The 252,500-nt window shown below is 38.7% G+C and overlaps 1 protein-coding gene across 1 annotated transcript; it reads left to right on the top strand.

Moving 5' to 3' along the window:
* Positions 1-73,162: 73,162 nt before the first annotated feature.
* Positions 73,163-219,916, top strand: LOC128639916 (anthrax toxin receptor 1). The gene is made up of 18 exons (XM_053692174.1): positions 73,163-73,304; positions 96,254-96,325; positions 100,191-100,262; positions 105,349-105,430; positions 110,654-110,687; positions 114,215-114,291; positions 116,431-116,499; positions 123,133-123,213; positions 126,297-126,357; positions 181,070-181,168; positions 181,783-181,852; positions 181,937-182,015; positions 182,405-182,500; positions 183,761-183,799; positions 200,126-200,224; positions 215,205-215,372; positions 216,147-216,227; positions 217,778-219,916. The coding sequence occupies exons 1-18, from the start codon at positions 73,186-73,188 to the stop codon at positions 217,961-217,963; spliced, it is 1,584 nt and encodes a 527-aa protein (XP_053548149.1). The 5' UTR covers positions 73,163-73,185; the 3' UTR covers positions 217,964-219,916.
* Positions 219,917-252,500: the final 32,584 nt, after the last annotated feature.

The following is a 252,500-nucleotide window of genomic DNA, read 5'->3' as shown; positions in this document are numbered from 1 at the left end:
TCCTACAATAGCACATGCATACAACTCCATAACCTCAAAATGATGTCACTGTAAAACAGGCAGATTAGGCATTTATCTAAATCACTAGGGTGCATCTCTCATACGAGCTTCCTGCCCGTGCACAGAAAAGTTTCTATATCACAAGAGGCTATAAACAAAGGATAGAATTCCACATATTCAGCAAATGACAGACTTTATTTATTTTCATAACTTAATTTGAGACAAAGGGGTGTGGTTAATAAAGTTACATCATACAAACATACTTGAAATCAGCCCTTCTGAGTAATGGCCAATAGATATTTAAAGGGATATTGTGTAATATTTGTTCCCCTTAATGGTTTTCCAGTGACTACTGCAGTATGTGTTAAATGTATGGGGGGTTGCTATTTAAGGTTAATCTTTGTATTTTATGTAGCTGGTTTTGCACATTTAAAGGGACAGTCTACCATGGTTAGTCTATTTATTAAGAAAGCTGATTTTGGTTTTAAGGAACCATGTCTATAAGTGTCCGTCTAAAGTGTTTTTGCATTAAATTCACATTTACGACTTAGAACTTTACCCTTATAATGCATACATATCTATTGTGCATATTGTGTATGTATATCAATCAGCATTATTTTTTTTCAAACATTTTTTGCATGGAATGGGTTATTACAGCTGTTTAAACTGGTATTAAAACTACTATGAAATTCAGAACAGATCTCTACTCATAATTGCTCATTGGCAGAGAGGGACATCTTTCATATCTCTATTATTGAATAAAGACACCTCTATAAATAAGCATGACAACAAAACCCAGTTTTATTCAGTACTGGGACTTCCATTGAACAACAACAAAAAGTGTCCTATTTCAGTAGTAATGTAGTACATAAAATAACTTAAATTTCCATCTAAGTATTGCTATCTATTGGAACATTTAAAGGGTTATGAAACCCAAAATTATTTTAATGATTCAGATAGATCATAACATTTACACCTAATATCAAATTTTCTTTGTGTCATTAGTATCTTTTGTTGAAAAGCAGGAATATATGCTTAGGAGCCGGCCCATTTTTGGAGCACTATATGGCAGCAGTTTTGCAAGAATGATTTATTTGTTTTTTAAATCTGGGGTGCAATGACAGAGAAAGAATGTTATACATTTGCAGAGCACTAGAGGGCAGCACTATTTCCTGTCATGCAGTGCTCCAGATGCTACCTAGGTATCTCTTCAACACAGAATATCATGGGAACGAAACAAATTTGATAATATAAGTAAATTGTAAACTATTTTAAAATGATATAATCTGTCTGAACCACAAAAGAATATTTTTGGCTTTTATATCCTTTTAATACATATGGAATAGCAGTACAAATTATAGGAATAGTCATATAAAGTAATATGATGGGTGGTATGGAGAAATATATTCCTTTATAATCATTTGCTATAATTTCCCTCTGCTATAACATCTTCAAATATACTGTTATTTATCTTTATAACTGTGTTATTAATCTTATAACACAACATATGGATTAGTAGAGTAGACTGACTTGTATATAAGTGTAGATATAGGAATACCTTTTGTAGAGTAGCTCCAGAGGGTAAATATGAGTCAACAGACAGATTTATAGGGAACAGTTATATGAAGAACAGGACAAATTATTGGACAGGGTTCTATGGGACATTAGAAGAAGATAGTTACATGAATATATTATTTAGTGGAAAAAGAGGAAATATGAGCAGTTATTGGTAAATACTAAATATGCTATCTTTAGAAGAAAACTGTTATCCTTATACAGTTTGCATTGGGTTAAACAGGTTGATAATGTAAAGCAATATCATGACTAAAAAATAACATTGAACTTTAAACTCTAACTTCCCCCAGTAATGCAGAATTTAAAAAGCTCGTCTGTGGGAACATCCAGGACAGTATAAATGTTCCATGCAAGCCATTGGCAGTGTCACAGCTGATAGAATAATGATGCTAATGATTTCCCATAATATACATTTAATTGTTTTACTTGCTTCCTGCAGCTACTGTTATTTTTCAAGAGCGGTTTTATTTTTCCATGGTAAAAGCTGCAATTAAGATTTGACTGAAGATACCAACAGGCACATACAGTATACAGTCACACAAATACATCTGTTTAGCTGCATATCTCAAATGTCTGAGTATCAGTTTGTATTCTCCATTCATTATAATAAAAAATAAATACAAAGCAGAAGGCATCATATTTAACTTTTTTTTGCAGCAACCCAGAGAGATCTCTGCACTTTTATGGTCCTTTTTAAATAAGCCATTCATTAACCAACCGTTGCAACAAAATTGTATCCATTAATCAGAGTCACTGCATTTTCTATATCCACCTGCAACAACACATCATATGATAAATCCAAATCCATGAGGGGTAGAGTCCTTACCTGCTGGGCACCTAGATCTGGGAATCACCATCCGCTACAGGCAGCCACCAGACATGTAGTGACATTGGCACAGAGAGAAACGAATGGAGAGGAGTGTGCCAGGGATAGCCAGTCATGAGGAAAGGAAATAAAAGCATCAGTAGGTTTGGATGAAGAGCAAGCTGACAACCCTGAGGGTCTGGCTTCTTCAAATAAATTATTAACCCTTGTTGACCCACTATACTCCTGCAATAGTTACTGCCTCTCAGCAGAGTGACTGATACAATTATAGTGCCTTAAGGTATAACTAATCAAAGCTAGAATTAGCACTATTCTCCTATGTTCAAATATTTATTTCATACTTATATGACAGTAAAGTCAAAATGAAATGTTGATGATTCAGATAGAGCATGCAATTATAGGCCTAGATTTAGAGTTCGGCGGTAAAAGGGCTGTTAACGCTCCGCGGGTTTTTTTCTGGCCGCACCATAAATTTAACTCTGGTATCGAGAGTTCAAACAAATGCTGCGTTAGGCTCCAAAAAAGGAGCGTAGAGCATATTTACCGCAAATGCAACTCTCGATACCAGAGTTGCTTACGGACGCGGCCGGCATAAAAAACGTGCTCGTGCACGATTCTCCCATAGGAAACAATGGGGCAGTTTGAGCTGAAAAAAAACCTAACACCTGCAAAAAAGCAGCGTTCAGCTCCTAACGCAGCCCCATTGTTTCCTATGGGGAAACACTTCCTACGTCTGCACCTAACACTCTAACATGTACCCCGAGTCTAAACACCCCTAACCTTACACTTATTAACCCCTATTCTGCCGCCCCCGCTATCGCTGACCCCTGCATTACACTTTTAACCCCTAATCTGCCGCTCCGTAAACCGCCGCCACCTACGTTATCCCTATGTACCCCTAATCTGCTGCCCTAACATCGCCGACCCCTATGTTATATTTATTAACCCCTAATCTGCCCCCCACAACGTCGCCGACACCTGCCTACACTTATTAACCCCTAATCTGCCGAGCGGACCTGAGCGCTACTATAATAAAGTTATTAACCCCTAATCCGCCTCACTAACCCTATCATAAATAGTATTAACCCCTAATCTGCCCTCCCTAACATCGCCGACACCTACCTTCAATTATTAACCCCTAATCTGCCGACCGGAGCTCACCGCTATTCTAATAAATGTATTAACCCCTAAAGCTAAGTCTAACCCTAACACTAACACCCCCCTAAGTTAAATATAATTTTTATCTAACGAAATAAATTAACTCTTATTAAATAAATGATTCCTATTTAAAGCTAAATACTTACCTGTAAAATAAATCCTAATATAGCTACAATATAAATTATAATTATATTATAGCTATTTTAGGATTAATATTTATTTTACAGGCAACTTTGTAATTATTTTAACCAGGTACAATAGCTATTAAATAGTTAAGAACTATTTAATAGTTACCTAGTTAAAATAATAACAAATTTACCTGTAAAATAAATCCTAACCTAAGATATAATTAAACCTAACACTACCCTATCAATAAAATAATTAAATAAACTACCTACAATTACCTACAATTAACCTAACACTACACTATCAATAAATTAATTAAACACAATTGCTACAAATAAATACAATTAAATAAACTATCTAAAGTACAAAAAATAAAAAAGAACTAAGTTACAGAAAATAATAAAATATTTACAAACATAAGAAAAATATTACAACAATTTTAAACTAATTACACCTACTCTAAGCCCCCTAATAAAATAACAAAGCCCCCCAAAATAAAAAATGCCCTACCCTATTCTAAATTACAAATATTACAAGCTCTTTTACCTTACCAGCCCTGAACAGGGCCCTTTGCGGGGCATGCCCCAAGAATTTCAGCTCTTTTGCCTGTAAAAAAAAACATACAATACCCCCCCCCCAACATTACAACCCACCACCCACATACCCCTAATCTAACCCAAACCCCCCTTAAATAAACCTAACACTACCCCCCTGAAGATCTTCCTACCTTGTCTTCACCATGCCAGGTTCACCGATCCGTCCTGGCTCCAAGATCTTCATCCAACCCAAGCGGGGGCTAGACATCCACTGAAGAAGTCCAGAAGAGGGTCCAAAATCTTCCTCCTATCCGGCAAGAAGAGGACATCCGGACCGGCAAACATCTTCTCCAAGCGGCATCTTCTATCTTCTTCCATCCGATGACGACCGGCTCCATCTTGAAGACCTCCAGCGCGGATCCATCCTCTTCTTCCGACGACTAGACGACGAATGACGGTTCCTTTAAGGGACATCATCCAAGATGGCGTCCCTCGAATTCCGATTGGCTGATAGGATTCTATCAGCCAATCGGAATTAAGGTAGGAATTTTCTGATTGGCTGATGGAATCAGCCAATCAGAATCAAGTTCAATCCGATTGGCTGATCCAATCAGCCAATCAGATTGAGCTCGCATTCTATTGGCTGTTCCGATCAGCCAATAGAATGCGAGCTCAATCTGATTGGCTGATTGGATCAGCCAATCGGATTGAACTATATTCTGATTGGCTGATTCCATCAGCCAATCAGAAAATTCCTACCTTAATTCCGATTGGCTGATAGAATCCTATCAGCCAATCGGAATTCGAGGGACGCCATCTTGGATGACGTCCCTTAAAGGAACCGTCATTCGTCGTCTAGTCGTCGGAAGAAGAGGATGGATCCGCGCTGGAGGTCTTCAAGATGGAGCCGGTCGTCATCGGATGGAAGAAGATAGAAGATGCCGCTTGGAGAAGATGTTTGCCGGTCCGGATGTCCTCTTCTTGCCGGATAGGAGGAAGACTTTGGACCCTCTTCTGGACTTCTTCAGTGGATGTCTAGCCCCCGCTTGGGTTGGATGAAGATCTTGGAGCCAGGACGGATCGGTGAACCTGGCATGGTGAAGACAAGGTAGGAAGATCATCAGGGGGGTAGTGTTAGGTTTATTTAAGGGGGGTTTGGGTTAGATTAGGGGTATGTGGGTGGTGGGTTGTAATGTTGGGGGGGGGTATTGTATGTTTTTTTTTACAGGCAAAAGAGCTGAAATTCTTGGGGCATGCCCCGCAAAGGGCCCTGTTCAGGGCTGGTAAGGTAAAAGAGCTTGTAATATTTGTAATTTAGAATAGGGTAGGGAATTTTTTATTTTGGGGGGCTTTGTTATTTTATTAGGGGGCTTAGAGTAGGTGTAATTAGTTTAAAATTGTTGTAATATTTTTCTTATGTTTGTAAATATTTTATTATTTTCTGTAACTTATTTTTATTTTTTGTACTTTAGATAGTTTATTTAATTGTATTTATTTGTAGCAATTGTGTTTAATTAATTTATTGATAGTGTAGTGTTAGGTTAATTGTAGGTAATTGTAGGTAGTTTATTTAATTATTTTATTGATAGGGTAGTGTTAGGTTTAATTATATCTTAGGTTAGGATTTATTTTACAGGTAAATTTGTTATTATTTTAACTAGGTAACTATTAAATAGTTCTTAACTATTTAATAGCTATTGTACCTGGTTAAAATAATTACAAAGTTGCCTGTAAAATAAATATTAATCCTAAAATAGCTATAATATAATTATAATTTATATTGTAGCTATATTAGGATTTATTTTACAGGTAAGTATTTAGCTTTAAATAGGAATCATTTATTTAATAAGAGTTAATTTATTTCGTTAGATAAAAATTATATTTAACTTAGGGGGGTGTTAGTGTTAGGGTTAGACTTAGCTTTAGGGGTTAATACATTTATTAGAATAGCGGTGAGCTCCGGTCGGCAGATTAGGGGTTAAAAATTTTAATCGAGTGGCGGCGATGTGGGGGGACCTCGGTTTAGGGGTACATAGGTAGTTTATGGGTGTTAGTGTACTTTAGGGTACAGTAGTTAAGAGCTTTATAAACCGGCGTTAGCCAGAAAGCTCTTAACTCCTGCTATTTTCAGGCGGCTGGAATCTTGTCGTTAGAGCTCTAACGCTCACTGCAGAAACGACTCTAAATACCGGCGTTAGGAAGATCCCATTGAAAAGATAGGGTACGCAAATGGCGTAGGGGGATCTGCGGTATGGAAAAGTCGCGGCTGTAAAGTGAGCGTTAGACCCTTTAATCACTGACTCCAAATACCAGCGGGCGGCCAAAACCAGCGTTAGGAGCCTCTAACGCTGGTTTTGACGGCTACCGCCGAACTCTAAATCTAGGCCTTAGACTTTCTAATTTACTTCTATTTTCAAAGTAGCTTTATTTTCTTGGTATACTTTGTTCAAGGAACAGCAATGCACTACTGTGAACCAGGGGGTCGATCCGATAAAAATCGTCGCCCGCAAAAGCCGGCGACGCCAATATTTGCGCTGGTTTGGTATCCTATATACGGCGTAACCTAGAAGTTATGCCCGTATATTTCTGCCGTCGCCCGTAGTTTTTTGGGCCATAGGCAGGTATACCAAACCAGCGCAGTTTGGTATCCAATATGCAGCGTAAGGACTTACGTGGCAAAAATGGAGAAATCTTACTCCATTTTCACCTCGCCACAAAAAGCAGCCGTAAGAAGCCTTACGCTGACTATTGGAGCCCCGTAACTCCCTAAACTAGCTAGAAAATAAACCTAACACCTAACGCATGCGCAATGTCTATCTCCCTGTCAACCGCGATCTGCTAAAATAAACCTAACACCTAACGCATGCGCAATGTCTATCTCCCTGTCATCCGCGATCCCCCGCCGCAATCCATAATAAAGTATTTAACCCCTAAACCGTCGTCATCTACATAAACTAACCCCCTACTGTGAGCCCCTAAAACCGCCACCATCTAACTGATCTATCCCCTAATGTGAACCCCTTACACCGCCGCCATCTATATTAAAATTATTAACCCCTAATTTAATCTACCTACCCCGCCGCCAGCTATATTATCTATATTAACCCTAAGTATATTATAGTTAATATAGTTATTACATTATATATATTAACTATATTAACCATAATTATATTAGGGTTAATATAGTTAATATAGTTACTATAGTATTTATATTAACTATATTAACTCTATCTAACCCTAACACCCCTAACTAAATTCTTATTAAATAAATCTAATTCATATTATAAACTAAAATATTCCTATTTAAATCTAAATACTTACCTATAAAATAAACCCTAAGATAGCTACAATTTAATTAATAATTACATTATAGCTATGTTAGGGTTTATATTTATTTTACAGGTAAATTGTTAATTATTTTAACTAGGTATAATAGCTATTAAATAGTTATTAACTATTTAATAGCTACCTAGTTAAAATAATTACCCAATTACCTGTAAAATAAATCCTAACCTAAGTTACAAATACACCTACACTATCAATAAATTAAAGAAACTACAAATATCTATCTAAAAATACAATTAAATAAACTAAACTAAATTACAAAACAAAACAAAACACTAAATTACAAAAAATAAAAAAAGATTACAAGATTTTTAAGCTAATTACACCTATTCTAAGCCCCCTAATAAAATAATAAAGCCCCCCAAAATAAAAAAATTCCCTACCCTATTCTAAATTAAAAAAAGTTCAAAGCTCTTTTACCTTACCAGCCCTTAAAAGGGCCTTTTGTGGGGGCATGCCCCAAAGAAAACTGCTCTTTTCCCTGCAAAAAAACCCACAATACCACCCCCCAACATTACAACCCACCACCCACATACCCCTAATCTAACCCAAACCCCCCTTAAATAAACCTAACACTACCCCCCTGAAGATCTCCCTACCTTGTCTTCACCACACCGGGCCGAACTCCTCATCCGATCCGTGCGATGTGTTCCAGCAAGCGGCAGTGAAGTCTTCTTCCATCCGGGCGATGTGTTCCAGCAAGCGGCAGAGAGTCTTCTTCCATCGGCGATGTCTTCAAGCAAATCACTGCCGCTTGCTGGAACACATCGCCTGGATCAGATGAGGAGTTCGGCCCGGCTGGGTGAATACAAGGTAGGGAGATCTTCAGGGGGGTAGTGTTAGGCTTATTTAAGGGGGGTTTGGGTTAGATTAGGGGTATGTGGGTGGTGGGTTGTAATGTTGGGGGTGGTATTGTGTTTTTTTTTGCAGGCAAAAGAGCAGTTTTCTTTGGGGCATGCCCCCACAAAAGGCCCTTTTAAGGGCTGGTAAGGTAAAAGAGCTTTGAACTTTTTTTTATTTAGAATAGGGTAGGGAATTTTTTTATTTTGGGGGGCTTTATTATTTTATTAGGGGGCTTAGAATAGGTGTAATTAGCTTAAAAATCTTGTAATTTTTTTTTATTTTTTGTAATTTAGTGTTTGTTTTTTTTGTAATTTAGTTTAGTTTATTTAATTGTATTTTTAGATAGATATTTGTAGTTTCTTTAATTTATTGATAGTGTAGGTGTATTTGTAACTTAGGTTAGGATTTATTTTACAGGTAATTGGGTAATTATTTTAACTAGGTAGCTATTAAATAGTTAATAACTATTTAATAGCTATTATACCTAGTTAAAATAATTAACAATTTACCTGTAAAATAAATATAAACCCTAACATAGCTATAATGTAATTATTAATTAAATTGTAGCTATCTTAGGGTTTATTTTATAGGTAAGTATTTAGATTTAAATAGGAATATTTTAATTAATAATATTAATATTAGATTTATTTTAATAAGAGTTTAGTTAGGATGTTAGAGTTAGATAGGGTTATTATACTTAATATATATATAATATAATAACGATATTAACTATATTAACCCTAATATAATTAGGGTTAATATAGTTAATATATATAATATAATAACTATATTAACTATATTAACCCTAATATAATTAGGGTTAATATAGCTGGCGGCGGTGTAGGGGGATTAGATTAGGGGTTAATACATTTATTATAGGTGGCCGCGGTGTAGGGGGATGTAGATTGTAGGCAAAAGAGCAGTTTACTTTGTGACAAAGCCCCGCCAAAAGCCCTTTTAAGGGCTGGCAAAAGAGCTGAATTCTTTGGGGCATGCCCCGCAAAAAGCCCTTTTAAGGGCTAGCAAAAGAGCTGTTACTTTGGGGCAATGCCACGCAAAAAGCCCTTTTCAGGGCTATTTGTAGGGTTAGACTTAGGTTTAGTGGTAGGGATAGTTTAGTATTTTAGGGGTTAAATAATTTAATATAGATGGCGGCGGGGTAGGGGGATTAGATTAGGGGTTAATCATTTTAAAATAGATAGCAGCGGGGTAGGGGCTCACTTTAGGGGGTAGGTAAGGTAGATAGCGGCGGTGTTAGGGGCTCACTTTAGGGGGTTATAGATTTAGTATAGCTGGCGGCGGTTTAGGGGTTAATAATTTTATTAGGTTGCGGCGGTTTAGGGGTTAATACATATTTTATTTTTAGGCTAGTGAGGGGGGATAGCGGATAGAGGGTTAGACGTGTCGGGCTATGTTAGGGAGGCGTGTTAGACGTGTCGGGCTATGTTAGGGAGGCGTGTTAGACAGTGTGGGTAATTTAGACTTTAGTCAGGTTTTGTAGGCGCCGGCAGTTTCTAACGTGCCGCAAGTCACTGGCGACGCCAGAAATTTGTACTTGCACAGATTTCTGGACATCGCTGGTTTATCAGACTTACGGCACGTTAGCATCTGACGGCGACATATATGGGATAGCTCGAGTTGCGAGCTGAAACTGCGGGCGACGCGGGTTCCCTCGCTTGCGCCGCAAACTACGATCTATATCGGATCGACCCCCAGATGAGCACATTGTGTGATCCAATAACAAGAGACATATGTGCAGCAACCAATCAGCAGATAGCTCTCATTGGTGCATTGCTGCTTCAGAGCCTACCTAGGTATGCATGTCAGCAAAGGATACCAAAAGAATCAAACACATTAGATCATAGAAATAAATGGAAAGTTGATTAAAATCACATGCTCTGATTCATGAAAGAAAAATGTTGGGTTTCATGTCCCTTTAAATATTGCTTTTGTGCTTATAAAACATTTAAATGGTATTAAAGGGATACAGCAATTATTTTATATACATGGGCATCTGGAGGGGGCAAAGGATTCCCATGGAACTTTGCTCTTTATTTTTTAATCTATTTTAGTCACTGATTTGATTCCATTGAACCATCATATTAAAATGATGTGTATCACATTTGTACATTTAGCAAATATTTCCTGTTGCACGTTGCCAATGACATCATTTTTTTTATTACCCCTCCTGGAACAATGTATGCATAGAATATATCAAAAATTAAACACTGCATTGTAAAAGATCTTCATAAAAATAAATTATTGAAAGGCATTAAACACTGTCCTTTTAAGCAAAATGTTTTTGCAGTCCAGTGACACAACCCTTGAGAAACCACTTGAATATGTTTATCTCACAGGACAGATATAAATGAGCTCCTTCACTGATCAAGTAACTACTGTGTAGAATTATGTGTCAGGGCTATGGAACTGTCAGGGTTCACTCCAGCCTTTTTGGGGCAACAGAAAAAAACACATTTTTGGAATTATTCTGCAGGAAAAGCAGTTGAAATAAAGAAAGTACACAACAAAGTATTTTTATTATGCATAATAAAACATTTTAGGGGAGATTACATTATGAGTGTGATGTTTTTTTAGATAGAACATTTATCAAGTTACAAATAGACAAGTTCTCGGGCAGAAAACCTGTCCACCCACAATCACCACTTCTGCATCACATGTTGATATTTAAGATTGCACAAGGGCTTTCTTGTGCAATTCTGCCCCCTGCTCTCACACAACCGATTGCACAAGAGCGTGGCTTATCAATCACAATCACAATCAACAAGTGAGTTTAGGGTGATTTATCTCTGCCAACAAATTTAACTGATTCTTAAAATTGTGGTTGCATACTGGCCCATACAAACCTGCACTGTAAGTGCAAATGCAGCTTGATACATTGTAATTTAAGGGACAGTAAAGTCAAAATTAAACTTAAAGGGCTATAAAACCCAAATGTTTAAACACTTGAAAGTTATGCAGCATAGCTGTAAAAAGCTGACTAGAAAATATCACCTGAACATCTCTATGTAAAAAAGAAAGATATTTTACCTCAAAAGTTCCTCAGTAGCCACATTCCATTGTAAAGGACTTCTAAGCATCAAATCAGTATGTCTGTCCCGGGACAGCTAAGGGAGTGAGCTTTCATGCACACTCATCTTATTTCCCTATTTAGTGTAAGAAAGTTTACAATGAAATCTCATGAGAGTTAAGTCAAATCTCATGAGATCACAGTAAAAGAGTTCACGACCTCAGCACTGTTTATGCTGATTGGCTGCTGTTCATTTCTTCATATTTTTTTTTTACCTGCAGCTGGACAGCAGCTGAGTATAACTTTTTACACAGAACTTACTCTGCTCAGCTGAGGAAATTGTGAGGTAAAATATCTTCCTTTTTTACATAGAGATGCTCAGGTGATATTTTCCTGTCAGCTTTTTACAGTTATGCTGCATCAGTTTCAATTGATTTAGCATATAAGTACAGGAGGCCCTCGTTTACACCGGTTCAATTTGCGCCGTTTCAGAATAACAACCTTTTATTTCAGTCATGTGACTGCTATTGAAAAGCATTGAAAAGCAGTGCACTAATTAAAATAGTCAGTAGGTGGAGCTGTCCGCTTGTTTTGCAGCAAAGATATGCAAGCACACAAGCAGGCTGAAATTAATCCATGTACACAGAACAGACCTGAACTATCAAGCAACAAGATCTAGAAGCCACTTCCCTTTTATCTTCCTGTCCAGCTGCTTGAGGTGAGGGTGCCTAACTGCCTATTAATGATTCCAGATTGAAATGCATAGAATAGGTGCAGACCCAATATTATCTAACATGCTAACAATGCAGAGAACTGTTTGCAGAAAAATGCAAGTAAACAAATGTTTTTGTTCATTAAACTTAGTTTGATGATACAGTCTGTTGTGTGGTTATTTAATTAGGTTTATAATGCTGTTTAGCATTTAAAGTCTTCATTTCAAAGCTTTAAAAATAATGTATTAGGTGTTACTTATGTCAATTTTGAGAGCGGCCTGGAACCTAACTCCCTCACTTCCCATTAACTTACATTAATAAACTGGGTTTCAATTTACAACGGTTTCAATTTACAACCATTCCTTCTGGAACCTAACCCCGGCGTAAACTGAGGGCTACCTGTATTATGTCTCTTCAAATGAATTTGATAGACCATGAAATCCTGGGTGAACTCAGGAGGATGTGCATGTCTAAAGACACTTGCATGCTCCTAAGCTCCTATCAGCCTACATAGGTTTACTCTTCAAATATGGAAACAAAGAGAACAAAGCAAAATTGATAATAGAAGTAAACTAGAAAGTTGTTTAAAATTGCATGATCTGCATCCTGAAAGTTATATTTTACTTTACTGTCATATAACATTTTTATATATTTATTTTTGTATGTTACTGATTGGACAAAATGCAAATGAAACTATGACTTCAGCACATACAAAACAACACATGTTCACCACATTTATACATTATAAACAAATAACAGATATTATCCAAATATTTAAGCATTTGCTGTTTCAAATTAAAGGGACACTGAACCCAATTTTTTTTCTTTTGTGATTCAGATAGAGCATGCAATTTTAAGCAACTTTCTAATTTACTCCTATTAGCAAATGTTCTTCATTCTCTTGTTATCTTTATTTGAAAAGCAAGAATGTACGTTTAGATGCCGGCCCATTTTGGTGAACAACCTGGGTTGTTCTTGCTGATTGGTGGATAAATTCATCCACCAATAAACAAGTGTTGTCCAAGGTTCTGGACTTTCTTTTTCAAATAAAGATAGCAAGAGAACATAGATATATTGATAATAGGAGTAAATTAGAAAGTTGCTTAAAATGTCATGCTCTATCTAAATCATGAAAGAAAAAAATGGGTTCAGTGTCCCTTTAATGTTAATTTCAGCATTTCAAAACGTAAAGGTCATTTTGTAGGCACCTACTTATGCCTGTAGAAAATAAATCAGATATATATAAAATACTCTAATTGAAGGTAAAGTTAACCAATATTACTCCAGTTACTCCTAGAGTTATCCAATTTGATGCTATTTACTGTCTGCTAGTTTTGGAAGGACCTTCTGGTAGGGTATGGGTTAATTATAGCTGGAGGAGGATGTTCGTGTAATTGAGAGCTACAGCAAGCAAACACTGCACAGTGTGCGCTGTCCAGTACATTACAGATGGTTGATTTACATCATAGTTAGCCTGACAAAGAGACTTAAAGGGACAGGAAACAAAAAAATGTTCTTTCATAATTTAGAAAGAGCATGCAATTTTCACACAACTTTCTATTTTCCTTCTATTATTTAATTTGCTTTATTCTCTTGATATCCTTTGCTTTAAAGCATATCCAGATATGCTCAGTAGCTGCTGATTGGTGGCTGCACACAGATGCCTCGTGTGATTGGCTCACCCATGTGCATTGCTGTTTATTCAACAAAGGATATCTAAAGAATGAAGCAAATTAGATAATACAAGTAAATTAGAATGTTATTTAAAAATGTATTCTCTACCTGAATCATGAAAGATTTTTTTTTGCGTTTAGTGTTAGGGACCAACATTTTAGGGTATCCTCATGTGATTTTTCTCGCTGAACTCTCCCTTTCTCTGCTATGCTTTAGCTGTCTAGCATAGCACTGCATTAGCATGAGTGAATCTGTGCTTAAAGTCAATAGACGCAAAAAGGTGAGGTATTGTGAAGGTCATTTGTAGATTCTTACCCAGAATCCCCTGCTCGGGTGGTAACACTGTTAGTTGTGGTTTTCTGTGGAGGACTCTGCAGATGAGCTGTACAATCAGCTGCTGTGTATCAGGACTTTCACTTGCATTGAATCTCAAGGAATGCGTGGAGAAAAAAGTAGAAGAGAAAAATACAGGCTGAATAAACAGAGAGACACAGAGTGAGCCCAGTTCCTGCTTTTTATGTTTGCCAGAGGCATTACTAGCTTTTGAAAATCTGAGACTGGCATTTTACCCAATCAGTGCTGACTCATAAATAACTCCACAGGAGTGAGCACAGTGTTATCGATATGGCACACATGAACCTAACACTGTCTAACTGTGAAAAACTGTCAAAATGTACTGAGATAAGAGGCGGCCTTCAAGGGCTTAGAAATAAGCATATGAGTCTACGTAGGTTTAGCTTTCAACAAAGAATACCAAGAGAACAAAGCAAATTTGCTGATAAAAGTAAATTGGAAAGTTGTTTAAAATTGCATGCCCTATCTGAATCATGAAAGTTTAATTTCGCCTAGACTGTCCCTTTACGTACAGTAGTTGGGCTATGCCACTATATCTCTTGTACCCGTATCTGCCACAACCATGTCACTGTTATTACCATGGCACATTTGATGCATGTTTACTGCTCACTAGTTACCTCGGTGGTTTAGCTTCTGTTACTTTAGCCAGTTACAATCATTTTGTGTCATATTTCACACATTTGCTGAATACATTTATTTCTCATGGTTTGTGTTGCGCTATCATCTCTTACCACCTAGTTTTGATGTTGGGTTTATTTTTTTATTTTTTTGTCTGCGGTGTGACAATTTCTCCTGCGTGAATAATTTCTGGTTCCTACATTGCATTTAGCTACTCAAAAAAAGGGAAAAGATTTGAGAAAGGGGCTTTACGGATTACCATGCTGGTAGAACATTTATAAAACAATTACATTTTTTTTTACAGATAGTCAAACATCTATTTGTGTATTTATATACATACAATATCACTTTAAAGGGACATAAAACCCCAAATCTTTTCTTTCATGATTCAGATATAGCATGCAATTTTAAGCAACTTTCTTATTTACTCCTATTATACATTTTTATTCGTTCTCTTGCTATCTTTAATTGAAATAGCTGGAATGTAAGCATAGGAGCAGGCCTATTTTTGGTTCAGCACCTTGGTAGCGCCTGCTGATTGGTGGTTAAATGTATCTACCAATCAACAAGTGCTACCCAAGTGTTGAACCAAAAATAGTCTGGCTCCTATGCTTACATTCCTATTATTTCAAATAAAGATAGCAAGAGAATGAAGAAAAAAATTATAATAGGAGTAATAATTAGAATAATTAGATTGTTGCTTAAAATTGCATGCTCTATCCAAATTGGGGGTTTGTTTCCCTTTAATGGGCCTCTAATGAAACAGAACCATTCTAATTAGTTGTCACTTAAGCAGAGGTGGCTATTTACAAATAAGAGACATCCAACACAAATTGTTTAGCTTTAAAAAGCAGCTAAATTTTGATCTAGGGATTAAACATATGTACAAAATGTGAGCTGAGTCATGTAAGCTCTGTCTGCTTCATTTCCAATGCTATTACTGTTAGTCTAATATAAGCACAGACAGTTTGCTTTAAGGATTATAAATATGACTTCTTGGCTGCCTACTATACCCAAAAAGCAAAGGAATCCTAAATGTTTCTTTCAATTTTTTTCTTCTGTTTTTGTGCTTTGCTTAGGAGATATTATAATATCACATTCACTAAAATATACTTTTCAGACTTGTGAATGCAGAGCAGAGTTCTTGAATTAGTGGGTTTTTGCATATACACGTGGCAGATCGGTCTCTCCTCCCTTCCTGCTCTCACGTCTATTAGATTCTTTGTGTCAGTAACGCGAGAAATCCTAGGCTATCCCAGGAGTACGGAATCTGGGAAAATAGGGGCAGGGAGTATGTGAACGTGTGTGTATGTTAATAAAGTCACCAGCAGGTTCACACCCTCACTATGCATCCCTGTTTGTTTAGAAGCAGCTAAAAGCTCAAATTAACACTAAACAGTAAAACTGCTTTTAAAAGGGAATTTGGTCTGAAGTACACAGTTTAAAAAAAAGCCATTTTCACACATAAATTGTAGCCGAGGAGTTAGAGAATTCACTGAAACCTGCAAACATAAGGAGCTTTAAAGGGATAGTCTAGTATAAATTAAACTTTCATTATTCAGATAGGACTTTTAATTTTAATCAACTTTCCAATTTACTTTTATCATCAAATTTGCTTTTTTCTCTTGGTATTCTTAGTTTAAACTAAACCTAGGCAGACTCATATGCTAATTTCTAAGCCTTTGAGGGCTGCCTCTTATCACATGCTTTTTAAATCTCTTTTCAACACAAAGAGACAGAAAGTACACGTGGGCCATATAGATAACACTGTGTTCAGGCACAGGGGGATATTTAAGATCTAGCACAATACAATGCTAAATTTAAGACAATAGATAATAAACAGTCACATTCATGTGATCAGGGGGCTGGAAGAAGGTTCCTAGATACAAGGAAATCACAGAAGTAAAAAGTACATTAATATAACTGTGATGGTTATGCAAAACTGGGGGATGAGTAATAAAGGGATTACCTATCTTTTAAAACAATAACAATTCTATGGTAGACTGTCCCTTTAAAGGGACATGAAACCCAATTTTTTTCTTTCATGATTCAGATAGAGCATACAATTTTAAACGACTTTCTAATTTACTTCTATTATAAAATGTTCTTCTCTAGGAATCTTTTATTGCACAGCGGGGACATAAGCTCAGGAGTGTGCATGTGACAGAAGCACTATATGGCAGCAATTTTGCAATAATGTTATCCATATGCAAGAACACTAGATGGCAGTACTATTTCCTGCAATATAGTGCTCCAGACACTTAGGTATCTAATCAACACAGAATATTATGGGAACGAAGCAGATTTGATAATAAAAGTAAATTGGAAACTTTTTTTAAATGATTTGCGCTGTTTGAATTACTAAGTATTTTTGGGGGGGTTTCATATCCCTTTAAAGGGACAGTAACCACTTTGGGATTTTAATATAAAATACCTAATTTTCCATTACTGAAAGAGCACATGACAGATTCACAATCTTAACGTTATCACATGCCTCTTCCTTATTTGTCGTTTGTCATCTCCAAACTTTAAATCTAGATCGGCTCCCCAAATAATGAAAGTTGTGGGTGGAGTTTAAGCACTGAAAAACAATTGCAGCAAACAAGATGTTAATCTGCTCTAATAACTTTTAGATTCTGCTAATATGTCAATTTATTGGAATGTTCTAGCTCGTTGCTTACTGTTCCTTTACATTAAGAAACATGCAGAAATGAACTTTGGATATTTATATATATAAAAGATAGATTGATTCACTAACTACCTTAAATGGACGTTAATGGAATACTAAACCCAATTTTTTTTCTTTTATGATTTAGATAGAGCATGCAATTTTAATCAACTTTCTAATTAACTCCTATTATATTTTTTTCTTTGTTCTCTTGCTATCTGTATTTGAAAATGCAGGAATCTTAGCTAAGGAGCTGGCCCATTTTTTAATAAGCACCCTGGATAGTGCTTGCTGATTGGTGGCTACATTTAGCCACCAATCAGCAAGCGCAACCCAGGTGTTGAACCAAAAATGGGCCATCTTCTAAGCTTACATTCTTGCTTTTCAAATAAAGATAGCAAGAGAATGAAGAAAAATGATAATAGGAGTAAATTAGAAAGTTGCTTAAAATTGCATGCTCTGAATCATGAAAGAAAAAAAAAATTTGGGTTTAGTATCCCTTTAAACAATAAATAAAACAACAATAACAAGAAGTATACTGTTATACTTACCTTGCTATAGGTTTATATAAATGTCTAAAATAAAAATATATGTAAACAAGAAGGAGTCTGCCCGACATGAATGTCTGCAGGGGGGGCAAAGGGGGAGCCTTTCCCCCCCTCCAGATTTCCTCCCCACTTGGAGTGCAAACTGCTGAAAAAAAGATGGCTTAATGTCCATTTTTTCCTTTCTTTTATTCCTGCTGAATATAGCTCAATTTTAGAGAAAGAAGCACAGTATTCCGGGAGTTACACAGCATTCTGGAATTTGTATCTCTCTATTTCACTCTCAGTATTGTGCCAATGCAGTTCTGGACTCTAATTCCCAGCATGCATTGTAGAGTAGTAGGGAGTGAGCTTCCTGGAAGGCAGAAAGTTTTGCATGTAGTCACCCCCCCCCCCCCTTTATGCTGTGTGTGTGTATGTGTCCCAGGCAGGGAGTATGGTCATATCTGACTCTCTGTACAATGTAGGGTGATGCACTGTGTATGAGTCTATGAGCCCCTTGAACACACTGGGGAAGGCAGCTGGAACTATTGTCTGAACCTTTTACACAGGTAGGAGGAATGCACTGAACAAAAAAAAATCCTTGGGGATCATTTATTGTGTCTCATAAGAGATAAATTATGAATTGTCCTACATTTGTTTTGTTGGCCCAGCAGAAGCAGAAAACAGGTAATAGGTTGGCTATTGGGACAGACTTTCACAACCTCTATGAAATGTGGCATTTATGTAGAAATTGTAAACAAAATGTTTGTTGTCTTTAACCTACATTACAATCTTGCTGTGCGAAAATATCAGTCTCAAATTGTGTTTTCTTCTTTGTGCCTTTCTTAACATATGAACGTTCCAATACATATAATGTAATGTATAAAGCAATCATTTGCATACTAACAAATTACCAAAGAGAAAGTACTTGCACAAAAATAAAATGTTCTAATTAAACGGATATGAAGCACACTTTTTTTTTTCTTTCATGATTCAGACAGAGCATAGAATTTGAAACAACTTTCCAATTTACTTCTATTATCAAATTTTCTTCAGTTTCTTGTTATCCATTGTTGAAAAGCAGGAAGGTGAGCTCAGGAGTGTGCATGTGCCTGTAGCACTATATGACAGCTGTTTTGCTACATTAGCAAGAGCGCTAGATGGAAACATATGTCCTGTTATGTGGTGCTCTAGATGTGCAAGCTACTCAACAAAGAATAGCAAAAGAACAAAGCAAATTTGATAATAGAAGTAAATTGGAAAGTTTTTTTTTAAATTGTATTCTTTATCTGTATCATGAAAGAAAAAAAATTGGGTTTCAGGTCCCTTTAATTACAAATATAATGTTGTAAATATTATCCTTATTATTATTTTTATTATTATTTCAGTCGTGTACCCGCAAAGTGTATTATGTGTTTAGATACAATAAATATTATGGAATATTATGGAACATCTATATCATTTTGATAATGTAATTCAATATATATATATATAATAGCGGTTACCATCTTTGCAGGGGCAATGTGTGCAATTTAATAACACTCTGAATTATATCATTAGCAAAGGATAATAGATATAAAACCTGAATCCTGATTTGTTTATTAATTAAACTGAGACCAGATCAATAAACAAACTTAGTTTATTAAAAGAATTATTGGAAATAATAAGCAATATTTGAATAAAGCAAATCAATTAGCATACATCATTACAATGATTTAATGATTATCAGGTTAAAACTAATGAAAACGATCACTAAATGATTTTATTTGCAGTAGCTTGCGTGTATAATAGAGAAACAGAAACTTTTGTTATTTAAATTCTCAGCATAGCTGGCAAGAATCTGGTAAACTAATACACCTGGCAAACCATAAGAAAATGATATTATTATCAGATTCCTGATTGACCCAGTGTTATTGTCAACAGATAAGACCAGGTTAACAGGAATGACCTAACAAAAACATTTGTGACTATAAAGGGCAAACCAGAATTGATTAACTCACCTGATTCAATAATAAAACTAATAAAAATATAAACGTAAAGAGCATAAATCATATTAACAAAACTGTTTCATATAGGTTTGTTTCATACTTATCAACATTGTGGGATTCTTCACTGGGGTTCAGTGTAAAAAGACCCTCTTAGGTTACCCCTGGACTCTCTCTTGCCATTATCCTGACTTGTCTATCTGGTCAGCTTAGCCTCCCATCTCCTCTGGATAGGGTGTGGTCATCATGCATGCTCATTGTGGCCCCTTGTGCCGTCTTCTTGTGTCCCCTTCTTTGCACTAAAGTATCCTTTTAATTGTGATAGTGAAAAAAACTAATTTAGGTTAACATTTTATTCCACATACACTATATGGCCAAAAGCATATGGACACCTGACCATCATTCCTAGATGAGTTTATTGGAGATTCAATTCCAAAACCATGGCTGTTTGTCTATGGAGATTCACAACTAGATTTTCCCATAACCTTTTTTGGGGCATAGCTACTGTTTGTAATCTATGTATTTATTTTATTTATTAAAAATGTGTTCTTCCAAATGCAACAGAAAAGTGTTATCAATCATGGCAACAAAAATATTAAACCGTACAGTAGCTTTTTTTGAGCAGCTGTGAAGTTATCCAGCTGCTAAACTGTAACAAACTCAAACATTTGTAAAGAAGGCAATCCAATAGGTTGATGCAGCTGTTTGTATATACTTTGGCTACTTGCTTCTAACTTTTTCAGTATTTTAAAGCCATTTTACACCAACTTAATCATACCCAGCAACACCATTCCATTAAAAAAACATGCACTTTTTTTGTGGAGTTTCCAAATTACAACCCAATTCAATTTCAATCAATTTGAAAAGTCTAAAGTAAGTCACAAAGGTTTAAAAAGATTATATGGCACAAAAACACCCCATGCAGAAAATTTTAGACTGATATTATAATCCATAAGAAAATATTTTCAGTTTGGTTTTATATCTCCACACCCTTTTTTTGTAGTTTTTCTTTGTTGCATCTCATAAAGGACATGTAAAATGGGTTTGTTTGAAGAGGGCGTTAGTTCATGTGTTTCACATAGATAACATTTAGCTCAGGCACGTGAAGCTCCAAGGAGTAAGCACTGATTGGCTAAAAATGCAAGTCAGTCAAAAGAACAGAAATAAGGGGGCAGTTTGCAGAGGCTTAGATACAAGGTAATCACAGATGTAAAAAGTATATTATTATAACTGTGTTGGTTATGCAAAACTGGGGAATGGGTAATAAAGGGTTTATCTACATTTTTAAGCAACAAAAATTCTGGTGTTTACTGTACATTTAAATTTCAGGAAAGGAGAACAAAATAAATAATGAAAGTATATTGCAAAGTTGTTTAACTACATGTAATTGAATATTAATATCATGAGGTGTTTAATGTCACTTTAACACCCAGCTGGATATCCAGACTGTTGACTTCAAAATTCAAAATTAACTAAAAAAAATTCATGAAAAATGATTTGCTCATTTCTGCCCCTTTAAAAATTCCCATGCATGTTCAGTACACATGCTAATAAACACATAAAAAAGTAACAATCACCTAATGTTACTTCTAAATTGCAATAAGTGTTTTAAAATGTAATTATGCATTTTCTAGACTAATACAAAGTAATTAATCCCAAATCTAATAGCAGGAAGAAGCCTACAAAGAATTTGCCCTCAAAGAATCTGTAACTCACATTCAACAATTATTTTCCACTCATTCCCTTTTCTCACAACATTATGTCTTGGATAGAAATAGAATGACACCAACTTTTAATCAAACACTGAAGAAAAATCTCCCAATCACACTCCAGATTTCATAAGCAGCATCTTTTACATTTTCATAAAGAGCGCACACTTTTGCCCAATTATCATTGGCGTCTCCAGGAACCATATATAGGGGGACATCATCAAAATTAGAGGAGCCAATAATACTTGTCAGTGCAGACAATCAAGTATTATTTATGTATATGTTTAGGGATGACCATGATTTGGTGTCACAGTGAGGAGGACATCAAAGTGGCATAAATGTACAAATTAAATTCCATAATTCAAACATAAAATGCCATTTTAACAGAATTTTCTTTCATGTAATTAGCAAGAGTCCATGAGCTAGTGACGTATGGGATATAGATTTTTTCTTACCTTAAAATTTGACATTTTTTCCCAGTGGGCTGTTAGGCTCGCGGGGGCTGAAAATGCTTCATTTTATTGCATCATTTTTGGCGCAGACTTTTTTAGCGCAAATTTTTTTTTTCTGTTGCGTCATTTTTTGACGTTTTTTTGCGCCGAAAGTGTCGGCATTCCAGATACGGCTTCATTTTTGGCGCCAAAAGCATTTAGGCGCCAAATAATGTGGGCATCTTTTTTGGCGCTAAAAAATATGGGCGTCACTATTGTCTCCACATTATTTAAGTCTCATTATTTATTGCTTCTGGTTGCTAGAAGCTTGCTCACTGGCATTTTTTCCCATTCCTGAAACTGTCATTTAAGGAATTTGATCAATTTTGTTTTATATGTTGTTTTTTCTATTACATATTGCAAGATGTCCCAGATTGACACTGAGTCAGAAGATACTTCTGGAAAAACGCTGCCTGGTGCTGGATCTACCAAAGTTAAGTGTATCTGCTGTAAACTTGTGGTATCTATTCCTCCAGCTGTTGTTTGTAATGAATGTCATGACAAATTTGTTAATGCAGATAATATTTCCTTTAGTAATGTTACATTACCTGTTGCTGTTCCGTCAACATCTAATACTCAGAGTGTTCCTGTTAACATAAGAGATTTTGTGTCTAAATCCATTAAGAAGGCTATGTCTGTTATTCCTCCTTCTAGTAAACGTAAAAGGTCTTTTAAAACTTCTCATTTTTCAGATGAATTTTTAAATGAACATCATCATTCTGATTCTGATAATGGTTCCTCTGGTTCAGAGGATTCTGTCTCAGAGGTTGATGCTGATAAATCTTCATATTTATTCAAAATGGAATTTATTCGTTCTTTACTTAAAGAAGTCTTAATTGCATTAGAAATAGAGGATTCTGGTCCTCTTGATACTAAATCTAAACGTTTAAATAAGGTTTTTAAATCTCCTGTAGTTATTCCAGAAGTTTTTCCTGTCCCTGATGCTATTTCTGAAGTAATCTCCAGGGAATGGAATAATTTGGATAATTCATTTACTCCTTCTAAACGTTTTAAGCAATTATATCCTGTGCCATCTGACAGATTAGAATTTTGGGACAAAATCCCTAAAGTTGATGGGGCTGTCTCTACTCTTGCTAAACGTACTACTATTCCTACGGCAGATAGTACTTCCTTTAAGGATCCTTTAGATAGGAAGATTGAATCCTTTCTAAGAAAAGCTTACTTATGTTCAGGTAATCTTCTTAGACCTGCTATATCTTTAGCGGATGTTGCTGCAGCTTCAACTTTTTGGTTAGAAGCTTTAGCGCAACAAGTAACAGATCATAATTCTCATAGCATTGTTAATCTTCTTCAACATGCTAATAATTTTATTTGTGATGCTATCTTTGATATCATTAGGGTTGATGTCAGGTATATGTCTCTAGCTATTTTAGCTAGAAGAGCTTTATGGCTTAAAACTTGGAATGCTGATATGTCTTCTAAGTCAACTTTGCTTTCCCTTTCTTTCCAGGGTAATAAATTATTTGGTTCTCAGTTGGATTCTATTATCTCAACTGTTACTGGAGGGAAAGGAACTTTTTTACCACAGGATAAAAAATCTAAAGTTAAATTTAGATCTAATAATCGTTTTCGTTCCTTTCGTCACAATAAGGAACAAAAGCCTGATCCTTCACCCACAGGAGCGGTATCAGTTTGGAAACCATCTCCAGTCTGGAATAAATCCAAGCCTTTTAGAAAACCAAAGCCAGCTCCCAAGTCCACATGAAGGTGCGGCCCTCATTCCAGCCCAGCTGGTAGGGGGCAGATTACGTTTTTTCAAAGAAATTTGGATCAATTCAATTCACAATCTTTGGATTCAAAACATTGTTTCAGAAGGGTACAGAATTGGCTTCAAGATAAGGCCTCCTGCAAAGAGATTTTTTCTTTCCCGTGTCCCAGTAAATCCAGCGAAGGCTCAAGCATTTCTGAAATGTGTTTCAGATCTAGAGTTGGCTGGAGTAATTATGCCAGTTCCAGTTCTGGAACAGGGGCTGGGGTTTTATTCAAATCTCTTCATTGTACCAAAGAAGGAGAATTCCTTCAGACCAGTTCTGGATCTAAAAATATTGAATCGTTATGTAAGGATACCAACATTCAAAATGGTAACTATAAGGACTATCCTGCCTTTTGTTCAGCAATAGATTTACAGGATGCATATCTGCATATTCCGATTCATCCAGATCACTATCAGTTTCTGAGATTCTCTTTCCTAGACAAGCATTACCAGTTTGTGGCTCTGCCGTTTGGCCTAGCAACAGCTCCAAGAATTTTTACAAAGGTTCTCGGTGCCCTTCTGTCTGTAATCAGAGAACAGGGTATTGTGGTATTTCCTTATTTGGACGATATCTTGGTACTTGCTCAGTCTTCACATTTAGCAGAATCTCATACGAATCGACTTGTGTTGTTTCTTCAAGATCATGGTTGAAGGATCAATTTACCGAAAAGTTCATTGATTCCTCAGACAAGGGTAACCTTTTTAGGTTTCCAGATAGATTCAGCGTCCATGACTCTGTCTCTGACAGACAAGAGACGTCTAAAATTGATTACAGCTTGTCGAAACCTTCAATCACAATCATTCCCTTCGGTAGCCTTATGCATGGAAATTCTAGGTCTTATGACTGCTGCATCGGACGCGATCCCCTTTGCTAGTTTTCACATGCGACCTCTTCAGCTCTGTATGCTGAACCAGTGGTGCAGGGATTACACAAAGATATCTCAAGTAATATCTTTAAAACCGATTGTACGACACTCTCTGACGTGGTGGACAGATCACCATTGTTTAGTTCAGGGGGCTTCTTTTGTTCTTCCGACCTGGACTGTAATTTCAACAGATGCAAGTCTGACAGGTTGGGGAGCTGTTTGGGGGTCTCTGACAGCACAAGGGGTTTGGGAATCTCAGGAGGTGAGATTACCAATCAATATTTTGGAACTCCGTGCAATTTTCAGAGTTCTTCAGTCATGGCCTCTTCTAAAGAGAGAGTCGTTCATTTGTTTTCAGACAGACAATGTCACAACTGTGGCATACATCAATCATCAAGGAGGGACTCACAGTCCTCTGGCTATGAAAGAAGTATCTCGGATACTGGTATGGGCGGAATCCAGCTCCTGTCTAGTTTCTGCGGTTCATATCCCAGGTATAGACAATTGGGAAGCGGATTATCTCAGTCGCCAAACGTTACATCCGGGCGAATGGTCTCTTCACCCAGAGGTATTTCTTCAGATTGTTCAAATGTGGGGACTTCCAGAAATAGATCTGATGGCTTCTCATCTAAACAAGAAACTTCCCAGGTATCTGTCCAGATCCAGGGATCCTCAAGCTTCCTTGGAAGTATCATCCTGCCTATATCTTTCCGCCTCTAGTTCTTCTTCCAAGAGTAATCTCCAAGATTCTGAAGGAATGCTCGTTTGTTCTGCTGGTGGCTCCAGCATGGCCTCACAGGTTTTGGTATGCGGATCTTGTCCGGATGGCCTCTTGCCAACCGTGGACTCTTTCGTTAAGACCAGACCTTCTGTCACAAGGTCCTTTTTTCCATCAGGATCTCAAATCCTTAAATTTAAAGGTATGGAGATTGAACGCTTGATTCTTAGTCAAAGAGGTTTCTCTGACTCTGTGATTAATACTATGTTACAGGCTCGTAAATCTGTATCTAGGAAGATATATTATAGAGTCTGGAAGACTTACATTTCTTGGTGTCTTTCTCATAATTTTTCCTGGCATTCTTTTAGAATTCCGAGAATTTTACAGTTTCTTCAGGATGGTTTGGATAAAGGTTTGTCTGCAAGTTCCTTGAAAGGACAAATCTCTGCTCTTTCTGTTCTTTTTCACAGAAAGATTGCTAATCTTCCTGATATTCATTGTTTTGTACAAGCTTTGGTTCATATAAAACTTGTCATTAAGTCAATTTCTCCTCCTTGGAGTTTGAATTTGGTTCTGGGGGCTCTTCAAGCTCCTCCGTTTGAACCTATGCATTCATTGGACATTAAATTACTTTCTTGGAAAGTTTTGTTTCTTTTGGCCATCTCTTCTGCTAGAAGAGTTTCTGAATTATCTGCTCTTTCTTGTGAGTCTCCTTTTCTGATTTTTTATCAGGATAAGGCGGTGTTGCGAACTTCTTTTAAATTTTTACCTAAGGTTGTGAATTCTAACAACATTAGTAGAGAAATTGTGGTTCCTTCATTATGTCCTAATCCTAAGAATTCTAAGGAGAAATCATTGCATTCTTTGGATGTAGTTAGAGCTTTGAAATATTATGTTGAAGCTACTAAGAATTTCCGAAAGACTTCTAGTCTATTTGTTATCTTTTCCGGTTCTAGGAAAGGTCAGAAGGCCTCTGCCATTTCTTTGGCATCTTGGTTAAAATCTTTAATTCATCATGCCTATGTCGAGTCGGGTAAAACTCCGCCTCAAAGGATTACAGCTCATTCTACTAGGTCAGTTTCTACTTCCTGGGCGTTTAGAAATAAAGCTTCGGTCGATCAGATTTGCAAAGCAGCAACTTGGTCTTCTTTGCATACTTTTACTAAATTCTACCATCTTGATGTGTTTTCTTCTTCTCAAGCAGTTTTTGGTAGAAAAGTACTTCAGGCAGCTGTTTCAGTTTGATTTTTCTGCTTATAATTTCAGTTTTTTTCATTATAAGATTTAAAACTTTATTTTGGGTGTGGATTATTTTCAGCGGAATTGGCTGTCTTTATTTTATCCCTCCCTCTCTAGTGACTCTTGCGTGGAAGATCCACATCTTGGGTAGTCATTATCCCATACGTCACTAGCTCATGGACTCTTGCTAATTACATGAAAGAAAACATAATTTATGTAAGAACTTACCTGACAAATTCATTTCTTTCATATTAGCAAGAGTCCATGAGGCCCACCCTTTTTGTGGTGGTTATGATTTTTTTGCATAAAGCACAATTATTCCAATTCCTTATTTTTTATGCTTTCGCACTTTTTTCTTATCACCCCACTTCTTGGCTATGCGTTAAACTGATTTGTGGGTGTGGTGAGGGGTGTATTTATAGGCATTTTAAGGTTTGGGAAACTTTGCCCCTCCTGGTAGGAATGTATATCCCATACGTCACTAGCTCATGGACTCTTGCTAATATGAAAGAAATGAATTTATCAGGTAAGTTCTTACATAAATTATGTTTTCTATTCACTTCTATTCTCAAATTTGCTTTGTTATGGTGGAATACTTTGCTAAAAAGCATAACTAGGTAGGCTTGAAGGGACATTAAACACAATTTTTTCTTTCATGATTCAGGTAGAGAATACAATTTTAAACAACATTCCAATTTACTTCTATTATCTAATTTGCTTCATTCTCAAAATATCCTTTGTTTAAAAATAGCAATGCACATGGGTGAGCCAATCACACAAGGCATTTATGTGCATCCACCAATCAGCAGCTTCTGAGCCTATCTAGATATGCTTTTCAGCAAAGGATATCAAAAGAATGAAGCAAATTAGATAATATAAGTAAATTAGAAAGTTGTTTAAAATTGCATGCTCTTTCTACCTCATGAAAGAAAACAATTGGGTTTACTGTCCCTTTAAGAGCAGCTATGCAATACGAATCTAGCTGGTGATTGGCGGCTACATACATATTAGTCCTCTCATTGGCTCACCATATATCTTCAGCTCAGTCCCCATAGTGCACTATTGCCTTGGAGCAGACTTTAAATATGTATTTAGCCCATTTGCAAGAGTTAAATGGATAGAAAAGTCAAAATTAAAGGTTCACGATTCAGATAGAGCATGCAATTTTAAACTTTCTAATTAACTCCTATTATCAAATTTTCTTCGTTCCCTTGGCATCTTTTTTTGAAAAAGCGTGTAAGCTTACAAGCCTGCTACATTTAGCCACCAATCAGCAAGCGCTACCTAGGTGCTGAACCAAAAATGGGCCGGCTCCTATGCTTACATTCTTGCTTTTTCAAATAAAGATACCAAGAGAATGAAGAAAAAAATTTAATAGGAGTAAATTAGAAAGTTGCTCAAAATTGCATGCTCAATCTGAATCGTGAAAGTTTAATTTTGACTAGATTATTCCTTTAAACTTGCATGATTCAGATAGAGCATATCATTTTAAGACACTTAAATTCACTTCTATTACAAATGTGCTTCATTCTCTTGGTATCCCTTGTTTAAAAAGAATACACACATATCCTACACTAGTGGGAGCTAGCTGCTGATTGGTGCCTGCACACATTTGTCTCTTGTGATTGGCTAACTAGATGTGTTCAGCTAGCTGCCAGTAGTGCAATGATGTTCCTTCAGCAAAGGATAACAAGAGAATGAAGCAAATTTTGAAAATAGAATTAAATTGGAAAGTTGATTAAAATTGTAGATTCCGTCCAAATCATGAATTCAATTTTGGGTTTTCTTGTCCCTTTTAAACACAGTTACATGAAAGCAATATAATAATATGCTTTGACGATTTAGAGCATATTTGTTTTGCACTTTTATGTCTTTTAAACTTTTATGTTAAACCCTCCAAATAATTGCAATAATTATCAAACATTATGACAACCATAGTTAATATGTGTACATGTTTTGTATTACTTGGAAAACTGCTGAAGAATTGTTTACATGCAAGGTATAGGGAGGTGTTATTGTGCTGCAAATGCATTTGCAAAACCTGAGATAAGTAAATATTCTTATTTTTTTAGACAGAATGGAACAGGTTAACAATGTTAAAACTCTCTGAGATGCTATGCACTTTGTATGGGAATTCTGATGTTTTGGAATAGGGACGATATATTTGAAAGATATTCACATTTAACATTTCTATTCACCTTCACATTTCTATGGCAAAATGAGATTAGTCAATGTACTTGCCTTTGCTTTTAATTCTCTTAAAGGGACACTGGACACTAGATTTTTCTTTGCATAAATGTTTTGTAGATGATCCATTTATGTAGCCCATCTTTGAGAGTTTTTTGTAACAATGTATAGTTTAGCTTATTTTTATTTAATACATGGTACTGATTTTTAGACTCTTACCAAGCCCTAAAGTATCAGATGTAGACCCAAGTCTACAGACTCCTGCTTGTATAATGGGTCTTTTCATATGCAGGGGAGGGGAGAGGGTCTGCTCTTACTGCTTTCCCAGCCCCTTTCACTGGATGTCCCAGCCTAACCTCATCAACAGTGCTAAACTGGTAGCTTCTAAGTACATTTTTTAAATGTTTTATTCTGGATTTTTCGATCAGTACCTGTGCATATTCTTCTTTATAGTACTGTCTGTTACATGCAGTTAAATGAAAATTGGTGTATACTGTCACTTTAAGGTCCACAATGTTAACAGTGGTTAACTCTTATAAAACAATAAATGCCTTTTGCTTGATCATTTATGACAGATTCTTCATTTTGATTACATACCCAATGGCACAGATTTTTCAGAGTGCCATACGTTAAAAAGTATTAAAATGCTAAAACATTCAAAACCGAAATTACTTTAATTATTGGACGTTAACTGACATTTTTTTCTAATGATAATGACCAAACAATAATTTATTTTTTCCATAAAACAAAATTCTTTAAAAACTCTCTATCCTCCGATGTCTGGTATCATTAGTTTGTCTATCAGACATTTGTGCTGTTGACCTTGAAGCAAAGAAGTTTTCCCCGGAAGCTGTTGTTTTTTCATTATCCAGACATACCAGATCTAATACCACTTAAACATTCTACCCATATTTCCCTTCAGATCCTAAGATCTAAGAAGTATCAAGGCAAACATTTCTAAAACAGAACTTCTTTGCAGATACTGCTTCTGTCATCTTTTAATTTATTCAACCCTTCTGCACAGTAGATAAAGGTTAAAGGGAAACCCCAAATGTTTAGATAGAGCGTACAATTTTCAAACAACTTTCTAACTTATTCCTGTTATCAAATGTTCTTCATTCCTGCGGAGCAGGGAGGTAGGCTTAGGACCATGCATGCCTCTGAAGCACTATACGGCAGCTGTTTTGCAAGAATCTTATCCATTTAAAAGAGCACTAGATGGCAGAACTATTTCCTGCCACATAGTGTTCTAGACCTACCTAGGTGTCTCTTCAACAAAGAATACCATGAAAACGAAGCAAATTTGATAACAGAAGTTAATTGTATTTTTTTAATGGTATGCTCTGTTTGAATCACAAAATAAATTGTTTGGGTTTCATATCCTTTTAATGTTACTGGCCAAGGTACACAAAACTTTCATTATATTGGCAAAAGTCGGGTAACAGCAGATTGATCTATTATATTTTCACTTTTGAAATTTTATACCTAAAAATAATTTTCATGCTTTTCTTCCTTTAGTGTTAATTCCCTTCTGAATGCTTCATTAATGGGGGCAATATTACAAATATATCACAGAGTGTGTTATACTGAGCTCAGCCTTACTCACAGAATAATCTTGTATACTTTTAATGGATAAAAAAGATAGAGTGCTGAGTTGTGTGTTGTGCTCTAATACAATCCAAAACACTGCTGTGAACATTTTGCACTTTGTGAGAACAAAAGTAAACATTTATTGCTTGCCAGTTTGCACAACAAAACACAAAAAAACGCTATGGAAATAAAGTATTTAAGTTATATTTGGATCTAATCATTATATATTAATGAAAAAAGGTTTTGTGGCATAATTGAAGGTATTTTATAATTGACAAGAGACAACTGAGAAGAGGTCAAAGGTGTATATATATCTATGTTGCAGGTAAAGCCAGAAATTGGGTAATCCTAGCATTACCCGGGTGAAGCTGACATTACCCAAACGACTCTGGGTAAAGCCCGATGTAACATGATAAATATTCTCAGAATGCATCGAGTCACTGCATCAAACAAATATACGATGCACTGTAATTCACACATCTTCACTATCTTTTTTGCCTATATAAAGAACCGTCCCTTTAAAATAAGCTCCAACTATGTAGTTAAGTGTATGCAGAAAGGTCAGCAGTGTCTGAGAGACCTCAAAAAGCAATTGTGTTTCTTACAACATAGCATAGTTAAATAGTAACTGCCAGTTGCTATAAAATAAATTCATGATATTTAAAAATAAACCAGACTAAGATTTATCATAGTGCGAGCGGACATGATACAATGTAGCGTATCATGTTCGCTGCACATTGATAAATGCAGACAGCATACACTGTCGGCATTTAACATTGCACTAGCAGTTCTTGTGAACTGCTGGTGCAATGCCGCCCCCTGCAGATTCACAGCCAATCGGCCGCTAGCAGGGGGGTGTCAATCAACCCGATCGTATTCGATCAGGTTGATTTCTGTCCGCAGCCTCAGAGCAGGTGGACAAGTTATGGAGCAGCGGTCTTTAGACCGCTGCTTCATAACTTCTGTTTCGAAACAGGGGCATCAAGCTCTATACGGGCTTGATAAATCGTCCCCTAAATCTTAAGAATGGTTTATTTATATGAAATTGTTAATTTTTGGGCAGAAACACTGGTGAATTGGAACGCTGACCTATGTGGTTAATAGTAGATACAAAACGAGAAAGAATTTTGTGATGTAATTATCTCACTATATAAAGAGACATTTAGACACCAATCAGCAAGCGCTATCCTGGTGCTGAATCAAAAATGGGTCGGTGTTCTGGTAAGAGGCCGAACTTTTGAAAAGAGCGAACCCTGTCACTTCCTGTGACGTTACATCAACTGTTTTACACTTTTGGCCCTAATGCGCATGCGTGCCAGCGTCATCACATACCTGGCCGCATACGTCACTGGTAAACTATTTAGATCTGTGAAATTCAGAAGCCCTTTCTATAGCGCATGCGTGGGATTATCTATCACAAATGGGGGGTTTATGGAAAGCTGTTTCTTCGTCTCCTTTGCAATATTCGGAACTCTGCCCCCCCCACTGCAACTACTCCCATTAAGCTGAGTCTCTGTGGGTGTAATGACAAACAGCCACTCGGCTATCGCCACTGCTGCTTCTGCTGATCCAATGCAGCTTTTCACAGGCTCCCTTCAATGTCATTGTTAAAACATTTGCTGCAGCAGTAAGCATTGGATCAGCAGAAGCAGCAGTGGCGATAGCCGAGTGGCTGTTTGTCATTACACGCACGGAGACTCAGCTTAATGGGAGTAGTTGCAGTGGGGGGCGAAGTTCAGAATATTGCCAAAGAGACGAATAAACAGCTTTCCATAAACCCCCCATTTGTGATAGAAAATCCCACGCATGCGCTATAGAAAGGGTTTCTGAATTCCACAGGTCTAAATAGTTTACCAGGGACGTATGCGGCCAGGTATGTGATAATGCTGGCACGCATGCGCATTAGGGCCAAAAAGTGTAAAACAGCTGATGTAACATCATAGGAGGTGACATGGTTCGTTCTTTTCAAAAGTTCGGCCTCTTACAAGAACACCGGCTCATAAGCTTTACATTCCTGCTTTTTCAAATAAAGATACCAAGAGAATGAAGAAAAATTGATAATAGGAGTAAATTAGAAAGTTGCTTAAAATTGCATGAAAACCATGAAAGAAAAAAAATGTGGGTTCTGTATCCCTTTAATTCTCTTGGTACCCTTTGATGAAGGAGCAAAAATGCACTACTGTGAGCAAGCTGAATACACTGAGTGAGCCAATGACAAGAGGCATATATGTACAGCCACCAATCAGTAGCTTGCTCCCAGTTGTGCATTGCTGCTTCTGAGCCTACTTGGGTATGCTTTTCAACAAAGTATACCAAGATAATGAAGCAAATGAGATAGTAGATGTAAATTGGAAAGTTGTTTAAAATTGCATGCTTAATCTAAATCATACAAAAATTTGTTTGAGTTTCATGTCCCTTTAAAAAGAGATTCCCAGTTTATTTTGGGCATTGTTTAAAGGGACAGTAAACACTAAATAAATGCTATTGGAATAAATAAGTGCAAAGTTTTAGTTTCCAGAAAGTAATGGGCACAGCCAGATTGCAACATAGGTTTCCCTAAGTTTAATGGGATACTAAACCTAATTTGTATATAAAATGTATAGTTATATATTGTTAGGTGTGTCCCCCAGTTTCTGAACCCTCTTGTTTACATTATCTTATTCTATCTTCTTCTGGGCGTCGGGCCAGGGTACATTGGCAAGGCCGAATAGCTAAGGAAACTATCATAACCCAGTATAATAAAGTCTATTCATTACAAAATGGCTGCGAGGAACAAGATGGCTGCGAAGAACAAGATGGCTGCCATCAGGTTCATATTACCCCTAACATATATAATGAATCAACTTTATACTATATTTTCATTATTTATTTTGCCTTTTTTAAATGTAATCTAGATCTTAAGAATGAGGATTTTTTTTTTTTAATTCTCAAAACTTGAAAAGCACCCAGCTGACTTCCCAAAGCTAACCCTACTGCATATATTTGCCTAATTGGCTTTAATGTATAAGAACTACAAAACAATTAACTTTTTAACTTAATGACAGTGACTAGCATTTCGATCCAGAACTGTCCCACTATGTGGTCCATCCCTTCTTCTCTGTTCACTCCCCGGAAAGCACCAAAGTAGTGGGTCTGCCTTAAGAGTGATCATTGCTGAGATTGGGGTCAAGCCAGTGGCTATATCTCCCCCAGTTAGGCTGGTCTCAGTGTGCAGCATCACCTCTCATCATATCAATCCTCCTGCTAGCTCCCAATACCATTTTTACAAACATGCTTTTGATTCTCTCAGGCCACAACCAGGAGGGTCAGAAAGAAGGTCCTTAACTGAGGACTAGTTTCTAGCAACATACCATTTAACTTATGGTGACACACTCTACTTAAAGCATAAATATACAGAAAACTTATAGGCAACAACACAATAATAAAATATAACTTTAACAAGAGGAAGGAGGAATCAGGGGGTTATAAACAATACAAAAAATCACAGCCATCTGTTTGCATTGTCACCCTATAAAAAAAAATATAAGCAAATGAGTCTTTTTTTCCCTGTGCACATTTTGGTGATGGACTTGCAACCAATAGATGGCACTGTGTTACACAATGTCCTGGAACTTGCAATCTATAGATGGCGCTGTGTTACACAAGGTTTTGTGGATGGTTTAACCAATAAATGGAGCAGTGTTACACAATGTCCAGGAACTTTCAACTAATAGATGTCACTGTACCACAGCATGTCCCTGAGGGTGATTGTAGTTTTGTCACAGTGCTCTCCCTTTGTCCAACGGACTGGCAGACCGAGGTTGACCCTCTACGGAACGAGCTTTGGCTGTCCACTAGTCTCTGTCCTTCTGTCAATGTTTGGATTGCCGTGATAGCCCGCCTGGGTTGGCATTGTCTCTCCCCAGCCTGCATTGTATAGTAAAGTTAAAGGGTTCCAGGGCTAGACACCACCGGAGTAATTAGTTCATTATCTCCGGCCACCCTGTTAAGCCATACTAGGGGGTTATGATCTGTCATAATAGTGAAGGGGTACCCGTAGTGGTATGGGTGAAATTTCTTTAAGGCCAATACTAAAACCAGGCATTCCTTTTTAATTGCCACATAAGCAACCTACCGAGGTAATACCTTGTGACTGATATGAGCCACTGGATGTTCTTCCCCTCTGTTGTTGACTTGGCTTAAGACTGCATCCAGTGCATACATTGAAGCATCTGCGTGAACAAGGAATCTCTTTTTAAAATCTGGGGCAGTCAAAATTGGGGAATTTGCCAGTGCCCTTTTTAATGCTTGGAAGGTAACTTCACATTTACGGACCACAGAACTTGTTTGTGAAGATTAATTTTGGACAAGTCTGTCAGGGGTTTAGCTAGGGAGCTATATCCACAGACAAACTTGTGGTAATAACTGGCAGTAGTCCCCAAAAAGGCGAGAACCTGAGTCTTAGTTCTTTTAGTGGGCCAGTTAATTATAGTGTATATTTTAGCGGGCTAGGGTCACTGCTTCCCATAGCCCACCGCATACCCTGGGTATTGCACATCAGCTATGCCCAAGTGACATTTGTCAGGTCTGAGTGTCATGCCTGTGTGGATTCTGTCTAAGACTTCAACCACATGCTGTAAGTGTTCTTCCCAAGACTTACTGAATATGGCAATGTCATCTAAGTAGGCACAGGTAAAACCTTGTAACCAATTGGAATGCGGCAGGGGCGATTTTCATCCTGAATGTCATTGCCCTAAAGTGGTACAAGCCAAATGGTTTGATGAAAGCAGCCTTGGGATGGCCAGGGGAATTTGTCATTATCCTTTACATAGATCAAGTGTTGTGACGTAGCGTTCTGCAGCTAACTGGTCCAGGAACTCCTCTACCTGGGGAATGGGAAATTTATCTGTTACTGTCTTGTCATTGAGTGGTCGGTTGTCCAAACAAAATCTTGTGGTCGGTAGGGAGATTGTCTAAGTGGGGCCTGTCTAGGGGTCTCCACCTGATGGGAAGCAAGGTAAGTGATGTTCAGGTTTCGCCAAAAATAAGTGTTGGCGACTGACTAGTAATTGGTTGGCATGTTCCTGCTTGGGTGGGCCTAACCCATCGCTGATCTCCACTTGCTCTGTAGAGATAGGAGCAAGTCAGGAAGGGTAGATCCCTCAGTATCTTCCATTGGGGTGCACATATCACTGCTACGGTATCCTCTCGTTACCTATATTCCTTTAACATGTTCACGTGAAAAGTACGTCATACCCTGTCATCAGAACATCTGACAGTAACATAAGTGGTATTGCATAAATTCTCTACTATCTAGTAGGGACCCTCCTAGGCCTAGAGTTTGTTTTGTTTGGTCAGTCTGAGTATGAGGACTTTATGGCCTTTGTGAAAGGCATAGTGTGCTAAAAAAGATTGTAGTCTGGAAGTAACAAGGGACTAAACAAGGATGTTTTCGAACTTCTGTTCTAAGCCCAGTTGAGTGCATCTCTTTGTTTTTCTGTGTGTATGCAAATGCTCTTAGGTCTCCCCAGGAGTAAAAGGGACAACCAGATGTGGACTCTTTGCACACATGCCTTAGAGGCATGCAACTGCACTGGCCTATAAAGGCTGAAATGTACATCTGGGGTTTGTTGGTTTCTTTTGTTCAGGTGATATTTGCCAGGTGTTTTGGCACTGGACTATCATTTGCTGGGGTCAGACTGGTATGCTATAGGAAATGTTTCCTTTGTGAAAGGCAAAGTGTGCTTAAAGAGATTATAAATAACACAGACAGGAGCACCGGAACCATTCAACTGCTTTATCAAAATAGTTTCCTGCATGCAACAGCACAAACAATCTGGAAGGGCATGAGTGTAGATGGGTAGTGTCCATTACCCGCTGACCCATTTCAGCTTTGCGCCGCAGTCATAGCTAGGGTGTCTTTCTAGGTACATACCTTTTAAACCTTAAGAAGCCATATCATTGGCTAAAAACAAAAGCAAGTGACAGCTACCTCATCTACACCTATGCACCTGTATATTAATTAACATATTGTGCATATTAACCATGCGATTACTGATATTCACCATCAAGTATATAAAGGAGAAAAAAGAGATAGAGTATTATGTACAAGAGACTCAATCTAAAACCACGGGTTAGAGGTAGAGAAAGCAGATATGGCCCAGGTTTTTTCAAGACCCCTGATAGGACCTGAAGGGGGGGAAGAGATGGAGAACCTTTGAAAGAAAGGTATCCGGCATGGAGGGGCAGACAATAGAAAAAGTACAAGTAAAATCCATTATAAATCTATCTAGTTATTCACTCAATGATTTGGAAGAAAAAGTTTTATGCAAGGGTCTAAGTGTTGTCTTTGTCCCGACTGAAGATTTCAATTTATTTCAGACTCTCATTGATTTTAATAAACTAGTTAGAAATCTCATGCTCAAAAAGCATTTTGCAAGCAATATATTGAACACTCACACAGACACCATGGTACAAAGTGGACCCAGAAATGAAAGGGTGGATTTAGGTTTTGAGGAATGTTGTGATGTGGTGAGTTTGGAGGCACTTCATAAGAAAGGGAGGAGTATTGGAAAGTGAGATCACTGATACACATGAGACTATGTACCATCCCTAAAAAGTGCTTCCACATTCTACCCCATTCAATATAGAGGTCACCTATTGGAAAAATTTCAGAAACAGGTGGAAAATGATTTAAATAAACTAGACTATTCCATCAATAGGTCTGATAACAATAACATGAATAAGCAAGAAAAACACACCCTAAAAACTCTTATTCAATGACCTTGTCATAAGGGCGGCCAATAAGGGGGGGTCCATTGTGGTTATGGGTCGAGAATATTTTATACAAGAGCCACTAAGACAATTGGACAAGCCACAGCAATACGCAAAATTGGAGTTTAACCCCACAGCGAAATTCCAAAGAGAACTTAGGCACCTTATAGATGATGGTAGGGAGATGGGGTTTCTAGATCAAGACACTTGTCTTTTTTTGTATACAGAGAATCCTAGAACCCCCATCTTCAACCACCTTCCTAAGGTGCATAAATCCCTCGAAGAGGGAAGGCCTATCATTAGTGGAATTGGGTCTCTCCTTGAGCCACTGTCCCAATGGCTTGATATGATACTGCAACCGTTTGTAAGTAACCTAATGAGCTTTTTGAAGGACACCAAGCAGCTGCTTTTGGAGATGGGGTCCCAGAGGGGGACAATAGATGTTAAATAGTTATACTCAGACGTCCTTATGTAGAGCTCTGAGACCAAATGCTATACTAAGCTACCTAATACATACTTTTGCAGTCAGAAAGGCTGTTTTACATTCTGAGTACTGGACACATAAGACTGAGCAGAATCTAGCGATATCCGTTTTGTGAAAATTGCTACTAAAATAATGGGTATGTGAAACCTGGAAAGAAACGGCGGCGGCCTACTATCACCTGTATATCCCTCCCTCCGATCTGCTGGGTTAAGCAGAACTATCCCATCACTAACATTAAGAGGCAAGACTGTATTTTAATATGGAGAAGATATTGCACGATGAGATACAGGCCCTCTTGATCGCATTAGACCGTAAAATGGACAGCAGTTATGCGCATCTACTTTCGGCCCTGAAAGACCGCCCTCACAGGCAAATATGTATGGAGCCACAGATAGCAACCATAGAGGTTACTGCCCTACAGCCTAGCTGCCCTAGCTGCCCTAGGCATCCTCTAAATGTGATTGAGATAGATCTACCCGCTTCAACTTTGCGAGAGCTATTGAGCAGGCAGCCGCAGGAAGCGCAACTAAAACGCAGCAAAGATGGCGGTCTGGAAGTAGTACCCATCTTAACTACTCTGGGCATCGAGAGCACAGCTCAGCGGCAACAGATACTAGAGTGGACGGATACGACTGAGTTCCTATCAACTTACATCGAAATACCCTGCATTCTGATACCGGCTAGAGATTTATCGTCTCCTATGGTGCCCTTCCTCACAGGACCAGACACCGCCTTGGACTCCGCCACGCACCTGCAGTCTCCATTCCTGGTAACTCCAATCCGGACTGAGAATCGATATAGACGACACCTAAACACGATGCACTTCATTTTCAGTCTTGGCTGCAATAGAGGCAAGATTGGTAGCACTCGAAAGGGGGTTGGATAGCCTTACCCTGATATAGACGATCTCAGTCTTCTTCAGCAACATGTGGGAGAGTGTTTGACCCTTAGTCCTTAATGCCTATCTATGGAAATGAGTAGATGCACTTGCTTATTCTATTAAAGCCAAGACCCAATAATTTCAAGCATACCACACTTAGTTATACTGTTTTGAGCATTTTACTCCTCTTCAATGCAAGAATGAGGGTTGTACTGCTTTTCGTTATAGCCCTCCATTCACCAATGCTAACTATTTCATTTAATGCCTCATTGAGGGTCCCTCCACTATTGTAGCTCACCCTGTTTAAGCTAGAGATTTTTTTTTGTAAATACTGGATATAGTTCAAATATAAGAGAAAATATATTTCAGCAGCTATATTGCTCCACAACAGTCTTAGCCAGACTCTCTATCTATCTGTTTATATGCAAATATTGATTTTTAGTTCATAACTGTCTTGCACCTGTATCTTAGCAACTCACTTTATTATGCTGATTGAACTTGCAAGGTTTATCTTTTGCTAAACATATCATTTATAATATTATAATACTGAGGGATAGTGTTTTTGTTGTATTTCTCTCCCCTGTTCCTCTATATATCCACCAGATACTTAGTGCAAAGTTATATTTTTAAATATCGTATCTACAGTATTTTGTTTGATGTATGACATTATTTGTTTTATTTGCAGCAAGGCGCAGGTAAAATTTTGATAGCAGCATAGGCAATTTTGTTATCTATTGCAGTGATTTTTAACCTTTTTTTTGCCGTGGCACACTTTTTTACATTAAAAAATCCCGTGGCACACCACCATCCCAAAATGTAAAAAAATATCACACATTGTAGCCTAATACAGCATATATATATATATATATACACATACACACAAACACACACATACTGTATGTATTGTGCTGTTATGCCATGCCTCCTACAAACTACCCCTGCACTGGGAGTAAAAAACAAGCAAAGTTTAAAAAATATGTCACACTGTTGTCAGTCTGCCGTGGCACACCTGAGGATCTCTCACGGCACACTGGTTGAAAAACACTGATCTATTGAGGTTTTCTCATGTCTCTTCAGTTTCAAATGTGTTTAAAATGTTTAACATATTTGCTAAGCTAGTTAGGCTGCCTAGACATATGCTTTTTGTAATATTGCCAATCCACACACTTATGTTGCATTATTGTTTTTATGCCAAGTATTAATATTCTGTGGCATTATGTGGAAAAAAAACAAAAAAACAAAAAAAAAAAAACAAAGGGATTACTCAGTCCTAACTAAACTAACTCATTTTGACGCCTACCAAACTAAAATTTTATTTGTCAGCATATAGTGTTCCTGCTAGCGCAGATTGTTAAGCTTATGCATGCACTAAGTTACCCTTAGGTGCTATGTTTTCTGTACATTTCCATACTGTTCTTTGGCCTTTGTATCATGCTGGTGACTTATATTTCTCGCAAATGATCCGTAGAGGGCTATCCTCCAGATATAACTCCATTAAAAGCTATACCGACCTCATCACAACAACAGTCCCTAGCTTGAGTAATATAATTAATAGACTATTTACCCTAAGTGTAAAGGGGAAAATTATTTGTATATAAAAGTTAATTGCCTAGCATCTCTTTGAGGGAGTTTGTTATATTTCACCAACAATATCTGTTGTCTGTACCCACATATCATATAAACAGTCTACAGATTAGAAGTGAATGTTAAAATATGTTATGTAAGTATATACTATTATAGCTCTGGTGGCTTTGTGAGAGCTTTCACTTTCATATACTCTGACAAGCATGTTGATTTGTTTTAGCTTAGGCACTAGCTTGTCATTATGCTCTTATACCTATATGTGAATAAGCGTTGTAATACAGTTAACAATTATGCCTACTATATATTACATACCCTCTGCAGTATAGCCTTCTTAGTTAAGCTTTCTTAGATACTAGTATATTTCTCCCATTTCCTAATAGTCTTATAGTTTTATTTATTTTATTTTTGGGCAAAATATACTGTATATTTTATGTTTATATTAACTAGTATATGCAGATGGGTTCAGACTGTCTCTACATTGAGTGGAGAGCTCATAGGTTTCCAGGTATGGGACTTTATGAACATTGTCTAATACTTTCAGTTTTCTTGATGCACATACTCTGAAAATCAGGGTTCAATATATATTTCAGTTTAACTATTTTATATATTTAGCGTTGCTGATAGTATACTTTGGTTTAGCTATTTTATATCGTTAACGTTACTAGTGGTTGTTAACCTATACTACAATCAAATTGGTGTCTGACATCCTCATACTATGTTATATGTCATACATACTAGTATCTATTAAGCTAGTACAGTGCTCGTCTTATCCCATATTTGCTATTAGGTATAGACCCCCCTCAGTAGTATAACTTATGACATATTTGTAGATTATTTACTTATATGGTGCTACACCATCATTTTTGATTACCCAGTACCTTATACATACAAGCTAAGTGATACCTTCCTTTATAGGCGGTATATACTACAGAGTTTCCGCCATTACAGAGTTAAGTGAACTTACACTAATTTACTTTGGCTAATTTTCATTTATATTGTAACCCTTACTTATGGCTCCGCCCTCCCTCCCCCCCCCCATATTACCCTATATTTGACAAGCGGTGCTTATCCGCTGAATTTTCTACCCCCCCCCTTATATTTTTGAAAATAAAAATTTCAGCTGATAATTTATCTTTTCCATTATATGTATGAGACCATAAGTGTCCAATACACTCGCTATTTTTCCTCTAGATAACATTTGCTTTTGCAGGTCCAAAGGTGGCCGCTCGCGCTTTTGAGGAAATAATTGAAGAATATAAGCAATAAAAAAAAAAAAGAAAATAGAGGTTCTTAATATATACCTAACTTACTTCCACATTGTTATCTTATGTATAAGACTAACTAATGTAAATGTCACACTGATGTTGTATTTCTTCATATGTTGTATGGTATTTTGCATATATTGTACTCACTAGCATAACCTCAATAAAAAAAAAATTCAAAAAAAAAAAATAGTTATACTCGTCTATACCCCACGATAAGGGGTTGGAAGCTATAGACTTCTTTTAAAAATGGAACCAGGGTTACAGTAAAGAATTCAGGCTTTCACTCTAAGAGTAATGAAGTTTCTTTTGACGCACAACTTTTTCTCTTTTGAAGGGAGTTACTATCTCCAGAGATGTGGAAATGCGATGGGGGCGAAATTTGCCCCCTCCTACGCGAACCTGTATATGGGCTGGTGGGAGTTGTTCCACATCTTTGGAGATGGTAATAGATTCAGGTCATACATTGTCTACTTTCGTTGCTATATTGACGATTTGCTCATTTTGTGGAAAGGGGACTAGTAAGGGGCAGCTGACTTGGTAGAGTCTCTTAACATCAACACAGTGGGCTTGCAATTTATGTTTGAATATGGGGCTAGCAACATTAACTTTTTGGATGTAACCCTAAAAGGAAAGAGTGAAGGTTGGGTAGAGGTTGAGTTATAAAGGAAGCCCATAACGGGCAAATCACTTTTGCACGCAAAGAGCTGCCATCCAAAAAGGGTATTTAATTGATTCTTGAAAGGACAGTTTACCTGTTTGTGAAGGAATTGAAGTGATGTTAAAACCTATGAGTCTCATGCTAGTGATCTCTCTAATAGATTCCGCAATAGAGGCTACAAGATAGGAAGTATCGAGAGAATAAGCAAAGAAGTAGCTAGTTTGAATAGGGTACAGCTCCTGAAAGAAAAGGATAAGGGAGACTTGACAAAAGGAAAAGATACTAGAGAGGTAACTTTTGTCATGCAATACAGCTTTGTATTTAAATGAGGAAAGACACTGGGTAACACTATTGCACCCACACAACTTAAACCCAAGACATCACACCGGTGCTCTTGGCTCCTCTGTAAAGGAGTATATAAATAGTTTTCACAATTGCATAGCCTGTGGTCATGTAGGGATGGGTAATACTTTTAGTAGTACAATGACAGATGAGGTCTTTGAACACAAAGAATGTTTTAACTGCAGATCTATTTTTGCAGTGTACCTCTTAACTTGCAATATTTGTAGAATCCAGTATGTAGGCCTCACTACCAGGGAAGTGAGGTCTAGGATAAGGGAGCATTTGTGTAATATTAAACAGGGGGATCTGTCTATACCTCTGATGCAGAACTTTAGGACCAAACATAATAAAGAGAAAGAAACACTTGCTTGGTCCATAATTGAGGTGGTCAGGACTGATGCCAGAGGTGGGAACAGATTCACCCTGTTGGCCAATCATGAGGTCTTTTGGATTCACAAACTGAATACCAGAATCCCTTGGGGGATGAATTCAGAATTTGACCTGATCAATTTTTGGTGTTAATTTGTGGTAATGATTTTTGGTGTTAAAATTTGTTTATCTTTTTGTACCCTCATTTACTAACATTGCTTGAGAGAATAACGTACTCTAATTCGAAAGAGAGAGAACAGCACTCCATGAGATAGAACAGAAGCTGGAATAACACTTTGCCCTTTCACAGAGAAAAAATATCCTGAAGCATATCAGTCTGACCCTGTCCAATGCCGAAATACCAGGCAATTCTTCTCTGAACAAGGGAAGCAACAACCCCAGACAATAGTTTCGGCCTCCAATGGGCTTCGTCAATGAGGTGCAGTTGTATCTCTCTAAGGGCAAGTGTGCATGGAGTCCACGTCTGGTTTCCCCATTACTCTTAGGGTGACCCAAGAGCAATTTGCATAAAATTGAAAGAGAGAGAACAGCACACCATGAGATAGAGCAGAAGCTGGAATAACTTCCATGCATGTTCATTTTTATTGTAACTCCTCAGGGTGCACGTTCTTTTTGCACACTATGCCCCTTCACAGAGAAAAAATATCCTGAAGCATATCAGTCTGACCCAGTTATTCCAGCTTCTGTTCTATCTCATGGAGTGCTGTTCTCTCTCTTTTAAATTTTATGCAAATTGCTCTTGGGTCACCCTAAGAGTAATGGGGAAACCAGACGTGGACTCCATGCACACTTGCTCTTCGAGAGATACAATGGGGCAAAAAAGTATTTAGTCAGCCACCAATTGTGCAAGTTCTCCCACTTAAGAAGATGAGAGAGGCCTGTCATTTTCATCATAGGTATACCTCAACTATGACAGACAAAATGTGGAAACAAATCCAGACAATCACATTGTCTGATTTGGAAAGAATTTATTTGCAAATTATGGTGGAAAATAAGTATTTGGTCAATATCAAAAGTTCATCTCAATACTTTGTTATATATCCTTTGTTGGAAATGACAGAGGTCAAACGTTTTCTGTAAGTCTTCACAAGGTTGTCACACACTGTTGCTGGTATGTTGGCCCATTCCTGCATGCAGATCTCCTCTAGAGCAGTGATGTTTTGGGGCTGTCGTTGGGCAACACGGGCTTTCAACTCCCTCCAAAGGTTTTCTATGGGGTTGAGATCTGGAGACTGGCTAGGCCACTCCAGGACCTTGAAAAGCTTCTTACAAAGCCACTCCTTCATTGCCCGGGTGGTGTGTTTGGGATCATTGTCATGCTGAAAGACCCAGCCATGTTTCATCTTCAATGCCCTTGCTGATGGAAGGAGGTTTGCACTCAAAATCTCACGATACATGGCCCCATTCATTCTTTCATGTACACAGATCAGTCGTCCTGTTCCCTTTGCAGAGAAACAGCCCCAAAGCATGATGTTGCCACCCCCATGCTTCACAGTAGGTTTGGCGTTCTTTGGTTGCAACTCAGCATTCTCTCTCCTCCAAACACGACGAGTTGTGTTTCTACCAAACAGTTCAACTTTGGTTTCATCTGACCATATGACATTCTCCCAATCCGCTTCTGGATCATCCAAATGCTCTCTAGCATACTTCAGACGGGCCTGGACATGTACTGGCTTAAGTAGAGGGACACGTCTGGCACTGCAGGATCTGAGTCCCTGGCGGCGTAGTGTGTTACTGATGGTAGCCTTTGTTACGTTGGTCCCAGCTCTCTGCAGGTCATTCACTAGGTTCCCCCGTGTGGTTCTGGGATGTTTGCTCACCGTTCTTGTGATCATTTTGACCCCACGGGGTGAGATCTTGCGTGGAGCCCCAGATCGAGGGAGATTATCAGTGGTCTTGTATGTCTTCCATTTTCTAATTATTGCTCCCACAGTTGATTTCTTCACACCAAGCTGCTTGCCTATTGCAGATTCAGTCTTCCCAGCCTGGTGCAGGTCTACAATTTTGTTTCTGGTGTCCTTCGACAGCTCTTTGGTCTTCACCATAGTGGAGTTTGGAGTGTGACTGTTTGAGGTTGTGGACAGGTGTCTTTTATACTGATAACAAGTTCAAACAGGTGCCATTAATACAGGTAATGAGTGGAGGACAGAGGAGCCTCTTAAAGAAGAAGATACAGGTCTGTGAGAGCCAGAAATCTTGCTTGTTTGTAGGTGACCAAATACTTATTTTCCACCATAATATGCAAATAAATTCTTTCCAAATCAGACAATGATTGTCTGCTATATAAAAGACAAAACAAAGGGGCACCTCATGTGTAGTATCATCAAATAAGCACTAAGCCACAGAAAAAAGCCAAATTGGTACTCACAAGGCTCTGGAGCACACCTATGTGCTTGTAGGGACAGGCTGCAGATTTTATCAGGTGTGACAGCTCACCCACAGAGGATATCAGTCATTAACTGTAGTAGGAAAATAGAACACAGGAAAATCACCAAATTGTGCAGATCACAGAGGATATGGTGTTTGACTTAGCACAAAGGAAGATTGGGTACTCATATGTTAGATGAGCACACTTATGTGCTAGTAGGAGCAAGCTGGCATATTATGGTAAGGCGTGTCAGCTCACCACCAAGGGACTTTTCCTTAGGATGCAATATCCAAAAGTGGCAGACTTCTGTGTGTTAGATTCCACTCCAAGCAGGTGCAGGCAGGTAAAATCACTCACAATGTAGAATGTGATTGTCTGGATTTGTTTCCACATTTTGTCTCTCATAGTTGAGGTATACCTATGATGAAAATTACAGGCCTCTCTCATCTTCTTAAGTGGGAGAACTTGAACAATTGGTGGCTGACTAAATACTTTTTTGTCCCACTGTACAACTGCACCTCAATGACGAGGCCCATAGGAGGCCGAAACGATCGTCTGGGGTTGTTGTTTCTCTTGTTCAGAGAAGAATTGCCTGGTATTTTGGCGCTGGACTGTCATTGGGCAGGGTCAGACTGATATGCTTGAGGATATTTTTTCTCTGTGAAGGGGCATAGTGTGAAAAAAGAACGTGCACCCTGAGGAGTTACAATAAAAATGAACATGCATGGAAGGTATTCCAGCTTCTGTTTTATCTCATGAAGTGCTGTTCTCTCTCTTTTAAATAATGTACTCTAAGCTATGTTAACTCATCATGTTGGAAAATATTGATATGTCATAATAAATTAACTAATTGAGTAGATTTTCAAGTATGTATATTTTTACAATTGACGTTATATGACTGACTGTTCTAAATAATCTAGTCTGTGTCTGAACATATGTCGGGGATTGCCATCTATGTGTTTATGTTTGAGAATACTATAAGATTTCTTATAGAAATTATAGAGACCTATGTAATATCCATACCTTTTGTATGTATGGTAAAGTGGCAATATAACTGATATGTTTTTGTTAGGGCTCATACACACTATACAAAGTTTAAGTGGTTTAACTAAGGTTACACTGAGTCAACATTTATATTCCATATTATATATCATGGTTGTATAAATTCCTGTCTGGCATGATATTCATACCCATGGTTTTAGATTGAATCTCTTGTACATAATACTCTCTTTTTTCTCCTTTATATACTTGATGGTGAATATCAGTAATCACACGGTTAATATGCACAGTAAGTTAATGAATTTACAGGTGCATAGGTGTAGATGAGGTAGCTGTCACATGCTTTTGTTTTTAGCCAATGATATGGCTTCTTAAGGTTTAAAAAGGTATGTACCTAGAAAGACATCCTAGCTACGACTACGTCTGAAAGCTGAAATGCGCCAGCGGGTAACGGACACTACCCATCTACAATCATGCCCTTCCAGAGTGTTTGTGTTGTTGCATGCAGTAAACTATTTTAATACAGCAGTTGAATGGTTCCGGTACTCCTGTCTGTGTTATTTTCAAGTCTTGTATATAATATAACTCTCACACAAACCATAAGATAAGACAATATTTACTAGTTAAAAAATAATAGACAACAACTGACAATGTACAGAAAAAAGAATCTGTTTCAAATGTTTCCTAAAGATATAGTAACTTATTTTATATACAAGTAGAATCTATACTTCATTAGAGATTAGACTTCATTAGAGATGGATTATCCCAAGAAATTTAAGCTAAAATATAACATATATTTTGTTATCAACAAATTGTTTTGCCTCTCTAGCACAATATCTTCGAGATGTCTAAAAGCATATATAGCAGCAAATAGCACAATATCTACAGTAGTTTTAGCAGCAAGTATAAATTTAAAAATTAACTAGAAAATTGTGCAATAAAGACTATTTTATTCCTAAAAATGTATGGTTAATAAAATTATCATAGTTCCTAAAAATACTGGCCAGTAAAAGGAACAATGAATGACTAATACCAAAATGCCAGGGACTTCAAGAGATTAAAAGATTAAAAGTATATACAGTATATATATATACAGGGAGTGCAGAATTATTAGGCAAGTTGTATTTTTGAGGATTAATTTTATTATTGAACAACAACCATGTTCTCAATGAACCCAAAAAACTCATTAATATCAAAGCTGAATATTTTTGGAAGTAGTTTTTAGTTTGTTTTTAGTTATAGCTATTTTAGGGGGATATCTGTGTGTGCAGGTGACTATTACAGTGCATAATTATTAGGCAACTTAACAAAAAACAAATATATACCCATTTCAATTATTTATTTTTACCAGTGAAACCAATATAACATCTCAACATTCACAAATATACATTTCTGACATTCAAAAACAAAACAAAAACAAATCAGTGACCAATATAGCCACCTTTCTTTGCAAGGACACTCAAAAGCCTGCCATCCATGGATTCTGTCAGTGTTTTGATCTGTTCACCATCAACATTGTGTGCAGCAGCAACCACAGCCTCCCAGACACTGTTCAGAGAGGTGTACTGTTTTCCCTCCTTGTAAATCTCACATTTGATGATGGACCACAGGTTCTCAATGGGGTTCAGATCAGGTGAACAAGGAGGCCATGTCATTAGATTTTCTTCTTTTATACTCTTTCTTGCCAGCCACGCTGTGGAGTACTTGGACGCGTGTGATGGAGCATTGTCCTGCATGAAAATCATGTTTTTCTTGAAGGATGCAGACTTCTTCCTGTACCACTGCTTGAAGAAGGTGTCTTCCAGAAACTGGCAGTAGGACTGGGAGTTGAGCTTGACTCCATCCTCAACCCGAAAAGTCCCCACAAGCTCATCTTTGATGATACCAGCCCAAACCAGTACTCCACCTCCACCTTGCTGGCGTCTGAGTCGGACTGGAGCTCTCTGCCCTTTACCAATCCAGCCACGGGCCCATCCATCTGGCCCATCAAGATACCACTCTCATTTCATCAGTCCATAAAACCTTAGAAAAATCAGTCTTGAGATATTTCTTGGCCCAGTCTTGACGTTTCAGCTTGTGTGTCTTGTTCAGTGGTGGTCGTCTTTCAGCCTTTCTTACCTTGGCCATGTCTCTGAGTATTGCACACCTTGTGCTTTTGGGCACTCCAGTGATGTTGCAGCTCTGAAATATGGCCAAACTGGTGGCAAGTGGCATCTTGGCAGCTGCACGCTTGACTTTTCTCAGTTCATGGGCAGTTATTTTGCGCCTTGGTTTTTCCACACGCTTCTTGCGACCCTGTTGACTATTTTGAATGAAACGCTTGATTGTTCGATGATCACGCTTCAGAAGCTTTGCAATTTTAAGAGTGCTGCATCCCTCTGCAAGATATCTCACTATTTTTGACTTTTCTGAGCCTGTCAAGTCCTTCTTTTGACCCATTTTGCCAAAGGAAAGGAAGTTGCCTAATAATTATGCACACCTGATATAGGGTGTTGATGTCATTAGACCACACCCTTTCTCATTACAGAGATGCACATCACCTAATATGCTTAATTGGTAGTAGGCTTTCGAGCCTATACAGCTTGGAGTAAGACAACATGCATAAAGAGGATGATGTGGTCAAAATACTCATTTGCCTAATAATTCTGCACTCCCTGTATATTCCAAGTTCTCCCCTAAAGAAGTTTTAACGGATATTTCAATACAGAACATTTTGGTATTAGTCATTCATTGTTCCTTTTACTGGCCAGTATTTTTAAGAACTATGATAATTTTAGTAACCATACATTTTTAGGAATAAAATAGTCTTTATTGCACAATTTTCGAGTTTATTTTTAAATTTATACTTGCTGCTAAAACTACTGTACAATTTCATTATCAGTCTTATATTTTAAATATTGGTATTATTTGCTATAAGTTTTAGACATATCTTAGATATTGTGCTATTTGCTGCTATATATGCTTTTAGACATCTCTTAGATATCGTGCTAGAGAGGCTATACAATTTGTTGATAACTAAATATATGTTATATTTTAGCTTCATTTTCTTGGGATAATCCATCTCTAATGAAGTCTAATCTCTAATGAAGTATAGATTCTACTTGTATATAAAATTAGTTACTATGGCCTCCATTACATATAGAGCGTCGCCCGCAAAAGCCGGTGACGCCAGATTTTACGTGATTTTGGTATTACATATATGGCATAGCATACAAGTTACGCCCGTATATTTCACCCGTCGCTCACAATTTTTACTCCCATAGGCTAACATGGGACCGCGTCGTAAATCAGTATACAATATCCAGCGCAAGGCCTTACGTGGCGAAAATGGAGAAATCTTACTCTATTTTTACCTCGCCATAAAAGGCAGCCGTAGAAGGCCTTGCGCTGAGTATGGGAGCACCGTAACTCCCAAAAATGCCTGCAAAAATAAACTAACACCTAACGCATGCGCAATGTCTATCTACCTGTCAACCGCAATCCCCCACGGCAATAACTAATAAACTCTATTAACCCCTAAACTGTCATAGCCCACATAGCCTATTAAATGTAATGACCCCTAATCTGCCGCTGCCAACGCCGCCGCCACTATAATAAAGTTATTAACCCCTAAACCTAAGTCTAACCCTAACGCTAACAACCCCCTAACTTAAATATTATTTAAATAAATCTAAATAATATTACTATTATTAACTAAATTATTCCTATTTAAAACTAAATACTTACCTATAAAATAAACCCTAAGATAGCTACAATATAACTAATAATTACATTGTAGCTATTTTAGGATTTATTTTTATTTTACAGGCAAGTTTGTATTTATTTTAACTAGGTACAATAGCTATTAAATAGTTAATAACTATTTAATAGCTACCTAGTTAAAATAACTATACATTTACCTGTAAAATAAATCCTAACCTAAGTTACAATTACACCTAACACTACACTATCATTAAATTAATTAACTACAATTACCTAAAATTAAATACAATTAAATAAAATAAACTATAGTACAAAAAAAACAAAACACTAAATTACAGAAAATAAAAAAAAAATTACAAGAAGTTTAAACTAATTACACCTAATCTAAGCCCCTTAATAAAATAAAAAAGCCCCCCAAAATAATAAAATTCCCTGGCCATTACTTTCAGCAAAAAACAAAATGGCACGTTTTGAGTTTGCGAAAAGGCATGTGGGAGACTCCTAAAATGTATGGAGGAAGGTGCTCTGGTCTGATGAGACTAAAATTGAACTTTTCGGCCATCAAAGAAAACGCTATGTCTGGCGCAAACCTAACACATCAAATCAAGTCATCAGCAGCCGTGACTGGGAAACTGGTCAGAGTTGAGGGAAAGATGGATGGTGCTAAATACAGGGATATTCTTGAGCAAAACCTGTACCACGTGATTTGAGGCTAGGATGGAGGTTCACCTTCCTGCAGGACAATGACCCCAAACACACTGCTAAAGCAACACTTGAGTGGTTTAAGGGGAAACATGTTAATGTGTTGGAATGGCCTAGTCAAAGCCCAGACCTCAATCCAATAGAAAATCTGTGGTCAGACTTAAAGGGACACTCAGGTTAAATTAAATTTTCACGATTCAGTTACAGCATGTAATTTTAAACAACTTTCCAATTTACTTCCATTAAAAAAAATGTGCACAGTCTTTTATATTTACAATTTTTGAGTCACCAGATCCTACTGAGCATGTGCAAGAATTCACAGACTATACGTATATGCATTTGTGATTGGCTGATTGCTATCACATGGTACAAGGGGAGTGGAAATAGACATAACTTTGAAATTTGTTATAAAAAAATCTACTACTCATTTTAAGTTCAGACTAAGTGCTATCGCATTGTCTTGTTATCTTGCATTTGTTGATTATGCAAATCTAATGTGTTGACTGGTCCTTTAAAGATTGCTGTTCACAAGCGCAAACAATTCAACTTGAAGGAGCTGGAGCAGTTTTGCAAGGAGGAATGGGCAAAAATCCCAGTGGTAAATGTTGCAAGCTCATAGAGACTTATCCAAAGTGACTTGTAGGTGTGATTACCGCAAAAGGTGGCTCTACAAAGTATTGACTTTAGGCGGGTGAATAGTTATGCACATTTACTTTTTCTTTTTATTTTAAATCATTTTTTATTGAGGTTATAAAACATATAAAACAGGCAATATTATATCACATAATTCCAAACGTATAAAGTAACAAAAAATACTGACATAGACGTGGAGCCCAGATAATATGTCAAATCAGTTATACAAATAATGCCTAAGAAAACAAGTAAAAAATGTGAACCTCATATTTTCTATTAAGGCATTTCCCCTTATAATGTAATGAGACATTAGATGGAATAATATCCCCCTAAGATATATAGAGGCCTTGCTTGGACCCCCTGGAGTAAGTTTATGACATACTGGGGGACTTTGGGGAAGAAATAAGGTAACAAACTGGGCCACTTTTGGACCCAAAATATAGTGCAAAATGAAAATTAATCAACATTATGTAGCACGAGCTGAGCACGTAGAGCAACTAACTAACTATAGGGATCTAACAAACAAACTTTTGAACAGGTGCAAGTAATTTAGTGATAAAGTGATTACAATAGCATATGGAGGGCAACCCGTATATCATAGGAGCTAAATATAGTATGTAAAAGGACAGCTTGCTATAAGTCTGGGTAGTATAGATGTCTTTGGAGCACTATAGCTCATTGTAAATGTGGGTCTCTTTTATTCCAGGGTGCAGTAAATATAAATATATAAACTAGTGAGTCTGTTCCGGAGGGCGGGGATGGGAGAGTATAATAAGGCACGCTAACCCAACAGTAGGTAACAGTGTGTAATATTTTAGGGAGAGAAGTTAAGCTCCCCATAGTCAAGTTAATAAAAGCCTCCTGAGAGCATTTAGAGTCAAGTTATAAGTCAGGCTGTCATTATCCTAGGGTACCTGCCGGGTATACTGCAAAAATAGCGCAGGAGCTTGGTGGACTAACTTACTACTAATACAGGAACTTAGGGTGCTCTACTAATCATAACCTTAGCAGTATATGAACAAATGTGTTAGCATATTAAACTCATACATGGACTAAGTCATACCACTTAGACTGGGCACAATAATAAAAAAGAAGGGATAAGTATGGCTGGATGATGTAATGGTAGCATTGATGTAAGGACTTCTGCATATCTGAATAAGGACAATAATAGCCTGTGTTAAATACTTATGCCCAAATATAATTCCCTCAAAGCGTTGAGAGCCTAGCAAAGAAGTTAGGCACCTTGCTGCATATTATTTTGAGAGTTTCTGTCCCACTCTTTTTTAGGTTAGGAAATTCAGATGTATACATTCATGTACAGACAAACCTATTGACTCTGCAGGCACACCAAAAACAGTTTACATACAAAGAAACTTAACAAACTGCTATAGAACAGGGAAGTGTCAATAACATAGGTACATGCATGGTGGGTATAAGCATATGGTTAAACATTAGGAAATAGAAATAATATTGCACCAAGATTCATATCACCTATGAAATATTTTTAGCCTGGGTGCTTGAGCTGCTAAATCTTGTAAAAAGTTTAGGTGTCTACAAATAAGAGGCTAGACAGCCATCATGAATAAGCCTGATGGCCCCAGAAAAAGTGACAAACAGTATGTAGCAGAGGTAGGGGCGAGGATTAATAGAGGGTCTTGCCTCATACACTTTTAGAGATGGATGCCTCAACCTATCCCCATTCTGACCTGCGACCAGTCTAATCTCTCCTGGTGACTCATCCCAGGGAACGTCATATGTAGTGACCCAAGGAAAGGGGGGCTATTGTACTAGAGACCAGTGTCCATTTATGCAGCACGGGCTATACATAGAATATTTACCAGTTCCAGTGAGACTCTGAGTGCGGCAACCCCGGCCTGCATACCCAGATGGAGACTGTGTTACCAAGGAAGCGTCCTTTGATATTGGGCATGGTATCTTACCATTCCCGGCCATCCACTGTGCTCCGTAAGGTCCCTCCTGCATGTCTTACTGCTATCAAGTGTGAGCCGCGATCTGTGTCCCTGCACTGCCTTAGAGGGTGAGTAGAAGCAGGGCCCTGGTCATGCAGTTCTCGTCGCTGTGGAGCCTCGTCTCCCAAGGCATTTGTTATATACCCTTTAGTGGCGACTTGTGCTGCTTGTTTCAGAATTTTGCAGACTTCTGCGCTCTTGTCTTCTGTCATGCAGGACTCCCGTCAGGGACCAGGAGGATTTGGTTCCTGTGGCTGCTCCTCAGGTTCTTTGCAGCTGCTATAGTCGGACCGGAAAGCCCTCTCTATAACTTTACCAAAGTGAAGCCTGTGTGCTTCTAAGAGCAAGCTCAGCGTAGCAATTAGTTGCATGTTCTCCATTATTTTCTTTCAAAGTTCTTGTCTGTTGATAAGAGTCCTGAAATAGGACACCATAACCCCGGCAATGGGGGGGGGGTATTATGCGGCAGCCCCGGTCCTGCGTTCTATAATCTCCACGAGACCCAGAGTAAAATGGCTTCCAGGCCTGCCAGAGGACTACCACGCAGCCGTCTCAGAGAACATAGGCTACAACAAAGTCAGAATATCAGCTCTTACAGTATATGTAAACTTGAGTAGTATATAGGGTCAGATATATCCAAATAGTGTAGTATTTTGTAGGTTTAATGTAGATAATCTGCCAAAAGGTTCTCAACCTCACGGAGCTTCACAGAGACATGTCTTGCCGCTTTGAGAGCAGGCTCCGCCCACACACATTGACTTTTTCTGTTATTTTGTCCTATTTGGTGTTTGCTTCACAATAATAATAAAAAAAAAAAAAACATCTTCAAAGTTGTGGGCATGTTCTGTAAATTAAATGATGCAAATCCTCAAACAATCCATGTTAATTCCAGGTTGTGAGGCAACAAAACACGAAAAATGCAAGGCATTGTAGAAGTAAATTGGAATGTTGTTTAAAATTGCATTCTCTATGTGAATCATGAAAGAAAATTTTGGGGGTTATTGTTCCTTTAAAGGGACATTCCAGACAAAATTGGAATCCACATGGATGCATTTCAGTTTTGAATAGAAGCATTTTTGTAATATAAATGTATCAGCAAAAATCCTTCTAATAAAAGCTATAGCTGTTTTAAAAGTGTATTTAAGTATGCACCGCGCACCAGCATTTTGCTCAGAGAGCCTAAGGTGCTTGTAATATGTGCAAATGGCTCAATTTGCTAATTGCTAACATGATAAAAGCCCCACTGGTGCTCTGAACAGCTGCAGTGTTTAAAATGCTGGTGAACTGAGAATATCTAGCTATGCTTCACATGCACATGCAGAGAAAAATGTTAACACTATAAATAGCGGAAGGAGCAGCAAATGCGACAGGAGCGCACCTAAGGCTAGGGGCTCCTGCAACGGAAATGAGAGGGTTAATAGGGGGGGTTAGGAGGGGCAAGCAGGAGACAGGTTAGGTAGGAGAATAGGGGGAGGGAGGGACAGAGACAAAGGAAAAGTTAGATTAGGAAAAGAGGAGGCACTAGAGGGGGTAGGTGTTAAAAGGAGTAGAGACAGGAAGTAAGCCACACTAACCTTTTTCTTGTTTCAACAGGATGACGTTAATCACGGATCAGAGCAATGTCAGGAAGGGATCGCAGGATACCAAAGAAGTTCTTGAACGGTGACGACACGATATGGAAGACCAGGGCGATCCAGGCGCACAGAAGGCTGAAGAGGCTGGAAAAAGAAAAAACGGAGGTGATCAGAATAAGAGCAGGAGAGGAGAGCAGGACATTGCAAATGGAAAGGCTGTTGGAGCAGGTGATGCCAGCTAAGGAGGTCGGAAGGAGCAAGGTATGTGATGAGGCGGTTAGCAGGGAGGAGGACGTTGTGCGAGTGGAGGTAAGACAAGAGGACAGTCATGGCAGCGACCCTGCAATATTCATTGACTATGATAATAGCGTAGGTGCACCCGCATTGTTTAGGCAATCCGCTAGCAGGTCCCCATCACCCATTCCCCTGGCGCAGGTGGCGATGTTAAAGACTAAAAAGGCTAATCGCATTAATGTTGCAGGCGTAAGTAAGGGGCCAAATAAATGGGGGCAGAGAGCTATGGAGGTCAGTGCTGGGCGAGGCCGCGCGGGTAACCCCGCGAGAGTTGGGCGGCCATCTTGGATTCTCAGGGCTGATAGTGGGGCGGGGCCCAGCACATGCAGGCAACAGAAGTTGGACGTCCTGATAACAGGGGCGGAAGCGCGCGGGTACAAAACAATGGGATGGAAGGGGGGCATGAGGGGAGCGCTCATGGGTGTGGTGGCAAGAAGGAATGAGGGAAAAAAGCGGAGCTACACATAGGAGGGAGGGGGACAGGAGCAATGGGCTGGTGGGGTGTTTGGAGGTGAACGGGCAGCAAAGGCAGCATGAGTTGAGCAGCTGTGATAAAAGGGAGTATGACAGGGTAAAAGAACAGGATGCAGCAAGGGTTTGGAGGCGGGGGGGGGGGGAATGAGCAGACCCGGCATAATGGAAGTAGATTCTGGAGCCCCGGCGGGCCAGGCATATGGGGAAACAGGACAGGAGAAAGGGAGAGGCCTAGAGCAGATTGGAGGGAGACAGAGGAGAGGAAGCGGCTGGGAGGGTGATATAAGGCTCAGGGATAGGTCAGGGAGCGAAGGTGAAAGGGAGGAGAGGTGGGTGGATGTTTATAATAGGGAGCAGCACAACCAGAGGCCAAAGAAGCGATGCAGGGTGGAAGAGGCAGTTAGGAGTAGGCCCAGGATAATAAGGGATATGGAGGGTAATACGTATATTATGGTAGATGATGGGCAGAGGGCAGAGGTGAGGGGAGGGTGGGAGAAGGTGAATGAGAGGTTTAGCAACTGGGGCAGGGGGGTGGGAGAAGGATCAAAGGGAGATGGGGCAAATGCAAAGGCATATAATAATACTGATTTGAATGCTTTTCAGTGGGACTTGGAGCGGAGCACAGCAAGGTGTGCAATAAGTGAAAGAGGAAGGAGTGGAGAACGCATGAGACCAAGCAATGGAGGAGAAGGGAACGGAAAAGGAGGAGGGGAAAAAGAGTGCGAGCAGAAGGCTCATCAGAAGCAAGGTAAGAAAATCATGTACTGCATAGATAAGGGGTCAGACAGTTCATTCGAATGGGATTCAGATGATGATAAGGTGCAAGGGGAAGGAAATAGGAGAATTTTAAAATTCGTAAAGAAGATATACGTTAAACAGGGGAAGAAGGTAGGGATCAAAGCCCCAGCAGGTGGAGAGGGTAGTGAGGGTGAATTTGACGCAGATGACGAGGTTACGATGACAAAACTAATGCCATTAGCAACTCATTTAAAAGCAAAAGTCATAGTGAAGGCGCAGAAAGGAAGGTATGTAGACGTGTTCGAAATTACGAGGGAAGCAGTGGCTTTAAAGTCTAGAAGTGAGGAAGGGAAGGGTAAGAAACTGAAACAATCATTCCCAGAATGGGTGAAGGAGATGGTGACATATGCAGAGTGTTTTTCTTTTTATCTGAGAATCTGGGAAAGGTAAAAGGGATGCTGAGGTATATACATTTAATAGCAGAGTGCTACACCACGTATGGGGGTTTTTGGGTGGAAGGACCACGATGGAGAATTCAGAAGAGGGAATCTGCAGTTAGGGTTAAAAAGAAAGAAAGAATTTGGTATAAAAAATAATAGATATGTGGACGCGGCTAATAAAGCCAGCGGATAGCATGGGGCAGAGACCACTAGCGTTAACAGCAGCGAGGCCAGGGAAAACAGAAGGGAAAGCAGGTTGGGCTTACAATGAAAAACGGTGCGATTAGGGGTAATGGGTGTAAATTCAGGCGCATATGCAGATATTGTGGGGGTTCAATGCAGGGGGGGACTGTAGGAGAAGTGGCGGGGGGGAATAACAAACAGTTTTTTCGTGGCTCAAGGGGAAGCGGCAGTGGAGGAACAACGGGGAATAGCCAGAACACCACCGAGAGTAGGTAGGTTGATAAAGGAGCTAGCGAATTATGACAATAAAGATGATAGGGCATTGCTGGAGAAAGGCTTAACGGAGGGATTTGTGGTACCAGTTAGAAATGAAGTGTGTGGGGCGGAAAAATTTAAGAATCTAAAATCTGCAACAGAGTACCCGGCGGTACTGCAGGAAAAATTTGACAAAGAGATAAAATTGGGGAGGATGGAGGGACCATTTGATGAGATACCGATACAGGGTTTAGTCATATCACCTTTAGGAGTGGTACCTAAGAAAGAAAAGGTAAATTTCGTATGATACAACATCTGTCATATCCGAGAGGGAGGTCGGTAAATGAGGCGATTGACAGGGCAGACGCGTCAGTACAGTATCAGTCATTTAATTCGGCAGTAAGGGTGGTAAAAGAGGCAGGGAAGGGCGCGTTAATGGCAAAGATAGACATAGAATCCGCATTTAGGCTGTTACCATTAAATCTGAGCAGTTTTAAGCTAATGGGATGTAGATTTAATAAAAAGTTCTATGTGGATGTTTGCCGATGGGCTGCTCGGTATCTCGTTCTATATTTGAGAAATTCAGTTCATTCCTGCATTGGTTGTTGGTAGCAAGGACAGGTTCGGTTAGAATAGTACATTATTTGGACGACTTCATGGTAGTGGGTGAAGCAAGGGGCGGCGCATGCGCGATGTTGAGGAATTCGCTAGTCGATATGTTAGGAGAATTAGGAGTCCCGGTAGCAGCAGAAAAATCGGAAGGGTCCAGTCAGAGGTTGTTTTTTCTAGGCATATCAATAGATACAGTGAGGGAGCAATGTGAGTTATCGGAAGAGAAGATAGAGAAGGTGCGGCTGTTACTAAGGGAAATGCTGGGGAGGAAGAAAGTGGCGTTAAGAGAGATGCATAAGTTGCTGGGCGTACTTAATTTTGCGTGCAGGGTAATACCAGTAGGGAGAATATTCAAGAGAAGGTTGGAGTTGGGAACAGCAAGGGGTAAGAAATCCTGAGCATATGGTTAGGCTGACAGGAGAGATGAAGGAAGATATGAAAGTCTGGGATACATTTTTAACAGACTTCAATGGGATCAGGATATGGCCTAAGGCAGCAGCAGCAGCAGGCGAGTTAGAACTTTGCACAGACGCAGCTGGAAGTGCGGGTTTCGGTGCATACCTGCAGGGTAGAGGGTGTGCGGGCAAATGGCCGGCGGATTGGGAAAAGAACGGTTGTAGTGGTAGCAGTAGAACTGTGGGGCAATTTGCTAGCGAATACAAGTATTACATTCTGGTCAGACAATCGTGGAGTAGTAGATGCAGTTAACCTTTCGGCATCCTCAATGCCAGTAATAAAATATTTGCGATACCTGGTGCTAAAATGCCTGCAGAAAAATATTTGTCTTAAAGCGAAGCACATCCCAGGGTATAAAAGCATTATAGCCGACACCCTGTCTAGATTCAATTGGGAGGCATTTAGGAGAGCAGCGCCTGCAGCAAAAAAGGAAGGTGAAAGCTGCCCCATCTTTCTTTGGCAGATTGGGAGCGCATAGAAGGGATAAGAAAAATGGGGGAAAAACCTTTGGCACTAAGAACTTGGAGTGCATACGACACCTACTGGAAGCAGTGGTTATGGTTTAAGGGTGGCTCGACAGGGGGAGAGCGAAGTAGGTTCTTGGAATGGCTTTGGTCTTTAAAAATGAAGGGCATGAAAAAAGGGCAGGTTGGAATCGCGATAGCAGGGGATCATTCATAGTCAGAAAAGTTTTAAAAGGATGGCAAGGAGGTGAAGTTAGGAAGCTAGATGACAGGGAACCGATCACGGAAGATAGGTTGGAAAAAATGGTGATGGTACTGGGTGAGGTTCGCAAGAACATGGAGGAAACTATTTTGTTTAAAACAGCATTTGTCATGGCGTTCTGGGGGGCATTCAGTATAGGGGACTTGATAGCAAAAGTAGGTTGGACAAGGAGCATGGGTTAGGGGTAAATGACGTGAAAGCATATGAGGGTAATATAATGGTGGTGTTAAGAAAAGCGAAAACAGACAGACAGGGAAAAGGTGTATGGGTGTCAATGAAGGAGACAGGGAGCAGCACAAGTCCAGTGGCAAGGATAAAAGAGATGTTAAGGGTAAAGCGCGAGGAAGGAAGGTTGTTTTTTAAGACACGCAGACGGGCCTAATTTAACGGTGTATCAATTTAAAAGGGTATTGGAAATGGTCACAGAGAAGCTGGGGTGGGGGTCTCCTTCGGTCCGTGCCGCATTTTTTGCGAATCAGGGCCGCAACTAGCGCGGCCTTGAAAGGGTATTCAGAACAGAAGATAAAGAATTTGGTAGATGGAAGTCGCGAGCTTTTAGGTCATACATTAGGGTAAAAGGGGGAATAAAAGGAAGGAAAGGTGTGGGGGGGAGGAGGAGATAAGTATGGCATATACGTGCAGGTATGGTGACGTAAAAGGTTTGTGTTGAATTGTTGGAGGTTAATGAATATTTGTTTTTTCATTTCAGGCAGAGCATTTCGGGTATTGGGTGGTTGGCCACTCGTGCGTGCATTGGGCCCGGGCAAGGGCAATGGCGTCAGGTTTAGGAGAGCACTTAGGTTTTGCGCATAGTATAGCAAGCATAAGATGGTTAGGAAAAAGGGGGCACGCGCTGGGGCGAGTTAGTTGTGACTATACAGCAGGCAAGAAGGAGGTGGGGGCCCCTGGATGCGCTGATAATTCACTTAGGAGGCAACGATATAGGCGCATTTCCTTTAAAGGAGTTAGAGGATGGCATAAAAGAGGTAATCAGCTGGTTAAAGGTTGCTTGGCCACAGGTGCAAGTTATTTGGTCCAATATAATCTCCAGGATGCGCTGGTACAACACAGATACGCAAAGGGCAGGATATGGGTCACGCAGGCGAGTGAATCAGGTAGCGGCGAAGATAGTAAGGGAGATAGGAGGCAGGGTGCTAGAGCATCCACGGACTGAAGCAAAAAGAGAGGAGCTGTTTTAGGCCGATGGAGTACACCTGAACGAGGTGGGAAACGATCAGTTTCTGGAGGACATAAGGATGATGGTAGAGGAACTGGTACAGGTGAGGAAAGGTCACTAGGTTGGGTGGCGGAAAAGGGAGCCTTTTTGGTGGCGGTGAAAACGGGTCTGGCATGTGGGCGGGGCATCGAGGACGCGGGAGGATCCCGCTGCACATTCGGCTTGGGGCCGTGATCCGGTGGTCTAGCTGCTGGGCAGACTGTGCAGCGGGTTCTCTTGGGCAATTCCTCGTGCCTCGCCACGGGGGGGTGTTTTGTGGTCATCCCCCCCGGAAACGTGGACCCATGTTCAGTTGAAATGCTTGGGCATTTATGTTGATTTGTGGTTGTGAAATGGTATTAATTGATTTATGGCTCTCTTGACTGATTTTGGCTACAATGCAAAATCAGCTTAAATAAAAGTGACCTTTCCATTTTTTATTGGCAAATCATGGTGTTGCGTGTTTATTTCAGGTATTAAAGGGGAACAAGGTTTTAAGGAGTATGGTAATTAAGGTATTGGCTAAAGTGTTGGGTAAGGGAAGTTAAATGGACCATCTAAGCCTTATAAATAGCGGAAGGAGCAGCAAATGCGACAGGAGCGCACCTAAGGCTAGGGGCTCCTGCAACGGAAATGAGAGGGTTAATAGGGGGGGTTAGGAGGGGCAAGCAGGAGACAGGTTAGGTAGGAGAATAGGGGGAGGGAGGGACAGAGACAAAGGAAAAGTTAGATTAGGAAAAGAGGCGGCACTAGAGGGGGTAGGTGTTAAAAGGAGTAGAGACAGGAAGTAAGCCACACTAACCTTTTTCTTGTTTCCCTCCCATCCACCCTGCATTAGGTTCATTAAGAGAGATCGAATCACAATCGGAGAGGTCACGAAAGGAAGAAGAGAGCAAGCAGACGCAGATATGGGCAGGATGCTGACCAATTGGTTGGATCTTTATAAGACCGCCTGTGTTCCCATAAGGAAAGAGATAGCTGCAGCTGAGGTTAAGCGGGTGACGCAAATCGGTCTATGCTAACCAGAGGCGTTAAGAATTCAGCAGCTAATAGGAGAGGAGAAATAATAAAGTGGAGAGCGGTGAAAACGGGTCTGGCACGTGGGCGGGGCATCGAGGACGCGGGAGGATCCCGCTGCACATTCGGCTTGGGGCCGTGATCCGGTGGTCTAGCTGCTGGGCAGACTGTGCAGCGGGTTCTCTTGGGCAATTCCTCGTGCCTCGCCACGGGGGGGTGTTTTGTGGTCATCCCCCCCGGAAACGTGGACCCATGTTCAGTTGAAATGCTTGGGCATTTATGTTGATTTGTGGTTGTGAAATGGTAATAATTGATTTATGGCTCTCTTGACTGATTTTGGCTACAATGCAAAATCAGCTTAAATAAAAGTGACCTTTCCATTTTTTATTGGCAAATCATGGTGTTGCGTGTTTATTTCAGGTATTAAAGGGGAACAAGGTTTTAAGGAGTATGGTAATTAAGGTATTGGCTAAAGTGTTGGGTAAGGGAAGTTAAATGGACCATCTAAGCCTTATAACAGTGATAACTTTTACTAGAAGCATTCTTGCCAGTACATGTATATTGTAAATATGTTTCTATTCAAAGATGTAATTCATCTGTGTGCATTTAAATTTTGACCGTAATGTCCCTTTAATTATAAGAGGGCACTGATTGGCTAAAATGCAAGTCTGTCAAAAGAACTGAAATAAGGGGGCAGTCTGTAGATACAAGGTAATCACACAGGTAAAAAATGTATTATTAAAACAGTGTTGGTTATGCAAAACTGGGAAATTGGTAATAAATGGATTATCTATCTTTTTAAACAATAAAAATTCTGGAGTAGACTGTCCCTTTAACAAATCGTCACCATTAAAGAGCCTCAAGTATTGCAATCCCTCGCCGCCCCCCCCCCCCCTTGTCTATTTATTTATTTTTTGTGAAGTTTTGATGTGGCAACCAATAACAATCGTTGCCGTATGGCTTGCTATTTTCAAAGAGGCCTGTGACATGGCAATTAACACATGCACACCAGTATTCTGCCGCCCATAACCCATTAGCCAATCAGGTCATTTCATTGCCTAACCTACCTATGCATCCGTTAAAAGATATCAATTTCAGATGTCGATCATCTAGCTTCTCCCTGCCCACATTTTTTTCTCAGTGCAACTTAGTGGCGTGTAGAGCTGGAAATACTAAAGGGGCGGAGAGAAGCTATATGACGGACAGCTACTATAAATACATTCTAATAACATTATTAAATAATGCAATTGAACTTAAATGCATTTAGTTTACCATCACTTTAAGATGCTTTTGTTAAATTATTTAACCATCCACGTGTAATACCGTATTGTGCATTATGCTTTGCGTGATGTTGCACAAAAGATAGCGCACCCTGCTCTATCTATTGCTCTCTACTTGTTATCTAGCCTTATATTTCAAACATAATAACCGTGGTTATCCTTGTTGTCTGTAGACTCAAGTCCAGGATGACTCCTCCAAATGAGGCAAGTGTTGGGTGGAGTTTGGCTATTGAAAAATAATTTAAGCAAACAAGAGGATAATTTATTTTTAAAATGTTTAGACTTGTCCGATATGTTATTCTATAGCAAGTCAACAGAAATGGTAGTGTAAGGTAGCAAAGTCTCCTGCAACAAAATTAAGGGCCTGCGCCATCTAGTGGTAGTAAAAATCCCTGTTAGAGTATGCTATGGCAACTTTGTTGCAATAAGAGGGGTGGGTCCTTACTCACCGGTTATGAGGCCATGGTTCTGAGGTATCCGGCCTCTTTCTCCTGGGATTTTTACAGCAGTGGAAGTTTTTAGGACCAAGTCCAGTTTTTTAGATCACAATGAGGCGTATCAAGCGGATTTCTTCTGTCCCTAAACGTTACAAGGACCCAGTGGTGGTGGTCAAGCTGGCGACATCCATGGATGAAGTGGAGGACACACAGGAAGACTTCATTCCGCAAACGCCGGAAGCCTTCAGGCCTGCATCATGCCCCCTCCCCTCTACCTCCTCCCAGTCTAGCCAGTTGACCCAAGAGTCCCCCCCAATTAGGGCCCCTGAACAGAAAGCAGGGCCGGTGGTTGGGGGTGGGACTAGTGTTTTTCCAGGCCCAGGTCTGCAAAACCTAGAGCAGGCTTTAGAGGCTGGGGTAGGGGCCCTAACTTTGTCCAGCCTCTCCCAGGAGGCTGCTGCTGTGGTTGTGGGCCTCTTTAGAGCCCTGTCCGCCACTGTTGTCCCACAGGCTGTCCCACATTTGGTTGTGGCTGGGCCCCTGGAGCCTGGTCATACTGCGGGCATCATGGCATTGGGGAAAGGGCAGGCACACTCCGTCGCCATTACAGGCCCAAGTCTACCCACCTACTAACCCTTAGGCCACATCGTGTCATCAGACGCTTCCGGTCCGGCGCTTCCGGTCCGCCCCCAACATGACGCTATGTGCAGAAGTGGCGCGGGCGGGTCAGTGGTGCGCGAAGCGGCGGCAACAGCGATGGTTGCCTGGAAGAGGAGAAGTAGGGCGCTAGATGCAGGTGAGTGGGGAGTATCCGGGTGCGGTAGCTCCGCTGCGCAACGCTCTGCACAGGCTTTAAGAGGGGCAAGAGCATTCATGCTAAAACGGGGCCGTGGGGCAGGCACATTGCATAGGGGTACCAGAGGAGATAGGAGTATATCAGGCATGCGTATAAGAGAGGCTGGTGAGGCAGAGGGGTCAGCCAGGAAGGGAGCAGCAGTTGGACACAGGGCCAGGCCGTACCTATTAAAGCAGCTGGGCCTAAGGGAGCATTAAAGAACAATAGCACCCGTTTCTCTAAGGCCGGCACATCAGGACAGGCTGGTTGGAACGGGCTCAATACTAGCCTAGGCACGAACAAGGGGTTGAATGAAAGTCGCGACGAGACCGCTGGGTAGTATGAGAGAGATGACAGGGTCCAGGCACATCGACTCTGCTCCGCCACAGTGGGCAGGGCCATATTTCCACCAGCCTGGATACTCCCCTCTCCTTTATGTTGCCCACACAGGCTACCATGCAGACATTTGAGGCAGGAGCTTTACCTTCATCAGAGCCTCGTACTGACCTGCAAAGGATTGACGTCAGGAAAGATGCGTCAGCAGCACAGTTCACATTGGCAGGCGAAGGGACATCAACTGCTTTGGCTGGTGAGCATTTCCCCTCACACACACATTTACAGGGGAATCTAGTTCAGATTCAGATTCGGATGGGGTACGGAGGTTAGGGCTCACTAGCAAAGGGGATAGGCGCATGTTCCGCATGCTGAAGTTACTAGTGGCCGATCGTAATCAGAACAGGGAAGCTGGGGCTGGGGTTAGACCAGTACTTTGCACTACACAGAGCATTTTACCTTCCCCCATGGCACAAAGGCCAGCGGTAGCAACAGGTGGGGGTGGAAAATGCAGTCAGCGCTAGGAAGGTAGCAGTGCAAGGGGACTCATACCCCTGCAAGATTCATTCCTTGCATGCACATCTTAAACCAAAAATGGTTAATAAGATATTGGAACACATATATGTCAATATTTTTAAACTATCTGTGGAAGCATATCGCGATAAAGAACGCAGTGAGGACAGAACATGCCCTAAGAAGGTGCAAAGGCCGGACACTTTTAAAGAGTGCCAGCGCTGTTTCAGAGTTTTCTCCTGCTGTTACATGGAGCATAGGCTGGAAGCGGCAGTGGATATGATAAAGTACACTGACAACATTGAGTACATTTATAATAGATACGGCGAGGGAATGTGGAGAGCCTACGATAGCGAGTTTAGGCGTAATATGGTAGGGAATCCTGTGCTTTTCTTCAGGGTAAAAGACCTGGACCAATGGTCGCAGCTCGGTCCCGAAAAGGGTCCTTCTCTGGGAGGGGTACAGCATCAAGAGGTGCAGAAGCAACAGGGTCTCATTAAACGCAAGGGCAGAGAATGCTGGAGATTCAAAGAGAAGCAATGAAACAAAGGAGCTTCCTGCTCCTTTTCGTCACGCATGCATGTATTGCGGAGGGCTACACCCAGGTAGCCTTGGGTCGCTTTTCTGGCCCGTTCAAAGAACCACCACTTCCTTCACTGGTGATTTCCTCACTGGAGGTGGTCCCTAAGAAGGAAGTTGGAAAATTTTGCCTGATTCAACACCTGTCCTATCCAGAGGGCAGGTCAGTAAATGATGCAATTGATCTGGCCATAAGCTCGCTCAACTATCAATTGTTTGACCAAGCTCTGGATCTCGTCATTGGGGTGGGTCCAAGGGTGCTGCTAGCCAAATTGGATATTGAATCGGCATTCAGGCTGTTGCCGATTCACCCAGAGTCATTTCGACTGATGGGTTGCAAATTTGAGGGTCAATTTTATGTGGACAAATGTCTACCTATGGGGTGCTCCGTCTCCTGCGCATACTTTCAGACTTTCAGCTTCTTTCTACACTGGGCAGTAGTCACAGTCGCTAAAGGGGGTGCGGTGGCACACTACCTTGATGACTTTCTGCTGGTAGGGGAGACTGGGTCTGGGGAATGCGCCAGACTTATGGCCGTCATGTGCAGCTTGATGTCTGAATTTGGTGTTCCTTAGGCAGAGGACAAAACGCAGGGCCCATGTACTAGGCTGACATTTCTGGGGATAGAAATCGACACTGCTGAAAGGATCTGTCGGCTACCCGAGGAAAAGGTTCAGAGAATGCTTTTTGAAGTAAGGAAAATGGCGGCAGCAAAGGTCATCACCATTAAGGAGTTTTAGACAGTTCTTGGCCTCCTCAATTTCACTTGTAAAGTGATCCCCATGGGTAGAGTGTTCAATAGGAGACTAGAAGCCCCGCTTGCATGCCGGGCTGGTAAGCGGGAAGTCACAGTTTCCGAGGACATGCGAGATGACCTGAGGGTATGGGAGATCTTCCTTACTGCATTCAATGGCATTTTACTATGGCGTTCCCCACAGACATCCAGTAAGATGCTTCATCTTTTACAGATGTGGCAGGATTATCGGGTTATGGGGCTTATCTGGATGGGGAGTGGAGTGCGGAAGCGTGGCCCCTTCCCTGGGTACAGGCCGGGTTGACCAAAAACCTAACATTGCTTGAACTGTTTCCCATAGTTGTAGCGATAAAGCTGTGGGGCTTGGGGCTTAGGGCTGTCACATAGTCTTTTGGACTGACAATGCCAGTGTGGTATTCTCCATTAATCGGCTATCCGCTTCATCCCCGGTTGTGATTAGGCATCTCAGGCATTTGGTGCTGAGGTGTTTGCAATTTAATATTCAATTCCAGGCCAGGCACACCCCTGGGGTGAATAACACCCTCACGGATGCATTATCCAGATTTCAATGGGATATGTTTTGTAGGCTGGCTCCCCAAGCACGAGCACACGGGTTACCTTGTCCCCCTTCTCTTTGGCAGTTGGCGGGGCATGGTCTTCAAGTCAGCAGCTAGTCCGCGCGTCGCTAGCCCCAGCGGCATGGCAAACATACAGTCAACAGAGTGGAACAGATTCTGCACTGATCGAGAGGTTCAGGCAAATGAGGGTAATCAGGGAGTGTTTTTAGAATGGCTGGTGAGACTGAAAGATCAAAAAAGGGGCGATATCAAGAAAACTGGCAGCGATATCCTTTTTCAGCAACTTGATGGAATATCCCAATATAACGAAAGGGTTCCTAGTTAGGCAGATCATGAAAGGTTGGGATAGGCTACAGCATAAAGCTCCTGACCTCTCGTGAACTGGTCACATTGCATAGGCTAGGGGAGTTACTAGAGGCAGCAAAGTCGGTATGTGCTGGACCTTACGAACAAGCTTTATTCAGTTGCGTATTTGCGTTCGCTTTTTACGGTGCGCTACAGACAGGAGAGCTGGTGGCACCATCAAAGAACACAGTGGGGAAAGGGATACATGCAGGTCATGTCAGATGGTCTGAGAACAGCGTTCTGCTCTTTATCCCTAGGTCCAAAACGGACCAGGAATCAAAGGGTGCCTGTGTGTCCCTTCCCACTTCGGATTCAGGTATATGTCCGGTTGGCATTGCCCGAACTTTTATGGACATGAGCACGCATACGGGTGGACAGTTTTTAGTACACGAGGACGGTTCAAACTTGTCGCGGTTTCAATTCACAGCTGTGTTGCGAAAGATGGTGGTCGCGGCAAACCTTAGTGAGTGTAATATTACACCCCATTCGTTCAGAATTGGGGAAGCCACCAGTGCCGCAGCTCTAGGTTGGCAGGCAGAATCCATAAGGACTTTAGGGAGATGGAGATCTCAAAGATATAAATTGTATGTTCGCCCCCTACAAGCGATTGAGGGCAAGAGGGAGGGTGGAGTATAATATTTTAGGTTTTGTGGGCTGGTGAATACTCGCACGCTGTTATTAACGTTTGTTGAAATCTATTTTAGGTTCTATCAGAGGCCCCAAGAGGGTTTGGATCATTGGGCACTCCTATGTCCATTGGGCGGCCTTGAAAGCAATATCCCCCCAGTAGGGGCAACAATTGGGGCTCCCGAACACACAAGCTTCCGTAAGATGGTTGGGGTGAAAAGGCTTACAGTGGAATGGTTTGCCTCCCTTACTTCAAGATGCAAAGCATAGGTGGGGACAGCCCCACGTTATCCTTCTCCACATGGGTGGTAATGACTTGGGAATGGCATCGGCATTGAACCTGATTAATGTAATGAGGTCCAATGTCAGATGGATTTGTACGACTTTCCCTGGGGTGAGGTTGAGTTGGTTCAACATCATCCCACGATAAGATGGAGATACTTCCCAATGCCCAAAACAGCTTATAGGGTTAGGAAGAAAGTTAATAGAGAGCTGGGCAGAGCTATCATGGCCACTGGGGGTTTTGTGGTCCGCCATGAGCAGATATCAGCAGATAAAAAAAACTCTATCACCCCATGGGGTGCACTTGTCAGATGAAGGGCTGATGATCTTCTTGGAGGACCTCAAAAGTGGTTTAGTTACCCATATGTGAGGTGGTGGCGGCAAGAGTCCGCCTTAACAGAGTAAAGTCTGTCTCTTGTGGCGGGAGGTTACGGCCTCAAAAAATTGGGGTTCAGAGTCTGCAGGGGTTACAGTCGGGCTAATGGGCGGGGTGATGTCCCCGCCCCACGGGTCTGCTGGCTGAAGATCCCCTAGGACATCTGTTACTCATGACGGAACGGGGCGGAGCCAGTTTCGGGATCCCCCTACACTTCAAAAAACTCCAACAACACGTGGCCTGACCTCTGGCTGTATGGGGCTAGATTTTGCTAGGCCTTGAATGCCGCCACTGGTTTAATATGTTTATGACTTCATTGAAGTTGAGTTATTTATTTAAATATGTTAAATAAATGTGACCATGACACTGGTCTTTAACCTAGCTCTGTGTGTTGTGTTTCATTTAAGGTTATATATGTTAAAGTTAAGTTAAGGGATGGTACGAGCAAGGTAGGGAATCAGCCCTCATGTCTTGTAATTACAAGGTGTTTACTATCCATTTAGTACTGGACAAGGAATTAGTAATGTGAGAATCACACTACACAAAGTGTGTACAAACTAGAACTCAGCCACTCATTATTATCAAAAATAGGAAATAATCCTTATGTATGTGAAAAAGAAGAACAAGAAGGTCGTTTAAAAATTAACTTTTAATAGATACATACAAAAAATGAATTACCCATATAAAAATACAAATCTATCATATGCAGTTTATTGTGTTTCGTTTATAAGAGTGTCAATATCTGTCTATAGTAGATGACATTCTCAATAGAAGTATTAAAGAATCCCCCGGTGAGTTAGGTCTAATTACGCATATGTGTCTAATAATAGAGATGGGAAAGGCCTCAAGATACAATAGCACAAGTTTAGTAATATAATGGGGAAATAAGTTAGTATAGGAGTATTCTTGGTATTAGGCCAGGGTAGTACTGCAATGTCAAATATCATGTGATAATACGTAGCAGTCAAAACTCAATGTCCTGGCTTTCAGAGTATAAAAATAGTCCTATTCCCCATTAATTGTTAACAAATGAGAAGGCCTAGGCATCTATGATATAGGGGAAGCTGTCCACTTTGTCATAAGATATTGGTTTGAAATATAAATCAAATAGATCCTAAGCGGTTTCGCAAATGTCTAATACACTGCCCACTGATAGGATAAATGATACTTGAACACCAATATCATAAGATACAAAGTACAGGTATATAGTTAATGCAATGTAATCTTAAGCGGTGTTGTAAGAGTCAAATGCATTGATAAGATTGTACTGAACCGTCCATATTGTAGGTTATAATACACCAATGAAATGTCCCCACATAATATTATCCTAAACGGTTTCGCTAGTGTCTAAGGCAGATTAAAGATTAAAAGGGACATTGAAAGGGACAGAATAAAATGAACAGTGCTTGATGGAGATGTGGAGCCATATAAATTGCACAGGTGGCTCCTAGACCATAGGTTGAACAACGCTGATATAATCTAATGACAGAAGATTAGTGACGCTTGAATGGTAATGGTTATACCTGAGGGTGATTGACAGTTTTCAAGATGTGATCACAGGGAAAAAGAAGCTCAGTCCTAAAATGACTATTATTTAAAGGGTCATAAAACACATGGAGATTGTAATATAAAATTTGTAATTATGCATGGTAAAACAACTTTATTTTGTTCCCTATTCCTGTAACTTAAAGGGATATGAAACCCATTTTGTTTTCTTTCATGATTCAGATAGAGCATGTCATTTTAAACAACTTTCCAATTTACTTCTTTTGTCTTATTTGTTTTGTTCCCTTGGTATCCTTTGTTGAAGAGATACCTTAACTAGGTAGGTGTCGAACATGGCAGGAAATAGTGCTGCTATTTAGTGTTCTTGTAAATGAATAACGTTCTTCCAAAACTGCTGCATATAGTGCTCCAGACGCATGTATGCTCCAAACATACGTCCCTGCTTTTCAACAAAAGATAGCAGGAGAACAAACGTTTTTTGATGATACAAGTAAATTAGAAATCTCTAACTGAATCATGAAAGAAAATGTTAGGGTTTCATGCCCATTTAAGGCTTCAAATATGTTTATGCTTTGTCACCCTGATTTGGATAACAAATTTGTTAGTAATAATTTATGACTTTGCACTTATCTGTTAAATATCCACTGTAATTTTCACTAGATATTTGATATTCATGGTTTTATACATTTACAGCAAAATTGTTCATATGGTCCATTTGTTATATATACTGAATATATACTGGATTGTTCATTTATTCCATTTATGTATAAAAACTAGTGATGTACCGAAATGGAAATTCTGGACAAAATCCGAACCTGAAAATCCAGGATGCACTTGGCCGAAAAAGTTTTTTTTATTTTTCAAATTATTTTAAAAAAAAAATTTAAGTTTTTTTTTGCATAATTAATGAATGAATATAAATTGAAAACCTGCAAGCCAATAAAATAAAATAACATCGCTTATTGAAAGTAACACACTAAAATTGGACAACATATCTTAAAACAATATTATGCTACACAATAATTTTACCAAGAAAAAAAAAAAAAAGAAAAAAACAATAATGCCATTTTCGGCCAAAATGTTTATGCGACCAAAATTTTGGTGCATATTAAATATCAATATACTGTATTATTCTTTATTTAGTTCTGTGTAACAGAATCAGATTTAAAGGGACACTGAACCCAATTTTTTTCCTTTGTGATTCAGATAGAGCATGCAACTTTAAGCAACTTTCTAATTTACTCCTATTATAATTTTTTCTTCATTCTCTTGCTATCTTTATTTGAAAAAGAAGGCATCTAAGCTTTTTTATTAGTTCAGACCTATGGACAGCACTTTTTTTTTATTGGTGGATGCATTTATCCACCAATCAGCAAGAACAAAACAGGTTGCTCACCAAAAATGGGCCGGCATCTAAACTTACATTCTTGCATTTCAAATAAAAATACCAAGATAATAAAGAAAATTTGATAATAGGAGTAAATGAGAAAGTTGCTTAAAATTTCATGCTCTATCTGAACCAGGAAAGAAAAAATTTGGGTTCAGTGTCCCTTTAACAGTTTTTTTTTTTTTTTTTTTTTACCAATTATCCAAATAAAGTATAGTCCTAGAAAACTATTATTATATGAAAATGAGTAAGTCAAGAAATGAACTCAAACAGCAGCTCTAGGCTAGCATCAAATTTGAAATATGCTACACAATACTTTTACCGAAAATAACAGGCAAATAAAAACAAAAAACGAAATTTTGGTGGATCCCTAATAAAAACAAATAAAACACGCATATACCAATTTCTTTTGTTATGCACCTTTTATTGAAAGATATGGCACAGTTGCATGCTGGGATTTTCTTTTTCTTTAAGTAATCTGCTTTTTGAAAATTTCCCATCCCTAAAAAATAACAAGTTCCCTGATTTGTTCTGCAACTTGCAAAAATAAACAGAAAAAAAATTCTTCACATTTCAGAACGGATTCAAGTTCTGTTTTGCTAGCATGTAAGGCTGAATGACTGAAACAATATTATAAAATAATTAGTGAATTTTAGAGGCTTCAGATTATAATGGCCTTGATGCAAGAATAACACAAACTTTTTGCTACAGGACAAAATTAATTAAATAAATGTTAAATATTCCAGCCCATTTTTTTCAGTAGCAGTCTGTGTATGAGTCAATGTCCTTATTTCACTCTGGTCATGAGAAAGGCAGCCCATTTTTAAAGAAAAGCTGTTGCCTAAAAACTTTGGTAATTTGCATTAATTTGACAATGTCCTGGTTTAGGATGACAGCCTGTAATACTGAACTCACTGGAAATCTTAAAATTAGTAGAATTAATAGTTCTGTAGCCTTCACCTAGAAATACATTGAAAGATTGTTGTTTTCCTTTGAGCATTAAAAAACAACATAAAATGTTTAGGTATGTATGTACTTCATTTATTTTGCTCACGTTTCACATAAATTACCAATGAAAACTCAGTCCTCAGGAGATCTGCAGGAATCCAGGAATCCATGACAAATCCTGCACATCTATTGCTTGATCAGTGCAGGAGCTCTGTTATATATGTGCCTATTTGTCCACACCAGAGGAAATACATATACTAAATAGGCTTTTGAGGATTAATCAGATAGCTAGATCGAAGATGGATGATAGACAGATAGATTAGAGAACCTGGAATCTTACATTACTTGCATATACCTGGCTAGAAAGATCAATACTTACTCAGTAACCCCCATCCCCCCCCCCTCCTTACTGTAGCTGAAATAATAGCTGATCTCTCCATTAACCTCTACTTCAACAACCTCTCCTTTCCCATCGCTAAACCAAGCCCTGTCCCTTCACAACCCATCCCTTCCTCTGAAAACCTCAGCAGAATGCTGCAGAGAATTAGACTTGAATTTATGAACTAACTTTTTAAGGACCAACAAAACTATCAGCAATTTCACAGATTAGCACTTAATTTATTACATTACTAATTCTGCATCACTTTTTCCCTCCATTACCGTCATTCTGTAAATACTGGACCTTTTAAATCCATACTTTAACCATAACTGACTCTCAAAACACCTTCATCTATTAACTTCTTCACTGCTGCTTTATTTACAATTATGCACAAAAATAAATTATTTGGCTTTCAACTTAGCACTCAAACACTAACCATACTATATATAACTTACTTTACTAAGGTTGATCATTATACAGAGGCAATGTATAATGTTATATGTACTGAAACCCACTACCTCAAGTGTCCCACCACTATGATAAACATCCTGCAGTCATCCACGTGTTGCAGCCCCCCGGCAGTGAAATGGTTAGTATCCTCTCCTCCCTCCTGGGGTTTGGGCAGCCTGAGTATTCCTCTCCTCCTCCCTAACATCCCCTTCCTCCTACATCCATCTCCTCCTCCCCCTCTGTAGCCACCTCTCCTCCTCCCTCTCTCCCTCAGTCTTGGTTGTGGAGGAGACTCAAGTAGTCGCTGGGCCATGAAGGGATGGAGCTTGTTAGCCCTGGTGGCTACTTTGCTTCTCTTGTGCCAGGCTGAGGAGACAGAAGAACAACGCTCCTGCCATGGGGCATTTGACCTGTACTTCGTTTTGGACAAGTGAGTGCCAGGGAGAGAGTGAGAGGGTCTTCAGGGAGAGGGTGTGTGAGACAGTAACGAGGGTACAAGCAGGGAGTGCACCAGGAAGGGTCAGGACAGTGATACTACAAAATAAATAAATAAATAAAGATAACAAATAACACGAGTGAGGTATATATAATATGGGGTATATGTTGGCAGAAAATAAAGATAGTAATTTAAATAATTAGAATCAAATAAACATTCAGAGATAACTGGGACAAAATCTGACAGAATTGTCAATAGACGGAGAATGTGAGAGGTAAAGGGTTAAACACTAGAATTCTACAAGTTTATACAAGACTATTAATTAGTTGAAAAGTGAGGACATCAAGTAATAGTCTACTGTAAACAGATCAATGGAGATGCTGGCAAAGGCTGCTCTAAATTTCTAACAACCTGGGGCAGACTTAAAGGGACAGGAAACCCCCAAAACTTTCTTTCATGATTCAGATAGAACGTACAATTTTAAACAACTTCCCAATTTGCTTCTATTATCAAATTTGCTTCATTCTCTTGTTATCCTTGGCTGAAGGAACAGCATTGCACTACTGGCAGCCAATCACAAGAGACAAATGTGTGCAGGCACCTATCATCAGCTAGCTCCCATTTGTGTAGGGTATGTGCATATTCTTTGTCAACAAGGGATACCAATAGAACGAAGCACATTTGAAAATAGAAGTGAATTTAAAAGTGAATTACATGCTCTCTCTGAATCATTTAAGTTTAATTTTACTTTCCTATCCCTTTAAGATGGGTCATGCTATGTCAGTATGAAGCAATAAGGCACTGACATTTTTTCCTGGTATAGCATTCTAACAACATAGCTCTGCAGTTCACCCCTTAACCCATTCTATCATGGCTTTTGGTTTTCTGTGATGTGGAAGTTTCATCCTGAGAGCCTTGAGTTGGGAGATATAAAACTTTCTTTGTTGGATTCCTGTGCCGGTGACATGGTGCTGCGTCAGCGGCTGTGCGGTGTGTGCCTGTATGTTTACACACAACTGCAGACCACCAGATGCTAACACACACACACTCACTCACAAAGGATGGCAGCATATAACACACCAAGACCACATCCACCTAACACACAGCATAGTGCTGACAAAGGTCTCTTGTGCACACAACATGTCTCATATTAACCCCTTAGCTGTGTGCCATTGTATAAGTAAAAGTGGCACTCTGCTGTTTCTGTACAAGGGTAGACATATGTAAGATTTAGGTCTCATATTCACCAAACCCCTTTTGTACAGAACTAAAGAAATAGTTGTGTTTTTTTTATAAAATCACTATATAGTCAGACAAGCAATAACATAATTGTCATTTATTTCAAATTGAGCTAAATTATGAACTAATGTTATGATCAGGCTATATATCAATAATTATGGTGTGAATTGTCCTTTAATAAATAACCTCTATAAACTATAATGCAATAGCATAAAATAGCAGTATTGATTTGACTCCACTTTTTAACACAACTTTGTAATCATCTCTGTAATGCAACTACTGTAAATGTTGTTGAGATCTCCCTTAAAGGGACAGTCTAGTATAAATTAAACTTTCATTATTCAGATAGGACTTTTAATTTTAATCAACTTTCCAATTTACTTTTATCATCAAATTTGCTTTTTTCTCTTGGTATTCTTAGTTTAAACTAAACATAGGTAGGCTCATATGCTAATTTATAAGCCTTTGAGGGCTGCCTCTTATCACATGCTTTGTAAATCTCTTTTCAACACAAAGAGACAGAAAGTACACGTGGGCCATATAGATAACACTGTGTTCAGGCACAGAGGGTTATTTAAGATCTAGCACAAAACAATGCTAAATTTAAGACAATAGATAATATACAGTCACAGTCATGTGACCGGGGGCTGGAAGAAGGTTCCTAGATATAAGGTAATCACAGAGGTAAAAAGTATATTAATATAACTGTGTTGGTTATGCAAAACTGGGGAATGGGTAATAAAGGGATTATCTATCTTTTAAAACAATAACAATTCAAGGGTAGACTGTCCCTTTAAAGGGACATTAAACACTAAATAAATGCTAGATAGAATGACGCATTCAAAGAAAAGATAAGTCTGAGAATATCCTGTAGATGTATTTTTAATTTTTTTGTTATATGTTTAAATATTGACAAAATAGTGTAAAGTTTTAGTGTCTATAAAACAATCGGAACTGCCATATTGTAACTTAGGTTACCTTCTCTACTGTGGCCAATTAGTGACAGTTATAAATAGGTCGCTAGAGTGTGCAGCCAATGACTGTGCAGAATATAACAGTGTTCTACACTTCCATTTCTATCAGGAACTGTAAAGCTCACAATTTAAAGGGACAGTAAACCTCAAAAATAATGTTATATAATTCTGCACATAGTGCAGAATTATATAACATTATATTAGCCAAACTTTGTAAAACCTAATATACCCTTTTAATTTTTTTTAAAAATGGCTGTTTTACAGACCCGCTCTCTGTGCTCTTCTGAGCGTGTCTGTTTGTTTCACACAGCGCATCGGGCCAGCTGTATAGTCACAGCCCGGCCCGACCGCGCCATAACACTAAGTGCAGCTCGCTCCTGCTCTGTCTGACAGCAGGAGCGAGCTGCACTGTGTATAATGGCGCGGTCGGGCCGGGCTGTGACTATACAGCTGGCCTGATGCGCTGTGTGAAACAAACAGACCCGCTCAGAAGAGCACAGAGAGCGGGTCTGTAAAACAGCCGTTTTTAAAAAAAATTAAAAGGGTATTTTAGGTTTTACAAAGTTTGGCTAATATAATGTTATATAATTCTGCACTATGTACAGAATTATATAACATTATTTTTAAGGTTTACTGACACTTTAAGAATGGAATTACAGGAAAAGGGGACAAAATAAATAATGAAAGTATATTGCAGAGTTTTTTATATATATATATATATATATATATATATATATATATATATATATGATTTATCATTTTATATTAAAATCTCAAGATGTTTAATGTCCCTTTATATATGAAACCCATCATTTTCTTTCATGATTCAAGTAAAGCACTCAATTTTAAACAACATTCTATTTTACTTCTATTATCCATTTTTCTTTGTTCTCTTATGTATTCTATTTTCTCATAAGCTTAGGAGCCGGCCCATATCTGGAGCACTATTTGGCAGCAGTTTTGCAAGATTGTTATCCCTTTGCAAGAGCACTAGATAGCTGCAGTATTTCCTGTCATGTAGTGCTGCAGACGCCTACCTAGGTATTTTTTAAACACAGAATATCATGGGAACTAAGTACATTTGATAATAGAAGTACATTAGAAACTTTTTTTTAAATGGTATAATCTGTCTGAATCACATAAGAAAATATTTGGGTTTCATATCCCTTTAATTTATTTGTGAGGTGTATATGATATAATTAGATCTTTATTACCCCCAGAGTGGGTCAACGAGCTTGGGAGATTGCCTTTTGTGACTATCTATTGTGTGTATATGTTTCTTACATAGGTTTGGTTATCACTTGTTAATTTCTTATAAACCGTTATCTAAAGTTCTAACAGTTATGGTATAACAGAGTTCTTAAAGGGACGTGCCTATGTTGTAAAAACCACTCTAACTCCTTTGAGCATTTTATTATTGGAAAAAATAATTGCAGTTAGCAGTTTGATTACTATGCAAAGGTGTTTAAACACATAGTTAAGTTTGCATATCAGGCACACTACTCATCTAAGGCTGCCATTTTGAAAAAAAACAAACAAGCCATGCTACTTAATAGTTAATTATTCAGCATATTTCCAATTAGAGCACCCCACAAATACTTTTTTCCTTTATTTTCTATACTGACACAAACTTTAAAAACACTAGCCACATGCCATACTAGTAAAACACTGGCTGGTTAGCAAGCCCATACTCAGCTGGTTCTGAGCTTGTTCTGAACAGGATGCACCTAGTGATTCGTGGATAAATGTGTATGCCACTTCTGATTGGCTTACTGTTCTGCTCAGGTGTGGCAATAGATTGTGTCTCTTCAACAGACTTTAACTTTGTGTCTAATTCTTTTGCAAAGTTACCTGTGGACATTTATGCTGTAATAAATTAGAGCATTTTGTTATTATACTATAATGTCTCTTTAAGTGCTTCAAAGGGTGTATATGTTTTTATTTCACGCTAATCCCTGTTGTTAAGTTCACCCTTGTGGGCCCTTCTGTTTTCTGATGGTTATTCATATGTCCTATGTGGCTATGTATATATTATTTAATAGGGTGTCATCTGTTAAAATGATGGTTGCATCTGGTTCAGAATGAATGTTCAACAGCAGATTTTACAAAGAAATCTTTCTTTTTTATTTATTTATTTATTTATTTAGTCTAGCTTTTAAATAATCAAATACCATTCCAATGTTAATTCTCAAAGACTTCAAGCTAAGTCTATTGGAATCAATATTCAAATGTTAATATTTATTGTATAAGAGCACTTCAGTTGTGGAACTTATACAATTCCAATGCTAAAATTCAGACATTGACCCTTCCCTATTGTTTACACTGATCAGGATGTTTCAGTAATAAAAGTGCCTTTGTATACAACCGGACTCAGAATAGTGCATCTCCTTCCTGCATCCTATATATATCACTGTTACTTCGCACGGCAGCGTATGCAGTAAGAAATATATAATTCATTGTTCCATCCGCTTTAAAGAAATATGTGTAAACATTAAATGGCTCTTACAGATCAAATTGGTATTTCTTGATAAACTTACTTTTTATTGAAATGGCTGAATCATTCATTTCCTTTCTAATTATAACATTTCAGTAAAGTTTACAGTACTGTATCAGCTAAAACATTATTATTGCAGCCATGCATGTTGTTTTTTACAGACTTCAAACTTGAAATATAATTCTCCCATAGATGTTTAATTATGTGCAGTAAAAATATGTTGTAATGTACTTTTTAAATGTATGTTGCCTGCCTTTACTTTAATTTATTGCTGGGATTTGTGCTGTTTTTTTTTACCCCCCCACTGCCTATAGGGAGCCTGAAGTATATCCTGCAGGATTTTGAATCATAACCCTGCACTATGATATTCAGTGATTGGTTGGTTGGTGCAGGAGATCATCTATATCCTGGTTTCTCAACAGCCGGGCCGTGGCCCAGTACCGGGCCATGATAGCCCTGCTGGTGGACCCCGAACTGTCATGCCCCCACTGCACACTCTTACCCCACTGCACACCAGGGGCAGACTGAGACCAATCAAGGCCCCAGGAAGACTGTCTCACACTGACCAAAATGTATTACATTTTATGCAAATGAACATGGTAGCCTCCCTGACCTGCCCCCAACAGGCCCCTCAACCTCCAGAGCCAGACCCCCCAACATTAAGGTCCAGAGAAAGGGCACCCAAGCTCCAGGTCTAGCCCCCACACTCCATGGCCCTCACAGCGACAGACCCCCGCCAGGGCCCCCACTAAACCCACACTTACTTACTTAGTTACTGATAGGGAAATTGAAAACTCCAGCTTAAGGAATGCACCAGGATCTGTGGAGATGCCATTTGTGGGCCCCCTTACTTGCTGGTAGTTCGGCCCAGGTCCTATTTGCTTGGCTGATCAGCCCGCCCCTGCTGTACACACATATATACAACTACTGGGCCCTGTACATGTCTAGCTAAAATTTACCGGGCCTTGAGCTCACTTTGGTTGAGAACCACTGATCTATATATCTTCCTGAAGAGACATACAAAGGGAAAATGATAATGTTCTAATATGTTATTAAAGGGACATTAAACACTAAATAAATGCAAGATAGAATGAAGCATCCAAAGAAAAGTTTAGTCTGAGGATACTATGTAGATGTATTTTTTAAAGTTTCATTAGTTGTTTAAATAGTGACAAAATAAGTGTAAAACTTTAGTGTCTATAAAACAATGGCAGCTGCCATGTTGTAACTTAGGTTACCTTCTCTGCTGTGGCCAATTAGGGACAGTTATAAATAGGTCACTAGAGTGTGCAGCCAATGGCTGTGTGGAATATAAATGTTATGCATTTCCATTTCTTACAGGAACTGAAAAGTTCACAATGTCAGAATGGAATTACAGGGAAAGGGGACACAATAAATAATTAAAGCATATTGCAGACTTCTTTTTATATATGCAATTTAGCATTTTATATTACCATCTCAAAGTGTTTAATGTCCCTTTAATGCCCTGTTGCTTGCAAAACTAATGTCCCTTTAATGCCCTGTTGCTTGCAAAACTCCAGAGCAGAAATGCAAAATCAAGAGTACTAATACACTTAAATTAAAAGTATCTTATGCGCTGTCTGAATCATGAAAGTTTCATTTTGACTTCAATGTCTCTTGGTCTCCTGTCTATGAGAGCATACTTAGATAGAATGAGAATCATTCATGTGGCCTGAATTTTTGAAAATTGACTTCCAGGTCCATTTAACTTCTCTTTAATATATTATAAGGTTACGTTATACAACCTTCAATGGTCTGCTTTCATTTGTTTCAGACTTTAAAGGGACAGTTTACCCAAAAACTTTCTCTCCTTTATTATTTCCCTATGATCCATTTTACCTGCTGGAGTGTATTCCATTGTTTACAAATAGCTCCTTAGCCTTTATATTGGCATTTTTAAATAGCTGATTTAGCCTGTAGTATCCCTACCTATACTTAAAGTTTCTATACCTAGGTATAGGCTGTTAAGAAACTATGTAAACACAGCCAGCAGAAGAAATTACACTCATAGGGGCCGGTTTACGCTGTCGGCATTTAACATTGCACAAGCAGTTCTGGTGAACTGCTTATGCAATGCCGCCTCCTGCAGATTCACAGCTAATCGGCCGCTAGCTGTGGGTGTCAATCAACCCGATTGTATGCGATCGGGCTTATTGATGTCCGTAGCCTCAGAGGCGGCGGACAAGTTAAGGAGCAGCGGTCTTAAGACCGCTGCTTCCTAACTCCTGTTTCCGGCGAGCCTAAAGGTTTGTTGAAAAAAAGGGGTATTTGGCCTCATTTGGGCCATGATAAATTGGCCCCATAGTATGAGGTGGAAGAGATAAAGCTCTAAAATGTTATTTTTCCATTGTTATTTCTAAGTATTCTACAGGGACAGAGATAAGAAAGGGAAGCATTTGAGTGATAAGATAACGAGATCTGATCTGTCTGTAAGCGTAGCCTATTTTGATGGGCTGTGGTTTCCAAAAGCAAATGCAGCTCTTTCTTTTGCAGAAAGAAGCATTAATGAGCAATTTCTCATACATTTTATAAGCTGGAGCTGATATGACAAGTCATGGGGAACACATTCTGGAAACTGTCCCATTAATATGTTTAGAGCATATTATTTCCTTTCGAGAAGACATAGCTTGTTCTTTCTGGCAGCCAATGGCTTTGCATTATATAGTCATATTGTTGTTCCCTTATCTGTATAAAGCTTTTCAAACTCACATGTTGGTAACACAGCTCAAACGGTCTCTTTTCACCTGTGCAGAACATTCCCGTACTCGCACGTCTCATTTCTATGTCACTTTTGTCTACATTTGTATAACAGCAGCATCAATGCTTCCTTTTTTAATGAAAGTATTTGCAGTTTCCTTGAATTCCTTCTTGCATTTTTTTTTTCATATTCTTTCTCCTTTAAAGGGATGTGAAACCCACATTTTTTCTTTTGTGACTCTAAACGTGTGATTTTAAACAACTTTGTAATTTAATTATATTATTAAATTTTCTTCGTTCTCTTGGTATCTTTTGTTAAAAAGCAAGGCCATAAGCTTAGTAGTCGACCCATTTCTGGAGCACTATATGACAGCAGTTTTGCAAGAATGTTATCCATTTGGAAGAGCACTAGATGGCAGCACTGTTTCCTGCGATATAGTGCTACAGATGCCTACCTAGGTATCTCTTCAACAAAGAATATCATGTGAATGAAGCAAATCTGATAATAGAAGTAAATGGGATACTTTTGTTTAAATCATATGCTCTATCTGAATCACAAAAGAGCATTTTTGGGTTTCATATCCCTTTAAGTGTCCTGACTGGCTTCCGGTAAAGTTTTTCTTACTGGACGTCTCTTCCCACTATTACTACAGGGAATTAAATATTCTGCCACTGTATTTTTTTTATTTTTTTTTTATGCTTGAAACTTGTTGAATTTACAAAATCAAAATGAATGTGCTGATTATTATCAAACCAGAGAAAATAAATAGCATTTACATCTCTGTACTGTAGGAAACAATCTGCTAATTCAGCTTTTTAAATGCAGATGATAGAACAGAGTATATTATTAGCTGCTGTTGCTTACATACTTCTGTATAGATACCTATATTAACCCCTTAATGACCACAGCACTTTTCCATTTTCTGTCCGTTTGGGACCAAGGCTATTTTTACATTTTTGCTGTGTTTGTGTTTAGCTGTAATTTTCCTCTTGCTCATTTACTGTACCCACACATATTATATACCGTTTTTCTCGCCATTAAATGGACTTTCTAAAGATACCATTATTTTCATCATATCTTATAATTTACTATAAAAAAAATTATAAAATATGAGGAAAAATGGAAAAAAAACACACTTTTTCTAAATTTGACCCCCAAAATCTGTTACTCATCTACAACCACCAAAAAACACCCATGCTAAATAGTTTCTAAATTTTGTCCTGAGTTTAGAAATACCCAATGTTTACATGTTCTTTGCTTTTTTTGCAAGTTATAGGGCCATAAATACAAGTAGCACTTTGCTATTTCTAAACCATTTTTTTTTTCAAAATTAGCGCTAGTTACATTGGAACACTGATATCTTTCAGGAATCCCTGAATATCCCTTGACATGTATATATTTTTTTTTAGTAGACATACCAAAGTATTGATCTAGGCCAATTTTGGTATATTTCATACCACCATTTCACCGCCAAATGCGATCAAATACAAAAAATCGTTCACTTTTTCACAAATTTTTTCACAAACTTTCGGTTTCTCACTGAAATTATTTACAAACAGCTTGTGCAATTATGGCATAAATGGTTGTAAATGCTTCTCTGGGATCCCCTTTGTTCAGAAATAGCAGACATATATAGCTTTGGCGTTGCTTTTTGGTAATTAGAAGGCCGCTAAATGCCACTGCGCACCACACGTGTATTATGCCCAGCAGTTAAGGGGTTAATTAGGGAGCTTTTAGGGAGCTTGTAGGGTTAATTTTAGCTTTAGTGTAGTGTAGTAGACGACCCCAAGTATTGTTACTACACACGAAAAAAGAAAAAATTGTAACCTATATTAACTATATAGTGATTCTGTTTGGTGCTGTTATGTTAATGCTGCATATATCAGTAATCAATCAATGACCGAAACATTAGCTAGACTAATAGCACTCCTATATTACTTATAAAGTGAAAGATAACAGAATAAAACAGTATTAACATAACAATAAAGATTTGCACTGAGCAATCGGTTGGGAAATGTATTGAACTTAGAAATCAGAAAACCATTATACATATGTGTTCAATATAATATATAACTCCAGTGTTGCACACAAAACGTTACAACTACTATTTATAGTACAGAGCTTGAAATAGTACATATCTGTACACAAGCAACACCGAATATCGTTTTATCAATAAACATCCATATGTTACACCATTAACCAGTGAGGATTGGTTGCTTCACTAAGATAAATTAATCAGTTATTGTCCTCACAGAAAATATCCATATAAACAGACACAACTCTGGCTTACACCACATGAACCAGAGTTATTAGGGTAACCAAATATCCTTATACAGGGTGGTAGTCATATTCATGACTGTACACAGATATTATTTGGACCCAATAGCAGTAGTATAGCAGAACAACTACAACTCTATTGAGGAGAATATAAGTATATATATTAGGCCTTTGATTCAATAAGTCCTCCTACAGAGCGAACCACTTTATAGATGTCTTGGAGGTGCTAGTGTCGTTTTTAATTTGTGTGTCACCCTTATTTTAAGAGCAATTCACAATAAAAGTTATATTTTAATTCTACCCGTTCTGGAATTACTGCCACAGAGTCTAGGCTGAGAGTGCTTTCAGGTGCATACTTACAGGAGATATCCACACTCTCTGTGTGATTCTCCTTAGTCTTTAGAAAAATGACCCCAAGTATTGATCTAGGCCCATTTTGGTATATTTCATGCCACCATTTCACCGCCAAATGCGATCAAATTAAAAAAAACTTAAAATTTTTCACAATTTTAGGTTTCTCACTGAAATCATTTACAAACAGCTTGTGCAATCATGGCACAAATGGTTGTAAATGCTTCTCTGGGATCCCCTTTGTTCAGAAATAGCAGACATATATGGCTTTGGCATTGCTTTTTGGTAATTAGAAGGCCGCTAAATGCCGCTGCGCACCACACGTGTATTATGCCCAGCAGTGCAGGGGTTAATTAGGGAGCTTTTAGGGAGCTTGTAGGGTTAATTTTAGCTTTAGTGTAGTGTAGTAGACAACCCAAAGTATTGATCTAGGCCCATTTTGGTATATTTCATGCCACCATTTTACCGCCAAATGCGATCAAATTTTTAAAAAAAAGTAAAATTTTTCACAATTTTAGGTTTCTCACTGAAATTATTTACAAACAGCTTGTGCAATTATGGCACAAATGGTTGTAAATGTTTCTCTGGGATCCCCTTTGTTCAGAAATAGCAGACATATATGACTTTGGCGTTGCTTTCTGTTAATTAGAAGGCCGCTAAATGCTGCTGCGCCTCACACGTGTATTATGGCTAGCAGTGAAGGGGTTAATTAGGGAGTTTTTGGGAGCTTGCAGGGTTAATTTTAGCTTTAGTGTAGAGATCAGCCTCCCACCTGACACATCCCACCCCCTGATCCCTCCCAAACAGCTCCCTTCCCACCCCCACCCCACAATTGTCCCCGCCATCTTAAGTACTGGCAGAAAGTCTGCCAGTACTAAAATAAAAGGGTTTTTAAAAATATATTTATTTATTTTTTAGCATATTTACATATGCTACTGTGTAGGATCCCCCCCTTAGCCCCCAACCTCCCTGATCCCCCCCAAAACCGCTCTCTAACCCTCCCCTCTGCTTTATTGGGGGCCATCTTGGGTACTGGCAGCTGTCTGCCAGTACCCAGTTTGCAAGAAAATATGTTTTTTTTTATTTTCCCCCCGGTTTTTCTGTAGTGTAGCTTCCCCCTCCCCACAGACCAACCCCCACCACCTAACTGATGTGTTTTTTATCTGATTTTGTAAAAATTTTTAACAGTATTTTTTTATTTCCTAAACTTTTTTTTCTGTGTGTAGTGGTTCCCACCCGCTGCCCCCACCCTCCCGTGCACGTGCGCGCGTCAGTGCGCGCCCCTGGCATCCCTGCCCACGATCCCGCCCCCCTCAACATCACGAGGGCCATCGATGGCCGCCACCCGCCTCCCGGTTCGGCTCCCACCCACCAACGCACTGTAAGCCACCGATCTTCGGTGCAGAGAGGGCCACAGAGTGGCTCTCTCTGCACCGGATGGCTTAAAAAGGTTATTGCAGGATGCCTCCATATCGAGGCATCACTGCAATAACCGGAAAGCAGCTGGAAGCGAGCAGGATCGCTTCCAGCTGCTTTCCACACCGAGGACGTGCAGGGTACGTCCTCAGTCGTTAACTGCCTTTTTTTTTGAGGACGTACCCTGCACGTCCTCGGTCGTTAAGGGGTTAAAGGGACAGCCAAGTCCAAAATAAACTTTTATGATTCAGATAGAGTATGTCATTTTAAACAACTTTCCAATTTACTTTTATCACCAATTTTGCTTTGTTCTCTTGGTATTCTTAGTTGAAAGCTAAACCTAGGTAGGCTCATATGGTAATTTCTTAGACCTAGAAGGCCGCCTCTAATCTGAATGCATTTTGACAGTTTTTCACCACTAGAGGGCGTAAATTCATGTGTGTCATAAAGATAGCATTGAGCTCATGCACATGAAGTTACCCAGGAGTTAGCACTGATTGGCTAAAATGCTAGTCTTTCAAAAGAGCTGAAATTAAGGGGCAGTTTGCAGAGGCTTAGATACAAGGTAATTACAGAGGTAAAACGTATATTAATATACAGTATATTATAACTGTGTTGATTATGCAAAGCTGGGGAATGGGTAATAAAGGGATTATCTATCTTTTTTTAAACAACAAAAATTCTGTTGTTGACTGTCCCTTTAAATAAAGGACTAGGATTGACTAGTTTGCATCATAATTCATCTGATTACCATAATGTTTAGTTATATATCCTGTTCTCCCAACAGCCATACTGTAGGTAAAGTAAGGTGCAGGGGCACAAACACTTTAAATGCATAGTAAACACATTAAGTTTGTAACATAGAATGAATAATTACGCACAGAAAAAGCAACTTTGCAGTATAATTTTATTATTTATTTTGCCCCCATTGCATGCAATTTAAGTCTGAAAATTGTGGATTGGCTCCACCAAAAAAGAAAAGCAGTGAGTAGAGCTTGACCACTGACAATTACAGCAAACAAGGTTCAGGCTGCTGCTATGTTAAAGGGACATTAAACACCTTGTACAAGACATTTCTGTTGTGTTGCTATAGAATAACATATCAGCCAAGTCTTAACATTTTTAAAACAAATTAACTTTTTACTGCAATTTTTTTTCTTTATTTGGAGGAGCCAATCTGGGCTTTAGTCTGCAGACAACAAGGTTAGCTATTGTCATACTGTTAGTATAAAGCCCCCTGTTTTAGAGTTGTTATCGGTTAAAGCCAATTAGAAGAATTAGAAATTGATACATTTTCAGAGGTAAATTACACAAAAACGGGGCAAAATAAATAATGAAAATATATTGCAAAGTTGTTTCTTTAAAACTAAACATTTTATATAACAATCTTGTGGTGTTTACTGTCCCCTTTTTAATCTAGTGGAAGACAGCAAAAAAGAAAATAATAATAATAATTACATTGTGTTTTCGATTCCTCATAAAGGTCTAGATCAGCGGTTCCCAACCTTTTTTCTCTCCCGTACCCCTTGATTAGGCTTTTCATTTATGTGCACCCCCTCTCTTCATTACCCCCACCCATCCCTCAAAATAAAATAAGTGATTTTCTCTTACTTGGTGTATTCAGTCCATGGATTCATCCTTACTTGTGGGATATTCTCATTCCCTACAGGAAATGGCAAAAAGAGCACACAGCAAAGCTGTCCATATAGCTCCCCTCAGGCTCCGCCCCCCAGTCATTCTCTTTGCCGCTCTAACTAGTAGCATCTCCAGGGGGGTGGTAAAGAGTATGTGGTGTTAGATTTGTAGTTTTATTTCTTCAATCAAGAGTTTGTTATTTTAAAATAGTGCCGGTTTGTACTATTTACTCTGAAGCAGAAAGTGATGAAGATTTCTGCTGAGAGGAAAACGATTTTAGCATGTTGAAACTAAAATCCATTGCTGTTCCCACGCAGGACTGTTGAGTACAGGAGAACTTCAGTTGGGGGGAACAGTTGCAGGATTATTCTGCTTAAGGTATGTTCAGTCACATTTTCTAACAAGACCAGGTACTGCTAGAAGACTGACAGATACCACATGAGGGGAGGTAAGCCATTTTCTCAGACACAGTATAGAAAGAGGGCTTCAGTTAAGGGCTTTAATACTGACAGACACTATGATGGGCTAAATCGATTACTTTATTAGGGTAATCTTATGTTATTAAGCGTTTTTTAAACGTTTGCAAACACTTGTGGGGTATTTTTTTCGCCTGGCATTTTAATAGACAGCTATTTTGACTCAGAAAGGCCCCATATCTCTAGAGTGAGAAGGAGGAGGCCTCATTTTCGCGTCTCAATTGCGCAGTTAATTTACAACACAGCTCCACGCAGCTTCATGTGCAGAGCATTAAGAGTACAGGAGGACTTCAGGGAGGCTTAATTTACACCTGCAAATAACCCTAAAGGAAGGTAAAGCCACAGCAAAGACTGTGGCATAGTACTGTAGTGGGTTAAACCGGTTATTTACTCATTTTGCTCCGGTTTGGGCATTAAGGGGTTAAACGATTTGAAAACTTGTGTGCAATCATTTCAAGGCATTAGGATCATGTGGTAAAAATTTCATTAAAATCGGATGTTTTTTTGATGATTTGGTAAAAAGTGTGTGTCTTTTTATTATTTAAAGAGACAGTAACGTTTTTTCAAAAAGTATTTTTTTCAATATTTTAGTGTTGTCTGAGTCTGTCAAACATGTCTGAGTCTTCAGATAGACCTTGTTCTTTATGTTCAAAAGCCATGGCAATACCCCCATTGCATTTATGTTTAAAGTGTGCACAAACATCTAAACATTTTAAAGATCATCCTGTGACAATACAAAATGCTGCCCAAGATGATTCCTTAACGGAGGGTAATGAGGATAGTCCTCCTTCATCCCCCCATGTGTCTACACCAGTTACGCCCGCGCAAGCGATGCCTAGTACCTCTAGCGCATTGCCCCCTGTTACTTTGCAGCAATTAGCGGCAGTAATGGATAATTCCCTTGCAGCTTTTTTATCCAAACTGCCAGGTTTTCCAAGAAAGCGCGATAGCTCAGTTTTTAACACAGAGGATGAGCAATCTGAAGCTTTGGATAATGTATCTGTAGCACCCTCACAAAACTCAGAGGTAGCAGTGAGGGAAGGGCTGTCTGAGGGAGAAATTTCTGACACAGGGAAAGTTTCTCAGCAGGCAGAGTCAGATTCCTTAGCGTTCAAATTTAAGCTGGAACACCTCCGCGTCCTGCTTAAGGAGGTTTTGGCTACGCTGGACGATTGTGACCCCATGGTGGTCCCTGAAAAATTGTGTAAAATGGACAGATATTTACAGGTCCCTGTATACACTGAGGCATTTCCGATCCCAAAAAGGGTGGCGGATATTGTGACTAAGGAGTGGGAGAGACCATGTGTACCCTTTGTTCCCCCACCTATCTTTAAGAAAATGTTCCCCATAAATGACCCCAGGAGGGACGCGTGGCAGACGGTCCCTAAGGTAGAGGGGGCTGTTTCAACATTGGCTAAGCGTACTACTATACCAATAGAGGACAGTTGTGCTTTCAAAGATCCTATGGATAAAAAATTGGAAGGTTTGCTAAAGAAAATTTTTGTTCAGCAAGGGTTTTTGCTTCAACCAATTGCCTGCATTATCCCGGTAACTACTGCAGAGGCCTTTTGGTTCGAGGCTCTGGAGGAGTCGCTTCAGAGAGAGACTTCATATGATGAGGTCATGGATAGAATTCACGCTTTAAAGCTGGCTAATTCTTTTATCACTGATGCCGCGCTCCAATCAGCTAAATTAGCGGCGAAAACCTCTGGTTTTGCCGTCATGGCGCGACGAGCACTTTGGCTCAAATCGTGGTCGGCGGATGTGTCGTCCAAAACAAAACTGTTAAATATTCCCTTCAAGGGGAAAACCCTTTTCGGCCCAGAGCTGAAAGAAATTATTTCAGATATCACTGGAGGCAAGGGCCATGCCCTTCCACAAGATAGGTCATTTAAGGCCAAAAACAAGGCTAATTTTCGCTCCTTTCGCAACTTCAGGAGCGGACCTATTACAACCTCTGCTGCCGCAAAGCAAGATAACGCTTCCCAGCCCAAAGCAACCTGGAAACCCTTGCAGGGCTGGAATAAGGGTAAACAGGCCAAGAAGCCTGCTCCTGCTACCAAGACAGCATGAAGGGGTAGCCCCCGATCCGGGATCGGATCTAGTAGGGGGCAGACTTTCTCTATTTGTTCAGGCTTGGGCAAGAGATGTTCCAGATCCCTGGGCATTAGAAATAGTTGCTCAGGGATACCTTCTAGAATTCAAGGATTTTCCCCCAAGGGGAAGGTTCCACATTTCTCGTTTGTCTTCAGACCAAACAAAGAAACAGGCGTTCTTACGCTGTGTAGAAGATCTACTAAAAATGGGAGTGATACACCCAGTTCCAATTGCAGAACACGGACTGGGCTTATACTCTCTATTCGTAGTTCCCAAAAAGGAAGGAACTTTCAGGCCAATCCTGGATCTAAAGATTCTAAACAAATTCCTCAGAGTTCCGTCTTTCAAGATGGAAACCATTCGGACAATCTTGCCGATGATCCAGGAAGGTCAATATATGACTACCGTGGATCTAAAGGATGCGTACCTACATATTCCTATCTACAAAGATCACCATCAGTTCCTAAGGTTCGCCTTTCTGGACAATCATTATCAGTTTGTGGCTCTGCCTTTCGGGCTGGCCACCGCTCCCAGAATTTTCACAAAGGTTCTAGGGTCCCTTCTGGCGGTGCTAAGACCGCGGGGCATTGCAGTAGCACCCTATCTAGACGACATCTTAATACAGGCGTCGTCCTTTCACAGAGCCAAGGCTCATACGGACATCGTTCTGGCCTTTCTAAGGTCTCATGGGTGGAAGGTGAACGTAGAAAAGAGTTCTCTGTCCCCGCTCACAAGGGTTCCCTTTCTGGGAACATTAATAGACTCGATAGAAATGAAAATCTTTCTGACAGAGGTCAGGAAGTCAAAACTGTTGAACACTTGCCGAGTTCTTCATTCCATTCCTCGGCCTTCCGTGGCTCAGTGCATGGAAGTTATTGGTTTAATGGTTGCGGCGATGGACGTGGTCCCTTTCGCCCGAATCCATCTCAGAAAACAGAATTTATGCTTACCTGATAAATTACTTTCTCTTACAGGTGTATTCAGTCCACGGCCCGCCCTGATATTTAAGTCAGGTTCAAATGTAATTTACAATAACTACAGTCACCACTGCACCCTATGGTTCTCCTTTTTCTCCTGAAAGTCGGTCGAATGACTGGGGGGGCGGAGCCTGAGGGGAGCTATATGGACAGCTTTGCTGTGTGCTCTCTTTGCCATTTCCTGTAGGGAATGAGAATATCCCACAAGTAAGGATGAATCCGTGGACTGAATACACCTGTAAGAGAAAGTAATTTATCAGGTAAGCATAAATTCTGTTTTTTTATAGGGGAGGTAAGCTATACATGAATGGCATACAACTGTACGTGTATCAACAGGATTAAAGCTCAGATCTCATTCTCAGGAGGAGCCCTGCTGTGTGGCTGGCGCCCCTGGCAGCTGCCTGGTTGCCTCTAAACACGGTCCTGGGGGAGGACGTCAAAGTGTAATGATCATAAAAATAAATATTTAAATTTGTGAGATTAGATCAATATTAACCACCCAGCCACTATGGAAGTTTTTAGTTGGAAGTGAAGCAATCTGAATCAAGCAAGCACTAGCAGCAGTAGTTTACTTACCGGCACTGACTATAACTTATTTGGGGTTGCAGACATGCCTCACCTGTGTGACTCGCAACCTCCACGGCTCTACCACACGTGTCCACGCAGCTATGCTGCTGCAGTGCCGCTTCTAACTGCGCACTCACTGTCAAAATTTTGTGCACGACACAGGGGTGGATGGAGCAGGAGGCTAAAGCTGTCTGGTGACACAGGGTGATCATTAATATGTGGACCGGACTCATCCACACCTGGTCCACATATTTCAGGTGCAGGGCTCCCATCTGCCTATATGCCAGGCCAGGACTTCACTTGTCACTTTCCGGCGGAGCGCTCCATCCTTCCACAGTTCCACGATGGTTATTAGTTGATGACCCATTGAGAGGGCTTCCCGGCATCTTCCGACATTACCAACAATATTTTTGCTTACCCCCAACCGGTCTGCCAAGTACCCCTAGGAGTACGAGTACAACAGGTTGGGAACCGCTGGTCTAGATTACAAACGGAGAGCAACAATAATATCGCTATTGTGCGTTCAACAATGCTTGAGCACAATCAATAGATCTTCTATTTTTGCGCTTATATTAAAAGTCAAATTATTTGTACTTGAGGGCGCTAACATCTGCATTTTGGATAGTGCAAGAGCACTAAATACCTCACATAATAGACTTCTAAGGGGCCATAGTAAAATGTAATATGCAGTGTAATTTAAAAAAATAAAATGTAAATTCAACTTACCTGAAAATCCTGATAACATTCGTTTCTGTTGAGCTCAAGACAGTCTAGTGAAAATATAGGCAAGGCATTGACTGGACCATGTGTGTGTATGAGTATAACAATTTATTTTATTGTATTTATGTTGTGGTTGGTGCACTTTTTTTTTTTTTTTATAGCTCTTACACTTTACGTTAGACGTGCACTAATTTTGTTTGCACTCGTGCGAACGTGTTTACTTTCATCTTGTAATATGCACGCAAGTTAGTGAGGGTGAGATGCATTTTATTTTAAAAAAAAAATCATAATTACATTTAAAAAAAATCTGATTTTACTAAATTAAATGAATTGCTTGTGTAGTTTGAGTTATGAACTTCCAATTCTTGAAGGACTTGAGAAAATCATAATATACATAGTTAAATTACTGGCAAAATAAACACTGAAATTATTTTGCAAAGCTATTTTACTGCTTATACTTAAACATTATGGCCTTGATTACAAATGGAGCGCTACTGATAGCTCATGGTTCACTATAAGCGACCTTGTGCTAAGGATAGCGCGCAATCCGCTGTTACAAGTGAATGGTGAAAAAGATGTATCAAAGAACCATAAAAGGACAGTACACTGTAAAATTGTTTTTATATATGTATTTTCAATTATTTGTTATACCAGAGTATAAAATGTATGAGAAATTGCATTTGCAGGTTTATTTGTGTATATGAATTAGCTGGTTTTGTGCTTTGAAACCAGTTTCAGGTAATATCAGATCTCATTATGTTATCACTTTGTGTACACACACTTGCTTCCTTATTTTATATTTGTCTGGAAAACCAAAGCTCAATACTTAGAACAATGTAAAAATTATCATTTTATGCGTTAACTACCCTGCACCCCACTGGGAGTGTAATCTTTTCTGCTGGCTGTGTTTACTTAGGCTATTCAATAGCTGAGACTCTAGTATACAAACTTTCAGTATAGGTTGGGATACCACAGGTTAAATCGGCTATTTCAAATGCAGAAATAGGGGTAAAGGAGCTACTTGTAAACAATTAAATACACTTCCAGCAGGTAAAATGGATCATTGGGAACAATTTAAAGGGGAGATTTGTTTTGGGTGAACTGTCCCTTTAATGCGGCCAACATTGTTTTAGCATGCCCTGTACTTTTAATGGATAGCACAGTGTGCCCTATTATTGCTCATATTATGAGTGGTGAGTTATGTGTTGTGCACAAGTGCAGCAAAAAATACCGCAGGAAAATGTAGTGCTCTTGGAGACCTGAAGTAAAGTGTTAAAGGGACAGTGTACAGAAAAATAGTTTTCCCCTAATGTGTTTCCAATTACTTATTATACCAGCTGCAGGGTATAAAATGTATGGAAAAATCATCTCACTAGGTTTATTTTTGTATATGAAATAGCTATTTCTGCTAATTGAAACCACAACCCACTTCAATGGGTTAAGCATATAGGAAAAACATATTTCTATTTTATGTGTCTAATTATTTACACAAAGTCTTCCTTATTAAATTTATCACTGTTAACTCAAAAGCCAGTACTTAGAAAGAACAATGGAAACTAAACATTTTTGTACCTCTTTGTCACAGCCCCCAACTAGGAGTATTATTTTGACTAAAGCTTCTTGTTTACAAAGGATTTTTGTAACCTGTACTTAAAGGGACAGTCAAGTATAAATTAAACTTTCATTATTCAGATAGGACTTTTAATTTTAATCGACTTTCCAATTTACTTTTATCATCAAATTTGCTTTTTTCTCTTGGTATTCTTAGTTTAAACTAAACATAGGTAGGCTCATATGCTAATTTCTAAGACTTTGAGGGCTGCCTCTTATCAAATGCTTTTTAAATCTCTTTTCAACACAAAGAGACAGAAAGTACAAGTGGGCTATATAGATAACACTATGTTCAGGCACAGAAAGTTATTTAAGATCTAGCACAATACAATGCTAAATTTAAGACAATAGATAATAAACAGCCACAGTCATGTGATCAGGGGGCTGGAAGAAGGTTCCTAGATACAAGGTAATCACAAAGGTAAAAAGTATATTAATATAACAGTGTTGGTTATGCAAAACTGGGGAATGAGTAATAAAGGGATTATCTATCTTTTAAAACAATAACAATTCTATGGTTGACTGTCCCTTTAAATACAGAAGTTTTCAGTATAGTTTGGGATACAAATGACAAAATCAGCTTTTTCAAATGAGAAAATAAAGCTAAAGGAGCTAGTTGTAAACAATTTCATACATTCCTGTATCTGCAGGGGGAAAATGTTTACAGAATGCACCTGACCTGGGGGATAAATTACAGCGACACCCATGGTACGCCCTGTTCAGCCCACTAGCAGAGGCAGGATAACTTATTTTACAATAAAGGAAAAAATACACTTTGAATTTTGTATTATAAGTACGAATTTCATAGTGTTTTTTTTTTTCATGTGCAATGTATTTTTATTACAATATCTACTGAACATCTTGAATCCCTTTGTTAAAGGGACATTAAACCCAATTTTTTTTTTTTTTTCATGATTCAGACAGAGAATACCATTTTAAACAACTTTCTAATTTACTTCTATTATCCAATTTGCTTTATTCTCTTGATATTCTTTCCTGAAAAGCATATCTAGATAGGCTCAGTAGCTTCTGATTGGTGGCTGCACATAGAGGCCTCATGTGATTAGCTCATCAATGTGCATTGCTATTTCTTTAACACATGATATCTAAAGATTGCAGCAAATTAGATAATAGAAGTAAATCGGAATGTTGTTTAAAATTGTATTCTCTATCTGAATCATGAAATAAAAATTTGGGGTTTAGTGGCCCTTTAAGATTCTTAATGTAAAGGAAACAATGGTTTTCTAAATCTCAGATCAGTAATAGTTATTATCATTTGTATCTTTATTTATAGCGCCAATAGATTCCACAGTGCTGTACAGCGGGTATAATAAATAAAGCAACACAAGTAAAGGCTAATTGGGACAGGAATAGGTATTATATTATTTCCGCTTGGCACAAAAGCACTTCCTCAAGCACTTAAAGGGACACTAAACACAAACTGTAAACTACATGATAATGAACCTTCATACATAAGAATATTTTTGCAATGAAAACTGCAGCTTTATTTTGTTAACTGAGTATGATGTTTTATGTGTATTCATATCACTGATTTCCCTGTCCCTCAGAACAAAATAACCCTTGCTAACAATCACAAACTAATATTCAGATAAAGCACAAACTCTGTTTGCACATGTGCAGACCGGGTAGATATGTTTTGTAGATGATCCATTTATATAGTCCATACAGTTTTATTAAATTTTTTTTGTTTTTTTAAATGTATAGTTTTGCTTATTTTTAAATAACATTGCTCCGATTTTCAGACTCCTAACCAAGCCCCAAAGTTTAAGGAGAATACCGTCGGCTACCTACTCCAGCTTGTTCCTGTTTGTGTAAAGAGTCTTTTCATATGTAGAGGAAGGGGGGGGGGAGTGTCTGATATTTCCCACTTGAAGTGGGTGTTTCAGCTACCTTTTTAAACAGAGCTAAACTGGAAGCTTTTAAGTAAGTTTTTATACTGGATTTTTAGATCAGTATCTGTGCATATTATTCTTTACAGCAGTGTCTATTACATGCAATTATACAAAAATGGGAGTATACTGTCCCTTTAAGGGAAAAGTAAACAAAAGCTCACATAAATTGCCTGAAAGTATTAACCCAAGCCTCCCTGGGAGAAAGTCAAACACAATTTTTAGATGTATTATACAGCAAAAGGCAGCAACATAAACAATGAATGTATATTGCAGTCATGTTTCACTTGCAATAATGAAACATTGTATGCAATGTTGAAATGTCAAGTTTAATGGTCCTTTTAAAGACCATTAAATACAGTAGAATTGCAAAATCAATAAATGCATAATAAAAAGACAATACAATAGCACTTGTTCTAAAGTTCTCTGCCCTCTGTATCATGTGACAGGCTTCAACAAATCACATATCTGTGAGGGCCGAAACATATATATATGTATGTATGCTGTTTAAATCACAAGAAAGAATGCCTCTTTTGTGGGATGGCTTAGTGAGGAATTTGACTTTATTTTATTTTTAAATTTTAACATCTTTACAAGCTTCGTTTTAAAGGAAAAAGAAGAGAGTTTTGATGCTGTATAATATATTTATCAGATTATGTACTTTTATTAGGTGTGTATTAACAGTGTTTCATAATCCTTTAAGGGGTAAGAGAACCATTATATGCAGTAGAAGTGCATAATCAATAAATGCATAATAAAAAGACAACACAAGTAGTAGCTTTTTTTCTGACCAATGTCAAAGTTAATTACATATACATGTATACTGTGAATTCTTGCACATGATCAGTAGCAGCTGGTGTCTCACAAAGTGTGCATACAAAAAAACTGCACATTTTGATAATGGAAGTAAATTAGAAAATTGTTTACAATTGCAGGCCCTATCTGAATCATGAAAGTTTTTAATTTTGACTTTAATGTTCCTTTAAATAATGAGAATAATTTATTTCTACTACTATTTATTTCTTGTTAACATTAGCTCTCATGCTATTGCTGTAAAAATACAGTCAAGTGGACAGTAACACTAAAAATCAAGAATTTTCCATTTCTTAGAACCAGACGTGCTTATTACAGGCTTCACAAGGTTTACCCTGATACATATCTGTCGCTTATTGGTTTCACCAGAGATTATTTGATAAGAAACTGTAAAACAATGGCTATTTTGCTAACTGTGTGATTGTCTTATCCAGTAACAAGTCCACATTGCTTTGCAGGAAAGAAGGTTATTAATGGATTCTAAAGATTTTAAAAGTTGCCAAGTATGTTCATATATTGGAGGCTGAAGAAAAATCTTTTAATTAAGTGATTTACTCCTCTAATAACTAACTAGATGAATGTTAATCATTGGGTGGGACCTATTTAACGTAAGAATGCAGTAAATATTTGTATTCACATATCCCGATACCTCTGTTTTTCTTCATAGATCTGGTAGTGTGAAAAATCATTGGCATGAAATTTACTCATTTGTGGAAAGCCTTGCTGAAAAATTCATAAGGTGCGTATTATATTTCTTTATTCACACTATAGAGATTGTATCAGCTTGTGAGTATAATCATATGTTTACCCAGATATTGTTTTATTATCGTATAAAGAGTGTTACACTGCACATGTGTGATGGGAAGAATTCTGTTGTGTCTGTTTGCATTTCTCGTTATCACCCACGTCAACCATCTCTGTCATTTGATTTGCTAAGGACCACTAAACACAGTTGTATAACATAATCAATAAAGGCATAATAAAGAGAAAATGCAAGATAACTTAGTATGAATTGCAAATCAGTAGATTTATTTCAGATAAATGTCAGTTAGTTCCATTTTCCTTCCTAATGCATCAAAATGTTAGCAACCATTTAACAGCAAATATGTGGAAACTTTCTTAACAAACTATTCTGAGACTATAGAGCCCCAGAAAGATTTGCGATTGAATTAAAGGACCAGTAAAATACAGTAGATTTGCATAATCAACAAATGCATGATAAAAAGACAATGCCATAGCACTTAGGAGCCGATTTATCAATGTCTGGCGGACCGGCTCATGTCTACCAGACATTGCTGAATGCCGACCGAATACGCTGTCAGGATTTAACATTGCACAAGCAGTTAGTTTAGGTCTGGAAGGAGATCCCTCAGGAGACCATCCGCCCCCTCATCAGGAGCAGGCACAGGCGTTGTAGGGAGGTCATACAGGCACGTGGAGGCCACTCACACTACTGAGCCTCATTTTGACTTGTTTTAAGGACATTACATCAAAGTTAGATCAGCCTGTAGTGTGTTTTTCCTCTTTAATTTTGAGTGTGACTCCAAATCCAGAACTCCATGCGTTGAAACATTTGATTTCCATTTTTTAATTTTTGTGTGATTTTGTTGTCAGCACATTCAACTATGTAAAGAACAAAGTATTTTATTAGAATATTTCATTCATTCAGATCTAGGATGTGTTATTTTAGTGTTCCCTTTATTTTATAGAGCAGTGTATATATATATATATATATATATATATATATATATATATATATATATATATATGTGTGTGTGTGTGTACATATATATTAATGTATTTATATGTGTAGACATATCTACACATACACAAAAATATTAATATATATGTACACACAAAAAGACATATATATATATATATATATATATGTGAATTAGAGCCCTTTACCATTAAGTAGATGAAAACATTATTGAACATATTTATGCAATATTCATATTTAATAAAGATTTTAACTATGTATTTACTGTTAATATTTCACATTTGCTAATGCAAATATGCTATGTTGTTTGTGCAGTGGGTGTTTGTTTTTTATCAACAATTTTCTTTTCTCCATTGACTTCTATGGGGAATGCGAAATGCGATGGTGTTTGCTTAATCTCGGGTGTTGTTGTTTTTCCCCCCACTTTTTTGTCTCCATTGATTCCTATGGGGGAATACATGCATGCGTAAACTCAATTTAGAATTTTTGCGCTATTCGGGTTAACGCTTGCGCAAAATAAGTTTATTTTGGAACTTGTAATATGATCGCAACCCGACTAGTGCAAAAAGCTTAACTCTAGCAACGTTTTTGCAATCGTGGAAAAAAAAATACAGGGCCACTTGTAATCTAACCCTAAATGTTATAAATAAAAAACAGGGAAAATCTAACTTCTATTTTGTAAAAACAAATGTCAAGCGAACATTAAACATTCATTTAGAATGGAAGAAGACGACATTTGTTATTTTTAACGTTTGAAGATCCCCAACATATAACCAATATTGCCAAGAGAAAATCTCAGTGTTGAGACTCTTATCTCTGCCTTTCTATAAACTCTTTCAATATCTTATATCCCAAAGGATCTATCAGATGAATCTTGTAGAATATCCTCCAACCACTTAATGCTCAACATCTGTTCAACCCTCCAGCAAACAGTTGAAACATCACTGACAGCAAAGAAAGACAAACGTACAAAAGTGTTTCTTGGGTTGACACTTGACTCATTTTTCACACACAACCGCTCAAAATATTTTGGCATTTTCCTCTATGGAACATCTTTGTAATCCCAGATTTTACCCACCATTCCACATCTCAGCTGTTAAATTATTTCTCCAACAATTTAATCGCCTGTCTATGCACGTCCTTTTTTTTTTCTCCTTGATCTCATTTACAGAAATTGTCTGCGCTACTTATGCTGTTGAGATCTGCACCATATTAATTCCCATGGGGCTGACCTTGGGAACATATGGAGTCTCTAATTGTATATAGGCTGTGGGCATGTTATTTATTTACAGGCAAAAGAAAGCATGGTAAGTAGACACCAGTCAGAATATTAAAAATCTCCAAGACTGGCACGTCCTGTGTGCTTCTGTGCCAATACCAGAGTTTATAAAAGAATAAATAAAAAAAAAGGTGATAATAAACTCTCCCCTTTTTTAAAATCAGATCCGGAATGTAAGGGATATTTTAGATGGGAGTTGTAATAACCCCCATGCTCCACCGCCCACTTCAAAAGTAAAAAAAATGATCTCCAATCAGCACTCTAGCTACAACAAAAGTGCCATATGGGGAGAGCACTGATTGGAGAACAATTCAAACCGTTATGCACAGAAACATTGATGTTTGAAGTGGGCGGTGGAGCGCAGGATATTTGAATTTCATATCTATATTAAAAAGTAAGTTATAGCGCAACTTTATTACAATTGATTAATTAAACTCCATCTAAAATATCACTAACATTCCAGATCTTATTTTAAAAAGGTGAGAGTTTACCAGCACTTTAAAAGGACACTAAAGTCACAATTTTTCTGTTACAGAATCACAAGTCTGAAACCTCAATTTTCCTTCTATTATTGTTTTATGGCCCTATCCCTGTGTACTGCCCTCTGTTTATTCTCTGCCTAGCTTCTTTACCATTTTTTTATTTCTATGACAAAGCGTGGGATACAGCAAATTAGCAGATGTACCATCCGCTGTAATGCAGAATAGAATAGCGCCTCTGCACAGTAAAAAGTTACCCAAGAGCCCTAGAAGCTGAATTCTACACTACAGGGGAAGAAATAAAGACGGTAAAGGAGCTTGGTGAAGGGTAAAGAGAGGGAGGAAGTGGGAACGGGGATCATAATATAATAATAAGTGGAGAGATGTGGTCCAAGACTGATCATTACCTTTAAAAGGGACAGTAAAGTCAAAGTAAAGGTTCCATGATTCCGATAGAGCATGCAATTTGAAACATATTCCTAATTTACTTCTATTATCAAATTTGCTTTGTATGCTCCTTCAACAAAGGATACCAAGAGAATGAAGTAAATTGGCAATTAGTAAATTGGAAAGTTGTTGACACTTGTATGCTCTGTCTGTCTGAATCATGAATGCAAAAAAGAATAATTATCATGTCCCTTTAACAATGTATGTGATAATGAAGCAGAAAAGAAGTTAGCAACCATTTTTAACATCAAATATGTGGAAAAGTTTCTTAAACTATTCTGAGATTATAGAGCTCCAGAAAGGTTTGCGATTGAATTAAGTAAGCAGTTTTGCCACCAATGTGAAAAATGACCTTGTCCTTTCTGATGCCATTTTTTATTTCTAACCCATTTCTGATGTTTTAGACTTAATGATATAGACTAATAACTTTATCATGGTATGTTGAATCACATGTATGCATTTCCAACGTTTAGAGAGCTGTGAAGAGAACAGGATTAATGATTTCACTGCTAGGCTTGATTTTATTTGCTTATTATGATTTTTTTTATTTTTTTTTTCCTGGATTAAAGCAGAGAGGTTCTTAAAACCGGTCCTGATTGTGCCTCACTCTTATAGGTTGTATAGCATTTTGCCTGTTCAGAGATCCAGTACTCACTTGTGTTTTTTCCCCTTGGTACAGTCCCATGCTGCGAATGTCATTCATTGTCTTCTCATCTCGGGCTACTACTATCTTAAGACTGACAGAGAACAGGTAAGCGGATTGTAATATACACTATATCACTGCTTGTCACGTTGTCTATATAAAATGCTTCATCAACGTATTCTGTAATTAGCATGGATTGTAAGAACTGTCCTATTTACTGAACATCTTCACATTTTTGAAGACTTTGTTTAGGAATTTGTAATTGTATGGGAATAATGTAATCAAATAAATTATTTTCAACATACTGAGTGACAATATAAATATATGCAAACAATCTGGATGTGACCTTAGAAAAGGAAGGTGACATTCCGAACGCTGTTGGAGTGTCATGTTTACTTTTTCAGTTGACAAATGTAGGCAGCTTGTATAACCTAATTGATTGTGTAGTTACATTTATGTAATGTATCTTTCCTTTAAATGCATTGCTTATGGTCTGATTATTTATTTTTTGCATGTGCTCTACACCAGTGGTTCTCAACCAAAGTGACCTCAAGGCCCGGAAAATTTTAGCTAGACATGTCGAGGGCCCGCTAGTTTTATATATATATATATATATATATATATATATATATATATATATATATATATATATATATATATATATATATATATATATAAATATAAATATATAAAGTGAGCAGCAGGGGCGGACTGATCAGCCAGGCAAATAGGACCTGGGCCGAGGGACAAGCAAGTAGGGGGGCCCACAAATGGCATCTCCACGGATCCTGGTGCATTCCTTAAAGGGACAGTTTACTCAAAAAATTTCTCCCCTTTAATTTGTTCCCATTGATCCACTTTACCTGCTGGAGTGTATTAAATTGTTTACAAGTAGCTCCTTTACCCTTATATTGGCATTTGAAATTTTTGATTTAGCATGTGGTATCCCCACCTATTCTAAAAGTTTGTGGCCGCGCGTACCAGCTATAGATAAGCTTTGTAAACACAGCCAGCAGAAGAAATTACACTCACAGTGGGATATAGCAGAGATAAGGTAATAAAATGTTGATTTTCCATTGTTCTCTCAAAGTACTGGTGATTGTTTTATGGACAGATATAAGATAAAGAAACAGGTATATGTGCACAATGTGATACAGTAATGAGATCTGATTGTACCTACAAGCTCAACCCATTTTATTAGGTTGTGGCTTCAAAACACAAAATCAGAGCTTTAATATACAGAAATAAACCTTAAAAAGCTAATTTTCATACATTTCTTACTCTGCAGTTGGTAAAAAAAGCAATCGTAAACACATTAAGGGAAAAACTATTTTACAGTATACTGTCCCTTTAAGCTGGAGTTTTCAGTTGCCCTATCAGTAACTAAGCAAAAAAAGTGTGGGTTTAGAGGGGCCCTGGCGGGGGTCTGTCGCTGTGAGGGCCATGGAGTGTGGGGTCTGGCCCTGGAGGTTGGGTACCCTTTTTCTGGACCTTAATGTTGGGGGTCCTGGCTCTGGAGGTTAAGGGGCCTGTTGGGGGCAGGGCAGGGAGGCTACCATGTTCATTTGCATAAAATGTAATACATTTTGGTCAGTGTGAAAAAGTGTTCCTGGGACCTTGATTCCTGGGACATTGATTGGTATCAGTCTGCCCTTGGTGTGCAGTGAGGTAAGAGTGTGCAGTGGGGGCATGACAGGCCGGGGCCCACCAGCAGGGCTATCATGGCCCGGTACTGGGCCACGACCCGGTTGTTGAGAAACCAGGCTCTACACAGAACCAAACACTATATTCCTCCCAGCACCTCCAGTGTGCAAATGACTGCGTTAGTATAGTTACATAGCTGGGGAAAACCATAGTATGCTCTACCAATATTACTGCATTTTATACAGCAGTAACTACTGCTGGCTTCATTTTGAAACCAGTAGAGTTTTCTACTCAAAACTGTTCTTCTCTGGGATATAAAAGTGCAAGTGCACAGCTAGGCTGTGCGACTAGAGCTGCTGATTAGATAAGCGACAATTTCTGCTAGGAACCAGCAGTACTCTGTGGGTTTTAAGCAGTACTTTAAATATGTGTTTAAACCATTTACGGGGGTTTAAACACATAGCTTTGCAGTGTCACTAGTGATAAAATGACATACTCTAACAAATTACAATATGTCATTTTATCACTATAATGGCCCTTTAGCCAGAACCTATAGTTCTGGATCCTAAGTATTCAGTATTCCGAAGCAAAAAAATATTGTATGGTGGCTTGGATGATTTTTTTGCATAGTTTTCTGAGCTCTTATGGTCTTTAGAAAGCCCATAAGAGGTGGCTGAATCAAAGCTCTTCAACAAAGGAAAGCAAGAGAACAAAGTGAATTTGATAATGGAAGTAAATTAGAAAAAAATCATTTTATACTTTGATGTCTCTTTACTACTTATCACGTTAAGTCATTTTAGAATTAAAACTTATAATTAAAACTTCCAAATGGTTCAGTGCAATTATAAAATAAACATTTATTTATTTAATTTGTGTACAAGTTTCATAGTTTAAAAGTGTGGTTTCAACTATTTTTTTATTTAAAAGATTTATTTATTAATATGTGAAATTAGCAAACTGGCAAGAAATCTGAGTTAGCAACAAGAATTTGTTTTATAATAAAATGTATTTTTATTATTACACTTTTAAGTCGTTTTTCTACAGCTGTATGTGTTCCACAAAAAGCAAACTCTAATTTAAAGGAACGTGAAACCCAACATTTTTATTTCATGTTTCAGATAGAACATGAAATTTTAACCCCTTAAAGGGACATAATACCTATATGCTAAAACATTTGAAAGTTATGCAAGATAACTGTAAAAAGCTGCCATGAAAATATCACCTGAACATCCCTATGTAAAAGTGAAAAGATATACTTCAACTGCTGTCAAGCTGCAAATAGCCAATCAGTATCATCAGTGCTGAGGTCATGCATTGCTTTGCAGTGATCACATGAGATTTCACTAATATCTTGTGAGATTTCATAATAAACTTCATTGAACTGAATAGGAAAATAACATGACTGTGCATGCACGTCAGATGCTCAATCCCTTGCAAGTCCTGGGACCACAAAGAAGTGGTCTATGGTCATGTGCTTAAAGTCTCTTTACAGTGAGGCGTGGATGTTCAGGTGATATTTTCTAGTCAGCTTTTTCCAGCTATGCTGCATCACTTTCAAGTGCTTCAACATTTGGGTATCATATCCCTTTAACGGCCAGAGCCATACATGGCGGCTGTGTCCTGGGCTGTTAGCACACCTGTCTCTCCTCTGTTGGCACAACCACGCTATTTCTGCATGCCTCAGGAGGTAGTGCAGAAATAGCGTAAAGAGGGACACCCCAGTCTAACGATTGCAAGGACATGATGGGATCAGTCTGTATCTCATGCTGCTGCTGGAAACCAGCAGCAGTACAGTAACTGTCAAAAAGAACTGTTACTGTGTATACAATCACTTTGACAGCGAGTCACAGTGATTGTATACTGAAAGTAGAGCCTAGATACTAGCATGCTGAAATGCATACTGGTATCAGGTTCAGTGGCCAATCACTGGAGGCCTCAGGAGTGAGGAAGTCCAGTGATTCACAAAGAAGTGGTCTATGGTCATGTGATCACTTTGACACCCAATCACAGTGATCACATGTCAAAAATGACAAGCCATTGTTTGTTAAGAATGATTTCTCTTGGCCCCTCCCCTTCTATCCCAGAGACCACCTACAGTGATAAAAGATTAACATTTATTTGAATATCGTGTACTTTTATTTTAATAAATATCCTTGAGTGTCTAAATTATACAAATATATACATTTGTGTAGCAGTTTAGAATTGGGTGACTATTTAGCTTACAGTCCAAGCATAGCAAATTTTAGGGTTAAACCAAAAACTCAATCTTTGTAGTACTTGGCCTATATTTGCTATAAATTACTTGGAAACCTAGACATTTGGGGTATTTATAAAATCTGTACAACATAATCTATTAGTTGGTATTTTACTTTAGCTACATTAGTTTTGTAAAAATGGTTATAAAGAAAACTGCAAAAAAAGTTTTTGTTATTTTATATAGACATATAGGGTATCACTAGAAAGGCCTGTTTGTTTGTTAAAAAAGGGTGTATATTATAATATGTATGGTTGCAATTAATAATTAAGGTGGAACCAATAGTGAGCAAAAATGCCTAAATAGTTTGTGTCATTTAAGCACAGAAACTGGGAAAAACCTTGGTCCTTAAAGGGACAGAAAACTCCAAAATTATCTTTCATTATTTAGGCAGAACATACAATTTTAAACAACTTTCCAATTTACTTCTATAATCAAATGTGCTTCATTATCTTGTTATCCTTTGCTGAAGGAACAGCATTGCACTACTGGTAGCTAGATGGAACATCTAGTTAGCCAATCACAAGAGACAAATGTGTGAAGGCACCAATCAGCAGCTAGCTCCCACTGGTGTAGGATATGTGTGCATTATTTTTCAACAAGGGATACCAAGAGAATGAAGCAAATTTTAAAATAGAAGCACATTTAAAAGTGTTTTAAAAAGGCATGCTCCATCTGAATCATGCAAGTTAAATTTTGACTTTTCTATCCTTTTAAGGGGTTAAACACCTTTCTAATTTACTTCTATTAGCAAATTTTCGTTTTCTTTGTATCTCTTGTTGAAAAAACAAGCAGGGGTGTACGCTCAGGAGCGTGCACGTGTCTGGAGCACTAAATGACAGCAGTCTTGCAAGAATGTTATACATTACCAAAAGCACTAGATGGCAGCACTATTTCCTGCCATGCAATGCTCCCGATACCTACCTAGGTATCCCTTCAACAACGAATACTATTGGATCAAAGGAAATTTTATTATAGACATAAAATAGAAACTTTATTTAAATTGTATGTTCTGTCTGAATGACAAAATAAATATTTTGGGATTCATATCCCTTTAAGACACCATTTTCACTTGTAAAAAGGCAAGTTACATAAGTATCAATTGTTTAATTTTTACTGCATAATTACTAGTGCATACAACATTTTATATTCACATTCATGTGTTGAGTTTTGGTGCAATCACTATATTTATAACTGGTAACTACATGTCCTTTTCTTTCTGCTGATATACTGACATATGCTACAGGGCACTAGCTGAATTTGATTTAGAATCTTTATCATGTGTCCCCTGTACAGAGAGGCGATTCAGCGAGGCCTGAATAAGCTGCGTACTGAAGTCCCTGGAGGAGACACGTTTATGCATGAAGGGTTGAAACAGGTTTGTAAATATATTTATACTCTAGATAGAGTTTATATAGAAAAAGTATTAATTACTGGACCAGACAAGGTCATAAATACTTTGTTACAAAAACCTCAATACAGAAGAGTTACCATCAATGCATAACTGAAAAGAATTGCAAGCTTTTAGGGCAATAGGCACTATATAACTAATTTTTTTATTTTTTATTTTTTTTTAAAAAAGGCCCCTAATTGTCAAGAAAACCTGCAACAGTTTTTCCTTTAACTAGCCGCTACGGTTATTATGACTGCAAAGATTGTATTTGTTTTTTGTCAGTAAACTTTTTGTGCTCTCATGAAAAAGCAGATAAGACAGTTATGGTAGGAGAATGTGTGTTTATGTGAGTGTGTGTGATTCCCAGTGTGTATGAAAGAGATTGTTTGTGAGAAAGAGTGTCTGCTTGTCTGAGAGAGTGTGTGTGAGATTTAGAGAGGATTGTGTTTGCCTGTGTTGTATGTGTGTGTGAGAGAGTATATGTGGGAAATGTGAGGTGTGAGAAAGTGTAGTGATTTGAGTGTGTTTCTGTGTGGTGTGAGAGAACATGTGTGTCTGAGATATGAGAAAGTGTATGTGTCTGCAATAGATGTGTGAGAGAGTATGTGTAAGTGTGAGAGTGTGTATGTAAGTGTGAGAGAGTATGTGTGTGAGAGAGAGTGTTTGTGTGTGTGAGAGTGTGTGTAAGAGTGAGAGAGTGTGTGTAAGAGTTAGAGAGTGTGTGTAAGTGTGAGAGAGTGTGTGAGTGTGTGTGTAAATGTGAGAAAGTGTGTGTGAGAGAGTGTATGTGAGTGTGTGTAAGAGTGAGAGAGTGTGTGTAAGAGTGAGATAGTGTGAGATAGTGAGAGTGTGTGTGTGTAATTGTGAGAGAGTGTGTGTGTGTAAGTGTGTGAGATCATTCACTGGTGCAGAGCCATAGCACTATTGTAAAACCTTATGCCAAACAGCGTATACACAGAACCAGTTCCCTAGTACAGAATGCCACAATAAGAAAAGACAGTACAGGAAAAACAAGTGACTTGCTGTTCTTGAAGCGATGTAACAGCTTATACTCCGTTTGTCAGCCTGGAAACCAAGTTGGGATAACACTCTCCTGTGTTTTACTCCATCTGCTGTGCTGATCTCTGGCTTCTAGATTACGTGAGAGTATGTGCTTCAATGCGCTTCCGGTTCAGGGGTAAAGTACATCAGCGGATCTCCTTCAGCCCAATAGCTGTCTCAGATAAATCCATTCAACAAATGGGGAAAGGAGAAGGAAAGAAAAGAGAGGAAAGGGGGGAAAAAATAATATTTTTTTTTTCTTTTTTCAAGGTACATAACATCCTAATGATATATATATAGATACATTTCTAACTTTTCTTGGAAATTGCACGCCCAAATTGAAACAGGCCCTCTTTTGTTCTTAAAAACCTGACAGACATATATATATCTGTAGACCTTTTTCTTTCCCTTTTATTTTCACAAAAAAAAAAAAGAGTGGCAAATTAGTTAACTAATTAGGTTTACTTCATAATATTATTGTACGGTATTTATTATTAGTACTTGCGATATATATATATATTATTAATTTATTTAAATCTCTCTTTTTACAAAAAACGTTTACAAGTTATATTATATCCCAAAAACATAAATAGACTAATATCTAGTATCCTCTTGGTATTTAAAATAGCCCAAATCAAAACAGGTCCACTATTGTCTTCTAGAATCTAACAGGTCCTCTTTTGCCCTCTAAAATCTGACAGTCTAACATCTGAGACTTTTCTGTGAAATTGATAGATATTAACAACACAGATAGATAATTTCTAATAATGATTTAAGAATGTCTAGCATCCTTTTGGTATTTAAATGGCCGATATCGAAACAGGTCCTCTTTTTCCTTTAAAAAACTGACAGTCAAACACTTGTGGTTCTCCTTTTTGATAATGATAGATTTTTACAATTCAGATAGATTAACTTCTAGTTTCTTTTGAATTTAGTATTGATCGAGACAGGTCCTCTTTTGCCCTCAAAAAACTGACAGACAAATATCTGCAGTTACCGCTGTGAAAATATTAACGGCAAAAAGTTATCTCTCTGTATTGGTTCATTTATACATTATCAAAGGGCAAAGAATATTTGGTATAAAATATCTGGTAAGATTTATTATTATCACGGTATATGATGATTAAACCTTTGCGTATTAAACCTTTGCGTATTGAACATCAAGAATTTAACTAATTCAGTACAGGAATTTTTACAATGTATCTTAAGGCTGACAATTGGCATTAATAGTGCATGTAATTTTTACTACAATGCTTTCAATTGGGGATAACAAATGAGAGACAGGTGCAGCTTGTTACAGACTTAGTATAAGTAATAGCAAAACACACTTCCCAGTTACATTTGAATACGGGGCAATCCGAAACGCGTCCTACAGTCTGAGAGGATGTGTCCTTGAAGCTTTGTTTTTATTTCACTGTTTCTTAATTTTGGTGTATGTTTACTCTCGAAGGTGATACCTTGTCACTTTTACAATTTGGATTTCAATAAAGGATCTTTTTATCAGCCGTTCTAGCATTTTCCCCCTTTTTTTTGTTGAATGGATTTATCTAAGTGTGAGAGAGTTTGAGAGTGTGTGTAAGTGTGAGAGAGTTTGAGAGTGTGTGTAAGTGTGAGAGAGTTTGAGAGTGTGTGTAAGTGTGAGAGAGTTTGAGAGTGTGTGTGTGTAATTGTGAGAGAGTGTGTGTAAGTGTGAGAGAGTTTGAGAGTGTGTGTGTGTGAGAGAGAGAGTTTGAGAGTGTGTAAGTGTGAGAGAGTTTGAGAGTGTTTGTGTGTAATTGTGAGAGAGTGTGTGTAAGTGTGAGAGAGTTTGAGTGTGTGTGTGTGTGTGAGAGAGAGAGTTTGAGAGTGTGTGTAAGTGTGAGAGAGTTTGAGAGTGTGTGTGAGAGAGAGTTTGAGAGTGTGTGTAAGTGTGAGAGAGTTTGAGAGTGTGTGTGTGTGTGTGAGAGAGTTTGAGAGTGTGTGTGTGTGAGAGAGAGAGAGTTTGAGAGTGTGTGTAAGTGTGAGAGAGTTTGAGAGTGTGTGTGTGTAAGTGTGAGAGAGTTTGAGAGTGTGTGAGAGAGTGTATGTATTCCTGCAGGCATGTGTGTGCTCACAAGCAAGCACACACAAATGCACAGAGCATTGTGGGTTTGATGATTTTAATCTCTTGTGTGGTGAGATTGTCTAAGAATTCTTGTCAGTACTGCAAGATACCTCAAAGCATTTTAGAAAGGCAAATTTTAGCTTAAAGGGACCCTGAACCCAAATTTATTTCTTTTGTGATTTAGATTGAGCATGCAATTTTAAGCAACTTTCTAATTTACACCTATTATCAAATGTTCTTCATTCTCTTGCCATCTTTATTTGAAAAAGAAGGCGTCTAAGCTAAGGAGCCAGCACATTTTTGGTTCAGGACCATGGACAGTACTTTTTTATTGGTGCTGTCTAATCAGCAAGGACAACCCAGTTGGTTCACCAAAAATGGGCCGACATCTAAACTTACATTCTTGCTTTTCAAATAAACATACTAAGAGAATGAAGAAAATTTGATAATAGGAGTAAATTAGAAAGTTACTTAAAATTGCATGCTCTATGTGAATCACAAAAGAAAAAAATTGGGTTCAGTGTCCCTTTAAGACCTGTTTATTTTGATATGTGCGGTTCTGGGTGTGAATAAATTACAGCTACATTACAGTATAATGCTCAAACAAAACCAACGTTTTTTGCTTAATTTCTTTCCATGTTGACGACTTTGTGATAGCACATATGAAACTGACTTCCAGTAACTATATCAGACTATACACAACAAAATATCTGCACAGGGTGGGAGAGTAACTTTATTTAATGGTATCAGTTTTATTATCTAGCAATGGGGGTGCTTTAAAATACTTGTTTTTAAGACATTGTTGTCCTTGTTTAGTAAGACATTCCCTTGCCTCTTTAAATTACAAAGCATTGTATGCAATATGAAGGCTAGAATGTACGTCATCAGGTCCAGAATCTAAGTGATGTTTTATAGGACATTTCTGTTTTAGAATAACATATCAGACAAATCTTAACTTTTTTAAAACAAATGAATAGCTGGTTAACTGCATTTAATTTTCAGTAGCCAAATGCCACCCACCTTTTGCCTTATTTGGGCTTTAGTCTGCAGTTTAAGCCAATTAGTGAAATATATTTAGCAGAGTTAGCCTTGGGTGCGTTTCATGTTCTGAGAAGTAGAAATTGCATAATTTTCATAGCTAAATTGCATGAAAATGGGGCAAAATAAATAATGAACATATAATACAAAGTTGTTTCATTATGCATAACTTAAAGGGATATTAAACAGTGCCCCATTGGTAAAAAATAAATAAATGTCAAACCAAAGTAAACATAAAAAGAAACAGATTGTGGGGGGGGGGGGGGGAATGGCTTACTTGAAAAATTAGCACTTACAAATTCTTAGTGTAGCCTCTGCCCCCAGTGTGATGAGTGGAGAATTTTGAAAACCTAAGTTTTTACTCTGTCAGTTCTGGGCATTAGCAAATCTGACTCTCTGTTATCTTCTAGTCTATTCACTAGCCTAGATGTTTTATGACATGAGGCTAAGATAAACCTTCCTGCAAAGGCCTCTCTTACTTGTAGGGCTGTGACAGGAAGTAAAAGACTGCAGAAATGTAATGTAAAAAATAAATTAAAGGTAAAATTAATTTAAATAGATGAATTATACATATTGCAATGCTTTCTGCTTAGTGTTGTTTTCAATGCAACAATGAAACCGACTGTTTAACATACCTTTTAACATTTTATTCAAAAATCTCAGGGTGTTTACTGTCCCTTTAAAGGGACATGAAACCCAACATTTTTTTTTCATGATTCAGATAGAGAATACAATTTTAAACAACATTCCACTTTACTTCTATTATCTAATTTGCTTAATTCTTTAGATATCCTTTGTTGAAGCAACAGCAATGCACAATGGTGAGCCAATCACACGAGGCATCTATGTGCAGCCACCAATTAGCAGCTACTGAGCCTATTTATATATGCTTTTCTACAAGGGAATGAAGCAAATTAGATAATTGGAAAGTTTTTTTTAAAAATGCATGCTCTTTATAAAAAACTGGTTTCATGTCCCTTTAAGTTAATGTTGTCCTAGGTAGTGCTGACCTGCTGACCTCATGTATTGATTATTTTCTTCTTTAGGCTACAGAACAGATCTATCAAGAGAATCATGGAGGTATGTAAATTTATTTTTATGGAGTCCTGTCTTGACGTATTTATATTGTTTTATATTATTATTCTGAAATAATTCAGTTTCATAATGTATTTTTATATCAATTATCAAAATAAGAAAATACCTTCCGCGCACACAAAAATGCTTCTGTATGTTTATATTCTATAGCAAAATATGTTTTATAAAGACACAGTCTAAAAGTACGATTTTGGATGGTTTGTAATAAATTGATTTGCCTCAGCTTTAGTAGGAAGGGGTGAAAATTTCAACACATTGGTTAAAATAAATATTGGCTTTGTTTGTTTTAAATAATTTTGAAAATTTTTTTTTTTTAATACTTGAACATTGCCATTCAAATGGTGATTCAAATTTAATTTTAAGTGTACGGGAATATTGAATAATATAGTTTAATACTGATTCCATCAACGGCATTGTATGTGTATGGGAATATTGAATATAACATCTGAATGTTGATTCTTTAGACTTAAAGGGACACTGAACCCAATTTTTTTCTTTTGTGATTCAGATAGAGCATGACATTTTAAGCAACTTTCTAATTTACTCCTATTATCAAATTCCTTCATTCTCTTGGTATCTTTATTTGAAATGCAAGAATGTAAGTTTAGATGCCGGCCCATTTTTGGTGAACAACCTGGGTTGTCCTTGTTGATTGGTGGATAAATTCATCCACCAATAAAAAAGTTCTATCCAGAGTACTGAACAAAAAAAAAACTTAGATGTCTTATTTTTCAAATAAAGATAGCAAGAGAACGAATAAAATGTGATAATAGGTGTAAATTAGAAAGTTGCTTAAAATTGCATGCTCTATCTGAATCACAAAATAAAAAAATTTGGGTTCAGTGTCCCTTTAAATGTAAAGGGATATAAAACCCCAAAAAAATATTTTGTGATTCAGGCATAGCATATAGTTTAAAAAAAAAGTTTCCAATTGACTTCTAGGGGTATATTTATTAATAGCGTATCATGTCCGCTGCTCAACGATAAATGCCGACAGCACACGCTGTCAGCATTTATCATTGCACCAGTAGTTCTTGTGAACTGCTGGTGCAATGCCGCCCCCTGCAGATTCGCAGCCAATCGGCCGCTAGCAGGGGGTGTCAATCAACCCAATCGTATTCAGAGCAGGCGGACAAGTTATAGAGCAGCGGTCTTTAGGCCGATGCTTCATAACTTCTGTTTCTGGCGAGCTCCATACGGAGCTTGATAAATCGCCCCCCTAGTATCAAATTTGCTTTGTTCCCATGGTATTCTTTGTTAGAGATACCTAGGTAGGCATCTGTAGCACTACACGGCAGGAAATAGTGCTGTCATCTCATGCTTTTGCAAATAGATAACATTCTTGTGAAACTGCTGCCATATAGTGCTCTAGACACATGCATGCTCCTGAGCTTACACCCATGCTTTTTTAACAAAAGATACCAAAAGAATAAAGAATATTTGATAGCAGAAGAAAATTAGAAAGTCGATTAACATTGCATGCTATTTCTGAATCATGAAAGAACATTTTTGGATTTCATATCTCTTTTTCAATCAATTTTTGTCTGTAAAATTAAAATGGACATTTCCATATTCAAATAATACTTTTAGTACTGGAAAATACTAGGGAGAATGAGAACTTAACCTTTGCAGGGGTTACGCACCCAGCTATATGCAAGTAATATATGCAATAATAATAATAGGCTTTAAAGCATTTGTTGTGCCTTTTTTATGTCAATAAAACCTGTGATGTCCGGATAAACAAATAACTTGCTCTTAAACAATCAGTCAGTGCTCATTTCCTTCTTTCCAATTCATCATAAAGAATATGAAAATGAAGTCTGACACTCGGGTATTTTAAGACAAGTGCCGTATGTGAGTATTTCTAGAGGCCCTGAAGGCTGAGACCAGCTTTCTCGCATAATTAATTAATCGGAGAGGGTTTTTACAGCAGCTAAGGGATATGGGAGGTGGCTTGCAAGCAATGCATTTAGCACTTAGCCTTATGACTCTTGTTTCATTTCATTGTATTATGATGTTACAGAGAGCATTCCTAAGGTGGAAAATAGAGCAGTTAAAGGGACATATTAAATGCAAAAATGACACAGAAGGGTTTATCACATAGGTAGAGTCCTACTGAGGAACTACAAGCTTTGCAATTCCCGAGGACGACATGACCAGTAATTGGTGGAGTTGTGTGACTGATTAGCTGACTGGTCCGATCCTGCGTGAGTCACAATCTGGACTTTACCAATGCATTTAAAGGGACATAAAACCCTTTTTTTTTTTTTTCTTTCATGATTCAGATAGAACATAACATTTGAAACAACTTTCTAATTTACTTCTATGATCATATTTTCTTTGTTTTCTTGTTATCCTTTGTTGAAAAGCAGAAATGTTAGCTCATGAGAAGGAAGCACATTAAATCATAGAAGTAAATTGGAAAGTTGTTTTAAATTGCATTGCTCTTTCTGAATCGTGGGTTTCATGTCCCTTTAAAGGGACAGTCTACACCAGAATTGTTATTGTTTTAAAAGATAGATAATCCCTTTATTACCCATTCCCTAGTTTTGCATAATCAACAGTGTTATATTAATGTACGTTTTACCTCTGTGATTATCTTGTATATAAACCTCTACAGACTGCCCCCTTATTTCAGTTCTTTTGACAGATTTGCATTTTAGCCAACCAGTGCTTAATCTTAGGTAACTCCACGTGCGTGTGCACAGTGTTATCTATATGATTCACATGAACTAACACCCTCTAGTGGTAAAAAACTGTCAAAATGCATTTAGCTTAGAGGCGGCCTTCAAGGTCTAAGAAATTAGCATATGAACCTCCTAGACTTAGCTTTTAACTAAGAATACCAAAAGAACAAAGCAAAATTGGTGATAAAAGTAAATTGGAAAGTTGTTTAAAATTGCATGCCCTATCTGAATAATGAAAGTTTATTTTGGACTAGACTGTCCCTTTAATTAGAGAAATATATTTTTCAATGTAATTTTTAATAAAAATCAGCCCTACCTTTACCCTCACCTTACCTACCTTTCATGGTTCAGATAGAACATACATTTTCAAACAACATTCCAACTTACTTCTATTATTAAATTTGCTTAATTTTCTTGGCATCCTTTGTTGAAGGAGCAGCCATGCATTACTGGGAGCTATCAGAACAGTGTGCTGCTGCTACTGAGCATACCTAACTGCTTTTCAATAAAGGATACCAAGAGACCAATGCAAATTAGATAATATAAGTATTTCTTGGGTTATATCTCCCTTTAAACGTAGTCACTGTACCTTGGCCTTTTTTCCTCTTCAAAAAGTGTTACAGCGAAGGGACACTCCTAAAGTGCATTCTAAAAGATTTTGCAGTGTCAGGTTTTACATTAACAAATCTTATTTTTCTCTTGCAGGAAATGAAAGGTATAGTTTATTTAGTTTTCAAGTTACTGGTTTTTGTGTCAGTACTTCTCTCATATCCTGATTACAAAGTAGTATCCATTGACTTTTCGTTTTTTTTTCTCTAACCATAGGTCGTGCTGCAAGTGTTATTATTGCGTTAACTGATGGAGAGTTGCAGCAAATTCAGTTTGAATATGCAGAATCAGAAGTATGTTCTACACTCAATGCCACCAAAACGTTTTATTTGTATTTCTTGTTAAAAACATATATTCCAAAATGAAATGTAATCATTTAAAAAGGGACAAAAAAACCATGAGCAAATCTATATATTTTCTGTTAAAATTGGATTTAGTTAAACGGACCTGAAAACCAAAATGTTTCCTTTTTTATGATTCAGACAGAGCATACAATTTAAACAACTTTCCAATTTACTGTTTATCATATATGCTTTGGGGCTAGATTTATCAAAGGCTAGGCAAACTCTGTATGTTCTTCTCCTGTAACTGCGCCCCAGCTCGCCTCCGGAGAGGCGCACATGTGCGCCTAAATTTATCAAAAAAATAGATGTAACTTTACGCAGGCGAGCTGGGGCGTAGTAATGATAAATTGCGCCTGTCGGGAACAGCATTTACTCCCTATTTACTCCCTATAAATATTTGCGCCGCCATGTTTTGATTATTAAAAAAACTTTTTTAGGTAACTAATTAGCTAATTTTTATATTATATAATGTTTCTGTGCTGTTTGTGCCATAAGTTGACACAAAAATGAATATATCTACATATCGATATAAACATATAAAACTTTTAGTACCATATGCGCCTGTGGAAGCGCAAATTACTGGGAATAACAGTATCTTCTTTGCGCTGAACTTTTAAAAATTAGTTGAAAGAGTAAAGTACTGCATCACACGATGTAAAAGCATGTATTATAATGGTGTTCGACTCAGTCTGTATGGCAAAATATACAACACCCAAATACAGCCGGAATTATCGGCGCAAAGCAATGATAAATAAGCAACTGGGCATATTTGTAGGTCGGGCTGTTAAATTACGCCTATTACTAATGTATATTGGTGCACTCGGGAGCGCGCCTGTGCGCCTAGGCGAATGCAAGTGAAGTGCGAAGAAGTTTCTTTCAGATTTGTGCAATTATAGGCGCAGAGTGCTTTGATAAATATAAGAATCCGTTTGTATGCGTTATTTTGGACGATATTAGAGGAGAATGGCTTTGATAAATCTAGCCCTTAGTGTCTTTTTACCCTTTGTTGAAGAAATAGCTGTGCACTACTGGGAGCTAACGGAACCCACGTGTGAGTCAATGATAAGAAGCATATATGAATCTGCAGCTAGCTCCCAGTAGCGCAATGCTTCTTCTGAGTATACCTAGGTGTGCTTTTCAATAAACGATACCAAAAGAACAAAGCAAATTAGATAATTAGTAGTAAAAAGGAAAATTGTTTAAAATCACATGCTCTATCTGAATCTTCAAAGCTAATTTTAACTTTATTGTCCTTTTAATCTCTGGGTTTTTATTTTTTTTATTTTTTTTGTTATTTTAAAGAGAAAAATTGTAGCAAATAACCTCAAACCCAGGCTCTGAAAAACAGATCAGACTCCAAGCGATAGCACATGTTCATTTAAATATGGCAGATTACTCTAAATTACTATAAACACATCAACAGCTGGGAAGGCGATACTCTTTCTTTGGTGCTCACACCTTGTGGTCACTTCCTGAGCAACAGGACACAACTAACATACAATTGCATGTGACACAAACAAGAGACGTGACATTTTTCAAAGACTTGTTTTGTTTTGTTTTGTTTGTTTTTTGCACCAGTTTACTTATTCATCAAACACAGGTTGTTTACATTAAAGGGATACTAACCCCAAATTTTTTTCTTTCACGATTCAGATAGAGCATGCAATTTTAAGCAACTTTCTAATTTACTCCTTTGTTCTCATGTTATCTTGATTTGAAAAAGCAGTAATAAAAGGTTAGGAGCCGGCCCATTTTTTAGTTCAGCACCTTGGTAGAGCTGCTGATTGGTTTGCTACATTTAGCCACAAATCAGCAAACTCATGTGCTGAACAAAAAATGGTCTGGCTCTAAAGCTTACAGTACTGCTTTTTCAAATCAAGATAGCATGAGAACAAAGAAAAATTGATAATAGGAGTAAATTAGAAAGGTGCTTAAAATCTCATGCTCTAATCTGAATCATGAAAGAAAAAAAATGGGTTTAGTATCCCTTTAAATAAGACAAAATATCAGATGCGTAGGTTTTTTTTTTTTACTAGACTAGAAAATGTTGTTCAAAGTGTATGACTGGAAAATGTCATTTTATCCTAGGCTCGGAGAGCCCGCAGTTTAGGTGCCACAGTTTACTGCGTTGGAGTTAAAGAGTTTAATGAAACACAGGTATGTATATAAGATATTGTTTTAGAGACCCTTATAAAAAAATTACGTTTTGAGCTCAGATTGAGAACTTTCCATTTGAAAGCAGTAAATATGGTCTTTTCGGGGCTGCCCTTTCGGGAAGGACTAAAGGGCGTACGCTCCAGGTCACGTGATTTGAGGGGCCTTGCACTGTCATCAGGGTTGAGGGTATGAGAAGGTGTAATGTACATCCTGCATTTGCTTTATGAGGAAGTGTTTATGGTATCAGGTGTAATATATAGTGTAATTTGTTATATATTATTGTTATTATCATAATTTATTGTATAGTGCTGCAAAATTCCGTAGGATATGAATGTTGGGACAGGGGTGAAGCATACAGGGGGAGGGGTATAAGAGGGTTGGGCTGAGGGGCCTCACAAATTTTTCTTGCCCAGGGCCCCACAAAAACTAACAGTGTCCCTATGTCTGTTTTTAATAGTGTAAATGGAATTTCCATGTGTTCAGATATAAAGTTGCATACCCCAAGATTACATTTACCTTAAGATGAAAGTAAGCAGATTTCACCAAAAAGGGACAGTAGTATTCCAATATAAACAGCTGCAGAGGCGATTGTGTGCTGCTTTCTGCCAATGGGTGAGCTATATGGCTTGTGATTGGCTGTACCACCTGTCATGCCAGATTTGTAAATAAAGTTGCATGACACTTGCATGAGCTCATTGTTATCTATATGAAACACATGAACTAATGCCCTCTAGTGGTCAAAATGCATTCAGATTAGAGGCAGTCTTCAAGGTCTAAGAAATTACCATATGAACCTCCTAGGTTTAGCTTGCAACTAAGAATACCAAGAGAACAAAGCAAAATTGGTGATAAAAATAAATTGGAAAGTTGTTTAAAATTACATTCATTATTTAAATCATGAAAGTTGTTTTGGACTTTACTGTCCCTTTAACTCCTCCTTTAAATGAGGAATAAAATGACCTTATAGAAACCCCCTTTTTGAAAAAAAAAAAAATTTAGTTTAAAGAACTAAAATTAATTGGCTAAAGGGAAAGTCTACCTGAAAATGTTTATTGTTTAAAAAGATAGATAATCCGTTTATTACCCATTCCCTAGTTTTGCATACAATTATATTAATATACTTTTTACCTCTGTGATTACCTTGTTACCTTGTATCTAAGCATCTGCAGACGACCCCCTTATCTCATTTCTTTCTACCATCTTGAATTGTAGCCAATTGGTGCTGGTTCCTACATAACTACATGGGAGTGAGTACAATGTTACCTATATGGCACACATAAACTAGCACTGTCTGCCTGTGAATAGCTGATAAAACACTCTAAAATATGAGGCTGTCTGCAGAGTCTTGGAAACAGTCAGAAATTTAGAAGTTTAAAGGTTATAAAGTATATTAATATAACAATGTTGGTTGTGCATAGCTGGGGAATGGGAAGTAAAGGTGATGTATATCTTTTTAAACGTTAAAAAATAAATAAAGTAGACTGTCCCTTTAAGGAAACTGCACAGCCCTTTCTGCCCAAAATAAACTAACACACAGCTGAGTCACATGACCCTCTGTTAAACTGCTGAAACTGCCCTCGCTACATACTTACTTTGCAGTTAAAAAAAAGATGGAGAGGACAGTCAAATTTTAAATATATTTTGTATTTGACAACATTTTGTGAAATGTTATTTTGTATGAATTTATTTATTGATCTATGTGAATGCTTTCTAAAGCAGTATTTCTCATCCTTTCGTAGCAAGTGACCCTTCATATGTATTTTCCGTATTTACGCCACCTACAAAACGGAAATACTGTACATTTTTTATTTTTTTTATTTACCAAATGCAAATGCTGCAAGTGTTTGTTTTCTCTGTAAGTTGCTTTCTTTCTCTGTGATTACCTTGTTACCTTGTATCTAAGCATCTGCAGACGACCCCCTTATCTCATTTCTTTCTACCATCTTGAATTGTAGCCAATTGGTGCTGGTTCCTACATAACTACATGGGAGTGAGTACAATGTTACCTATATGGCACACATAAACTAGCACTGTCTGCCTGTGAATAGCTGATAAAACACTCTAAAATATGAGGCTGTCTGCAGAGTCTTGGAAACAGTCAGAAATTTAGAAGTTTAAAGGTTATAAAGTATATTAATATAACAATGTTGGTTGTGCATAGCTGGGGAATGGGAAGTAAAGGTGATGTATATCTTTTTAAACGTTAAAAAATAAATAAAGTAGACTGTCCCTTTAAGGAAACTGCACAGCCCTTTCTGCCCAAAATAAACTAACACACAGCTGAGTCACATGACCCTCTGTTAAACTGCTGAAACTGCCCTCGCTACATACTTACTTTGCAGTTAAAAAAAAGATGGAGAGGACAGTCAAATTTTAAATATATTTTGTATTTGACAACATTTTGTGAAATGTTATTTTGTATGAATTTATTTATTGATCTATGTGAATGCTTTCTAAAGCAGTATTTCTCATCCTTTCGTAGCAAGTGACCCTTCATATGTATTTTCCGTATTTACGCCACCTACAAAACGGAAATACTGTACATTTTTTATTTTTTTTATTTACCAAATGCAAATGCTGCAAGTGTTTGTTTTCTCTGTAAGTTGCTTTCTTTATTATTTGTTGCTGTAATATTTTAACAGAGACAAAATAGAGTTTTATATTATGTCACATAAGAAAAAACCATATAATATTCGTTACCACATTTCTGCATCTAATTTCTGATATGCAGCTTATCAAGCTCATGTAATTGTGGAATACATGGGTATAGAACAATGTACCTGACACATTTCACTATGGAATATTTTCCTTATTTTACTGGAGTCTTATATCTAGCGCGCATCTCTGTGCGAATTCACAGCACAATGCACTCTCCCTGTGGCACAATTCATAGTAGCATTTTTGAACTCCAGTAGTTATTACTAACTGGCCAGATTTTCCTAAGAGTACCGGTGACAGTGAGCAAGCGGCTGACTATCCCAGGCAGGGATTTACAATCTGACCTGTTAGGGGTGCTTAAAGGGACAGTGTAATGTATTTTTTTCTTCACTTTAATAATGTATTCTCAATAATCTGTTTTAGATGCTAGAGTGTATATATACATATTTTATTTTTTGCAAATAATTCCTTTACCTTTGTTTTGTCATTTAAAATATTTGGGTTTGCCTTTTGAATCTTCCAGCTTTACTGAAAATGTCAACAGTTGAATTTTGACTATAAAAATTATATGTAAACATAGCCAGCAAAATAAATGACATTCCCAGCAGGGAGAGTGATACATAAGTACTAAAATGTTCTTGTTCAATTGTTCTTTTGAAGTATTGTATTAAGCCAGAGAAAAGATAAGGAATTTTTTGAGTGATAAGATAAGGAGATCTGATCTCCCTGCAAATTCAACCCATTTAATGGATTGTGGTGTTAAAGAGCAAAACCAGCTATTTGATATACAAAAATAATCCTAACAAAGCAATTTCCCATACAATTATACTCTGCTGCTGGTATAAGTCATTGGAAACGCATTTAGGGGAAATAACATTTCTAAAGGGACACTGAACCCAAAAAAATTTCTTTCATGATTCAGATAGAACATGAAATTTTAAGCAACTTTCTTCTAATTTACTCCTATTATCAATTTTTCTCCGTTCTCTTGCTATCTTTATTTTAAAAGCAGGAATGTAAATCTTAGCAGCCAGCCCATTTTAGGTTCAGCACCATGGATAGCACTTGCTTATTGGTGGCTTACATTTAACCACCAATAAGCAAGCATAACCCAGGTTCTCAACCAAAAATGGGCCGGCTCTTATGCATCACATTCCTGCTTTTTAAATAAAGATAGCAAGACAACAAAGAATAATTTATAATAGTAGTAAATTAGAAAGTTGCTTAAAATTGCATGCTCTATCTGAAACATGAAATAATGTTTTTGGGTTTAGTGTCCCTTTAAGGTAGAACTGAGCAACAATGTTTTCCGTGATACACTGAATGTTTACCTTGGCGTCATCAGGTGCTAGAATACCTATTTGCCAGTGCTCCAGATATCACCAGGGGGGTATGTGTACCACAAGTTGAAAATCACTCTGCAGCAAATTCCTACTTTAGAGTTGTCGTATGTTCAGTTTCTGCACATTTCTATTTCGTTGCTGTGCCTATATGGGTATTAAATAAATCTTATATACAGCAAGTTCATAGTAAAACCGTTGCTTCACAATACCCATCTGCAGCTCTCTGTCTAATCATAAGGTCTGGAGTTAGCATTTCATACATAAGGACAGAGAAAGCCCTCGGCACTGAGGCATATTTATATAGACGGAGACAACATGGCTTTCATCAGTTATCTTACTGGATTTGCACAGATTACTGGGATATTGTTAAAAATCTAGACATATGTAGAAACTTTCCTTTTATGTAATAAAATACATATAATTAAATGCTAAATTGTTGTAAAATATTTTAGGGACAAAACATACAGGGAGTGCAGAATTATTAGGCAAATGAGTATTTTGACCACATCATCCTCTTTATGCATGTTGTCTTACTCCAAGCTGTATAGGCTCAAAAGCCTACTACCAATTAAGCATATTAGGTGATGTGCAGCTCTGTAATGAGAAGGGGTGTGGTCTAATGACATCAACACCCTATATCAGGTGTGCATAATTATTAGGCAACTTCCTTTCCTTTGGCAAAATGGGTCAAAAGAAGGACTTTACAGGCTCAGAAAAGTCAAAAATAGTGAGATATCTTGCAGAGGGATGCAGCACTCTTAAAATTGCAAAGCTTCTGAAGTGTGATCATCGAACAATCAAGCGTTTCATTCAAAATAATCAACAGGGTCGCAAGAAGCGTGTGGAAAAACCAAGGCGCAAAATAACTGCCCATGAACTGAGAAAAGTCAAGCGTGCAGCTGCCAAGATGCCACTTGCCACCAGTTTGGCCATATTTCAGAGCTGCAACATCACTGGAGTGCCCAAAAGCACAAGGTGTGCAATACTCAGAGACATGGCCAAGGTAAGAAAGGCTGAAAGACGACCACCACTGAACAAGACACACGCTGAAACGTCAAGACTGGGCCAAGAAATATCTCAAGACTGATTTTTCTAAGGTTTTATGGACTGATGAAATGAGAGTGAGTCTTGATGGGCCAGATGGATGGGCCCGTGGCTGGATTGGTAAAGGGCAGAGAGCTCCAGTCCGACTCAGACGCCAGCAAGGTGGAGGTGGAGTACTGGTTTGGGCTGGTATCATCAAAGATGAGCTTGTGGGGCCTTTTCGGGTCAAGCTCAACTCCCAGTCCTACTGCCAGTTTCTGGAAGACACCTTCTTCAAGCAGTGGTACAGGAAGAAGTCTGCATCCTTCAAGAAAAACATGATTTTCATGCAGGACAATGCTCCATCACACGCGTCCAAGTACTCCACAGCGTGGCTGGCAAGAAAGGGTATAAAAGAAGAAAATCTAATGACATGGCCTCCTTGTTCACCTGATCTGAACCCCATTGAGAACCTGTGGTCCATCATCAAATGTGAGATTTACAAGGAGGGAAAACAGTACACCTCTCTGAACAGTGTCTGGGAGGCTGTGGTTGCTGCTGCACGCAATGTTGATGGTGAACAGATCAAAACACTGACAGAATCCATGGATGGCAGGCTTTTGAGTGTCCTTGCAAAGAAAGGTGGCTATATTGGTCACTGATTTGTTTTTGTTTTGTTTTTGAATGTCAGAAATGTATATTTGTGAATGTTGAGATGTTATATTGGTTTCACTGGTAAAAATAAATAATTGAAATGGGTATATATTTGTTTTTTGTTAAGTTGCCTAATAATTATGCACAGTAATAGTCACCTGCACACACAGATACCCCCCTAAAATAGCTATAACTAAAAACTACTTCCAAAACTATTCAGCTTTGATATTAATGAGTTTTTTGGGTTCATTGAGAACATGGTTGTTGTTCAATAATAAAATTAATCCTCAAAAATACAACTTGCCTAATAATTCTGCACTCCCTGTAGTTTATTAAACCATAAAGCTAATTAGTTTCCTGTTAGTTATGTTTATTTATAGTATATTTAAAAATGGTTAGTATACAACACTTATTGCATTTTCATTGTTCCTCTGCTGTTAGCGCTCATTTGAGAGAAAGAGAGATTGCACATATTATGTATTTTGATCCTTCCAACGGGGTTAAAGTCCAACTTGGGAACTACAATAATTGCAGTGAGCCAATCAGGACGTTACCTCTGTTTTTAAACCCTTTGCAGAGGTTAGCTAGAATCAGTAATGCAAATGACATGCTCCAAAATTATTATTTTTACATTTATGATATAAAAATATATTTTAATATTTACTATCATATTTAAAAGTCATATTATTTATCAATATGTTAATTAGATGTATGTAGATAGGACGAAATAGGAACTCTTGTATTGCTCGGCATGTTGGTTTACTATGGACTGTTCTTCAATTTTAAAAGTATTTAATAAAAGTTATATTTCAAATAACCATGTACACGATTTGTTGGATTCTGTTTCATTTACACATTATATATTCTCTTTAATTAAACAAATATCCTTGTTACAGACTGCTGTTTTATCATTGATTTCTGAACCACACTACATCTTTGACTATTTTTTTTATAGATTGCCAGAATAGCAGACAGCATTGACCATGTCTTCCCAGTACTGGGTGGGTTTGAAGCCTTGCAAGGAGTTATTGACTCTGTGAGTAGCATACAAGTTATAATTGCTTATTCTGTAACTGCATCTGGTGGAACAGTAATTTAAGGGACATCAAATCCAAGTGTACAGTTTAAAAAAAAAGTTTCCAATTTATTTCTATGATCAAACTTACTTTTTTCTCTTGGTATCCTTTGATGAAAAGCTAGGAGTTAGACTCTGTGGTGTGCACGTGTCTGGAGTAATATATGGCAGCAGTTCTGCAAGAACAGAGTTATACAATTTCAAGAAGTGTTTGCCACCATGTAGTGCTCCAAAGACTTGCATGATACCTACATTGATATCTCTTCAACATATAATCCAATGAGAACAAAGCAAATTTGATAATAGAATTAAACTGGAAACCTTTTTTAAATTGTATACTCAGTCTGAATATCATGGAAGAAAAAATGTGCGTTTCATATCCCTTTAACAATTCAGTTAATATGATTTAATATTTTAGTATGTTGTAAAGCTTTGGTATTTATATGTTCCTAGACATTTCATTTATGTCTGGCCAACCACAACACGTAATGCTGAAGTTTTTTAAATAATTTTTTAATAGACCTTGAACATTTTTGGGGGGAAAGGTGGAAGAGCTTGTATGTGTGAAGTCTATTTAAAGATTCATGTAATGACAAAAAATAGTGACAGTAGAGACAAAAACATGTGTATTGATAGTACCACACTGAAATAAAGTGTTACCTCTTGTACTAAGGGCCTAAATGCCTGCACTCTAAATATATATTAACTTCTGAACTATAGTCTGCATTAGCCACACATATTTGTCAGATAACTTATCCAGAAATGGGAACTAGGAAAATATGCAGGGTTGGCTTATGGTAATGCCTTATCACCGTAGCCCTCTTGTTGGCATGCTATATCACTGTACCCCTCTCATAGACATGCCTTATCACCGTAGCCCTCTTGTTGGCATGCTATATCACTGTACCCCTCTCATAGACATGCCTTATCACCGTAGCCCTCTTGTTGGCATGCTATATCACTGTACCTCTCTCATAGACATGCCTTATCACCGTAGCCCTCTTGTTGGCATGCTATATCACTGTACCCCTCTCATGGACATGCCTTATCACCGTAGCCCTCTTGTTGGCATGCTATATCACTGTACCCCTCTCATACACATGCCTTATCACCGTAGCCCTCTTGTTGGCATGCTATATCACTGTACCCCTCTCATAGACATGCCTTATCTCTGTAGCCCTCTTGTTGGCATGCTATATCACTGTACCCCTCTCATAGACATGCCTTATCACCGTAGACCTCTTGTTGCATTCTTACCATAGCCCTCTCATGGACATGCCTTTTTACCGTACCCCTCTCATGGACATGCCATATCATCATACCCCTCTTTTTCGCATGCCTTATCACTGAACCCCTCTCGTTGGCATGCCTTATCACTGAACCACTTTCATTGACATGCCTTATCACTGAACCCCTCTCGTTGACATGCCTTATCACCGTTCCTCTCTTTTTGGCATGACTTATCACTGTACCCCTTTCATTAGCATGTCTTATTACTGTACCCCTTTTATTGGCATGCCTAATCACTAAACCCCTCTCATTGACATGCCTTATCACCATACTCCTCTCGTTGGCATGTCTTATCACTGTACCCTTTTTATTGGCATGTCTTATCACTGTACCCCTCTCATTGACATGCCTTAGCACCATACTCCTCTCATTGGCATGCCTTATCACTGTATCCCTCTCATGGTCATGTCTTACCACCCTATCCCTTCTCCTCAGTAGTCTGGGTGCCAGTGTCTCTAGAAATCACTTCCGCTGAATCTCTTTATATCAAGTTAAAATAATAATTTTATTTAGTGCAAATATTAAAAATAGATACTGGCAATACCGAATAGGTGTCTGGAGCGCTACATGTCAAGAAATAGCGCTGCCATCTAGAGCTCTTGCAAATGTATAAGATTCTTAAAAAAAACTGCTGCCGTATAGTTCTCCAGACACGTGCACACTCCTGATCTTAAATCCCTGTTTTTCAATAAAAGATACTAATAGAACAAAGAAAATTTGATAATAGAAGAATATTAGAAAGTTGTTAAAAATGGCAAGCTCTATCTGAATCATGAAAGAAAAATGTTGTTTCATGTCCCTTTAAAAAAATGGACTTCATCGTCAATAGTTCCATCTCCTTCTTTGTCCATATTAGCTACATTATCTATGATCTTCACCTCTCACATTGATAAGTATCCGCTTGTATGCAGGGGTGCACGGTTTCTGAATGTGTGTAAGTTATTATATTTAGGTATATTTATAGTTAAAAAGGACAGATAAATACATGTAATGAGATAAACATACAAAAGGGTAATATAATGTTGGTAATGGCTTTAGATAAATACAGCGTGCGAACAAAAGTCCTTGCACTTCCATTTTCCATCTCAGCTATTAAAGCTGTCACTTCTATATCACTTTTGCTATTTTCGTCACATATTTGTGCTTTATCCTTACAGTTATACAAAATATAGAATTAAAACGTAGATAGAAAACGGGCTTTAGTTAGCTATTATTATTGAAGGACCACTAAACATAGCAGAATAGCAGAATCAATAAATGTATAATAAAGACAATGCAAAAGCACTTTGACTTTATTTAAAATGACAGACACCTTTTTAAGTTAGTTCTATTTGCCTTTCTACTGCATCATGTGACAAGCATCAGCCAATCACAAAATACCTATAGGTATATGATGTGAATTCTTGCACATGCTCAGTATGAGCTAGTGTCTCCGTGCAAATAAAAAGATTGTGCACGTTTAGATAATGGAAGTGAATTAGAAAGTTGGTTAAAATTGTGTTCTCTTTCTGAATCATGAAATTTTAATTTTTACTTTAAAGTTCATTTAAGTAAAGTATTACTATGATGAAAATGTGGTATTTCCAGTTTGCTATCAAAAGAGCCTATTGATCAATTTTTAAAAAAAAGTGGTCAGTTTGTTCAAATTCTGTCTGGCAGAGGGAGGTATTTTATCCTGTTGTACATTCATTAGTTGGCTCATCATTCCCTCGGTTGCAGCTTAAATGCTAACAGAGAAACATTTCTTCTTTCAGATCCTGAAGAAATCTTGTATTGAGATCCTGGCTGCTGAGCCTTCCAGCGTGTGCGCAGGAGGTGAGTGAAATAATTACCGCAAAAATTGTAACCCCTTCACATATGAAGGGGACAGCAATACTGGTAATGGCACACTGCAGCCGTGAGCAATAATATAACAGATGAAAGGGATATTAAACAGTATGAGATTGCAATATAAAATAATTATGTGTAATTACAAAACGTTGTAGTATACTATTATTATTTTGTTACATTTTCCTGGTTTTCTAAATTGCACTGACTTCCTATAACGTAATGGGTGCCGCCATATTTGAACTTAAGTCACCCCTTATCTGAATTTGGGAATAGATATAAAACAGACAATAAAAGAGATTGTTCAAACAGGGCTGTGTGGAACACAGGATTATCTAAAAGGGTTTTCACACAGCTTTGTTTGCACAAACAGAGGTAAATAGAAAACCAGTTAAAACATGGAAGTGCCCATTACTTGATAGAAACTAAAGTACTTTTATAGAAATAAAATATTTACATTTATATGTTTAATATTTAAACAACTAATATAATTGTACAGATACATCTACATATTATTCTAAGGCTAATCTTTGCTTTGAATACATCATTATGTCTAGCATGTATTTACTGTGTTATATCCCTTTAACCTTGAAAAATGTATTCTGTCCCGTTTGCTGTTTATAGATTTCACCTTATTCTGTTGCTGAGTTATAGAGATAAAAACTGCTGGAAGGTAGTTATGTTTGGAGGCTTGCAAGGTTATTGAAAGCTCTACAAACTTGTGTGTTTTAAAAAACAGAATTTATGCTTACCTGATAAATTACTTTCTCCAACGGTGTGTCCGGTCCACGGCGTCATCCTTACTTGTGGGATATTCTCTTCCCCAACAGGAAATGGCAAAGAGTCCCAGCAAAGCTGGCCATATAGTCCCTCCTAGGCTCCGCTCACCCCAGTCATTCGACCGACGGACAGGAGGAAATATATATAGGAGAAACCATATGGTACCGTGGTGACTGTAGTTAGAGAAAATAATTCATCAGACCTGATTAAAAAACCAGGGCGGGCCGTGTACCGGACACACCGTTGGAGAAAGTAATTTATCAGGTAAGCATAAATTCTGTTTTCTCCAACATTGGTGTGTCCGGTCCACGGCGTCATCCTTACTTGTGGGAACCAATACCAAAGCTTTAGGACACGGATGAAGGGAGGGAGCAAATCAGGTTACCTAAACGGAAGGCACCACAGCTTGCAAAACCTTTCTCCCAAAAATAGCCTCCGAAGAAGCAAAAGTATAAAATTTGTAAAATTTGGCAAAAGTGTGCAGTGAAGACCAAGTCGCTGCCTTACATATCTGGTCAACAGAAGCCTCGTTCTTGAAGGCCCATGTGGAAGCCACAGCCCTAGTGGAGTGAGCTGATTCTTTCAGGAGGCTGCCGTCCGGCAGTCTCATAAGCCAATCGGATGATGCTTTTAAGCCAAAAGGAAAGAGAGGTAGAAGTCGCTTTTTGACCTCTCCTTTTACCAGAATAAACAACAAACAAGGAAGATGTTTGTCTGAAATCTTTAGTAGCCTCTAAATAGAATTTTAGAGCACGGACAACGTCCAAATTGTGTAACAAACGTTCCTTCTTTGAAACTGGATTCGGACACAAAGAAGGTACAACTATCTCCTGGTTAATATTTTTGTTAGAAACAACTTTAGGAAGAAAACCAGGCTTAGTACGCAAAACCACCTTATCTGCATGGAACACCAGATAGGGCGGAGAACACTGCAGAGCAGATAACTCTGAAACTCTTCTAGCAGAAGAAATAGCAACCAAAAACAAAACTTTCCAAGATAGTAACTTAATATCTATGGAATGTAAAGGTTCAAACGGAACCCCTTGAAGAACTGAAAGAACTAGATTTAGACTCCAGGGAGGAGTCAGAGGTCTGTAAACAGGCTTGATCCTAACCAGAGCCTGAACAAATGCTTGAACATCTGGCACAGCTGCCAGTCTTTTGTGCAGTAAAACAGATAAAGCAGAGATCTGTCCCTTTAGAGAACTTGCAGATAATCCTTTCTCCAAACCTTCTTGTAGAAAGGATAGAATCTTAGGAATTTTTATCTTGTTCCATGGAAATCCTTTGGATTCACACCAAGCCGTCAGTTGGAGGGAAACCAGATTCGGATGTTCGAATGGACCCTGAACAAAAAGGTCCTGTCTCAAAGGTAGCTTCCATGGTGGAGCCGATGACATATTCACCAGGTCTGCATACCAAGTCCTGCGTGACCACGCAGGAGCTATCAAGATCACCGAGGCCCTCTCCTGATTGATCCTGGCTACCAGCCTGGGAATGAGAGGAAACGGTGGGAATACATAAGCTAGGTTGAAGGTCCAAGGTGCTACTAGTGCATCTACTAGGGTCGCCTTGGGATCCCTGGATCTGGACCCGTAGTAAGGAACCTTGAAGTTCTGACGAGACGCCATCAGATCCATGTCTGGAATGCCCCATAATTGAGTTATTTGGGCAAAGATTTCCGGATGGAGTTCCCACTCCCCCGGATGGAATGTCTGACGACTCAGAAAATCCGCTTCCCAATTTTCCACTCCTGGGATGTGGATCGCAGACAAGTGGCAGGAGTGATCCTCCGCCCATTGAATTATTTTGGTCACTTCTTTCATCGCCAGGGAACTCCTTGTTCCCCCCTGATGATTGATATATGCAACGGTCGTCATGTTGTCTGATTGGAACCTTATGAATTTGGCCTTTGCTAGTTGAGGCCAAGCTCTGAGAGCATTGAATATCGCTCTCAGTTCCAGAATGTTTATCGGGAGAAGAGACTCTTCCCGAGACCATAGACCCTGAGCTTTCAGGGATTCCCAGACCGCGCCCCAGCCCACTAGACTGGCGTCGGTCGTGACAATGACCCACTCTGGTCTGCGGAAGCTCATTCCCTGGGACAGATTTTCCAGGGTCAGCCACCAACGGAGTGAATCTCTGGTCTTTTGATCTACTTGAATCATCGGAGACAAGTCTGTATAATCCCCATTCCACTGTTTGAGCATGCACAGTTGTAATGGTCTTAGATGAATTTGTGCAAAAGGAACTATGTCCATTGTTGCAACCATCAATCCTATTACTTCCATGCACTGCGCTATGGAAGGACGAGGAACAGAATGAAGTACTTGACAAGAGCTTAGAAGTTTTGATTTTCTGACCTCTGTCAGAAAAATCCTCATTTCTAAGGAATCTATTATTGTTCCCAAGAAGGGAACTCTTGTCGACGGGGACAGGGAACTTTTTTCTTTGTTCACCTTCCATCCGTGAGATCTGAGAAAGGCTAGGACGATGTCCGTATGAGCCTTTGCTTTTGACAGGGACGACGCTTGTATTAGGATGTCGTCCAAGTAAGGTACTACTGCAATGCCCCTTGGTCTTAGAACCGCTAGAAGGGACCCTAGTACCTTTGTGAAAATCCTTGGAGCAGTGGCTAATCCGAATGGAAGTGCCACAAACTGGTAATGCTTGTCCAGAAAAGCGAACCTTAGGAACTGATGATGTTCCTTGTGGATAGGAATATGTAGGTACGCATCCTTTAAATCCACGGTAGTCATAAATTGACTTTCCTGGATGGTGGGTAGGATCGTTCGAATAGTTTCCATTTTGAACGATGGTACCCTGAGAAATTTGTTTAGGATCTTCAAATCCAAAATTGGTCTGAATGTTCCCTCTTTTTTGGGAACTACGAACAGATTGGAATAAAATCCCATTCCTTGTTCTCTTATTGGAACTGGATGTATCACTCCCATCTTTAACAGGTCTTCTACACAATGTAAGAATGCCTGTCTCTTTATTTGGTTTGAGGATAAGTGAGACCTGTGGAACCTTCCCCTTGGGGGTAGTTCCTTGAATTCCAGGAGATAACCTTGAGAGACTATTTCTAGCGCCCAAGGATCCTGAACATCTCTTGCCCAAGCCTGAGCAAAGAGAGAGAGTCTGCCCCCCACTAGATCCGGTCCCGGATCGGGGGCTATCCCTTCATGCTGTTTTGGTAGCAGTGGTAGGCTTCTTGGCCTGCTTACCCTTGTTCCAGCCTTGCATTGGTTTCCAGGCTGGTTTGGGCTGTGAGGCATTACCCTCTTGCTTAGAGGATGCAGAATTAGATGGTCCGTTTCTGCGAAAGGGACGAAAATTAGGCTTATTTTTAGCCTTAAAAGACCTATCCTGTGGGAGGGCGTGGCCCTTTCCCCCAGTGATGTCTGAGATAATCTCTTTCAATTCTGGTCCAAAGAGAGTTTTACCCTTGAAGGGGATGTTAAGCAATTTTGTCTTGGAAGACACATCCGCTGACCAAGACTTTAGCCAAAGCGCTCTGCGCGCCACGATAGCAAACCCTGAATTTTTCGCCGCTAATCTAGCTAATTGCAAAGCGGCATCTAAAACAAAAGAGTTAGCCAATTTAAGTGCGTGAACTCTGTCCATAACCTCCTCATATGGAGTTTCTCTACTGAGCGACTTTTCTAGTTCCTCGAACCAGAAACATGCTGCCGTAGTGACAGGAACAATGCATGAAATTGGTTGTAGAAGGTAACCTTGCTGTACAAAAATCTTTTTAAGCAAACCTTCTAATTTTTTATCCATAGGATCTTTAAAAGCACAACTATCTTCGATAGGAATAGTAGTGCGTTTGTTTAGAGTAGAAACCGCCCCCTCGACCTTGGGGACTGTCTGCCATAAGTCCTTTCTGGGGTCGACTATAGGAAATAATTTCTTAAATATAGGGGGGGGAACAAAAGGTATGCCGGGCTTTTCCCACTCTTTATTTACTATGTCCGCCACCCGCTTGGGTATAGGAAAAGCGTTGGGGGGCACCGGAACCTCTAGGAACTTGTCCATCTTACATAATTTCTCTGGAATGACCAAATTGTCAGAATCATCCAGAGTAGATAACACCTCCTTAAGCAGTGCGCGGAGATGTTCTAATTTAAATTTAAAAGTCACAACATCAGGTTCAGCTTGATGAGAAATTTTTCCTGAATCTGAGATTTCTCCATCAGACAAAACCTCCCTCATGGCCCCTTGAGATTGGTGTGAGGGTATGTCAGAACAATTATCATGAGCGCCCTCTTGCTCTTCAGTGTTTAAAACAGAGCAATCGCGCTTTCTCTGATAAGTAGGCATTTTGGATAAAAGATTTGCTATGGAGTTATCCATTACAGCCGTTAATTGTTGCATGGTAATAAGTATTGGCGCACTAGATGTACTAGGGGCCTCCTGTATGGGCAAAACTGGTGTAGACACAGTAGGGGATGATGTAGTATCATGTTTACTCCCCTCATTTGAGGAATCATCTTGGGCAATATCATTATCTGTGGCATTACTGTCCTTACTTTGTTTGGACGCTATGGCACAATTATCACATAAATTTAAATGGGGAGACACATTGGCTTTCATACATATAGAACATAGCTTATCTGAAGGTACAGACATGTTAAACAGGCTTAAACTTGTCAACAAAGCACAAAAAACGTTTTAAAATAAAACCGTTACTGTCTCTTTAAATTTCAAACTGAAAACACTTTATTACTGAATATGTGAAAAAGTATGAAGGAATTGTTCAAAAATTACCAAAATTTCACCACAGTGTCTTAAAGCATTAAAAGTATTGCATACCAAATTTCAGAGCTTTAACCCTTAAAATAACGGAACCTGAGCTGTTTTTAAATGTAACCCCTATACAGTCCCAGCTATAGTCTTTGCTGAGACCCAACCAAGCCCAGAGGGGAATACGATACCAAATGACGCCTTCTAGAAGCTTTTTTAGTGATTCTTAGATCCTCACACATGCATCTGCATGCCCTGCTCTCCAAAAACAACTGCGCAGTAATGGCGCGAAAATGAGGCTCAGTCTATAACTAGAAAGGCCCCCTGACTAAAAAAGGTGTCCAACACAGTGCCTGCCGTTTTTTAAACGTTCCCCAAGATTATAATGCCAATTGTTAGCTAGAATCTGAATAATATGCCCCAATAAAGCAATCGAATTAGCCCATAAAAATGTCTACCAGTTTTTTAGCCCTTTTTAAGCCCTTTATTCTTTTATGTTTGACTAAGAAAATGGCTTACCAGTCCCCATGAGGGGAAATGACAGCCTTCCAGCATTACTCAGTCTTGTTAGAAATATGGCTAGTCATACCTTAAGCAGAAAAGTCTGCTAACTGTTTCCCCCAACTGAAGTTACTTCATCTCAACAGTCCTGTGTGGAAACAGCAATCGATTTTAGTTACTGTCTGCTAAAATCATCTTCCTCTTACAAACAGAAATCTTCATCCTTTTCTGTTTCAGAGTAAATAGTACATACCAGCACTATTTTAAAATAGCAAACACTTGATAGAAGAATAAAAACTACATTAAAACACCAAAAAACTCTTAACCATCTCCGTGGAGATGTTGCCTGTGCAACGGCAAAGAGAATGACTGGGGTGGGCGGAGCCTAGGAGGGACTATATGGCCAGCTTTGCTGGGACTCTTTGCCATTTCCTGTTGGGGAAGAGAATATCCCACAAGTAAGGATGACGCCGTGGACCGGACACACCAATGTTGGAGAAATTGTAATTTTGTTTTATAAAGGAATATGGAACTTAACGGGGCAGTCAACACAAAATTAGTTTGAACTTATATCTATAAAGTTGCCATAGATCGTTTTTTACAAATATATCCCAGTTTTTACAGATATTCCGTTTGCAAGTAAAATCACTATTGCCGCCGCTGCCGTTTGAAAATGTCTGTCTGGCTCCGCCCCTTTTTCATCATCCGTGACATCATGATCTTCTTGTGTTCCCTGTAATTTTTCTAACTTACTCATAACCGACTTTCGCGCATGCGCAATGCGCCATGCGCCTATTGTACTGTTGAGGAACTTTTTCAGTTTTCGGAATGTTCCAATTTTGTAGTGTTTGCAGTATAAGTTTCGCCTCCAGCACTTACAAGTTATAGTATAAAGCAGTTTGCTCACGTTGATTTTCTTAGATGTTCTGCAAACTGGTCTCATTTTGTGCTAAACCTCCTGTTAATGTTTTAGCCATGGCAAGCCTCTCGGTCCCTTGCCGTAGCCTGTTTACTTAATGGCTACGGCATGTTTCACATTTTTATTTTACACTTTACCTTGTGATAGAACTAGGAAAATAGGGTGTTCACTAGATAGAGTTTCCAGAGCTTTGTCAATCAGTCTGGCAGCTAGTAGGTTAAATGACTGCATGATAGGGGGAAAATAATTGACACCATTTTTGTGGAATGTAAAATATTCTGACTTTCCAGACTGCACATATTATTGGAGTTTGTAAGTCAAAGTTATTATGTGATAAGGGCCAGAGATTATTTTGATTGATTTCTGGTTATTATAAAGGCATTTACTAGTCTGATATATACTTTTTGCCGTATCACATTCGGTGGTAACAGCACGGTGTAGTGTGAGTCTATCCCATGCCTGACATTCTATTGTAGGGATTTGTGAATATGTCTAGAGGGCTGCATGCACAGTATGATGTATTGGGGTACCCTCAAATAGCACAGAGCAGACACCCCAATGCATCATACTGCATGTGCAGCTGTCATACAGCAGAGAGCAGACACCCCAAAACATCATACTGCAAGTGCAGCCCTCATACAGCACAGAGCAGACACCCCAATACATCATACTATGTGTATAGCCCTCATACAGCACAGAGCAGACTCCCCAATACATCATACTATGTGTATAGCCCTCATACAGCACAGAGCAGACACCCCAATACATCATACTATGTGTATAACCCTCATACAGCACAGAGCAGACACCCCAATACATCATACTATGTGTATAGCCCTCATACAGCACAGAGCAGACACCCCAAAACATCATACTGCAAGTGCAGCCCTCATACAGCACAGAGCAGACACCCCAATACATCATACTGCATGTGCAGCCGTCATACAGCAGAGAGCAGACACCCCAAAACATCATACTGCAAGTGCAGCCCTCATACAGCACAGAGCAGACACCCCAATACATCATACTATGTGTATAGCCCTCATACAGCACAGAGCAGACACCCCAATACATCATACTGCATGTGCAGCCGTCATACAGCAGAGAGCAGACACCCCAATACATCATACTGCATGTGCAGCCGTCATACAGCAGAGAGCAGACACCCCAATACATCATACTGCATGTGCAGCCGTCATACAGCAGAGAGCAGACACCCCAATACATCATACTGCATGTGCAGCTGTCATACAGCACAGAGCAGACACCCCAATACATCATACTGCATGTGCAGCTGTCATACAGCAGAGAGCAGACACCCCAATACATCATACTGCATGTGCAGCTGTCATACAGCACAGAGCAGACACCCCAATACATCATACTGCATGTGCAGCTGTCATACAGCACAGAGCAGACACCCCAATACATCATACTATGTGTATAGCCCTCATACAGCACAGAGCAGACACCCCAATACATCATACTATGTGTATAGCCCTCATACAGCACAGAGCAGACACCCCAATACATCATACTATGTGTATAGCCCTCATACAGCACAGAACAGACACCCCAATACATCATACTATGTGTATAGCACTCATACAGCACAGAGCAGACACCCCAATACATCATACTATGTGTATAGCCCTCATACAGCACAGAGCAGACACCCCAATACATCATACTATGTGTATAGCCCTCATACAGCACAGAGCAGACACCCCAATACATCATACTATGTGTATAGCCCTCATACAGCACAGAACAGACACCCCAATACATCATACTATGTGTATAGCCCTCATACAGCACAGAGCAGACACAAGATGTCAGATATGGGATAGATTCACACTACACCGTGCTCTTTTACCACCGAATGTGATATGGCAAAAAGTATATATAAGACTAGTAAATGCCTTTATAATAACCAGAAATCACTCAAAATAATCTCTGTCCCTTATCACATAATTATTTTGTCTTACAAACTCCAATAATATGTGCAGTCTAGAAAGTCAGAATATTTTACATTCCACAAAAATGGTGTAAATTATTTCCCCCCTATCATGCAGTCATTTTCTGCCCTGTTTTATTAACCTACTAGCTGCCAGACTGATTGACAAAGCACTGGAAACTCCATCTAGTGAACACCCTATTTTCCTAGTTGCATCACAAGGTAAAGTGTAAAATAAAAATGTGAAACATGCCGTAGCCGTTAAGTAAACGGGCTTCTAATGTGACCTGCAAGGGACTGAGAGGCTGGCCATGGCTAAAACATTAACAGGAGGTTTAGCACAAAATGAGACCAGTTTGCAGAACATCTCAGAAAATCAACATGAGCAAACTGCTTTATACTATATCTTGTAAGTGCTGGAGGCGATACTTATACTGCAAACACTACAGAAAGGGAACATTACGAAAACTGAAAAAATTTTCCCCGGCCAACAGTACAATAGGCGCATTGCACATGCGCGAAAGCCAGTTACAAGTAAGTTAGAAAAATTATAGTGAACACAAGAAGATCATGATGTCATGGGTGACAAAAAGGGGCGGAGCCAGACAGACATTTTCAAATGGTAGCGGCGGCAAAAGTAAGTGATTTTACTTGCAAACGGAATATCTGTAAAAACTGGGATATATTTTAAAAAAACGATCTATGGCAACTTTATAGATATACGTTAAAACAAATTTTGGGTTGACTGTCCCTTTAAAATGAAACTTGCATGATTCAATAGTATGGCATTTTAAGAGATAGTCTACTTGATTTTTTTTATTGTTTATAAATATAGATAACGCTTTTACTACCCATTACCCAGCTTTGCATAACCAACAATGTTATATAACTATACTTTAGAACCAATAAAATTGCCTTTCTCTGAGCCCCTGTGGGCCACTCCTTATCTCAGTGCTTTGTTTTTTTAGCTTTTTACAATCTTGCACTACAGCCAGACAGTGCTAGTTCATGTGTGTCATACAGATAACATTGTGCTCACACCCGTGGAGAATAATGGGTTCACAAGAACCAGCACTAATTGGCTAAAATGCTAAAAAAAAAAAGCATTGAGATAAGAGGCAGTCTGCAGGGGTAATCATAGAGGTAAAAGTATATTAGTATAACAGTGTTGGTTGTTCAAAGCTGGGGAATGGGGAATAAAGGGATTATCTATCTTTTTAAACAATAACAATTTTCAAGTAAACTGTTCCTTTTAAAAAAAAAACTTTCAAATTGACTTCTGTTATCAAGTTTACATTGTTCTCTCTGTATCATTTGCTGGATGTTAGCTCCTTTCCATCAGAACATACTAAAGTAGGTTCAGGAGCGTGCATGTGTTTGCAACAGTGCATGAAATTATGAGAGTAATAAGAATGTCAGTTTGACAAAAACATCTGGTTAAGCCAATCAGGACTCATGCATGTGTTTGTCTCTGACAATAGTGTGGAAAAGCATGAATTAGGTAGTGTGTAGCCGTGGTTAAAGTAAATTATACATTTGCTAATCTAACAAAATATATTGAGGTGAGTTAAAAAGGGATTTCTATTACAGGTATAAACCTGATTTTATAGTTTAGAATGTAATTACCATTTGTCAGTTGTGTAGTGAGTACTAAATTTAGTCATTTTCAAGGCATTTATTAAGACTGTTTTCAAAACCTGTCTGGTGCTATGAAAAGTTGAATTGCTTCTACAGCCAAAATACCTGAACAAATGATGAGGATGTTGGTCCGTTTAGAGTGACCTCTAAGGCTGTTTTCTTAATTTTATTCAAGAGAGCAAAATAATCTTTATATACAGTACATGCAAGTTACATTATCGCTATTTTGGTGCACAAGAGCAGTATACAAATGAAGTATATTATTATAACAGTGTTGGTTATGCAAATCTGGGGAACAGTAACAATTTTAAAGTTGACTCTTCCTTTAAGATTGGTTATGTGCAGTTATATTTGTGTTACATTATTATTATTATTATTATTATTATTATTATTATTATTATGTGTTTTTCAATGTGATTAACATATTAACGGGACAGCAAAGTAAAAAAAAAAAAAGTAAAATTAAATTTTCACAATTCATATAAATCACTGGTTTTCAAATCTGTCATCAGACCTCCCCCAACAGGCCAGATTTTGAGGATATCTGAACTGGAGCACATGTGAAATAATCAGCTGATTAGTAAGCATAGTTACGTTACCTGCTCTCATCCAAGGTAATCCTGAAAATCTGGCCTGTTAGGGAGGCCTGAGGACAGGTTTGAAAACCATTGAGAAAGAGCATGCAATTTTAAAATATTTCCAATTTCCTTCTGTTATCTAAATTGCTTCATTCACTTGCTATCCTTTGTTGAATCACTTGCCTAGGTAGGATCAGAAGCAGCAATGTATTACTGGGAGCTATCTGTTGAATAGAGGCTGAACATATGTCTCTTTTCATTTGCTCACCCTATGTTTAGCTAGCTCTCAGTAGTACATTGCTGCTCCTTCAACAAAGGATACCAAGAGAACCAAGCAAATTTGTTAACAGAAGTAAATTGGATAGTTGTCAAAATTTTATAATCTAAATAAATCCTAAAATAACATTTTGGGGTTTCATGTCCCTTGAATGAAACTGATATGTTAGAAATAAAAAATAAAAAAGTTACTCCCAGAGCATAAGTAATCATAAGTAATAAGACAAGAATATCCCTTGTTTTGAAAATCTGTTACTTCATGAATGCGTTTTTCACTTGTCCTTGCATGCAGCATCATAGTGATTGTGTTTTTATGCTTGTGGGGTGTGTCTAATTTACTCCTATTATCAAATTTTCTTTGTTCTCTTGCTATCTTCTATCCTTGCTCACATCGGTGTCTGCTTATCTGGCATTTCTTCTTAAATGGCCTCTCACCACCTAAAAATCAATATGTCCAAGACTGAGCTCCTTCTAATCCCCCCCCCCCTCTAATTCTACCCCGGTTCCTAACTTTTCAATCACTGTTGGTGATACCACTATCTCCCCATCACCCCAAGTCCGTGTCCTAGGAGTTACACTTGACTCCAATCTGTCCTTCATTCCCCACATCCAATTGCTCTCTTCCTCCTGTCGCAACCATCTACGCAATATCTCCAAAATCCGTCCATTTCTGAGTGCTGAAACTACTAAATAGCTAATCCACTCCCTGGTAATCTCCCGACTTGACTACTGTAATAACCTACTAACTGGCCTCCCTCTCTCCCGCCTCTCCCCTCTTCAATCCATCCTAAATGCCTCTGCTAGGCTAATCCACCTCTCCCGATGCTCTGTATCTGCTGCACCTCTCTGCGAGTCCCTTCACTGGCTCCCCATCCACAGCAGAATTAAATTCAAAATTCTCATCCTGACCTACAAAGCCCTTACCAACGTAGCCCCCCCCTACCTGTCCTCACTCATCAAGAAATATACTCCAGCCCGCCCCCTAAGATCCAACAATGACCTGCTCCTTGCATCTTCTACCATCACCTCCTCCCATGCCAGGCTACAGGACTTCTCTCGTGCGGCACCAACCATCTGGAATGCACTTCCCAGAGCTGTTAGACTTTGCCCTAACCTTTCCTCCTTTAAATGCTCCCTAAAAACCTTTCTGTTCATGGAAGCCTATCTCTAAGTCAGTAAAAAATGAATTCTACCTGCCTAACTGCTGCCCCATCTAACTCCACACTAACATCATTCTCCCCTTTGCAGTCCCCACCTCCTGTTTCTCACCCTCCTACCATCTAGATTGTAAGTTCCCACGGGAACAGGGCCCTCAATTCCCCCTGTATTTGTTTTGTTAAACTTTGGTGTCTTCTATATTGTATTGTACTGTACTTTTATCTTTGTACCCATGGACAGCGCTGCGGAATCTGTTGGCGCTATATAAATAAAGAATAATAATAAATAAATAATAATATCTTTATTTGAAAAGCAAGCATGTAAGCTTAGGAGACGGGCCCATTTTTGCTTCAGAACCTGGGTTGCTGACTGGTGGATAAATGTAGTCCCCAACCAGCAAGCGCTACCCAGGGTGCTGAACCAAAAATGGGCCGGCTCCTTAGCTTAGATTCCTTTTTTTTCAAATAAAGATACCAAGAGAATGAATAAAAAATAATAGGGGTAAATTAGAAAGTTGCTTAAAATTGCATGCTCTATCTGATTCATTAAAGGGACAGTCTACACCAGAATTTTTATTGCTTTAAAAAATAGATAGTCCCTTTATTATCCATTCCCTAGTTTTGCATAACCAACACGGCTATAATAATATACATTTTACCTCTGTGATTACCTTGTATCTAAGCCTCTACAGACTGCCCCCTTATTTCAGTACTTTTGACAGACTTGGATTTTAGCCAATCAGTGCTCACTCCTAGGTAACTACATGTGCATGAGCACAGTGTTATCTAAAGGGCACACATGACCTAACACCCTCTAGTGGTGAAAAACTGTCAAAATGCATTCATATAAGAGGCGGCCTTCAAGGTCTAAGAAATTAGCATATGAACCTCCCAGGTTTAGCATTCAACTAAGAATACCAAGAGAAGAAAGCAAAATTGGTGATAAAAGTAAATTCGAAAGTTGTTTAAAATTACATGCCCTATCTGAATCATGAAAGTCAATTTTGAACTAGACTGTCCCTTTAAAGTTTAATTTTGACTAGAATATCCCTTTAATGTGCCTTTAAAGCATTTTTTTCTGTCTGACCTCTCAGTGCCAGGTTTGTTCATAATACAAGTTTAAATGACAAGTGCATGTTAAAGAAATAAGTACGGTATTTAATTGTTGTCTCATTTATTAGCAAGTTCTAAAACCAAACCTTACAAACTGTTTTAGCATTTGCATTTTGTGAATCACTTCCAGAATGTTCATTATATCCAATGTTTATTTAGTTGTAATTTGCTACAGATATTGCCGGGGTTTTATATCCGCTTTGAAACTCTATGTAAATTGCGCAGGATAGAGGTACAAAAAGGCATAAAAATATATGTGTGGCCCAAAGAAAACTCTGAAGTTTATAACATGCAGAAATCAGAACTCCTGGCTAGAAAATGTATACAGAATAAACGCCAAAAATAATTATAACAGGCAAGACAGTTAATCTGTTGTAAAAGAATAATGTAAGTAACATGAATGGTTATATGATAATAACTTGCTCCTCTGTGTATAACGAAGGTGGCAGTAAATTTGTTTATTTTTAGATGTATTTGTTTTCGACAGAACGGTTCAGTTGTTATATGACAGGGGTGACAAATTTACTGGCTCTAGCCAGCCACTAAGCTGTTTGTATACAATTGTAGTGTTTGGTCATTTTGTTTTTCTAATGAATCCAATTGGGCTCGATTTATCAAACCCTTCTCTTCCCTTTTACTGCAGGTTCGCACAAGAGAACCTGCAGTCACGATTTATCAAGCAGCGATCATCAGACCGCTGCTTCCCTACCCTGTTCTCCACCTCTTAGGTGGAGAATTTCAGTCTCGTTGGATCGGGCATTGGGGAGATTGACAGCTCCTGCCCGCATGTGATTGGCTGTGTGCGGGCAGGGGGCGGGATTGCACGCAAGTGCAAAGGAGCACTTGTGTGCAACGTTAAATTGGAGTAGCGGATTGCTGCCTGCCAGAGGAGAGATCAGGCAGACAGGGTGAATATGTCCGCCGCTGTCCGCCATGGATTGCTAAATTGATCTCATTAGCAAATAAAGTTAGTTGCTGATATATATTATACATGTAAAGGAACAAATATGTTTCTTTCAAGGGGCATGACATTTAAAATTAAAGGGACACTGAACCCAAATTTTTTCTTTTGTGATTCAGATAGAGCATGCAATTTTAAGCAACTTTCTAATTTACTCCTATTATCATTTTTTCTTCATTCTCTTGCTATCTTTATTTGAAAAAGAAGGCATCTAAGCTTTTTTTTAAATTCAGGACTCTGGACAGCACTTTTTATTGGTGGATGAATATATCCACCAATCAGCAAGGACAACCCAGGCTGTTCACCAAAAATGGGCCGGCATTTAAACTTACATTCTTGCATTTCAAATAAAGATACCAAGAGAATGAAGGAAATTTGATAATAGGAGTAAATTAGAGTTGCTTAAAATGTCATGCTGTATCTGAATCACAAAAGAAAAAATTTGGGTTCAGTGTCCCTTTAATAAATAGTTTTTCCGATAAGGCATGCAATTTTTAGAGACTTTCCAATGTACTTATTTTGTCAAATTTCTTATTGTATTCTTTGTTGAAAAGCATACATAGTTAGGCTCAAGAGCAGTAATGCAGAGGTGATTGGTAACTGCACACATATGCTTCTAGTCATTGGCTCACCAGATGTGTTCAGCTAGCTCACAGGAGTGAATGGCTGCTCTGGAGTTTACTTTTAATGTGTTTGATCCCTTTGCAGGGGTTAAGGGGACATGAATTCCAATATTTGTCTTTAATGATTAATGTGGCGCATATCATTTTGAACAACTTTCCAATTTGCTTCATTCTCTTGGTATCTATAGTTGGAAACCATACATAAGTAGACTCAGGGGCAGCCATATACTACTGGGAGCTAGCTGCTGATTGGTGCGTGCACATAAATGCCTCTTCTCATTGTTCACTTAGCTCCCAGTAGTAGCATTGCTGCACCTTCAACAAAGGATATCAAGAGTATGAAGCAAAGTTGATAACAACAGTAAATATGAAAGTTGATTAAACGTTTGTTCTATCTAAATCATGAAAAAAAAATATTGGGTTTAGTGTATAGTGATTTATTTTGCTTATGAGTCCAGTCCATATATCAATATCTAAGCTTTAAATGTTGATATATATTAAAGGGATGAAAAAGTCAAAAATAAAATGTGCATAGGTGCATTTCAGCTTGAAATAGAAGCAGTTGTGCAATATATTTCCATTTAGCAAAAATGTTTCTAGTAAAAGTTAGTACAGTTTTTCAGTGGCATACGCACGTATGCTGTGAAGACTCCTGCGCCAGTATTCAAACACTACATTTTCCCAGAGAGTCAGCAGTGGCTTGTTTGACACAAATGAAGTCTTCAGAAGCCATGCAGAGCACTGCTGACTCTCTGATGTGATACTGGTGCACGGCTCTTACAGGATATGTGCATATGCCGCAGAAAACAGTAATAACGTTTGCTAATGTTAGTATAATGCAATAATGCTTCTGTTTCCAATTGAAATAAGCCCATGCTCATTTCTATTTTTTTTACTTTTCTATCCCTTTAAAGATGTTTAAGAAAATAACATGTTTCTCTAATGTTCCTGTAAAAAAATTGGGGGGGGGACAAAAAAAAAGTACCATGGAGACTTGAGAACATTTTTAGAAGATAATCTCTCATTTTGGCTACCCTTGTTTTATGATGTGTATCCAGTTTGCATGAATAATAATACAATGTCTCAATCAGGCATTGCCAGGCTGATGTGCAGAGCTATGAATTAGCTGATTTTGTGTTTTGAAGCCACAACCTAATAAAATGGGTTGAGCTTGTAGGTATAATCAGATCTCATTACTTTATCACATTGTGTACACATACCTGCTTCTTTATCTTATATCTGTCCATAAACCAATCACCAATACAATAACAATGGAAAATTAACGTTTTATTACCTTATCTCTTCTATAACCCACTGGGAGTGTAATTTCTTCTACTGGCTGTGTTAACACAGCTTGGCCTTAAAGGGACAGTACACTGTAAAATTGTTTTTATATTAATGTATTTTCAATGACTCGTTATACCAGCTGCAGAGTATAAAATGTATGAGAAATTGCACTTTTCGGTTTATTTGTGTAGATGAAGTAGCTGGTTTTGTGCTTTTAAACCACAGCCTATTACAATGGCCTGAGCTTCCGGCAATATCAGATCTCATTATGTTATCACTTTTATGTACACAGACTTGCTCCCTTATCTTATATTTGTCTAGAAAACCAAAGCTCAATACTTAGAGAGAACAATAGAAAATTATCATTTTATTACTTAGCTATCCTGCACCCCACTGAAAGTGTAATCTCTTATACTGGCTGTGTTTACTTAGGCTATTCAATAGAATATACACCAGTATAGAAACTTTCAGTGTAGGTTTGGATACCACAGGCTAAATCAGCTATTTCAAATGCCAAAATAGGGGTAAAGGAGCTACTTGTAAACAATTTAAAACACTTAAGCAGGTAAAATGAATCATTGGGAACAATTTAAAGGGAACATTTTGGGGTGAACTGTCCCTTTAAGGCCAAACAATTTCAGGATAGGTGGGGATACCACAGGCTAAATAAACTATTTCAAATGCCAATATAAGGGTAATGGAAATACTTGTAAATAATTTAATACACTCCAGAAGGTAAAGTGGATCATTGGGAACAAATTAAAGGGGAGAAAGTTTTTGCGTAAACTGTCCCTTTAAACCCCATCTCTGCCCTTAGCATCCCAGCCACAGTAAGTGGACTGCAATGACTCTATCCCTTGATCTTCTTACTATGCCCCCAGTACTGACCACACCCACATACCATTTATGACTCCATCCCAAAGCAATCAGAGTTCTCTCTGTACTTCCTAGTGTCCACTGTCCTGTCAGCAATAGTAGATATGCAAACTTGCTTTATGAAATGAACTCTCTAGTGCTTCAGTTTTCAGTTTATTAAATGTAAACAGAGAGAAAAAAATCAAAAAAGGATTATAGGATCCTTTAAAAAAAAAAATCTGTAGACTTGTATCTTTTGTTGTTTTATTGGTGACATTTAAAAAAAAAAAAAAACAGTTTTATAAATTGCATTTCCTGTTCATTGATTAATATAATGAAATATTACAATACTTTTTGCAATTAATAATTATAATTGTACACCATGACAAATGAGACCTGCAGTGGTCAGTTTCCTTATATTAATATCTACAAGTTTTTATAAATAAGTTCTCTAATCTAAATCTTCAATGATGATGACACTAATAAGCAAAATACTGAATGTTCTTTGTATATCTGTTTAGCACTGGGTAGCAGATCTGCAGCTTGCTTGGTGCGTGTGTCACTAGCTGGTGTCTGGTAAGCTGTTTGTGGCCAGCGATGTGGGTGGTTAGCACTATGTCGGGATAACTATGTGTCCAGTTAGCTTTTTGTATTTTGTGGTTGTATATGTGTGTGAGAGAGAGTATTTGTCTGTGCTGTGTAATATTGTGTGTGTGTATATATCTGTGTGAATGTGTGTGTGTGTTTGTGAATGTTTGTGTGAGTGTGTGCATATACATTTTTGTATGAGTGTTTATGTGTGTGTGTAATTGTACATGTTTCTGTGACTGTGTGCATATACATTTCTGTATGTGTGTGAGTGTGTGTTGTGTAATGTGTGTGTATGCATATATGTGTGTGTGTATTTTATTGTGTCGTGTGTGTGAGAGAGTGTTGTGTAATTGTGTGTGTTGTGTAATAAGGTGTGTGTGTATGCATATATGCATGTGTATATGATTGTGTGTCATGTGTATCTGTGTGTGTATTTGTGTGTGTGTAGATTGTGTTAGAAAATTGAAATAAGGAAGACAAAAATAGAGATGTTTACAGAAGATAGGGAGGTAAATAAATGCCACTGTTCTAAAAGCATATTATACGTAGAAAGCTGGCACCAGGGATGGCTCTAGATAATAAATATATCCTTATGTTGACCATAAGGATGCAGTGGTTACAGAAGGGGGAATTCAGCTTGTACTACATAGCCCACCTTCTCTCTTTATTTTCTACCCCACTCCTTGTTCTACGCTGCACAAGTAAAAACAGACACTTCCTGTTCCTCACAGGTTCAGGGCAGCTATCACAAATGTGGTTTGGGGTGACAGAATAATGAGGGTGACAGAATAATGAGGGTGACAGAATAATGAGGGTGACAGAATAAGGGCGCATTATACCCATGGCACTCCCCTATAGGTACTAGATGTAAAGAGAATGGATAAAAACAAGTAACTAAAGAAGCTTGTCAAATTATGTGCACTTTCTGTGGAAAGGAGGAGCTGTTATACTTGATCCCTGTGGAAGAGGATGATTTGTGCCAAGGGGTGCTAAATAATAGCCCATGTAACATTCCCCTCATTATAGGTAATGTTATACCTGACATTATTTACTCCTGACTTGTATCAGTACCATTTGTTAGTCAGAAGGAATGCACATTAACAGCGATAGAATCATACACCGCCAGACAGCAGAGAGGCAAATTTATGCTAAGGGACACAAGGTCAGTGTTGTGGGAAGCTGGGGGAGGCATTGGTCATGTTGTGTTACTATGTGTAAATGAACCCATGTCTTTAGTCTGCTCTCAGGGGTTCTGATGTCTCTGGTAACATCACACTGTCCTTTCCCCTGTCCTCTTAAATTGTACCTACATCTTTGTTTACCCCTCACACTTAGGGTTGCCACCTTAGCCATGTTTTCCTGGACACTTATGAGTTACACATGCTGCAGGGTGTGCAGAGATGAACATGAATTTCAACCCTGGACAGCACACAAATAGTGACATTGAGCAGCACTATTCATGTTCCTCTCTGCACACCCCACAACATGTGTAACTCATAAGTATCCAGGAAAACATGACCAAGGTGGCAACCCTACTCACACTATTCACTACTGGCTCCACCTCCCCTCTCACATTACATGGTGGCCTCACCAGCAGATTGGTAGCTTTGTTTAAATTAATGAGATACATGATTTAAGTGTTTGATCACCCACACCACATTATGTTCCTCTAATGACACTGCCTTGGTATATCTCCATCTGTGTTTATAGGAAAGAGCTGTAAACTAACAAGGTATACAGGAACATAATGTGTATTCGGCTTCTGCTATATAAAGCACCATGTAGACTAATATATCCTTCTATAAAAAATATGTCCCCTCATAGATCTGATGTCTGTTTCATGTTAGTGTTTGCTAACATTTGTCTCTGTAGCGGACCTACTCAACTGAGGGCCCTGGTGCAAACGTCTTTTTGGGGCCCCAAAGCTAACTCAGTAGCAAGCAATAGTAATAATGTACATGCTGCTCTGTATAATGATTTTGAGGATAGATATATAGATAGATGAACCTGCAACCTGTCTGCATTAGGATTGTATGCATTTTGCACACACCTATGTATAGACTGGCTACTATGGTCCCTCTCAGCCAGAGAAGACATATCTATCAACACCTTCATCCATGAAGGAAGTTCTCAACTGTGTGCAACTAAGTAATGATAGGGTGAAGATATTATTTAGTAAGGGACAGTCAAGTCCAAAAAAAACTTTCATGTTTCTTTTTATTTATTTTTTATTTTTAAACTTTTATTTATATATAATCAACAGCATATGTCAAACAATAAACAAATCAAAATGCAATTCTTTGCACCACGCAGGGCCAAAATCAACATAAAATAACATAACGAAGCAAACAAAAAGGGAAGAAAAAAAAAAAAACACAGAAAGAAATGATTGCATCGTTATATAGATTAGCCATCCTTACATATTGCCCAAAGCGGGTTTTCTAAATAATTACATACATTGCTGTACTTTTTAAAGAATTTTTACACATCAATATTTACAATTTCAACAAATAACCAAGTCATGTTAATTTGTACATATTATAACAACAAAAAGAAGAAAAGTGAACCATCAAACCATAAATAAATAAACAAGACACAACCAAAAATAAATAAGTGGACAAAAAAAAAAAAACACACACAAAAAAACTTGAGACTAATCCTCTCCATCCCTCCCCCCCCTCCAACCACCCCTCCACATCGACCCCTGCAGGCTATTTGATCCAAATATGTGGAAAGACATTTAATAGGGTCAGCTCTGCAAAACTTACTGATGATAGAAAGGGGGATAGAATCCTTTTTTGGATAACACTTGAATAGGTTAAAATAACCGGTGCCCATCTCCATAAGAACTTCTTGATTCTTTTCTCAGAGGCGTCATGTAGATGGAATGATTCAAAGACAATCTGCTCTTGAAATATTTTAAACACCTCAGCTAATCCTAATAAACGCTTACTCTTCCAATTCTTAAGAATACAGTGTCTAACTGCTAATATAACTGTATTTAGACTTTCTATTGTATTCCTATCGATCGCATCATTAAAGGGATATTAAAAAAAAATATCCTTCACTGCTAACAATATCGACACTTTGTATAATTTATTAAACCAGTAAATTATCTTCAACCATAATTATCTAACTATAGGGCATGACCAGAACATATGGAGTGTATCTGCCTTATGATATGCACAACGTGGGCAAATATTAATCGACAAAGGGTAGAACTTATTTATCTTCCATAGTGAAATATAGAAGTCGTTAATCAACTTCATATGTGATTCATTCCAGGCCATTGGTACTTTACATTTATGCAGCGAGTCAAAGCTTTGGGAGATATTTTCAAGATCTATCACAGGAATTCTTGAAGACCAAAATTTACATAAATTGTCCCTGATGAGCAAGCTCTGCTTATTCAGCATAATATCATACATCAGGGAGATCGAGGCATTACCTGTGGTAAATTTTTGTATACAAAGTTTAATATCCGCCCAAGCTATTGTAGATGTGGTCCGCCACTTCTGATCTAAAATAAAATGGTGAATTTGGAAATAAGCAAATAAATTGGATCTAGGTATACCGTACTTACTAAAAATATGTTCTGCAGATACTATTTGAAAGTTTTCGTCAAAAAATTGTTTTACATAATATAGCCCTTTTTCTGCCCAGTCTTTAAATACTTTTTGATATATCCCCGGAAGAAAACTCGGGTTACTTAAAATAGGTAAAAAATCTGAAAAAGAGTAATCCAAATCTAGAATTGAGCAAAACTTTTGCCATGCATAAACTACATTCTTTATAGAAATAAGACAGCTAATATTCTGCGGCAATTTCTGTACTTTACAATGTAAAATCGCTTTTAATGAGAACGGAGCAATTACAAATGATTCTATCTCTTCAGAAGAAACGATATTAGAACCGGCAAGCCAATCTATTGCTATTTTGGTCAGCGCCGCCAAATTATACAGTTTAAGATTAGGCAACGCTAAACCGGCAGCTCCCGAGGTTTGCATAAGTCTCCTTAGAGCTATTCGTGATTTTTTATTATTCCAGATAAATTTAGAGAATAAAGAATTAATTAGCTCTAGGTCCTTATTTAATATAAACAAGGGTAGGTTCTGAAGCGGGTATAACAAACGTGGGAAGATGATAGATTTGATTAACGTGTGCTGTCAAAGACAGTGGAAATGTTACCCAGAGTTGTAGATCAGCAGCAATCTTTTGAAACAATGGCTCGAAATTGGCTTTATACCAAAAACTGGGATTCCTATGTAAAACCAATGCTAGATATTTAATAGCATCGACCTGTTTAAAAGGGATACTAGGTCTTACTATCAGTCTATTATTAAGGCACAATAATTCACTCTTTTCTAAGTTTATCTTATACCCGGAAAACGAGCTGAAGAGTTTCAGAGTTTGTAAAACTACTGAGATAGATCGCTGGACATTGGCTAGAAATAATAACAGATCATCCGCGTATAACAAGATTTTAAGGGAATGTATACCAAACTGACATCCTATTAACACCTCCCTGAACCGGATTGCTAGGGGTTCCAGTGCAATATTAAAAAGTAAAGGGGACAACGGACACCCCTGCCTAGTGCCCCTTTGTAAAGTTATTTTGGATGAAAGGATCCCATTAATAAGTAAAAAGGATATTGGATTATGGTATATTCTGTGGATGAAGTGTAAGAATTCTCCTTTAAAACCAAATTGTTCTAATGACCTAAATAGATATTCCCAAATAATTGAATCAAATGCTTTGATAGCATCAAGGGAAAGAATAGCCGCATCTTGCCATAACGATTTCTTTCTATCCTGGTCTACATTCCACGCGTAATCCAAAAGATTAATTAATTTACGTGTATTTTTTGTAGGATTTCTGGCTATCATGAATCCGGTTTGATCTGGATGAATAATATTATGTAAACACTTGGAGACTCTTGCCGCAATAATTGCCATTAATATTTTATAGTCTATATTTCGGACAGAAATTGGCCTGTAAGAAGCCGGCTCCTCCGGGTTCTTACCTTTCTTTAGAACGAGAGAAATATTCGCCGCAGAGAAATATTTTGATATAGGATTCATCGTGCAAAAATAAAAATTAAAAAGTTTTTCTAAAAACCATGATACCTCTTCGCTCATACATTTATAAAATTCTGCAGGGAATCCGTCAGGACCGGCTGCTTTATTCATTTTTAGATTATCTATAGCTTTTCTGATTTCTTGTATTGAGATCGGAACGTTAATTACTAACAAATCCTCATTAGATACTTTAGGGACCTTTATCATATCCCAAAAATTATTGTGGTTAACATTGTCTATTGCAGCTTCGGAGTAGAGCTGTTGATAATAAGTATAAAAAATTTCTGAGATCTCCTTAGTTTCTGTGGCTCTGCCTTTATCTGTTTGAATTGCCAATATAAGATTTTTCTTTTTTCTACTTTTAGTAAGTTTGGCCAAATACTTGGCCGAACACCCATGTACGCCTTTAAAGTGAAGATTTAATTTTGCTTCTTCCTCTACTGATTTTTGTTTTAACAAAAGGTCTCTTTCTTTTCTCCTGTCTCTATATTTCCCCCAATTCCCCAACTGTGGGATTCGCACAGTATATTGTATAAGCATTCCTAACTTGATTTAGAATTTGAGTTTCTCTTGCTCTGCTCTTCTTCTTGCCTATACTTATGTACACCTGAATTTCACCCCGCAATACAGCTTTAAAAGCTTCCCAACAAATATCGATCTTGTTAATATAACTTGAGTTTTCAGCATAATAACGCTGCCACGAGGCTTTCATATAATTAACAAATTTAGGGTTATTATATAGATATCGAGGAAAAATAAATCTAAGTATTTTACTCCTTTCTTTATTACCTGCTATGAGAAATAATGAAATGATAGCATGATCTGAGATACTAATTTCTCCTATCTCGGCCTCTAATTCCTGAAGTGATAATGTTTCTGAAATTAAAAAAAAATCTATTCTTGAAAATGTTCCATGTGCTTTAGACTCGCATGAATATAGCAACTTGTCAGGATTTTTTAGACGCCAAACATCTACTAGTTTTAACCTTAAAGGGACAGTCAACCCAAAAATGACTGTAACTTATTTAGATTAGTTAATTAAATATCTTTACAGTAAACTGTAGCACAATTTTTATCTAAATAAACTTTGGCAGAAAATAAACTTACTGATCTCATCTAGCCGTTTTGAAATGGCCGCCTGACCCCTCCTTCTCTGATGTCTCCCTAAAGCTCCCACTACAGGATCATTTCCTTTTGTCTCGTCCCTGCGCGCTCATGTGTCTCCCTTCATTCAGTGAGACACTCATATTGCAATTTCAGCTCTGTCTCTACACCTGTCAAAGAAGCAGCTGTGCTTTCTTTTTCTGGGTGTCAGGTTCTTCATTGCTAGTTAATCCACTGACTGTGCCTGACACAGCTCACAACAGCCTACTACCTAAAGAACAGCTTTCATTGCTGTGGCAGCAAAACTATGCTTTAGTGCTAGTGCGAGTGTGATCGCACAGTACTGGGACACCGGGCGCAAACTTATTTCACTAATGTCTTATGTACCTTTAAAATGCTTTTTGTCCCTGGTGCTAAAAAAAGATGAGATCATCTAAACATGCATTACCTCTGAATATGCATTGTCATATTGCAGGTCTTAGAACATTTATCTAATGCGAGTGTGATCGCACAGTACTGGGACACCGGGCACAAACTTATTTCTGCCTAAGTGCCTATTATGTTGGCGATCAGCTTTTCTAAGGCGCCCGGTGTCCCAGTACTGTGCGATCACACTCGCATTAGATAAATGTGCACAGGCATAACAACACTTTGGTTCAGATTCGCATGTACATAAACCCCTCTGTATTTACAAAATTCCTGCTTTGTCCCAAGTGCGCTTCCCCTTCACTTTATCCGGAGAATCAAGCAACAATTCTGCCACACCACTTACACGCTGTTCGTCGCTGCTGGCTGCAGCAGAGAAGCAGCACTGGTATACTTCATTCCCAAAGCCTTCCTGTGGTCGATGCGCGGCAACTTCCTGCCCACTGGCTGATTAGTGCCAGTGATGGCTAAACAGCCTCCAGCAGCACTGAGTGGGGCTCTCCCTTGGTTTTGGGCATCCTACTCCTTAGAAGCACTTGAAGAGCTGATTGCTTGCAGGTTGTGGGTGCACGCTGTTGATGGAGGCTTGAATATCAGCAGCTACTTGGGGTGCACAGTGCTAATTAATATAGAAGTAATTGTCATATTGCAGGTCTTAGAACATTTATCTAATGCGAGTGTGATCACACATGCCCAAAACCAAGGGAGAGCCCCACTCAGTGCTGCTGGAGGCTGTTTAGCCATCACTGGCACTAATCAGCCAGTGGGCAGGAAGTTGCCGCGCATCGACCACAGGAAGGCTTTGGGAATGAAGTATACCAGTGCTGCTTCTCTGCTGCAGCCAGCAGCGACGAACAGCGTGTAAGTGGTGTGGCAGAATTGTTGCTTGATTCTCCGGATAAAGTGAAGGGGAAGCGCACTTGGGACAAAGCAGGAATTTTGTAAATACAGAGGGGTTTATGTACATGCGAATCTGAACCAAAGTGTTGTTATGCCTGTGCACATTTATCTAATGCGAGTGTGATCGCACAGTACTGGGACACCGGGCGCCTTAGAAAAGCTGATCGCCAACATAATAGGCACTTAGGCAGAAATAAGTTTGTGCCCGGTGTCCCAGTACTGTGCGATCACACTCGCATTAGATAAATGTTCTAAGACCTGCAATATGACAATGCATATTCAGAGGTAATGCATGTTTAGATGATCTCATCTTTTTTTAGCACCAGGGACAAAAAGCATTTTAAAGGTACATAAGACATTAGTGAAATAAGTTTGCGCCCGGTGTCCCAGTACTGTGCGATCACACTCGCACTAGCACTAAAGCATAGTTTTGCTGCCACAGCAATGAAAGCTGTTCTTTAGGTAGTAGGCTGTTGTGAGCTGTGTCAGGCACAGTCAGTGGATTAACTAGCAATGAAGAACCTGACACCCAGAAAAAGAAAGCACAGCTGCTTCTTTGACAGGTGTAGAGACAGAGCTGAAATTGCAATATGAGTGTCTCACTGAATGAAGGGAGACACATGAGCGCGCAGGGACGAGACAAAAGGAAATGATCCTGTAGTGGGAGCTTTAGGGAGACGTCAGAGAAGGAGGGGTCAGGCGGCCATTTCAAAACGGCTAGATGAGATCAGTAAGTTTATTTTCTGCCAAAGTTTATTTAGATAAAAATTGTGCTACAGTTTACTGTAAAGATCTTTAATTAACTAATCTAAATAAGTTACAGTCATTTTTGGGTTGACTGTCCCTTTAAGCACAATTGTTTTAAAATTTTTGCGTATCTATTATGTACTGCGATATTTTTTTTTTAAAATCTATCCAGGATAGGACAAAGAGTTGCATTAAAATCTCCCCCTAGAATTAGGTTCTCAGAGACAAGAGGAAATAATTTCAGCTTTAAATTTTCCCAAAATTCTCTGGAGAACTTATTTGGGGCATATATATTACAAATCACCAGTTTGACATTTTTTAGTTGGATTTGAAGAAGAATATACCTAGCCGCTTCATCTATTTCTACTTTGATTATCTTATAATCAAGATCCTTATGTAGAAGGATAGCTAACCCACATTTTCTGGCTCGACTAGCTGTAGAGATGACTTCCCCTACCCACTTTATCTTCAATTTCGCTGCTTCTTGCTGATTAAGATGGGTCTCCTGTAAAAGGACTAAATCCGGTTTATGACTAGCTAATGTTTTGATAACTAGTTTACGCTTAATGGGGGAAGTTATTCCCCCTATATTCCAAGATAATACTTTAAGTCCCTCACCCATCTGCCATCAGTCTTTCAAAAAAAAGGACTGCCCGGGGCGGCCAGTATTAAAACACCTTGCTAATAATACACATATAATGGGGGGGCAAGAGGAGAAGGAGAGAGAGAAGGAGGAGAGAGGAAAAAAAAAAAAACCATAACACCAAATACATCTCTACTGCGTAAGACAGCACACAACATATACATATAACAATTACGCTAGCCTTATCTAAGATCAACATCAAATTTTGCATACACATTGTAACTCTTCCAGACATATTTTCAACCTATCTCTCATTTGCGTAGCAGGCCACACCTACCCTCTATTTACAAAGTTTCTATATATTTTTTGACCTCTGAGACCTCCTCGAATGAGCGTCTAATACCATGATCTTCCACTATAATTCGAGCTGGATAGATCATCCGCGCTTTTATTCCTTTATTTATAAGTTGTGTACAATGTGGGGCCATAGCTCTTCTCCTCGAGGAAGTTTCAGAGGAAAAATCCTGAAACATTAATATTCTACTATTTCCAAATAGAAGCAGTTCTGACATTTTAAAAAGTCTCATAAATTCAATCTTGTCTTGGTATTTTAAAAGTTTAAATATACACACTCTATTTTTTGGAGCTCCATCCAAGAAGCCTTTCTTGGGGCCCAGTCTATGAGCTCGTTCAATTGTGAGTGGTACTGCTTGAGGGGGCATCCCTAGAGCCAAGGGGAGTGTAATAGAAGTAAATTTTAACAAGTCTTCAAACTCTAGTGATTCCGGTAGGCTAACTAGTCTAATATTGTTACGCCGGGAGCGATCTTCTAAATCCTCCAGGCGAAGCTGCATGTTTCTAATTTTAGTATCTTGTTTGTGGATAATCTCTGCAGATGTGTGGGTCTGATCTTCCAAATCAGAGATTCTGGACTCGGCCTCTGTTAATCTAGTTGAGAAAAGTCTCACTTCAGATGATAGAGTAGCTATTTCAGTAGAAATAGACCCTAATTCCTTTTTAATCACTTCAAATTGGGGAGAAAATACTTCCAAAAGTTTAGCTGTAAGCTCTTGCATATCAAGTACACTCTTACTAGGTTCCATAGTGCAATCTAAACTGGTATCAACTGTTTTATTATTTTTTTTATCTTTCACTTTCGCAGGCATTATGGGTGAAACAGATTTCACCTGAGTGATATATCTTTCCATTCAAAGTAGTGCATATGTTGCACAACAAACTATACAAATCCAGGTACCGCCTGGCAAACCGGTACGTGATTATATAGATCCCAAAGAATCTAATTACACAAATGTGAAGACCCCCCCTTCCCTCCCCCTTCTACCCTCCTAGTAACTACCTATATATATCTAAAACAAACACACACAAAAACACACCAAAAGAAACAAAAAATGTGAATCAAGAAAAAACAAAAGAGCCTGCTATATACCGTTCACCTGACACCAGACTCGACAGTGTTCTACTGTCCCTAGTATTCAAATTTAGATTAGAGTGCTGACAGGTAATCCACCTTACACCATTTTTGTCTATACACTAGTACAGACAAATCAGCTTACACTATAAATGATTTGTCAGAATGGAGCTAATGGTTTAAGATTTATCTCAATAATATCTAGCAACAGGTCAATTACTTATTATTCAAAATTAGTCCTTAACCATTTAAGTAGAGCCCCCCTCAATTGAACTAATAATTAAATTCCCTTGTATTTAGATCCTGAGGAGAAAAGAAAAATCAGTATAATGCTGTATGGGACTCCTACCACTATTTCTAGTATATAGGTTAAGGAAATAGTTTAAACTGTGCAGCATAAACAATGAGAATAACAAACATTGAATTACATCAGAATTAACTGCTGCACACAAAAGAAGTCAACATATGTCAGCACCAAACAATGAGGCATGATCAAACAACAAACATATATATATTTTTTTTCTTTTAAAAAACTTTCATGTTTCAAATAGGGCATGTAATTTTAAACAACTTTCCAATTTACTTTTATCACCAATTTTGCTGTGTTCTCTTGGTATTCTTAGTTGAAAGCTAAACCAAGGAGGTTCATATGCTAATTTTTTAGACCTTGAAGGCCGCCTCTAATCTAAATGCATTTTGATCATTTTTCACCACTAAAGGGCATTAGTTCACATGTTTCATATAGATAACATTGAGCTCATGCACGTGAATTTTACCATGGAGACAGCTCTGATTGGCTAAAATGCAAGTCTGTCAAAAGAACTGAAATAAGGGGGCAGTCTGCTGAGGCTTAGATACAAGGTAATTACAGAGGTAAAATGTGTATAATTATAACTGTGTTGGTTATGGAAAACTGGGGAATTGGTAATTAAGGAATTATCTATCTTTTAAAACAACAACAATTCTGGTGTTGACTGTCCCTTTAACCTTTGATTGCCAGAGACGGCTAAAGTGCAATGGACACAATGTATTTAGTGAAATTTCTCTTCCATTCCCAGCCATGCGAAGTGTCAGTTAACTCCTTTCTGACAAACACTTGCAAAGCAAAGTGATATGTGCAAACAAATACATAATCATTTACTTTCTGCTGGCTCTGTCATTTTGGCCTTGGGGGTTGCTATACCTTAATTATTGTTTGCTGAGGACCAGAACTAGGTTTAAAACTCTTGTTTAAAGGGACAGTAAACACTTTGAGATTTTAATATAAAATGTTGAATTATGTGTAGTAAAACAAATTTGTAATATATGTTTATTATAATGGCATATGACTGTGGCGGCAGACATTGGGGTCTGATCTGAGGTGCATTGAGGTTATCTAGCTGACGGGAGTTGCAGGGTCATGGGTTTGATCTACATTCTGGTTATAACCACATGAGCTGCCTTTCACCATCACCCGCTGGTTGTTTGGTATTTTTGTGGACGGCAGCTGGCAAAACTACAGAGCAATAACATGGTTAACACGTTTCTGAGAAAAGTATAGCCTTTTAAATCAAGTGTTTGCAACATTTGCAGACTTTCACTGTCAGCCCAGAAGCAAATTATTGTCTGTTTTGTTTATTGTTAGTATAGCAATTAAGCAACCTTTAATTTATCTGGTATGCAGACTTGCAGAATTCAAAACAAAACTATTCTGCCTAAACTATATACACTGATATACCCAATATACAACTTTACATTTCAAAGATTGGTACAATTGTAATAGATATTTTAGTTTTATCACTGAAAATTGGGTCGCTAAAGGTTATGTTGACCATTTTCATTCATTTTATTGGCACCGCAACATCATTGTACGGTGTATTGAGATGCCACACTGCTTCCGTCACTCGTCTGGTCATAAAATGTAACTGGTCACCTTGGAAGTGTGGCGAGAGATCAGCAAGTTTATCTGCTGGGGGTGATGAATAAATAGGGTGGCAGCCTGTAGTGCAGGCGATAAGTACATTTCCAGCCTCGCCCCCTTGCTAACAGCATTGCCTTGCTTTATTCCTCTACTGACCTTTTTCAGCCTCTCTTGCGGCCCTGTCATAATCGACAAGGGTCAGAGTGACAGTAACCAGGGAAGAAAAGGAAGCAGTCACTGAGAGAAATCAAATTAGCCATTTGTTGGAGAGGGAAATCAGCGGCACAGAGGGAAGTGCAGACGGACAGAAAGGATTTCACTCCCTATTCAATGAGAAAGCGGAAGTTTGATTCTGATTATCAGGGACAGGCTGATTATTAGGGCTAGGGTCAGACAGTGTTGAGCCTCTATCTAATGTAGGCTGATCTCCTGAATGCTGATTGTCTGGACAGATTCAGACTATGTATTGTACACTAAATCCTTAGCTCCTTACTACCAGGACAGGCACAAACAGCACTGGGTTTCTTTCTGTTACAGAATAAACGCCCGCATTTGTCAGGGCAGGTAAAAAAACAAACAAAAAAACAAGGTCCTGTCTTAGCAACAGTAATTTCCTGGTCTATAATTGTCAGGACAATCTTCTGTGTACTGGAAGGTGACATAAATAAGATTATAAGGATGGATGTCAGCCAGTCTGTCTAATTTAGGATGACCTGCTGATGGCAGCTTTAGATGACACGCTCCGACCATGGTTAAATTCATATGGTATTTTACAAATTCCACATGGCACTGCCAGTGAGCAATTTCTATATTTTATGTTATTGTAAAAAAATATCACTGTTTATAGGGGAAGGTGCTGTGCGTTGAACTAAACTCTTTGAAATTCATTTTAGATACCAGAACAAAAAATACACTTAAATATCACTCAATGTTCTTATTGCGAGCCCAGTGATCAAAGGATTACTGTGTCCAATGAGAAATGTTTGTTTAGTGTATGTGCTAGCGGAATCATGATAGGAAAACTCTGGGGTTTATGTCCCTTTAATATTTAAATATTTGAATGTAACATATGAAAATAAAATTTACCAGTGGGTTATTATCTGGAAGCTCTGTGCCTATGTCTTAGAACTATTGTGTCTGTTATATCAGGGTCTATAGCAGGCATTGTACTCTAACTACGAAGGGGCCTAGTTATCAAGCCGTCAACCTCAAATACGCTGCGTATTCCGCAGCGTATTTGTGGCGAGGCTGATACGCCTTAGTTATCAAAGGCTCGAGACCGGCAAAAGTAGAATTTTGTGACGTAAGCTTCGATCCGCCGGACTCAGTCCGACACAGATCGATTCTTACGTCACTCCAGATGTTCCGCACACAAGTGCGGCACATTCTCACTACTTTTGCTAGCTATCAAAAAACTAGCAGGTACGCTCGGCACTTTTCCGGCCCAGCGTACCTGGTTTTCAAAGCGCCAGCCTGGAGGCGGCGGATCCCATAGGAATCAATGGGAGTCTGACCATAGCGAAAGTACAAGTTCGCTGCTGACAGACATCCCATTGATTTCTATGGGAGCTGTCTACACCTAACACCCTAACATGTACCCCGAGTCTAAACACCCCTAATCTGCCCCCCCTACACCGCCGCAACTAAATAAAGTTATTACCCCCTAAACCGCCGCTCCCGGAGCCCACCGCAAGCTACTCTATACATATTAACCCCTAAACCGCCGCTCCCGGAGCCCACCGCAACTATAATAAATGTATTAACCCCTAACCCGCCGCTCCCTGAACCCGCCGCAACCTATATTAAATGTATTAACCCCTATCCTGCCCCCCCTACACCGTCGCCACCTATAATAAATTTATTAACCCCTATCCTGCCCCCCACTACGCCGCCGCCACTGTAATAAAATGATTAACACCTAACCCTAACCCTAACGCCCCCTAACTTAAATATTAATTAAATAAATCTAAATAAATTAACTCTTATTAACTAAATGAATCCTATTTAAAACTAAATACTTACCTTTAAAATAAACCCTAATATAGCTACAATATAAATAATAATTATATTATAGCTATCTTAGGATTTATATTTATTTTACAGGTAACTTTGTATTTATTTTAGCTAGTTAGAATAGTTATTAAATAGTTATTAACTATTTAATAACTACCTAGCTAAAAGAAATACAAAATTACCTGTAAAATAATTCCTAACTTAAGTTACAATTAAACCTAATACTACACTATCATTAAATTAACTAAATAAACTACCTACAAAGAACTACAATGAAATACAATTACATAAACTAACTAAAGTACAAAAAATAAAAAAAGCTAAGTTACAAAAAATAAAAAATTAAGTTACAAACATTTTAAAATATTACAACAATTTTAAGCTACTTACACCTAATCTAAGCCCCCTAATAAAATAACAAACCCCCCCAAAATAAAAAAAATCCCTACCCTATTCTAAATTACATAAATTTCAATGCTCTTTTACCTTACCAGCCCTTAAAAGGGCCATTTGTGGGGGCATGCCCCAAAAAGTTCAGCTCTTTTGCCTGTAAAATAAAAATACAACCCCCCCCCCCCAACATTAAAACCCACCACCCACATACCCCTAATCTAACCCAAACCCCCCTTACAAAAACCTAACACTAATCCCCTGAAGATCATCCTACCTTGAGTCGTCTTCACTCAGCCGAGCCACCGATGGAACTGAAGAGGGCATCCGGAACGGAAGAAGTTAATCCTCCAAGCGGCGCTGAAGAAATCTTCCATCCGATGAAGTCATCATCCAGGCGGCGCTGAAGAAGTCTTCGATCCGGCCGATGTCATCTTCAAAGAGGCGCTGAAGAGGTCTTCTATCCGGGCGAAGTCATCTTCCAAGCCGGGTCTTGAATCTTCCTTCCGCCGACGCGGAACCACCTTCTTCACCGACGGACTACGACGAATGACGGCTCCTTTAAGGGACGTCATCCAAGATGGCGTCCCCTCAATTCCGATTGGCTGATAGGATTCTATCAGCCAATCGGAATTAAGGTAGGAAAATCTGATTGGCTGATGGAATCAGCCAATCAGATTCAAGTTCAATCCGATTGGCTGATCCAATCAGCCAATCAGATTGAGCTCGCATTCTATTGGCTGATCGGAACAGCCAATAGAATGCGAGCTCAATCTGATTGGCTGATTGGATCAGCCAATCGGATTGAACTTGAATCTGATTGGCTGATTCCATCAGCCAATCAGATTTTCCTACCTTAATTCCGATTGGCTGATAGAATCCTATCAGCCAATCGGAATTGAGGGGACGCCATCTTGGATGACGTCCCTTAAAGGAGCCGTCATTCGTCGTAGTCCGTCGGTGAAGAAGGTGGTTCCGCGTCGGCGGAAGGAAGATTCAAGACCCGGCTTGGAAGATGACTTCGCCCGGATAGAAGACCTCTTCAGCGCCTCTTTGAAGATGACATCGGCCGGATCGAAGACTTCTTCAGCGCCGCCTGGATGATGACTTCATCGGATGGAAGATTTCTTCAGCGCCGCTTGGAGGATTAACTTCTTCCGTTCCGGATGCCCTCTTCAGTTCCATCGGTGGCTCGGCTGAGTGAAGACGACTCAAGGTAGGATGATCTTCAGGGGATTAGTGTTAGGTTTTTGTAAGGGGGGTTTGGGTTAGATTAGGGGTATGTGGGTGGTGGGTTTTAATGTTGGGGGGGGGTTGTATTTTTATTTTACAGGCAAAAGAGCTGAACTTTTTGGGGCATGCCCCCACAAATGGCCCTTTTAAGGGCTGGTAAGGTAAAAGAGCATTGAAATTTATGTAATTTAGAATAGGGTAGGGATTTTTTTTATTTTGGGGGGGTTTGTTATTTTATTAGGGGGCTTAGATTAGGTGTAAGTAGCTTAAAATTGTTGTAATATTTTTAACATGTTTGTAACTTAATTTTTTATTTTTTGTAACTTAGCTTTTTTTATTTTTTGTACTTTAGTTAGTTTATGTAATTGTATTTCATTGTAGTTCTTTGTAGGTAGTTTATTTAGTTAATTTAATGATAGTGTAGTATTAGGTTTAATTGTAACTTAAGTTAGGAATTATTTTACAGGTAATTTTGTATTTCTTTTAGCTAGGTAGTTATTAAATAGTTAATAACTATTTAATAACTATTCTAACTAGCTAAAATAAATACAAAGTTACCTGTAAAATAAATATAAATCCAAAAATAGCTATAATATAAGTATTAATTACATTGTAGCTATCTTAGGGTTTATTTTACAGGTAAGTATTTATTTTTAAATAGGAATAATTTATTAAAGTATAGTGTAGTGTTAGGTGTAATTGTAACTTAGGTTAGGATTTATTTCACAGGTACATTTCTCTTTATTTTAGCTAGGTAAGCTATTAAATAGTTAATAACTATTTAATAGTTATTGTACATGGTTAAAATAAATTGAAAGGTACCTGTAAAATAAAAATAAATCCTAAGATAGCTAGAATATAATTATTATTTATATTGTAGCTATATTAGGGTTTATTTTAAAGGTAAGTATTTAGTTTTAAATAGGATTCATTTAGTTAATAAGAGTTAATTTATTTAGATTTATTTAATTAATATTTAAGTTAGGGGGGCGTTATGGTTAGGGTTAGACTTAGGTTTAGGGGTTAATCATTTTATTACAGTGGCGGCGGCGTAGTGGGGGGCAGGATAGGGGTTAATAAATTTATTATAGGTTGCGGCGGGGTCTAGGAGCGGCGGTTTAGGGGTTAGTAACTTTATTTAGTTGCGGGGGGCTCCGGGGGCGCCGGTATAGGGGGCAGAACAGTGCAGTTTAGTGTGAGTGCTTAGTGACAGGCTAGCAATAAAGCTGGGAAAAAGCCGAAGGGCAGCGAGATCGGATGAGTGATAACTGTCACAGTCCGCTGCTCATCGCCCCGCGGCTTTTTGACAGCTTTATTTGATAACTTAGGCGAACGTATTCAAGGTCCGCGGCGGCGAAGGTAGGCGAGCTTAGGCGGACGTATTGGGCCGGCGAAGCCAGAAAAGTAGACGGCTTGATAACTAGCCCCCTAGGTCTGAACTGTCATAGGATACCACGTCTGCCACAAGTCAGTTTGTGAAATTTGTGCCCTACTAAATGTGCCCCAGACAACTGTAAGTGCTATTATTGTGATGTGAAAGCAGCTAAGAGCTCGCTTCCATTGAGTCGTTAAAAATGGAGCCGTAAGCTATCAAAGCGGCCGACAGCTAAAAGTAATTTACGGCTCCATTTTAGTACCAGGTTTCCATTGAAATATTTTGCGCATTACGTGCAGTCGCTCATTTTGTGTAGCTGTAAGTTAACGTTGTGTTAACGCTTCCATCTGACGTCAGATTTCTTGAAAATCAATTAGTTGCTAAGGTAACCCGACCTTACGCTATAGAATTTAGGTTTAACGTCCATGCTCCTTACCTGTGATCACCTCTCAAGAAAAATAAAGATACTTATCCATATTTTTAATAATCAAATTCTATTTTTTAATATAATTATAGTTTCCACTTCATAAATATAAGTAATTTGTATTGCTGCCCTAGGCATAGGTCTAGTTTGCCTTCTGTAGATATGTTCTTGCATATATTATTATATTTAAATATATACTGATATTTCTATTAGAATAGTTTAACTATTCCTATACATGAGACAACAATAAAAATGACTTATAACAATTTATTTCTACATTAAAACTCTTGCATTATTTACAAGTTTTATAATTTCAATAGAAAATAGGTCTCAAAAAGCACAATTTTCCTCTTTTATACCTAGTTGAGCTGGGTGTAATATTTCTCAATGTATCGACAGCCTCCGACAGTGTATTAACGGTTAGTGCTTTCATTGGAAACCTGGTATAATTTATCGATAAACAACTTCTATTACTTTCTATGGGACGCGAAGATCTTTTCGGCAGCCGAAGTCCGGCTGCCGATATTGAGGTATAACGTGACTTTGGAAACAGTCGATAAACAATATTGCTTTCGACAGCATATTTAACGGTTTGCGAATGCACGCAAATCGAATTACGACTCAATGGAAGCGAGCTCTAAATGTGCCCCAGTCAACTGTAAGTGCTATTATTGTGAAGTGAAAGCAGCTAAGAGCAAAAGCAGCCCAGCCACAAAGTGGTAGACCACACAAACTCACAGAGTTATGTTACAAAAAAAAAGACAGCTTAAAGGGACAGTCTACTCTAAAATTTTTTAAAAGATAGACAATCCCTTTATTACCCATTCCCCAGCTTCGCATAACCAACACAGTTATATAATATACTTTTTACCTCTGTGATTACCTTGTGTCTAAGCAGCCTATGCAAACTGCCCCCTTATCTCAGTGCTATTTACAGACTTGCAGTTTAGCCAATTAGTGCTGACTCATGAATAACTCCACAGGAGTGAGCACACTTATCTATATGGCACACATGAACTAGCACTGCATTGCTGTGAAAAGTTATAAAAATGCACTGAGATAAGAGGCGATCTGTAGTGGCTTATAGAGAGTCCGAAATTTAGAGATTTAAAGTGCCATAAAACAGGTTGAGATCTGTGCATATCCTAAAAGAGCTAATTAATTTAAAATAGTTTGCATAAAAAAAATTGTTTAAAAAATTGCTGGCAAGTATTTTAAAATAATTTTTAAAAATAAGCAAAATGAATTACATAGCTAAGCTGCCTAGAGCAGCTAACTCCACCCCTCTTATCAGTGTTTAGAGACAGGCATTGTATTTCAACTGAGTTCACAACTTCTAGGCATGCTCCAGCAGATAATCCCTATGCACTTTTGTATTTTACTAAAAGAACAATAAACATAGATACAGACATAAAAGGAATTGTGTGGGGGGAGTTAGAGCTTTACAATTCAGAAACTAAAAATAAAGGGTTAATGGCGAGGCGCTGCAGTATAAATTTGCAGGTAAAGTAATTAAAGTACATATTATATTATTTTGTCTCTATTCCAACTTGTTTTATGTCCCTTTTAAAGGTTATAAAGTAAATTAATATAACAATGTTGGTTGTGCAAAGCTGAGGAATGGGTAGTAAAGGCGTTATCTATATTTTTAAAGTTATTTTCCATTTGTTACAAAAACTATTCATTTCACATGAACATATTATGTTATTTGAGACCAATTTATCTCACATTAAAGGGCCATAATACCCAAATGTTTAAACACTTGAAAGTGATGCAGCATAGCTGTAAAAAGCTGATTAGAAAATATCACCTGAACATCTCTATGTAAAAAAGAAAGATATTTTACCTCAAAAGTTCCTCAGTAGCCACCTCCCATTGTAAAGGATTTCTAAGCAGCATTTTAGTGTGTTTGTCCTGGGACATCTGAAGGGACTAGCATTGTGCACTCTCATATTATTTCACCAATCAGGTAAAGGAAGCTTACTATGAAATCTCATGAGAGTTAAGTCAAATCTCATGAGATCACAGTAAGAGTTCATGACCTCAGCACTGCTGATGCTGATTGGCTGCTGTTCATTTCTTCATTTTTTTTTTAATTGTTTTACCTGCAGCTGGGAGCAGCTGAGTATAACTTTTTACACAGAACTTACTCTGCTGAGCTGAGGAAATTGTGAGGTAAAATATCTTCCTTTTTTACATAGAGATGCTCAGGTGATATTTTCCTGTCAGCTTTTTACAGTTATACTGCATCAGTTTCAAGTGATTTAGCATATGAGTATTATGTCCCTTTAATATTGTATTATATGAGACAAATTTCATTTTTCCTCTGTCACTGAGCTTGTTACAGGAAGTATAAACAGACACTCATAAGATCACCTCATCCGACATTTTTTAATAGCATGAAGTATTTCATATTGTCTATAAAAGAAACTGAACTTTTACAAGGGTATATGTTTATTGTGCTGTAAAGTGCTGAGCAGACAAATGGTCAGAGAGTATTTCAGAACAAGGGCCTAGTAGCATCTTAAGCCTACTTGGCCGAGATTTCTTCCACAATCCTGTGCGTGAGTTACAAATACTCTGTGGTTGTGTCATCACCAGAAAGGCATGGGGCTGTTTCCTCCTCCCTGGAGCTGACAGTCCGTTTTTGTGTTTTGCCAGCTCGGCGTCTTTGTGAGAGTTTCAGGAAGTTGTGGTGATTTTAGGATTCTTTCTGGGTGTACGTGGTGTTTGTAAATAGCCTGTTCATTGACTCCTGCTGTTCCAGATTTAGGAAGGGCACGGTACAAGGCCTTGGTTAAGGAACGGATGTCATACACCTGGGCTCTTGTCTGACATCTAAAGCAAATATTTGTATATGTACTCAAGTTGTCCTTAAGGGGACGTTGATTTCAAGATAAAACTTTCATGATTCAGGCAGAAAAAAGTTGTTCCAATTTATTTCTGTTTTCCATGAAAAGATACTGAGGTAGGCTCAGAAGAGTGCACGTGTCTTGAGCATTATATGTATAAAATTGTTGCAAACACTGTTGCCATAAAGTGCTTGAGACGTGCATGCTCCTGATCCTACCAAGGCATTCTTTTATGTAACATAGGATAGCAAGAGAAAAACATTTTGACAATAGAAATTAATTGGAAAATTTGAATGATGAAACTTAATTTTGACTTATATGTCCCTTTTAAGGCAACGCGCATATAGAGAGCCGCCCAAAAACTACAACATAATTATTAACAGCTTGTGTCCAAAAACAGAATTTTAACTTAAATGGACATAAAAGCCAAATATTTATAGCATATGTATGAAAGTGAGGCAACTAAACATGTTTTGCATCAACACAGTAAATAAATAAATGAAAGTCATACCACGGAATTTAGCTACATAAAATCATCTAATATTCGTGTGTGGTGCATAACAAGACAGTACCTCACAGACGCTGTTGTCTGTCTAAGCGTCTGCTCTGTGCATTATGTTGAACCTAAGTGGATTTATACTTTAATGTGAAGGATCTATAAAATAATGGAGCCCTTTCTTTTATATTACTGTACTGGTGTTCTCAAGGAGTAGCTTATTTAAGTCTGTATCCAACTATGTTTAATTAACCCGATATAATTATATGAACCTAGTTATGTAATTAATTTTTGTGTTGCCCTAAAAACCGGGAAGCTTACTTTCCATCAAACCCTCAAACAACACAATTTTAGCTGGTATCTAGCTCATATATTTCTCACAACTGGACGACAGGCATTCATGCACCCCTGCTAGGCAACATCAGATTATTGATTGTAATACAATTAAAGGGACATAAAACCCTTTTTTTTCTATTATTATTTAGTTAGAGCATGGAATTTTAAATAACTTTCCAATTTTTTTACGTTATCTAATTAGTTTCATTCTCTTTGTATCCTTTGTTAAAAAAAAGTATTCCTAGGTAGGCTCAGAAACTGCTTTTCAGCTAACTCCCAGTAGTGCAGTACTGCTCCTTCAACAAAGGATACCAAGAGAATTAAGCAAATTAGATAACAGAACTAGATTGGAAAGTTGTTTAAAATTGTATGATCTGGGGGGTGGGGGGGGGGGGCTGGGGCTAATTGCCAAGCTGAGCAGATGTACTTTGTGAGAGCTCTGCACAAATGTGCTTTAAATAGCTGAATTTTATAGGAAAAACCTGGTTATAGTTATTTTTATTTGGCAGGGCAACTAACAATACTTGTACTATACCCTGTTTCTTGGGTACCCTGATCCTTTAAATTACTTAAAAGCAAGCTGGGAGCCTCATTACGGACCACGCATTTGGGGTCTGAAACCCGCCACAGGACACTTCAAGCTTGAGACTGTGTGACCCAGCTGAGCTCCGGAGGGTCGGGGATCCGCTCCAGAGCTGGGGATTTCGTACCTGAAAGCACTTTTAGATCTGGCCGCGAGGACACGTGGCGCCAAATCTTGCTATCTAAAATTGCAGTTGCAAGAGGAGACATTTAAAGCTGAGCATCCGGACCAGAGTCTACCGCTTCCTAGGGGCTCCTGGAGAACGTGGCAGAGACGAACCAAGTGACTGAGGTAACCCCGGAGGTGGCCTGCTTGGAGAATTCAGCCACTGGGGAGTGGCGTGAACGGCCGCCATCTTTTCTTCTGCCTCCTCTGGCTGAGGAGGAGACCCAGACATCCCTGTGGATTTGGAGGTATTGCGCTAGCCGGCACTGATAGATTTAGTAACCCGGTATAATAGACTTACCTCTGACTTGCTAAACCTGTGACTCACCCGCTGCAGGCCCCATTGGGGGGCGGAACACTTGAGGGGAGGTTGACTGCTGAACAGTGCCACGCAGTTGCTGGGATCTGGAAGCCCTACTTTTTTTTTTTTTTTCAATACAATTTTTATTGAGATAAATGGTACAGAGGACGCAACATAAAAAAGAAAACATTTGTAAACAGTTTTGTAGAAACAAAATAATTGATTGAAGTGACAGAAGTGACCAATAATGAAAATAATCAGAGCATACATTGACAAATGGGGGTCACAACAGAATACATAACATTATATCCTCTGGCTTGTACAAAATATTCTGCATTTTTCTTTTATTTGTTACTATTAAGAACACCTTATAATATAAGTTTAAAGGAAGCCCTACTTTTTAATGAAGCATCCACTTTAGACCTTATAAGTCTGCTTTGTGCTAAGGAGGTGACCTAATTCCAAAACCCCTCTCTAGGGATTCAGGGAGCCCAATCTGGCCTCGGTGCAAGCCTTTCATCTAAATTGACAGTATATGAAAAATCACTCCCCTTGCCTTTTCTGGGTAGTGTCATTGGGAGCTTTTCAGCCCTAGGTATCCACTGTAACCCATCATATCCCAGAGAGGGCTGATATCTACACTCACTTTATAATATCTGAACCCAACACAGTCCTTAAGGTCCATTGTGAAAGTGAGGGATTATTCTACTTGGATATTTAACTTCTAACTGACTCTCACCAAGCAGACTGTATCAGACGTGCCTAAGAGGTGATCCTTCACACCTAATCTCATAACACTCTACTAGAACTCTACACCCACTACTCTTTCGATTATTATCTGTGTAAATTCATTGTAAAACTTGTCCCTCACCTCGCTGCTCCTGCCCAGCTTGTCCGGGTGGGTCACATCCCCTCTCCTTTTTACCTTCCTTCGGGTCATATCCCCCTATTCCCTGAGGTGGGGGACAAGTCCTATGTATATTTTGTCATATTTCTGTGACGTTTAGCATCCTCTGGTTACATAACTGTTGCCAGAAATTGTTCATTGACAATATATTGTACTGGGTATTCAAGATACATATCACTGACGTGATTATTGCCCCACGATTATCTGTCAATCCTATAGCCACTATTCGGCATTAATCAGGTTTCCCCTGTTTTCTTGGAGAGGTAAATGATCTAACTCCTCTTAGTAGATTAGAAGGTGAAGCTCCTTAAGACATCCACCTTTACTTAATTTACCTTATAACAGCACTCCCTGTGACTCTCTAGAAGACTCATTAGGCCACCTGATTTAATAGCAGCCCCTCGGAAGTTAGAAATCCATTTCCCCTGAGATGGTGCTGTAGTCACGTCGGGTAGGCTGTGGTCACCCCAGCTCTCTTTCTTTATTCGTTACCTAGCATAGACTTGTACACATTTATATAGGTTGTCAGTACCTGACTTGCTGTTTTTAATCTACGGGATACTTCTGTTACCTTTGCTGCATTCAATGTCTCATAGAAACTGTCAAGAAGACAACCGAACATGCAATGAATGTCACTGTTTTTCATTCTCTTTTGTTTTGCAATTTTGTCTCAATAAAAATTATTTAAAAAAAAGAAAAAGACATCCGAAGACTCCTTCCACGGTTAAAAAAGCTGTCTTTGGTCATTTCTCTCAGCAGTAAAAAAAGATCATGAAGATGCTGCAAGCAGAGACCTGAGCGACCCAGAATCCTTAGATGAGGGTTCCAACTTAAGTACGCAATAACCTACCCATTTGCAGCACTATATTACAGAGTCTACTTTAAAAAAGATGCTGGCTGCGCAAACAAAGTCTATCACATCTGAGATTCAGAGAAGCTCCGCAGAATTGAGGAAGGACATATCAGAAATTGGAGAGAGAGTGGACACCTTAGAAAGGAGACATGATGTTACCGATCACTCCAACCTCCTCTCATATTCTGACAACCTAGCTGAGCAGATTACCTTCTTAGAGTCCAAACTGGCGGATATTGAAGACAGAGCAAGGAGAAATAATGTTAGATTCAGAGGCATTCCTGAGACTGTCTCAGCTTCAGATCTACAGGATTACCTCCTAATTCTCTTTACGCCTCTTCTAGGTCAACTGGAAAGTACATCACATACAATGGAGTGGGCTCATAGAGACCTGTCCTACCAGAGATCTACAAAGACATTCCGATTCTACCAGACCTGTCTTTGTACACCTTGCAGCAAAGGAGGCTCTACACACCGGTCACATCAACATTGAGAAAAGCCAACATTAAATACAGATGGGGGTACCCCACTAAACTCATCATCATGAAAGATAATCAAACCCACGTGGTCTCCTCCCCCTCTCAAGGGAATGGCCTCCTTGCAAATTGGGGACTACAAAATGACCCTATTCCGGCCACTTTACACACTAAGCTTAGGGCCTCTGCGCCCGAATGGACAGTAAAGGAACAAAGAGCGGCTCGCCAAAAACCAGGCCTACCCCAAGGTCCCAAACGGTCTTAACCCTTTGAGTGCTAACGACGGCTCAGAGCTGTCGCTAGCACTCACCCACCTTGAGGATAATCTGGGGGCACCCATCGACTCCCACCCCGGCGATCGGGCCTGTATAGTGACAGGCATCGCTGGGGCTTCCCGTTTGGGCGGTGACATCACACGCAATGACGTGATGACGTCACCACACAACGTTATTTAAAAATTACAATGGACAATATAGGGAAAGGGGGCATGCTGCTTAGAAGCTTGACCTTTCCAACGGTATAAGTCCTGGGGAACTGGAAAAAAAAAGTAAAAAGAAAATATATTTAAAAATAGTAAAAAACAAAAAAAGCTTAAATCCAGCTTAGCATTCAAAGGGTTAAAACTTGTCGGACTGTTGCAATCTCCCTTATATGGTAAGGTAAGCTATCTATCAAGCTCTGAATGGTCACAAAGACCGCTGCTCCATAACCCTGTCCGCCTGCTCTGATGAATCGCCAGAATTTAACCCTGCTGGCGGCCGATTGGCCGCGAGTCTGCAGGGGGCGGCGTTGCACCAGCAGCTCACAAGAGCTGCTGGTGCAATGCTTAATACGGAGAGCGTATTGCTCTCCGCATTCAGCAATGTCTGTCGGACCTGATCCGCGCTGTCGGATCAGGTCCGACAGACATTTGTTAAATAGGCCTCATAGTATGAGGGTGAATACTTAATTGTTTGTTGCCTACAAGCTTTGGCAGATTTACCTCTCTCTTTTTTTATTACGCTGTGTGTTGTTATCTTGGAGCGGGGTTGACTGTTATAACCTCATAGGTTCCACTATTGTTTATCTTGTCAAATCCCAATCTTAAGGTAGAGTCAACTAGTTAGACTAACAGTATATATGTAAATACTTTACTGCTTAAGAGATTAGACCGAATTGACTTTCTTTCACTGTGTGTTGTTGTGCTAGAGCGGGGTTGACTGTTACAACCTTACATGACCCACTAATGTGTATCTGTTTGAGCCTAAAGAAAATTGTTATGCTACTAATATATGTTTTTGCACTTGAGCGGGGCTGGCTCTGCCAGCTTTTTTACTGACTTCACATTAGCTCCCCCCCAGACCTAGGGCCCACTCCCACACTTCATCCACCTTTTCCTCCCTATCCTCCCATCCACCATCTGCCCCTTTCCCATTAAAAAGGTCGTTATTTGCACTGTTCTAGGTATAGTTAGTAATTTATACTCATGGCGGTCCTTAAATTAATTACACACAATGTGCAGTTCGGGTACCTTGACATCTGGAGGTCTTACCACACTTTAGATAAAGACTTCACCCACCCCCACCAAACGTATTCTAGATTAGACTACTTTTTCTGTCACGCTGACACTTTAGATCTCGTTAATTCTGCAGACATTTCCCTTTGCCCATGGTTTGATCATGACCAAGTCATTATTGACCTTTAATCTAAAACCACTACTAGGCCCAAGAATACTTGGCATCTACCGCATCATCTTCTTGCAGATATACCGTTTAGGGAGGAGTTAAGAAAAGATCTAAAATTTCTCATTCAGGTAAATGATAATCTTTCTGTATGGGATGACACATTATGGGGAACAATTAAAGCCACAACTAGAGGGTACTTCATTAGAAAACAAGCCCAACTAGCGGGCCTTTCATTATCCCAAGCCCACTGTAAGTTTAGAGATCTTGAGTCTTTGAACCGATCCTCCAGTTCTTCAGCTCTCAGGGTACACATTAAAGGTATTAAACAGCATATTTGCCAATTAGAACTTAAGAGGACACAACTTCATCTCACCAAATTGAAACAAATATTTGACTCTAAGAGTAATAAACCTGACACCCTCCTTGCCAACAGATTAAGACAACGAGCAGATCTCTTGCGCATACATATGATAAAACAAAAAGACCAAATTTTCAGACTCCCCTCTCAAATTGGCGAATTTTACTCTGATTTTTAGAACATATAGAAAGGTGAATCAACAAGCCCAGCCCCCCCTCTCCCCCCAGAGGTTATTCAATCTTTTCTTTGCTCCCTTAAACTTCCAATCCTTAATTCTGACCAGAGGGACACTTTGGCCAATTCTTTTTCCCTACATGAAATTAAACAGGTGAGAAAAAAATGAAACCCCTTAAAGCCCCTGGACCAGATGGTTACTCAACCATCCTTTATAAAACATAGATTCAGGCGTTATCTCCCCTTTTACTTAGATTTTTTTAACCTTGCGAGTCAAGAGGGTAACTTTCAAAGGGAATTCCTTGAAGCTTCCATTGTAACAATCCCAAAACCAGACAAATACCCTTCTTTTTGCACCCACTATAGACCTATCTCACTGATCAATGTGGACATTAAGATATATTCTAAATTACTAGCTAATTGTATATCTAAGCTACTCCCTGACATAATTAACTCTTACCAGGTGGGTTTTGTCCCAGGTAGGGAGGGCCCAGACAATACCAGGAGACTACTTAATGTCGTCCTGGAGTCTAAGAGACTTAACAAACTCTTCTCAGTCATCTCTCTCGATGCTAAGAAGGCTTTCGACCGAGTTCGATGGGAATATTTATGGCATGTACTTGAAAACTTTAAATTTCCAAACTATACTAGCCATAAAGGCCCTATACTCCTCACCTACAGCCACAGTATGTGGCCTAGGATTTAACTCTCCATCGTTTTCTATAACTAATGGTACGCGACAGGGCTGCCCCTTATCCCCCTGCTTTTTGCCTTGGCCATAGAACCTCTAGCAGAGCAAATCAGAAAAGATGAGCAACTAGAGGGCATCACACTACATGGCACAACTCATAAAATCGCTTTATTTGCTGACGATGTCACAATTTTTTCCTCCAAACCAACTAGAACAATTCCCAAACTATTGGAAATTCTTGAAACCTTTGGTAGTCTCTCCTTCTATAAATTAAATTATAGCAAGACTGAAGTCCACGCTTGGGGATTTCCATTAGAACTATCCCAACGACTACACTCCACCTACCGTTTTAATTGGACTGACAGCCACATAACACACTTAGGAGTCAAGTTATCGAGTAACATCCCCCAAATTATTAATGATAATTATCGGCCACTACTAACTGAATTGAGATCCCTTAAACAGAAGTGTAGCTTTGGCTCCATCTACTGGCTGGGACGTATCTCAGCCCTTAAAGGGACAGTAAAGTCAAAACTAAACTTTCATGATTCAGATAGGGCATGCAATTTTAAACAACGTTCCAATTTACTTTTATCATCAAATTTGATTTGTTCCCTTGGTGGTATTTTTTAAAAGCTAAACCTAGCTAGGCTCAAACTGATTTCTAAACCGTTGAAAACCGCCTATTAGCTCAGAGCATTTTGAAAGTTTTTCACAGTTAGACAGTGTTAGTTCATGTGTGTCTTCACTGATTGACTACACTGCATGTCTGTCAAAAGCACTTAGATAAGGAGGCTGTCTGCAGAGGCTTAGATACAAGGTAATCACAGAGGTAAAAAGTATATTAATTTAACTGTGGTGGTTATGCAAAAACGGGGGATTGGGTAATAAAGGGATTATCTATCTTTTTAAATAAGAACATTTTTGGTGTAGACTGTCCCTTTTAAAATGAGCTTCATACCTAAATTGACATATCTATTCAGATGCTTCCCACTCAAGAGTCCCCAAACAACTTTAATTACAATTTCAGAGCGAATGCACAAAGTATATTTGGCAAGGCAAACCCCCAGAATAACCCATAAATCCTTACAATTCCCTATACAGTGTGGGGGAGGGGGGTAGCCTCCCTGTCTATAATAAGATACTATGAAGCAGCAATGCTTACTCATATCTCCCAATGGGGGTCACACACTCCTGCAGTAAATGGAAAGATATTGAACAAGCTTCCTTACCTTATCATATCCGCCTAAAAGATTTAATATGGATGCCCCCACCATCGCAGAAACCTCTCGTTAGACAATCCCATAATTATTGAATGCCTTGCTGCTTGGGACAGTATCAACAAATTGCCCCCACCCCTCCCCCATAACTACACTCTCAGGCCTTCTCACAAGCCTTCCTGATTCTCACCCCAATACATGGGCCCTCATGGGCATTAAGACGGTATCCGATCTTTGGTCCACCTCTCCACAAGCTCACTTTCTTACATTGAACTAAATCGGAGATTCCTCCCAGGTGCCACCATTTATGTCTTTTTTGAGTATATTCAACTTATAAGCCTTGTAAACAGTTGGGGCTTCAAACCAATACTCTCACGCCCACTGACTGTCTGGGAGTCCAGATGGCAACAAGGCAAAAAAAACTCATAGTTTTAGACCCATGCCTATTCATTATGGTCTCATGGATGGGGCTTCCCTAGCCGATAAAGCTCCACATATGAGGTGGGAAGATATACTTCATACCTCCATATCTACCCAAATTTGGCAATGCACCTTATCGCTAACTAAAAAGGCTATACACTGCATCACAATCTTTAAGACTTATTTTAAAATTCTCACACATTGGTATTATGTCCCCTCACGTCTTGCCCAAATGTTTCCTAACACCTCATGTAAGTGCTGGAGAAATTGCAACCAATTGGGAGATATGAGGCATATTTGGTGGGACTGCCCAAAAATTGTGCCTCTTTGGAACACTTGTTTCGCTGCACTTTCTAGAATAGGGATTTCCCTACCCAAAACACCGGCTGTTGCTTTATTACAAATATGACTACACGCTCTACCTAAGCATCATAGCTACTTCTGTGTTTACCTTTTTTTCAGCGATAAAGTTATCCATAGCCAGGCTATGGAAGGTAGAGACTCCCCCAAACTGGTCCTCCATAGTCAATACCATGGCCTATATATACTCCATGGAAAAAAGTGTCTTTGATTCCCTTGGAAACTCTGATTTGTTTGAAATGATATGGGCTGATTGGAAATCCAATTATAATACCCTTTGGCTTGCTAACATTGACCTTTAATTCTAAGAAAGTATGCCTACACAGTATGATCATCTACCTCTTCTCTAATTCAAGTGCTAATCTTAGTCTTCATGGACCTTCCTAATTCCTTCCTCTCCCCCCCCCCCCCTGGATAAATAGAGAACCTCACTCAACCCTTTTACAGTTCCTTATAATGAGAAATTGTATATTAGTGTTAATGTATTTCTTATTATAGTTATGTGAGTTCCCCCTATGGTTAGACTTACACTGACTATCCTAAAATAGAAAGATGTGAGTCATTATATAGTCATTTAATTATATGTTTAACCGAACTTTTATACTCTAGTCTAATCATTGGGGACTTATGTATCTTAATCAATACCTTTGTTTGTTCTTAAGGGACCTGCGAGTCCCATCTAGTGTTTGACCCTGTTATGTGTGCATTTGAACATTATTGTATAATTTATTCCAAAATTAAAAAAATATTTAAAAAAAATGGTATGATTTATTTGAATGATGAAAGAAAAATGTTGGGTTTCATGTCCCTTTAATAAATAAAATATTTGGAGAGCAAAGGAGTTGGGAAACATCATGCTATAGTACTTCCTCTCAAAATGTGCTCTAAATCCTGCTGCCCTAGGCACAAATACACCCCACTATGAACTTGACTTTGTCATTCAAAACTTTGGTCCATTTATCCAGCTGCATATGCAGCTTTGGAACGCCATAGGTGCAGGCTCACATGAGCGTCTCCTAACCTGTACGCCAGCTTTTTACTGCGAGTGTAAAATCACCCCGGACACGTTCGTTTGGGGTGATTTACAGCCCCTGCTCTGACGCCTTTGGCCTAGCGTGAGCAGGGGTCACATTGCACAAGCCGGCTGCTGCATGCGACCCCGGACGGGCAGGTTTGCAGAAGCGAAAGCAAACCTTGTCCATCTATGCATTGATATTCAACTGGGGTTCCTTGCTTTTTTTTATGACATTAAAAGTGCTGCTGTTTTTTAATTGGCTAAGGCACTAAGATTATGAATCCCGCATAACAGAAATATGTTTTTTATTAAACTGGGAAAGGGTAAATATGAGAAGCAATGTAACAAATAGATTTTTCTCTGGCTTTTCATGGTGGTTTATCACAAAGGTTTTCACAAACACTTATACTGAAGCAAAATATACTCAGTGTGAAAGTAAAAGGTAGGAATAATTCAGCAGGGCTCAAAATTTCAAGTCCTAAACTACTAGTGAGGACAAAATGTTAATTGCCACTTCTAAGCCCACCCACACTCACTTCTTCATCCCCTCTTTGCATAAGTTTAGCCATTGTGAAACATTTTGTAATATTGTTTTTATTTTTTACCATAACAATTAAATAATGCTACATACAGTAATAAATTAACACAAATAAGTTCATAGCAGCTAGAGGTTCTGGGGAAGACAACAGCTGGATAGAAACAGGAAGTTGTTGAACATAGAGAGTGCTGACACTTTTGGCATAGCAGACCTGCAGATAAAATAATTACCATCTCTCCCTTAAAGGGCCATAATACCCAAATGTTTAAACACTTGAAAGTGCTGCAGCATAGCTGTAAAAAGCTGACTAGAAATTATCACCTGAACATCTCTATGTAAAAAAGAAAGATATTTTACCTCAAAAGTTCCTCAGTAGCCACATCCCATTCTAAAGGATTTCTAAGCAGCATTTTAGTGTGTCTGTCCTGGGACATCTTAGGGGATGAGCCTCGTGAACTCTCATATTATTTCACCAATCAGGTAAAGGAAGCTTACTATGAAATCTCATGAGAGTTAAGTCAAATCTCATGAGATCACAGTAAGAGTTCATGACCTCAGCACTGCTGATGCTGATTGGCTGCTGTTCATTTCTTCATATATTTTTTTTTTTACCTGCAGCTGGGAGCAGGTGAAGTATAACTTTTTACACAGAACTTACTCTGCTGAGCTGAGCAGATTGTGAGGTAAAATATCTTCCTTTTTTTACATAGAGATGGTCAGGTGATATTTTCCTGTCAGCTTTTTACAGTTATACTGCATCAGTTTCAAGTGATTTAGCATATGAGTATTATGTCCCTTTAAATATTTTTTTCCCATTCCCTCCTCTCTTCAGTCTCTCTTTTTACCTTCTCTCTCTCAGCCCATATCTTCTCTTTACACTCATTCCCCTCTCTCATATCTTTTCACTCTTTTCTTTTTCTCCATTCTCTTCCTACGTTCTCCACTTTCACTTTTCCTCTGCAATCTCTCTCTCTCTCTGCCCTGTTAACCTTCTCAGAAGTAACAGTCTAAGCACTAATGGGGTCCCTACAGCCCTAGAGGATTAACATAGCCTTGCACTTTCTTGGATATATAATATCCCTTTAGAATCTAGTTTTAGCACACGGCCCAAAATGTTTGTCAGCGCTGCAATAGGAATTTATTTTATGCAAATACAATGTGCCAACTTTGCTAATTACAACATGCAACCAACCAGACTTTAGACTCAATATTCACTAACTTTCACTCGCCATCATTATACTTCAACTCGCCAATGGCTAGTGGGCTAGTGGAAATTTTGAGCCCTGAATTCCGTTTTTAAAATGACTGCCTGTGGTTTTTTTTATTCAGGTTTATCACTTAAAGGGACACTGTACTCATAGATGTCCTATCATTAAAGGGACACTAAACCCAATTTTTTTCTTTTATGATTCAGATAGAACATGCAATTTTAAGCAACTTTCTAATTTAGTCCTATTATCAAATTGTCTTCATTCTCTTTATTTAAAGATAAGAGCCAGCCCATTTTTGGTTGAGAACGTGGGTTATGCTTGCTTATTGGTGGGTAAAATGTAAGCCTCCAATAAGCAAGTGCTATCCATGATGTTGAACCTAAAATGGGCTGGCTGCTAAGATTTATATTCCTGCTTTTAAAATAAAGATAGCAAGAGAATGAAGAAAATTGATAATAGGAGTAAATTAGAAAGTTTCTTAAAATGTCATGGTCTATCTGAATCATGAAAGAAAAAATTTGGGTTCAGTGTCCCTTTAATATGACAGAGTTACATTTAAAAAGTGTGAATTGGGGCAGAAAGTGCTTATCAGCCAATGAACTGAGCTTTGTAGCAGTCAGTTAGCCTAAGTACTTTACATTTTTTCAGGGAAAAAACGTTTAAGTACTGTTAGAACATTACTGATAGAACATTTTTTGCATACAATGTCCCTTTTAACCCCTTAATGACAAGTGACGTACCAGGTACGTCCTGCAAAAACTTGCAGTTAGTGACAATGGACGTACCTGGTACGTCACTTGTCTAAGAGAGTGCTGGAAGCGATCGCAATCGCTTCCAGCAGCTCTCAGGGTATTGCAGTGATGCCTCGATATTGAGGCATCCTGCAATACCCTTTAGAAACATCCGATGCAGAGAGAGCCACTCTGTGGCCCTCTCTGCACCGGTAGCGATGCGGCCGGTTCGTTGGTGGGTGGGAGCGCAACAGGGAGGCGGGTGGGCGGCCCATCGCTACCCGGCATCCGGCTCCTGTTAGTGCAATGTGCACGCCGGGTGCCGGGAGCGTGCGGGGGCGCGCGTGCGCGCGCGGGTGCGCGCGCATGCGCGCGATTACCTACCCACACTGACACCAATGAGTGGGAAGAGGGGGGGGAAAGTAATAATATAATAATAAATATATGAGGATCTGGGAGGGGGAGGGGGTTGGGGTATTGTGGGGGGCTGCTACACTACAGAAAAAATTAAAATGGAAATAAAAAATAATAAAAAAACCACTTTTTTGGGGGGCAAATTGGGTACTGGCAGACAGCTGCCAGTACCCAAGATGGCGGCAATTAGGTAGGGGAGAGGGTTAGAGAGCTGGGGGGGGGATCATGGAGGTTGGGGCTAAGGCAGGAGTCCATCACAGCTAAAACATTTTATTTTTTTTTATTAAAAAAAAGAAAAACTCCTTTTATTTAGTACTGGCAGACTTTCTGCCAGTACTTAAGATGGCGGGGACAATTGTGGGGTGGGGGAGGGAAGAGAACTGTTTGGGAGGGATCAGGGGGTGGGATGTGTCAGGTGGGAGGCTGATCTCTACCCTAAAGCTAAAATTAACCCTGCAAGCTCCCTACAAGCTACCTAATTTAACCCCTTAACTGCTGGGCATAATTTACGTGTGGTGCGCAGCAGCATTTAGCGGCCTTCTACTTACCAAAAAGCAACCCCAAAGCCATATAAGTCTGCTATTTCTGAACAAAGGGGATCCCAAAGAAGCATTTACAACCATTTGTGCCTTAATTGCAGAAGCTGTTTGTAAATAATTTCAGTGGGAAACCTAAAGTTTGTGACAAAATTTGTGAAAAAGTGAACTTTTTTTTTTATTTGATGACATTTGGCGGTGAAATGGTGGCATGAAATATACCAAAATGGGCCTAGATCAATACTTTGGGTTGTCTTCTAAAAAAAAATATATACATGTCAAGGGATATTCAGGTATTCCTGACAGATATCAGGGTTCCAATGTAACTAGCGCTAATTTTGAAAAAAAGTTGTTTGGAAATAGCAAAGTGCTACTTGTATTTATGGCCCTATAACTTGCAAAAAAAGTAAAGAACATGTAAACATTGGGTATTTCTAAACTCAGGACAAAATTTAGAAACTATTTAGCATAGGTGTTTTTTGGTGATTGTAGATGTGTAACAGATTTTGGGGGTCAAAGTTAGAAAAAGTGTGTTTTTTTCAATTTTTTCCTCATATTTTATATTTTTTTTATAGGAAATTATAAGATATGATGAAAATAATGGTATCCTTAGAAAGTCCATTTAATGGCGAGAAAAACGGTATATAATATGTGTGGGTACAGTAAATGAGTAAGAGGGAAATTACAGCTAAACACAAACACTGCAGAAATGTAAAAATAGCCATTGTCATTAAGGGTAAGAAAATTGAAAAATGGTCCGGTCATTAAGGGGTTAAAGGGTCATAAAAGTGCAAACATAAAATGCTCTACCTAAAAATGCTTTTCAACAAAGTAAGTTAAGTAATATAAGTAAATGGACAAGTCATTAAAAATTGCATGTTATAGCTGAACCATGAAGCTTTATTCTTAATCATGTTTCTTTAACTAATAACACCAGATGATGTTTGTTATAGGTAATATTTTAAATAAATTTGCTGACTTTTAAAAAATATATATTTCTTCTATAATGGTAAGACGAGTCCACGGATTCATCCATTACTTGTGGGATATTATCCTTCCTACCACCTCTTTCACTTTCCCCTTCCTAGTACTTAGGGTAGGCAAAGAGAATGACTGGGGGGTGGAGCTAAGGGAGGAGCTATATAGACAGCTCTGCTGTGGTGCTCTTTGCCACTTCCTGTTAGGAAGGATAATATCCCACAAGTAATGGATGAATCCGTGGACTCGTCGTACCATAGAAGAAATCAATTTTTCAGGTAAGCATAAATTTACTTTTTTTTCAGATGTCCAAACCCTTAATTGCAGTCATAAATTAATATTCTGGTGATCACATTTTAATATATTTTAAACCAGAAAACAACTATGTTTATTAACTGAGCATACTCAGAAAGTTTGGCATTAAAAATAAAGGCTATTTAAATAGCAAATATATAGTGTGGCAAGAAGTTAAAAGCTATTGAAATAAAGGGTCAAATCTGATGCAAATAAATAAATTACTAATACAATGTTTTTTGATGGATTAGAATACTGCAGTGCTAGCATTGCCAGGTGTCCAATATTCAACTGGACAGTCCTGTATTTTTTTTAAGTCCCCTGTTTAGCAGCTAAACTTTATTGGCCTCTTATGCCTCCTGAAAGTGGTTAGACTGCACATGCGTAGGGTGACCATATTACCACTTTAAAAAGGGACACATATGAAAAATACATATGTCAGGGCTGTTTTCAAGGCTGTTTAAAGAAAATGTTTTGTATAAGAACCCTGATATATGTATTTTTCATATGTGTCCCTTTTTAAAGCGGCAATATGGTCACCCTACACATGCGTTACTTTGTATATTACTGGCAGCCAAAGAGAGCAAAAACAAATCACTGTCTTATGCATTACTGCTGTTACTAACTGACATGGGGTGTCATTAGGGTAAAATCTCTGCTTTTTGTTTTATACTGGCAACCATGAGGGTGTAAAACACTGGTCTGTGTGTGCTACTTTCAAATTAAGAGTGGGGGACAAATCACTGCTGGTTTGGGCCATTGTGTGATCTCACCTGGTACCAATCACCTCCAAATTGTTCAGTATTTTTGTGGAAACCAACTGGCAACCATACATACCACTGTGGGATTCCTTCAATTCAAAGTATGAATGTATTTTATATGGTATGAAGAACTGGAAAACAAAGTGATCCTTCCGGTTTACGCATAAAACTGAATTCAATTATTAAAAATGTTATCTGTATGGTGGTTTGCAGAATTGTTTAAAGGGATATGAAACCCAAAAATGTTCTTTTGTGATTCAGACAGATTATACCATTTTAAAGTCTCCAATTAACTTCTATTATCAAATTTGCTTAGTTCCCATGATATTCCATATTGAAGAGATACCTAGGTAGGCATCTGGAGCACTACATGACAGGAAGCAGTGCTGCCATCTAGTGCTCTTGTAAATGGATAACATTCTAGCAAAACTGCTGCCATATAGTGCTCTAGAAATGGTCTCCTAAAAATATGTCCCTGATGTTCAACAAAAGTTACCAAGAGAACACAGAATATGTGATAATAGATGAAAATTGGAACGTTGTTTAAAGTCACATGCTCTATCTAAATCATGAAATAAATTATTTGGGTTTCATGTCCCTTTAAAGCAGAATCTGTTTTTCATGATCAAATAATAAGCAGTGTCTTGCAGTGAGTGTTACTTGTTGTTCCCAGTGAGTGAAACTCGCAATAACTGAGTAAAATGTGACCATTGAGAGAGTTTAGTTCTTTATTTCACGGTTTTCTTGGGAGGATAACACAAATGTTTTTATCTTTCAGAGTCCTTCGAAGTGGTGGTGCGAGGGAACGGCTTTTATCATGCCCGGAATATAGATCAAGTGATGTGCAGCTTTAAGATTAATGAGAACTCAACAATAAGTAAGAATAAAATCTGACATGCTACATTGTGTTATACCCTATATAGGACACAACACTGTCCCAAAGAGTTTACTCTTATGTCCTCCTAAATTTCCTTAAAATGTCATAATAGGTAAAAAAATGACATGCTCAAAGATTATCAACCCTGCACTACTGTGTGTTTAACACTGCAAAAAGGTTAAACACACAGTAGAAATACAGCTCAGGACCCGCAGAGCATTGCAGGTCTTGAGCAGAAAGCTAGTCACATGACTCAGATGTGCAGCTAGCACTGCTGATTGGGTCAGTGGTAGTTTCCACTCAGGATCAGCAGTGCCGAGTCCCGAGCAGTACTTCTACTGTGTGTTTAACTTATTTGTGGGGGTTAAACACACAGTAGTTCTGGGTCAATAATCTTTTAAATTACATTTGCTAACAAATTAGAGCAAGTCATTTTTTGACTATTATAGCCCTTTAACAATTATGAAAGCCACATCCTAATTCTACAATCAAATACCAAATATAGATACATGGATATAGATATATCCAACTTTATTCAATATGTACACCCCTATAATTACCCTCACAAACATACAACCCCTTTATATGCACAAATAGTTTTTTTTTTCTCCAAGATGAGAAGCCTTCAGACATAAAGGACACTTACCTGTTGTGTCCTGCTCCAGTGATTGAAGAAGTTGGACAGTGAGTACATTAATGTAATGGTACGGGGGTCTGGGTTTGCAAGGTGAGGCTAAACCCTAATCTGTGTCCCTATGCCTTCCTTAGGGTGGTGTATTTACAGGTCAGCATGAACATGGGTCTGACCTTCATCTCAAGTTCAGTCAGCATCACTAGTACACACTGTGTAAGTATTTCCCTGCTGGGAGCACAGACTCTTGTGTGTGGCATAGTCACCTAGTGGGAATTGTGTGGATCTTTACACTGTGTATACATGAAAATGGGACATTTACATCAAAAGTAAATCCTGTGCAAAGCATTTAAAGTGACATTAACCACTAAATGCATTTTAAAAGCATAATATTGACATTGTTCCCCGGCTACCTCTAGTCATGAGTGCTGCCATGTTGAAATCTAGTTTTATAAAATCATGTTTGCAGTGCAGTTGTATTACAAAAAATATGTCCCCTGCACCCTCCTTTAAAGGGATATTAAACAGTAAAATGTATTTTTTTATTATATTAGTTGTTTAAATGCTTCAGTCCTTGTGATAATGTTGTTTCCTCTGATTTTCAGCGCACAGGGGTCATCCTGTTCATCATTTTGCTTGTTCTCTTCCTGCTTCTCCTTCTGGCATTGCTATGGTGGTTCTGGCCGCTGTGTTGCACTGTGGTACGTGTAAAAATCATTATTTGCTATCAGAGCGAAAGCATATTACATTGCCTGTATTAACCGAACTCCCAGAAATTCTGTGATAATCTGCATCTGTGAAACCCTATAATGTTTTGGGGTAAAATAACTTCTCCAATTATATGACTTCCAATTCAGTCCAACCCTCTAATTGTTCTTTAATGTTTTATTTGTAACTTAGATTAGATGCTAAAAATCTCATGCCAGTTACCATAGCTGCTAGCATTCTCATGCCAGTTTACGTGTAACACACATTATGGCATTCCATGACATTTGTTTGTTGAAATACCTCCTAATGATTGGCTGGTGTAATATCTTCTGCCTACCATTTCCATTCTGATTTGTATTCTGCTTCTTGGCATATTCATCTAATGCCATATTTCCTGCCAGTCCTATGACAGTCGAATGATCTCCCACCTCTCACCTGTCCCATACCATTATACTGTTGTCTACCTCTTGCATGTCCCATGATGTTCTATTGGTCATCTACTCTGTCCTGATAATCATCCTTCTTACAGTCCCATGATTATTTACTGGTGACTTTTCCTGACAATCCATGATGTTTTACTGATGACCAATGTCATGGTAAGTCAAAGGGTAGGGAACAGCACCACTTTATTCAATCTGAAGGCACAGAGTCCAGGGTCAGCCACCACCACATAGACAATCAGAAGACAAAGTAACTCCAGCCTTGTATACATTTAAAAAGGGACCTTTATTTTCCTTGCATGGTCCAAAGTAAAAAAAAAACAAAAAACGGTGGCCTATACCTGGTCCTTAGTCATGACTAAGGACCTGGTATAGGCCCAAAATGTTGTTTCTTTTTTGTACTTTGGACTATACAAGGGAAATAAAGGTCCCTTTTTAAATTTATTCAAGGCTGGAGTTACTTTATATTCTCAATGTCATGATAAGCCCATTTCTATTGGTCGACTCTTTCATGATATTTTACCAGTCAGCCTCCTGATGTTTTACTGGTGACAGTCCCATGATCAGCTAGTGACATCTACAAATCTCCTGATGTGTAACAAGCGATATACCACTTGTCGTTCACTTCCTATCAGTTTACTGGTGTTATATTACCTAATACCGTGCACATCTATATATATATAAACTGCCGCTATAGCAGAAGAAATGTTATAATTAGCAGCAGACTAAAAAAAATATTTATACAATTACTGTGTACAAACCCAGCCATGTACAGCTCTCATCTCATAGCTTTGTTTGATTGGTTTGTTGTAGGTGATAAAGGAGCCTCCTCCACCGCCCCCTCCGGAGCCTGTGAGTATCATTCATTTTATTTTCTCTAACAAACATAGGTTATATTATAATTATTATTGTTATATCAGAATATATAATTATTGACCCTAGCTTACTAGGTATTTAACCCTCGCAAAGGAGTAAAAGACACAGGTAAAGTCTTGTGGCTTGCGACTCCTGAGCAGAACATGGCTGGTGATTGGTGGCTAAGTTTGACTGCCACACCTGATTGGCTCATTGACCCTGTTCTGTGCAGGAATTGCAAAGCTTTTTAACCACCTTCCAACTGACTCCTGTTATCAATTTTACTTCATTCTCTTGGCATTTGTTATAGAAGAAGCAGCAATGCACTCCCGGGAGCTAGCTGAACACATTTATAAGCCAATGAAAATGGGCATACAAGTTCAGCCACCAATCAGCAGCTAGCTCCAAGCTCCTGAGCCTATCTAGCTATGCTTTTCAACAAAGGATACCAAGAGAATGAAGCAAATTAGATAGTAGAAGTAAATTGGAACGTTGATTAAAATTGTATTCTCTATCTAAATCATGAAAGAAAAATTTTGGGTTTCATGTCCCTTTCATTTATCCTGCACATACATTTGCAAGATCAACACTACTCTTATTTTAGCGCAGGTCGCTTATATGTAATTTCTCTCTGTGTATACACATTATTAATATTTTATCATGCAGTGCTTGCAGAAAACTTTATGTTGATTATGAGATTTATGCTGTATCTTGTTGCATATTTAATTCCATTCTCATTAGTAACAAAGGAGATTCATTCTGGCAGTGAAGTGGTTAACCTTTCTATTAATTCCTCTCCTTTTCATGTCATCTCCTCCCATCCAACAAAATCCTCATTCATAGTTTTGTACATTATACTTTCTCCTCCCACTACCAGGATACAGCTGGAGTGCACAGCTCCCTGCAGCCAGCTCAATGATTTCCTGTTATCCCCCTTTAAATTTAACCCCTACAGTACCACAGGCTACATGAACTGATACAGCAAAAGAAAATGCCAGTTTGTGTTGAGACTTAATTAAATGATGTAAAAAAAGTATTGAAGACAGAAAATGGTGTTTTGCAATAATCTGAACTGAATTTACAATAGGAAAAGATATTAAAAATAGCAGCGTATTGGAAAATATTACTGATAAAGAATATAACAATGTTGCTAAGCAATATGGGGGAAAAATATTCTTTGACATTTCATTTTTCAGTACTACTATAACAAAGAATTCATTGAAAACATTGCTGTGCATTCATTATACAAGAACATAGACTTCAATAGACATAGAATAGAGGCTGAATAAAAAGAGGGGATTCATTTCTGAATATTTTTTTATGGATATGACAGTTTATATAGGACAGTAATGGATTACTGCAAAGAGAATGAACCTTTAGCGATGCACTAAGCTCTGGTCCTACTGGTCAAATTATTAATGTGCGGATGGTCATGATTCGCTGTAGCGATCATGCCCGCCGCACATTGATAAATGCAGACAGCATACACTGTCTGCATTTATCATTGCACAAGAATTTCACAAGAAAGCAGCAGGGGGTGTCAATCAATCTGATCGGGCTGATTGCTGTCTGCCGCTCAGAGGCAGCGGACGAGTTAAGGAGCAGCGGTCTTAAGACCGCTGCTTCTTAACTCCTGTTTCCGGCGAGCCTGAAGGTGCTTTGGGGCCGATTGGGGACAGATGCTTTGGGGCTGATTGACTGCTAGGTAAATCAGCCCCTTGGTCTCATCTTTCACTTCACACAATGGGGTAGATTTACCAATGTCTATCCAACATGATACGCTGTAGCGTATCATGTCCGACAGATATCGCTGAATGCCGACCGCATACGCTGTCGGCATTTATCATTGCACAAGCAGTTCACCAGAACTGCTTGTGCAATGCCACCCCCTGCAGATTCACGGCCAATCGGCCGCTAGCAGGGGTGTCAATCAGCCCGATCGTATAGGATCGGGCGGATTGAAGTCCGCAGCCTCAGAGGCAGTGGACAAGTTATGGAGCAGCGGTCTTTAGACCACTGCTTCATAACTGCTGTTTCCGGTGAGCCTGAAGGCCCTTGTTAAATCTACCCCAATATCTCAATTCCATCACAGAGCCTTTCCACTTACCATGCCTATTGCTCACCACCCACATTCTTCTTTTTATAGATACTAGATAGGTTAGATTTATCAACATCCAAAAGTCCTGATTGGTTGCACTGAGCCTGCAGCTGATATTTATGAAGCACCAGATTAAACCGCTGCTTCATTAACCCTCTCCACTAACATAGAGTTGGCGAAGGAAATTAATTCGACCCAGAGGATTGACAAGACCTGCTCTCACGCTAATTGTTTGCACAAGAGCAGGCGGCATTGCACAGTTGTTTGCTCGTGCAATGGTAAATATGGGGAACAAATGCATCCTTTAATTTCCAATGAATAACGGACAGGTTAACAACATGTGAACCTTGTCTTCCCCTAAATTGAAAAATCTAGCTCTATGGCTTTAATTCTGATTTCTCTTACTATGGGATTCTCTTTCTCACAACTTTTTCTCTCTAACATAGATACATCCTAACATTTTCCAGATGTTATTTAGGACAAGGAGATTTGTTTTGAGTAATGGAGATCCATGGGTGTAGTCATTATTGTTCAGTGGGAGGGGCCATGTCAGGCAGGGCGGATTGGTGTGTCCAGCTGTACTGTGGGAGTGGTTGGCATGCTGTGGGTGGAGTCATGGTGGTCTGTGTGCATGTCTAGGTGCTCCTGGTTTCATTTTGGAAAACTGGACATTTACAAGTCAGAGAGAGCCAGCAGGGACAGCGGAACAAAGCTCACAGTATGAAAGATATATGTGATCTCAGTAATATGTATATATAGCTTTAAAGGAATATGAAACTCAGAATTTTTCTTTCATGATTTAGATAAAGAATACATTTTTAAACAACTTTCCAATTTACTTCTATTATCAGATTTGTTTCAGTCTCTTGGTTTCCTTTGTTGAAGGAGCAGCAATGCACTACTATGGGCTAGCTGAACATATCAAGTGAACTAATGAAATGAAGCACCAATCGGCAGCTAGCTCCTCGTAGTGGATTGCTGTTGATGAGCCTGATTTTGTCTCTGTAAGGGTAATGGAGGCAACCAGACGTCCTTTAGTGCTCGGAGCCTCAGTGGGATATAGTTGCACCTAACAAGGTATATGCAGACCATGATACATATCTGGGGGCTTAATTGTACAAATCATATAAATTAGAAGAGACTTTCATTCCAATGAAGGATTTACTGTAAGAAAATTCTTCTTTGTAAAAAATACATGTGTGTTGAATAAGGCTGTATCCTGGGTATGCCTTATCACTGAGGGCTCGATTTATCAAGCTACGGTGGATAGGAGCGCATATGCGCCGCTGTAGGCCGCAGCTCTGGCGGACAGAATTCCGCTGACGGAATTTAACGCTGCCCGCGCACAGCCAATCACACGCGTGCAGGAGCTGTCAATCTCCCGGGTCGGATGAGACCGGGGAGATTAAAATTCTCCACCTAAGAGGTGGAGAAAAGTGTAGGAAGCAGCGGTCTCTTATGAGAACCTGCAGTCGTAATGCGGTGAAGCCTTTGATAAATCGAACCCATAGTGCTAACTTCAAACTACTCCACTTTTCTGGTTTTGTGTACAGTATATCTTCTGAACAGAAAATGTCACTATACTACCAGTCAGGTAACTACAACTACTGATGTATTGTAGAGTGTTAGTAACAGCTATCTAAAAGTTGTTGTTTTTTTGTTGTGGTATGTTTTTGCCCTTGCTTTGTTTTAAACCTCATTTGCATACCCTTAAAGGGACATGAAACACCAAAAAAAAAGTTCATGCATTAGACAGAGTATGCAATTTTAAACAACTTTCAAATGTACTTTTGTTATCTAATTTGCCTCATTCTCTTGGTATCCTTTATTAAAAAAACATACCTAGGTAGGCTCAGGAGCTGCAATGCACTATTGGGAGATAGCTGCTGATTAGTGGCTGCACATTTATGCCTCTTGTCACTGGCTCACCAGCTGTGTTCATCTAGCTCCCAGTAGTGCATTGTGGCTGCCTCAATAAATTGGAAAGTTGTTTAAAATTCTCTGATGTATCTGATTCACAAAAGTCTACCTGCTTCAGTGTGGGTGCTGTTCATGGATGATTTCTGCAGGTGGGGGGGGTCTGGTTTGGAAGCCACATTTTGCTTATGATAGAGGGTTTGTTCTAACTATAACTTATACTGAGAATGATTAATTATAAAGATTTATACGTGACCATGTTTTGACAATTTCTCATGTGCAGTTTATTAAGTCATTTGATTTTCATCTATGTAAATGTGAAACTGTGTATTTGCTATGAGAGTTGAACAAGTGGTGTGGCTGGGCACTAGGGTTACCACCTTGTTTTCCTGGACACTTATGAGTTACACATGCTGCAGGATAAGCTGGGAGGAACATGTATTGAGCCTCTGGACATCACATGAAACGTGCTGATGAACAGCACAATCCATGTTCCTCCCTGCACACCCTGCAGCATGTGTAACTCATAAGCAGGAAAACCTGGCCGAGCGGCAACCCTAGCTGGCACCCATTTCTAAAATACCAGTAAAGTGTGTTTTAAACATGCTATATCCTGCAGTAGAGCTAACCTACACCCAAACCAGAGATTAATACTGCAATAAAGACTGAAGTATGGTGTAATATTAGTTTCTCTTACTTGGTGTATTCAGTCCACGGATTCATCCTTACTTGTGGGATATTCTCAATCCCTACAGGAAGTGGCAAAGAGAGCACACAGCAAAGCTGTCCATATAGCTCCCCTCAGGCTCCGCCCCCCTAGTCATTCTCTTTGCCGCTCTAACAAGTAGCATCTCCACGGGAGGGTAAAGAGTATGTGGTGTTAGATTTGTAGTTTTTATTTCTTCAATCAAGAGTTTGTTATTTTAAAATAGTGCCGGTTTGTACTATTTACTCTGAGGCAGAAAGTGATGAAGATTTCTGCTGAGAGGAAAAAGATTTTAGCATGTTGTAACTAAAATCCATTGCTGTTCCCACGCAGGACTGTTGAGTACAGGAGAACTTCAGTTGAGGGGAACAGTTTGCAGGCTTATACTGCTTAAGGTATGTTCAGTCATTTTTTCTAACAAGACCTGGTAGTGCTAGAAGACTGACAGAAATACCATGAGGGAAGGTAAGCCATTTTCTGAGACACAGTATAGAATGATGGCTTCAGTTAAGCTTTAATACTGACAGACACTGTGATGGGCTAAATCGATTACTTTATTAAGGTAATCTTATATTTATTAAGCGTTTTAGACGTTGGAAACACTTTTTGGGGACTTTTTTTACGCCTGGTATTTTGTAAGACAGCTAATCTGACTCAGAAAGGCCCCATAACTCTGGAGTAATGAAGGAGGGGGCCTCATTTTCGCGCCTCAATTGCGCAGTTGATTTGCAACACAGCTCCATGCAGCTTCATGTGCAGAGCCTTTAGAGTACAAGAGGACTTCAGGGAGGCTTAATTTACACCTGCAAATAACCCTAAAGGAAGGTAAAGCCACAGCAAAGACTGTGGCATCGTACTGTAGTGGGTAAAACCGGGTGTTTACTTCATTTTGCTCCGGTTTGGGCATTAAGGGGTTAAACGATTTGAAAATTTGTTTGCAAACATTTCAAGTCATTAGGATAATGTGGTGAAAATTTCATTACGATCGGATGTTTTTTGATGATTTGGTAAAAAAGTGTGTGCCTTTTATTATTTAAAGAGACAGTAACGTTTTTTCAAAAAGTATTTTTTTCAATATTTTAGTGTTGTCTGAGTCTGTCAAACATGTCTGAGCCTTCAGATAGACCTTGTTCTTTATGTTCAAAAGCCATGGCAGTACCCCCATTGCATTTATGTTTAAAGTGTGCAAAAACATCTAAGCATTTTAAAGATCATCCAGTGACAATTAAAAATGCTGCCCAAGATGATTCCTTAACGGAGGGTAATGAGGATAGTCCTTCTTCCTCTCCCCATGTGTCTACACCAGTTACGTCCGCGCAAGCGATGCCTAGTACCTCTAGCGCATTGGCCCCTGTTACTTTACAACAATTAGCAGCAGTAATGGATAATTCCCTTGCAGCATTTTTATCCAAACTGCCAGTTTTTCCAAGAAAGCGCGATAGCTCAGTTTTAAATACAGAGGATGAGCAATCTGAAGCTTTGGATAATTTATCTGTAGTAACCTCACAAAACTCAGAGATAGCAGTGAGGGAAGGACTGTCTGAGGGAGAAATTTCTGACACAGGAAAAGTTTCTCAGCAGGCAGACTCTGATTCCTTAGTGTTTAAATTTAAGCTGGAACACCTCCGCGTCCTGCTTAAGGAGGTTTTAGCTACGCTGGATGATTGTGACCCCATGGTGGTCCCTGAAAAATTGTGTAAAATGGACAGGTTTTTAGAGGTCCCTGTATACACTGAGGCATTTCCGATCCCAAAGAGGGTGGCGGATATTGTGACTAAGGAGTGGGAGAGACCAGGTGTACCCTTTGTTCCCCCACCTATCTTTAAGAAAATGTTCCCCATAAACGACCCTAGGCGGGACGCGTGGCAGACGGTCCCTAAGGTAGAGGGGGCTGTTTCAACACTAGCTAAGCGTACAACTATACCAATAGAGGACAGTTGTGCTTTCAAAGATCCTATGGATAAAAAATTGGAAGGATTGCTGAAGAAAATTTTTGTTCAGCAAGGTTTTCTGCTTCAACCAATTGCCTGCATTATCCCGGTAACTACTGCAGCGGCTTTTTGGTTTGAGGCCCTGGAGGAGTCGCTCCAGAGGGAGACTTCATACGATGAGGTCATGGATAGAATTCATGCTCTAAAGCTGGCTAATTCTTTTATCACTGATGCCGCTCTACAGTTAGCTAAACTAGCGGCGAAAAACTCAGGTTTTGCCATCATGGCGCGAAGAGCGCTTTGGCTCAAATCATGGTCGGCGGATGTGTCATCCAAAACAAAACTGTTAAATATTCCCTTCAAGGGGAAGACCCTTTTCGGCCTTGAGCTGAAAGAAATTATTTCAGATATCACTGGGGGCAAAGGTCATGCCCTTCCACAAGATAGGCCATTTAAGGCCAAAAACAAGGCTAATTTTCGCTCCTTTCGCAACTTCAGGAGCGGACCTCCTGCAACCTCTGCTGTCGCAAAACAAGATAACGCTTCACAGCCCAAAGCAACCTGGAAACCCTTGCAGGGCTGGAATAAGGGTAAACAGGCCAAGAAGCCTGCTCCTGCTACCAAGACAGCATGAAGGGGTAGCCCCCGATCCGGGATCGGATCTGGTAGGGGGCAGACTTTCTCTCTTTGCTCAGGCTTGGGCAAGAGACGTTCCGGATCCCTGGGCATTGGAAATAGTTGCTCAGGGGTATCTTCTAGAATTCAAGGATTCTCCCCCAAGGGGAAGGTTCCACATTTCTCGTTTGTCTTCAGACCAAACAAAGAAACAGGCGTTCTTACGCTGTGTAGAAGATCTACTAAAAATGGGAGTGATACACCCAGTTCCAATTGCAGAACAAGGACTGGGCTTTTACTCAAACCTGTTCGTAGTTCCCAAAAAGGAAGGAACTTTCAGGCCAATCCTGGATCTAAAAATTCTAAACAAATTCCTCAGAGTTCCGTCTTTCAAGATGGAAACCATTCGGACAATCTTGCCGATGATCCAGGAAGGTCAATATATGACTACCGTGGATCTAAAGGATGCGTACCTACATATTCCTATCCACAAAGATCACCATCAGTTCCTAAGGTTCGCCTTTCTGGACAAACATTACCAGTTCGTGGCCCTTCCTTTCGGGTTGGCCACCGCTCCCAGAATTTTCACAAAGGTGCTAGGGTCCCTTCTAGCGGTTCTAAGACCGCGGGGCATTGCAGTAGCACCTTACCTAGACGACATATTAATACAGGCGTCGTCCTTTCACAGAGCCAAGGCTCATACGGACATCGTTCTGGCCTTTCTAAGGTCTCACGGGTGGAAGGTGAACGTAGAAAAGAGTTCTCTGTCCCCGCTCACAAGGGTTCCCTTCTTGGGAACAGTAATAGACTCGGTAGAAATGAAAATCTTTCTGACAGAGGTCAGGAAGTCAAAACTGCTGAATACTTGCCGAGTTCTTCATTCCATTCCTCGGCCTTCCGTGGCTCAGTGCATGGAAGTAATTGGTTTAATGGTTGCGGCAATGGACGTAGTCCCTTTCGCCCAAATCCATCTCAGACCACTGCAGCTGTGCATGCTCAAACAGTGGAATGGAGATTACGCAGATTTGTCTCCTCAAATCCAAATGGATCCAAAAACCAGAGACTCTCTTCTCTGGTGGTTGTCTCAAGTTCACCTGTCTCAGGGAATGAGTTTCCGCAGACCGGAGTGGATCATTGTCACGACCGATGCCAGTCTGGTAGGCTGGGGTGCGGTCTGGAACTCCCTGAAGGCTCAGGGACTATGGTCTCGGGAAGAATCTCTTCTCCCGATAAACATTTTGGAGCTGAGAGCGATATTCAACACGCTCCAGGCGTGGCCTCAACTAGCAGAGGCCAAATTCATCAGGTTTCAGTCGGACAACATCACGACTGTGGCGTACATCAATCATCAGGGAGGAACAAAGAGTTCCCTAGCAATGAAGGAAGTAACCAAGATCATCAAATGGGCGGAGGATCACTCCTGCCATCTATCTGCAATTCACATCCCAGGGGTAGACAACTGGGAGGCGGATTTTCTAAGTCGTCAGACTTTCCATCCGGGGGAGTGGGAACTCCACCCGGAGGTTTTTGCTCAGCTGACCCAGCTTTGGGGCATTCCAGAGTTGGATCTGATGGCGTCCCGTCAGAACACCAAACTTCCCCTTTACGGATCCAGATCCAGGGATCCCAAGGCGGCATTGATAGATGCATTAATAGCGCCTTGGTCATTCAGTCTAGCGTATGTCTTTCCACCGTTTCCTCTTCTCCCTCGGCTAATAGCCAGAATCAAACAGGAGAAGGCTTCGGTAATTCTGATAGCGCCTGCGTGGCCACGCAGGACTTGGTATGCAGACCTAGTGGACATGTCATCGGTCCCACCATGGAAACTGCCATTGAGGCAGGATCTTCTGATCCAAGGTCCTTTCAAGCATCCCAATCTAGTTTCTCTGCAACTGACTGCTTGGAGATTGAACGCTTAATCCTAGCTAAGCGGGGTTTCTCTGATTCAGTTATAGATACTCTGATACAGGCCAGAAAGCCTGTCACCAGGAAAATTTACCATAAAATATGGCGGAAATATCTTTGTTGGTGTGAATCCAAGGGTTACTCGTGGAGTAAGGTTAGGATTCCGAGGATATTGTCTTTTCTCCAAGAGGGTTTGGAGAAAGGTCTGTCAGCTAGTTCCTTAAAAGGACAGATATCTGCTCTGTCTATTCTGTTACACAAGCGTCTGGCAGCTGTCCCAGACATTCAGGCATTTGTACAGGCCCTAGTTAGAATCAAGCCTGTCTACAGACCTGTGGCTCCTCCATGGAGTCTAAATTTAGTTCTTTCAGTTCTTCAAGGGGTTCCGTTTGAACCTTTGCATTCCATAGATATCAAGTTATTATCTTGGAAAGTTTTGTTTTTAGTAGCTATTTCTTCTGCTCGAAGAGTTTCAGAATTGTCTGCTTTGCAGTGTGATTCACCCTATCTGGTGTTCCATGCAGATAAGGTTGTTTTGCGTACTAAACCTGGTTTCCTTCCAAAGGTGGTTTCTAATAGGAATATTAACCAGGAAATCATTGTTCCTTCTCTGTGCCCTAATCCAGTTTCTAAGACGGAACAACTGTTGCACAATCTTGATGTGGTTCGTGCTTTAAAGTTCTATTTAAAAGCAACTAAAGATTTCAGACAAACATCATCCTTGTTTGTTGTGTATTCTGGTAAGAGGAGAGGTCATAAAGCGACTGCTACCTCTCTGTCATTCTGGCTGAAAAGCATCATCCGATTGGCTTATGAGACTGCTGGTAAGCAGCCTCCTGAACGAATTACAGCTCATTCCACCAGAGTTGTGGCTTCCACATGGGCTTTCAAGAATGAGGCTTCTGTTGAACAGATTTGTAAGGCAGCGACTTGGTCTTCACTGCATACATTCGCCAAATTTTATAAATTCGATACTTTTGCTTCTGCGGAGGCTATTTTTGGGAGAAAGGTTTTGCAAGCAGTGGTGCCTTCCGTTTAGGTTACCTGACTTGTTCCCTCCCTTCATCCGTGTCCTATTGCTTTGGTATTGGTATCCCACAAGTAAGGATGAATCCGTGGACTGAATACACCAAGTAAGAGAAAACCGAATTTATGCTTACCTGATAAATTTCTTTCTCTTACAGGTGTATTCAGTCCACGGCCCGACCTGATATTTAAGTCAGGTTCAAATTTAATTTACAATAACTACAGTCACCACTGCACCCTATGGTTCTCCTTTTTCTCCTAACCGTCGGTCGAATGACTGGGGGGGCGGAGCCTGAGGGGAGCTATATGGACAGCTTTGCTGTGTGCTCTCTTTGCCACTTCCTGTAGGGATTGAGAATATCCCATAAGTAAGGATGAATCCGTGGACTGAATACACCTGTAAGAGAAAGAAATTTATCAGGTAAGCATAAATTCTGTTTTTATCCTCTGTCACGGGGTGCTAAAACTGAGAATCACCTTTTGGTATTCTTTGTTAAAAGCTAAACCAAGGTAGACTCATATGCTAATTTCTAAACCATTGAAGCCACCTCTTATCTGAGTGCATTTTTACAGTTTTTCACCGTTAGACGGTTCTAGTTCATATGTGGCATATAGATAACATTGTGCTCATTCCTGTTTTTATTTATGAGTCAGAACTGATAGGCTAAAGTGCAAGTCTGTAAAAAGTATATTAATATAACCGTATTGGTTATGCAAAACTGGGGAATGGATAATAAAGGGATTATCAATCTTTTTAAACAATAACAATTGTTAAGTAGACTGTCCCTTTAAGATACATTGAATACAACTGTGCTAAGAAGGGGGATCCATAAAATCAGTTATTTTAATGGCAGCTGAATTCTTCCCTTGAGGATGCAGTATAGATACCATGATGTAGTCTTTTCTAATTAGTTTCAATTCACCAGCAGGTCATTCAATTTCTATTCATAACCATAATAACCATCATATATAAATGCCTTAATTCACTGTGCAAGCTTTTTAATGTGCCAGTGGAAGTCTATATGCTGTGAATTAATAGAATGTGTTGAATGGTGTCTTTGTCACTGTTTTGTCATTAATTCCTGTGTCATGGTTTTGTTTTGAAATCCCCTAGCAACATTTCTTTATGTATTAATTAAAATATTTTCAAACCTTTTTTTTCCCATAAATTAATTCAAGAGTAGCAGACAGAAAGGGATTAAAATTGTGTAAAATATTTACTTTTTAACTAGCTATTACCTTTTACAAAATATGGATTTTGTATAACCATCAATCTTATAGTTTGATCTACTATGTATCAGAGCTATGATAAGGTTTTATTGTACTGCATTATAATGGAGTAAAAGAGTCCGTATTTAAAATGAATATTGGAAGCAAAAAGTGAGAAATGATGGATCCAATTTGTCCTTACTAGTATCCCTTTTTTGCAGTGGAAACTAAGGATTAGATTAGAGGGGTAGCATGTGCATGCATGCACGCAGGAAATGACAGTTCATCTACTGTGCATCTAACATCTAATGTAAACAAACTAGATCTGCCTAGCACCCGTATACTGCTCCAATAACAAGCAGGCCAAGCATCAGTATCCTGCTTCAGTCCTTGGTTCTCAAAATGGGCACTCCAGTCTCAGCCCTCAAGTTGGCACTCCAGTCTCAGCCCTCAAGTTGGCACTCCAGTCCCCTGCCCTCGAGTGGGCAGTCCAGTACTTGGCTCTTGAAGTGGGCACTTTAGTCCTTGGCCCTCGAGTGGGCAATCCAGTTCCTGGCCCTAGAGTGAGGCATTACTGCTGCCTAGTACTCTTTCCAGAATCTGACTCAAGTTTCCTGTACTATAAAGTTGTCTTATCCCTCTGTTTTCTCAACCATGCCTAAAAGGGGTAGTTTATGCAAATAAGCTTATTCCACTGGCCCCTTTTAGTGCGCAGATGGCCCTAAGTCTGACACCGCTACATATGAGCTCCAAACCACTGAACCTGCTTAACACCTTTTAAATGAAAGTTTTAGGTCTGCTTACTATATATCTGCTGATACATCACTTAACTAATAAATTAACTCTAAAAGACCCTAGAGTTCCTCCTGTACTTTTTAGGCAGGACTAGGCTGAAATACTGCAGTAAAGTTCTCTTCTGTCAAAGGCACATTCTTGTTTCTTGAATGATGACTAACCCTAGAACAAGCTATAATTGTTCATCCCCTGGTTGAACAGTTCTGTCTTCTGTTATACATGAAAGTTATGATGCTTGGATATCTGTCTCCCTAAGGGTTATGGGTCAACAACATGTGGACCCTTGCCCTATATACCAAACAGGAAGTTGCAACAACTGATAGTTGAGCCACATGGAAGGCCAACATATACCTTTTTGGTTGCTTGGTATTTTGCAGCTAATGTGATATAGTTTGGGAACATTATTATTATAAAAGGAAAATGTTGAACTAATAGAAATGTGGATTACTTACCTATGTGTAAGAGTTGCTAGTCCTCTCATTTATATGGGAATCACTTGGGGCTGGCTTGTCCTTTTTTTGGTGGGACCTCGAAAAAGTGTTATTCTGAGAAACTCTCCTTTTAAACAAAAAAAAAAAGAGCCTGTTCCTGTGGTGGTGACTAGTCATAGAACAAGCTATAATGGATTTGTTTGTTTTCTGGTTGACCTTTTTCTTTGGTGTTGTATATACAGATTATAGTCCCTGAGTTATCAGTCTCCCAAAGTGTAATAGGCCCGACGAAATGTCACTCATTATACAGTAAGCTTAGATAGCTGTACCTCACCAGAGATAGCAATTCCTGTAGAGTGTCAGCCATTGTGAAGTTGAGGGTCAAATAAGGGAGTCTAGAAGCCGTGTTGTACTAATCTGAAGGTGGAGTCATTTTAAGTCAGTTATAAGGTGTGCATGGAGCTGTTGAGTTGGGGGCATTGCATCCTGGTCTCAGGTTTCAACTGTGTGTGGGGCAGTTGAGCGCTGGGCATTGCTTCCAAACTATGATCATTGCTGCCAAATGTTGGAAGGTTTGGCGCTTTACTAACAAGATCCACAGAAGGGTAAAATGTACATTTGGGGTTGTCGAGTCTCTAGCTCAGAGGAGGATTGCCTGGTATCTTACAATTGCCATTTTGTTAGGTGTGACCAGACTGATGTACTGCAGGAAAGCTCTCTTCTGTGGAAAACACATTTTGGGCTAAGAGAGATTGCTGTTATTGTGGTCGCATATAACAAAAATATTCTTCATTCATGGTGGTGAAAAACTGGTTACATTTGCTATCAAATTTGTATGTTTGCCACTGAGGGGTAGATTTATCAAGCAGCGGATGCTGCAATCTACCCCCGAAGTTTCAGGTCGGCCTTAAACTAAAGTTAAGACGCAGCGGTCATAAGACCACTGCTCCTTAACTTATCCGCCATCTCTGAGGTGGTGAACAGCAATCATCCTGATTGTATCCAATCGGAATGATTGACACTCCCTGCTATCGGCAGATTGGCCGCGAATGTGCAGGGGGCGGCATTGCACATGCATTTTAATAGAAATGCTTGTGCAATGATAAATGCTGATAGCGTAACATTTGATAAATCTACCCCATAAAATCTAGTTTATTTGTAATGTTTTATAATGTGTTGTTCAATTAATTCTTTTTTTTGTCAGTCGTCTCTTTGTATAGAAGTCTGAAATATGTGACTCTTTTAATAGAAAACTAACCAGGCAATATAGATCATGCTGCTGGTCTCTACAAAAGAGCCAAAACCATGAAAAATAACTGACTTGAAAAAAAATGTTAGGAATTTTCCCTTAGTCCCATAAATCAATGTCACAAGAGTTCACTTTTCCCTTCCTGTATGAAGAGAGATTTTTATGAATAGCTTCCAGCAGCAGCAGAACTGAGAATAGGCTGAACCGCATGGTGTGCCATGTGAGTGATTAATGAGTCCTGCCCTGTGGAATAATCGCTATATTATCTTGATGTAGAACTATTTAGTGTTGTTGCTGAGAAGTTGAAATACTTCTCCTTTTCACACTGAGTGCTGCTGAGTGTAATCTGCTTTGATGAAAACGTTGGTGTTTCTCCAGTACTGATAGTTTAGGAAACAACATATAAGCAATACTCAGCTGACCTGCTCACCAAAAGCATTGTACAAAGAACAAGAAGTCATCCATTGAGACTTGAGGAATGGAAGTTTAACCTACAGGAGCATAAGGATGAAATTCTCTACCTAATGAGGTTGTTCTAGCATATTCAGGATATACAGTAGGGGCAGACAATCTATGGCCCGGAGGCCAAATTAGGCTTATCACCTGTTTTCTCTTGTAAGGTGTATCCAGTCCACGGATTCATCCTTTACTTGTGGGATATTCTCCTTCCTAACAGGAAGTGGCAAAGAGAGCACACAGCAGAGCTGTCCATATAGCTCCCCCTCTAGCTCCACCCCCCAGTCATTCTCTTTGCCGGCTCTAAGCAATAGGGTCCCTCTCGGAAGGGTAAAGTGAATGTGGTGTTAGATTTGTAAGGCAGCAACTTGGTCTTCGCTGCATACTTTTTCCAAATTTTCCAAATTCGATACTTTTGCTTCTTCGGAGGCTATTTTTGGGAGAAAGGTTTTACAAGCAGTGGTGCCTTCCGTTTAAGGTACCTGTCTTGTTCCCTCCCTTCATCCGTGTCCTAAAGCTTTGGTATTGGTATCCCACAAGTAAAGGATGAATCCGTGGACTGTATACACCTTACAAGAGAAAACAGAATTTATGCTTACCTGATAAATTACTTTCTCTTGTGGTGTATTCTGCCTGAGAAGAAAACAACACACTCCGGTGCCGTTTAAAATAACAAACTTTTGATTGAAGATATAAAAACTAAGTTTAATCACCACAGTCCTCTCACACATCCTATCTATTAGTTGGGTGCAAGAGAATGACTGGTTGTGACGTAGAGGGGAGGAGCTATATAGCAGCTCTGCTTGGGTGATCCTCTTGCACTTCCTGTTGGGGAGGAGTTAATATCCCATAAGTAATGGATGACCCGTGGACTGACTACACTTAACAGGAGAAAGGAATTTATCAGGTAAGCATAAATTATGTTTTCTCTTGTGGTGTATCCAGTCCACGGCCCGCCCTGTCATTTTAAGACAGGTGGTTTTTAATTTTAAACTACAGTCACCACTGCACCCTATGGTTTCTCCTTTTTCTTCCTAACCTTTGGTCGAATGACTGGGGGTGGAGCTAGAGTGGGAGCTATATGGACAGCTCTGCTGTGTTCTCTCTTTGCCACTTCCTGTAGGGAAAGAGAATATCCCACAAGTAAAGGATGAATCTGTGGACTGGATACACCACAAGAGAAAGTAATTTACCAGGTAAGCATAAATTCTGTTTTTGTATGGCCAGCACGTTAAATGTTTTTTATACAATTTTAAATGTTTGGGGTGGGGGGGGATTAAAATTATATAAAATTCATACTTTAGTTTCCAAAATAAAGTGTTACTGGAACAAAGCCATGCTATTCCTTTATATATTGTATTGTAGTTGAAATATAGGGGCATATTTATCAATCTCCGTACCGTTATGAAGCAGCGGTCTATAACCTGTCCTCCTGCTCTGAGGCGGCAGACAGAAATCAACCTAATAGAGGTTAAAAAAGGCCCCTTAGTGAATTGTACCCAATAAATCTACGCTGCTCATTCTCTTCTTGTCTCTTCTATTATTTGTAAACTTTATAGGATTAGATTGTATAATGCGTATATGATATTGTAACACATCGTTTTTTGTTTTGTATAAAATGTTACCTATAATCTCGTTCTTTGTCATGTAAACTGTTTATTGATGAAATGCATAGAATGATGTCCTTGGTAGGGAAGAATGTAATTACATACGTTTGTAGGCTACAGATATATCACTACCAACATAATGGTGCATTCATGTGTTTTGCTAATACAGAATCCTAAAGGAAATTGGATATAAAGGTCAAGGATCAGAGAAATAAGGAGGTTTTTAAAAAAGGATTGAAAAATAGATGGTTATCTGCAATGAAATACCACTAATTTTTCGGATTGATATACATTTTCTGCTAGTAGTCTAAATACTATCACAGTACTTTAATTTTTACTCTTAACCCCAGAATAATATAATTGGGTTTTTTTTCCCAGGAATCTGATGATGAAGATGGGTTACCCAAGAAGAAGTGGCCTACAGTGGATGCGTCATACTATGGAGGAAGAGGCGTGGGGGGCATAAAAAGGATGGAGGTAATTTATACCATATGTAAAGACGTGACTGCAATTGTAACTGTTATTACACGTTTTAGTTGCAGTTTTTCTAAATAATTCCTGACTTGCATAGCCTAGTGACAATACATTATTTGGATTTTTATGTGTTCAGTAGTGGGCTAGAATAATTAAACTGTAGTATCCCAGAAGGGGATACAAAAAGGCGCGCTGTTGGTTTTGAAAAATCGGGGCGGGAAAAAAATGGGAGTGACAAATAACTCTGCACCCAAATAGAAAAACAAACGATGCAACAAGACTGAAAACATGCAAATATGCAAATAGAAAAAACAAAAAATGCAAAAAAACTGAAAACAATATGTCTTCTAAAGCAAAGTAATAGTTATCATAGATATAATACCAAGTCCCAATGTGTTAATATACGGTGTCTTGGTCCATAGAAAACAGATTGCCGCCGGACGTATTTCTGGCGGGGCAGCTCCTCTTGGTCCCAGAGAGCGGGGGGGGTAGTACTGTGGCAGAAAAAAGAAAGAAGAAAAGAGGGCGCCAATAGTGTGATATTGTTTGTTTCACAGCAGAAAATAAAACACAAATATTGCGCTTACCAAAAAAAGTTGCACTGAACTCTGACCAGTGCGATATCGCCTGCTGGCACTTTACTCAGCGGCCAGTACACTGTGTATGGGCATATATCCTCCAGATGCTCTTTGTATTTCCGTGGATTCGACTCAAGGATATGTGAACCTTAGAAAGTAGAGAGGGGACTCCACATAGTTTAATATGTCTTTTCAAAAGGATGGAGGAAACATGTATTATGCTTACCAAAGGAATAGGCACTGTTCTGTGACCAGTGCAGTCTCTCCTGCTAGCACCTTATACAGCGGCTAGTATGCTGTGTGTTGGTGTGTCCTCTCTGTTATTTGGAGTATACGACTCTCTGTGAAAGGTCTTCAATTGTATCCGTGCATGTTACTTTGTAATGGAATGTCTGTTGTATTGTTACAACCAAGTATATAATGGTTGTTAAATAAATGTGATAACAAAAATCATAAAAGGAAAACCAAATAAAGTTCTGAATCAAGGATATGTCTGTGTCCTCTGGATGAGTTTTTCAGCTTGTTAGCATTCCTCAGTGAGATCCCATAAAAAAGGAAACAGAAAATTGCAACATAGTGTGAATCTGTAATGGCACTTTGAGGAAGTAGTTGTTTTGTAACAAATGACTACTCACATTTGTTGGAGCTTTCCACTAAGCTCAAGGATATGCGCACTCCCACTTTATACTGATGGGAAAACAGTACACTAGGCAAAACTTGGATACAAATTTATTTTAAAATATATAAAAGCGTCACATAAGCCTTGATAACACCACAATGTAAGGGTACAAAAGCAGATATGCTGTAACAAATGCTTCAAATCGCCAAACTTGCAAAGAGGTAAATGGATCAGCAGGAGTGTGACCGCTGAAACCAAAACCTTTTTAGTAGCAAGACAATAGCGCTAAGCCCCCAGGTGTCCTGGCTAGTGTAGAGACGCAATAAAACTCAATATAGAACAGTTCAGTTCCGACGTACGTTTCGCTGGTATGCTTTGTCAAGGAATGTTAGTGCGCATGTCCAAGAGTCCTTTTAAACAATCCATTGATGAGTTTCTGCCAGGTTTGTGGTTACATCCTCCATTTTGGAAGTTGGCATTTAGGTAATTTGTCATTAAACAACTAGTATGTTTTTCAACTTCTTTCAGTTTTATACATTTTGTTGATATATGCATAGATGTTAAGATGGATAACCAGAATTGGGAAATTATGCATTATAATGTTATAGCATTATACATATATGCAAAACTTCAAAAAGCATAATCACATTGTGCCTGCAATTAGTGTCTATACTGATGACATATGTAGGTATTTGTTTTCTTTAACCCCTTAATGTGAAGGTATTAGATTTTATTTGTTAGCATGTAACATGTTTAAAAACATATATTGTACTTTTGTGTGTTTGCGCTGAAAAGTTATGATAGGTTGTTGAGGTTACTGTTTCTAACTATGTGTTTAATTCTACATTTGGGGTTCCATATATTGAAAATAAGTTTGTGAAACATTCTAAAACTATTTAGCACTGATAATATAAGTGTGGACAACAAAAAAAAAAAAAAAAAATTAAAATTAAAAATTAAAAAAAAATTTTTTAAAAATTAAAAAAATTAAAAAAATAATTAAAATTGTAATTGTACCCTTACATTGTGGTGTTATCAAGGCTTATGTGACGCTTTTATATATTTTAAAATAAATTTGTATCCAAGTTTTGCCTAGTGTACTGTTTTCCCATCAGTATAAAGTGGGAGTGCGCATATCCTTGAGCTTAGTGGAAAGCTCCAACAAATGTGAGTAGTCATTTGTTACAAAACAACTACTTCCTCAAAGTGCCATTACAGATTCACACTATGTTGCAATTTTCTGTTTCCTTTTTTATGGGATCTCACTGAGGAATGCTAACAAGCTGAAAAACTCATCCAGAGGACACAGACATATCCTTGATTCAGAACTTTATTTGGTTTTCCTTTTATGATTTTTGTTATCACATTTATTTCACATTTTTTTCTTTGTGATATTCGGTATATTTATTGTAATATAATGGTTGTTACTATTTAGGTAGTTAAGGTAGTCTGTAACTTAACGGCACTAACAAAAAATTGGAAAAAGTTGGACAACTTCCAGATAAAATTTAAAAGGCTTTAATGACGCGTTTCTCAACCAGCTACGGGTCGTTTCATCAGATGAAACGACCCGTAGCTGGTTGAGAAACAGGTCATTAAAGCCTTTTAAATTTTATCTGGAAGTTGTCCAACTTTTTCCAATTTTTTGGAGTTACAGACTACCTTAACTACCTAAATAGTAACAACCATTATATACTTGGTTGTAACAATACAACAGACATTCCATTACAAAGTAACGTGCACGGCTACAATTGAAGACCTTTCACAGAGAGTCGTATACTCCAAATAACAGAGAGGACACACCAACACACAGCATACTAGCCGCTGTATAAGGTGCTAGCAGGCGAGACTGCACTGGTCACAGAACAGTGCCTATTCCTTTGGTAAGCATAATACATGTTTCCTCCATCCTTTTGAAAAGACATATTACATTATGTGGAGTCCCCTCTCTACTTTCTAAGGTTCACATATCCTTGAGTCGAATCCACGGAAATACAAAGAGCACCTAGAATAATTAAAAATGTTAAATGACCTCCAGTGAGAGAAAACTCTCCAACTCCTTAAAGGGACACTCAAGTCAAAATTAAACTTTCATGATTCAGATAGATTATGCCATTTTAAACAATTTTCCTATTTACTTCCATTAATACAATGTGCACTGTTTATATTTACACTTTTTGAGGGACCAGCTCCTACTGAGCATGTGCAACAGTTCACCGAATATATGTATATGCATTTTGATTGGCTGATGGCTGTCACATGATACAGGAGGAGTGGAAATAGACATAACTAAAAATTTCAGAAACAAACTACTGCTTATTTTAAGTTCAGACTCTGGGGCCTATCTATCAATGGAGCTTGATGCCCCGTGTTTCACAAAGACCGCTGCTCCATAACCTGTCCACCTGCTCTGAGCAGGCGGACAGACATCGCCGGAAATCAACCCGATCGAGTACGATCGGGTTGATTGACACCCCCTTCTGGCGGCCCATTGGCCGCGAGTCTGCAGGGGGCGGCGTTGCATCAGCAGCTCTTGCTCGCCGTATTCAGCGAGGTCTGGCGAACCTTATCCGCATTGTCGGATCAGGTCCGCCAGACTTTCTTAAATAGGGGCCTAAGTGCTATTGCATTGTCTTTGTATCATGTATCTGGTGATCTTGCAAATCTGCTGTATCTACTTGTCCTTTAAGTTGTAAATTTTGCAGTAGGTCTCTAATTTAGTGAATCAGTTTCAAACTGACTGTAAAGTCTTTAAAGAGTTCTTCGAAATATTAGTGAAACTACAGCAGTACTCCTATTGTAGATGATAAAACCTAGAATTCATGATTCTAGCTGTCAAAAGGAAATTTGCATCAGAGGTTATTTTATCCTTATTTTATTGGATTTTATAATCTTAAGGATTGGGAAAATTGTACTCTGTTAGTGCTGAATAATAAATTATATAAATCATAGGGGATTTGAGGATAAAGGTACCACTTTTGGTCTCATTACATGGGCAGCAGTGTTCTCCCCCAGGCCTTTTTAATGGGCACACCACCCATCTGATTTTACTGACCACCCAGTTAAAATGTAAGCCAATGTTAAACTAAATTAGCTAATATTCTTTTTTAAAATATTTGTTGCACAAATTATCATTAAATTAATTTATATTAAATTATACAATTATTTTTGTGATTTTGATAGCTTAAAGTGATGGTAAACTCTCCCCTTGTTAAAATCAGATCTGGAATATTAGGGATATGAAGGTCTGAATTGTTGTTGAATTAGCGCTTTAGCTACAACAAAAGTGCCATATGGGGAGAGCACTGATTGGACATCAATTCAAACCGTTAGCTCACAGAAAAATTTACTTTGAAGTGGGCAGTGGAGTGCAGGGTATTTCAGTTTCATATCTATATTAAAAAGTAAGTTATAGCTCATCTTCATTAGAAACAATAAATGAAAATAATTGATCTAAAATATCACTAACATTCCAGATCTGATTTTAAAAAGGGGAGAGTTTACCATCACTTTAAGGAGAACATTGGACAGTGTTCTATGAAATGTTCTCTCCTTTAATGTTTTACCAGTGAACCATTTTACCTGCTGGAGTGTATTAAACTGTTTACAAATCAACCATTTAGCTTTATTTTGCCATTTCAAAAAAACTATGTAAAAGAGAGGCATAAAATGAAATCAACCTCCTAATGGGAGAGAAAGAGCTCAGCCCTTTTTAAGGGTGGTCCAATTTTGCATACCTGAATACGCTGTCTCTTTAAGGATTTCAACACACTGTGAATGTAACATTCTCAGACTACAGCCACAGAGAGGCAAATCAGTTTTATTTCCGCTGATCTGCAGACTATTAGATGAATGTTGTGTGGTGGTTGTGATATAGTAATTGGTCAGATTTGTGTGATGCTGTAAGTGCTTTTCAGCATTCATTATGGGCCAGATTACAAGTGAGGCGCTATCTTAATGTGCACCCGTAATGGGGCAAATTTGCCCCTATTGCCCCCAAAATAAAGTGGACAGTACTTCATAATAATATAAAAATATGAGCATTTTTATAAAAAAAAAAAAAAAAAAACTGTGCAAAGCAGTGATAAGGGGTTAAAGTGAGTGGATGGGGGGTGTTTGGGGAAAAAAAACGGCACCTGAAATACCTTTACATGGGGGACTGTGTTTTTACTATAAATAGAAGGAGGCAAAGACACCCCAGCCAAAGGCTTAAATATCCCTTCCACTTCCACTATCCCCCAGTCATTCTTTTCCTTTCATCACTTCAGAGACGTTGCAAGCTAACTTCTGCATGTCTTGCCCTCCAGGCCTCCTCGAGACCCTCAGAGGCTCAGTGTATGGAGGTAATCAGACTCATGGTGTCCTGCATGGACATCATTCCTTTTGCCAGATTCCATCTCAGACCCTTACAACTATGCATGCTGAGACAATGGAATGGTGACCATTCAGATCTGTCTGAACAGATTGTGCTGCACAGCCTGTCGAGAGACTCACTCTCCTGGTGGCTCTGTCCAGATCAACTGTCCCAAGGCACGTGCTTTTTGAGACCGTCCTGGGAGATTGTGACTACAGACGCAAGCCTTTCCAGCTGGGGAGCCATTTTGGGTGCCAAGATGGCACAAGGTCTGTGGTCCTTCCTTCTAATCAATATTTTGGAACTCCGGGTAATCTTCAATGCCTTGAAGGTTTGGCCCCTTCTTGGTTCGTTTCAGTTTATCAGATTCCAATCAGACAATATATCCTCGGTTGCTTATATGAACCATCAAGGGAAAACGAGAAGTTCCTTGGCGATGAGAGAGGTATCTCAGATACTAGAGTGGGTGGAAACTCACAAATGTACGCTGTCAGTGATCCACATTCCGGGTGTGGACAACTGGGAAGCGGACTTCCTCAGCAGGCAATCCTTTCACCCAGGGGCATGGTCTCTTCACCCTGAGGTGTTTGCAGAGATATGCAGCGAGTGGGAAATGACGGAAATAGATCTCATGGCATCCCGCCTCAATACCAAGCTACCCAGGTACGGGACGAGGGATCCTCAGGCAGAATTGATAGATGCCCTATCAGTACCATGGAGGTTCAGGCTCATATATCTTTTTCCTCCATTACCGCTTCTCCCTCGTGTGGTGGCTCACTTGAGCGAGCATCTGTAATTCTGATTGCTCCATCGTGGCCGCGAAGGACGTGGTTTGCGGATCTGGTGGGGATGTCCTCATCTCCTCAGTGGAGGTTACAGAGATTTGCTGATACAGGGTCCCTTCGTTCATCAAAATCTAGATTCTCTGAGGCTGACTGCGTGGAGATTGAACGCTTAGTCTTAGCCAAAAGACGGTTCTCTGAGAGTGTTATCGACACTCTTGTTCAAGCTTGTAAGCCAGTTACTTGTTGTATCTACCATAAAGTGTGGAGGACTTACTTTTACTGGTGTGAAGAGCTTGGCTTTTCCTGTCATAAAGTTAAGGTTGCAAGAATTTTAGCTTTCCCCCAGGATGGACTGGACAAGGGCCTATTTGCTAGTTCCCTGAAGGGACAGATATCGGCCCTGTCGGTGTTACTGCGCAAAAGATTGGCTGAGCTTTCGGATGTGCAGTCCTTTGTTAAGGCTCTGGCTAGGATCAGACCCGTGTTTAGATCTGGGGCTCTGCCTTGGAGCCTCAATCTTGTTCTTAGTGTTTTGCAGCAGGCTCCGTTTGAGCCTATGCATACTGTTGACATTAAATTGTTACCTTGGAAGGCTCTTTTTTTGTTGGCTATTGCCTCTGCGGTCAGAGTTTCTAAGATTTCTGCTTTTGCAATGTGATCCCCCTTATCTGTTTTTTCATGCTGATAAGGCGTTTTTTTGCACTAAACTAGGGTTCCTCCCTAAGGTGGTGTCGAATCGTAACATTAATCAGGAAATTGTTGTTCCTTTCTTGTGTCCTAATCCTTCTTCAGCGAAGGAACGCTTGCTTCATAATCTAGAGGTGGTTCGTGCCTTGAAGTTCTATCTTCAGGCTACTAAGTGTCAGGGTTTTTTCCCTGTTGTGTTTGCCATGTGCTGCTGGCAGCCATTTTACTCACCTCTCTTCCTGACTATGGTGTATTGTGGGGGATGCTGCTCATTTCCTGCACTTTCTTTTATGACCAGACTGGTGTGCATCATCCATGTGAGACAGGATGCAGTCTCAGAATTGTGATTTCATCACTTATTATTTAAAGGGCCTCTGTTCAGTATGCTTTGCCTTTGCGTTGTCTCAGACCTGTTTGTGAGAGTTCCTGTGTATTACCTGGCTGCCTGACGTCCTTCCTGGTTCCTGATCCCTGGCTTGTTCCTGACTTTGCTGTTTTCCTTGTTCCTGATTCCGGCTCGTCTGACTATTCGCTTTGGCTCCTGACTCGGCTCGTCTGACTACTAGCTCTGGTTTTGACTCCTGGCTTGTTATTTGACTTGTGGAGTTTTCTCCAACATAGGTGTGTCCGGTCCACGGCGTCATCCTTACTTGTGGGGATATTCTCTTCCCCAACAGGAAATGGCAAAGAGTCCCAGCAAAGCTGGTCACATGATCCCTCCTAGGCTCCGCCTACCCCAGTCATTCTCTTTGCCGTTGCACAGGCAACATCTCCACGGAGATGGTTAAGAGTTTTTTTGGTGTTTAAGATTTCTGTTTGTAAGAGGAAGATGATTTTAGCAAACGTTACTAAAATCGATTGCTGTTTCCACACAGGACTGTTGAGATGAAGTAACTTCAGTTGGGGGAAACAGTTGGCAGACTTTTCTGCTTGAGGTATGACTGGCCACATTTCTAACAAGACTATGTAATGCTGGAAGGCTGTCATTTCCCCTTATGGGGACCGGTAAGCCATTTTCTTAGATTAAGTAAAAGAATAAAGGGCTTCATAAGGGCTTAAAAAACTGGTAGACATTTTTCTGGGCTAAAACGATTACTTTGCTAAGCATATTTTGCAGATTATAACTCTTACTAGTTATTATAATCTTGGGGATTGTTTAGAAAAACGGCAGGCACTGTATTGGACACCTTTTTCAGATGGGGGCCTTTTCTAGTTATGGGCAGAGCCTCATTTTCGCGCCACTAATGCGCAGTTGTTTTTGGAGAGCAAGGCATGCAGATGCATGTGTGAGGAGCTAAGAACCACTGAAAAAGCTTATAGAAGGCGTCATTTGGTATCGTATTCCCCTCTGGGCTTGGTTGGGTCTCAGCAAAGCAGATAGCTGGGACTGTATAGGGGTTAAATGTAAAAACGGCTCCGGTTCCGTTAATTTAAGGGTTAAAGCTTTGAAATTTGGTGTGCAATACTTTTAAGGCTTTAAGACACTGTGGTGAAATTTTGGTGAATTTTGAACAATTCCTTCATACTTTTTCACATATTCAGTAATAAAGTGTGTTCAGTTTGAAATTTAAAGTGACAGTAACGGTTTTATTTTAAAACGTTTTTTGTGCTTTGTTGACAAGTTTAAGCCTGTTTAACATGTCTGTACCATCAGATAAGCTATGTTCTATATGTATGAAAACCAAGGTTTCTCCCCATTTAAATTTATGTGATAATTGTGCCATAGTGTCCAAACAAAGTAGGGACAATGATGCCACAGATAATGATATTGCCCAAGATGATTCCTCAAATGAGGGGAGTAAGCATGATACTACATCATCCCCTTCTGTGTCTACACCAGTTTTGCCCACACAAGAGGCCCCTAGTACATCTAGTGCGCCAATACTTATTACCATGCAACAATTAACGGCTGTAATGGATAATTCTATTGCAAACATTTTATCCAAAATGCCTACTTATCAGAGAAAGCGCGATTGCTCTGTTTTAAACACTGAAGAGCAAGAGGACGCTGATGATAACTGTTCTGACATACCCTCACACCAATCTGAAGGGGCCAGGAGGGAGGTTTTGTCTGAGGGAGAAATTTCAGATTCAGGAAAAATTTCTCAACAAGCTGAACCTGATGTTGTAACATTTAAATTTAAATTAGAACATCTCCGCGCACTGCTTAAGGAGGTATTATCTACTCTGGATGATTGTGACAATTTGGTCATTCCAGAGAAATTATGTAAGATGGACAAGTTCCTAGAGGTTCCGGTGCCCCCCGACGCCTTTCCTATACCCAAGCGGGTGGCGGACATAGTAAATAAGGAGTGGGAAAGGCCCGGCATACCTTTTGTTCCCCCCCCCTATATTTAAGAAATTATTTCCTATAGTCGACCCCAGAAAGGACTTATGGCAGACAGTCCCCAAGGTCGAGGGGGCGGTTTCTACTCTAAACAAACGCACTACTATTCCTATCGAAGATAGTTGTGCTTTCAAAGATCCTATGGATAAAAAATTAGAGGGTTTGCTTAAAAAGATGTTTCTTCAGCAAGGTTACCTTCTACAACCAATTTCATGCATTGTTCCTGTCACTACGGCAGCGTGTTTCTGGTTCGAGGAACTAGAAAAGTCGCTCAATAAAGAATCTTCGTATGAGGAGGTTATGGACAGAGTTCAAGCACTTAAATTGGCTAACTCTTTTATTTTAGATGCCGCTTTGCAATTAGCTAGATTAGCGGCGAAAAATTCAGGGTTTGCTATCGTGGCGCGCAGAGCGCTTTGGCTAAAGTCTTGGTCAGCGGATGTGTCTTCCAAGACAAAATTGCTTAACATCCCTTTCAAGGGTAAAACACTGTTTGGACCTGATTTGAAAGAGATTATTTCAGACATCACCGGGGGAAAGGGCCACGCCCTCCCTCAGGATAGGTCTTTTAAGGCTAAAAATAAGCCTAATTTTCGTCCCTTTCGCAGAAACGGACCAGCCTCTAACTCTACATCCTCTAAGCAAGAGGGTAATACTTCACAACCCAAACCAGCCTGGAGACCGATGCAAGGCTGGAACAAGGGTAAGCAGGCCAAGAAGCCTGCCACTGCTACCAAAACAGCATGAAGGGATGGCCCCCGATCCGGGACCGGATCTGGTGGGGGGCAGACTTTCTCTCTTTGCTCAGGCTTGGGCAAGAGATGTTCAGGATCCTTGGGCACTAGAAATAGTTTCTCAAGGTTATCTCCTGGAATTCAAGGAACTACTCCCAAGGGGAAGGTTCCACAGGTCTCAATTATCTTCAAACCAAATAAAAAGACAGGCATTCTTACATTGTGTAGAAGACCTGTTAAAGATGGGAGTAATTCATCCAGTTCCAATAAGAGAACAAGGGATGGGGTTTTATTCCAACCTGTTCATAGTTCCCAAAAAAGAGGGAACATTCAGACCAATTTTAGATCTCAAGATCCTAAACAAATTTCTCAGGGTTCCATCGTTCAAAATGGAAACCATTCGAACGATCCTTCCCACCATCCAGGAAGGTCAATTTATGACCACCGTGGATTTAAAGGATGCGTACCTACATATTCCTATCCACAAGGAACATCATCAGTTCCTAAGGTTCGCTTTTCTGGACAAGCATTACCAGTTTGTGGCACTTCCATTCGGATTAGCCACTGCTCCGAGAATTTTCACAAAGGTACTAGGGTCCCTTCTAGCGGTTCTAAGACCAAGGGGCATTGCAGTAGTACCTTACTTGGACGACTTCCTGATTCAAGCGTCGTCTCTGTCAAAAGCAAAGGCTCATACGGACTTCGTTCTAGCCTTTCTCAGATCTCACGGTTGGAAGGTGAACAAAGAAAAAAGTTCTCTGTCCCCGTCAACAAGAGTTCCCTTCTTGGGAACAATAATAGATTCCTTAGAAATGAGGATTTTTCTGACAGAGGTCAGAAAATCAAAAATTCTAAGCTCTTGTCAAGTACTTCATTCCGTTCTTCGTCCTTCCATAGCGCAGTGCATGGAAGTAATAGGATTGATGGTTGCAGCAATGGACATAGTTCCTTTTGCACGAATTCATCTAAGACCATTACAACTGTGCATGCTCAGACAGTGGAATGGGGATTATACAGACTTGTCTCCGACGATTCAAGTAGATCAAAAGACCAGAGATTCACTCCGTTGGTGGCTGACCCTGGACAATCTGTCACAGGGAATGAGCTTCCGCAGACCAGAGTGGGTCATTGTCACGACCGACGCCAGTCTGGTGGGCTGGGGCGCGGTCTGGGAACCCCTGAAAGCTCAGGGCCTATGGTCTCGGGAAGAATCTCTTCTCCCGATAAACATTCTGGAACTAAGAGCGATATTCAATGCTCTCAAAGCTTGGCCTCAACTAGCAAAGGCCAAATTCATACGGTTTCAATCAGACAACATGACGACTGTTGCATATATCAATCATCAGGGGGGAACAAGGAGTTCCCTGGCGATGGAAGAAGTGACCAAAATAATTCAATGGGCGGAGGATCACTCCTGCCACTTGTCTGCAATCCACATCCCAGGAGTGGAAAATTGGGAAGCGGATTTTCTGAGTCGTCAGACTTTCCATCCGGGGGAGTGGGAACTCCATCCGGAAATCTTTGCCCAAATAACTCAATTATGGGGCATTCCAGACATGGATCTGATGGCGTCTCGTCAGAACTTCAAGGTTCCTTGCTACGGGTCCAGATCCAGGGATCCCAAGGCGACTCTAGTGGATGCACTAGTAGCGCCTTGGACCTTCAACCTAGCTTATGTGTTCCCACCATTTCCTCTCATTCCCAGGTTGGTAGCCAGGATCAATCAGGAGAGGGCTTCGGTAATCTTGATAGCTCCTGCGTGGCCACGCAGGACTTGGTATGCAGACCTGGTGAATATGTCATCGGCTCCACCATGGAAGCTACCTTTGAGACAGGACCTTCTTGTTCAAGGTCCATTCGAACATCCGAATCTGGCTTCCCTCCAACTGACGGCTTGGAGATTGAACGCTTAATTTTATCAAAGCGTGGGTTTTCAGATTCTGTAATAAATACTCTGATTCAGGCTAGAAAGCCTGTAACTAGAAAAATTTACCATAAAATATGGAAAAAATATATCTATTGGTGTGAATCTAAAGGATTCCCTTGGAACAAGATAAAAATTCCTAAGATTCTTTCCTTTCTACAAGAAGGTTTGGAGAAAGGATTATCTGCTAGTTCTCTGAAGGGACAGATCTCTGCTTTATCTGTTTTACTTCACAAAAGACTGGCAGCTGTGCCAGATGTTCAAGCATTTGTGCAGGCTCTGGTTAGGATCAAGCCTGTTTACAGACCTTTGACTCCTCCCTGGAGTCTAAATCTAGTTCTTTCAGTTCTTCAAGGGGTTCCGTTTGAACCCTTACATTCCATAGATATTAAGTTATTATCTTGGAAAGTTTTGTTTTTGGTTGCAATTTCTTCTGCTAGAAGAGTTTCAGAGTTATCTGCTCTGCAGTGTTCTCCGCCTTATCTGGTGTTCCATGCAGATAAGGTGGTTTTGCGTACTAAGCCTGGTTTTCTTCCGAAAGTTGTTTCCAACAAAAATATTAACCAGGAGATAGTTGTACCTTCTTTGTGTCCGAATCCAGTTTCAAAGAAGGAACGTTTGTTACACAATTTGGACGTAGTCCGTGCTCTAAAATTCTATTTAGAGGCTACTAAAGATTTCAGACAAACATCTTCTTTGTTTGTTGTTTATTCTGGTAAAAGGAGAGGTCATAAAGCAACTTCTACCTCTCTTTCCTTTTGGCTTAAGAGCATTATCCGATTGGCTTATGAGACTGCCGGACGGCAGCCTCCTGAAAGAATCACAGCTCACTCCACTAGGGCTGTGGCTTCCACATGGGCCTTCAAGAACGAGGCTTCTGTTGACCAGATATGTAAGGCAGCGACTTGGTCTTCTCTGCACACTTTTGCCAAATTTTACAAATTTGATACTTTTGCTTCTTCGGAGGCTATTTTTGGGAGAAAGGTTTTGCAAGCTGTGGTGCCTTCCATTTAGGTGACCTGATTTGCTCCCTCCCTTCATCCGTGTCCTAAAGCTTTGGTATTGGTTCCCACAAGTAAGGATGACGCCGTGGACCGGACACACCTATGTTGGAGAAAACAGAATTTATGCTTACCTGATAAATTACTTTCTCCAACGGTGTGTCCGGTCCACGGCCTGCCCTGGTTTTTTTAATCAGGTCTGATGAATTATTTTCTCTAACTACAGTCACCACGGTATCATATGGTTTCTCCTATGCATATTTCCTCCTGTCCGTCGGTCGAATGACTGGGGTAGGCGGAGCCTAGGAGGGATCATGTGACCAGCTTTGCTGGGACTCTTTGCCATTTCCTGTTGGGGAAGAGAATATCCCCACAAGTAAGGATGACGCCGTGGACCGGACACACCGTTGGAGAAAGTAATTTATCAGGTAAGCATAAATTCTGTTTTTATTATTTTTTGCTATTAATAAAGGTGTGATTATTTTTGCACTTCTTGTCTCAGTCTGATTCCTGGCACCCTGACACTAAGGAATTCAGACAATCTTCCTCTTTGTTTTGTCATCTATACGGGGAAGCGTAAGGGGCCGAAGGCTACTACCACTTCTCTATCTTTCTGGTTGAGGAGTGTCATCCGCTTAGCTTAGAGGATGAGAGGATAGCGGCTAATTCCACTAAAGCAGTGGCTTCCTCTTGGGCTTTTAAGAACGAAGCCTCAATGGATCAGATTTGTAAGGCAGCTACCTGGTCCTACTTACACACTTGTTCTAAGTTCTGGTGCCCTCAGAATAGGGTCTGCCTCTTTTTTCTGTTCCCTCCTGTTATTCATTCAGTGTCCTTTGGAGCTTGGGTATAGTTTTCCCAACAGTAAGGAATGAAGTTGTGGACTCTCCCTGCCTTTTGGAAGGAAAACATAATGTCTGCTTACCAGATAAATTCCTTTCCTTCCTGACAGGGAGAGTCCACGACCCCGTCCGTAATTTATTATTTTGATAGGCGGCTCCACCCTGATGTTTCTCCTACTTTTCCTTGTTCCCTCGGCAGAATGACTGGGGGATATGGGAAGTGGGAGGGATATTTAGGCCTTTGGCTGGGGTGTCTGCATCCTCCTAGCGGCCAGGTGTTGTATTCCCAACAGTAAGGAATTAAGTCATGGACTCTCCCTGCCAGGAAGGAAAGGAATTTGTCTGGTAAGCATAAATTATGTTAGTTATGTGTTTATATGTGTGTATACATGTATAAATATATATGTATTCATATAATATATATTTATTTATTACTGCCTAAAGCTGCACAAGTCACGCGCTGTGCTAGGTGGTTTGCCATTGGAGCCTATGGAAGCGCACTCTCGTGAGCGCAAGGCTTATGTCTGGGGTTATCTGCACAAATCTGTCATAAAGAAGAAAACTGACTGAAATTTCTGTGCTTGGCTAATAAACTGGAAAGTTCTTCTTTGTGAAAGGCACAAATGGGTTAAAACAAGCTGTTCCCTCAGTGTCCCATAGAAGAGGGCACTACTATAATTATGCCCAGTCTCAGTTGCCCTCTCCTCTTTTCTTGGTATAAAATGTTTGACAAAACCACTAGTAATTTACTGTAATTGCGGCAATAGTGCAAATTGTCACTATTTGTAATGTTGACATATTTGTGTTCAAGGTGTAATTGGCAGAGAACGCCAGGACGCTCACACAGTGGTGCCTTATTTGGAGAACCAATCTGGGCTTTAGGCTGCAGACTACAAGGCTAGCCACAGTCATAAAGCTAGTAGAAAATGAATTATTTTGCAGTTATCAGTTAAAACCAATTAAAAATAGATTTGTAGCAGGCTTAGCTTTGAGAAGCCTACGTTTTGAGAATTAGAAAATCCTCGATTTTCATATCTAAATTACACGGAAAAGGGAATTTGTAGGCTCTTTACTAATAAATAATAATTATTATTACTACTACTGTTTCTCAGGTAAGGTGGGGAGACAAGGGCTCCACAGAAGAGGGTGCAAAGCTGGAGAAGCCCAAGAATGCTGTTATTAAGTTACCAGACCAGGAATATGAACCTTGGGAACCAAAACCAAAGAAACCTTCAACCAGGAGGGGCCCACAGGAAAGAAAATGGTACAGTCCAATCAAGGTAAGGAAGGTCCCATGTAAAGCTTCTCAATACTTGTGTTATTGTGGGAAACTAAAACAATGACACATGGCTTGTAAAATAAAATGTACAAGGAAAGACTTAAAGGGGCATTCTGGTCAAAAATGTAATGCACGGAGATGAGTAGAAACATATTTACAATATACATATATTGGTAAAAATGCTTCTAGTTAAAGTTATCACAGTTTAAGTGTTTAGTATTTTTTATCTCTGCAAGTGCATGTGAAGCATAGCTAGATATTCTCTGTGCACCAGAATTTTAAATACTGCAGCTGCTCAGCGCGTGCCAGTTATGTCAGCAATAATGTCAATTTAGCCATTAGAAGATATCCCTTTGACCTTACTATGCTGTATATTTTAATCTTTTAGACAAGTTTCAGTGGTGAATAAAATATCTTGCTAAGCTTTTCTAATAGATTAGAATATACCACTAGGTATAGCTTGAATGGGAGGCGAAATGGTAGAGACCTACCAAGTATATTTGGGGATTTAATTAAGCCAAGGATTAAAGCATTTCCCACAAAAAGAGCCATGATCATAAAATTGGAGGGTAGTAGGTTCAGGAGCAATTTGGGGAGACATTTCTTATAGGAAATGTGGTTGATTCATGAAATAGACTTGTAATAGAGGTGGCAAGTATGGGTTATGGCTAACTCTATTCTAAGAATTAATAAGCCTAGACTACAGGGGGCAATATGGCAAACTCAATGGGCCTTCAAGGTTTTATTTGCTTCCTGACCTAGAACTTTTTTTCAGGGTAAACTTGATGCATTGTGGGCTTTGCTTCGAAGAGGGTATGACCAAGTGTCCCTGATGAGACCACAGGCTGGCGATAAGGTAAGAGGAACAGTGCGAGTGTCTTGTGAATAGAATGGTACGTGCTTGCGCAAGTATACGGATGAGTAAATACATTTTCCCCTGATTTTCTGTTGGTGGAAATGTAAATATATTGCATTGAGTTTGGGCTTATATCTGTCTTTAGTAATATGCAATGGTTATAATCAGACATAGCTTGCGCAAGGTAAAAGAAAATCTCACATAGTATTCAAAATGCCTGAGGGTCCATGTGTCTCCAGCTCTGCAGGGGGTGAAGGGGTTAAACGCTGCTCTGATAACTCATGGTGACAAACAGACCTGACACCAACCGATTCCCAGGCTGCAGCTTCAGGGCACATCGGACGGTCCTCTAGGACCACTGACGGTACCTAATTAACTGTGACAGGATTACAGGACAGACAAACCTGCAGTATATTTATCCAGTGGGGATAAGTGCAGAACTTGTACGTGGAATTATTCTGGTAAAAAAAAAAACACATAGATTTGTAAATATTTATTTACAGCAATATTTAAAATATTTTAGAATCAATATTATGTTTATTTTTTTAATAGAATTTGATAAAGAAAAACACACTGAACGTAAAACATGGGTCATTAGGTTACCTCGCAGTATGACCCTGTAATCTCCAGTCTGCGAGGGTCTATTTGTGTTATTACTGTAATTGCTTAACATAACTGCTAAATTAGTGAGGCTTATAGCATTTACATGCTCTAATATGTTACAGCATTTTATTATGGTACTGCAAATGGATAAACACATAGTTATAGTCAACCTCAGAGCACAATGAAAGTTTAATCTTAACTTTCATGTCACTTTCAAATGAATAGTAAACACTTTACGATTGTAATATAACCTTCTTTTTCTGTAATTTAAATCTGAGATTTCAAAAGCCCACGAGAATTGGAGATGCAGACTACAAACTGCACAAGCTTAATACTGCTATATTTAACTCAGTAATTGTTTGCTTTCTATAACTTATTTACTTCTGTCCCTATATGGCCTCAGCACAGGAGATAAGACAAGGCCCCATCACTACTTTATACAAACTAAAATGTTACACTGCTATTTTCAATATTTAAACAACTAATTAAATTGAAAAAAAAAACAAGAAAAAACATCTACATATTATTCTTAGGGGTTGATTTATCAAGCTACGGCGGACAGGGGCGTACATATGCGAACCTGTCCACCACAGCTCGCCTCTGGCGGGCTGAATTCTGGCAGCTATTTTGCGCTCTTGTTCAACGCTACCCACGCATAGCCAATCACGTGCGGGCAGGAGCTGTCGATCTCCCTGGGTGGACGAGACCAGGGAAATTGAATTTCCCACCTAAGAGGTGGAAAAGAGGTTAGAGAAGCAGCAGTCTTATGAAGGCTGGTGAAGCCTTTGATAAATCAACCTCTTAGAGTAACCTTTGCTTTGTATACATACTCGTGCAAGCCCAGCCAGGATCTGATTAAACCCCTCTGTTAGTTGCTGATTTCTGTCTGATTTGTGAATGGCCTGTCAATCATACCTATGATTTACTTAATGTATCTTTTTTTTCAGGGACGATGTATTAACTTCACTAGAGTGAAAGCTGACGGAACACCAGCTATTTACAAACCTCCTGCCAGTAGCGTTCCTCTAAACAACATTCCAAAGCAGCCCCCGCAGCGGCAGCCTCCACCGGGCCCACCACCCTCAAGATTGCCTCCGGGGCCACCCCCATCTCGTCCTCCCCCTCAGCCCTAATTTGGTGTTTTTTATGCTGGACTAACACCGTCTCTTTTAGGGTAGCTGCACAAAAGCAGTGTGAGAGCAGCTCTGTGCTGTAATACGTACCCAAGACACAACTACAATGTGCCCACCTTCTTATTCAGTCTGTTCTGTAGTTTCTGATTATATTAAAATTCACAGATGAATTCAAAGGGCACATACAAAAATACTGCAGGCATTTCCCAGGTACAGTGATAAGGATGCTGAAAAGCTCCAACTGCTTCTTTTTTTTAATTGATTATAATAGATTCTGTAAGAACATAACAGTCTTTCAGTTCTTTAGTAGTTAGGAAAGTAAATAGGAACTGCCGGTTTAAGTTGCCCGTTATCTGCTTTATAGACCCAGAAATGCAAGTTTCAAATGCGGAAATGCTCTGATACGTGACTGAGCCTTGTGTTTGCACTTTATTAAAATCTAAGTATGTGCTGCCATCTAGGTGGCATTTCCATTAGGAATTATCCACAAAGAAAAATCAAAGCAACAAATGATCTGACTTAACCCTTTTATCCAGCCAAGAGCAGCTTTTATCTTCGGCATTAACCATTTTGTTGCCAGAGTAGTCTGCAACTTATTGGGGTTTGTGTTACGATCTTTCTTTGTAATAGAGTGCAGGCTGCTCTGGCAAAGAAAAGGTTATTGAAGCCTTATCTATTTATTCCTTCATGTTTTTTAAGGTAAGACAAATGGAGTTTGTTGCTGGTCAGCAAAATCTGCCCCATTTGTGTTTAGGTTACAGCCTGACTTCATGATAATTCACAAATACAATCTCCACTCTCAGTTATTATATTGTATATAATTTCTGTTTGTTTTGTCTGCTTTATAGTTATCCATCTCTGGTAGTTACACAGTGGGATGCCAGTTATATAGGTGAATGGTGCTATTGAATCAGGACTCCAGATATATATAATCAGGCTTGAGTCCATAAGGCAGATCTCACTGCTTTAGTTAGTGTGGCGTTGCAGATATGGCAAATAGTATTGTTTATTATATGAGAAATTTGCATGTGAAACTGCCAAGGATTTGTACAGAGCATATAAAAGCATGTCATACTGCTGGGCAGTTAGTATAATTTATAATATGTGCTGAAACACATATCAGCCTCCTTGTTCCACAGCTTGGGAGTCAGCATGTCAAGGGAATGTCATTTTTTTGAGGAGTGACACCAACTTAATATGTTTGGGGACCTATGCCAGATTTTCCATCTGCAGTGTGTCAATAGATATGGGGTGATGAACTTATTTTTAGAGAGTTTGTGCCAAATTGGCAATTATATTCTATAAATACCATTATGGTAGCCTTGGGAAGTACAGCATGCCACATGTCACCTTGGGCAAGCATGCCAAGGTTCATCACTCTTGCAAAACCACCTATGTGTGGAGAGAAATTAAACTTTATTAAGAGTGGAAGAGGAAGATCAAAAGTGAAAAGGGATAATTGGAAATGGGTGCAAGGGGCACACGCAGGAGAGGAGAGAAGGCAACGTGGTAGAGGTTATGTTGGTGCAATAGCTCTGAATAGATGCATGTCATCAATAAAAGAACTTGGCTAATTGCTGTTGATGTGCAATAAATGATCTTTCCTACCCTTCCAAAAATATTGCCCTATTTGTAGGTGGACTCAACTGGAAGGGGGTCCTATAATAACTGGAAAAAAATAGTAGTAGCAGGAATGTCCGAAATATTAAGGTGGTTTAATTGGTCCTTTATGAAATATCCAATGAGAGAGAGGACAGAATTATAGAATGGGATACTCCTTTTAGTAGCTTGAAAGTGAATGATTAAAGGTTTTGCTAGAATGTGTTTTTAATGGACTACATAATACTCTCTTACCCATATTAGAGCATATGTCTTAGTGCTTGTAGATTTTCCCCAAAGTATTAGAACCTTTATTCTTTGATTTTAAGAAAACAAACCTTATATACACAAAAATACCAAAAAGCAGAAGTTCAAGAGTTAAATCAGTGTTTTACGAACAATAAAATATACAATTAGGCTTAAAGCAGCCTGCCAGTAATGTAAATATTTCTCCAACATAGGTGTGTCCGGTCCACGGCGTCATCCTTACTTGTGGGATATTCTCCTCCCCAACAGGAAATGGCAAAGAGCCCAGCAAAGCTGGTCACATGATCCCTCCTAGGCTCCGCCTACCCCAGTCATTCTCTTTGCCGTTGTACAGGCAACATCTCCACGGAGATGGCTTAGAGTTTTTTAGTGTTTAACTGTAGTTTTTCATTATTCAATCAAGAGTTTGTTATTTTCAAATAGTGCTGGTACGTACTATTTACTCAGAAACAGAAAAGAGATGAAGAATTCTGTTTGTATGAGGAAAATGATTTTAGCAACCGTAACTAAAATCCATGGCTGTTCCACACAGGACTGTTGAGAGCATTAACTTCAGTTGGGGGAACAGTTTGCAGTCCTTGCTGCTTGAGGTATGACACATTCTAACAAGACGATGTAATGCTGGAAGCTGTCATTTTCCCTATGGGATCCGGTAAGCCATGTTTATTACGATTGTAAATAAGGGCTTCACAAGGGCTTATTTAGACTGTAGACATTTTTTGGGCTAAATCGATTGATATTAACACTTATTTAGCCTTGAGGAATCATTTATTCTGGGTATTTTGATATAATAATATCGGCAGGCACTGTTTTAGACACCTTATTCTTTAGGGGCTTTCCCAAAGCATAGGCAGAGTCTCATTTTCGCGCCGGTGTTGCGCACTTATTTTTGAGAGGCATGGCATGCAGTCGCATGTGAGAGGAGCTCTGATACTTATAAAAGACTTCTGAAGGCATCATTTGGTATCGTATTCCCCTTGGGTTTGGTTGGGTCTCAGCAAAGCAGATACCAGGGACTGTAAAGGGGTTAAAGCTTAAAACGGCTCCGGTTCCGTTATTTTAAGGGTTAAAGCTTCCAAATTTGGTGTGCAATATTTTCAAGGCTTTAAGACACTGTGGTGAAAGTTTCAAAGAAGGAACGCTTGTTGCACAATTTGGATGTTGTTCGCGCTCTAAAATTCTATTTAGATGCTACAAAGGATTTTAGACAAACATCTTCCCTGTTTGTTGTTTATTCAGGTAAAAGGAGAGGTCAAAAAGCAACTTCTACCTCTCTCTCTTTTTGGATTAAAAGCATCATCAGATTGGCTTACGAGACTGCCGGACGGCAGCCTCCCGAAAGAATCACGGCTCATTCCACTAGGACTGTGGCTTCCACATGGGCCTTCAAGAACGAGGCTTCTGTTGATCAGATATGTAGGGCAGCGACTTGGTCTTCACTGCACACTTTTACCAAATTTTACAAGTTTGATACTTTTGCTTCTTCTGAGGCTATTTTTGGGAGAAAGGTTTTGCAAGCCGTGGTGCCTTCCATTTAGGTGACCTGATTTGCTCCCTCCCTTCATCCGTGTCCTAAAGCTTTGGTATTGGTTCCCACAAGTAAGGATGACGCCGTGGACCGGACACACCTATGTTGGAGAAAACAGAATTTATGTTTACCTGATAAATTTCTTTCTCCAACGGTGTGTCCGGTCCACGGCCCGCCCTGGTTTTTTAATCAGGTCTGATAATTTATTTTCTTTAACTACAGTCACCACGGTACCATATGGTTTCTCCTATGCTATTATTCCTCCTTAACGTCGGTCGAATGACTGGGGTAGGCGGAGCCTAGGAGGGATCATGTGACCAGCTTTGCTGGGCTCTTTGCCATTTCCTGTTGGGGAGGAGAATATCCCACAAGTAAGGATGACGCCGTGGACCGGACACACCGTTGGAGAAAGAAATTTATCAGGTAAACATAAATTCTGTTTTTACATTATTGTTTTTCTTGTATATTAAGAATATACGGTTATTGCTGCAAATTGTAGAATTGTCCACTTGAAGGCAATTGACACATTTACATAAATTTGTGTTATCGATTCTTTTTGTGCATAAAAAGGAGTCCAATTCTAAAATGGATTTTTGTTTCATGATTCAGATAGAACGTACCATTTTAAGCAAAGTTCCAGTTTACTTCTAGTATCAAATGTGTTTCATTATCTTTTTATCCTTTGTTGAAAAAACAGCAATGCACTAGTGGGAGCTAGCTGAACACTTCTGGTGAGACAATGACAAGAGACATATATGTGCAGCCACCAATCAGCAGCTAGCTCCCAGTAGTGTAATGCTGCTGGTAAGCCTATCTAGGTATGCTTTTCAACAAAGGACACCAATGGAACAAAGCCGGTTAGATAATAGAAGTAAATTGTAAAGTTATTTTAAAAAAGCATGCTCTATATGAGTCATGAAAGTTTTAGTTTTGGCTTTACTGTCCCTTTTATAGGGCGCCTTAAATTTTGTATGCCTTGTGCTAAGACTGGCTCCTTTTTCATCTCCTCAGTTTCCTTTCAGCTGCAAATTGTATTAATTTAGCAACAGCCCTTTATATCTTATGGAAGTTAAAGTCAAAATGAAACTATCACGATGCAGACACAACTTTGCAATTTACTTCAATCTCTTGATAACCTTTGTTGAATATTATCTCTTTTCCAAGAGAGCTCTCATGAGAATTGAATTTTGACTTTACTGCCCCATTAATAATTGTATGTGGAGCAATTGTAATGAATAATATTGTTACCCTCTCACAGTTTATTATGCTTTAATTAATCTCTCGGGGTTGTATTTTTCATGGCCTATATAGGCTGCATATTGCCTCATAACGTGAAGCTGTTTAGTTTCTTAACATAGATGCTAACAGAGTATGAAAATAAAATATTTGCTAATATTTTGCTTCATATAAAGTTCCTTTGAATTTTTTATATTGTCTTTTGTACTTTTTTTAAACTCACTAAGGCTGCCCTTGAATACTTTACCATTATCTCCATATGGCAAGTGGTTTTATTTTAACGGCTGATTCTGTGTAATCTGCGGCTTATCAGGGCTAAACTACCTGCAATCTGCTACGTGTTATATGGAATATTCTCAGGCCAACACATTCACAATCCGTTCTATTGTATGAGCTCCAGACTTAGCCCACTTTCTAGCCAAGTTACTATGTTAAACATTAAAGGAAATAATCCTTTATGTTCTCTCTTTTTGCACATATGACATTGTTATTAATAATAAAAGGCGGTTAATGGAGCAATCAGGAAGAGCGCGTTAGTGTGTAGTACTATATTTCCAGTATGTAAATGTTTATTTCATCTGCTGCATCCAGATTCAGGTACAAGCTTTAATAAAGTCATGGTATAATACTTTCCTATCTGACAATCAATAAAAAGTGTCAATAAAATGTCTTAGTGGCTGTTTCCTGTGTGCCGTGGAACTGTGTTATCACTGACTTACAATGTTTCCAGTGCCGGTAACGTATAATTATTCTACTCTCTACAGATAACTTATATTTGCTGAGTTAATAATATCAGCAGTGTCTGACATAACATCATGCGGGACACTGTTTCATTAATCCGCTACCATAGTTTCACATTGATAAAAGGCTTTAGTGAGTTTTTAATTTCTAATCCACATACTATGGCAAAGATTACATTGAGCACAAAAATGTAAGAAGAATTAAGTGTTAACATCACCGGAGCGCAATCCATATAGTTTGCCTTTTTACAAGTCCATGGTTATTGGAAGATTCAAATCGAAATGCACATAGATAAATTACATCTTTGGATAGAAACATATGTACAATATACATATATTAACAAAAATGCGTCTAGTAATAGTTATCAGTGCTTTAGTGTTAGCATTTTTCTGTGCACGTGAAGCATAGCTAGATATTCTAGCATTTTAAATACTGCAGCTGCTCAGAGAGACAGCAGGTTTGTATCCTGTAAGCAATGATGTAAACTAAGTCATCACTAGAGCAAATGCTGTGCTTAAAATGCTGGTGCACATGGCATACTTAAGTATGCTCTTAAAACAGTTATACATTTTACTAGAAGCATTTCTGCTTGTACATGTATATTGCAAAAATGCTTCTATTCAAAAGAGAAATGCATCCATGTGGGTTTAAATTTTGGCTAAAGTGCCCCTTTTAATGTATATTGTGCACATGGTTGTATAGTGTGCGCTACAGTATTCATGTCAGATAACACATAATTTCCATCAGATTATACATTTCTATGAGGACCCTCACTAAAATTCATACTAGATATTGCTTGAGTGCAAAGCCGAATGACAGCAAAAATTCTGTTTAATGTACATTTTACATATTACACTTGACACATTTACACACATGCCCCTTCCCATACCCGCCCCTTGTCATATCTTATGTCTTTAACCCTTCACCAAAGCTTTTCTTTTTTAACCCTTTGTTTCACATTATTATGCCTAGCTTCACCTCCATTAATTTATTTCTAAAGCATTTTAGTATTCTCAGAGGTTAAAAGTATATTAATCTAACCATGTGGTTATGCAAAACAGGGGAATTGGGATTATCTATCTTTTTAAAAATAAACATTTTGGAGTAGACTGTCCCTTTAAGTATCAGATGCTGTAAAAATGCTTTGGTTTAAACATTTTAATCAGCAGTTTGTAATACCCAAGTGTTGGCCTATATCATTTAAATAAACTAAACTAAAATGACATTAACTCACCCACTATCACTTTTTTATAGTGGGTTTGTGCCACTATATAGGAATAAAAGGCGCAGGTCAATTTCTTGCCTCCCACCCCAAAACCGCTGCCCAGGATGCAAATTGCAACCCTTTACTAGACTGGGGCTATTAAGATCTCTGTCCTGATCTCCTAATTACTTTTAATAAATCAGTATTTTGTGGGTCTCCTGCTCTTATCAGAAGATTAATTCAATCCAACTTTTCTTTTAAAGCCGATTTGATAAAATAAGCCGTTCAATGATATAACAAAGGAAACAAAACTCACGGCATATTGTTTTCAGTAAAATACATCTAATCAAGGCAGTAAGTGCTAAACTGCTCAAAGATGGCAAAAGTCACTTGGAAACAAAACCCCAACATTTCTTTCATGATTCAGAAAGCACATACGGTTTTAAACTTTCCAATTTATATCCATGATCTAATTTGCTTCATTCTCTTGGTATCCTTTGTTGAAGGAGATGCAATGCACTACTGGGAGCTAGCTGATCACATGGAGTGAGCCAATGACAAGAGGCATATATGTGCAGCCACCAATAAGCAGCTCCTGAGCCTACCTAGGTATGATTTTCAACAAAGAATACCAAGAAAATCTATCAAATTAGAAGTAATTTGGAAAGTTTTTTTTTTTTTTTTTTTACTTTATAGGTCAAATTCAAGTTAAATTAATATTGTACAGTAAGATTACCTCCTCTTTAATGTCTTCCAAATGATTTATTTTACCTGCAGGAGTGTATTCAATCATTAATAGCTACTTTACATGTATTTTGTAAGTTAAAATAGCTGCTTTTGCCTGTTAAAAACTGCCACCTATACTGCAGTACAGTATTGGATCCAAAAATGATATATATAAACTTGCTATGCTTGCCAATTACATTGTCCCTTTAAGGACAGTAAACCCTAAAACTTTGTATTGCACACATGAAATAGCACTATTGAAACATGTTTAAAAAAATATTGCATGAAAAAATATTTATGTTGTAGCTGTGTATTTTGATTTAAAAGTTACCAGGAACTAGGGATATGCATTCGGAAGAAGGCGGCTGCTCGCAGTATTTGACTCTTTTTGGAGCCGGATTTGTTCTTGTGAGATTTCAGCACACTAAGATCTGTGAGAATTGATTGCTCACTGGTTAATAAGCATTAATAAGCACAACACCAATTGTTTTATTGGTGGAGAGTTACAGCTTTCACAAAATACAATACAAGAATATCCATTTTAGAAAAAGGAAAAAAACAAACTAAAAAATACATTTTAAAGTGGCTTCCTTTTAGATGTAACAAAGGAGAAAATAGATTTAATGTCTGTGTAAATCTGGACAATGCTACAACGTTTATAGAAACAAGTTGGCCTGTGGAACAGCCCTCGAGGAGACATACTGGGCAAAATATATCAAGCCTCTTAAAATGTGAATGAATCGTGCTCCACACAATTCTAATGTGCAACTAGAATCTAGATTCTAGAAAGATTACATTTAAATTTGTTAGAGCATGTAATGTTAGTATTACATACCCTGCAAGTCTAATGTGTTTTACCCTCTGCAAAGGGCAAATATGGTTAGTAAGCCAATAAGCAGTGGTAGTCGCACCACCCTGCCAATCAGTCTGTCTGCTCAGGACCAGCAGTTCAATGCGGAGCTTGAGTGATAGTTTATATATATATATATTTTACTCCTTTTCAGGGTTTATGCGTAGACTTGAAGGTTTGGTAGTGCTAATTACATACTCTAATTAATTACACTACAATGTCCCTTTAATTAATACTAGGCCTGTGCAATCGGATAATTTGTTATGATCCAAATGCGTAAGAAGGAGGCCGCTTGCAGTATATGCAGGTGTTTTCTGAGCAGCATTTATTCTTGTAAAAGTGAAACACACTAAGATCTGGATTTGCACAGTTTCACTTTCTTAAGAATAAATGTGACTCCAAAAAGATCCAAATGCTGCGAGCGGCCTCCTTGAGCATTCGGATCATCACGATTGATCCAAATTCACAGGCCTAGTTAATACAGACTAATTACTTAAAGTACTTATTTCTATTAAAAGATCCATTTATATAATATAAAACCAAAATATATATTTATTCAAAGTTCTGATTCAATTAGTTCTAAATTCCCTTGTGTGTGGTTTTTTTTAATTTGTGAATTTATTAACATATTCTGGAAGAAATTAAAAGACTGAGGTTTAACCCTTTGGCTGCTAGTGAGGTTGTCAATTCATTACAATGCAGTGCTTTGTGGAGCTCTGAGGAATCCAAAAGGTTAACTCTTCATTATATTTTTGCTTCATTTTTGACGGCTGGGAAGATTACAAAACATCTAAAAAAAAAAAATGGCCATCGTTAGAGTGACATTTTATCGAAAGCGTCATGTGAAGAGAGGGATGCGGACAGTTTGCCTGTCACCAAGAAATAACACAAACACTGGTTGACTTTTCACCGTCCCTGGTACCCGCGGGCCACCCGCCTGCCACCAACGATTTGTCAACTTATGGATTCTGAGTCCCCTTCCTTGTCTGTGTCATTGTGAAGGTTTCATACCCCTCAAAAAGCCATCTGAGAAATGACTTGCAGCCAGCTTGCATTATGGAGCATCAACTGTAAGGGAATGGGCTACAGAATGCTGTGTTGCCATAGAGGCTGGATTGGGCTATTCACTTAATAAACATGTTTGCCTTTCTTGTGTTTATTCCTACAGACTGTTTACTGACAGGGTAGCTAAATGCTGCTGTACATAATATTGTGTTTTATTGATGCATAACACTGCACACACACTTTTTGTCAGTATTACTATAACCCACAGGCATTGCAATTAAAGGAACAATTAGAAATGACTTGATCTATCGTTTGTCTATATCTATAAACTATCTATTGATCTATCAATCTGTCTATATATCTCTGCACAAACATATCAAAGAAATATGAGCAAATGTTATGAGCACATAACAATAAACATGAGGAAAGGTCGTTTACAGGGATGGGCGAATGTGTTTATATTCTAATTCAAATATTAGAACAAATGTTATAGAAATTTGATTTACATAATCGACTGTTGATAAGAATGAATAATCTTAAATATTCTACAATTGAATGTTATTTACAGTTTTCCAATGTCACTTTCGAATTTGAATGTATATAATTAGATCGAATGGTAGGGAATTTAGTAAATTGATGCATAATAGATACAAATATATCAATTCTAATGTTTTTATTTCAAATATTGCATAATTTGAATATTACATTTAAAGAACGCATTAGAAATACTATTACATTAAATGAATGTTAGAATGTTGTACAAACATTCAAAACGAACAAATGAATGTGTTAAAATTCGTTTAATTTTCTGAATGTTGCGAATCATATAACCCATCCCTAGTCGTTTATTTATTCTGTCATGGATATGTACCGGGTCGTGCCCTAAAAATTGTAATTCTATTAAAGTTTTGGGTCAAAGTACTTAAGTCCAGGGGACCCATTATAAAAGCTTTGCTAGGTCAGAAATGGGTTTTTTTCCGCTCCCTTCAGAGAATTATATTATAAAAAAAAAAAAGGTCTATCCTCGCGAGTTGCAAGATGTCTACCATAGAAAGTGAATTATGGTCAGTACAAATTTCACAGCGTTTTATTGCATAGGCAGTGTAGTTTTATTACAATTTATACGGTGCACTTTTAAATAATTTGGTGACTGAACAATTTCAATACAAGTTTATTACTTGTTTTAGAAAATGTTTTTTTGCTCAACACTTTCGATTAACCAATGATTTTTGACTGTGTATTTTTATTTCAATGCATCATTCATTTGTTTTATATAATTTTTAAATTGCAATGTTTTTATGAGTCCTATTTTAATGTATGCATGTTTCAGAATATTCTTCCATTTTTATGGGTTATTTCAAATCAGGGTCGGCTCCAAGAGGGGGCATGGACGGGCAATGCCCTCCCAAATGGAATACTGTGCCCCCTTAAAAAAATATTTTTGTTATTGTATAAATGTGTCATAATTCTGGAAAGGTGGTAACCCTAGTTATGATACCAGTCACACCAAGTGGGTATTCACACTGCATATTGTGTGTGTATAACTTTCTCAGTGGAATGATGCTGACCTTTTACAAGGAACACACAGAAACTGTTCCCTGCACAATGTGTGCAAACCAGACTCTTACAGGCAGACTGTATAGAATAAATCTATTACACGCAAGGTAGCTATGACACCAGCCCCAAACTGTAAACGTTCTCAACAGACTTTGTAAACCAGTCACTCAATGGGATCAGTTCACAAATGATACCAGCAACCACTCAGCAAATTGTGTACATATCAATCATGGTGTGGGTGTTTCCATTATAGTGTGTATATAGCAGTCACATGCAGTAGGTATTCCCAGTATAGCGTGTCTATACCAGTCACACACTGGGTGGTTCCTTATACAATGCCAACCTCTTGTCCAGCCCATATGCGTGTTGTGCTAAAGTTACAGTCCAATGCCTGCACTGGGCCAGCAAAACCAGCAGTAGGGGAAGGAGCCCTTCTCATCCGACAGCAGCAGCGCACTAACTAATGGAATGCTTCCACTTTACATAAACATGGTGGCCCTCAGAGGCGCACACTGGTTGCTGTATCACAGTAAGTCCCAAGCTTCTCTATTTACCATATTATACAGTGTTAACCAAGCTTTGACCCTGCTCTGTGCCCGCATTATATACCCGACGCGGGCAGCATTTGCTCAGAGCCTGTGACTGGCATAGCGGATCACTCACGACCTTGTACAGGCAAAGCACGTGGTTTCCTAATGCTAATATATCTTCACGTCACGCATATTTTATGTTGTTTACAAACATTACCAGCTGATTACATTAACCAATAGTTTACTCTCTCTATGCATTTGCTTGATATATCCACTATAGTCTCAGTATGGATTAAAACAGTGACGTGCAGTGACGTCAGAGGCTGGTGAGGCAGTGGCTAGGATACGCCTTCATTCTTTAGATATCCTTTGTTGAAGAAATAGCAATGCACATGGGTGAGCCAATCACATGAGGTATCTATGTGCAGCCACCAATCAGCAGCTACTGAGCATATTTAGATATGATTTTCAACAAAGGATATCAAAAAAATGAAGGCAATTAGATATTAGATGTAAATTGGAAAGTTATTTAAATTTGCATATGGGTTTCATGTCCCTTTAAATGGTGTCTTGGAAAACTGGTCAACTTAGTAAACATCTGATTTTAGTCTAAAAGGATTGTGACAGAAACTCTTGCCAGATAACACAATGCTTGCTCTGATTATGAGATCTAGAAATCCATGCCCATTAAAATATGTTTAAAACATACTTTTTACTTTAATGCAGCAAATTATGCTTATAAATTCTTTCATTATTCAGTAAATATAAAAATGTCTTGATCCAGTGGCGGCTGGTGAAATTTAAAGATGGTGGGGCGCTTGACCCCACCCCTTTAAATAAAGCCACACCATCAGATGGCACTACCAATTCATTAATTAAATAAATAAAAGGTAGACAGAAACACAGAAAAGCACTCGAGGGGAAAGGGAGAGACGGGGGGGAGAGAGACACAGAGGGTTAGAGAGAAAGAGAGAGAGAGACACAATCACACACAGAGGGTTAGAGAGAGAGAAAGAGAGAGAGAGACACAATCACACACAGAGGGTTAGAGAGAGAGAGAAAGAGAGAGACAATCACACAGAGGGTTAGAGAGAGAGAAAGAGAGAGAGAGAGACACAATCACACACAGAGGGTTAGAGAGAGAGAAAGAGAGAGAGACACAATCACATACAGAGGGTTAGAGAAAGAGAGACACAATCACACACATAGGGTTAGAGAGAGAGAAAGAGAGACACAATCACACACAGAGGGTTAGAGAGAGAGAGAGAGAGAAACAGAGAGAGACACAATCATACACAGAGGGTTAGAGAGAGAGAGAAAGAGAGAGAGACACAATCACACACAGAGGGTTAGAGAGAGAGAGAGACATAATCATACACAGAGGGTTAGAGAGAGAGAGAGAGAGACACAATCACACACAGAGGGTTAGAGAGAGAGAAAGAGAGAGAGAGAAAGAAAGAGACACAATCACACACAGAGGGTTAGAGAGAGAGAGAAAGAGAGACACAATCACACACAGACGGTTAGAGAGAGAGAAAGAGAGAGACAATCACACACAGAGGGTTACAGAGAGAGAGAGACACAATCACACACAGAGGGTTAGAGAGAGATAGATAAATAAAGAGAGAGAGAGAGAGAGAGAGACACAATCACACACAGAGGGTTAGAGAGAGAGAAAGAGAGAGAGACACAATCACATACAGAGGGTTAGAGAAAGAGAGACACAATCACACACAGAGGGTTAGAGAGAGAGACACAATCACACACAGAGGGTTAGAGAGAGAGAGAAATATAGAGAGACACAATTATACACAGAGGGTTAGAGAGAGAGAGAAAGAGAGAGAGACACAATCACACACAGAGGGTTAGAGAGAGAGAAAGAGACACAATCATACACAGAGGGTTAGAGAGAGAGAGAGAGACACAATCACACACAGAGGGAGAGAGAGAGAGAGAGAGAGAGAGAGAGAGAGAGAGAGAGAGAGAGAGAGAGAGAGAGAGAGAGAGAGAAAGAGACACAATCACACACAGAGGGTTAGAGAGAGAAAGAGAGACAAAATCACACGCAGAGGGTTAGAGAGAGAAAGAGAGAGAGAGAGACAATCGCATACAGAGGGTTAGAGAGAGAGAGAAAAAGACACAATCACACACAGAGGGAGAGAGAGAGAGGGAGAGAGAAAGAGAGAGAGAGACCCAATCACACACAGAGGGTTAGAGAGACACAATCACACACAGAGGGTTAGAGAAAGAGAGAGAGACACAATCACACACAGAGGGTAAGAGAGAGAGACACAATCACACACAGAGGGTTAGAGAGAGAGAGAGAAAGAGAGACACAATCACACACAGAGGGTTAGAGAGAGAGAGAGACACAATCACACACAGAGAGTTAGAGAGAGAGAGAAAGAAAGAGAGAGACAAATCACACACAGAGGGTTAGAGAGAGAGAGAGACACAATCACACACAGAGGGTTAGAGAGAGAGAAAGAGACACAATCACACACAGAGGGTTAGAGAGAGAGAAAGAGAGACACAATCACACACAGAGGGTTAGAGAGAGAGAAAGAGAGGCACAATCATACACAGAGGGTTAGAGAGAGAGAAAGAGAGAGACACAATCACACACAGAGGGTTAGAGAGAGAGAAAGAGAGAGAGAGAGACACAATCATACACAGAGGGTTAGAGAGAGAGAGAGAGAAAGAGAGAGAGACACAATCACACACAGAGGGTTAGAGAGAGAGAGACAGAGAGAGAGAGAGACACAATCACACACAGAGGTTTAGAGAGACACATAAGGGATGAGAGAGTCAGAGGGGGAGAAAGAGAGACAGAGAGAGAAAGAGACCATGGGGGAGAACAACACATAAGGAGAGAGATGGATAGATAGAGAGACACACACACACACAAGGGGGGGGGGGAGGGACCACTGCATTTTTTAATAATAAAACAGCAGAGCTACAGAAAGTTCATAAAGTGAGACTATAATTTAGTGTGAAGTACAGAGGCAAGCTGCTAAGTTAGTGGGTGTAAATTTTGAGTAAACAAAATACAAAAACGATCCTTTGCTGTAAAAGAGTAAAAAAACACTAAACCACATTCATTAAATTATCATTTTCACTAACAGAATCCCTTTTAGTAAAATCTTACTTTAATAAGATGTGGCTGAAACACTGCTCTCTCTCTGCCTCTCTTCCTGCTCTGTATAAGGATTCAGGAAGTGACAGTGGCACATTCCACTGCACTTAGAGGGGAAGAACAGAACTCTCTTTTTCACTTTAGCAAAGCTAGCAGGTTCACAGGACAGCAACAAAATATATGAAAGTTGTTTTTTTCCGTTTTTTTGTTTTGTTTTATATGATTTAACATCCAGCCCCAACCCTAAGTTCCACTTACTAATGCCTCTCGCTGGATTGGTTCAGCCCAAATAGGACTGCCTCAAATAAGCAGTTAATGGGCCATGCAATGATCTTAACCACTTTCATCCAGTAGGTGGCGCAGCATGTTGTGTAATGGTGGGCAGACCTGATTGTGCCTCTCCATTGCACAACATATAGCTGTGGGGAAAAAAATGCTGGGGGGGGGAATTATTTTTTTTAAGCCAATAAAAAAAATATATATTTTTGCCCATATGAGAGGTGAAGCACTGCCTCACCTGCCTCTAGTGACTGCACATCACTGGATTAAAAGTGCTTCTGTCAGATGCTTCTGTTGCGAGTGTATTTAGGGAAAAAAGCCAATGTCACTCTGAGTGGTAATTGCACTGTCAGTGTAGCATTATATTATTTCTCTTGTAAGGGATGTCCCCTAACTATGCTCTTATTTTGACTCTCATAAATGCTTTGTAAAAAAATGTGTGCCCCCTCGTGAAAAAAAATGCCCCCTCATTTCATTCGCTCTGGAGCCGAGTCTGTTTCAAATAAACAATATCTCCTTAAAGGGACACTGAACCCAATTTTTTTATTTTGTGATTCAGATAGAGCATGACATTTTAAGCAACTTTCTAAGTTACCCCTATTATTAAATTTTCTTCATTCTCTTGGTATATTTATTTGAAATGCAAGAATGTAAGTTTAGATGCGGGCCCATTTTTAGTGAACAACCTGGGTTTTTCTTGCTGATTGGTGGATAAATTCATCCACCAATAAAAAAAAGTGCTGTCCAGTATTCTGAACCAAAAAAAAGCTTAGATGCCTTCTTTTTCAAATAAAGATAGCAAGAGAACGAAAAAAATTGATAATAGGAGTAAATTAGAATGTTGCTTAAAATTGCATGCTCTATTTGAATCAAAACATAAAAAATTTCTTTTTAGAACTCATCAGTAAGAGATAGATTTCTGGTTGCTGCATTGGAAAAGCTATTTTCATGGTTAAACCAAAATTCATTAAAATTATGGGGGGAGATAAAAAACTGAAATTAAAATCCTCCATGTCTCAAAATTAAATCAATGTAAATATTTGCATAGGAAGTTAGTACATCTAGGCAAGTATCCCCGTTTGCTTTCCCCCAGAAATTCTTAATATACAATGTTTCCAATGCACAAGAGAATTGTGGGTAAGATATGCAAATTAGATATGCAAATTCTCAGTTTTTTGCTTCAAAAATACTGTTTTGACACAGCGATCCTTTTAAACAGGAATATGACAGCAAAACGTGTCAAAAAAGTATTTTTGAAGCAAAAAAACTGAGAATTTGCATATCTAATTTGCATATCTTACCCACAATTCTCTTGTGCATTGGAAACATTGTATATTAAGAATTTCTGGGGGAAAGCAAACAGGGATACTTGCCTAGATGTACTAACTTCCTATGCAAATATTTACATTGATTTAATTTTAAGACATGGAGGATTTTAATTTCAGTTTTTTATCTCCCCCCCATAATTTTAATGAATTTTATATATATATACAGTATATATATATATATATATATATATATATATATATATATAATAAATATGTATGTGTGTGTGTAAACAGTAAAACAGTACAGGCAAATTCCTCTAGTCCACTAGTAACAAATTGCAGTTGACAACTAAAAAAATTACTTTTTAAAATAACACATTATACGTAGGATGTTTCTATGGGCCTATAACAGCTCATCTAAAAGGCCTAGAGGCCCTCCAAAAGCCCTTTTTTTAAAAAACATGCCCCTATAAAAGTGATCACCTGGCATGAATAGTTGTGCATTTAGTTGAGTAGAGGCTCATGGGAGCGCCTATGTGCAGATCAAATGTATATACTGTACATGTAACCAAATGGCCCTTTTCATTGTGGATAACCCCATCTTTTTATAACATGGTTTAGAAAACAAAAAACACTATTTTTTACAATCTTTTAATGCAATTGTAATTTTTCTCACGTTTTATATATATATATCATATATGACTCTTTAACTAAACAGTTGTTTATATCTTGAAATTACATGGAATAGCTCTATGGATTATAATTACATTTCAAGCTATTTGAATAGCTAAGGCCCATTCACAGATACGTGCCGATGATCTGCTCCTACTCTCCCTGTACAACTCCAGCTTGTCATTAGGTGCTAATGAGTTCTGTCAGGTGCTGTCTATCTCACTAAAAGACTGTGCGACTCTTGTGGCTAATTCAATCAGAAAACTCCCAGCCCAAAACCCAAGTGAACACTGGAGCTTGGAGCTAAAAACTCAAATTAATGGTGAAGTTTGTGGTGTTAACCCTTTCATTTGTGGAATAATCGGCACCATTTTTGTGTGTGTATAAAATCAAATGTACAGTGTCACCAGGTTTTGTAATATCGGTTTAGAGTTTCTGCTGAAAGATAGAAACTGACTGCCTTTGATCTTACATCTGTTAGATGCAATAAAGAACAATGTCTTCCGTGTATTTTAAGCATAGCCCTCTCCTGCTCTCTGTAAGCCGTTTCATATATTCCTACTGGAAATGCATCCACTTAAAGGGACATTAAACACTAAATACATTTTATAAGCATAGTATTGAGGTTATTCCCTGCCTCCTGTTAGTCATGGAAGCCGCCATGTTGAAATGTACCTTTCATTGCATTCCACTGCTGATGTGTTTGCACATGTGCAGTCACTCTTCATCAGATACTTAAAGGGACATGAAACCCACATTTTTTCTTTCATGGTTTAGAAAGAGCATGCAATATTAAACAACTTTCTAATTTACTTCTATTATCTAATTTGCTTCATTCTCTTGATATTCTTTGATGAAAAGCATATCTACATAGGCTCAGTAGCTGCTGATAGGTTGGTGCACATAGATGCCTCATGTGATTGGCTCTCCCATGTGCATTGCTCTTTCTTCAACAAAGAATATCTAAAAAATAAAGCAAATTAGATAAAAGAAGTAAATTGGAAAGTTGTTTAAAATTGCATTCTCTATCTGAATCAGGGAATACAAAATTTGGGTTTAGTGCCCCTTTAAAATGTAACATACAATGTAAAATATAAGTTTCAACATGGCGGCAACCATAATTAGAGGGGGGTGCATGGAATCTATCTAGTGTTTAATGTCCCTTTAATGATGCCAAGAGAACTAAGTAAAATTAATAATAGAAGTAAATTAGAAAGTTGTTTAAAATGTAATGCTCTATCCAATCAATTTAAGTTTAATTTTGACTTTATTGTCATTTTAATACAACACTTTATACTACAGCCTTGACCAGCATTTGAGGTCAGTTTAGTTTAGAAATTAATAATAAAAAATAATACTGTGTACATAGAAAAATTAGAGTAATACAAGTATGGAAACTTAACATTTTGTCATTTAAAGGGACATGACCCCCCCAACCCAAAATAAATAAATAAATAAATCATGAGTATGCAATTTTAAACAACTTTCTAATTTACTTCAATTATCAAATGTGTTTTGTTCTCTTGATATCCTTTGTTAAAAAATACATACTTATGTAGGCTCAAGAGCAACAATGCAACACTTTAAACTAGACTTGTGCGCGGCGGAAAAAATATTTTCGGTTAGTTTCAGGCCAATTCGGATTTTTTGAATACTTTTTTCGGATCTATTCAAATTTGGATACATTCGAATGCATTTGTTTTAGATTCATTCAGATTCAAATAAATTTGGATGCATTCGGATGTATTCGGTTTGGATTCGAGTCGTAAATTCGGAAGTTCAGTATGCGTTAGGTAGGATGTGCTCTGTATTAGACTAGTATTGTGTACTGTAATATTAGGTATAACCCATAGCAGAGTGATATAACCTAATATACTGTACAATACTAGTGTAATTGTGATTAAAACCATGGCCATACGAATGTAACAAATAAATCCAAACTAATTTGGATTTATTCGTTAGTTGCCTTGCTACGGTAATTCAGAAATTCGAATTGATCCAATGCTTCAAATTTGACAAATTTGTCCGAATTTCGATTCGGAACGAAACGCACATGTCTACTTTAAACTAGCTGCTGATTGGAGGATGCACTTTCCTGCCTGTTCTCATTGGCTCACCCAGTGTGTTCAGCTAGCTCTCAGTAGTGCATTGCTGTACCTTCAACAAAGGATACCAAAAGAATGAAGCAAATCTGATCATAAAAGTCTATTAGACTTTTATGATCAGATTAGTTGTTTAAAAATAGTATATTCTATCTGAATCATTGAATACATTTTTTTTTGTCCCTTAAAACATCATCTGACAAGATTCTATTTTATACCTACTTACTCCTAATACTGGATTTAAATAGTCACATTAGGACAATCTCATTGGACAAGAAAACCAATCAATGAGAGCCTGTTAACTATTTTACACCCTTTTTCATACTTTACCCCCTCAATCATCAGTGAATATTTTCAGTATTAAAGTACACGTGTTTACTCACACTCAATTTATCCCTGTATAAACATAATTTTAATATTTTAAATTATGTCTCATTACTGTAATTCCCATACTATAAAAAAACACTTCTATCACTATTTGCAGGTGATTCAAAAAGTATATTGCAGGTGTTCTACATTACAGTCTAGAATGTAGCAACTGGTTATTGCTACTATGAGTGTGGAAAACAAATTCATTGTTCAGATTATCCATCAAAAATCCATTACTGGACTGACCAAGAATTAAGTTATATAATATATCTTATTTTGATGTTGAATAAAAGTATGCAGAAGGGAAAAAAGGGTTTGACTCATTTCACAGCTAATTGAGGGATACAATTATTTTAATCTTTGCCAACAAATTTTAAATACATATTTTTATTTAAATCATGCTGGAATGCATGGCTTAAAGGGACAGTCTACACCAGAATTGTTATTGTTTTAAAAGATAGATAATCCCTTTATTACCCATTTCCCAGTTTTGCATAACCAACGCAGTTATATTAATATACTTTTAACCAGGTTGAGTTCATATTATGAGTTGAAAGTAAACGATAACCTATTCCCCCATATAAGTCAATGGAGCAAAAAAAGTGTAAACACCCTACTCGCACGCAAACCCGATTGCATATTCTCAAATGCGCTAACCCGACATGAAAATATGAATATTTCACATTCTGATGTTCTTCACATAAAAGAATGTTTTATTTATTCATAAATACATATTTCTATAAATATCTGATTTTTTTGCACAGATATATATATATAGTAGCCAAAAAAAATGCACTCTCAGGTCTTTCACAACAAAGTTACTTTATTCCTGTAACGTTTTCGGAGGTCTTGCCTCCTTCATCAGCATATATATATACTGTATATACACTGTATATATATATATATATATACGTTAATTGGAGTAGCCGTGTTAGTCCAGAGATTTAGATATCAAAATTACAACCGTATTGCATTGAGCAATGATACTTTTTTATTGGATTAACTATACATTTATAAGATGACAAGCTTTCGGAAGAGAATCTTTTTTTTCAAATCTGAAGCAATACTGACCAATTTGATGGAATTTACAGATTATATCTTAAAACATAGGATGTCTAAAAAGACAGAAAGTTTTACAGATGTCTGAATGCAGTGGGTAGGAGGGGGTGTCATGATGGGGTTAAGGATATATATATATATATAAATTATATAAAGGTATAGCTATATACAGATAGATAGATATACTGTGTGTGTATATATATATATATATATATATATATATAAATGATTATATAAAGGTTTAGCTATATACAGAAAGATAGATATACTGTATATATATATATATATATATATATATATATATATATATATATATATATATATATTTATTTATAGGAATATCTATTTAGAAATACATAGAACATATTCTGCTATGTGCAGAACATTGGAATGTGAAATATTTACAGTAAATGCAGTATACATTTGATAATAGAACTAAATTAAAAACTTTTTACAAATTGTATTCTCTATCTAATTCATGAAATAAAATTTTTGTCTTTAATATTCCTTTAACCGCAAATGGCTCCAATCCACTTAAATATATATATATATGTGTCTATATATGGAAATAGGAGTGGGTGCACTCTCACAAACTCAGATCAATAGCCAGGGTGCTGATGAAGGGGAGTATTCCACGAAACATCACTTATTAAAAGGCATTTTTGCACCCGTTGTTAAGTCCAGAGAGTGCTGTTTTCTACTGACTTTATATGTCTATAAATGTTGTCAGTATATTTATAAGAATCTTAGAAGTGCTATCCAAATAATAAATCAGTTTATGGCAGGGTTACAAACACAATATAAAAAAAAAAAAAAAAAATAGAAACCCTAATTAACCATGCATCTACTAGACCATACAATTGATATAAATACCTGAATTCTTTTATTTAGTTAATATCCATAAACATATTGAAGTATATTCGCAATAAAAGGAAATGAAACAAAATTTATATACGTTAAAACCAACTCTTAAGATATGCTATCCTTCTTACAAAACCCAGAAAGATATACCTTCACAATTCAGCCTTTTATTTATTTAACACAATGGGACTAAAAACCTTTAACATCCAAGCAATACAATTCTAAACAGTGTTTATAAAACAATAGGATAATATATATATTCTGCTATTTAACTGCAATTTATCCTAATACAAAATTAACTGACAATATCAGAACTTGCATAGATGAGTTACTTGGTCAATCAGACGCAGATTTAAACAATATATATATAGGCTGTGAAATACTAACTTGAAAAAAAAAACACACTGCTTCTTTAAATCTATTAAATACAAATTAACTATGCATATAACTTATCTTACAAAACCTTGAATACGTTACCAAAGTAAAAAGCAGTCGATATCCAATATTCCTTGGTAGGAATTATTTTACCTCAGATCACCAATAAGTGTATATCGCAATCAATGAGAAGGGTAGATTAGCTTTGCTCAAGTAAAGTGGTATCGCACGCCCAGCAGGAACCAGTTACAAGTTTTAGCTTCAGCAGAAAATCTCTCCTTTTCTCTCCATTGCATTCACTTTTTATTTGGTTTTCCATCATTGGTAAATTGTGGGTGGCCCTGCGGGAGCTGACCTTCCCATTGGTTATCTGGGAAGTCTAAATCGGATTGGCCCTTGGAAATTTCATTTTTAACAGCCAGAAAGAACCTTCTGGCTGTAGTTCTCGCAACATAACACCGGGTGGCAGCATTACAATTAGACAGTACAAATAAATGCAGCATGACAAAGAAATACAGTTATACATTAAAACATCTTTCTTTAAAATGTATAATAACTGCCATAATGTCTTGCACCAGTCTTTCCCAATATCAATTATAGGTGAAGCGGCATCAGATTAATTTCCTGATCGTTTTGATATGAAACATCAATATCATCTAGCATTATATTAAAATAATTTAACACTGTTAATTATTAGCTTCAAATGTATTATAATTTTATCAGTATTCTGGCATTTCTTTGCAAATAACAACTTATTTTTATATCTACAGATTGGTAGTATTTAAAACTCCTGATATACTGCATTCACCCAGATGTAGTATGTAACATTTCTGTGTATTTCTTCCTGAATACATAAATCCTGTTTATGTAGATCTGAAATAAAAATAAATGTTAATGATCACTTCTCTTCAGGTCCATAAACATCTATTCATGTTCTTAAACACATAGAGGCTAAGCTATTCATGCTTTCAAAATTTGCATGTCTTGTATTTATTTCCCTAGTATATTTTATTTGAAATCTAACTACAGTTGCTTTTAAATCATAATGTAAGCCATGTGTCTTCACTGTGTGCTGTATGTTCACACCTTAGCATTTGTCTTTGTTTCCAAAGGCCTTTATTGCTCCACATGGGGTCAATCCACGAGTAGTTGTAAAAGTCTTAATACAGCACATTTCCTGTAAGTACTATGCTTATCCAACTATTTTAGATTTTATCCGTTTAAGTGATGGTCTGAAATTGGATAGACCAAATGTTTCATTGTATCAAAGTGCTGTCATTTAACATTGGTTCCCAGGCAATCATATAGAGGTTCCTGAAACTGTGTTAATTTTAGTTCCTTGCTAAATTATACAATTGCATAATTTAACATATTGAGTGTGTGAGATCTCCCAGAGATAATCCTTTGTTCTCAAGACCATGTGCACATCCACAGATTTATTAAATAAAGTTAAATATATTTCTATATGTTATTTAATAATATTTCAAATACCTTGACATAAATCCCCCTTTCCAATTCAAAAATATGTAGGACACATGTATTTGAATTGGATCAAAGTTAGTGGTATTTGGTGAGGATGTTGACCGTACACATCATGGACAGTCTTCTATGTAGATAGTCTGTCAATTTCGAGCCTTCATGTTCATCAGCTGGTCATCTTTAAACTACAGTATGTCTTTAGTTCATTTGGGGATATGACACTTCATTCTCCCTCTATGACTTGTAGTAGGGATCTGGGATGACACGCTCGCAATTGATTGATATGGACCCATTTATCTATGAAACTTTCATTTTTGGGGATCCTTATTTTATAAGCCACTGGAGATATTTTGTCAGTAATGACGAAAGGACCTTTCCAGGAGGGAAGAAATTTCTTCTCCCTAACCTGATCTCTTCCAAAGTTATAAAGATAAACTTTATCATTTATTTCATATTCCTTTTTGGACGTTTTGAGATCATAATAGGTTTTAGTGGTAGTTGCGGCTCTTTCTAAATTCCTTTGAGCAAATGCAAAGGCATATTGCAGGTGCTTTCTTAGGTTTTCCACATATTGATGTGTATTGGCAGCGTTTATCAAGTTTTGGTCTGATGTACGGTACAGCAGATGCTGAGGTAGAACCATTCTTCTACCAGTCATCAGTTCAAAAGGTGACATTTTGGTAGCACTACTTGGAGTTGCTCTTAATGCCATTAAGACTAGAGGTAGTTTTACATCCCAGTCTTTACCTGTTTCACTCACAAGCTTTTTTAGGATTTTAACAATGGACTGGTTGTAACGCTCTACACCACCACTTGAGGCAGCTCTATAAGCAATATGGAGCTTTCTTTTAACCCCTAGTATTTTCCACATTTTTGTCATCACTTCGCTAGTGAAGTGGGTCCCCCGATCTGATTCGATTCTTTGGGGCAAACCAAATCTGGAAAATACATGGTTGATGAGCAATGCTGCACATGTTTCAGCACTATTGTTAGGTGCACTAATGCACTCTACCCATTTAGTGAACAGGCATGTCACGGTTAACATGTATTTGTTACCTCTTGATGATCTTGTTACTGGGCCAATAAAATCAATTTGTATATCTGACCATGGCATTACCATCCCCCTTTTCTGCAATGGCGCTCTATGCGTTGGTGCAGTGGGTTGGAACTGTGGACAGATTAAACACCCTTGACAGTAGGTTTGAACATCTTTTAACATGTGTGGCCAAAAAGCGTAATCACGCAATATTTCATACGTGAGTTTGGCACCGCGATGACCAGATGTAGGAGCATCATGGGCATGTTGAAGCATTAGACCTCGGAACTTGGTGGGTACTACCCACTGCTGGATGCCAGTTTTGGAGGTTCTAATTAACAAACCATCCTGTAACTTGAATTGTGATCTAGATTTTATTAAGATTCTCAGATCTTCTTTGCCAATACAATCATCTTTTGAGATGGGGTTGCTTTCAGGATCTTCTATGTGTTTATAGAAGATGCCTACAATGGGGTCTTCTTTTTGACTAGTGATCAGGTCCTCACTAGGAGAATCCTGACTCCATTGTACCAAGTTAGGCTCACTCTGTTGTTTTGCCTGGTTTCTGGTAATGGCTTCTACCTGAATTGCACCCATTAAATGGTCAATATTAAGGAGTTCTCCAGTTATGGCTCCTTGTTTGGCTAATGAATCCGCAAGGTCATTGCCTTCCTTATCAGGACCTAAAACTCTGGAATGACCCTTGGTCTTTTTCCAGTGTATGGTTAAATCATTGGATACTACCAGATTATCAATCTCGCAGAACAATTTGCCATGCTTGACTGGTTTGTTATTGCTTTTCTGCATGCCATTTCTTTTCCAAGTTGGCAGGTATTCAACAAAACTGTCACGCACATAATTTGAGTCAGTTATGATCACAAATTCATGAATACCATGTTCAATAGCCATTTCAATGGTTTTGAAAACAGCAGTTAGTTCTGCAACTTGACTGGATCTTGGTCCAATGTTGAAACCTATAGAGGTATTTGGGAATCCATTTGTCCCAGTTATACCAATGCCAGCGACTAATCTGCGCTCATTACCAATAGTGGCATGGTAAGAACAACCATCAACATACACCCAAGGTAATGTTTGACAATGGTCCTCATTGTACATTTTATATGGGGAAAGCAATTGTTCTTCCAGAAAATCATCTTCTGATAATTCTTCCCCAGGATCTCTAGCAGTACAGTCGTGGAGCTCAGCAAGCCCTTGTGCAACTGGATTCTTTTTATTCTGTTTGTAGCGAATTTCTAATGGCCAGCCTTGCAAGGAAAGAGTCCACGCTGTTATGCGGCTATTTGACAAATTCCCATCTCTTATTCTCTCACTTTGCAAATATAGCAAAGGCTGGTGGGCCGTTTCTACAATAATTTTCTCGCCCTGTATATAGCTGCGGAAATTTTGTAGAGCCCATACAGTAGATAAGAGGGCTTTTTCGCAATCGCTAAATTTTATTTCTACTGGGGATAGATTTTTGCTCGCATAAGCAATGGCTTTGTTCAAATTATCATGCTTTTGGTATAAAACAGCACTCATGCTTACATCTGTGTACCCTGTTTCTAAGTAGAAAGGTTTGCCACCTTCAGGGTACGCTAAGCAAGGTGCTTGAGTGAGTTTTCTCTTCAGCTCTCTGATGGCTGTCTCTTGAGACTCACTCCAGTGCCATTTCACATCTTTCTTTAGAAGAAGTAGTAGTGGTTTAGCTAATTCCGCATAATTATCAATTAATTTGCGAGAATAATTCGTCATACCCAGGAATGATCTCAATTCCTTTAAGTTAGTTGGGTTTTTAGAATTCACTATCGCTTCCACCTTTTTCTTCTGGGGATTTAATCCGTCAAAGGTAACTTCATGTCCCAAGAAGTTTACACGAGTGCGGCACCATTGAGCTTTTTGCAGGGATAATTTGACACCTGCCCTTTTAAGTTGGCTGAGGACGTGTTTAAGCTCTGCGATGTGTTTTTCAAAGTCTGTGCTTTTGATTAAAACATCATCAACATAAGATAAGGTCCCCCTTTCCAGTGCGTCAGGCATAGCCTTATGCATGAATACAGCAAATTCATGCCCAGAATTTATGTATCCAAATGGAAGTCTCTGAAATGCATACTGAACCTTTTGGAAGGAGAATGCTATCTTATATTGGTCCTCTTCATGTACCTTTATGGTCCAATATCCCTGTGCACAATCAATGGCAGTGAATATTTTGGATCCCTGCATTTGTGCTAGGCACTGGTCAATGTATGGTACAGGCCAGCCAGACATGTATACTCGTTTGTTTAGCTGTCTTAAGTCAGCACACAAACGCCATTGTCCATTGGGCTTAAGGACACCTAGAATAGGATTATTATAAGAGCTGTGCACCTGTCTGATAATACCTCTTTCTTCCAAAATCCTTATGATCTCTGCAAGAGAATCATATGAGGCTAAGGGAAGTCTGTATTGTTTGACAAATACAGGTGGCGCATTAGGATCTGTTTGTATCCTTGCAATGTGCAAGTCTGTAGTACCACAGTCATAAGAATCTTTAGCGAAAATATCCTTGTACTCCATCAGGAGTTCTTGCAGCTGTTGGCGTTCATCATCGCTGGAACAGCCATTAGCTAAGGATATTTGCTCTTCGACTATTTGCTGAAATCCTGGAAAGATTTCAGGCTGTCCTATTTCATAGGTTTCTTCCAGTCTAGAGGTGAGATCCCCTTGATTATAATTTACATTGCTCCCATGACTCTGGGTATTGGGGTAATCGTGCTGTTTGATTGGCTGATCAAACACTAGAGAGGCTTCTTCAATTTTACAGATGCCTTCCTCTGAGCTGAAAGGATAAATAGACTGAATATTAAATAGACCCTCTGGCATAGATGCAAAGGATTGTTCTATTAATTGTTCTTCAGTTAGGTATCCTTCAGGTATTAGCCCAATTACATTATTCTGGAATCCAAAAGTGTAATAACTTGATTCCAGTGCATATCCTATGGTAGTTCCCTTGGATAATGTTATATCCTGTGGGGTCATGTTATGCACAATAATATTTATTGGAACAGTTCCAATATTCACCATAGGAGTGTAGGTTACTGAGACACCCAGATTTTGTATTCTATGGGAGAGGCAAATCAGTGTTTCAGAAGTTTTTAATTTCTGACCTCTCTTTACCTGTAAGGGTAAAAGAAATTTATCAGCCCCAGCAGGAATTATAACATCGCTAGATACCTGCATATTCACAGCATATGGCAATTGCTGGTTTGATTTCAGGGCTGCATTTTCATCCTGAAATACTTCAGGGTCCCCCTTTAACCTGCTCCAGAGGCAAGAATTAATCAAATCTATTTGTATGGCATATCTATGTAAGATATCATTGCCAATGTATATTTGATTATGGGGAGTATTTAAAACTAAAAACAGGTGCTTCACTGACTTATTACCAATAGAGATAGATAATAAGCACTTAGCTGTGATGTTATAGCTTTCAGACCTGTCATCCAGGCTGTTGACACAGTGGTCTTGGGGAGAAAGATATTTAATCACTTTAGGTTCAGCTATTTGCGCTAATAAACCTTCGCTTATATAGCTAGCTTCCTGTTTTAAGTTTATTTTAGCATACTTGGTTTTACCAAGGTCATGTACTTGTATAGGGATAAATAGATCCTTTTTAACTCTCTCAATCCCTGTGAGGTATTGAGCATGGTCTCCCCCTTTAGGGATTTTAGGATCCCCTTTGTGGAGTGATATGGTTAATATATCGCCATCTAGGGAGATATTCGCTATCTTTCCGGGCGAAATTTTAAAAGTATTACCACCAGAGCCACTAAAAGGAGTCTGATCATCTATTTGTAGAATAGTGATTTCAGGTACAGAGTTATTCCTGAAATGAATCTCCACAGCATCTGGTTTCTCTTCCACCACGTGACAGCTATATCGGGCGTGAGATATACCAGATTTTTCATAATTGATAGGCCGTTTAACTTGTGACCAAATTACATTATTTATGCAATCAATTATAGTGCTTAATCGTTTCAGGAGATCACTACCAATAATTAAACGATCAGTTGGCAGATCCACTATGATGACAGGGTGTCTTATGACCCTGTTCCCCAATTTAAATTTTAACCATGCAGTACCGTAGACTTTTAGGGAGTCACCCCCAACACCTATTAGAGAACCGTCAAATTCTTTTATTTTAGGCTTGTGGGGTGTTAGCTCATTTAGCTGTGTGTAGTACCTGTGGGATAAGATAGTTGCCTGTGACCCAGTGTCAATTAATCCCCTGATAGGGTTGGAGACTGAATCTTGCAGCTCAACTAATACATAATATCTTCCTGCAGTTTCTACCATTTCACACATAAAGTTGGCATTATCATACATTTGTGGGCTTCGCCACGTGTTACCTGGGTTTGCCATGTCATTCGATGCAGAGGAACCTTCATACCTACCTGTTTCCTCTATGACAGGGTCGGCTGGATTCTTTTGTACTGCATCTGTGGAGATAAGGTTAGGAGAGAGCTGCAAGGGAAGAGATTTGTTAACTTTTTCCGGATGAGGTTGCTTGTCATCACGGCTAATTTGTCCGTTTCCGGTCTGTGGGGAGATAACATGATTAGTATCATTGATATTTATTACTACATTTTGTATATCTCTCCCCTCCCCTTCAGGTGATACTGCAGTATTTATGACTGTGCCTGTGGTCCACTGCTGACCACTGGCTGTACCCCTAAAAAAGTATTGTTCGGTTGCTGAGCCGTAGATTTTTGACTCATATTAGCGATTTGTTCGCTCAACCGATTTAATTGGGTAAACAGCATATCTACCTGATTGTACAAGTTACCTCTACCCCTGGGCCTATCTCTTGGTGCCCCATTGTACTGATTCCTGGACCATTGGGTTCCCTCAGAATCAGGGCCACTATTTCTATTCTGGCGTGGTTGCCCCTGGGGTTCAGCTTGTTCAGCATTAGTACTTTGGGGAGCATTATATACCTGGGGTGTCTGGTTACCCTGAGAATATTTTCGCCGTCTATTGTATCTACCCTTGCGCGGATACCAATTATTTGGTGAGTATTCTCTTTGTGAGTAATTATTCACCTGATTATGTCCCCCACTTTGGTTATAGTCTCCCTGCGCCTCAACCTGTGTAGGGGGAGGGGCAGAATTAAACCTCTGTGGAGATGGCCTGTTTTGACTGGCCACCTCTGCATAAGTCCTCTTGTTAGACTCCAAATTGAGGGGGCTAGGTGACACCCTAGTTTCTGCCACAATTTTGGGTTTTGACTCCTTTTTAACCCCCTGCTCACTGGACTGCTGAATAGAGTATAACTTCGTACTCTCTTTGATCAGCCATTCCAATGAGCAGTCCTCATCAAAATCTCTAGCTAAGTTGATTTTGATGGGTGTAGGCAATGCTTCAAAAAATAAATTTACAAATTCTGAGCCATCAAATCTGGGATTATCTTCAGCCATACTGTACGCATTTTTCAATACAGAAAGGAATTCGACTGGACTCTGATTTGCACGGCACTTTAAACCATATACCGCTATTTTCGCGGCAGTTTTAGTGCGATATTGCCCGAATTCTTTTCTGCATTGTTGTTTTACCCCATTCCAGGAATGAATATTCATATCCTTTAGTGAAACAAAGAATTTGTGATGCTTACTGTCAAATACCCAAGGCAGAAATTCAATTTTCAATTTCTCACTTGTAACATTCATTATAGCTAACGCATTTTCAAAAGCCTGTAAATGATCAATTACAGATGTTGTTCCCTTATTGGAGAATATAGGTACTGCGCGTTGTACGAAGGTGATTATTTTATGGGAATCATAGACTTTATCAGACTTATTTTGGGATTCTCTGTTAGAGTTTCCCTCCCCCGCATCAGCTGCGCTACAGCTGTCCTCTGGATTTACATCCTGAGGGGATTCTCTATTTGGGAAATCTACTTCTGACCCGTTAGGGGTCATTTGTCTATGTTGTTCTATATATTTTCGTACCTCGTCCCTGACGCGTTCGCTAAAGGAGTTAGCATTATCTGTATTATTCTCATTGCTAATATAGGGGTTTTCATTATGGCGATATGACCTTTTTACATCGCTTAATTCTCTCTGGCTTTGCGCAAGCTGTTTATTTAAATCTTGTATCTGTGCGATTAAGTCTGTATTATGCTTATCTAAGGCGGCTAGGTTTTGAGCAAATTCATCCATTTTATTTTTAGCTATTTCTAAACCCTCTTCGCGTCTGCGCGAGGAACGAATACTATTTTCTAGCTCCTGTATTTGCAATCGTTTGTCTGTGACACAAAACGACATTTCGTCAATTATGCATATAAAAAGGGGCCAAGATTTTAGTATTAGTTCTTCTCGCTTTTTGGGATCTTTGCATTGATTAATCATTAATAATTCCTGGAAGAATTAATTCTCCTCATTCCACATATTATTATTAACGGTAATATTTTTAGCCCTAGTTTCAAGCATATCCACAAAATCATTTAATTCACCAGCAATATTTAACTTCCCTTTAATGTAACTTAAGATATCTTTCTTAAGGACCTGACCTTCAGTAATGGGTATTGTAATGGGACCAATTTCATTGCTATGTATAGAATTAAATGAGTCACTTCTGGCTACAGACATTATTATATTGGTTTAGTACTTAGTTAAACTAAAACGCTAATACAATTTTTGCCAATAAAAAGAAAGAAGGAAAAATTTTATATTTCAAAAAAATATTATTAATTTTGAAATATGAAAAATTAATATTCCGAAATATGAAAAATTAATATTTTTGATTAACTTTGAAAATATGAAAAATCAATATTTTTGATTAATTTTGAAATATGAAAAATTCATATTTTTATTAATTTTTCAAAATTAATCTTTAATAATATTTCAAGATATTAATGTCAATCTCGAAATATGAAAATTAATATTTCAACCCTTCAAAAAAAATTATATCTTCAAAATATTAATATCGAAATATGAATTTTTTTTTTTTTTTTTTTTTTTCTCTTTTATAATAATTTCTATTTACTTACAAATATATTATATCAATTATGATGGATATTATTAAATCTCATGCAAAGTGCCTCCAATTATTATGTCAGTATATTTATAAGAATCTTAGTAGTGCTATCCAAATAATAAATCAGTTTATGGCAGGGTTACAAACACAATATAAAAAAAAAAATAGAAACCCTAATTAACCATGCATCTACTAGACCATACAATTGATATAAATACCTGAATTCTTTTATTTAGTTAATATCCATAAACATATTGAAGTATATTCGCAATAAAAGGAAATGAAACAAAATTTATATGCGTTAAAACCAACTCTTAAGATATGCTATCCTTCTTACAAAACCCAGAAAGATATACCTTCACAATTCAGCCTTTTATTTATTTAACACAATGGGACTAAAAACCTTTAACATCCAAGCAATACAATTCTAAACAATGTTTATAAAACAATAGGATAATATATATATTCTGCTATTTAACTGCAATTTATCCTAATACAAAATTAACTGACAATATCAGAACTTGCATAGATGAGTTACTTGGTCAATCAGATGCAGATTTAAACAATATATATATAGGCTGTGAAATACTAACTTGAAAAAAAAAACACACTGCTTCTTTAAATCTATTAAATACAAATTAACTATGCATATAACTTATCTTACAAAACCTTGAATACGTTACCAAAGTAAAAAGCAGTCGATATCCAATATTCCTTGGTAGGAATTATTTTACCTCAGATCACCAATAAGTGTAAATCGCAATCAATGAGAAGGGTAGATTAGCTTTGCTCAAGTAAAGTGGTATCTCACGCCCAGCAGGAACCAGTTACAAGTTTTAGCTTCAGCAGAAAATCTCTCCTTTTCTCACCATTGCATTCACTTTTTATTTGGTTTTCCATCATTTGTAAATTGTGGGTGGCCCTGCGGGAGCTGACCTTCCCATTGGTTATCTGGGAAGTCTAAATCGGATTGGCCCTTGGAAATTTCATTTTTAACAGCCAGAAAGAACCTTCTGGCTGTAGTTCTCGCAACATAACACCGGGTGGCAGCATTACAATTAGGCAGTACAAATAAATGCAGCATGACAAAGAAATACAGTTATACATTAAAACATCTTTCTTTAAAATGTATAATAACTGCCATAATGTCTTGCACCAGTCTTTCCCAATATCAATTATAGGTGAAGCGGCATCAGATTAATTTCCTGATCGTTTTGATATGAAACATCAATATCATCTAGCATTATATTAAAATAATTTAACACTGTTAATTATTAGCTTCAAATGTATTATAATTTTATCAGTATTCTGGCATTTCTTTGCAAATAACAACTTATTTTTATATCTCCAGATTGGTAGTATTTAAAACTCCTGATATACTGCATTCACCCAGATGTAGTATGTAACATTTCTGTGTATTTCTTCCTGAATACATAAATCCTGTTTATGTAGATCTGAAATAAAAATAAATGTTAATGATCACTTCTCTTCAGGTCCATAAACATCTATTCATGTTCTTAAACACACAGAGGCTAAGCTATTCATGCTTTCAAAATTTGTATGTCTTGTATTTATTTCCCTAGTATATTTTATTTGAAATCTAACTACAGTTGCTTTGAAATCATAATGTAAGCCATGTGTCTTCACTGTGTGCTGTATGTTCACACCTTAGCATTTGTCTTTGTTTCCCAAGGCCTTTATTGCTCCACATGGGGTCAATCCACGAGTAGTTGTAAAAGTCTTAATACAGCACATTTCCTGTAAGTACTATGCTTATCCAACTATTTTAGATTTTATCCGTTTAAGTGATGGTCTGAAATTGGATAGACCAAATGTTTCATTGTATCAAAGTGCTGTCATTTAACATTGGTTCCCAGTCAATCATATAGAGGTTCCTGAAACTGTGTTAATTTTAGTTCCTTGCTAAATTATACAATTGCATAATTTAACATATTGAGTGTGTGAGATCTCCCAGAGATAATCCTTTGTTCTCAAGACCATGTGCACATCCACAGATTTATTAAATAAAGTTAAATATATTTCTATATGTTATTTAATAATATTTCAAATACCTTGACAATGTGTACATATGTATTTATGTGTTTATATGTGTAGATATGTCTGTAAATACATATATAGTCCTATGCTCTAGTGGTACAAACACGCACTGCAGCTCACCCTATTTTTTAGCAATGCAAACACACACTGCAGCTGCACCATCTAGTAATGCAAACACACACTACAGCTGCACTATCTAGTAATGCAAATACACACTGCAGCTGCACCATCTAGTAATGCAAACACACACACTGCAGCTGCACCATCTAGTAATGCAAACACACACTGCAGCTGCACCATCTAGTAATGCAAACACACACAGCAGCTGTACCATCTAGTAATGTAAACACACACACTGCAGCTGTACCATCTAGTAATGCAAACACACACTGCAGCTGTACCATCTAGTAATGCAAACACATAAGGGATTAAATGCCATATCCTCCTCTGTGGAAAGAATAACTTATAACTATATACATTCTTGGTTTAACATAAACTCAACTTAGTTTCTAAACGTAGAAATAAATAACACACAAAATAACGACACAACAACTTTTTATGGTTAGAGAAAACCCGCAGGTCACGTTTATTGTGGCAACACAAGAACTAACGACCGTCTGAATAAACATGGACCAGGGGGGTGGCAATCAGGTACTAGCTAAACGTAGTAACCCATGCTAACAAGATGGGCAGTACCAGGGCGCAGGAGAAGAAGCAGAGCGTAGCTCAATACTATAAAACAGGGAATTCTCGGCATCGGAATCACACGGGCAGGGAACACCCCAGACGCGCGTCTGGGGACTTCACCCCTGGCCGGAAGTGCCGTCACTCTACCTCGATCACATCCTGCCCCCGGACACTGTCCACCCGCCAGCCCAGGGTGCAAACCACCACTCCGTACCAGTAAGGGCCAGGATCAAAAAGGTGCGTAAACCAGATTGAAATACCTGGGGAGCTGAAACTTAACGTCCTTGGACTTACAGAAATAGGCTGGTTAGCCCTCATCATGCCTTCGGATAGCCCTAGTCCCTGGGGACCACCATAAGGACGGATCCCCCTACTGATTGCAAAATAATAAACAAAGGGAGGGAAAGGGTGGGGAAAAAACTTTGAGAAAAACAGCAGAAAGAGGACATGTGCTTCCTGTACTGGGCTTAAAAAGGTAAGCTGGAACCATTCCTCTCTTTCTGCAACATTGTTTCACACACACAACACAACACTCCCCTCCTCCGTCTTGGCCTTAACCCTTATGTGCATTCCAGGCAATTTGCCTTACATTTCCTCACACTGCAGCTGTACCATCTAGTAATGCAAACACACACTGCAGCTGTACCATCTAGTAATGCAAACACACACTGCAGCTGCACCATCTAGTAAAGCAAACACACACTGCAGCTGCACCATCTAGTAATGCAAACACACACTGCAGCTGTACCATCTAGTAATGCAAACACACACTGCAGCTGTACATCTAGTAATGCAAACACACTGCAGCTGTACATCTAGTAATGCAAACACACACTGCAGCTGTACATCTAGTAATGCAAACACACATACTGCAGCTGTACATCTAGTAATGCAAACACACT

This window comes from Bombina bombina, chromosome 9, assembly GCF_027579735.1.
Source record: "Bombina bombina isolate aBomBom1 chromosome 9, aBomBom1.pri, whole genome shotgun sequence".
NCBI lineage: Eukaryota > Metazoa > Chordata > Amphibia > Anura > Bombinatoridae > Bombina > Bombina bombina.
This window is presented reverse-complemented; position numbering and strand designations above follow the sequence as displayed.

What these genes read in the sequence shown, in the direction of transcription:
- LOC128639916 (XM_053692174.1), top strand. Translation starts at nt 73,186, where the DNA reads ATGAAGGGATGGAGCTTGTTAGCCCTGGTGGCTACTTTGCTTCTCTTG. An exon ending in CTTGCTGAAAAATTCATAAG is followed by an intron (nt 96,326 to 100,190) that starts GTGCGTATTATA and finishes CCCTTGGTACAG; the next exon opens with TCCCATGCTGCGAATGTCAT. An exon ending in TTCCAGCGTGTGCGCAGGAG is followed by an intron (nt 126,358 to 181,069) that starts GTGAGTGAAATA and finishes TTTATCTTTCAG; the next exon opens with AGTCCTTCGAAGTGGTGGTG.